At 37.4% G+C, this 251,705-nt stretch overlaps 1 protein-coding gene across 2 annotated transcripts; it reads left to right on the forward strand.

Annotated features, from left to right (window-relative positions):
- Nucleotides 1-112,617: 112,617 nt before the first annotated feature.
- CDH9 (cadherin 9) lies at nucleotides 112,618-242,259 on the forward strand. Of its 2 annotated transcripts, XM_070942574.1 has the most exons (11): nucleotides 112,618-112,845; nucleotides 146,927-147,221; nucleotides 181,556-181,675; nucleotides 183,038-183,205; nucleotides 195,156-195,343; nucleotides 201,189-201,442; nucleotides 210,494-210,630; nucleotides 212,780-212,901; nucleotides 235,297-235,414; nucleotides 235,511-235,762; nucleotides 241,769-242,259. In XM_070942574.1, the coding sequence occupies exons 1-11, from the start codon at nucleotides 112,618-112,620 to the stop codon at nucleotides 242,257-242,259; spliced, it is 2,373 nt and encodes a 790-aa protein (XP_070798675.1). The 2 variants fall into 2 exon arrangements, with proteins under 2 accessions (XP_070798675.1, XP_070798676.1); XM_070942575.1 differs by lacking the exon at nucleotides 181,556-181,675 and having other exon boundaries at nucleotides 112,777-112,845.
- Nucleotides 242,260-251,705: the final 9,446 nt, after the last annotated feature.

Below are 251,705 nucleotides of genomic sequence, written 5' to 3' on the forward strand. Positions count from 1 at the left end.
AAATATTTTCAGAATTTTCTTGCTCTATTTTCACTTTTAAAAGTGAAAATATTCAAATACAGAATCTACTATATTTGTTCTGAAATAATACATCACAGCAACTAGATATATGAGATGAAGCTTTCATTTGTCAATACTAGAGGAATCTTGATTTAAATTTCATGAAGCAAACAGCAAATTTGTACATCCAATATATCAGTTTTTAACTGACAGTTCCACTGAAGTCATTGCTGCAAATCTTAAGACCTGTCAACAATCACAAAGCTTTCAAATTTTATTTTCTAATGTAGAGTTTGTGGCCACAAATCATAAAATTATCACACCACCAGGTAGAGCTTACTGAAATTCTGTAGCTTCCTCTGATCTTTCATCTTTAAAATGAATCTTCATTTTTCTCTGCCCATCTGTCAATTCTGGATGAGGAAGTCTGGAAAATTCATTTTTAGGAACTCAAGAAATGTAAGAAATACTATATGGTTTTCAAAGAAACAATAGATAAAGAAAATGGCTAACTTATCCAGAGTGGTTAGAATAGAAACATGTAGAATATAAGATGAAATCAAGAGAGCAACTGGCTACAGATATTTTAGTTTTCAATGATTTTTATATGATGGTTGTTAGGTTCAGCTTGTAGCTTACTCCTAACTTGTTGGTCAGGCAATATATCTGTTTCTTTAAGAAACAACTGAGTTACCTGATTAATTGTGGGGAGAAGCAATACTATGTGCCAATCATATTTTAAATAATGTGGTGCACTCCTTTACAGGAAAAATTCCTTTTACTTTATGGCACGGGAGGAAGCCTGATTTAAGTTATATACATACTTTTGGTGCACCAGCCTGGGTGCATATACCGGTTAGTCAGAGAAGGAAGGACCAACAGAGAGCAAAGAAAATGATATTTGTTGGCTATGAGGCTAACCATAGGTCCTATAGGTTCTGGGAAAAAGGAACAACAAAAGTTTTGTGTAGCGCTAGTGCTAAATTCCTAGAACATGAAGGCTGGGACAGGTTAGAAAAAGCAGACTATGGTTTTACAGATGTGGATGTTAGGGTAGACCATATTCCTGATGATAGTTCATCTGAGATGGATGATAAACCATCTATTAAGGTTGAAGAACAGGAACAGGAATCAGGGTTAGGGGAGGATAAACCCAATATACCTGATGTTAGTCCTGTTATGCCTAGACAATCTTCCAGGGACCGGCATCCACCAAATTGCTATAAAGCCACAGTGGTTTGCCAAGTAGATATCGAACCATCCAGTTATCATGATATAAAATTATATCCAGAAAAGGAGCAAAAAGCCTGGCAAGAGGCAAAGAGAAATTGATTCATTGAAGAGGCTTGGTGTCTATGAAGTTGTAAGAATACCACCAAATGAGAAACTTATAGGCTGTAGGTGGGTCTATAAGGTAAAGAAAAGTGTAGATGGGGTAGTGACCCATAAAGCTCGGCTTGTTGCACAAGGGTTCTCACAGACAGATAGAGACTATGATGAGGTTTTTGCTCCAAGTTTACGAGCGAGCACTTTGAGAACGATGCTGGTTTGGGCAGCTAGAAATAAATGCTCTATTACTCATATAGATGTCGAGACAGCTTACTTGAACGCTCCGTTGAGGCATACAATATATATGAAGAAACCTCCTGGTTATGATACACAGGATAGCACTGAGTGTTGGAGGCTACAAAAAAGCCTATATGGTTTAAGGCAATCAGGTTACGAGTGGAACCAATGTATAGTGCAGGAATTACATAACATTGGGTTCTATTAGGGCGTAGCAGATAAATGTCTGTTTAAAAAAGAACAGGATGGATGTGTTTCATTCTTGTTAATCTTTACAGACGACATTGCCATAATTACCAGAACTGACGCTGAGGCCAGAGAGATTATCGGTCAGTTGCAAACAAAATTTAAACTTAGAAATCTAGGACATATACGGCATTATCTAGGGCTGGACATCCTGAAAACATCTAGAGGATTTAAAATTTCACAATCTAATAAAATCTGCAAATTGTTGAAAAAATATGGGATGGAATTATGTAAACCTGCCAAGACTCCTATGACACAAGACTTCCAGCAGGATAGTTTGCAGAGTCTACAGTTCAGTAAAGAACTGTATCAATCATTAATAGGCAGTTTGTCGTATTTGAGGAACTGGACACGGCCTGATATAGCTTTTAGTGTTAATCAACTAGCACAATATAGTTCAGAGCCTACTGATAGGCATTGGCAAGCTGCAAAACGTATTCTTAGATATCTTAAAAGAACGTTACATTTTGCTATGTATTTAGAACCAAATGCCAATATGGTGTTAAAGACATATGCTGATGCCAGTTTTGCCAGAAAATCTACGTCTGGAATAGCAATCATGTTGGATAACTGCCAGATTGGATGGAGATCAATTCGCCAGAAACACATCAGTTTGTCTACCATGGAAGCGGAGTTTTCTTGTCTATCACTTACATGTACTGAACTGATTTATTATAAACAGTTGATGGAAGATATTGGATTCAAAATGGACTATCCTATTACGGTTTATGAAGATAACCAAGCAGCCATTAAAATGGCAACGAATCTTGCTGTAAAGACAAGGACTAAATACACTGATATACGTTATCTGAATGTTTGGCAATGTGTTAAGGATAACATGATTACATTGGAATATTGCGCATCAGAGGACAATATTGCCGATAATTTTACCAAAGCGCAAGGTGCCATTAAACACACTAATTGTTTTGAAAGATTTGGATTAAGAATCTGAAATGTAACTGATACCACTGTACAACGTATGATTTGGATGTGTCTTTTTGTTTCTGTATCTATTGTGTATATTGTCCTGCCCAATGGGGAGAATGTTAGGTTCAGCTTGTAGCTTACTCCTAACTTGTTGGTCAGGCAATATATCTGTTTCTTTAAGAAACAACTGAGCCACGTAATCAGGGTTTGCTGAACCCTGTAATTAGGCTACAGTGCATAAATAAGCAGCGCAGAGAAGCATTCTTTGTTCCTGATTGTTCCTGTTCCTGTTGCTTCCTGCGTCTTTCTGCTGATTGGTGTTAGACTGGATTGTTATATGGTACTGTATACCGAGAGTTACTAAAGTCTGTTTGCTTTGGTAAGGGAAGATACTTACTGGACTGATATTACTGTTTATGACCTTGGACTGTTTTACCTACACCGAGACTGCTTATTATCTTGTATATAAAGTATTTTTCTCACATGAGCTGCACGTTTATCTCCTTCCCTGTGTGTTTCTGCTCTGCTCGTTGCACAAGCAACAAATACTTTTTACACACACCCTAACAATGGTTAAGCTAAAAGTTTAAGGTAGATAATAGGATATTTGGAACTGAGCTGTCAAAGAGAGATTTTGAAGTTGAGCTATGTAAAAATGATGAACAAGTAATTGATAAATGTATAAACTTTTATTGAAATTTGAAACAGAAGAATAAGTGAAAGACCGTGTGATAAAATGGGCTAAGAACTTTGGATACATTGTATTGTTGGAACAGTGGGAAAATATTTGACTAAAAGGACTGAAATTTACATTATATAATCTGAAAGAGAATTTTTATAAAATGGTATACCAACTGTAGGAAAATTGTTCCAGAATATATAAAGGTACTTCAAATTTATGTTGGAAATGTGGACAACATGAAGAATCTTTTTTTTCTTTCATTTTTAAAGATCAAAATTTAATTGAAAAGAACATTTTTCTTTCTGGGATTAATGGCTTGCCAATTAGAAAAGAGCCATGGAAGATTATTTTTGTATATGATTATTGTGGTGAGACTATTATATGAATAGAAATGGAAAGGCTCTGAAATATCCACAATGGAGAAATGGTTGATGCAGATGGCAGAACTAGAAGAGATGACAGAATTAACTTGGTTGATTAGAGAAAGATCAACAACTAAATTTACCATTAACTGGAAACCCCTTAGGGACTTTTTGCCAGGTGAGAGGGAGAGGGAGGGTGGAGAGAAGGAGAGGGAGAGAGGGAGAGGAGAGAGGGAGAGGGGAAGAGAGGGAGAGGGGAAGAGAGGGAGAAAGGGATATGGAAGAGGGAGAGAGGAAGAGAGGGAGAGGGAGGGTGGGAGAGAGGGAGAGGGAGGGTGGGAGAGAGGGAGAAAGAGAGAGGGAAGGTGGATGGTGGGTGGCTGGGAGAAAGGGAGAGGGAGGGAGAGAGACAGAGGAAAATGAACTTGTGTTTTATGGGTTTGAGCTTGTGTTTTATGGGTAGTTCAGAAAGCTTTCTGTCTTGCCTCATAGAATACTGTCCCCTCTGAAGTATAGGATATAAATTTTAAAAAAAGTTATAGGGGCTGAAAGTCTCTGCCCCTGTGATTCTGGAGAGATGGCAACTACAGAATATATTCTTCTCTGCTGCTCATTTTATAGAGACATCCAAACCAGATACATACTTCCTCTGATTATTAGATATCCTAACCATATATAAAAACATTAAACATTAAAACATTAAAAACAATTAAAACTCATTCACACCATTCATGGCTGGATCTTGCCAGATCGCAACAGCGAGATCAACGGCCCCAGGCCTGCCGGAAAAGCCAGGTCTTCACCGCTTTTTGGAAGGCCAATAGGGTGGAGATGGTCCGGATCTCAGGAGGTAACTGGTTCCAGAGAGCTGGGGCAGCCACAGAGGAGGCCCTCCCCCACGGGCCCGCAGCCAGCACTGTTTAGCTGACGGGACCCAGAGGAGACCAACTCTGTGGGATCTTACCAGTCGCTGGGAGCTATGTGATAGAAGGCGGTCTCGAAGATAACCTGGCCCTGAGCCATGTAGGGCTTTAAAGGTAATAACCAACACCTTGAATTGTGACCGGAGACCAATAGGGAGCCAGTGCAGCTCACGGAGAATTGGTGTAATGTGGGTGTACCTAGGTGCACCCACGACAGCTCGTGCGGCTGCGTTCTGGACCAACTGTAGTCTCCGAACACTTTTCAAGGGTAGCCCCATGTAGAGCGTGTTGCAATAATCTAACCGTGAGGTGACAAGGGCATGAGTGACTGTGAGGAGAACCTCCTGATCCAAGTAGGGTCACAATTGGTGCACCAGGCAAACTTGTGCAAAGGTCCCCCTAGCCACAGCTGACAGATGTTGCTCTAATCTTAGCTGTGAGTCTAGGAGGACACCCAAATTGCGAGCCCGTTCTGAGATGGACAATTTCTCTCCCCCCACCCCGAACCAAGGATGGACAATCAACATAGTCTTTAGGAGGCAATACCCACAGCCATTTGATCTTGTCTGGGTTAAGTCTGAGCCTGTTGACTCCCATCCAGACCCTCATGGCCTCCAGGCACCGACACATCACATCCACCGCCTCACTGAATTGATGCGGGGTAGAGAAATTGATGCGGGGTAAAGATATACAGCTGGGTATTATCAGCATATTGCTGATACCTCACCCGGTATCGTCAGATGATCTCACCCAGCGGCTTCATGTAGATGTTAAATAGGAGGGGAGAGAGGACCGAGCCCTGAGGCACCCGCAAACGAGGGGCCAATATCTATCAATGCATTCCCTATAAGTGTAATTTATTTAAGTGTTTGATGTTATCATTTTTCTGATATTAATCGTTTTAGATATCTTTACTGTGTTATAATCTTAGATATCATTATACAATTTTAGTATTTACATTATAATTAATATAGGTTATATCCTGGGTCTTAGCTATTAGACACTAGATAGGTTATTTTACAAATGTATTTTAACTCTGTCTTAAATGTTATTTGTTTATTTATTGCACATCTTTGACTGCAATAAATTGAATTGAATACTCTACTGGGGAAGCTTTAGTGCTGCAACGAACTTGGGAAGAAAGGGTGGCTTATGGAAAGAAAGAAATTATGAGGTAACCTTACATTAGACAGAGAGGACAAAATATAAAGGTAATCATAACTGCTATTGAGAAAATCAGAAGCTGCTTCTTTATAATCTTTCTCTTCATTTTCTTTTTTTTTTCTTCACTATTTACTGTTTTTTCTTTATTTTCTTTATTTTCTATGGTTTTCTTTGTTAAAAATTTCTTCAATAAAAACTATGAAGAGAGAGAGAGGGAGGGAGAGAGAGAGAGGGAAAGAAAGAGAAAGAGAGAGAGACCGCCATAACCACTTAACCTGGGATTTTGGGGGGCTTAGTTAAATTTGCAATTGAAAATTTATCTTCTCTTCGATATTTTTGTAATCTCATTTGAGGTCTTTTACGATCAACACCTCCTACCTGATTCTGACTAACACTATGGAAGTGCGCAAATATGTTCCTTTCTTAATTTAAGTTTACCATATGGATAAGCATATTGCTCTACAGTGTAAAACAGGTTCATTAGTACTGGGAGGAATTTTAAACAATTCACTGGATGTAAGAAAGCCAGGTTCTAACTAAGTGGGAATAAGTGTGATCTAGAGTTTAGAAAACTGAAGAATCAGATTTAACTATACTGGGACATGGGAAAATCACTGATAACTTTTTAGGAAGTCATTTTTTCTTTATCCAGACTATCACCCTAGTTGTTGTTGCTGTGATAAAATTAAAGAACAAATGATTGCATCTTACAGCAGGAGTGCAAAAAGTACAGACCAGGACCTTCTGTGGGACCCCCATCCCAAATGTTGTGCCTCTTGGCACAAACCTGGGTTTTAAGATGCCAAATGAGTGGCATAAACCATCCAGATTTTTTAGGCTACTTCACCCCTCAACAGTACTGGACCTACTATCCCACATATTTTGGGCATGTGATCTTCAACATTTTGTATAACCTGACAAGGTCTATCCTAGAGGAAATATTGGAGATAAATAGGAAAATATTTAGATTCTCTATTTGATTATTTCTCATATAATTTCTGCTCAGTCAATATTGAAGAGCCTTGGTAGTACAGTGGTCTAAAGCACCCTGTTATTAAGACCAGCTGCCTGCAATTACTGCAGGTTCGAATCTCGCCAGGCTCAAGGTTAACTCAGCCTTCCATCCTTTCTAAGGTAGGTAAATTGAGGACCCAGTTGTGGGGGCAATAAGCTGACTTTGTATAAATATACAAAAGAATGAAGGCTATTGCTTAGCACATTGTAAGCCTCCCTGAGTCTCCAGAGAAGGGCAGCATATAAATTAAAATTAAAAAAAAATTGCTTATTAGAATAATGCATGAAAGAAGTGTTCGGAGGAACTTTTGTCTCCCTCATGTACTATCTTTATTATCAGTGCTTTTTCCTGAGCCTTGGAGTAGACAGGTGGTTTTTATGGTGTGTGCAGATCACAGGATCTGAGTCTGTGTCCCAATTTAGTGATTCGAAGTCAAACAAAGACAGGTTGATTCCCTTGGATAGATACAGAGATATGCAAATTTTACTCAGACCCTAAATCCTAAATGAGCACACACGCACCCATCTGGATGGATTCAAAACTATTGGAGTTTTGAATTGCCTTCAAGATGTGGCTGTTTGCTGGTCTAGGACTGAATAAAGACTAATTTGACAGAATCAAAGTTATAATCTTCAGCTGAATTTGGTGGATCCTGAAAAATCTAGTCAAAATGTGCACAGGAAACTACAGAAATCACATGTCTTTGTCTAGACTGAGAGGAGGAGGTGGAGGAGGACGACAATGACAAACCACTTTTGTACTGTTGTCCAGAAAACATGCATGGACATGCCTCTGACATTATCGGGACCTGTGGGTCTCTTTGCTTTTTAATGAAATTTGCAAGCCAATGTGAATTTTGTGAAAGGAACATTCCTGACTAATTTTAATGACATACTCAAATGACATAATCAAATTTAGGGAGAACATAATTTCCCCAACTTGAAATCATTCAAATCTACTACTATGTATTTCCAGAAATATTCTTCCAAACCTAGATGAATCATCTTTTTTTCAGAAGAGGGGCAGTCTGCGTCCTGCAGAATTTGCAGCATTTCTGATATGGGCCACTTGCATCCTGAATGCACGTATTGCTTTGTACTGTTTTCCTTAGATGTCCTCTTTCTACTAGGTCTTCATGCAAAAATAAATCTGCCATCTTATCACACTCAGAACAAATCATAACCATGAACATCCAACAACATTTATATAAACTACTTCCCATTAAGCTACATAATACAGATTTTAGACAACATTCATGGAATGTGTACGTCCTACAAGTGTTGAAATGAATGAGCAGCCCTTGTTCAGGCAGATTGCTAAATAAAAATGCAATACTTTGAATTCTATCCTTGGTGAAGACATTATAAGAATGCTGTTATTTTTTCCTGAAAGCCCTACTCTCAACTATTTTCATTATGATTATGCATGCATTGAATTTAATCTGGTTACAATATACAATATACAATATACCAGGTTGCATCTAGTTGTTGTAGTCCGCCAGCAGCCTGCGGAGCTGGCAGCAGAGACAGACAGTGAGGAGGCTGGGGAGGACCATGGGCCAGTCCTGGAGTCTGGGGAAAGCTTGGATGAGGGCTCTGCATTGGAGGCAGAGAAAGGGCCTCTGGGAGGTATGCACTGCCTTGGAAGCCTCCAGAGTCAGACCTCAGTGAGGCAGTGAGGAACAGTGGGAGCCTGTTCTCAGTGTGTACTCATGCAGAGCTGCCAGAAGGCAAGAACAGCTAAAAGAAAAGGGACGACTCAGGAGTACGGCTGAGAGATGATTGGCCCCTCCCCTATAAGGCTTAAAAGAGGAGCAAAGGCACATGGGCCTTTGCAGGAAGCAACACTTGTTCATTCGGTTCAGCTTAAAGCCTGAAGTTCTGTTTGATTCTGGACTCTGTGTGGCTTTGCCAATTAGGTCTTTGGCAGCATGTCAAGGGAGATAAAGATGGGTGATTATCCTGAAGGACTTCTCCCAAAAGACTATAACTCATCTGTGAATTAACAGATTTCACAGCTGTTGCAATAAAAGAGGTTTTTGGGACTACCTGTGTGTTTTAATGACTCAGGAAGCCTAGGTCAGAACACTAGTTTTTGAAACCAAAACTTGAAACTGTTTTGCAAGTCATGATTTTGAGGCAACCTGAATTTATGTTCAAAATGATTATGACTGCTCTGTGGACATTTCTCTTCAACAAGGTAAAGAATTTAGTCAGAGGGACTACGTACGGATAATGAAGAATTATTTCATCACTAGTACAGGATCTTGGCTATATGTTGGATGTTCTGGACTGTAGACATTTAGAAAATTGAAATAATTTGTACTCATTTTTATTGCAGTTTTTGTGTTTGTGTGTCATGGTACCGATGGTAGGATGATAAAATAGAATTCTTCACCAAGTCCTAGGAATGGAAGATAAAAGAATGAAGAATGAAAAATCCAGAGAAAACCCATAGGGGTGCATAAAATTATATTAGAACAAATCTCGACTTGCATAGTTTGATTTTTCCACAAATCTGATCCATGGAGACTCTGACATTTCAGGGATAATTTGAGCAACCTGTGGAGGATGAACAGGAAAGTGGTGGCAGATGTTATTCCTTCAGCAGAGAAACACAATTGGATACAACCCACAGGATTCTTAATGTTGCTTTATTTGGTCCCACAACATAAACAGCTTAATTATTTAATGAAGTGTGAGAAGAATTGCAGCAAACCGAATAGTATGAACATTTTCCAGCTTTACCTTAGGACAAAATGATCCTTTTCTGGTATTGTTTCTTAGTTATTAGGATCATGTACCATCCTGTTCAATAATCAAGAATGGAAATCATTATTTTCTTTTTAATTGTTCTTCTTCTTTCTTTTTTTTAAGAAATAGAACCCAGCAAATCATACTTGTTTATCAATGCTGCATGAGATTAAATGAGGCCTGCTGTACTTCAGATCTATTTCTATGGTCTGTGGGCCAGCTGCTTCACAAAGCATCATTAATGAACCATGAGGATGTCATGTTGCTTGGTCATCCAACTGGAGACATGTTTCATCCAATGGCAATTTTGTTTTTCCCTGTGCTGAAAACCCAGGGGGTCCAATGTGCTACCAGCCTATTAAATGCACAATGCGGGTACAGTTTTTTGGTCTCCTTTGAATAGCATAAAAATCATCATCCTGTTTGTAAGAGTGACAGCTTGCAGTAAAGTGCTAACTTTTGAAATAAGAGTATAGAATCACACACTGTGAAGAGGAGGGAAAGAATACTGTAAAATTCAGAGTTTTGTAACACCTGTTATTCAAGAAGTTTTAAGACAGTACTAATACCAGAGTTTTCTCTCTCTCAGCTAAAAAGTCAATAGTGCAAACAATTATATTTTATAACTAGTTAATGCCAGATGGCTTCATAAAGAGTTTTTAACAATGTTGTGGTACAATTTTCTATATAAATATAGATGTGCATACAATTGTCAGTTATATATATATATATATATATATATATATATATATATATATATATATATATATATATATATATCATGCTTTTAAAGAAAAGCTTTAAAATCCCAAGCTTTCAGCTAAAGATCCCTTCTCTTTATTACCAGAAATCTCTTGATATTATCCTACAGGTTTTGTATATTTGTTACACAAATACCATAACAAGCCTGAGAAAAAACATGATTGCTCGTGTGAAGATTGATATTGGGTAGAACCAAAGAAATTGAGGCTTTTAGAGAATGGAATTCAAAAGTGAGAATGGTATAGAATCCCCTTCACATTTTAATAAAATATTCACTTTCACTTGTTTTTTATTTTTATTTTTTTATTTTATTTTTGATTTATATGCCGCCCTTCTCCGGAGACTCAGGGCGGCTTACAAGGCATTAAGCAATAGCCTTCATACTTTTGTATATTTTATACAAAGTCAGCTTATTGCCCCCACAAACCGGGTCCTCATTTTACCTACCTTAGAAAGGATGGAAGGCTGAGTCAACCTTGAGCCTGGTGAGAATTGAACTTGCAGTAATTGCAGGCAACTGGAAGCTAAATACTACCTTTTAACAGTAGCATTAGTCTGCTGCTCCACTCAGACGCCATTACTCTTCAAAAAAAAGAAAAGAAAAGAAAGAAAAGAAAGAAAACACTACTAAAACTATTCAAACTTCTATCAAGAAATGTAAAAAGAAAGCTGACTAGTCATATCACAGCTTTCTATAAACCTGGGAAAAATTAAATTAATCAAAGTGAGCTACTGTTTATTTTAGTTTTTTTCCCCTTTCTTTTAATGACCCTGTAATCCCTAGCATCAGGGTAGAGTTGGGATGACTGAATGGAGCTTGAGCGTTTACTGCTGGATGCCCTTCCTGATGCTTATGTGCCCAGAAATATATCTGATGCTATCTAGTGTTGAACTCACAATCTCCTGATTGTGAGGTGAGAGCTCCGCCTTTAAACTACTGCGCTGCTTGAGCTACTGTTTATTTAATCAGGGCCAAACAAACTTTGACCTTCCTGGTATTGTAAAACTACACCTCCCAATATCCAGTATCACTGGCAAAGCCAGCTCTTGGAGTATGATTCAATAATTGGAAAGCCACAAGATCATTATCCTTGATTTAGTTCAACGGATGCCAAAGATTTGAAGATGTACCTCATTCTGTGGGAAATATGCAACCTTGAAGGAAAATTAAACATCTAGGAAGCACTATTTAAGAAGGATTTACTATTGAAGCATTTCTCTGCATCATGTTTTGTTTTCAAATGAAGTTTAGAATATTGGTTTAGATGTTCCATTCCTTTATCCAGAGGGAATAATTTCTATCAATTATCTATTTTATATACATTTTGCTATACCAATTTTATGTGGTATCAAAAAGATTTCAACTGTGGTGTGTGTGTGGTAGAGGTAAAGAAGTGTGGTAGAGGTAAAGAAGTCAAGATTACAGATGTAAATGGAAAAACTCCATAATAAATAGTCATACTGTTTTAAAAAGGTAAGTTAAGGTATAAATAATTACATGTTGAATGGATTACATATAGTTTATAAATTTAAAGTTTAATCACTGTGATGTATTTGTTTCTGAGAAGCAGGGTAGAAGAATAAACACATATCTGAACAACTGATGTTATTCAAGAACCACAGAGATTTTTTAAAATTACTTTAAAGTAATGTTGGTTTCAAATAATAGAATTGAAACAAAGAAAACCTCACTAGTGAAGCATTCCACATTCTTTCCACAAATTGTCTTACATTATGCAATTAGTCTGCTAATTATTAGTTTTTTATAATGCAAATTTTAATCACACAGAGTCATTATTTTCCAGCTTTCAGAATTGTGAAACCAGCTTAACATTAATTTGTCCAGCAATGATCATGTTCTTGGATATTTTAGCATCAATATATGCACATATATTTTATGATAATCACAATATTATGCTGCATCAGCATTGTCTATAACTACAAATAATATAGAACCCTGAAAAGATCTGCCCCCTACAGCACATTAGTTATGAGCCCTTACTTCAATTAATTTGTTGCAGCAGATTATTGTTTGTCAGATGTAAATGCCTTATTCTCTAATGTGTAAATAATGTATATATGGAACATCAGGGGTTAACTTATTCTTTGGACTTTAATGTATTCATAATTTACCACTCCCATTCCTGGCTCCACCCCTTGTATATATAAGGAGCCATCCTCCCCATTTTCCTCGCTTCTATCTTGAATATTCAGCGAATATAGAATGCCTATTATGATTAAAGAGAATTATATTTAAATCTCTAACTTCTATTATCTTTATTGAGTCTGATCCTAAAAATATTGCAACAAGCTGGTAGCAGAGGATGGTTAATTGACTCAATAAGTAATTAAAAATGTCCAAGAAAGATAGGCCCAACACCAGGGCCTACAGCAAAGAAATAGAAACTGATCAAGAGATGATCAACGAATCCACTAATGCGATTTCGAGAGAATCCGAAGAATACACCACTGAAGAAGAAGAACTGATGAGTGAAAATAACGACCAGGAAGAAATTGAGATAGAAAGTAACGAACTCAGGTCAGAGATATTAAAGATACTAAAAAGCCAAAAGAATGATGAAAGCCTCATCGCGGACCTCCAGGAGATGCTGAGGAACAGTGGAGCAGCGAGAGAGAAAAACGTCATTAAAGAAAAACCCAAAGATCAAAAAACTGTGAGTGAAATGACTACTGAGAAAATAGTTGTAAAAAAGAAAAGATGTGACCTCGCGCGAAATTTTGAATGGCAGCCATCTTGGTTTCAACGAACTTCAAAAGAGAGTGAAGCAGAGCCAATCAAAACGCTCAGTTCAAAATTTCTGGCGCGAAAAACGCTATCAGACGAAGAAAGTGAAAAAGAAGTCTCAAACTCTTCAGATGAACCAAAATCAGAAAGTGAAGACGATTTAACAAAGTCTCAAGTAAAGTCAGCAATGAAAACGCTTTTTGCTGCTTTTGGGCCAAGATTGAAAATTTCCAAGACATCAACGAAGAAGCAAGAAATCAAACCGACAACTCAAGACCTGCACGCTCCCATCCAGACTTCGAAAACGACGACACCCGAGCCCAGAGAGCCATGCCGATTCCGTCCTACACCGCAGACAGAATCGAGTGCCAGCGCACACAAGAGAAAGAGAAGAACCGTCGCCATCACCAAAGCCCCAAAAACCGAGCCAGAGACCGACTCATCTGAAGAGGAGCGGATCGAGAGAGCTGAAATGGAGAGAACCTTCCACAACGGCGCCAAAGAAGAAATGAGCAACGCGCATGTGCAAAACTACGTAGACGGCCCCGAAAGACTTGAACTGGCCAGAGAACCGCGCAGACTCGTTACAAGCATCCCAATGCCGTTCTGTAATTTCCTGCATTTGAGAGACCACGGACTGCCTCAGGTTGTAAGTAATGGACAAAATAATGTGGGGAACTTACCCAGTGACTTCCCAAAACTTAGAGTTGATGGCATTAATTTACAAGAGTGGTACCAACAGCTTCAGGTTATTTTCATGAAAGAAAATTTACTATTCTTTATAACTAGTCCTCCAAGAAGACCTTGGACTTTAAAAATAGATTGTTTACATCATAGAGCATTTTTCATAATAATTTCTAGCGTGTCTCCTGCAATGTATCATAGCATCAAACCAAACCTAACTGTATCAGAAATAATTCAATGCATGTTTAATCTATTTCACAGCGATAGCGTAGCCACAACCACAAGAATGTCTAAGGATTTCTTTTCTTCTAGAGTGAAACCAGGGGTTTCTATAAGTGAGCATTTGATAAATCTAAACAAAATAAGAGCTGAGCTGCAATTGAGGGGGGAAGTGATTTCAGATCAAACAATGAAAAGTGTTATTATCAATTCACTTGATCCATCATGGGATAGCTTTATGTCACACTTAGATACCATTAATTTGGGATATTTATCAATAGAAAGTCTATCTAACAAATTGATAGCAGAAGACAATTCAAGAAAAAATCGTTCCAGTAACCAAACAGAACACAAATCTTTTAGGAAAGTAGTCTTTCAAGATAAATATAATGAGGCCTTTAGATGCCACAATTGTGGATCCAGGGAACACAGTAGAAGAGACTGTCCCAAAGTCCCAAGGGAGAGACATAGGCCAGAATATAGGAGCAAATACAATTACAGACAATCTTCCACAGATAGACACAAATATAGAAGTCCACCAAATTACAGAGAAAGTAGAGGGGGTAGAGAAAATTCAAAAGAGAGAAAATCTGGGTCACTAAATGGGCTAAATAAACAAGACAGCACCAGAACACAACAAGATGAGAACAATAATTGGCTTATTGATTCTGGTGCAACAAATCACACCACTAACAACAAAAGTATATTATCTTCATTTACAGAAGATAAGTTTGTGATAAAGGTAGCTAATCAAGAAAAGGTTCAAGTATTAGGCAGAGGAAATGTGACCTTGCCTGGTTTAGGGAAAATAGAGGGGGTATTATTAATCCCAGAAATACCTCACAACATACTGAGTGCTATAAAACTAAGCAGAGAATCTGACATCAATATAGTTTTCTCAAAGGGGAAAGCAACTATAGAAAAGAACAAAACAAATGTAGGTACTGTGATGATAAAAGGGGGTCTACCCTATCTGATAACCAAAGAAAGATGGTTACATAACATTGATTCAAATATGGAAGATTGTATTGAAGCAGATGATGAAAATGTCAGTAACAGTGACAATGATGAATGTAAAATAACTCATGATAACAAAAATACACACAATGAGAAGAAACCAAAAATAGGTAAACCAATTCATGATGAGTGTGCTCACATCTTACATAGGAAGTTAGGACATGCAAGCTTTCCCGTAGTACAAAAAATGACTGAACACGCAGAAGGTGTCAAAATAAAAAATTGTGAAAATTATTTGGAATGCTCAGTATGTAAATCCACCAAACTAAAAACCAGTCCCAGACCAAAAAAATCTAACAGATCAACTAACAATATTTTTGATTTGGTACATATGGACTTAGTTGGTCCATTAACTCCATCAATTACCTATAGAAAACGTTACTTCCTAACAATAGTGGATGATTACAGTCGCTATGGTTTTGTTTACACATTAAAGCACAAGGATGAAACCTTTCAGAAATTTAAGGAATTCTACAAACGCATAGAAACACAGCATAATATCAGAATAAAACAAATTATGACAGATAGGGGATGTGAATTCATGTCTAAAGAATTCTCCCAATGGTTAAAGGATAGAGGGATGCTACATTTCACGTCCAATCCATTTTCTGCATTTCAAAATGGGATTGCAGAGAGAAAGAATTCCACACTACAAACCATGATTAGATACACATTAGAGGATGCTGGTTTAGGCAAACAATTTTGGTCAGAAGCCTTACATTATTCAAATTACACTCAAAATAGAACATGGTCCAGTATTGTGAATAAGACACCATATGAGGTGATGTACAATAGAAAACCCAAATTAGCACACATGCACATATTTGGAGTTACTGCAGACGTACACATACCTAAACAATTGAGGAGAAAGGGAGAAAACGTATCCAGGAGATTAAGATTCATGGGATACGAAACTGGAACCAAAGGGTACAGATTCATTGATAATAATAACAAATTTATAGTATCCAGAACAGCTGTGTTCCATGAGCAGGCCAATTGGTCTAAATTGCACCTTAATGAAATATTTCCTAATAAAAGCAAAGATAATATATCTTGCGAGGAAGGAACAACAGAAAATCAAAATATTAACAAAAGTAAGAACAAAACCAAAACTTGGACAAATAGTCAGCATAAAATAAAGACAGACACATTAACAAAAAAGGAAGCCAGATATTTGCATGACAACCATAGCAAACCTGAAAGAAATATTAGAAACAATAGAAACCAAATACCAAATAAATACAAAGATTACATAATGCATATGGATGGAGAACAAATAACACCTAATACATATGAGGAAGTATTGAAACTTCCCCGTGAAGAAAGAGAAAAATGGGAACTAGCTATGGAAAAAGAGATGGAAAGTTTACAAGGATTAAATGTATTCACACCTGCGATCGCACCTAAGGATAAAACAATTATAGGTACCAGGTGGATTTATAAAATTAAGAATTTGGAAGGAGGTAATACCTTATACAAGGCCAGACTAGTTGCACAAGGTTATGCACAAAAATATCCAGAAGACTATACTGACACTTATTCACCAACAGTGAGAACAGAGAGTGTCAAAACAGCTCTTGTAGTAGCATCTGCACTCAATCTGGACGTGTTTCAATATGACATACAGACTGCATACTTACACGCAAAATTAGATAAGGAAATATATGTAAGAGCACCACACAGTCAATACACTAATAAGAACGAAATTTGGTTATTAAATAAGAGTCTGTACGGATTGAAGCAATCTGGCAAAAGATGGTACGATTGTTTGGTAAAAGTACTTAAGACCATGGATTTCAACGCCACCACTGCTGATAACTGTTTCTTTGTAAAAAAGAGTAATGATCATATTGAATTTGTATTAATTTATGTGGATGATATTTTATATATTGGAAAGCATAAAGAGAGCAGGGAAATCTTTGTAAATAAGTTAAACGAACATTTCTCATTGAAATCACTAGGTAGAGTGAATAAATACCTTGGTGTACAAATTAACAAAACTAAAAGGGGATTCAAACTTACTCAGAAAGATAAAATCATTGAACTCCTAAACAAATGTAACTTAAATAATGCCAAAACATGTGACACACCTATGCAAACTGATTTTCTTAGAAACACTGATGAATCTTCCCCTGAGTTTAAAGACAACACATTTTACAGATCAGTTATAGGTTCACTCCTTTATATATCTAATTGGACTAGGCCAGATATTGCATTACCTCTCAATTTATTGTCAAGATATGTTAGCAAACCAACCTTGTATCATTGGGAAGCTGTCAAAAGAATTTTAAGATATCTGAAAAGTACATTAGATTTTTGTTTAATATTGGAACCAAATAATGACAAAGAACCAAAAATTACTTGTTATGCTGATGCAGATTGGGCTGGTGATACATCATGCAGAAAGAGTACCTCTGGTTATGTTTTTCTATTGAACGATTGTCCAGTTTACTGGTATACTGGTAAACAAGAACTGGTAGCCACTTCTACCACAGAAGCGGAATATGTTTGCTTGTCTAAAGCTGCAAATAACCTTGTATGGTTCAATGATTTGATCACAGATGTTTGGAAGAAACCTACTTTACCATTTATTATGCATGAAGACAATAAAGCGGCCATTGAAATATCTAGATCCGATGCAATTGGACAAAGGTCCAGGCATATTGATATAAAATTTAAGCACGTGAGACAACTATCTCAAGACGGATTCATCAAAGCAATACATTGTGATACTTCTGAACAATTAGCTGATATATTAACAAAACCCTTACCTTCTAAACAACACAAATATTTAACTTCTAAATTATATGTATTATATTGTCCTGAATCTGAATGTAACTGGTGTTGTATAACGAACCGGCATTTAGAGGGGGATTTGTCAGATGTAAATGCCTTATTCTCTAATGTGTAAATAATGTATATATGGAACATCAGGGGTTAACTTATTCTTTGGACTTTAATGTATTCATAATTTACCACTCCCATTCCTGGCTCCACCCCTTGTATATATAAGGAGCCATCCTCCCCATTTTCCTCGCTTCTATCTTGAATATTCAGCGAATATAGAATGCCTATTATGATTAAAGAGAATTATATTTAAATCTCTAACTTCTATTATCTTTATTGAGTCTGATCCTAAAAATATTGCAACATTGTTGTTAGGAATTCACCCATGTACAATGGTACCTTTTATTTTTTTTTCTTTTCTTTCTTTCTTTCTTTTCTTTTTTTTTTTGTAAACAAGTTTTATTAGAATTTTTCTTTCATCCTATATATTTTATGAACAGAGTGTTAACCAGGTCACATCTTAAGACATCTTAAATATATTAATCTTTATAATCTATTCCAATCATCCCATTTTTTTCCATATTCATCTCTTTTATATAATTCTTTATCACAAATTAATCATTTTTCACCATATCTTGTTATTTCAGCTTCTGCCATATTATTCTTTTTTTCCCCAAGTCCATTTTACATGTTTCCAATTTTAGCCATAATATTCTTTTTCCACACTTCTTTATTTTATCTTAATTTCTTCTTAATACATAATACATAAACAGTATTACTATCCGCCCTTAATTCCTAATCTCTTACAATAATATCAATTAATTATCTTATTTCTCCATTACAGAATATATTTCTCAAAATCCTCATTCCACTTTTTAACATTTCAACTTTGCCTCTTAATTTGAATTGTCTTCAAAATTAAACCAAAATGCCATTTCACATTTTGTCTGCTATTCTGTTTCACTATAAGCAATATACATCATCATATTCAAATCTTACATTAAAATCCTTTAACTTAGTTGACCATTCACAATTAATAATATTAATACAGTTCCCTTAAATTACTAGTATGTACCAGGGGTGAAATGTAAAATTTGTTACTACCGGTTGTGTGGCGTGGCTTGGTGTGGCTTGGTGCAAAAAATGCTTTGAAAAGCCTCTGCCTATCAGGCAACTCAGCTGGGATCGTCAGAGAGGCTTTTAAAGGCATTTTTTTTTCCTACAACCTCTTCAGCCGAAGAGGTTGCAGAAAAAAATGCTTTGAAAAGCCTCTGACGATCCAGCTGAGCTGCGTGATCATCAGAGGCTTTTTTTTTTTAATTTTTGAAAGCATTTTTTTCGGCAGAAGAGGTTGTAGAAAAAATGCTTTTAAAAGTTAAAAAAAAAGCCTCTGATGATCGTGCAGCTCAGCTGGGCATGATGGGGATGCACAGGGATTTTTGCTACCGGTTCTCCGAACCACCCGCCACCATCGCTACCGGATCGGGTGATCCGGTCCGAACCAGGAGCATTTCACCCCTGGTATGTACCTTATTTCCCTTCCTCCTTTCCACTAATCTTCCCTTCTTTAACCATTTTCTCTTGGTCTCTCCAAAATTCCACTTCTTGATAGTTTTCTCTTTTTATCCCATTCTCTTAATTCCTTCTTTTTCTCTTTTCTTTTTATATTTATTATATCTTTTCTTCTGAATCCTTTTTCTCACTTTTAGATATATTATTCAAGTAATATAGCTTTCTCCTGATCTCTTTCCACTTTTTCCCTCTTTACCCTTTGATTGATTCTTTTTTGAAGGATGTTCCCCCCCTCCCATCCACTCTTTTTTTGCCATTGTAAATCCCAGTGAAATCATCTAATGCTTTTTGCATTCAATTCCTTTTCCTTCAATATTATTTTCTTGCTCCTCATTTATGCTCTCTTTTACCACCTTCTCCCCTATTTCCTGTTCTGTGTGTTCCAGCAAAATTTCTGACTTTTTATTACCCTTTAGTGATTCACACATATTTTTAAACATCTCAATTAATTCCTCGCACATCCAAGACTCCATATTGCCAATTTAAGAAATTATTAACACTTTTGAATTATGTCACATTTAATTAAAATTTAAAATCAATATAGTCCCTTTTTGTTTTCAAATAATGTCCAATTCAAGTATTTATCCTGTCCTCCAAGTTAAAGATTTGTTATCTTCCATAGCAGTTGAGAATTGAAACCAAGCAATGTAGAAAGACAAATACTCCTTAAAAGTTCCCACAGTTTCCAAATTAGCTTTTAGTAGTCAAGGTCACAGCTGTACTTTTTCTTCTATCTTCCAACAAATATTGCAGTACTCTCTTTCTGCCAGCAGATGTCTCTCTCAAATCCACAATATTTTCAAACCAACTAAATGTCAAAGCTGTCAAAAATATTTTAAATTCACATAAAAAATACTTTTTCTCAGATTCTTTTATTTTATTATTTTTAGTTTATCCAAATCCAATTATAGATATGAAAACTTTCTTGGGCTTTAATATTCTAGCATCCTCTTTGTTCTATTCCCTCCCTAGAATTTCCCAAGTGCCAATTAGCCACTCATTTCAGTTCCGGGAAACCTTTTAATGTTCCAAATTGAAATTTTCTTTTACTTGTGAGTTGGCCAATCACTCACTCCATTCAAACACTGCTCCTGCACAAAAACTTAATCCAGTTGCCCCAGCTTCAGTGCGGTCATTTTACAATGGCCGCCACCCCCACCGCCAGTCTGAAGAACTCCCTCCAACTTTTCGAGGAATGTGCCTGTTCCTCTTGGTTGTCCGAGATGCCTCTCCTTCTTCACAATCCCTACATGACAGTTCCAGTCCGAAGACCCCCCCAACAACAGTTTGTCTGGCTGGATTTTCACGGTCTTGCTGTGATGCTTCCGGTTTCTACAATGGTACCTTTTCTGAAGAGCTAAAACAAGCAGTAATATAGGAAGATGCTGGAGGTAGGTGATTACTATACATTTCATATTCTAAATGAGGATGCAATGGCAAATCATTCTTATGTTTTATCAATAAAACCACGTGGATATCAAATGATTCATAATGTTGTGCCAAGTAATGGCCCCCTAAAGTCGGGTGGCACTCAACATGCTACCGAGGAAGAATTTGGAATCCAATGTGGTAAAATTAAAGCCTTTGCGACATCTATTTGCCAATATGGAAACATGGGAATATAAAAAGCATGAACATGGAAAAGGTCCAACATCCAAATGAATCAAGTCCACATTGACATCTTGGCATTAGGGAATGGAGATGTACTGGACCTGGATTGCACTGCTCACTACTCAGGTCATGAAAAATGAGTAAACTGTGTTGCTTTGAAGAGGCTGATAAATTTTATGATCAAGTTCGATTTGAACTTGACAAAAATACAATGTTTGTGCTGTTTCTAGTGAAAATGTGGAATACTCAAAGTATCAATAATAAGGACAGAAAAGAAGTTGGACCATATGGTCTAGGGAACTGAAATGATGCAGAACAATGCATGATGAATTTGTATCAATTCAAAGACTTCTTTGCTATAACAGGTCTTCAAACAACCAAATTGATGATTCTATGCATGGACATCAGCAGATGTAATATATTAAATCAAACTGTCTATATTATTGCTAAAAGGGGTCAAGGAGTAGTTACAGCATCAAAGACATGATCAGGAGTTGACTGTGGAATAGATAGGTCATATGTAAGTTCCAAATTAAGCTAAAGCAGGAGAAGAAAGCAAATAAATTTCCACTATATGATACTTAGCATAACTACCATTTTCAAGAAGAACATCAGGAATCACTTTGAGGTCCTGAACCTTATTGATCAGCAACCAGAAGAACTGTGAAATCAACCTAAGTAGTTAATTAAGGAGGAATATGAAATAGACTGGCAAAACTCAAGAAACAGGAAAAGGCAGAGTGTATGTCAGAACTAATGGTGGAAATTCTCAGGAAGACAAAGAGAAGTCAAAGATTAAAAGGACAAAAATCTGAGGAACACACCTAACAAAGAATTTAATTTAGCTGTTGGAAGAGACAAGAAACAATATTACAGCTTTTGTAAAGATATGAAAGATTAAAATATACATGGAAAAAACAATGAGAATCTTCCAAAAGATCTCTGAACTCAGGAGGAGGTTTCAACATAAAATTGGTAAATTAAAGGATACCGAATAATAATTGATTCAAAGATGGAAGGAGAAAGCTGACATTTTGTACAATAAAGACAGTCAAGATCCAAGATATTGTAGGTACAAGTATAAATATTTATAAGAAATATACATTTATTTATCATTTGGTATTGGCAGATGAAGTTTAGGCAGCATTCGGGTTATTACCAAGTCAGAAGGCTACAGAAATCTTTGGAGTATCTCCAAAAACATGGTGAGCAACAGAAAAGAATCAGTAAAACTTTTAATAAAGATGTGGCAACAACTTCTGGACAACAGGCCAGAAGAAAACAATCTGTATACCATAGCAAAGAAAGGAGACTTAATAGAGTGTGCAAACATTGTACAACATCCTTAATTTCATATGCTAGCAAAATAATGCTTAAGATCATTCAATAACAAACAAGTAAAGCTACAGAAGTTACTTAAAAATGGGAATCTCATCATTTTTATGCAACAACTGTACACCAAACAGAAATCATTATATAAACATTACATAGTACAGAGGGGTTCCAGGTTGATGAAGGAGTGAGAAAAGGCTGCATACTCACTCCTTGTTTATTCAATTTATTTGCAGACTATATCCCAAGGGAAATAGGATTGGAAGAAGATGATTGAGGCTTTAAAATTAGAGGAAGAAACATCAATAACCTGTGCTATGCTAATGATACTTCTCTGCTGAAAATGCAAATGATCTGCAAGGTCTAGCAATGAAAGTAAAGGAGCACAGCGGGGGAAAAAACAGGAGTAAAATTAAATGTAAATAAGACCAAATTAATCACAACGTATATAGTAACCAGCCACAGAAATTACAGTGAAGAGATTGAAGTGGTGGACAGCTTTAAGACCTGACTATCAACAGTAGTAAGGAACAAGCAGTCAAGAAACATGCACTTGGTAGGGCACCAATTAAAGTCTTGTAAAAATATTCAGATGCCATGATGTGTCTATTTCTACAAAGATCGCAACTGTATGATCCATGGTATTCCCTGTGACATTCTATGGAAGCAAAAGAATGGACGTGGAGAAAATTCCTGAGAATATCATGGTTAGCCAAGTGAAAAAAAATAAAATAAAATGAGCAAAATCCATGCTGAATTCTCATTCAAGGCATAAATGACCAAACTCAAATGGTCATACTTCGGATGCATTATTTGAAGACCTAGCTCTCTAGGGAAATCACTAGTGCTTTGGAAAGGTGAAAAGAAATAGAAGAGGATGAGCAGCAGCAAGGTGGATGGACTCAATTACAATAGCAATAGAAACACTGCTGGAAGAGGTGAAGGACAGGTTAAGGACAGATCATCTTGGATAAAATCTATGTAGTTACTAAGACTTGGCACTGAGTTGATAGTACATAATCAACCAATGCTTCCTGTATTTGATTTGAGATGTTACTCCAAGTTAGGGTGAATATCCTCTATGGAACTAACCTTTGGGTAAGATTAGATCATTTTCTTTTATATGCTGTATTAAATCTGGAATATACCGGATCCAGAACATCTCAAGAAATGCTTCTCTTAACAGAATTACAGAAAACTTTTTCTGTAATTCTTTTCCTTTTTCTTTTCCTCCACAAAAAGTGTCTGTGAACATTAATAACGGAACCTTCTCCCTTGTAGTGATCAGAATATAAAATAACCTTGAAAGATATAAACGCTCATAAGTTTTCAGCAACCAGAAAAAGCTATTTCATTTCTGTGGGTTGTTCTTGGAGGCTACACTTCATAAGCTTCTGGCTTCTCCGGTAGTTTTTCAACTTTGCCAGGATATCTCTCTGATGTTGCTGCTTTAAACATTTGTGTTTTTATTTTGATATGTTAATTGTCCACTTGTTTGGGGTTTGTTTGCTCAAATGATTTAAGACATAAATGGGTGCAGCTATTATACAGCACGTTTAGCATCAATTTTTCACTTAAGTCCCTATTACACTTCTGGGACAAACTAGGCCAATGGTTGCTTACTATATTTTGAACTCCTTCCAAATATTCAACTGCATATTAAGGGGGCAGGGACAGACTCTGTAATAAGACACTGCCCATATGCATTTATGCAAGAGTTTGTATTTTGTTCTCTTGAAGAGGCACAATCTGCAATCATACAATTTATGCAGAGGAAATCTTTTCACACCCCAGCTAATATTGTGAAGGTAAATCTCGCAAGTTTACTCATGCATGGGTAAGGCAGAATTTGAAAATAATAACTTTTTTTAAAATGACAGTCTGGTAAATAATAGGCTACATCAGCTTTCTTTATACAATGAAATCTTACTTGCAAAAACTTCATTACGTGAGAAAATTCAATAAACCCAATCCCACTTAATAGGGATTGTACAGCCATAATATTACCTATAAAAGAAGATTTTATTTATTTATTTATTTATAATCAAATTTCTATACCGCCCTACTCCCGAAGGACTCAGGGCGGTGAACAGCCAAGATAAAATACAGATAATACAAATATTAAAAATCCCTTAAAATTATTAAATATTTTGTCCGAAACACAGATTAAAACACCCAATTTATAAAGTCACAAATTAAAAAAATTTAAAAAATTTAAAAGAGGGGAATTAGGCCAGGCCAGCTTGCTGAAATAGAAAAGTTTTGAGAGCACGGCGAAACGTGCGCAGGTCCGGGATCTTCCGTATCTCTGGGGGAAGCTCGTTCCAGATGGTAGGTGCCCCCACAGAGAAGGCTCTCCCCCTGGGGGCCGCCAGTCGACACTGTTTGGCCGATGGCACCCTGAGGAGCCCCTCTCTATGGGAGCGTACTGGTCAGTGAGAGGCTGTTGGTAGCAGAAGGAGGTCTCGTAAATACCCCGGTCCGATGCCATGGAGCGCTCTAAAGGTGGTAACCAAAACCTTGAAGCGCACCCGGAAGACCACCGGGAGCCAGTGCAGCTCGCGCAGGAGGGGGGTCACATGGGAGCACCACGTCGCTCCCATAACCACCCGCGCGGCTGCATTCTGGACCAGCTGGAGCCTCTGGGTGCTCCTCAAGGGGAGCCCCATGTAGAGAGCATTGCAGTAGTCCAAGCGGGAAGTAACGAGGCCATGAGTGACCATGTTTAACGAGTCCCGATCCAGAAAGGGGCGCAACTGGCGAATCAGGCGGACCTGATAAAAAGTCCCCCTGGCCACGGCCGTCATGTGCTCTTCTAAAGACAGCCGTGAGTCCAGGAGGACACCCGAGTTGCGAACCCTCTCCGTGGGGGGCAATGACTCGCCCCCAATAGTCAGTGATGGCACCAACTGACTATATCGGGATGTCGGAAACCACAGCCACTCGGTCTTGGATGGGTTGAGCCTGAGTCTGTTTCTCCCCATCCAGATCTGCACGGCCTCCAGGCACTGGGACATCACTTCAAGGGCATCATTGGGGTGGTCCGGGGTGGAGATGTACAGCTGAGTATCATCAGCGTACTGGTGGTACTTCACCCCGAAACCACGGATGATCTCACCCAGCGGCTTCACATAAATGTTGAACAGAAGGGGCGAGAGGACCGACCCTTGTGGCACCCCACATACAAGGGGCCTCGGGGTCGACCTCTGCCCCCCGTCAACACAGACTGCGACTGGTCAGAGAGAAAGGAGGAGAACCACCGTAGGACGGTGCCCCCCACCCCTAACTCCTCTAGCCGGTGCAGCATGATACCATGGTCGATGGTATCAAAAGCCGCTGAGAGATCTAATAGGACCAGGACAGAGGAGCACCCCCTGTCCCGAGCCCTCCAGAGATCATCAACCAACGCGACCAATGCCGTTTCCGTGCTGTACCCAGGCCTGAAGCCCGACTGGAATGGATCCAGATACGACGATTCATCCAGGTACTGGGGGAGCTGTCGCGCTACCACACTCTCAACAACCTTCATAATGAAGCGAAGGTTGGAGACTGGACGATAATTTGCCAACACTGCCGGGTCCAGGGAAGGCTTCTTGAGGAGGGGCCTCACCACCGCCTCTTTCAAGGCGGCAGGGAAGACACCCTCACTCAAGGAAGCATTTATAATCCCCTGGAGCCAGCTTTGTGTAACCTCCCGAGAGGCCAGCACCAACCAGGAGGGACACGGGTCCAGTAAACATGTGGCTGCGCTCAGTCTGCCCAGTATCCTGTCCACGTCTTCGGGCGTCACAGAATCAAACTCTTCCCAGATAATACTCACAAGACCTGCCTCTGTCCTCCCCGCTGAATCTACCCAGTCAGAGTCCAGATGTTCCCGAATCTGAGCGATTTTGTCATACAGATACTGTACAAAATCCTCGGCTCTACCCTCCAAGGGGTCCTCCCACGCTTCCTAGTGGAGCAGGGAGCGGGTCACCCTAAACAGGGCAGCCGGACGATTATCTGATGATGCAATAAGAGTGGCAAAATAGTTATACTTCGCCACTTTTATTGCCACCAGGTAGGTCTTAATATGAGACCTTACCAGTGTTCGGTCAGATTCAGAATGGCTGGCCCTCCAACCACTCTCCAGGCATCTTTTCCGGCGCTTCATCTCCCTCAGCTCCTCGGTGAACCAAGGAGCCAGGCGAGATCGACGCTGGGTCAGAGGCCGCAAAGGCACGACCCGATCCAAAGCTCCAGTGGCCGCCCTATCCCAGGCGGCCACCAGCTCCTCAGTCGAGCCATGTGCCAGAGCCTCAGGAAATGGCCCAAGCTCCATCTGGAACCTATCAGGTGAGATAGTATTAACAATCTCAATGTTGTCTTATTTAGTACAGCTAATAAGAAATCCTGAAACTCTATTTAAAATGAAGCCTGGATAGCATCTGCTTCAGACTTCAGTTTAATTGATGCTAAAAATCTCAGGAGGTCTGCCATTTCCACAATTGTTCCACACTGAGATATGTGAAGAAAAGCCATAGCACACAGTAATTTTTATTTTCCAGTAACACATTATTTATGAAATCAAATAGAGCAGCATCATGATATTTCTCCTAGACAAGTCTGCATTCTCTCATGATATTGATTTTGAAATGCCAGAGCCTCTGTTCATTCACTTCAGGTAGCAATTGTTGTTTCTGCAGTTTCACTTCATGGTTGAAACATCAGCACAGTAAACAGATGTGCTGGTATATACATTTAATGTAGAAGGAAATAGAAAGAAAGGACATTTTGGAAAGCACCTGTGAAAGATGAGAAGGAGACAAAGATGAGAAAGATGAGAAGGAGACAAAAAGAGGAGCTGATAATCTAACAATTAATGGAATTAATAGAAAGGCTCAGCAATGAACGACAAAGATTTACATATCAAATATAGGTTGAGAAAATAGGGAAAATGTGTCAGTTCCCATTGTAATGTAAATACACTTGAGCTGTACACAGCACTTCCAAAATTTCTACACAAACAATACATTTCAACCATAAAACTTATCTTATCTGGATGTAAAAATCACATTTGCTCATCACAGCAAAGACTTAGAGTTTTCTGAGGCTCTTTGTTGCCATCTAGTACTAGCCAAGATTTTTGCAGCCAATATGTGGAAGTTTTATTCTGTGCTGATACTTTCGTCTTCCAAAGATTATGATGTAGTTTGCATAAAAACCAGCAAGTAATGCTAAAAAGATATTAGGGAAAATTACTTGCAAAAAAATTAGCAATAAACATATTGGATCAAAACAGTGCAAAAGAAGCAAAAGAAAGGCCAAATATATTCAAGATAAAATGGTTTCTCTCCCCCTTTTTAATATGTGTTATTAGTCATATTAAAATTAAAGGGCTAATTAGTCAAGAGGTATTTTTGCCCCTCCCTCTTCTCTGTCATTTATTTATTTATTTATTTATTTATTTATTTATTTATTTATTTATTTATTTATTTATATTTCTATACCGCCTTCTCCTGAAGGACTCAGGGCGGTGTACAGCCAGAAATAAAACAATGACTATAGAAAAATTAAAAACAAGTTAAACCAATTAAATCAATTGGCCAAAAATTCTAATAAAACAACCCATTAAAATAGTAAAAATATTATTATTATTTAGGCCAGCCCTGCTTGTTGAAATAGTAATGTTTTTAGGGCACTGGGAAAGGTACGCAGGTCAGTAATCCTACGAATCTCTGGGGGCAGCTCATTCCAGAGGATAGGGACCCCCACAGAGAATGCTCTCCCCCTGGGGGTCGTCAGCTGGCATTGTCTAGCTGACGGCACCTGGAGGAGCCCCTCTCTGTGGGAGCATACCAGTTGATGGGAGGCTATCGGTGGCAGAAGGCGGTCTCATAGATACCCAGGGCCCATGCCATGGAGCGCTTTAAAGGTGGCAACCAACACCTTGAATCGCACCCGGAAGACCACCGGGAGCCAGTGCAGTTCATGCAGGAGCGGTGTTACATGAGAGCATCGGGTCGCTCCCATAATTACTCGCGCAGCCACTTTCTGGACCAGTTGGAGCCTCCGGGTGCTCTTCAAGGGGAGCCCCATGTAGAGACCATTACAATAGTCCAGGTGGGAAGTGACGAGGGTGTGAGTGACTGTGCATAAGGAATCCCGCTCCAGAAAGAGATGCAACTGGTAAATCAGGTGAACCTGATAAAAAGCCACCCTGGCTACAGCCGTCAGATGGTCTTCCAGGGACAGCTGCGAGTCCAGGAGGACACCCAAGTTGCGAGCCCTCTCTGAGGGGGTCAAGATCTCACCCCCAATAGTCAGTGATGGAGTCAACTGACTATGACAGGATGCTGGAAACCTCAGCCACAGTCATGTATCTATTCCCAGCTGTTGTCCCAAGAATCAGCTCTACCAATTCTCTAGATTAAATTGTGGAGGTCTTGTATTGAAACAAGGGAAGAAAGACAGGAGAAAATGTGCTCTGCTGCTGAATACTCTTCCAACTGTAGACTGTTAGTCTTTATATAACATCAGGGGTGGGATTCTACCAGTTCGGACCAGTTCAGGGGAACTGGTAGCTCCGACAATCAGCTGGGAACAAACCAGTTCACTCCGATGATCAGGTCAACCCACCCACCTGCCCCTGCGCTTTACTTACCTTTATCTTCTCAGCTGATTGGCGCAACAGAGTGGATTGCCATGCCTCAGCTGTGTTACTCCCAAGTGGTAACACAGAAGGTTAGCATTTGTAAAATTACGCACATGCGCAAAGCGAAGTGCGCGATCACCGAACCGGTTGTTAAACCAGCAGCATCCCACCACTGTATAACATTCATTCAGTGACTGTTCAAACTTGCGATGGGACAGAATGAGTGGTGATTGCTCCCACAATGAGTGGTGGTTGCTCCCATCCCCACAATCAGGTGATCATGATCTGGGAACTCAGCACTGTTTCTGACTGGGGCAGGGTCCCACAATCACATGATCACCATTCGTGACCTTCCCTGTTAGCTTCTCATAAACAAAGTCAATGGGGAAGTCGGCAAGAAGTCAGAAATCACGATTGCATGATAACCTTGCTTAACGATCGTGTGGTCCTCATTTAACAATGGTATCTGGGGACTGCTGGAATAGCTGTTGCTAAGTGTCAAGGTCATGTGACATTGCACTCTATGACAGCATCACTTTACAACTGAAATTCCAGTCCCAAATACCTTTGTTAAGTGAAGACTATCTGTATATATGTTGCTTAAAAAGTAAAACGACGTGTAAACCTACCTCTAAATGCCCCTCAACACCATCACTGTAGATAAGCTTCCTTAATAGTTTGATCACCATCAGTGTTTTGCTTGACACTATGCTGGAGACATTAGCAAGAAAATCAGAATTAAATTAATCAGATAGCAGTGCTGAAAGACTGGAAACAAAAGAAAAAGGCCTGAACTATTGCTTGGATTCTTCGCATTCAAAGAAAGGAATAGCTACAGAATTTCAATTGTGATTCTGCAAGATAATGTATCATCAGTGAAGAAATGGCTTGAGTCAGAGGAATAGAATAGGGCACTTTAAAAGGATACCTGTTATTTTAAATAGGAACAGAGGAAGCAAAGGACGAAAAAAAAGGTAAAAGAACCATGTCTATGGAGATTGTCAATCATTCAGGTTATGGTTGTCACAAAGGTGCCTTTCCAAAAGGCAACTGCATTTTCTTGGTTTTTTTCCGTGAATATGTTTTGCTCCTCATCCAAGAACCTTCTTCAGTTCATCTAAAGGTTCTTGAACTGAAGAAGCTTCTTGCATAAGAAGAGAAACGCTTGTGAGGACAAAAACAAACAAGAAAAATACTTTTGGTAGAAGAACCATCACGAGGAAAGTAAAGATGTTTCTTTTTACACTTTGCTTATGCATGTAAAATATCTGTTAAGTCCTTGAGAAATGACTGTTACAGAGATCATATATAGCTAGATCAATACAAAGTGCTACTGTTGCCTTTAAAGTTCTGAATGATCTAAAATCTGCAATCTGTCAAAACAAAAAATCTGAATCATAAAAGTACCATCAAGGGGTGGTTTTTTTTTTTTTTCTTTTGTCCCATTGATAAATAAAAGATTGGTGGAATCCAAGTATAGAGCCTTCTCAACTGAGTATGTAAACTTTCTCTTTGTGGAAATTTGTCAACCACTATTTTCCCGTTTTAGATGCAGACTGGAAAACCTTTTTATTCCACTCAATGGAATACAATTTATGACTGATTTCATACTTCTTGCTGAGTTTTTATACCATTTCTTTTTCTGAGTTTTGATATTCTGTTTGCTGAATAATTTTACATTCTTGGGAGTTTTTTAATTTTATTTTTTGTCATACTTTGTCATTACTTTGTCTGTAAACCAGTTTACATTCTTAAGCAGAATAAGCAGCAGCAAAAGGCCAATGTTATGATACTTTGCCCATAGATGGAAGCCATTAACAGAATAATTCAATTCTCTTTTCACTGAAACATGTTGTTGACATTCTTATCCTGTAATTCACATGTTTCTGAGGTCTGCAACAAGAAGAAAAGAATGAAAAGAAATATATCCAACAAGCAGTTCTGTAAAGAAAATTCAATTCAGTCTTGTGTTTGGTTGAAAATTGTACTCTGGTCTAATGGGGGAAGAAAGGCACAGTTTTGTTTTATCTTTTCAGCTAATCATGAGACCATCAGGCAGCTTTTTAACAGCTTGTATAATGTCTGAATTGCTTACTTGTAAAAGGCACTGTAAATTAGACTCAGAATCACAAACTGATCAGCTCTATGGAAATATAAACGTAGAAAGACAGAAAACAGACAGCAGAAAATGACCCAGGGGCCAATCGAGTCTGCCTATTGAGGATTTTTTGTTTTTCTTTCTTGTCATTTATTTATTATTTTTAATTATTTTAATTTCAATTTAATTTTTATTGGATGATGGATATATGTTTATCCCAAGCACGTTTATACTCAGTTACTGATGATTGACCCACTACCTCTGCTGGAAGTTGGCTCCAAGTTTCTACTACTCTTTCTGTGAAGTAATACTTTCTAACATTACTTTTTGAACTTCCCTCCTGTCAGTTTGAGATTATGCCCCATGTTCTTGATTTTTGCTTAATATTGAAAATACTGCCTTTTAGAAATTTATAGAAATCTTAATATATTTAATATATTTAATGGTTTCAATCAGCGATGAAATGCACTTATCTTCGCTACCGGTTTGGGAATGTGAGCACGTGCCTTTTCTGTGCTTGCACAGAGGGTCAAAAACAGGACACAATGACATCCTGGCAGGTGGGTGGAGCCTCCCACTGCCAGCACTACCAGTTTGAGGAAGCCGGATAGATCCGGCTGGATTTCACCACCAGTTTCAATCATGTCCCTTCCCGCTTCCCTTCTGTCTTCCAGGCTGGATATATTCACTTCCTTCTATCTTTTCTGATATGTTTTGTCCCTCAGACCTTGTACCATTTTTGTTGCCCATCTCTGAAATTCTAAGTGCATAGAGTTCAAGCTTCTGGAAGGAGTAATACCATGCAAAACCAAATCCAGTTAGAACTATCTCTACCCAATATCTCTGAGAACATAATGAGAAGAGTTAAAGGACAATGAGGTTTTAGTGTGCATCCTTTGGCTTTTACATATGAGTGTTTGCAGAGGAATATCTTTAATAAACACTTAAAGAAGAAATAATTGAAATGGTAATCATGGTGCTTATGATATCCAAATATTTGATTATAGAATGTTTCCATATTTAAATCAAATATTTATTACAAACATAAACCGGCATAGTCAAGCTTTCCGCCTGTCCTTCACTCCTGCCACTTTTCTCTGGTCTTCTCATTCTGAAATCCTCATCACAATATTACAAGCAGCCAAGGAATGCAATGTTTTCTCTTATCTAGAGACCAAAACTGAATGCTTCCAGAAATCAGGTTATAAACTTTATGAAATTAAATATGGCTTTAAAGATACAGTTGTTAAGCCCTGCAACCAAGTCAAAGCCAAGCAAAATCAAAGGATATAAATTTCCAGATAATTCATAATAAATTAAACATTACACCTCCTGAATATATCTTTTATTATCTTTAAAAAATATAATTACAATTGTGTGTTGGGAGGTCATTGTACTTGCTTATTTGAAAGTAATAATTGTGTTTGGAATTTGAAAAATCAACAGTACATAATGTATTGCATAAATACATTTAATATAGTGTGCACAGTTTCAAAAAAGCTATCATGGGGAAAGAACTTTTTGGCCTGGGGAGAACTCAATTAATCCTTCCATGATTTAATTATTTTCTCTATTTCTCTTCTCATTTGCTCCCCTGAATTGCAAACTTGTGGGGTCTGTAAACTAGTTTGCTTTTGAAGAAAAGTAGCAGGGCAAGGAAACAGTTAAACCCCTTCTGACATTTTCTGACATTTTATTCTCTGCATTACTTTGCAAGACAAAATGAATTATAATCATGCATTTTTAGATAACATGTTATTAAAAATGTTAGTCTTTATTGGGTAAGTTTGAAAGGGTTTATTGAATTTAAACATGTAGGCTTCAGTTGTGCTAACCAGAATCAGGGCAGAGACCTACGTAATTTCCTCACCTAATCTATATTCCACTAGATTTATCTTTGTCACAAGAGCAAGATACAACATTTGTGCATTGTGCCACAAGGATAACCTTAACCTTTGTTTAATGACTATCCACATCTATCACTGAAAAGCAGAAAACAAAGCTTGACTAAACTTTTACTCCTACAGCTGTATGTCTTTGGAGATTCTCAATCATCCAACTGAAGAAGCTTCTTGGATGAGAAACAAAACAGTTTCAAAGAAAAAAACAACAAAGTCCTGTTGTCTTCTTGAAAAGCATCTTTGGGATTTACAGCTGTATATTGCAGTTGTCTATTTTTTTCTGTGCTGTACTCTGAATCGAGCACAAAAGATGTGTGAGAAGCTTTCTAATATTGTGTATGAGCCATTCCTGATAAAAGACCAATACATGCATTTGTAGTTTCAAGCATCACCAATTTTAAAGTATGTACACCACCAGATAAACAACAATCCCTAAAATAATGATATGCTACCAACAGCAAAGAGATCAGTCTAATATCAATAAACCTCCAAGTTTATTTTAATAAATTGGATTATTCCTCCAAGTCCTCCAGTTATAAGACAACTAATCATGTTTTAAAAAAACAGAAAGAAAAAGAAATAACCTTCTAAATACTTATTAAAATGGGATTATGTTCACCTGGTTGGGTTGCTTTGCATTTTAAGTTGTTCTGACAGTTATAGGAATTTTATATCAGAGCCAAGATTCTTACATTATTCCCAGCTGTGGGCTAGCATGAGTGCATATATGCATAGAAAACTAGGAAAGGATTTGCCTTTAAAATAGAAACACTTTAGCTTTCCCAATTACCTTATTTTGAAAAGCTGTAATAGAAGAGGGGCTACTGATGTACAAACATTGCTCCCAATTACTTTATTACTCATTTTAAGGTTGGGTGGAGAGGAGAAGGAAGAATCATGTACTGGCTTTAGGGATTAGCTCTGTTGAATGCACATACTTAGATGCAAATGCTAAAGCTACAGGCATAAAAAACCTCTGGTTTATGTCAGCAATAGCTGGAAAAGGGCAGAAAGCTAGAGACATATAGTTTAGGTGGTTAATAGAGGCTAAATGTTAGGTGAACAGTCAGTGCTTTAAATAGTCATTTCTATGTGTGGAGAGAGCTCCCTTCTATACTGCTGCCATTGCCTCACCTGATGCTTGCTCTGGAACTCTGCACTCACATATGTGTGTATCCATGTGTGTGCTTGTGTGCTAAATAACCAGGGAGATTGTATTGAAACTCTCTGATAAAAGTGCTGTGGGAGATATTCCCTAACAACTGACTGGTAATTTCTCAGGTATAACTGAGAAGTCGTATTAAAGGTAACGTAGCTGAACTTCTCTCTAATCAGATGGATTGCTACTCTGTCAAGAGTAAGTTCTTAAGCAGTTATGAAAAAAAAAAAAAACACCTCCTGAGAGCTTTGCCTATTGCTAGTCCATATGCAATCAGAACTTTATCAATTGAATTATATTGAAGGTCAGTGAATGCCAAGCTTCTTTGGATTTTCCCTCTTCTTTTGATCTACCTCATGCCAGAGACTGTAATTTAATTTTGCTACCCTACAGGAGTCCTTGGTATAGGAAATGTGGATGATTCACCATAAATCACCACAACATTATAAATGGAATTTGAATGAAACACACAGCTTCTCTATCAACTAAAGGATCAAAATATTTTTAAAAAGGTAAGTGGGGATGGAGTTAGCTATAATAATCAATGTTACTCCCACATTGAACCTCAAATTGCTTATTTAGTTATATAATTTTATTTATACCTGTGTGAAGATTTCACATTATCACAACCCATTCCCCAATCCTCAGACCTCAACCAACCATCTTCAGATGACCATTATATCAATTGCACATTGAAAGACTTGATAGCTGACTGAGTATTCTGAACAAATATATCCTGACATTATGTGTAAACATATTCAAGGACACACACAGCAAATATGCGTTTAACTGAAGGCTTAGCTACTTATCTTTCTCTGGATCTGGCTCTGGATATGCATCCCATTCCAAATCCGTGGGTATGTGAAGAAAATAAATAGATTCAAGTAAAGACCATTAGGCCATATGTGCAGAGATTTACCTTTGCATGTCTTCAAAATACCGACAATATGCTGCTGTGCAGTTTGACTGAAAGTGACTTTTAACACTGACAACAAGCTGAAATCTAGAAAATACAGCTTCATTGAAAAATCAGTTTTTTCTTGTATCCCTATGTAAATGAACCAGGGATCATGGGAGCAATGCAAAACAGAATAATCATAATCAACAAAATTAAATACATAAGTTTGCAACATATTGAGCATTCAGCTTCGTATTCACAGTTCCCACCTTTGATCCTTATGCTAGATTCAGTCATTGTCCTCTAAAGTCAACTTTTATTATTTTAAATCTATTTATAACCTTTCACCATCAAGTGCCCTAACTACCTCTGTCAAGACAATACAGAATCTGAAGTTGACTAGATATAAAACACAAATAAAAACATTGCAAGGCAAATGATATCAACATAGCCTTGATTTGTCATGAAAGTCAGCCTAATTAATTTAATTCAGAAAACAGATTTTTTTCCCCACATCTTGCAAAATAGTTAAGTTGAAGTGTATTCAATCATACAACCTGAGAATTTTAAATGCTTTGCAAGGGATACTAGGGGTTGGTACTAATAACATGTAAATATCTTCAGAAACCTGAACATATGAACACATCAACTGATTTATTCTATTCTTGGTTAGAAGGAATTGTTTTATTAAGAAAGAGAAACTTTTTTCAGTTTTCCCATTGGTTTATGTCATTTCCAAGTCAATTATTCCAAACTTGAATAATTGACTATATTATTTATAGTGTTGTGTGCATTTTGTATGTACTAATACATTTTTTGCAAATAATTTTTTGCAATCCAACACAGTTTTCTATCTGAATTTCTTTACAAATGTAATCTTTTAAGGCACATTTCTATGTATGAAACCCTCTGCAATATTCAAAGAATGAGCCTGAAACTTAATTTCATACTTGATTGCATATTGATTAAAAAGTATAAAATTAGATAATTTTGTTGTAAAATCCAAGTCAAAGCATTTACCTTCCTATCCTATAGATAGTTTTGATTTTCTTACAGTAGATGGTAGAATGTAAATTTATTTTATTTTAATAAAGCCTTTAAATAAATAAGTATAAATATAAGAAATACGCAAGATAGATTTAAAAAAATAATATTGACTAGGGATTCTTCTTCCTCTAAGAAACTGCAGTTTCTCTCTCTCTCTTTTTTTTCCTAATGATAATCTCTTGGCAAAATTTGAGGCATATTGATTTTGGGCAGGATTTTGTTGTTAGTTGTGAAGTCGTGTCCAACCCACAACCCCATGGACAATGTTCCTTCAGGCCATCCTCTTGAGTCCATTTAAGCTCACACCTACTGCTTCAGTGACTCCATCCAGCCACCTCATTCTCTACCATCCCATTCTTCTTTTGCCCTCAATCTTTCCCAGCATTAGGCTCTTCTCCAGTGAGTCCTTCCTTTTCATTAGGTGGCCAAAGTATTTCAGTTTTCATCTTCAGGATCTGGCCTTCTAAAGAGCAATCAGGGTTGATCTCCTCTAGGACTGACCAGTTTGATCACCTTGCAGTCCAAGGGACTCGCAGGAGTCTTCTCCAGCACCATAGTTCAAAGGCCTCAATTCTTTGGTGCTCAGCCTTTCTTATGGTCCAAATTTCATACCATACATTGCAACTGGGAAAACCATAGCCTTGACTATACACACTTTTGTTGGCAGGGTGATGTCTCTGCTTTTTAGAATTCTGTCTAGATTTGTCATAGTTTTCCTCCCTAGGAGCAAGCATCTTTTAATTTCTTGGCTGCAGTCCACATCTGCAGTGATCTTGGAGCCCAGGAAAATAAAATCTGTCACTACCTCCATTTCTTCCCCATCTATTTGCCAGGATGGGCAGGATTAAATTTAATGAAATGTTATATTTCCTTTCATCCTATTTTAAAAATTCACTTTTTTTAATTTTAATGTTTTATTATTAAGAAATTATAATAATACAATTTTTGTCCATCCAGTTACATAATATGGAAAAAGAAAGAAATAAAAAATATACATGTTGTACATATATAGATAATCTTTGCAGACCAGTTACATGGTATAAAAATTGTGTTCTCATATCATTCTTAGTGTATATATATATATAATAAATCTTTAAAGACTTCCAGTTGGTGACTCGTGGTGTCATGGCATGGTGAGAGTGATCGCTCTCTCCCACTACCACTTAACGCAACGTTTTGGGGACCGTTCGAGGCGTGGAAGCCTGGAGGGCTTCGCGGACAACAGTGGGGCTTCGGTGAGTCGAGTGGTGGAGCGCAAAAATTCACTTATTTATATAAATATCACCATGTTCAAAGGATTTCTTTGTTTGTCTCTTGCTACATTTCTAGTTAGATAGCTTTATCAATAGATAGACCAAATAAAGTTAAATGATATTATCAGTCCAGTTTAAGATTTTGTAAATGTAGTTCTTCTCTTCTCTTCTCTTCTCTTCTCTTCTCTTCTCTTCTCTTCTCTTCTCTTCTCTTCTCTTCTCTTCTCTTCTCCTCTCCTCTCCTCTCCTCTCCTCTCCTCTCCTCTCCTCTCCTCTCCTCTCCTCTCCTCTCCTACAGAATCAATTTTTGGTTGCACTAGATGGCTCCAGATCTAATTAGCTCCTAAGCAGTTTAGATTTCTTCCTGTGTTTGTTTGAAAAAAAGCCAGCTGCCAAATCTTCATCAGGCTTGAGGGTACTTTAGGGAAGATATTTGTTTTCCTTCCCTCTGTGGTACCCAATAAGAAAAATATTCAATTCTCTAACTATGAATATAATAGAATATTTTACTATTTGAAATGGAAAAACAGAACCAATTCTACATAGTAGTACTTCTTAACCTTTGCAACTTTAAGATGGGCAAATTTCAACACCTTGAATTTTACGTCCACCTATCTTAAAGTTACTAAGGCTGAAAAACACTGCTATATGGAGAGAGTATCACACAGATATAAGAATAACTGTAAATAACAATAATTCAGCAAGATGAATCTCATTTTGTTCTGCAAGGAGACTTTCTCAGAGCCAGCAGTTTGTAGTCAACATGCTAAGCCATTTCCTTAAAGGTAGAGTGGGCTTTAGAAGCATGGTATATATTTAAACAAACCAACTCACTTCTTTACCTTGCAAAATGGCCATAGCAACTGGTTTTGCCAAATCTGATAGGGCAGTTTCTTTCACTTTCCTCTTGGTAGCTTGATTGCTCTAGGAACTTGTCCATCCCAGCCCATTTAAATAAAATTCCACTTGCATTTGTTGGCCCTTCAAGCCACAACTATTAGCAATAGCACTTAGACTTATATACTGCCCGATAGTGCTTTTTACAGCACTCCCAGAGTGGTTTACAATGTCAGCATATTGTCCCCAACAATCTGGGTCCTCACTTTACCAACCTCAGAAGGATGGAAGGCTGAGTCAATCTTGAGTCCCATTAGGATCAAACTCCTGGCTGTGGACAGAGTTTGACTGAAATACTGCATTCTAACCACTGTGCCACCAGGACTCCTCTTTCATCCATTTCCTTCATTACTCATTTCTGTCACAGTCCTACTTTGAGATATTTATTTTAAAATTAATAGACTATAATGGGTATTTCACCTCTTTCTTCCTACTTGCTAACTAAATCCCACCTCTTCTTTTTATTGTACAATTTGTTGGATCAAGATCTCTTGACTGACCCAGAGTTGTTAACATCCCTGGAAGGATAATTGAAATAATTACAACTGTAAACATTATGTGGGTAACAGAATAGATTTTTTACCTCTTCCTCCCTTTCTACCCATTTGCTGAATAAGCCTCCGCTCTTGTTTTTATCATATCTTCAATGGGATCAAGGTCTCTTAACTGACTCATTTAAAAATCTAGTTGTTGACATACTTGGAGGAAGAATGGAAATATTACAGTTATAAACATTATATTGATTATACTGCAAAGACTTACAAATGCTTAACATTTAGAGCTGTACACACACAGTTCTATATGGCATACAAATGCTTTTTCTGCAAAGAGACAAAGAAATCAATACATCACGTGTAACTTCCATGAATTACTAGCTTGATTTAGCTCTGAAAGGTGGACTTTTGATACAAGAAGAAACAGGGAGAGAAACTGAAGAGTTAAGTGAAGGATAAGGACTTTACAAAGTCAAACAAGCAAATCTGTTTCATTTGGATTGTTACTGAAGACAATTGTTGATTTTATAAGTTAACAATTTTTGTCATTGTTCTACTGCTTGGAGTCTGGAAGAGAGTAAATAATGTTCCCAACAATGTGATGAAAACAAGCATAATTGGACTGGCTGATTTTATTTTTATTTATTTTGTTTATTTAAGAAAATTTATATGGCTGCCCAATTCACTCTCAGTAACTCCAGGCAGATTCCTTAAATAAAAACAATAAAAAAGCAATAACCCCTCATCCCCATTGCAACAACAATCAACACTATATATATCTCTAAGTCTAAGAACAACTTATTTATGTGTGCTGTTATGAATCTGTGTGTTTGCGATAAACTTAATGAATGATACGGTTTGAAGGAGAGATCAAGGCCATTCTATACAATCCACCACTCATTACAGGAATCGAAGTTAAAACATGCCAGAAAGATGTCTTAGGTCCTTATTTGATCACATATAGTGACACTAAGTCCACTGTCTCCCTTGATAATTAATTTTAGTGTCAAATTCATTATAAAGTTTGTTTTCTAATATTAAATTGGAAATCAGCCTTTCTGTAAACTAAATCCATTATTTTGTGATATAATAGAGGCCTCACCCTTCTTTTGACCAATTTTTAGGTATTGAAAAGTAATATAATTTCTCCCCTAAATCATTTTCCCTAATATTAAATAAACATTTCCTCATAACACATAGTTTCCAGTTTGCTGATCATTCTTGTTGCCGTTCTTTGTACCTATTTTAGAACAGAATAGAATTCTTTACTGGCCAAGTGTAAATTAGACACACAAGGAATTTGTCTCTGGTGCATAAGCTCTCAGTGTACATACAACAATAGTGATAAATCATTATCATAGTCATTTTAAAAATACATCCATCATAAAACATTTGATGCAACACTTAGTGATAGTCATGGATACTAAATAAGCAATCAACATAAATCATACTAGGATACTAAATAAACAATATAAATAATAAAATACAAGCAACAAAGTTATAGTCATGAGAAGATAAGGAGACAAGTAATAGGGAAGATAAGAATAATGATGGTAATACTGCCTTTCTAGATAGTTTGACAGTGTTGTGGGAATTAGTTGTTTAGCAGAGTGATGGCATGGGGGGAAAAAACTGTCCTTGAGTCTAGTTGTTCTGATGCCCTATAGCAGGGGTCAGCAACCTGTGGCTCTGGAGCCGCATGTGGCTCTTTCAACCCTCTGCTGCAGCTCCTTGTCACTCAAAATATTGCCACAACCACCAATGTGCGACACCCGCTGCCACATGATTTATTGAGATTTTCAATCCCGGGTAGGCCAAACATGGATAAATCCAAGAAAAGAAAAGTTTCAGAAGAAAACAGAATGTTTAATTCAACTACATATGCTAGTTTTGTGACCACTCAAGAAATAGTCAGGCACGGGATGGGTTTTGTGGCTCCCAGTATTTTCTTTTCTGTGGGAAATGGGTCCAAATGGCTTTTTGAGTGTTTAAGGTTGAAACAGTTTATGTCCAGGATGTTTCAGTTTTCGACAACTGTGATATCTGGAGTGTTGTGTTCCAAGTGACGATCCGTCTGTATTTGAAAGTCCCACACGATCTTCACCTTCTCATTTTCTATAACTTTTTCCACTTTATGTTTATATATGGATGGGTGATAAGTAGTAGTAGTAGTAGTAGTAGTAGTAGTAGTAGTAGTTGTTGTTGTTGTTGTTATTGTTGTTGTTATTGTTGTTGTTGTTGTTATTATTATTATTATTATTATTATTATTATTATTATTATTATTATTACTATTATTTCACCAAACAGTCATCCAGATGTTTAGACTAGATCACCTATCGATTCCTCCTCCTCCTCCTCCAAATTAGAACAAGAATAGATTTTTTCATTATGTCATTACACATATTATTACTTCAAAACTTTGGAGAAGGGGGGGCTTGGCAAAACAAATAATCCCACTGGCAATTAGTGATTTGTTAATGCTTTCTACATTTTTTTTTACATTTTTAGCACTTTTATTTTTAAGTGTTTAAAATATTCAGTGTGATCCTATTTATGCATAATACTGACTTAATAAACAGTAATTGTGATTATCTTTACAGATAATGTAACATTTCAGATAAATTGGACTCAGATATTTTAAGTTTGCTACTATTGCTGTTGTTTTCAGTAGAAACAGTGTCATCTCTGGTATTGGTATTAGCACAGACAATAGTTGTAATGGCAAGAAATCTTAAGTGACATGTGCCTTTTTTTCCTGTGCTTAGCTCTGTAAAATGACTTCAGTTTTGCATGCTTGTGCATACATTGTTAATTAAAGCTTTAGGTCCCCCCCTCCAAATAGACAGTCTTCTATAATTGTCCCTGTTTAATTGGTCTTTTTTAATATATATATATATATATATATATATATATATATATTAGCTAAATAGTGTCATGTATTTCTTTAGAAGTTCTTTGACAAGACCAGGCCCTTGACAGGGAGGGCAAGATGGATGAGCTGATGCTCATGATAACTCTTAGGCAAGAAGTATAAACAATAAATATGTGTAATTATAAGGATGAGTAATTGCAATGGAATGTTATATAAGCTTTTAGAAACCTGACAACCTGATACAAATTGATAGAGATAATATTTATCTTAACACATACTCCCTGGTCCAACACCTGGGGAAGATTTGATTGATGATGTTCCATCAAGTCATTGTCAACTCTTATTCTGACATATGGCAATTATTCCAATGTTTGGGTTTCATCCAAGTTGTACAGCCAATCTCCCTCCAGATGTTGTGTTATTTACAACCCCTGCATTTTGTAAAAAGTATAAGAGTTGGCAGACAACCCAAGTATTTGAGCGTCAATTTAGACTTATCTGGGAAAGGTGTTGTGCACTATCTGGAATTAAATGCAGAACAACCCAGCTACCAAAGGAATATGAGACTTATATTGTCATGTATTTACACTTCTTTATTTAACGAAGCTAAAGAAAGCTGTCTTGTTTTATTGCCTTATCTATAGATACTTCCTGTCTATATTATGCTTAAATCTTCTCAGCTTTTACCTCAGTGTATGTTTATTGCTTTTGAATCCTGCCCACATTTTAGATGGAAGAACAACTTTTCACTAGAAAAGTTCACCTAAATAGGATTTCGCACATGATTGTGATAGAATCAAACAGAAAAAGAAACAAAAAAAGAACTCTTAAGAGTCCCCTATGATAAAAGGACAAAAACCTTATTATATTAAAGATTATAATATTCATCAAAGGATCCCACTGCCAATTTCTTTCTTTTATTTGATCCATCCAAAAATAATAATGGATATGAAAAAAATGACAGAGATATATAGTGAGAGATATTTCAGTAAATTCATGCATCTGGACAGCATTTCCTCACCATGAATGATTAAAGAGAGATGAAAAAATCTATTCATTTAGTACTCCCACACTTTTCTTAAGAGAAAGGATTCTTGCATTATACAGTTTACCAGGGTTACATAAAATTCTCACAGATTCCACGAGGATAAATATTTTTGGAATCTTTAAACCTCAGAACAGGTTGTAAACATGTCACTGTAGATCTGAAGTTTAGTTCTAAATTTAAGACATTCAAGTATTGCCAAATTTCTGACACTTCTATCTTTGTGGATTTCTCAGTTTCTCCATCTCAAAACTTTCAAGTTCTGTTGATAGTCACCTTAAGAAGAATAATGATTAAGAGTTTTTACAGTCATCACTAAATTTATGTGGAACAAATGTCAGATCAGTATGAAAAGCTCATTTCAGTAGCATATCTGTCAGAATTATAGGGAAACTGAAAATATTAGTGAAACATTAAAAAAAAAAACCCACCAAAGTTTGCATAGTTGTCAAATTAGAGAGTTGTAACTTTGGTTACTTCCTTTTAAAGTCTTAGGTTATGAACATGAATGTTAGATAGATCTGATCAATGTAAAATACTCTCATTAGCTTTAGGTTTATTTGAACTAAGTGATGTTCATACTGTCTCATCATTTAAAGAATTCCTTTGCATCTTCAATTCTTCCTCTTAGAAGCAAAGTCACCCCTTCAACTTTAATGGAAATGTTATCTCCACACTTCCTCATTCATAAAAGCCATACTCTTCTATTTGTAAATCATTCTGAAATACTCTTGGTATTATTGCATACTTGCTGCATTACTATACTTTACTAAACCAGTGGAGAGGTGATTACCTAACATGATAATGATTACCATGAGTGATTTTCAGTAAAGTGTGGGAATGATTGCATCAGACATTGGGGCTATAGTTCAGTATCAGAGCACATTGTATATGGAGTTTCAAACTTTTGGGCAACCTGAATTTAAAAAAAAAATCAAATCCTTGACTAAATCTCTGCTAGAGATTTTGGGAGTTGGTGCCAATCAAAATACATAGTACTTGGTTAAGATACTTGTTAAGCATCTATATTATGTAACCCATACAATCTATTTAATACATGTAATGAAGTGTACAAGTGATCTATTTAACACCATGTAATGAAGTGTACAAGTGATCAATCTAGTGGTTTGTTTATTAAACATATGACCCTGTCTGTGAGTAGTATTACCGTGACAATTATGAATCTAATTCTACAATAATCAGTGGAATTAGTAACAAGGCAATGATAGAATAGAATAGAATAGAATAGAATAGAATAGAATAGAATAGAATAGAATAGAATAGAATTCTTTATTGGCCAAGTGTGATTGGACACACAAAGAATTTGTCTTGGTGCATACGCTCTCGGTGTACATAGAAAGACAAGATATATTTGTCAAGAATCATAAGGTACAACACTTAATGATAGTCATAGGGATGCTGCATGTTATTTAAAAGTTACTCTAAACTGTTGGATAATGGAAAGTACAGAGTTTCAGGGCAGACATATATGTTCTCTCAGACCTCTGAATTAGTTAATTCAAGGTTTCATCATGAACTTAATGAAAACATGATTTTAATTGGAGGTATTGGAATCTGAGAAATTTATTTCAACTAATTAGTAGAGGATGGCCTTCCTTAATTCAATTGCTATTCCATGAGTAAGATTTAAAATATATGGCAATTAGTTCTAAATCTCTTAAAGTCATATTTAGAAATGCTTTTTCTCTGTCCTTGAGAGGAAAAACTCATAGATTTTTATATTCCATTCTAAAGCTTATTTTAGAGAGCTGCTTCATATTTCTGTATTGCATATCTATATCTATCTATCTATCTATCTATCTATCTATCTATCTATCTATCTATCTATATATCTATCTATCTTATTTTAAGACTTATTTTAGAAAGCTGCTTCAAGTTTTGGTATTGCATATCTATCTATCTATCTATCTATCTATCTATCTACCTACCTACCTACCTACCTACCTACCTACCTACCTATCTATCTATCTATCATCTATCTATATACACACCCACCTACCTACCTACCTATCATCCATCATCCATTCATCTATCTATCCATCCATTATCTATCTATCTATCTATCTATCTATCTATCTATCTATCTATCTCTATCTATCTATCTATCTTTCTTATCTTAAGACTTATTTTAGAAAGCTGCTTCAAGTTTTGGTATTGCATATCTATCTATCTACCTCTCATCTATCTATCGATCGATCGATCGATTGATTGATCGATTTTTATCTATTCCATCTACAAATACAAAGGATTTTCACACAAATTAATTTTGAGAGAAATGTGTGTGTGGAAAGAAAAAACAAAGTATAACTGCTATTCTTCAGCAGCTTACACAAGTAAATTTGTCTTTTTCATAGGCAAGAATAAATTCATGGTAAGAATTAAAAGTAAGCCATTGCATATAAACAATCAGCATATTTTGTTTGTATTTCTTACATTTTGAGAAACAAACCTGACGTGGGATGAGTTTCCCACAACATGCATTACTTGCATTTTGACTGGAACAATCTAGTTTATATGGACAGGTGCCCTTCTTTTAAATATCTGAAGAGCCTTAAACATTTCAATTTTTCAATATGAGATAAATGCAGTCTTATGCCCAAGGTCCCAGTGTGATGTTATGGGAACAAACAGCGTTTTAGCTGTCTTCTGTTCCTTGGCTTTGTACATAAGAAACAAAAACCTCTTTAACTTCTTGAGGATTTGGTGGGTCACTCGAGACACTTCGGATTGTAGCAGTATATAACTTGAGTAAATAAATACATCAATTGACAATATTGTTCATTTCATTAGTGTCTACTTGTTATATTTATATCCTTCCTTTTCTTGCAAGGCTCAAGGAGGCTTGCAAGATAATCTCCCTTTCAATTTATCCCCACAACGCCAATCCTGTTAGATAGACAGAATTGAGAAAGAGAAAATGTCTCAAAGTCACCCAGTGGGCTTCTATGGCTTAAATTGGATTTGAACCCAAGTCTCCCCAGCCCTCACTACACATACTAATTAGTACAGCACATATATTCTACATATACTTCACCTGATCAATTTCAAATTCTGTTCAGCTCAGGATCCCCCCCCCAATTTAACAGAAGTGTGTACCTAAATATTATTTAATATTATATTCATTTGCACAAACATTTCCTAATGTATACTTTTATTCATACATTTCCTGGACAATGATGATGATGATAAGTACTATTGCCACAATAAAGTGAATTTCCCTCTCCTGTTTATAAAAGAAATGATTTTCTTTGTCTTGTTTTAATTACAAACTAGGTTAGTTATTCTATATCCGATGCACTAAGTCTAAATCATATCGCACTGAAAGAGATTTGTTTACATAACTCAGTGAGGTTACCAGCCAGTCTAGCAGCTCTGTCATGTTATCCATAGTCTTGTTTGTTGGGGGGGGGGGTTGAGGAAAGACCTTCCCTCCCAATGAGCTTCGATTGGAATCTCTTTAGTTCCCACCTTGTGATATGTATGTATGTATGTATGTATGTATGTATGTATTTTCCTACATAAACCAAGTTTCTCAAATTGCAGCCATAGCTCGGTGAAATCACATTCACTATCCTAGGCTTCTTCAGACAGCAAACCTTCAATTTTGCTGCCTATTGGGAGACTAATATAGATCTATTTCAGACTGATTGGTCCTCATCAGTTAGCCACACCCTTACAATATGTTCTCTCCCCATAGAGGCTAAGTATTTGCTTTCTTCTCTTATTGTAGGTTTTTGTATGTATTTTTCTTCAACTGGGTATTTTCCTATGTAAACCAAGTTTCTCAAATTGCAGCCATAGCTCAGTGAAATCACATTACTTAGCTCTAAGGGGAGGGAACATATGGTAAGGGTGTGGCTAACTGATGAGGACCAATAAGTCCAAAATAGATCTATATTAATCTCCCAATAGGTTTGCTATCTGAAGAAGCCTAGGATAGTGGATGTGATTTCACTGAGCTATGGCTGCAATTTGAGAAACTTGGTTTATGTAGGAAAATACCCGGTTGAAGAAAAATACATACAAAAACCTACAATAAGAGAAGAAATATATATAGATTTATAAGCATATATATTGCTTATATATCTATATATCTCCAAGATATTAAAAGACGCTTGCTCTTGGGGAGGAACGCTATGGCAAATCTAGACAGCATTCTAAAAAGCAGACACATAACCCTTCCAACAAAAGTGTGTTTAGTCAAGGCTATGGTTTTTCCAGTTGCAATGAATGGCTGTGAAAGTTGGACCATATGAAAAGCTGAGCGCCAAAGAATTGAGGCCTTTGAACTATGGTGCTGGAGAAGACTCTTGCGTGTCCTCTGGCCTGCAAGGTGATCAAACCGGTCAGTCCTAGAGGAGATCAACCCTGACTGCTCTTTAGAAGGTCACATCCTGAAGATGAAACTGAAATACTTTTGCCACCTAATGAAAAGGAAGAACTCACTGGGGAAGAACCTAATGCTGGGAAAGATTGAGGGCAAAAGAAGAAAGGGATGACAGAGAATGAGGTGGCTGGATGGAGTCACTGAAGCAGTGTGAGCTTAAATGGACTCCAGAGGGTGGTAGAGGACAGGAAGGCCTGGAGGAACATTATCCATGGGGTCGCGATGGGTCAGACATGACTTCGCAACTAACAACAACAACAACATATCTATATCTATATCTATATCTATATCTATATCTATATCTATATCTATATCTATATCTATATCTATATCTATATCTATATCTATATCTATATCTATATCTATATATCTCTATCTCTATCTCTATCTCTATCTCTATCTCTATCTCTATCTCTATCTCTATCTCTCTCTATCTCTATCTCTATCTCTATCTCTATATCTATCTATCTATCTATCTATCTATCTATCTATCTATCTATCTATTCTGTCCCAGTCCCCCCACACACACAAACAGCCAGCCGGGGGTTAAAGAAGTACTCGGCACACACAAGGTTCATTATCAGGAACTTGGCAGCAATACGATAACCGTCTGCCAAGTGCTTTACTTCAAGAAGAGGGAGTGTTCCTTCACCAGATAACACCAACTAATACACACAGTTTTCAAAACAGTCCAGCTCAAACATGAAACCTTCAGCAGATCAGCCGTTGTACAAAGTGACTAGCCAGAAGTTAGCTTTGTCTGTCACAGAGTTTAAATGGCCACCACACTCTCTTATATAGCCTGTGGTCCAGTGACTCAGCTTAATCCCTGGCACGCCTCCTCATCTGCTGCAAACGTTTATCTCGCCTTCGTTGGCATGGATCCAGGAACGACTTATTACCCACATCGCTGTCATCGGAGACACCTGGCTCCTGGTCAATCTCCTCTCCCTCAGCAGACACCTGAGGCATTGCCAGAGAGGAGGGGCCTGGAGAGGGAGGCCTGGCCGGCTCCTCTCCTTCATGTTTGGAGCCTTCTTCCTCCGATAAGATGGGCTCAGGGATCGGAGCCACAACACTATCTATCTATCATCTATCATCTATCTATCTATATCGCTTGACTTATAACAGTTCACTTACTGATTCAAAGTTACGATCTTTGGCGCATCCTCATGATCATGTTATTATGGTTGCTGTATTCCAAGGTCATGGGATCACCTTTTGACAAGAAAGTCAATGGGGAAGTCTGATTCTCTTAATAACCGGGCTACTAACTTATCACCTGAAGTGATTCACTTAACAACTGAGGCAAGAAAGGTCATAAAATAGGTCAAAACTCAATTAACAAATGTCTCAATTAATAACAGAAATTTTGGGAACCATTGCGGTGGTAAGTCAAGGACAAACTCTATGTGTGTGTGTGTATGTATATATATATATATATATATATACACATGTCGTATACATGTGTATACATACATACATACATATATATATGTATGTATGTATGTATGTATGTATGTATGACAATTCTTTAGACTTCATTAAAAACAAAACAAAAACAAAAACTCTTCAAATATATTGCATTAATTTTAATTGAGTTGCTCCAATGACAAAGAGCAATTAATTGTCAGTGATGTTCTTGTAAGATGATGTGTCATTGTGAAATGGATACTCTGCTTTTGTTTCATTCAGGAGAATGCATTTGTTTTCAATTATGCAAGAAAGCCAAATGATACATCCTATTATTTATCTCTGTACAAAGAAGGAACAATAATAAAATCTGTTAATCCTTTGGTTGATTCCCCACTTCTCATCAAAATTCCATTATCAGTCAGTCCTGGAATTTTAATTGCTTCATGAATGGAATGGAAAATTTCCCAGTATTTACGACCTATTTTCTCTGACCTGCACAAAGGAATCTGTAAGACACTCAAATATTCTTTTTCTTTTGCTTCTGCCTTTTGTTGTGGGCCTGCAGTTTTAGTATGTCTCATTTTGTAATTTTCTTTCCCATACACATTAGTCATTCCTTAACAAGAATTTCAAAACTGAAAGCTAAATCATGTAGCCTAGATTACACTGTGATGTTTTGGGATACAGCCCCAAATTTTGTTTGAAGAATGTCACCTGATGTGCAAGGAATCTTTATTTTAAAGGAAAAGATTGAATGCTTTCACTAAAATATCAAACGTTGTCATATGTATAGGCTTTGATTCTCTTTTCTACAGTATTTCATCTTTTGAAACATGTATTTTCTGGGAAAGGCTGCTTTGTGCAAGCAGATATAATCGCAGATGATATATTCTTCAATGCAGAGAATCAAATGGCAAATTAATTTGAATAAGAGATGAAACTGCAAACTTTCCAAATTGTATCTTGCAAATTATAGCATATTAAAATATTCATATGGAGTACTATATAGCTTTGTGCTTGAGATATTGAATGATTGCCTTTTTTGTACAATTGATTGATTTGTATGCCATCCATTCTTGAAGTGTCTGAGTAGCTATCTCATAGAATAAACCAAATGCAGAATCAAAATCATATAAAACGGAGAAAATTCAAACACCTGTACCTACCAAATTTATATTTGGCACTACTCAATAATTAATTTAATTATTTTACTTGGTTTATTGTTTGCTGCCCAGACTCACCTTATGAGAGATGGATAGCCATATAAATTTGATTTATAAACAAATAAACCTAGTCAGATGGGCGAAAGGAGTATAGGAAAAGGCAGAGAAACCAGTCTGGAGCTACCCATTGCCATAAAGATACAAACCAACATCCTGACTTGTACTTGGAAACAGATTGGTGACTAGTGCAGTTTCTTAAACAGGGGGCATGTCATGATGGCATCCATCATCCCTAGGCTGCCACATTTTGCACCAGCTATAGCTTCAAAATACATGCGTGTCTATCTGTCTATCTCATCTATCATATTTTGGAACTGCCCATCTCACTCTCTAAGTGATTGTGGGTTATGTACTATTACATAACTTTTTAAAAGCATTTTTTACTACCGGTTCTCCGGAGAACTGGTAGTAAAAAAATGCTTTAAAAAAGTTTAAAAATAGGTTCCGATGATTGTGCACCACAGCTGTGATCATTGGAACCTTTTTTTTAACCTTTTTAAAGAATTCTGGAGAACCGGTAGTAAAAAATGCTTAAAAAGTGGGGGAAAAAAAGTTCCGATGATCAGCTGAGCAACATGCGATCGTCAGAACTGTTTTTGGTTTTTTGTTGTTGTTGTTTTTTTTTTTTTTACTTTTTAAGCATTTTTTACTACCGGTTTGGCGAACCAGTAGCATTTTTTACTACCGGTTCAGGCGAACTGGCCTGAACCGGTAGCATTTCACCCCTGGATGGAAGGCTGAGTCAACCTTGAGCTAATTGAGATCAGACTCCTGGCAGTGGGCAAAGTTAGATTGCAATGCTGCATTCTAAAAACTGTTCCACCACAGCTAACTGATAAAGACAATAGCAAAATTAAATATTAACTATTACAGTAAGTTCATTTTTGAGAATCCATTATTTTTATCATTATAGGGAACAATAAAGTTTTGTCATTGGCCATAATGACAATAAACTATACTCCATTCTAATCAGGTCTTTAACTGAAGATTTGGGAATCATCTCTTAAAAGATTGAAGCTGCAAAGCCTTACCATTCTACAGGCTGTGCCTTTGTAAATATATGTTATGAGTTGAAGCAATCAACATTTTTACAGGGATTTTATCCCTATATTCATCTGTCCATATCCTATCCACAAAGAAAGTAAAAAGACCATGAAGAAACATTATGCTTTTAAAATATATTTTACATTTCCCTTCTATTGATTGCTTTGGTGTTTCGTCAGTCTGTCCCTCTGCAGATATTATTTTCCAACCTTGTGTCATTCCACAGAAATGGAAGTCTGATCTAAATCAGATCTGTGTACAACATGCGTCTAAGTATAGCTACACTCTCTTGCTATTGCACTTCTTTAAATGGAAGATTCGTCAGATTGATCTTTCAGCTCTTAAGCAGGCTACTGAAAGTTTAAAACAGAGACGGCTAATCTCTGGCTAACAATATTGCGAATATTGCAAACTTGCAAACCTAGCCTTGCTAATCAGATTCAGCAGCAACTACGGACATTTGAGGAAAGAGTTGGGAATGACAATATCCACCAAAATAAAACATCTATTTTATTTCAAGCTTGCTCAAAAGGGCACAGATTATATTTTTACAAAGTATTGAGATATTTTTATCCCCGGCATGAATATTGTCTTAACCTTGTGGCGAGCCCACATCGTAGCACAAACCTTTCCACATCTATGGTGCTGTGATGTCAGCTGGCAGAAATGAAGCATAGCAGGTGCAACTTGTAAGAATTAGATGGGACTCACTTGCAATTCGGATTGCCTTGTTGCAGGGTAAACTTGAAATGATCCACTTTTCTGTGGGAAGGTTAGAAAGCTGCTCAGGGAGAATGTAGGATATTTTTCTCCAGTCACAAAGAAGGACTTGTCAAGTTACAGGACTGAATGAAGATAAGATATGGAGAAAAGACTAAATGTGCCCAGAACTTTCCTTCAAAAGGTGTTCCTCAGGAAAAAAGGGCTGCAAGGAAATGTTCGTGCAGAGATCCTTCTGCCTATTTCCCTCAATAATAAGTGCAGTTCCGCCTGGCAACAGATAATTCCCTGCTTCAGAAGCAGAAGAGCCAATCTTTTTATGGAGATCTGTGACTAATACCTGTTCATAATTTGGAGCTGATGCATAACATTTTCTCCCTGTGGACATCTGTGCTGAAAGAAAATAGTGGACTGGGGGAGGAGAAAGAAGAAATACTCTCCTTTGAAAAAAGAAGAAAGGGAATGTCAATTTTTGCATAAAAATGTGTGTGTGTGTACACACACACACACATACAGAGATAGATACACATTCATTTAGAAGTGAGGAACATAACTTAAATATAATTATTGATGTTTTTCAAATAGAATACATTTCAAATATAGGAAACATTTTGAGATCCTATCAGCATGAGTCATACATATAGCACTTTAACGGGTACATTCTGTACTTACATACCATTTTGGGTGCCTGTATATTAGCAATGAGGGATGTGGTGGCTCAGTGGCTAAGACACTGAGCTTGTCGATAGGAAGGTCAGCAGTTCAGTGGTTCGAATCCCTAGTGCCATGTAATGGGGTGAGCTCCCATTACTTGTCCCAGTTTCTGCCAACCTAGCAGTTCGAAATCATGTAAAAAAATGCAAGTAGAAAAATAGGGACCACCTTTGGTGGGAAGGTAACAGCTTTCCATGCACCTTTGGCTTTTAGTCACACCGGCCACATGACCACGGAGACGTCTTTGGACAGTGCTGGCTCTTTGGCTTTGAAACGGAAATGAGCACCGCCTCCTAGAGTCGGGAACGACTAGCACATATGTGTGAGGGGAACCCTTACCTTTTTTATATTAGCAATCTATCTATCACTATGTGTGTGTGTGTGTACACACACCCACCCACACACACACACACACACACGCACACATAGTTCTATAACTTTACTATAACTCTACTATATATATTGTTCTAAAACTTTCATTAGGTATATATGTACTGAAAATTTAAAGCCACTGCTTTGTCATTATGTTTATATTCTGTCTTTGTGGAGGCTCACAATGTTCTAATGCACCATTTGGTAATCAAAAAACTTATTTTAAACCAACCATAAATTCAGGGAGACAAACCTAATAGCATGAGCAGGAAATTTTTAGCATAAGCACAATGGGATAGGAACTTTATTATTTAAGATATTTTGATCTTCTTCTTCCCTTAAAAAAGCCTCAATGGCGTAAGAGCATAAATATAGGTGCATTTTAAATTAGGAAGTGCCACAAATATGTGCTTAAAAAAAACACACTTGAGTATCTAAGTAGCTACTGTAGCTTTTATTCAGACAGCAAGTAGATAAATAAATAAAAGCTGAATTTCATACCCACAAATATGAAAAAGCAAAGTAATGAAGAATGCCTTCAATGTCTTTTTGTTTTTCCTCTGTTTTTGGAAAACCTCTTTACCCTGGCCCTTCAATAACCAGTTAGCAATAGCAACCCATTTAAAAAGAAATCGTCTTCCCTGAGATTTTATTTATTGTACTAGCTGGACGCCCATGCTTCGCTACGAAACTATGTGATTGGGCATGATAAATTGACACTTAAAGCCTGAAACTTAATGTAAAATGTGTAACTCTGTAGCATCAGAGAGTGTTAATATAAGGCAACTGGCAGTTGGAACAGAGAGGGAGGGGAGTACAATGTCCCAGCCCACAGGCTGAATGAGTCATGTGCTGACCACACCCACACCCAGTTTAGCAAAGGAGTAGCATCAGAACGTGTTAATATAAGGCAACTGGCAGTTGGGACAGAGTTTCTTTCAGGTAGGGAGGGGGAGTAGAACGTCTAACTCCTTAGCATCAGAGCATGTGAATATAATACTGTATATGAAATACTAATGATCTGATGGTCATTTCGAAAATTCCTTTCTTAGCAAGCACCTAGAAGCCAAGAGATACGTGCCAAATTTCAAGTTTGTAGGCTTTACCATTCTGGAGATTTTGTGATGAGTGAGTGATATTTGGCTTATATATACATATACATATACATATACATATACATATACATATACATATACATATACATATACATATACATATACATACATCATACATACTTACATACATACATACATACATACATACATATATATATATATATATATATGTATGTATGTATGTATGTATGTATGTTTTCTAGAGATGGTGCCTCAAAATCATTTAGTATGACTCGGAATAGTAGTATGTACTGCTGATGGCTGATTAGCAACCATGAAAAATGCTAGGAGTGCCTTGTTTTCTTTGTATATTATTTTAACTCTATCCATATTCAGTATATAAGCATGCCAGAAAAACAATCTAAAAAGTTTGATAATATGATTTCCAGTCATAATTTATAAAACCTACACTTAACTTTGCATTGCCTGGAACAGAAGGCATTTGCCACTTTTTGTAAAGGTATAAATGTGGAAGAGTGGAGAAATGGTATATGTTGAAGGAAGATGGAGATGGTCAGCAAATTTTCCCCTAAATTAAATATGCTTTAATTTAGCAAAATATTCTGATTTTAAATTATTTCATTTTTTATTTTATTCTTTTAGAAAATTTATATTGCCGTTTACTCACGCATGGTGACTCAAGGCGGCTTACACAGATATAAAAACATCATATAAAAAATAAAAATAATAAAATAATAACCCACCATCCCAGTGACAATACACATTCATACAAGCCATTTAATGGGATCCAGCCAACTCTGCATTCCCCAGGCTCGCTGGCAGAACCACACCTTCAGTGCCTTCTGAAAGAGTGTTAAAGTGGGGGGCAGTCTAATCTCTGGGGGAATAATGTTCCAGAGAAAGGGAGTCACCACAGAGAAGTCCTTCTCCTAGGTCCCACCAGAAGTATCTCCCTAGGGGATGGGACCAGGGGTGGGTTCTACTTATCTTTACTACCAGTTCGCAACGGGGCCGCATGCATATGCTTGCTTCACTTGCACACACACTCTCTCTTCTGCTCATGTGTCAGGGTCAGTGGGCGGAGCCTCCCACCAGTTTTACTACCGATTCTATAGAACCATTGCGAACCGTGGGCAACCCACCACTGGATGGGACCCATAATTATTCCTTCCCTCCCTGCTCTAGTGGGTCAGGTATATGTGACCAGCAAGAGACTGTCCCTCAGATAACCTGGTGCCAAGCATGAAGGGCTTTGAATGTGACAACCAACACCTTGAATTGCACCCAGAAGCAAATTAGCAACCAGTGTAGTTCCCACAGGAGAGGTGATACATGTGCACACTGAGGTCAGCATAAAACAATGCAGGCTACTGCATTTTGCACCAACTGGAGCTACCAGATGCTCTTCAGGGGCAGCCCCATGTAGAGTGCATTGCAATAGTCAAGACAGGAGGAGACTAGGGCATGAGCGACCATTAATAGGGTAATATGAAACCCCCTTTCTCCTCCTAAACTGAGTTGCTTAAATTACAAAAAGGTGGAATGTCAATGGTAGTATGTTCACAAAATAATATGAGTTCCAGTTCTTGTAGTGAAAATATCCTGTACTACACATATGCTAAGATACGCTGGAAATTTTAGGACAGAGTACCACATCTTTTTCCTTTGCTCCATTTGGAATACAATAAGGTTTTCATTAAAAAATAGAAGGATCATAAAGAATGCATCAACACTAAAGTGTAGAGGAAGTGTCTTTGTTCTCTACTTCCTTGAGTATCGGTAATTCTGCCTTTTGCTCTCCACAACCTCTGTGGAGGAAGCTATACTCATGTCCACTTGTAGTATTGAAAAATACTATAGTCCAGCTCCATGTGTTGGATCAAATAGAGAGTTGTGCTCACACTGAATTATAGTTCATTCTCAGATCCAGCAGCAAACTTAGGGAACAAAAGGTGGGAATGGTAGGATATTAAGGTGCAGAGGGCCAGACAAATGTTGCACTTGCTCAAAGCAATAAATGATTGCATATATCTAAGCAGAAAAATTCTAAAGACCTTCCAGAATGTACTAGGTTGTGAAAAAGTATAGAATTAGTAAATTCATCATTCTGATAATTTCTTGAATTTCCTGAGATGATAATGAAGTCTTGATAGAGGTGCATGAACAGGGCATTGACAAAGGTTATTTGACAAAGGTAAAGAATCATCAATCAATTACAACCAAAGCTACAATGATTTGGGAATTCAAACTGGCCTATAAAAAGAGAGTTTAAGAAAAGAGAACTTCTCATTTCTCACTTCATCAAAGATTATCTACTGGATTATTATTGTTCATTGACTTTACTCTAGTTCTACATTTAAAAAAAAATATTCCTAATTCTATAGCAGTGGGCAAACCACTTGTAACATAGATGTGTAATGCAGACAAGCCTGTAATAATCAGTTTAAAATTTTGGAAGCTATACACTGATTTTTTTTTTAGACTGATACCTACTTCCCTCCAAGAGTTCAAGGTGATTTACTGTACATGGAGATTCCCCTTTATTTTATGCCAACAAAAAGAAGCCAATAGAGTGGATTAGGCTGATTAATCCAAAATCACCCAATGTGTTCCAAGGTCAAGGTTGGACTCAACCTCAACCAGATCTTCAGTACATTGGCTGTTTTGGAAAACAGTCTGCTATTCAACAATGGCATATTCCAGATACGTATTATCTGCCTGAACTAATTCTTGAAACAATAAAATACCAGTATCTTTGATGGAATATCTTATTTTTAAGTTCTTCATTTTTTGCCACCCTTCAACAGTTTGCATTGATTATGAAAAAAGACTTAAAAAAAAAAACAGCATGAAAATTTTGGATTGAGAATGCAAGAAAGAGAAACTTCTGAAAGCTTTAATATTAGCTTGTGGACAATCAAAGTTTAATTAGAACATTACATTCAATATTCTAACTCAGCTTCTGGGTTTTAATTATTTTATAAAATATGAAAACCAATGGGGATAAACCTTCATGCTTTATGTAAAGCGAAATATAAGACAATAGTTGGAGACTGATAATTAAGCATAAATCTTCAGGCAGACATTGTGGGATGGCAAAATAAAATAAAATTGAAGCAATGCTTTATTTTCCAGAAACTATGAAAGCCAAGATGTTGCCTTAACTACTGCAAATCTCCCCTTCTTTCTCTTTCAAGTGTAAATTATGTTGATTCTGTAACTACCTCTGGAACATATATATTAGCAGGTGGGAAGAGCTTTGTCTAGGATCAGATATGTTCTTGTTTACATCTTGGAGTCAGTAACTGAGATAGAATAAGCCAAGTGCAGATTAAAGCCTGAATTTTGAAAATTTTGTTTGTTAGATATGCATTTGCTTCAGGAGTACAAGGCAGTGTACTCCTGCCTTTATTTTTTCAACATAACTATAAACTGTTGATAGGTTAGGTTAAGAGAAGTAACTGTTCCAAAGCCAATCCATGAGTATCTTTGGTTCAAACTGGGCTTTATTCTATATCTTCGCCAAACTGACAGTAGTTCATTTACACATTGATTATGTCTGCTTAAAGATTAAGAAAATGAACAGGGGGGAAATGCATAAGGGGATTTATTGGAGAAGAAGACGCCATGAAAAAAGAGGTGTATTTCTGCTTTTTTATTTTTTTGCAGGCCAGTTCATAAATTCATGCAGAAAGGGACCAAACATATTTTTAGCAAATAAAATGTGAAACTGAACAAACCTAAAACTGATCCCCATTACTCGGAGTGGGGCAAAAGGTCATGTATCTGAAGAATTTATATACAGATACAACATCAGGAAAACATAATCTTCTAATCTTGTTATTGCAGATCAGATGTTTTAAAGAGAGTCTAATGTTTATTAATATTCTCAAAGGTATTTGAATAATCATGTTTCAGGGTATTAAAATTGCTGAGTTTATGCCCAAAGCAGTCATAATGAAGATAATTTCCAGGTAATAAGCAAAATGGCTTAAAATGTCATTTTGCCTTGTAGCAAAATCCCACGGTTCAGATCTGGGAAGCAGAAATTCTTATTGAAATGTTTAATATTTGCAACTTTTCTTTGTTCTGGGAAGAATATAGAGTTAATGATAAAAATGAACAATCTTTTTACAAGATTGTAGATATAGTTTATTCATTATTAGTGGAAAATATAATAATACTGAAAAATTGTGGAAATTATTAAGGGGGAAAATTGCAGTTGATAATTTTATAGTTACCTCACATTTTTTGGATAGAAAAATTGAAATAATAAAACTAAATTTGCTGATTATTGTGGATTATGATTTGCCTTTTAGCTCTAGGAATTAGAACAGCAATATTGTTATCTATTTTTTTCTCCCTCTAATAATCCCCTTCTGTCCCTTGTTTACATATTTGTACATATTTAGAACTACTAGGTACACAGGATGAAACTACTGTCTATTCTGCAATTGATAAATTAAAATTGATCATTAGTAAAATGTCAATATTGGGCAAAAATTCACTACATAAGATAAAGGGAAACCGCTCATTTTTGAACCAATAGAAGGAGTAGAGATTTATTTCTAAGATTAGAAAAGGGACTATTATAATATTCAGGAAGCTCCTATTTTCTACAATGGATAATTTCTATAGATTCAACAAATCCATTCTACTTAGCTTCCTTGTACTTTGTTCATCAAAAAACTGTAATTTCTAAGCAATCAGGGTCCCCGACTTGTTCTCAGCAAGTTCTATGATATAGCCTTGATGGAAACTCTTGGCATCTTATTATACTTAATCCTTTTCTGGAGCCCAACCAATTCATGTTTTTATACATCTCTCTGTGTGCATATTAGTTTTCAGAAATTCTGCAGGGTTTCATCTAGTTATCCAGTTATTCACTACAGACAATTTCCAATGTGCATGGTAATTTAATATGTGAGACATTTCTTCCCAAATACTGTATGAAATAAAATGTCATACATATGTGTTTTAATGGGAAGAATCTGCCCTTATAATCATAGACTACATAGGGCTAAAGTGTAGCTATTCTACTAAGGTATCTGCATAAATCTCATTTGATCCCTTGCACATATAACAAAGTAGAAACATTTCTTTCTATAAATAACAAGGAAGGAATTTATAAGATGCTTTTCGTTCATTAAATTTTCTCAGAACAGAAAGAAGAAAACAAAACTTTAAGTCACCCAGGTTGTGAAGTTTTCCTAAGCTTTCAAGGAGTCAGAAAGAAATCTAGCACTATAATGTCTCTATATAGTGAACATATTAGCATTTTGATTTGAGCTGGATTTGCTTAAAGCCTTGACCAACTTATTGGAAAACTAATTTTGCAGTTCAATCTCCAATTTAGATGTCTTTGAAATTCTTGGAATTTTAATCATCTTCTTTATGGCTAACACCCACCTCTGCTTCTCTTTGCTACACTGTGCCTTAATAAACCCCAAATATGATTTTAAACAGGCATTTGGTGCAAGTTTATGTTTTGGAGATTGTGATCCAGTAATGTATTTTAAAAGGCTTAGGCCCATGCAGATTGATTAAACTGCCTAATTGTAAGCTTGAGTGTTTGCATGTGCTTTAATTAGCAGACAAGAAAAAATATATATATTCTTTTTCAGACTTGCTCTATACTTCTAGTAAATGAGTAAAATACGGTGGTACCATTTAGCATTTTTCTAACAAATTTTATTAAGAAACATAAGCTTTTGTGAGCTACATCTCACATCATTTGATTTATGGAGTGAGTAAATTGATGTTGGATTTAAATGGAGAGGTAGGGAGGGAGACAAATAGATTAACAGATCCAGGTCACATGTGTGAGAGATGCAAACTTTGCAAATTTACTACTGTAATATTTAAAAACCTGTTTGTTAAGACTTTTTGAGATACCCTGAAATTTTTTGATACTGTATATTGTACAGATAGTTCTCATATTACAGCTATCCATTGAGCAACCATTTGAAGTTATAACAGCACTGAAAAATCTAATTTAGAGTTGCACTTAAAAACATTGCAGCATCCCCATAGTCATGTGATCAGAATTTGGGCCCTTGGTTATCATCATCTATTTATGACAGTTGCAGCCATTCATGACCTTTCCAGCTGGCTTCCGACAAGCAATGTCAATGGGGAAAGCCAGATTCGCTTAACAGCCACATGATTCACTTAACGACTACAAGGATAAGCTTAATGATTGTGGCAAAAAAGGTTGCAAAATCAAGGGTGATTCACTCAACGGCCATTTTGCTTAGCAGTGGAAATTATAGTCCCAATTGTGGTCATAAGTCATACCTGTATTTAAATTCAACAATACATTGTAACAGATTAACAGAGTTGGAAGGGACCTTGTAGGTTATCTAGTCCAACCCCTCACCCAAGCTTAATACAGTTGTTCACTCACTTCTTTTAATAACTGCCAGTGTTGGAGCACCCACAACTTCTGGAGAAAATCATTCCACTGATTATTCTCACTGACAGGAAATTTCTCCTTAGTTCTAGGTTGGTTCTCTTCTTGGTTAGTTTCCATCCATTGCTTCTTGTTCAACCTTCAAGTGCTTTGGAGAATAGGTTGTCCCCCTCTTCTTTGCCCCTCAAATATTGGAAGACTGCTACAATGTCACCCCTAGTCCTTCTTTTTACCCAATTCCTGCAATTGGAATCTTTTAGCTATCTTTTAGCTTCCAGCCCCCATCTTGGCCATTGTTGGGATGATCTTGCTCAACTCTAATGCTAAAGTTTCTTGTTTCAAAATGACTATGCTAAAATTGCAATGAAGATTGTAATAGAGTGATCTAGAAGATTGCACTAGAGTAGTCTGGGTGGTTCAAGTCCTGTTATTACCTTACTCTTGCTTTAAGTCCTGAGATCATGTGACCACCATTTCTATTCATTCATTCTTTTGCATAAAGTCTGGTCTATATTTCATATGTAGAATCCAAATTGCATATATCACATTAGAGGAAGAACACATGCATTTTTATCTATTCTTTGCATACTTGTTAAAGCCTATTATATTATATGCTATTAGTGTAACTGTAGGGGCATTTAGATGTGTTGCAGGGCTTTGTTTCCATGTTAACATTATTGTCTTATTGTTCTTGTGAGAATCTGATTCAGGCTGGGAGGCTGTCTCTATACATGTACAACCCATTCAGCAGTGATTCAATTATCCAGAATGGACTATACCTTCTTAATAACACATTTGAATGGTTTGAACTGAGAGCTGTTGGAATTCTGCCCCAGCTACGGACCCCAAAGAACGCAGCACACACAAAGTCTGCACAAACCTTAGTTTACTAAATTGAATCAGTCTTTTTCAAATAAAGGCTGTTAATTAACTTTCTTAACAGCCTACAAGAATCCAAAGAATAAATAATCGTAATCTTACTATAGTTGGCAGAAAGCCCAGAAGCAATTTGCAGGAAACTGATAAGAGAACTAAAATCAGGACACGAAGGAGAATGAACGAAGTTGTTCCCTGCAAATTGCCTCAGTCATCATCCTTCCTTAAATTGGCTAAGGGAGTGGCCAATTAGCCCCAAGCCTTACTCTTGAGGAGACCTCCTCCTGAGGAGCCACTCCTGCCTTTTGGCAGCTCTGCATGCCCGTGCATCGAGAAGAGGCTCCTCCTCTTCTTCCTCTTCACTTATGGGAGCTTCTGGAGGTTCTGAAGGCCCTGCCTGAATCCCTGCCTCTGGCACCACATCTTCTCCAGCCTCCTCATTGTCTGACTCGAGTGCCAGCTGCACAGGTGCAGCACCACACCAGCCTCCTCGCTGTTGGAATCAGCTACTAGCTGCACAGGCCGCTGACAGGCCACAACAGTAGGTGACAACCAGTGATGCCACATTGTTCTGTTTCTGTGGTCTGTCTTTTAATAGGTCCCCCTGGAAATCAATTTGGTTCTATTGATTTATCTGTTCATCTTACTGGTAGATGGTTCAGCATCTTGAATGCCTGCTTTATTTCTGCCAATTGAGCATCTCTGTCAAATGGATCAGAATAAATGTAATTGTAGCAAAGACCCTGGAAATTCATATTTTTGATATTGTGTTCTGAATGGAAGCAGGACGTATATAGATATGCATGGTAACCTATTCATTTCCTGTAGTGATTCTGTATTGATTGTGTAGTTTTGCTGTGACATCAAGGAAGTGAATTCATCCTGTAGCTAAGATCAGGTTGTTTGTTCATGGAAGTCGCTGAAAACATGATAAAATTTGATGAGAGATTCATTTCCATGAATCCAGATGATGAAAATGTTATGAATGAATCTCAGTCAGACTCCTCCTGATTTATGGTGATAAAGAAACACCTGCTTTCTAGTATTTCATAGATTTTGCAGCTTTATAGAGAAGACCATCCAATCTATGCCTAAATTAAAATTAAAGAAACAGGCTACATAGTTGTTCATCACAGTGAACAATTATGCAGGCATCTAAATATTATTTTGTCAGATTACATTATAGTTAATTAGCAATAGTTTGATTTTTCATTATTTTATATCTGTACCTACCATTTAATAGATTTTTTTATGAACATCTGAGTAGTTCTAATGATGGTGATTTTTAAGGATGGTGATGGTGACGAAGGTTCTTACGAAGCCTTCTATGACCACATCGTTAGTGACTGAGCACTGGACTTCCTCATAGTTTTCTACTTCAATTTCAGTTATCTGGCATATTGATTTTTTTTTTTTAAAGGAAATATTCTCCTCCTACTCCTACTCCCCCCTCCCCCCTTTGTTGGTGTCAGCAGATTCTGTTGAGGGCTGGTTTCTTTTCTTTTGCAAAGTATAGGAAGTAAAGAAGATTACAGTCTGCTGGAAACATGACTGTACAATAAAACTGTACAACTACAAACACCCCCCCCCCCAATATTACAATTTTGCCATGTTTACTGTTAGGTTGCAGGAGAATGGTAAAAAAAAAATTCTGAATAACATTTTAGTACGGTGATATTTATAGCATTATCACTTAAAAATTGAGGGACTATGAGGTTATTTATGTCACCTAAATATATATTAATTTAGATTTTATTCATGAGGTGGCAGCTATATAAAATAATACGTATATATCAATGTGTCACTTTCTGTGAAAGGCTTATATTGTAACTTTGTGTGTGCCCGTGTGTTTATGATGAGAGAGAGAGAGAGAGAGAGGGAGGGAGGGAGGGAGGGAATATCATGGTTTGTATGAATCTGATCTTTGGAGGGTTAGGAACATCATGGCATTTTTTTCAGAGTCTTCATGGCTACTCTACTAAATGCTAGTCTGAAATCCTGTACGTATAAATTATATACTACAAGATTGGAAGTTGGGCTTGCTACCTCTCTTCCTTCCGTATGTCTTCTAAACAGTCTTCTCTAAATGGGATGTTTTTGCTGATTTTAGTAATTTCAATGAGGCCGGTACCTTTTTGAATTGTAATGGACATTCTGTACTGAACTCCTGAGTAAGCTTCTTGGAATTCAGAGAGGCTTACTAATTGTTAAGTGTTCTATATTTTCTTTAACTGCATTATGCCAAAGTCTTATACTACTCTAGACTCTACATTTATAAAGAAGATAGTTTCAGGATTATGCCCCTAAATAAAACCAGGTTGCTAGCCATAAGAAAATGTAGAAGTGGTTAAAGCTACATAACAATTAAAACAAAGCAAACATAAATAAAGAAATACAACATAAAAACCAAGAGTGCAGGAGAGGGTTTAAATAAAAGCAAACCCAACCAAAGCTTTTAGCACATTCTACATTTATCTTATTTTCTCTATTCCCTTCTTTTTCTTACCTCATGGGATTTTCTTCAGCAACACAAATCACTCAGATTTTCCTCTTCTTGGTGTTCAGTTACAATAGCTGTGACATTATCACATTGTCACATTGTCATATAAAAAATCTTCTTTTTGATCCATACTTATGCTTTCATGACAAGTTGCATTTCTTTATGTACTTAAGTATGAATTTTTTTTCTGAATATTGCCTTACCTTACTTCAAAAGTAGCAAAATATAGATGTATTTTTCCCTTGTTCCTTATATAGTGCTTACTGTAATATTGTTTAATACAATATTTCTATAAGAAGGAGGACTATATAAATTCTGTCTGTTTTATTTCCCCATATACATAGCATCATGAAAGCAGTAGCTAAATTTTCAAGTGAAAAATGCTTTAAAACTGTCATTAAATCATGTAGTTATGCTCAGGAAATCTTCCAATTAATCATCAATATATATAGCATGTCTGTAAAACAGACTGTCCTTGAAAGAAGAAATGTGAGTTTCTGAGACTGACTTTAGGGCAGCATCTTCCATTAAGATTACATAATTAATTTGTTTTGGGAATTCTAGGGAGAGGCACAGTCCAAATACTGACAATTTATAAGAAAGGGAATGGGAATGCCTGACTTACTTACAGCTCTTTTATTGACCCATTAAGACCAATTAAAATGTTGCAAAGCATCGGCTTTCAAATCAAAAACTCTTGGTTTCCTGAAACAAGACTTTTCATCAAAACTGGGCTTTTCATCAAAACTCATTAAAACTGCACTCTGGAAAGAGTGCAGAGAAGAGCAACAAAGATGATTAGCGATCTGGAGGCTAAAACATATGAAGAATGGTTGCAGGAATTGGGTATATCTACCTTAGTGAAATGAAGGACTTTTCTTTAGGGGAGATATAATGGCAGTGTTCCAGTATTTGAGGAGCTGCCAGAAAGATGAGGGGGACAAATTATTTTCCAAAGTACCAGAAGGCAAGACAAGAAGCAATGGATGGAAACTAATCAAGGAAAGAAGCAACCTAGGAGGAATTTCCTAATAGTGAGAACAATGAACCAGTGGAATGGCTTGCCTTGTGGGTGTCCCATCATTGGAGGCTTTCAGAGAGAGACTGGACAGCCATTTGTCTGAAATAGTATTGACTCTCCTGCTTGGGGTTGAACCAGAAGACCTCCAAGGTCCCTTCCAACTCTGTTATTCTACTCTCTATTATAGAAAGAATGGACAAGCTTGGATGGAAAATAGCTTGCTGCCAGTTTTTGTTTTTGTTTTGCTTTGCTTATAGAAATGTTTATATTGGTCATAATGTGAAACCAACATCTTTGTGGTTATATTGGATGTATCTGAAGATGCAGTTACAGTTGATGCCATACAGTAGTAGAATAACAAGCAAAGAAGAGGCTCAGCCAAAATCTAAAAAAAAAAATAACATGCACTCAAAAATATATCCAAATCTTTTGCTGACATTTCATAGTAGACTGTTGAAAGGTGTTTTTTTTTTTAAAAAAGTAATAGACTTTGATTGGTGTTTATGAAGACAAAGTGTTTAAAAAGTTATCTTCAAAATCCTCTTGTTCTCTATCCACAATGCATTTGGAATAAAGAAGTAAATACCAGTACCAGTAAGTGCCAGTAAGGATATTGATTGAAATGATATTTATCTCCAAAGTTGTAATGTAAATATTCTGAAAAAAGGCTTTAGTGGTTACCTTTAAAAAAATATTTGAAAATCATCATCATCATCATCATCATCAGTGGGTGCAGCAACATTTCACAAACTGACTACCTACAATGCCATGACCGTGTTGCTAAGATCATTCACTGGAAATTGTGCCAGAAGGCACAATTGGATTTGAGTACAGCAAAAACCACTGGGAACATCAGGTTGAGAAAGTTTTAGAGAATGAGAAACTCAAGATCTTGTGGGATTTCAGGATTCAGACTGACAGGCACTTGGTCCACAATACACCTGACATTACAATAGTTGAAAAGAAAAAAGTATGGTTCATTGATATTGCAATATCTGGTGATGCACGGATTGAAGATAAGCAGCAAGAAAAAATCATAAAGTACCGGGACTTGCAAATTGAAGTTGAGCGACTGTGGAAAAAGAAATTGTGTATTGTCCCGATTGTAATTGGAACTCTTGGAGCAATACCCAAAGGGCTACTCCACTTTTTAGAAATTCTAAATTTACCGGACTTGAACATTTTGATTCTACAAAAAACCATCTTACTCGGAACAGCTTACATCCTCCGACGATACCTTAACAGTTCCTAGGTCCTTGGTTAAGACTCGAGCTGCTGAGCTATTAACCAGCCTCAAAGGCTGTGAATCTCACTAAAGATTAACCAATAATAATAATAATAAAGTTTGTGCAGAATAATATAATGGATAGTACTCCTCTTCACTCCAGTTTTATTCTTGAATTTTTTTTCATTAGGAAGAATAGGGACTTAAATAAAAATATGGATGTATGAATAAATCTGTTTTGACCTGTTCTATTGAATTATACAATTGTGTTGAATAGATGTATTATATCATACTATCGCTCTAAGCCAGGATAGGGTGATGTCCCACCCCACAATTTTTAACAAGTGTTTTTAAGATCAACTTTGAAATGAGATCATCCTATAGTGATTTACAATGATGTAGTTAGATTTTGGCTATTATGCAAGATCATTCTGAACCATCATACTGTAAGAATAGATATTTGATCGAGTCTATGTTGTCTGAATGATATCTGTCCTAAAATGCAGACATGCCATCTGAAGCAGAATTAATAGAGCACTTCCAATTAACTTAAAAGGTGGAGATGTTAGGGAGAATGAAACTATGCCCTTCCCAACAAATATGAAAATCCATTCAAGTTTCAAGACTGCCAAAAAATCCCACTATATGATATGGCAACTGACACTACAACTCAGAGCTTCTGCTGCAAATTTTACTTTAAATAATCAGATGTACTATACCAATATATTATAACATCCTAGGTTCTTGGGGAAAGCTTGATGCAATCAAGGCCAACCCATCTAAAGAACTGGCAGCTACACCAAACAGATAAAGAATAAAAAAGGCACCAGAAGAATATTTGAAGGACAGTGAAGAAGATGCACTAAAGCTCTATATGACAAAAACAAACTTCTGTACAAGAGAGACCAAATTAAGAATAATAACAATAGTAAAAATAGCAAAGCAATATATTACATGGCCAGTACATTAAAAATATTTTAAAAAGCTAGCAAACAAAGCAGATGACCAGTCCTAGCAATGGTTAAGAGCAGGAAAGTTGAAGAAAGAGACAATGATTCTGGCTGCATGAGACCAATCTTAAGAACAAATGCATAGAAAGGCAGAACTGAGCAGACAGCAACAGACATCTCTGCAAAGAAGCTGAAGAAACAATGGCATGCCAAATTAGCAACAATGGAAAAACTGCAAGAAATACCATTTGCCTGCAAGCAAAAATTGCTGGGACTACAAAATAGACAAAATAAAAGGCAATGTAGATGTTAAAATGCTCTGAGACTTCAGAAGACAAACAGATAAGCACCTGCCATCTAACACTCCATACTTGACAATTGTCAGTAAGGAAGACAAAAAAGTCTGGATGGTAGATGTGGCAATACCCAGAGAAATCATAAAATATAAAGACCTGCAATTAGAGGTCAAACCACTGTGACAAAAGAAAGCAAAGGTAGCATAAAGAGTAATAGGAGCTTTGGGTACAATTCCAAATCAACTGGAGCATCATTTGAACACCACTGGCATTGACAAATTCACCATCAGTCAATTGCAAAAGCAGCTTTACTTGGAATTGCTTACATCCTGTGATGATACCTTTAATGCTATATGAAACAATATTTGCCTATTCCACATCCTTGGAAAGGACTATGACAAGTGGATAAAAATGCTATCTGGTTGACTGTTGGACTTTCTTATACGTAGGCACTGTGCAAAAGGTACAGTCATGAGCAAAGGTTTCAATAGATCAAGTGATTACACTGAAAATCAAACCTATTCTAAGTTTACAAAATCAACTCCTCTTAGTTTGTAAGAGGGTTATTTTTGCCCAGTTAGCATGTTTCTAGTGTTTTAATTTCTGGCGCCTTTTTTTTTTTTATCATAGTGGCAAGCAGGCAAGCAAGTTTCCTCTTAAATCTTAAAATACTGATTGCAGAGGGCAATGCAACTATGTAAGGTGATGGGTATGTACCCAGTTGACATTAAATCACAGTAAAAGGGACCAGCGTAATCAAAAAAATCTCCCACACAGCTAATTTACAGGCTGCATACACTGATGTCCCTTATTCCAGGATTGAACATAAAATGAAACTCTTTAACTGAGGTTTCTTTCTAGTAATGGGTAGTCCTTGTCAAAGCCCTCCTGCGTATGCCCTCCTCCTTCATTCACTTGCAAATCACTGGGTGTTTGGTACAGCCAACACCCCCCCCCCCCCGCTTCCTTCCCTCCCAACGTTCACATTCCTTTACACCTTCCGCCCCTGTTCCCCAAAGTCTCAGATCCAGCCCTGGCTACTGCTTCATCAGTAGCATGAGCTCTTAGCCTAGGAAGGATGGTGCTTTTTTAAGCAGAGGTTCTGAACCCAAATCAATCAGACCGAGGGGTGGTGGTGGTGTCTACGGCTTCAGTTTGCTACTTGCTGAAGTTAAAAGTGATGCAGAAGGAGAGAGGCAGGGACAAGGAAAGGGAGAGGGAGAGAGAGAGCTAGAGCGGGGGAGGAAGGTCTGTGTAGACACAGCGTTGGAGCGAAGATCCACAGGCAGATGAGGAACTAAAGCAACCTTGAACAGCGTCAGCTGGAAGTAAAGCTTCAGCCGCTTTCACCAGCAAGAAGGAGGTGAGTAATCTCTCTCGTTTCGTCTTAGATTCTCGAACAACAGGCTTCATTTGAATGTTAGACACTGTATTTTTTGGCTATTCTCCCTCGCTCGCTCCCCCCCCTCTCTTTTTCTCTCTCTCTCATTTTTGCGGCGGGATGGAGAGGCTTGCATGAAGATAGAAATAAAGGCGTGCGCCGAGAAATGGGTAGTCAGCGACAAGAGCTACTATACATTTTTGAAACTTGAACTCCGATTTAAAGTGCTTCCTTGCGCTCTTGCATGCAAATGCACACAGGAAGGACATGCATGGAATCCATTGGACAGTTTGCCAACAGGAATGGAGCTGGATTCTACTTATCTGTTGGCAGAGCTGGTTCAACCGAGCGGGGTTTTAAACTTCTGCTTAATTCATAGGCTTCATTTCTTGCATGCAATATTTCTATAGCAATATTATTTGATCTGCCTAGGGAGCAAGCTATAAATGACTAAGCCTTAATAAATTATTAATAAATAATAAGTCTACATTATTTTAATTAACCAAAGGGGGGAAAGATGTATCTAGTATTTTCTGTAAAATAAAAATAAATAAATAAATCATTAATCTGTAAGGACTATGTTTACTTTCAAGGGGCAAAAATATTGATTTTTGATTTTACAAAGCATTTATTAGTTTTGATGCTGATTTTACAAAGCATTTATTAGTTTGACTTGCATTACTGACGGAGTTCAAGCTTCCAAATAGCACAGAACTCTGCTTTCGGCATTATTTTTGTTCACAGTCAGGGATGTATGTGTTGAATGCACAGTTGGCAAATTTGAGAGTGGAATAGCTAGGCAAACTTCTTTGCCAACTCATAACCTCATTCTGGACTGGCAGTTCTGATCAACAATGCCACTGAAAGGAAATAGGAATTCAGGAAGAATATCCTAATCAAGATATTTCTTTTCACGGATCTGACTCATCTGAAAGGGTAATTCACTGACAGTTCTCTCACCAGCAATTTCTATTTGTTTGGTATTGTTTTCCACCTACATTTTCAGTTATGCATGCCAAGAATTCCATAATGGCTTCACAGAACATCCAGATCCTTGACTCTGAAATAATGAATGTGAACTGTAAAGGAAATCAATATTCCGCTGCAATTGTATGGGCTGTCTGTGTACTAAACCCATTCATCCTATGCCAGGTAGACTTAAATAATGGCTCCAAATAGAAATGGACAAGATCCTGGTAGGATGTAATTTACATTTGTGTTTACCATGTTAGAACTATAAGGGGATCATCTGGGAAATGATAAAGTTGAAAGAGAATAGAACCAGTTTAATTTATGCTGATTTTTTTTTCTCAAGCACAACTTGTGATTCTATTGATGTTTGAGAGTTATAGCACTTTCAGAAGATAGAATAGAATAGAATAGAATAGAATAGAATAGAATAGAATAGAATAGAATAGAATAGAATAGAATAGAATTTTTTATTGGGCAAGTGTGATTGGACATACAAGGAATTTGTCTTGGTGCATACGCTCTCAGTGTACATAAAAGAAAAGATACATTCATCAAGAATCATAAGGATTCTTAATAATTAATAATAATTAAGATAATTAAGAAGATACTTTTGCTTTTGATCTTGGTAGTATTGTTCAATCTGTAAGTTTTAACTTCCTAGCCCAAAGGAGGCTTTCAATCTTATATTAAGAATCAACAGTGTAAGTCAGATATGCCTTTGATTTTGTTTTATATGCATACTGTAGTACTTTCAGTTAAATGCACATTCTCATCCGCAGATAGACAGTGATGTGCTTTTGAGTGAATATACTGAATTTGAGAAGGTTGATTTCCTCACTATGATGAGCATTTGATTTATTGGGGGGAGGGGGGTTGTTTCATAATACCTGAGCAGCAGTTGGCTTTTTATGCACATCATTTTCTGAAGATCATAGTGATCTCCTACTGAGTTCCATTAGGATAGGGTACATTTCCTCCTAAAGAATTTCCTGACATTCTGAAGCAATACCCAAGCTAGTGAAACACGAATTCCTAAAAATGGACATATTGACAGTAAACAAATGTGATTTGAGAATGGAACTAGCTAAAGCTATTGGCAAGCAATACGGTCAGTATTTATTAGAAATAATGCAAACTTTTATATTCACAAGCATGTAGGTAGCATGGACTACAAACAACATTAAATCCATTGAAGTAGAATAACTTTCAAACAAAGCAGACCGTGTTAGTATTTAAAACAGTGCATTATGTTTAAAAAAATGTCTTAATTTGGGATGTTTGCTGGTTCTTTTATTATGGAATAAAAAAAATCTGGACTTGCAGAGACAAAACAACTTCAGAAGAGCCAATCGAGACCTTTGTTCTTTGGATTAGAGCTGCAGCATTCCATAGAGTGGCAAAATAAAACCAAGATGAAATCTGAGCGTTCCCCCCTCCCTTTTCTGTATTTAATCTATTATTTTTGAGGCAGAACATTTGTTTATTCCTTACATAGTTTTTATTATAGATAAGTAATAAAATATTTTACAGGCTTGCAGGTGCCTTGTCAATCTAACTTAAATTTTGAAAAGGTTGTTAACCTGTTTAATTGATTATTCTGGGAATCGAGGAGACAGAAATTCTGCAGTAAATTAGATCAGCTTGAGAGAGAAAGGAAGGAGGAAAGGATGCTAACAAAACCTGGCATAGAGTTGATGAGTACCAATCACTCAATCACCTAGAATGATAGACCTGGCAGGTACTAAGTGAAATCATGTGCTGCCATCTCCTGTGAGCCAGGTTCTTTGATATCTAAAGTATCCTTGGCAGATGCCTGTCTGAAATCCTCCAAATGGATTTCATGATATCCCTGTTTAGCATATTCTGTTTGAAAGCATTTTACCCGTATTTGTAGGATCACTGAGAGTACTGTGTCTACAGGATGCCACAATGTGATAACTTGTGTCAAAACAAGGATGCATTCTTTGAAGGAGACTGTATAGTAATGTGTGGGCAGGCTACCCAGTTGCATGTAACTGATTTGAAACTACAGATCCAAAAAACTTATTCCAGAATTGATGCTGGACATCAGCAAATAAAATTAACCACCGTTAACCAACATCATGTCTTTTGATTATTGAGTTTACTGGTTGAGAGCCTATGGAAAGCTTAGGTGCTTTTTTTTTGTAACAATTAATTATTAGCAATTCATTGCTAATAATTGTGAAGTGAGTAATTATCATAAAACTTGCTATGACTCCTTTATATGGATCTTGTTATGGACAAAAGGATAGCTTATAGCATACGTTTGCACTTATAGTAAACTTATAGTAATTATTTGTAAGAATTGTTTGATTTCTTTTTAATGAAAGGAAATTAGCATTATTTCACAGGATGAATCTTTTCATGTATATTCTTGAAGCATCTCTATTGAATTTTTCTACCTCTGAATTCAAGTTTGGAAAGTCCATAACTACAAACTAGTAAATCACATTTTAGGTTAGTGTTGTGCCCAGCTTGATAGTTGTGACTCAGAAGATCATAATCCCATAAAATTGGATTAAATAAGCAAACGATGGCTCAGTTACCCATGCATAAGAATGTCAGGAAAAAAATGCTACAAATTTACACTGGGGTTTTCTAGCTCATAGTTCAAACTGACAGACAGACAGAAACTTTATTTTTATCCTTGACCATTTAATAGTTACACCTGATATGTGTAACACTTTTAATTCTGTATTAACTTAGTTTTTTTTTTTAATAACACTATCAGCTTTTTGAGACTGAATACTTTACCATAAAATGAATGTACAAATTTTCAGCTTCCTGAGGCTATTGGGTATGAACGCGGTAAATAGTGTAACACAAAGTTTCCTATGAATATTATGAATAATATAAAATCATTCTTACTATCTGAAATAGTGACTTCTGAGGAAGTATGCACAAAATCACAGATATACTTTCTTTTAAGACATTCCACTGGCAAATTTAGCATTACCAAATTTCAACTACTGAAATCCAGTCAACAACAAATGGCTACAAAAATGACACATATGACTTTAACCTTCTTGCTGCTCTCTAGTGGTTGTCTGGGCATTTGCAGCCCAAATCTTACCAAATGTCACAACTTGATGATTTAGAGGTCTGCTTTTAGATTTTTTTTTTTTTTTTAAATGACATCAGAAGCCCCTGGCTTTAAAATTATTCTAGTTTCCTTCTCTTTTTGTCCCCACAATAATGTAAAATGTGTAAAATCTGATCAGAAATATAAACTTGCTTAGGTAAAGACATTGGCAATAGCCAAGTTTATTAGAAGCATCCCAGAGTGTGACATTAGGAAATTGGAGATAACAGAAAACCAAATTCCATTAAGCATAAGGGCATGAAATAAGAAGAACCTGACATTTATGAAACATGCATGGAAGAAGAAGGAGTGCAGCTGACATTATTTTTCAATCAGTCAATAGATGTTTGGGTTTCTTCTTCTTCTTCTTCTTCTTCTTCTTCTTCTTCTTCTTCTTCTTCTTCTTCTTCTTCTTCTTCTTCTTCTTCTTCTCCTCCTCCTCCTCCTCCTCCTCCTCCTCCTCCTCCTCCTCCTCCTCCTTCTCCTTCTCCTCCTCCTTCTCCTCCTGCTCCTGCTCTCCCTCCCCCTCTCTCCCTCCCCCTCTCCCTCCCCTCTCTCTCCCTCTCCCTCCTTCCCTCTCTCCCTGTCTCTCTCTCTCTCTCTCTCTCTCTCTCTCTCTCTCTCTCTCTCTCTCTCTCTCTCTCTCTCTCTCTGAACTTGTATGGCTTAGAGCAGCTGTCCTCAGTAAATGCTGTCTAGAGATGCACAAATACTTGGATATGAATAATAATATCTGAGTGGGGACTGAGAACATTTTGCATTCCCTGAAAAGGGTTTATGGAGAAGTTAGCATTAAAAAAAACTGAAGCCCATATTGCTACTAAAGGGCAACATAAAAGCAAGCCAAGGGAAATGAATCACAAATCTGGACCATCAAAATTCTTGGCATCATCAGTATTTTATTAAAAAAAAAAAATAAAGGGTTTTTTTTTTCCCCTAAGCTATTTTTTCCTTCCAGCTATTTCCCAATAAAATTGGGTCATTTTTTTGGTTAGCGATTTTGTACAAATTTAAAGAAGTTTAATGCTCCTTCCTCAGCAAACTCTGAGAAATGTGTATTAGTTTGGTTTCCTTATGGAACTTCCATGGCACTTTGATCAAGGCTATGACTAAAGCATTTCCAATATTGATTGCCCCTTAAAATATTGTAACAATTCATACAGTATGTTACATAATTTATTTTATTTTATTTTTGAATTGCTGGAATTTTCCCCAACTGCTGCAACTTTTCCCAATAAACATTGCTTTGTGCTCACCTTACATGAGAAAATAAAGGGGAATAGATCAAGCTTTATATATTACCGTGTTCTGCAATCTCAGTTCTTTCTAAATACAGCCATTTCAGAAACTCTGCTTTCTCAGATTTACTCTTATTTCTGAACATATAGTTTCCGCCAAAAAACAAAAGTCCACGTCTCTTATGTGAATTTCTAAGCAGAGAATAATGGCAAATATACTCTGCTCATTGTTATTCACTTGAGATCATTAGTACTGTTAGAAACAGTCAAAATTCTTATAAAGAATTGCCTTGGGATAGGGCTTGAAAGCCAAGATCATGGAGAAAATACCAACCTGGATGAGATCAACTCATTCTATGATTCTAGGTAGAAAGGCTGAAGTTTTGTTCTGCTACAAATCCCAAGCCAAGATTTATCAAGCCCCAACAGAGACTATTGTAAATGATCTAAGACTGCAGGTAGAGGGGTCTAAAAGCTGAACATACATTCTAATTTGCTTCTTGACTGAAACCTGGATTTTTTTTAAAAAAAAATAGATGTACCTAGTATTGCATTTCTAACAAAAGAAGATTGAAAGATTTGGAACAAGTAGTGTCGAATGAATCTCTTTCCATTCTTTCCCACATTTTACCCACAAACATATTTCCTTCCTTCCTTCCTTCCTTCCTTCCTTCCTTCCTTCCTTCCTTCCTTCCTTCCTTCCTTCCATCCATCCATCCATCCATCCTTCCTTCCTTCTCAAAGATTCCATATGTGCATTTTTCTAATGTATGTATATTTTTAAAATGCCTTTTTTTTAAATGCCAACTTTTTGGTCTATGTATTTTGGTGCCCACTTTTTGAATAGAGACATCTATATGAAGACAAGTACTCCAAATATATCTGCTGAGTTTAGAGAAAAATATTAACTGAACACATTTCTAATCTATCTTCTTATATGTTTTATTGGTTTAAACACAACATTTCCTTTGTGTATCACTGATTTGGGATGGTTATCCCTGTGGCCCGTGAACTGGTAGTTTGCCCTGACTTTCCCATAGTATTTGTTACTCAGAAAGTAGTTTTGCCCAAAGTTTAAATGCTTATTTGAATTTGCCTTTTCTAGCTCAGTACAAATAATTTATGCCAAATACTTTTGGAAAGGAGATCTTAGATTTAAGGAAATAAGGTTTGAATTTGACTAACACTCTAAAGAAAAATACTTTTTATGTGTTCAATAATATATATTAATTTTGAATTTCTATTACTAATGTAATATGTGACAACTAAAAGAGAAATCAATTGCTTCATCACATAACAGGGAAACAAATTTATGACTTGACTTTGGGAAGGGATAAAATAATTTGTTCAAAGTATACTAATATACTCTTTCTTACTTCCCGTGGTATTTGAGTGGGGAGAACTTAATCTTAAGAGTAGAAGCTGGAATAAATTGTGTATATTTATAAAAAAAAAGTCATAAAAATAGTAAAACTGAGATTTGAGCCAGCAGACTAAATTATTTGAGGATGACTAGAAAAAAATGGTATTACAAATAGAGTCAAATCTATTTTAGCTCAAATCTATTTACCTTTTTCTACCTATAAGTAAGGAAAAGGAAAAAAGAAACTACTTATGAATGAGCCACTAATAGAAAGGAAGAGCGGAGGAGGCTGCATATGCTGTAGTGAATACAAGGAGCAAGGAGAGGAACAAAACCCATCCTTGTCAACTCTCTTCTTTCTGTGATCACGAGGAATTGCCTTAGTATCAGAGAGCAGGAAGGTAGCTGCCAATCATTTCCAGTCTCCTTCAAGAGATAATGAAAGTAGTGAATAGGGAGGAGGTAGGGCATTGTGTGCTTAATATTGCCAGGTTAGATGTGTCTGGAATTGTGGATGAGACAGACCGATTTTAAATCTCTACAGAGCCTTGAAGCTTCATGAATAGATTTACAGTATGTATAACATTAATAAAACCCATCTGCCAGCCTGAAAATATAACCTTGTCTGTAGGGACACTGTTGTCTGTAACCTAGGCTGTCCAACTTGTGGCTAGCCTAGTGGTACACAATTGTTACTATGCTACCCCCTTCCCCCCCAAAAAAAATAGGGAAATGTTCTTATTCTGTGAAGACTTCTTCCCTCCAGTTGTGGCTCTACTGCTATAAGATAGACATCACAAGGTTAGCAATGAATCCAGGGGTGAAATCCAGCAGGTTCTGACAGGTTCTGGAGAACCAGTAGTGGAAATTTTGAGTAGTTTGGAGAACTGGTAGTAGAAATTTTGAATAATTCGGAGAACCGGCAAATACCACCTCTGGCTGGTCCCAGAATTGGGTGGGAATGGAATATTTTGTAATATCATTCCCCCAGGAGTGGGGAGGGAATGGGGATTTTGCAGTATTCTTCTACTAGAGTGGGGTGGGAATGGAGATTTTGCAGTATCCTTCCCCTGCCATGCCCACCAAGCCATGCCCACCAAGCCACGCCCACAGAACTTGTAGTAAAAAAAATTGAATTTCATCAATGAATGAATCCTATCCATATTCATAATCACAAAAGGTTCCTTTTACATAAGCATCCTGGGTCATATCTCTTGGTTAAATTGGAATGCAGGGCCAGTGTTGAAAACAATTTGGGGTATCATCTTATATATAGCCAGATAAGGATAAATGATACCTATGGAACTACATAACTAATACATTTTTGTGTGTAAGCCTTCAAGACAATGTTGATTCCTGACAACTGCCTAGACAAGATCCTCCAGTTTTCTTGGCAAAATTTCAAAAGTGGTTTTCCATTGCCTGCTTTCTAGGGGTAAGGGACAATGATTGACTAATGTCAGTTGGCTTTCTGCCTAAGGCAGGACTAGAACTCATCGTTCCTGGTTACTAATATGGTATCTTAACCACTTCACCAGACTGGTTAACAAATAAGTCCACGAAAATCAAAAGGATAAAAAAAAAATCAGCACCAAAAATGCCACTGAACTTTTTGATATGTGTAGCAGTGATAAACAACAAATATTCAGTTCTATTCATTTTGAAAATTGAAATAAATTGTAGGTAACAAACAGCCAACAAGCACATATTTTCTTCTCGTGAATAATGCATGCTGTCACTCTGTGTCACTCAATGAAACATAAATGTGCCTGATTGCTTTATTAGTGTTTGCAATTTTTTTTTAAAAAAGTGGCATTCATGTTGTTGTCTTTTGCTCCAAAACTTGACAAGTATAGTTAATTTATTTACTTCATTCTTTCTTTTCTCTCCATGTGGCAAGTGGCATATGATTCAGCAGACAAGGACAAGATAAAAAATGTAACAACAGTGAATCCATTTAAATCACACACACTCTAAATACACAGTAAATACATTACTAATTTGTGTGGGCAGATTGGAACTTCTTATTGAAATAAAGTCTATCCCTGACAAGCTTTTATTTAAATCCCACTTTAGTGGAAGTGTGAATACGGTAAAAAAATCTTTCATCAAAGCTTCAGTTGGGTACTTCTTCACTACTCTTCTTTATTAAAATACATAAAGAATTAGAAATAATAAATCTCAGTATAACATCCATAAACTCATGTTCCAAAACAAGAATGTGCCTCTTATATTTCAGAAGCACTTCGTTTTATTTATTTATTTATTTTGCATACTGCAGTTTCAGTTTTGCCCTTTTGTGTTGTGGCAACAGGCAAAAGAGTGGAACAGACACAATAGAATCTTCTCAGGTTCACATTATCTCCTGCTCAGGTGATCCTGAACATAGACATTGTTCAGTGACACTGGTTCCATTATTAGGTCAAATATAGTCTTTTCCATTTGCACAAAACAAATATTGTAGCCACTCCAGAAACAATCCACATCCTTAATTTAACATTACACTTCAGTTAATGCCATCTGCACTTGCACCTTTCTATTGTTCATGGTCTATGTTTGTATCCACAGAATTCAACCGAGATAGACAGCTTATTCAGGAACATTGCTTTAATAATTCTAGCATTCTAGCAATCTTTTGGCAAGGTTCTCTTCCCAGGGGAGGCCAATACTCCCAGGGAATGTGAATCATTATTATCATCATTAACCTCTTTATTCATTCAGATTAAACAACCATGGTCTATTCAGCAAAGTTACCAAATATTAACCTTGGCAGGTTTTGATGACAATTCATCTGAAAATAAAAATGATTCAATTAAAAGCATACAGAAGTTTGCAGCAAAAAATCTACCTATGATGATTCCATTTAAAATGTATTATCCTTTGAATAATTAATTTCAACCATTCACTACCATCCATGTAGTCTGGTTATTTACACTACTTCCCAGCTTGTGCAATATTGCAATCTAGGCAAAATATAACTTGCGATCAGTCTGTAGACCCAGCAGAACTTGGCAGTAATTCTCTTTACTATCTTGTCAACTGTTTATCTTTCCCACATCCTTCTTCTGCACAATGATTTCTTATTCTACAACTATCTAACTTCCTTTTCAAAAAAAAAATCAATATAGTTCATATATGAACCTCATATATGAGGCAAGGAGGAATCCTGATTTAGAAATCATTCCACCTTGATAACTTGAATTGAACTATTAGGTGGACTCAAGTCCATCTAAATGGCCAGCCTAAATGGCCAGCCTACTTGGTCCAGTGGGAAAAAGGGCACATTTTGAACATGTATAGAATGTAGTTTAAAATGGGCAGCCATTCTGAACCAATGCTTTGAGCCCAGGGACAGCTTGTGGCTCACCCCTTATCTTTGTGCACCCCTTAAAGTAATTGGTTCATTTTATTCTATTTTTTTATTTTATTTTACCTCTTCTTATATTTTTTTGTCCCCTCAAGTCAGTATTGATTCTAAGCTACTGTGTGGTAGTTTTCTTCATAAGGTTTTTTAGAAGTGTTTACCTCCTTCCCAGGGCTGAGAGAGAACGAGTAGCTTAAGCTGGCTTCTTAACCTAAGACACAACTAGAAAAATCTCCTAGTTTTCAGCCTGGTGCCTTAACCACTACACCAAATTGGTTCTCTACTTTTTAGAAGTAGGGTAATTAAAAATCAAGTTGAGTATCTAAAGCTTCCCAAGACTTAAGTGGATCCTTACTGTGTCTGCTCTGGAGAGCAGACTTTCATGTACTTCAGAAACCTCAAATGACTGAAGTTGTGTACTACTGCTTTAAGGGAACTCTGAAAGAACTACAGATTTGCATCTGTTAGTAATCTTCTGTGTAGCAACTATTTTTAAAATGGACTTTGGGGCAGAGAATCAGCAGACATTTTATCATGGATTTCTGGGCTGCCAGAATATTTTTATATCCCCAATTGTGGTTGTTTGGATGATATTAAATACTATTTAATTTCTCTGCTATTACCTACTGATCAAACATGAGAGAAAATGTTCCATTTAATTCAGGAAAAAGTTTCTGTACTTTTTATTCAGGCTGAAATAACATAGGACAGGCAGTCCTTAGTTAATGGACACTTGTTTAATGTCCATTTAAACTTACAGTGGCACTGTAAAGGTAGATTTATGACTGGCCCTCAAATTTAGAGTCCTCACAGAGCTGCATGGTCATATGATCACCATTTAGCTGTCACACATTTATGACAATCTCAGCATCCCTTGGTCACTTGACATATAGCTGGCTTTTGACATGCAAAATCAATGGGAAAACCAGCAGGAATTAATAACTCACAATCACATGATGTCATGTGTAATGACTTCAGGTGATTTGCTTAATGACAAATTGGAACTGATGTGAATTGGGTGTAATCACATGTTTCATTTAATGACTGCATTGCTTAGTGACAGAGTTGCCAGTCTCAGTTGTGGTCATTAAGTTAAGTAATGACTACATGTTCTAGTTTTTTGTTCTGTTTGCAAATACGTTTTGAAAAAAGACATTAAAATTAAGTATTGTTTGTTGGAATTGTGAGTTTTAACAGTCTATTTTATGCAACATCTGAACTTTATGTTGCATTTTTTTCTCAGATTCTCTCCCTATTTGATGGGAGAAATGATTCACAAGAATATATTTTAATGAAGTTACTAGGAAAAATAAGAACATTATTGTGTTCAAACATGCTTAAAGTGAAAAGAAAAAAAAGAACTAAAGTAATAATTGTATAAAGCACTTGGCATATTCTATTGAGAGAAATAAGAAAAAGAGGAAATTTTTTCCCAACCTAATTCAATCCCAAGGTGGGTGAGGGGGGAAATGTCCCTATTAAACTTATCCCTGTCAATGGAACCAGCATTTTTTTGTTACAAAAACAGCCAAGGAAAAAAGTAAATTTCACTTTCTGAAGACTGTGGTCAACCATTTGTCAGGAAATATCTAATTTGGATTCCTGTCTTAAGTAATGGATTGCTTGACAGTTCCCCAAACACTGTGATTCTTTAAGATCTTCTTCTGGCTTGCTTATGAGCAACCTGATGATATCAGCTATTTAAATTACAGGTAAAATCAAAAACAATAGTATTTATTATGTGAGGGTTCTTTGTTCTCCAAGGACTGGACACAATAGTGTTTCACAGTGCTTAGCATATATAAGCTTTTGCTCTGAGTCAATTTCATGCTTCTAGGATTTGCAAGATAATGTTTCAAAGTGAATAAAGGTGCATAGAGCCTTTGCCTTTTTCTAAACATTCTTGCACTAGTTGGGATGAGGTATTGTTTCAGTGTGTTTACTTCTCTTCTAGTTGCTACTGCTATTGAGCTTCCAGCAAAGCTCCACGCATATGCTACTTCATCATAGTTTGTAATCCTGACAGTTAAATGGTTTTCCTCTTGCCTGTTTGTAATAGCTGCCAATCTCCAGACATCTCCTTTCCAGCTACACACCTGCATTCATTTTGCCTGCTACACACCTGTCCCCATTTTATTTAGCATTAGATAACTAGGTGGGGTGAATACAATTCTGAGGGAATGGATCAATGCCTGAGGGAAGTGTGTGTGTGTGTGTGTGTGTGTGTGTGTGTGTGTGTGTGTAGAATCTTGTCTGTACCTAATGTAAGGATGACTACTCCTAATTCCGAAAAGAGCACACCATGATGCCAACTTCACTCCCTCAGACATTGGATTTTCAACTTTATATTTTATTTATCCTAAAGTAGAATAAATTCTAAAGTAGAATCTTGAATTTACATGATATTTTCTCCTTAGTCAGATACCTAAGTGGGACAACTTTACACATTTTTTCTGCTGGTCCTACTTATTCTGATTGCTGCTAGTTAAAAGTTAAACATCTTCTGAAGGGTATCATGATACCTACCATTACCATAGTAAGAAAGTCATCACGTTACAATATTTTTTTAAAAAAACAATGAACCAGTGTCCAGAATATGACAGTATTTACCTCAGGGTTGTATTCAAGAAGAAAACATTGAAATGTTTCACAGTCTGACAACTATGAGCCAGAAACCTTTAAATTAATACCAAAACTAAGAGTATTTATCATGTAAGGGTTCTTTGCAAGGTATCAGTCATGGAGATTTGGTTTGAGTAAACCTGAAAATTAAATGAAAGATCTTCGTATCAGTAGTAGAATCTCTATTCCTAATTTTGATAATTTTCTGTTGGAGTGAGTATTACCAACAAACCATTAAAATTTAATTGCCCATGTTTAACAAAAAGTTTAGTTAATTGAGTTCCTTACTCTGTCATTCTCTTGCCTGCATAGTTCTATTTGGTCTATTTTACACCTAATCTAAAGCAGATTTTTAGAGACTACAAGGTTGGGTTTTTTCCTTACTCCCAAACTCCTTATGGTAGTCTTTTACCTCACATCCATGAAAACAATTAATCTAAGTATATACATTTTGATATAGTAGAGTCTTTGATTAATAATTGAACCTTTTAATCAAATATTTGTATTCTTGATATGGATAGTTTTTTTGTGTATTTTATTGGATTTTAGAATGGCGCCATACATTTCCTGACTGTCCTGTGATTGATTCTACAATGCAGGCAGAATACAGTAATAGTAGTAATAATAATATCAGCAGACCAAAACCTGTTGAATACTGTTTTTAGCAGGAGACAAAAAGTTCAGCATCCTTTATTTGTATCATTACATTTCCCCCTATATTTGATCTGCATATTTATAAAGCATGCATCATTTCTTTCTTAAATGTCTTGACTCTTCAGTGTTCATGAACAATCCTCTCAGGTTGAATTGAGTGAATTGCTGGAGTATCATCCTACTTTTAACATTCTACCTACTTTATTCTGTTTCATATTTAGGTCCAGCTTTTATTATTTAGTACAGATTACAGCATAAGAATGCAAGTTCAAAATCATGGTCTTGTAGAGTTTATGCACAGCAACATGGCTGCAATTCTGTGAATTCAGTTTTTAAAAAAACAAGAAGAAAGAGAAAGAAATATATAGTTTTATTTAAATGGCATTGCACTTTTTCAAGCAGAGATCACAGAAATGTTCCCATTAAGCTAATGTGAATATAAGGATGATGCAATTACATTACTCTTGAGGAGAAAAAATTCCTTGTAGTTATCACAGCAACTATTTTAGCTAGTATTACACAGCCGTATAATTTATGTTCTACGAGATTCTATTGGTAAACAGTGATTGTCATAAATGTTCACATTCAGAACATGGAATATCTAATCAAGTGTCTTCAGAACACTAGTTCTTTAAATGAGTGTTGACACTTCCGAAATGAATGACTACAGAAGCAAAACAACTCTGATGTTCTTCAGGATGTGAATACTCATTGGGGAGTACGGCAGAATGTATGAATGAAAATTTATCATAAGTTCCAATTAAACAACAACAAAACAGGCTCCAGTTGTATTAATGAGCCACTTTAAATGAAGGGATGGGCCCTATTTGCCCTTTATCTCTATCAAAGGGATTCAAAAATACCACATTATATTGCAGTAGATTCTTTTACTTGGCTAAAATCAATTTTGGTTATGTCAATGTACAAAAGTACAATATCTAAGACTGATCTGTCCATCTTCAAAGAATTATCTAAGATTCATATTTTATTTATGTATTAAGTACAGAAAGCATATGAGATGTGGGCACACACACACACACACACACACACACACATTGCATATATAGAAAGAATACAGTAGAGGAAGAGGAAAACAAGTGATTTGCCTGGCCAGATATGATCTTTGGGAAAATCTTACTTTAAAAAGGAAAAAGGGAGGGAAAATCCAGTGGCACAAAACATTGAAAACTCCAATTGAGTTTCTTTGATTTGTATTTCAAGTCAGCTCTTCTGATCACTTAGGCAGACTGATATCAGACTACTCATTATCTGACGGGACCATGGTAAGCTTGAACCTCCACACTGTCTGAACAGACATTCAAGAAAGCTACTAATAAGGTTTCAGAAAGTAATGAAAGGATGGCATGGAATCCACCAATTGCTACCAATTTATTTTTTGCCTCTGAACCAGTCTTGACTCTTTACATCTGCCTGAAGAAATCCTTGCAGTTTTCTTGGCATGATATCAGAAGTGATTTCTTGCCTTCTTCCTAGGGATGAGAGGGAGTGATTGGCCCAATCACCTAGTTGGCTTTATGCCTAAGGTAAGGACTAGAACTTATAGTCTACTGATTTCCAGCCTGGTGCCTTAACCACTACACCAAACTGACACTCACAGTTTGCCCTAAAATTATCCCACATTACATTGTTTAACAACAGCAATATTGTTCAGACTCAATGGCGATCTGCTTTACAGGTAGACTGTGGGGCAGTCCTGGAAATATTGCAGTATTGCCTTCTTGGCACCAGACAGGAAAATGAATATTAATGTGGCAATGAGGAACAGCCAGCAGGGTGGAATCTGGGCAACTGAATGGAGCTGAATGTTTACTGGCTGGTTGTCTTTCCTGTTGCCAATGTGGAGCTTTGTTCAGAAGATATATTCTCATTGTGCCCAGAGAGAGAAATATCTGCCTCTACCTACGATCAAACCCACAGCCTCCTGATTGTGAGGCAAGAGCTCCATCTCTAGGCCACCGCACCACTTCACCCTGCAAGGGATTATGGGGTTGTTAAAAGAATATGATGAATGAGGAACAGCCAGCACTGGCTGAAAGTTCCCATGTACCTATTCACAGGATATGGTTGATGGATCTTGGGAGCTATGTCATTTTTGCAGCTTAAGTGAAACTGATTGTAGAAATATCATGCCAGCAACTAGGCAAGATGATTCCACAGAAGCATTGCTGGGCCAAGAGGACCCAAACCATTGCTGATTGTGTCATTCCAGGCTCATGTCCAAGGCATTCAGAATTGCATGAGATGTTTTGAATCAAGAGAAGAAAGAAAACACCATATCCAAATTGGAAAACTGAAGATACAGTAGATTAACGTTACCTCACCACTGTGGCTGAGGATGAGGTAGTAGTGACATTATGGGAAAATACTTCTCAAAAAAGGGTTGTGCCACAGTATGCAGGACATTTACCCAATATAGGCATAGTAATGGAACAAGTTTGACTTCAATGCAGTACTTAAATGGTTTGCTATAAGTTTTCTATCTCTTCCTCAGCTTCTCATTCGAATTATTTGTGATTCTTCTCCATATTCATGAGGGATAAAGCTGCACAGAAAGATTAAATAACTTGTTGAGTAATATAAATAAACTAAACCCCAGTAAATACAGAGAAAATAATATCTCATAGCTTCATATAGGGTTATTCTAAATAAAATATTTCAAATTTTTATCTGTGAGAGAAATAATTATAGAAAACCCAAACACAAGAGCAGCAGGGTTGGGAAAAGATTAAAATAAGCTATCCCAAAGGTGCTTTTTCAGGAGGTGACTGGACTTTCTTGTTTTTTCTTTGAAGATGTTTCACTTCTCATCCAAGAAGTTTTTTCAGCTCTGACTGGATGAAGGGGAATGGAAGGAGTTATATTCCTTGCAGACAGCTGGTCATTTGCATTCTTTTAGACAGTCATTGAGGTCATTTGGAGGTTTATCTGTGTACTCAGGGTCACCTGAATAGTGCAAATGTGTGTGGAGCCTTCTTGGCTGTGGGTTGTTTTCAGCCCTGTGTTGAAGACAGACAGGCACAGTCTGTTGAGGATGAACCTGTGTTGTCTACATCTCAAACTGAAGTGCAAATGGTTCCTGTAGTCTGCAATGTTTTCTGGAAATCTGTTCATACTCCTGCACCATTCAAAGTGTAGTCATCCCAAAGTGCATAGCTCTCTATGACCCTTAAGACACAGATAAACCTCCAAGTGGCCTTGATGACTCCCTAAAAGAATGCAAATAACCAGCTATCTGCAAGGAATATAAATTCGTCCATTCCCCACCATCCAGTCAGAGCCAAAGAAGCTTCTCGGATGAGAAGTGAAATGTCTTCAAAGAAAAACAAGGAAGTCCAATTGCCTCCTGAAAAAGCACCTTTGGAACAACCATGTCCTGGATGACTGAGAATATCCATAGTCATTTAAAATAAGCTACAAGATTTACAGTAATAATTCACTCTTTTGGACTGCACATACATGGAATTCAATAGTATTCAAATACTCTTACAACACACCAGTGGTGGGTTCCTCCCAGTTCGGCCGAGCCGGTAGAGGTGACAATATGACATCACCGAACCGGTTCTCTTTGTTCAGGAGCTTGGCCGTCCCGCCAGCCCCTGTGTTATTCTTACCTTTTATTTGGCTCTGCCCCCAATCTATTTGCTGCCTCCCGAGTCCCAGCTGATCGGCTAGAAGGAAAAAAACTGTTTAAACTCTTGCCGCGGGGCTTCAAAGGGTCGCCCTACAGCTGATCAGTGTTAAAAGGCTGTGTGGTGGTAGACCAGTGCGCTGGAAAAACAAATGGGTAGACGGGTGCCTCCAAAAACAAACGAGTAGACCGGTACAGCTCTGCAAGCAGTTAAAAGCCTGGTAAACCAGTACCTCTGCTAAATCCTAAAGAATTGTCACATGACCATCATACTATGCCCACAAAATAAGCCACGCCCACAGAACCGGTAGTAAAAAAATTTAGAACCCACCCCTGAAGCACACACTAAAATACATATTCTCAGAATTCTAAGCAAGATCAATTATTTATCCAAAGTGGTAAGCAGAGTGAAAAAAAAACAGATTGCATTCATAACTCTTTCTTGTAAAGTATACAGTAATTGTTCTGCACACAGAATCTATGTCTTATATAAAAGTAAATTTTACTTGCTGCTTTGATAAAATTTTCTAAGGCAGCTACTTCTGCCTTGCAATAGTATTAGCTTGTAATAATAATTAAATAATAATTAAAAAAAAAGCCTGGGAAGGAATTGATGAGAAAAAGATATTGTAAAGGACACTGTTTTATTTATTTTCAAGTGGAACTGCATATATGTGTATATATATATATATATATATATATATATATATATTTGTTTATATATATATTTAAAAAAATAGGCATGATAAAAAAGATGCACATGCCCAGTAAGAGTTTTAAAAGCAGTGAGTAGCTTTTCACACCTATAGGGACAGATACATTAAAATGCTTCAAATTAGATTAGCGTTACTTCCACCTCAAAAGCAAAAATTGTCAGCTAGCTTTGGAACACAACTATTGTGGTCTGTGGAACAGAATCAGAACTTTGTCATATCTATATTCTGAAATGCTAGGAAAAATATATAATAGTTTCATTGTAACTGCTTTTAATTTTTATTAGCGATAAAGGGAGTTTCTCCTTGAGTTTTTTTTTTTTAATTCGTTTTTCCAGCTGGCATCTGTTTCCGATTGCTTACATTCACATGAAAATTAGTATATATGTTTATTCTCCTAGAATGCTCATTTTTGCAAGCAGTTTTTATAATGTTTTTATGCCGCCCTTCATACACAATTGTATGCATTCTCTCTAATGTACATTTCTGTATCTACTCTGTATTTAGACAAATATATTGCAAAACTGTGTACAGGGTATAGTATCAGACAATTCATTTCAGTTTAAACACTCTTTCATGAAAGGTGCATTTGAGCAAGTTTCATTAAAATCCAAATAAAAGGCAGGAGGCCAAATCTTTGGCAATTTAGCCAAACATCATTGCCAACGGTCGCTTTTCATGTACTCAAGCAGAACTCTATTTGTCACTGACTACTTAATTTTCTCAACTGAAAAATTCCAGGGATTGAATTACCTGCATTTGTTCTGCTATAATTTATCTCCTGTAAAGATGTATCAGTTCAGAACTCTAAAAAATTATGACTGCAACAATCTTCAAAGGTTGCTATGTGGATAAACTTTTCAGTTCTGGTGTCAGCAGAATGTCCTTAAAGTAATAATCCATTTTATTTTAACCTTGCTCAAATAAACTAACTTTATATCTTTCCTTTTATTTCTAAGTCTTAATAATTAGTTATTCAAATATTTGTTTAAAATTGATTTGTCCCATCACATAGACTTCTTCAAGGCTTTAACTAGCTCCTTTTATAAATCTAGTTGGGAAAAATTATACTGATCACTCTCTTGGTTTGTCATTTGTATACACTTTTAAACTTTAAAACCTCAACCAGGTTTGTTTATTTGTTTGTTTTGTAGATCCAGTGAAACAACCTTTTCTAAGTGAATCTGTTGGACTGTCAGTTATAATTCCCTTTTGATATCAATCTCTTCTTGTTAGATAAAATATGTTATGCATATCTCTCATTTCTTCCGTAATATCCATAGAACAGGCATCATTATTTATATTGTGGTGACTATTTTCTGATTCCATTTCTCAAAGTCTCCTTTAATATTTTTAATGTATAACATTTACAAGTTTTTAAATATTTCCTGTAGTTAAAACTTTAATTCTCTCCAGGGTCCAGCTTTTGAAATCATGAAATTGCTTATCTTTGATTAGTCTTGTAAAAGCCAAAATAGAATATCTTTCTCATGAGAAGCTGTTTGTTATTTATAATTAATTCAAAAAATTTATTGTAAAAGTTTCAATACTCGAATTTTATCTGGACTCTGTCCATTTATAATTTTCTAAGATTAAAATCTTATTTAATTTTTTGCTATTTATTTCAGATCCTTTACATTCTTAACGTTATGATTAAACTTTTCTTTCATTCAGGATTTAAGGCAAAGGCAAAGTCACCTGGCTGTAGATTTGTTGGTCCAAAGATCTCTTAGAACCATTAATGAAGCAACTAAAAAAATAAGCTTTGCAAACTTAGTGTCCTTTAAAATCTCCACTGTGGTTGTAAAATAGTTATTCTCATGTTCTAGCACTCAAATCCATGAATAACTGCTGTCTTGCAGTTAATCCATGAATAACTGCTGTCTTGCCCCTCCTTGTGAGGGGCAGCTATTTGGAGCACGTGTGGGTGATCTCCTACTATTTCTTTATATGGAAAGTTTCCAAGGAGCCAGTCTACTTGTTAATTCTTTGGTCTTTGCTATGGTCATCAGCTCCAGTTGTGCAAAGCTTTCTTCAATTTGCCATACCTCGCCCAGAAGTCCCCAAAATTCAATATTCAGCACATGCTCTGCTTTGCTTTTTAGGTCCACTCCATTACAATTTATAATTGTTATTCTGATTAACATTTGTGTCATGGTAATGCAATAGTTTGAAGTACACTCCATATGACATTTGCTCTCCAAGAAAATAAACGTCTATTTACGGTGAAATTATCATTAGTCCTCAACATTCTTATCAGTAATAGAGAATATTTTGGACCACTGATACTGGCCTTCCAGACCAATTCTGAATCTTCTAAAGATTTTGTATTCTCAATATCGCTATTAACTTTCAGCAATAAAAATAATCTGCCAGAACTGGGAGAATATTCATTTGAAATAGATTAGCACTGTCCTCAAATATTAATCCTAAAGACCATTTTGCCTGTTCATGTACACAACCTAATTAGGTTGGGCCACACACATATATCAGCCCTTCCATCTTCTTTCAATGTTCTGCATAAATTGTGGTTTCAATCTTTCTAGATGCTGTTTTTAGTTTACCTTGGTAATCATCCCTGAACTCAATCTGGTATGCTGCTACAATCATTGTTATAGTTAGCCTTGGCAAATTTGAAGAGGCTTCTGGATCCTCTGAAACTTTGCCAATTTTATGAGGACATTTTTTTTTATACTTGTTAAACAATAAGTCCTGATGGGAGCTGTACTAAATATTGTGTGCATTAATAAGTGAGCATATTTTGTGTAGGAAGGGTGAGATTTTGTGGGGTTTCTTATCATAGCAAAATTTCCCCAAATCACAAATTGTTTCCCCAGCAATGTAGAAGATTTTTTTGCTGGTTTAATGATGGAGAATGAAAGACAGGAGATGGAAATTCTATTTTTCTACAGTGTAGGATTGTTTGGATTATAAATGTTAGATTTGTAAATATTAGTAAACAATCACTAATTGAATCATGAACATTGTAAATGTGATCAGACCATCTGATAATTGGTAAATTGCAAGAAATAGGCAGAAATGCTGCAAAAATAATTTTGAATTTGTTTTTATACTGGATTTGTTTCTACGGTAGCAAATAACTGAAGAATGCTAGCTGAAGAATTCTGGAAATTGAAGTCCAGACATCTTAAAGTTGCCTGAATTGAGAGGGAAAGGGTCAAAAGCAAAGCAGTTTTAAGTCCATGAAAGACATAACTCATGTTTCATTCTTAAGTGTAAGTCAACAGGTTTACTGTGTCAAATGACACAATGTGATTGGTGAGAACAGCAGTAAGTTACCAGATGCTTTCTAGACGGTGAAGAAGAGATAGAGGTGACAGCCAGTAGCCAAGTGGTAAAAAAAAGAACATTATAATAGCAAGCTGAAAGGAGATAGAAATCAATGCTTAGTAAGTAGCTAGTTAATAATAAGTATGAAGTACAAAGTCCATGCAGCTTTCTTGGAGGTGGTATAGAAATGAGATGCTTTTCAGCTTCTCCTGGTGGCCCTGATCTATGCCCATTGGCCAGTACCTTCTAGACCTGATCTTGCTTTTTTCCTGAGCCAAACATTATCTGTCAGGTGCTTTACCTTCTGAGACCGAAAAACTGATATATTTTTCCTTGACATTAATTTTTTAAAAAACTCATTATATAAGTATATCAATAATTATATCATTAAAAGTGGGCTTTGAAAATAGAGTATCACCAAAATTAATAATTCTCACCATCATAATTACATATGAACGTCTAAGAAAAGGAGTTGGCTCATGGTCTAAGAAGATCTTGGGACAGAGGTAGTCTGGTAGGGAAAGAAGCTTCAAGTAGATGAGGCTGCAAGATGGGTCTTCTGAAGATGGGTCTTCTGAAGGAGAAGGAATGTTTGAGCCTGCATAATTAGTTGCAGACTATTGGTCTTGAATGGGAATAATTTCTGGATTATGACCATATGAGTGAAACCTGACCAGAATGAAGACTTCAGGTTAGATGTTGAGATGGGCAAGTCTATCGATTTTGGTTTAGTCTGACATCTTGTTTTGTTCTGTTTTTTTTCAGATTGCAAATACTGTTGCTTTCTTTTCTATACAGTATCCATACATTATTATTTTTTTTTTATTGCAAAAGTTTTACAATTACATTTTCACCCCTTTTTTCACCCCCCACCTCCCTCCCCAAACTTCCCATCCTCCCTAACCCTCCCTAACCCTCCCCCCCCAGACTTCCCTATTACATACTCATAACTAATAACACTAATATATAAACCTGAACCCATCCCTCCCCCTATATAATTTTTCCTCTTTGTCTCTTTACATTAAAATATTTCTAATACATTATTTTCAAATAAAAGCTATTTGATACTTTCTAGTTTGGTATTTGTTCTGAACATATTCTATCCACCTTTTCCATTCCCATTCATAAGTCTCTTGTGAACAATCTTTTAAATACGCTGAAATCTTCGCCATCTCTGCAAAACTAGCCATCTTCAAAGTCCATTCCTCGATAGTAGGCAAAGCTTCATTCTTCCAATATTTACCTATCAACAATCTTGCTGCTGTTATCATATACAATATTAGTTTTATTTCACCCCGTGTAAAACCCTTAACTATACCCAATAAAAACAATTGTGGAGAAAATTGAATTTTTTTCTTCAAAACATTCTGCATGACCCACCAAATTTTTATCCAAAAAGCCTTAACTTTCCTACAGGTCCACCATACATGATAATACGTAGCATCCAAACATTCGCATCTCCAACATTTTGGCTGAACATTAGGGTACATACATGACAACTTTTTAGGATCCAAATGCCATCTATAAAACATTTTATAAAAATTTTCCCTCAAATTCTGCGACTGTGTGAACTTAACATTCTGAACCCAAATTTTTTCCCATGTTTCCAACATCACTGGTTCTTCAAAATTTTGTGCCCACTTAATCATACAATCTTTAACTAATTCAGTTTCTGAGTCCCTTTCTAACAAAACATTATAAAGCCTTTTAATATGCATTGGACCTTTCTCTCTTATATGTCTAACTAATTCTTCCTCATGCAATATAATACCAGTTTTTTGGTCCTCTTTCCATATCAATTGTAATTGATTATATTGTAACCAGGTTAAATTAATCCCTTCGTCCAACAGTGTCTGCAATGTCTTCAGCTGCCATCTGCCCGCATCTGTAAAAAGAACCTCTTTGTATAAAAACCCCCCGAGTGACATTATATTTGTATTCCACAAGGTATGACCAAGATCCAGCCATAGCGGTATTTTATAATCCCATTTGAGTCGGTGCTTCTTCCAAACTCTCATCAAAGAATCTCTGAGTATATGACTTTTAAATACTTTATCAACTTTATCATCATAAAATAAGTAAGCATGCCATCCAAATTCAAGATCAAAACTTTCTGCATTCAATATTCCAGCCTTCTTATTTCCAAACCAATCGCTTGTTAAAGTTAAAGCTGCTGCATCATAATATAACTGTAGGTTTGGGAGTTTAAGACCTCCTCTTTCTGGAACATCTTGCATAATTTTCAATTTCACTCTCGGCTTTTTCTCGTTCCAGACAAACTTATTCACGCCAGACTGCCAGACTTTCAATTGTTTATCACTTTTAAGCACCGGAATCATTTGAAACAAAAACAGAAATCTTGGCAAAATATTCATCTTAACTGCTGCTATTCTTCCAAGTAAAGACAGTTGCAGCTTTTTCCAAGTCTCCATGTCTTTCTGAACCTCTCGCCACAACACCTCATAATTATTTTGAAACAATTTCATATTTGATTCTGCAACCTGAACTCCAAGATATTTTACCTTAGGTACAATTTCAAAACCTGCCCTCCTTTCAAGCTCATGTTTACGATCTTGTGTCACATACATTATTTTTAACTGCATATATCTCCAGTTGTATGCATTTTTTTAGTTTACTTTATTGTCATTGCACCTCATACAATGAAATTAAATGCCATCTTCAGTGAACATTATAATTATAAAAATAAAACACAAACACACATCCTTCTCATTCTATACAATTGAATTGAAAACCGATATTGCATTAATATTGCACCATGCAGTAGAATTCAATATAGTTACTGCCCTGGGATAGAAGCTGTTTTTCAGCCTATTTGCCCTTGTTTTTATTATCCTGTACCGTCTGCCAGATGGTAATAGTTTAAAAAAAGGGTGCCTAGGATGAGATGGATCTTTAAGAATGTTTTGAACTTTCTTAAGGCAGCAGGAGCTATAAAGCTCTTCCAAAGAGGGAAGAGGGCAACTAATGATCCTCTGGGCAATAACGTTAACCCTCTGGAGTGCTGTCCTATCTGCCACTGTGCAATTGGCAAACCATACACAGGTTCAGTAAATTAAAATACTCTCTATGGTGCAGCAGTAGAAGGCCACCAGCAGTTTTTCATTCAGTTGTTGTTTCCTGAGAAGTCTCAGATAGTATAATCTCTGCTGGGCTCTTTTGACCAGTGCTGCAATGGGAGTGCCCCAGGTCAGGTCCTCTTTTATGATAACACCCAGAAACTTAAAACTGGCCACTTGCTCCACTTCAATGATATATAATTCATCTGATAAAGACCTGTTGTCACATGTAGTACTATTTTTTTTTAAAGTCTAGAGTTTTCCCCAAACAATTGACCTTTAAACTGGTAATCTTAAATGATTCTTTGCTGAGACTTTGGTAAAACAAATAGATGAATGGAGCTGGGAGAGTTGTCTTCCTTTTAGGTAAATATTAGGGCTGTGGACTATTTTAAATATGATCGCTACAAAATGCTTCAGAATGCACAGGAGCATAAGTTTTCTACTTTTTCTAGCAAATATTCAATACCAGGAAAAAAGAATATATTTGAAACCAAAGCAAAATACTATATCACTGAAGTCTTTGCATTTATCATATTTTTCGGAGTATAAGACACACCTTTTCCCCCCAAAAAAGAGGGTGAAAATCTGGGTGAGCCTTATACTCCGAATGTAGCCCCGCCCAGCCTCGCAAACAGAGATTTAAGAAAGAAGCCTCTGAAAGAAGCTTCAGAAAAAAAGCCTCAGAAAGGCTTTAATCTAAAATAATATGGCAAGGAACAAAAGAAGAATCAGTAAAGGTTCTAACCAAACTATGTTAACAAATCTGGAGAATGACATAATAACCAACAGTTCAGATAGAGGTTAATCTACATACCAATACCACAGAAAGGCGATTGAACAGAGTACGATAGTCCTTCAGTATAAAAGCCTCTGAAAGCCTCTTTTCTGAAGCTTTGTTTCAGAGGCTTTCAGAGGCAAAAAAAAAAAAAGCAAGGTACAGAGCTCACAACCAACGAACCTGTTGATAAAATTCACCTCAGGAAACAGCTGATTAAGGGTATTCCGGGAGGCTGATCCACCCACCAATCAGCTTTTTTTCTTATTTTCCTCCCCAAAAACTAAGGTGCCTCTTATACTCTGGTGCGTCTTATACTCCAAAAAATACGGTAATCTCATGCCAGCGGGATGGTGAAAGTTGAATCCTTCCCATTTTTTTCTGCAGACTTGTTTCTAGCAAATAATTGCAGAATACTAGCTGAAGAATTCTGGAACTTGAATCAAAGACAATTTAAAGTTTTCCAAATTGAGAAACTCTCTTAGAGTATCAGACCATTATTGAAATTAATAATACCACCCATCTCTCTGTGCCATTCCTTTTAGTATTTGACAGGGAGAAAGTTACGGGGTTTAGGAAAGATCTCAATCTCCATAATCTTGAATATCAATATATATATAAAAAATCAGCTAATGAAGAAAAAGGTTGTTATATTAAGTAAAAACTTTCCTGTATGGGAAATAATAAACTGCAGTGAGAGAAGGTAATAGATTTGTCAGTTATGAGTTCATCTGTTTAGCTAACTTTGTAAACAGAGGATGGCATTTGTGTGGAGAGAATATTCTTCACAGCCAAAAGGGATAGAATTGAAAAAAAGCTAAATAGATGAGCTCATAACAGACTGAAACTATTACCTTTCCTTGCTGCATCTCTGGCTGATTTTGTGAAAAGAAACCAAGTTTCTTCTACGGTTTGCCCTTTTAATTACTGTATAAATATGCAAATGGATTTTTGTGGATGTGATCATATTCACACTCACATTTCTGGATGTGATCATATTCCTGTCTTTGGGAGTAGCTGGGGAAGTAGGACCAAGCTTTATAGCAACTAATTAGTTCATCTTATGCAAGGAAATGACTGTCCTCAGATGCACCATGGCATTTGGGCTTTCCAGGCAAGATGTTGGACACACAATAACAAATGACCATTTTGGCTGCTGAGCTGGGTGGAATAAATCCAACTCTGATTTTGTTATCAGAATAAGTGGTTAGCAGCTGTTGAAGTTTGGACCATTTTAAAATGCAATGATAATTAAATCATTGGGGAATTATTTCAAAGCAGTTGGTTTGATCTCCATTCTACTGAAGTGGTAAGATTCCCCAGACATCGAATGTACAAAGATGGGGCATATTAAATGTATGATAGTTTGTTAATCTTTAAAAGGTCTTCATGAGAACTTCTCTATTTAAGTTGATGTTGGTGGCTGTGTGAATTACTAGTAATTTATCTGCTTTATTCATCTAAATATATCAGTAAGAGATGCATAGGTGCTAGCAATTAGGAATCATCTAACTATCACGGCTGCTTTTGTCAAATTAATTAGTGATTGACTTGATTAGTACTTGAAACCAGAACATCTCAGGATTATAGGCTATATTATTCTAATATATTCTATTCTAATATATTCTGGCTTAAAAAAACAAAACAAAAAGAAGATAATGATAAACTATTTTTATGTATTAAACATACTACCATGTTTTTCCAAAAATAAGACCCTGTCTTATATTTTTTTTGAACCCTGAATTAAGTGCTTGGCCTTATTTTCGGGGAGGTCTTAATATTTTGGGGTGTGCGGAGCAAGATGGGGCTCCTCTTGCCATCTTACCTGATTTTCAGCTCTGTCTCTCTAACCCTAACCAGAGGAAATGTCGGGGACCGGCTGCACATGCATTTAAATATTTTTGGGGAGGGCTTATTTTTTGAGGAGATCTTATTTTCAGTTGGGCTTATTTTAGTGCATGTGCTCAAAAGCCCAATTGGGCTTATTATCAGGGGATATCTTATTTTTGGGGAAACAGGGTATATATTCAAAATAATTTACTTTCCTACATATTATTATCAAACTCTTTAACACCTATTATTCCTCCATTTGCTGCCACTCAGGGAAAGAAGGAATGGAAACAACATTACATTCCCTCCTAAAAAAAATGTACATTTCCTCCATAATCCTCCATTTTACTCTTTTTAACCTCTCACAAACTGCATCCTTTTGTTAAGGATAAAGTACTTCCTGTAAAATATATACCATTAAATGGAGTTTGGTTCTACTGGCAGATGTTCCTTAAAATTAAGGCTTAGCCAGATCCTACAAGTTTTGGTTCACCTGAAAGCAAACCATAGATTAATTATGCATAAAGGAAAAACAAAAGAGGGAGAGAATGAGGCAAATTCTTAGAATAGAATTTCATAGTGCCTGGAAATTATGTTTGCCTGCCATCTAGCCTGCCAACAGAGTATTACCAATATAGAGCACTAGCTGGACGCCTGTGCTTCACTATGAAACTATGTGATTAGGCATGATAAATTGACAATTAAAGCCTGAAACTTAATGTAGAATGTATAACTCTGCAGTATCAGAGGCTGTTAATATAAGGCAATTGACGGTTGGTACAGAGAGGGAGGGGAAGTAGAATATCCCAGCCTGCAGCCGGATGAGTCATGCCCTGGCCATGCCCACACCTGGTTTAGCGAAGGGGTAGCATCAGAGTGTATTAATATAAGGCAACTGGTAGTTGGGACAGAGTTCCTTTCAGGTGGGGAGGGGGAGTAGAATGTCTAACTCCTTAGCATCAGAGCGTGTGAATATAATACTGTATATGAAATACTAATGCTCTGATGGTCATTTCAAAAAATCCTTTCTTAGCGAGCACCTAGAAGCCAAGAGGAACATATGTGCCAAATTTCATGTTTGTAGGCTTTACTGTTCTGGAGATTTCGTGATAAGTGATTGGTATTTGGCTTGCATTCCTCCAACAATTACTTCATTCCAACCTGATCCCCACCTATCTACTGGCTATTATAGAGATGGGCTGCCTCCTCCATAGCAGTGGTTATGAAAGTTAGTAGCCTCATAGCCAAAATAAATGATCAAGACTCACATATCCAAAGGTTACACAATCTTTGGGTTTTTTAATCCAATCTAATGCTTCACATCAGCATAAACAATTGTTTAGAAGCCTGACTTTCAGGATCCAAGGTTCCTGAAACATTGTTGTTCCAATATCGGAAGCATTTTCTCCTTGTTTAGAGAGTAATTCTATCATTTGTACTTGATGCTCTATGTAATGTTTTCAAGTTGTTTATGATTAGAAGAAGCTCCACAACAATGTTGCCAGTTCATGCAGAACTAATTAAAGACATTACCTTGAGACTTCCTGTAAGTGCCCTGATGTGCTACACCTTGCTGGGTTTCAACGGCTAGCAAGATAGCATTTGTGAGGGTAATCAGAGCACGCTGGATCTGAGCCAGCATAAAATGTCTGGAACAAAGAGATTGTTGAGATAATCCACATGATCCCAGCAGTCTCTCCTCATGAGTAGACCACAAAAACAGCCATTTTTACGATTAATTTGTCAGTGGAGTGACTGATAGTCTGGACTATAACAAAACCACACTTGCAAAGCAGCCTTTATAGACATAATGTTCTAAAGTTTGACTGAATCTTATATCTTAAAAATGTCTTTTGGATTATTTTGATGAGTGTTTGTCACTTAGTCAGACAGCTATTTAGACTGGATTTGGCATTATTACCACCTATTCTTCCCAAGGACATGAGAAAGGTATATTTGAGAATAAGGAAAGGTATATATGAGAAAGGGTGTTAAAGGTATTATCACAGGGTATCAGTCGTGGGATTCTACCAGTTCAGACTGGTTTGGGTGAACCATTAGCTCTGATTTTCAGCCGTGTGTCAACCAGTTCATTCCAATTTTGAAGTGGGCCCGCCTGCCCCTGCGTTATACTCACTTATATTTCTGTTTCCGAATCCCAGCTGATTGGTGTGGCAGAGTAGATTGCCACCCCTCAGCTGTTTTCCTTGCTGGCAACAATGCGGAAGGTGAGTTTTCTCCAACAACCGGTTTGACAAGCGTGCACGTGCGTGCTTGTCAAACGGTTGTTAAACCGGTAGGATCCCTCCTCTGCAGGTTATAATCTGTTCCAAGTATATTTGTGATAGGTAAATATCTTTTTCTTCCAGTAGTCCTGCAGCTATTGACCCTTGTTGCCCAGTCTTAAGTTTTCAGCCTATTTGTTACTAGATGCCAAGAACTCCAATACCTAAATCAGTCCTTGATGAATGGATGATGATTGGTTTATTTGTGGATTTCTATAAATTACGACTCACCATATTTTGGGATAGACATTCTTCAGATTTTTTATCCAGGGCTTTCCATTCTGCTTGAATTCAATCCACCATCCCAGCTGCGTATCTAATGCCTGGAATTACCCAGATGTTAATTGCCTTGATGGCATTTCCACCACTGAATTTGGACTTTAAGATCATCTTCACTCTCTTGATGTATTCACAAGTCATTGTTCTTGACTTCATGTGCTTGATGTTGTCAGTTTGAAGGATGCCCAGATACTTATAGCGATCATCTTCATTGAAACTCTTGATGTCATTTCCATAAGACATGTTGATTCTTTCCGTTTTCAATATTTTTTCCCTATATTTGATAAGCGTGGCATATCTTTTCCAGTCCAAACTCCATTGTGATATCTTAGCTGTATATGTGGACAATGTTGAACAGTGATTCTATTTCAGATGGTATTTTCCCAAACAGCTTTCAGATACACTGGCAGATGTTTTTGATGTTTGACAGGCATGGCTTGGCTTGTTTAGTATTATTACCAGAGGACTCAAAGCAATGGCAAACAATAGTTGTGAAAATGAGTCTCTTTGAAATATACCTCTGTTGACATAAATCTCTCCCATTCTATCACCTCCTTGCAGTATGTTGTTAAACTGCTTGGCAATGAGTGGGTAGAGACCAGTCAAATGTTTCAACAAATTATTTTGCATATTGGAGTGATTAAGACCCTTCCAACTAGCAAGGTTTTATTGTATTCATCTGTTGGGTTTCTGCCTCCTTAAAAGACAATGGCATAAGTTTGATTTTAAAAGTTTTAAAAATGCATGATTTTTTGGACTATGCAGCATAAGGATACTTAGTGTATGGATTTTGGAAAATGAATAACTGATTAAGGGCCAGAGAGAATTAGAATTATAGTTTTAATAAAAAGTCATTTATTTGTGCTAAATGGTTTTGAATAATTTTATATTATTTAAGAAATATTTTCTCATGGAAAAATTTAGATTATTATTTTTAAAAAAATGATAAGGAGATTGGACACTAGAGGATGAAGAAAATGAATATGAAATCCACATAAGAAGAGAAAGTACTTTATTACTTTATTTCCTTCCTTCCTTCCTTCCTTCCTTCCTTCCTTCCTTCCTTCCTTCCTTCTTTTTGGTATATTTTGTAGTTTCTATTGACTTCTATTCATTTATAACTCTTAATAAAATTATTTGAAAAAATATAAAATAATAACAAATAGCTTAAAAATAGAAACATTTTGATATCATAACTTGATATGGTAATACCTAAACTGGCATAGTTGCTAACAACTCTCCATTGATCTCAGCAGATTTCAGATCTCAGCAGATCTCAGCATGATCGGATTTTCTACAAAGCTAAACTGAAACTTGAACTTTCAGTGTTTTTGAAGAATATTTCAGGAAGATATATGGATTCCAATAATGAGGCAAATCAAATAACCTAGCTGATATACCTCTTCCAGGAGCACAGTGTTGAATTTGCTCTATGCTAAAGTCCCACAAGCTTAGGTAGGACAAAAGCAGTGCAGCGCAAGGAAAGATTTTACAGGAGCTGCAAGATTGGCCTTCATGACCTCTATTGTTGCAAGAATGGTGGCACTTTGATTCTTGACTATCAGAAGACCATCTTAGTTCAATTCCTGACATTGTTCTTTTCCCCTTACTACTGCTATGGCTCTAGCAGCAAATACAGAAGATTAGCAGGAGATTTCCAAAGATTGATCTTTTTTCTCTGCTCAGAAATCATAGCCTGTGTCTTGAATCCCTCTCACATAGACTCTTAAAGTAATCTAACTTAACACTAAAAATGTAAGAGTCATCCAATTAAATTTTATAGAAAATGAAATAAAATGTTTGAATACGTGGGTACTTACTTGCACTTTTTTAATATTAAAATATTCTTTTCAGCATTATTTTATGCTTGTAAATCTAGAGCTAGGAATAGTTTATGTAAATAATGATATTTGGGTGTTATGGCCTTCCTGGGCTAGGTCACTACTGAAGGCAAAGGGGGAATATTCCTATAAATATCCAGGAGTGGGCTGCTGGCGGTTCGCAGGGGTTTGGGAAAAACTCTAGCTAAGATTCTGAGTGGTTCAAAGAACCCCCAAATCCCACTCCTGGCAGGCCCCATGCGCCCCCCCACCCCGCTCCTTCCAGGAGTCCCCACGTGGCTCATTTTGCATGCAGGTAAATGCAGGGTGTGCATGGAGGCTCAGGGAGGGTGAAAAATGGGCCTACCAGAAGTTCAGGAATGCCAGAAATGGATTGTTTCTGGCCTCCAAAGGGCCTCTGGAGCCTGGTGAGGCTGTTATCGTCCTCCTGGAGGGTCAAGGAAAGCCTCAAAAGCCCAGGGAGGACAACCCCGCCCCGCATCATGGTGCTGGAGACCAACATGGCCATGCCCAACATGGCCACACCCACCCAGCAACTGGGCAGAGAACCCCTTGCTAAAACCTTTGAAGCCAACCCCCAACTTGGTTGGCTGGCTGGTTGAACAGACTGATATACAGGGAGTTTTACTTTCTCTGACATTTAGAAAGCATGTGAAATGTACAACTTGCCCATCTGAAGGGTTACAATAAAGGTTTACCACTTGATTCTGGTGGATTTGATTTTTTTTTTTTTTTGGTCCATATCCATCTTCACTGATGCGAAGAGGCATGTTCAATTTTTAGTTCTTTATCCTGGCCTCTCAAGATGCAGACAATACAAAGATTCTTATTCAAAGGCTGCAACATCAAAGTGATGTAAAAAATAGGGGAAAATAGAGTGGTTTAACATATAGATAGACCACAAAGTTTTCTACATATAAACTGGCCATGTTACCATTTTAGAACTGCTTACAGTAGATGGTCCAGTCCACAGCAATTGCAGATTGCAGAGCAAGGAGCAGATTGCAGAGCAAGGAGGGAGAAAAAGTGTTCAGTTGAATACAAACATGTAAAATTGCTTACTAATTATTTAGAAGAGGATATTGAGGGTCATCTATGAAAAGAAAATATTCATGTTCTTATTACGCTAATCACTAAATTTGACATTATTTTTTAATATTCTAGGACAACTTTGGGGAATCATCACCGATGACAATGCTTGCTACGGTCATCTTAATTCTTCCATCAAGATTTTTAACAGGGTGGTATTGAGGATAGCAAGGTAGCATGTCACTCCTAGTCCTTCTCTTCATTAGACTAGACATAGCCAATTCCTGGAACTGTTCTTCATATGTTTTAGCCTCTAGTACCCTAATCATCTTAGTTGCTCTTCTTTGTACTCTTAATCTCTTTACTATGTAATCTCCCGGTAGGTTAGGCAGTCACATCGCCATCAAAGCTAATAATCATTGATTCATTGGTCAAAACCTTTTCAGGAGTTAGCCAATAGGTAACTAGCACAATATCTTGCTGTAATGAATTCCAAAGTTTAATTGTGCCTTGTGTCTATTTGCTTTGGTTACATTGTGGAAACCATATTTAGGTACTCAAGAACATGATATGCACCAGGTCAATTACTAGGATTTTTGTTCATAAACTCCCTTCTAATCCAAGTGTTTATAAAGCCTGCTTTTGAATTCTAGTCCCTTTAGTAGGGAACAACTCTAGACTGTGATCTGGTGTTCTTTTTTACTGGGTTGGTCAAGACCAGAGGTCTTCAAACTTGGAAGCTTTAAGACTTGTGGACCTCAACTCCCAGAATTCTCCAGCCATGCTATGCTGGAAGACCTCTGGTCAAGACATTTGAATACCAGTTTATTATTTCATAACTGGTATAAAATAGTTTTATGTTGACAGAGAAGAACAAGCAAGGATCTCTTCCATGTACAAAAATTGATGGGGTGGCATATCTGTTTTATAGTAAACAGATTATGGATAAAAAATGTCCTCCTCTTCCTCCTCCTTCTCCTCCTCCTCCTCCTCCTGGACCATGTATTTATTTGTTATTTATCTCTCAATTGATTTGTATGTCACCCAAATCATTGAAGCAATTCTAGAAGTGAATGATTCACTTCTCTGAATGAATCAGCTGACTGACATAGGGGATACATAAATTGTTCTACTAGTTACGTAGTTTAATTTAAGTCATATCTTACAATAACTTTATGATTAAGACTTGAATAGGTGTAAGCATCAGAGTTTCTAAACATGTTTGGTATGAACTGAATGTAGTATGACAAAGAGCTAACCAGAAAAACTATTTTTCTCTGTAGTGTTAAAGCTGACAGATGCAATAGGAAGATAAGTAAACAAGGGTGATAAATGCACCACAGTGTAATCCTGCAGAATGGAATTCGATCCCCAGATAAAGAAAAATAGTAATGTTCCAGCTCAAGCTATGGCTTCTATTGTGCATTAAATCTCAAGAGGTCCAAATTGCATTAAGAATTAAGGGTGCTGGGGATATTGGTAGCATTTAATAAAAAAAAAAGTAAAGGAAATGAAGAGAATGGAAAACTAGGAAAGGAGAAAAAAATCTGGTACCAATGGCAATGATTTTCAGATAAGGTCCTTTAAAATGGACCCTATAAGATAAAACTGTCAAATGATTTTCTCTCTCTTCCCCCCTCCCTCTCCCTCCCTCTCTCTCCCCCTCCATCCATCTATCTATCTATCTATCTATCTATCTATCTATCTATCTATCTATCTATCTATCCCATTTGAGTAAAAATGAATGTTGATGAGGCACTGCATTGTTGGTTATAAAATAATGAACACAAATATGTTTTAGAAAAGAATAATCCTTCTCTTCCTCCTCCCCTCCCCCTAACCACCACTTTCTCCTCCTCCTCCTCCTCCTACCTCCTCCACCTCTTCTTCTTCTTCTTCTTCTTCTTCTTCTTCTTCTTCTTCTTCTTCTTCTTCTTCTTCTTCTTCTGCTTCTGCTTCTGCTTCTGCTTCTGCTTCTGCTTCTGCTTCTTCTGCTTCTGCTTCTGCTTCTGCTTCTTTTCTCCTCCTCCTCCTCCTCCTCCTCCTCCTCCTCCTCCTCCTCCTCCTCCTCCTCCTCCTCCTCCTCCTCCTCTTTTACTGCTTCATGTGTCAAGGGAGATACAAAGTTCTGGCTTTTGATCTTCTTGCTGCCTCAATCATTGTTAAATGATGTTGTTGTAGTATGTCTTTAGTGTTGTCTCTCCATCTTCTTCTGGGTCTGTCTCATGTTCTTTGAGTTTCTTCTCTTTATGTATATGCCTTGTATGCTATAGAATCTGTAAAAGAATACTAACAAATAATGCTTATGTTAGTAAGGCTAACACATATCTAATAACTTGCAGAAACTGATTAGCACAAACTATTTACCCTAATGAGACATGACCACTTGAGAAGGAAAAATAATACTAGTAGTTTAGTGAAAACTATCAATACTTACTATTGACTCTGGGGGTCACAGTGTTTTCTATTTTGCCCTTTTCTTCTCCTTATTTTCCTTCCTACCCCATTTTAGAATAGAATAGAATTTTTTATTGGTCAAGTGTGATTGAACACACAAGGAATTTGTCTTGGTGCATATGCTCTCAGTGTACATAAAAAAAAAAGATACGTTCATTAAGAATCATAAGGTACAACACTTAATGATAGTCATAGGGTACAAATAAGCAATCAGGAAACAATATCAATATAAATCGTAAGGATACAAGCAACAAAATTACAGTCATGCAGTCATAAGTGGAAGGAGATGGGTGGTGGGAATGATCAGAAGATTAATAGTAGTGCAGACTTAGTAAATAGTTTGACAGTGTTGAGGGAATTATTTGTTTAGCAGAGTGATGGCCTTCGGGGAAAAACTGTTCTTGTATCTAGTTGTTCTGGTGTGCAGTGCTCTATGGCATCGTTTTGAGGGTAGGAGTTGAAACAGTTTATGTTTAGGATGTGAGGGGCAATTGTTTTTTCTGCAGTTCTAATTATCCTCTGAAGTCTGTGTCTGTCTTATTGGGTTGCAGAGCCAAACCAGACAGTTATAGAGATGCAGAAGACAGACTCAATAATTCCTCTGTAGAACTGTATCAGCAGCTCCTTGGATAGATATTACAGTAACTATTTTTCCAAGTTCATTATTTCATTCAACCAGTCATACTAAATCTTAATGTTAATGTTTCCATTAAAACAGCTAACAACTGCAATATATGATATTTGAACCAGCTTATAGAAGTAAGAAAAGCATTATGTTTTCATCTCTAGTCTTAATAATCAAGTAAATAGCAAAAAACCTGATGTTAAAAGTCAGATAAATTGTGAGAATGTTAAAGTACAGGCATACCTTGGAGATATTTCAAGTTTAGTTCCAGACCACTGCAATAAGTGAGTATTGCAGTAAAGCGAATCACATGATTTGTTAAAAACCAATAGACATATCTTAATTAAAAACAAATACTTTAGTGCTAAAAATGCTAATCATCTGAGCCTTCAGCAAGTCAGAATCTTTTTGCTCATGGAGATAATCTTGTACAAAAAAAAAAAAAGTGCAATATCTGCAAAGTGCAGTAATGTGAAGCACAATAAAAGGAGATATGCTTGTATATGGAAGTATAAAAGAACCAATTATTTTAAACAAGAATTATGTCTTTTCCTTCTCATTTGTACAGTTTCTTTTATTTTTTAAAAAAACTTTTAAAACTTTTTGTTAGGTATTTTTTTTTTTTACATTTGTATTGTTTATTATGAATGAAGGTGACTATATATGTACCAGGATAATGTTGCAAGATCCAATCTGGGTCAATCACAGGGTGTTTTAGTCTTCCGAGCTTTCAGACTCGTGCTGGAGCCCATATTCACAAGTCCAAAAGCTTAGAAGACGAAACCTCTGGTCTCAGTGACTGACCCAGATTGGGTCCTTGTATTGTTTTTATTTCTTAAAACACTTCTTCCATGAAAAAAAAAATAGATGAAAAAAAAATACAATTAGTTTCTGTTTCAGCCCTAGGCTACTGCACTCTGTTTAGCGTTTTAGAAATAATACAAGCATTTTAAGTTTTGCTTTACAATATTCATTTTGCTGTATAACAACTAATTTAAAATGTGTCACCCATTTTCATGTTTTACTTGAATAGATTAATATGTAAAAAAGGACCAGCTGTTTTACACGATCTTGTTTTGTAGTGTTCTTGATAAAAGAATTTTATACAAATCTTATCAGACATGTATATAATCAAATATTTTCACCAGCAATTGAGATTAATGCAATCATCCAAACTGAGCGATGTTGAGAAGGTGTAGAAGAAGATTTAGGCATTTGTTTAAAGTCTAGAATGACAATTGCATCAGCAACACTAAACAAGGTTTAAATGCCCATCAAGGCCAACTTCCATTGTAGAAACTTTGTATGCAGACCTGCTAGATTGGATCAAAACTCTATTTAATCCAAAAATAGTCCTTGACTTACTGCCATTTGCTCAGCAATCATTGGAAATTATGATGATGCTGAAAAAAAAAATGGTTGAGTCAACCTTGAGCTGGTCAGAATCATACTCCTGGCAGTGGGCAGAGTTATTTTGCAATACTGCAATTTAACCAATATGCCACCAAGTCAGCAAGGTGTGGCAAAGGCTGTTGAGCACAAGTTAGTGGTGGCAATTGATGTTTTGTGCAATGTTCCTGGTATGGCTGGCCATGGTGTGGAGCTTGAAGTGGTTTTTTTACTAGTAGCAGAGGCACTAGAGCTAAAGTACCATAGATATTTATATTTAAATATCAGAGATATTTGCCCAGTCCCAGTGATGCTGTCACTGAATGCTGCTGTATAGGATGGCCAAAATGGGGGAGGAGATAGGTGGGGGGAAGTTACAGTGCCCCTACAGATGTAAGTGTTGCTGGGCCATATGAGCAGCTGAGGCTTACCAGAGGTGTCTGTGGCTTAGTACCACACTACATCCCGTCCTATCAAACTCATGCATAACCTGTGTCAAGTTTCCCAAGACCTATCCTGAGGCACCTCCACATTCCTTACCTCCACATTCCTTAACTTCCTATGCTAACGACCTGCAATTCTCAGTTAACAACAACAGCTGGAACTGCCGGGATTGCAGTTGCTAAGTGAGGTGGTCATGTGACATCTCACTTTATGATCACATCATGTAGTTACTGAAATTCTGGCCCAGTTATGGTCATAAGTCAAGGACTACTTATAGTTGCCTTTTTCTCAAACGGTTAAGCAGATGCCTCTGTGTTATTGACTGGCATGTTAGCAAAATTTTGTTCTACACAGTTGTTTATCTCCAAGCAACTAGTACCTAGTGGCATATTGCCTGTAAGATTAAAGATGCAATATGTACTAATGCTGAATAGCAAAAATGGACTTTATCATTTAAATCTATGGAATTATGTTAATTACTATTCAACAGCACACAGTAAATTCCATATATTATATAAGCATAGCAAGAGATCCTTTTATCGCTCTCATTTTTTGGCCAATCATTTTCACTGAATATTCTTGACTCTAATATTGTTAGAAAAATAATTATTTTATTCCCTGTTTAACAGAATTTCTTCCCGATCCAATTCATTCCATCTTGCACTTATTTGAATACAAAAACTTTCCATGTAGGTATTTGGGGAGCAGACTGTGTCAAGCCTGTGCCAGTGTAATATGATATATTAAATAGTATGTTGTACCCAAATATGAAGTAAAACTTTCGGACATGCTAGATAATCCACATTTATGTTCATTTACAATTTTCTCCAACTTGTACATCTTGTATGCAGGTTTCCAAAATGTATTATATGCAGTGTCCCCATATATGACCTTTGTTTATGCAACATCTCTAAATATGCACATTTCATTACACAATCTCTTAAACTGAAAAATATTTCAGCAGACACTAGTGAATTCCATGAATTATGTTCCCATTTATACCACAATCGATCACATCATTTCTCTCAAAAGAAGTATGAGAGAGATTTTTGAAGCTTCCCTACTTCTAACTCATAGCAATGTAACTTAAAAAAAGGGAAGAATCTCTACTCAAAAGAATAGATGGACACACAGTTGACATCACAAATAATAATGTTAAATAAAACAATGAACCATTTCACCTTAACAGGATATATTAAACACTTATGTAATGTCCTACTACGATGCATCTGGTGAAAAGAACAATTCACTTAACAACATGAAATTTTTAAAAAAATATTTCAAGTACTGTTTATGGAAATAGCAAGCAGCTAGTGTAGCCAACAAATTGCAAGCACTATAGAAAAGGTGAAACCTTGAAAAATTACGAGTTTTAAAACTCGAGCCATCTGGAGTGATTTATTAATATGAGTAGCCATATAAATTTGCTAAATGAAAAAGAAAGGTTCTCAGAGATATTTGTATGTATAATTATGGGGGTTCCTACTCTCTATGATAGAGTCATATTGTCTTCTGCTCATTATCCTGCACATGATAATGTGCAAATCTTTCAAAAGTGATGTATGGAGGCTTTTTACTCCCAGCAAAGCAGCCTCTGTATATACATTTGTGTAGAGACAGTTGAGAAAAGTGTCTGAAACACTAGTACAAGATTTTTTTTTTTTTAAATGTTGTGACTTTTAATGGTTTTAAAGATTACATTTCAAACACACTCCGGTAAAATCTAAATCACCTCTGTTGTGGGATTTATAAAGTTCTAATGAGGGCCACTAACAGAACATAACACAAGTAGTAGGATATAGTTGTTTACATGTGTATTCTACCTTTTTTTATTGAGTGTACAAACAGCATTCCTGAGGAGTTTTCCTATTTTCTCCACAAGTCTGTGAGCTAGTTGAGTCAGAGAATGATTGACTAAACCATCCTAAGAGTTCTGTGATTTGATAGGGACCAACATTTCTCCAATCAAAATAAAACTCTTTTATGTCCCCCAAAGACCAATCTCGCATATTAATTGGTTGCTTTAAGATATAATTTTTAACTAGGGAAAAGTATAAAATCACATTAAACACCAGCTTTTACAGCCTGAAGAGAAACAGGAAACGGCTCAGCCTATGTAATAAGTTTATGTTCCTTGAAAAAGTACAATGTGAAGCTAATGCTGTTCTTAGCTAGAGGCCAGCCTTGCCAAAGTAGAAATTAAAGGATGGATAGAGGCGATTAATTACTAGGGTAAACTTAACTGGACTCCAATGGATTTGTATCTCTCTCATTCCAAGTGATAACTTCTAAATGGAAGAAGGTTCTTAATTAGAAAATAATATCACGTGGCCTACTCTTAGCCAATTTCTATATATGAAAGAGGGATTAGGCTAAGGAATTGATTACACATCACCTCCTGGAATCTAAAATTGTGATTTAGCCTGCTCATCTGCCCAGGAAGGGACCAACTTTATTGGATGAGAGACTCATGGCATGTTGTCTTTATACACAACCCTATTCCATCATAATCTCTATCCTTACACTACCCTAAATATCACTGGGCTTTTACAAGGGCATGTGTCAGCACCCTTCGCTCTGTAGCATTTCAAGGGAATGCTATAATAATTTTCCAGTTTGGCATTTCTGCCCTTGTGACACGAGGAAGCTATCTCACGTATGCTACTACACTGCAATTTTATTACAGTTTATTTCAAAAATTAATCCTTTTCTAGCAACAATTGCAGGGCAGTTAGATGATTGCCATGTAATTTTCCTACCAGGCAATGAAAACATCCAGGTCACCTGCGATATTGCTAATTGTTGCTATTTAGCTTCAAGAGTATGACAGAAGCCACTTTCTAAAAATCATGTGTATGTCACATATATAAACCTTAGTACTACTACTAGTACTACTACTGTCGTCTTCTTCTCCTTCTCCTTCTCCTTCTCCTTCTCCTTCTCCTTCTCCTTCTCCTTCTCCTTCTCCTTCTCCTTCTCCTTCTCCTCCTCCTCCTCCTCCTCCTCCTCCTCCTCCTCCTCCTCCTCCTCCTCCTCCTCCTCCTCCTCCTCCTCCTCCTTCCTCTTCTTCTTCTTCTTCTTCTTCTTCTTCTTCTTCTTCTTCTTCTTCTTCTTCTTCTTCTTCTTCTTCTTCTTTTGTATTTCTCTAGATTTTTTTTTGCTAACTTTTGGCTTTAAAAAATTATCATGCATTTGGAGAGGCATATTGTAGGGTGCTTTTTTTTTCCCCCACTCCAATTGTTGGATTTTTTAAAAAAAAAATTGTCAATATTTGAGTTTTCAGATAAAATCACATGATTCCACACAATCAGTTACATTCACTACTATTCAAATAATATTTTCCTCTAGCTAATTTCTAATTAATACTAATTTCCAGTGGGGACTTCTGATACAATTAGGAACATTAAGTTAATTTTTAAGACAGGTGGCTAAGTATCAATAAAAGTGGAATGTACTTCTCAGTCAAAGTTAGTTTGGCTTTAGTTCCCTTCTTTGGCCCCCCTTCAAAGGTTTGTTAGCATGCATGTAATCATGTTTTAGTCAGATAGCCATGTATTAGAAGCCATCTCAAGCAGGAGTGGTATTCACTTACCTTCGCTACTGGTTCACAAATGTGAGTGTGCACATGCACAGAGCATCAAAAATGGGACGTGATGACATCCGGGCGGGTGGGTGGAGCCTCTCACAGCCGCTGCTACTGGTTTGCTCGAACCGGATAAAACCAGCTGAATGCCACCACTGATCTCAAGTGTTAGGCTGAATAAGCAAACATACTTACTTGTTACGCTGCGTAGACTATTATGCAATATAGTATGTTTAGTAAATATACCTAGACTAATAGTCTTTGATCTCCAGCTAAATAATATACTGTGTCTCTTAATTTGCTGCAATCTGAATTCTGTTTTACTGTATGTAAATGGGTGCAAATCTGAAAATCTGTTTTATGAAATAATAATAGGAATATAAATAAATGTTCAATTTGTCAAAATGCCCAGTGCATTCCTGATCTGAAGGCCTCAATACGCATGATTCTTTTTAAATAGTCCCCTGAGATTGTGGGTTGGTTGAAAATTCTTTGCATTAGAATAAAATATATGTTTCATAACAAAGAGATTTATGGATTTAAGTTAACAAAAAGACTCCTAGCTGAATAACAACACTCATTGTGGATTTTTTTTAATGTGTCTGTGTTTGTAGGATTTGTATATCTTTCATTTAAGTCTCTGCAAGGTTTTTTTTGGGGTGGGGAGGGGACAAAGTTTTTCAGAACTGGTTTGTTATTATTTCTTTCCAAGGACTAAGACAGAGTGATTGGTTCAAGATCATCCAACTGACTTTGTGCCTAAGGCTAAATTAGAATTCACGATCTCCTAGTTTCTAATCTGATGCCTTAACCACTCTAGCTCCAAACTAGCTCTCCAGCCATATTTACAGTTTATTAAAAAGCAGGTAACTGAGAATATATGAGTATTGTTTGTTTATCGTTCTTATTGTTGGCAAACTTGTGAAGGGCAGCAGTGTTTAAATTGCAGATAAAATTAACCAATTTAAGGCTATAGCATATTGCTTGCATGTTATTTCCCAAACAAATATTTTTGGTCCATATGCTGTCACTATAGTGGTCGAGCACCTGCTACTATAACTGGTGTTACAGTTTTAGAGAGAGGCATTGAGACCCCTCCCTCTTTTTTTTTAACCACTACGCGGGGGGGGGAACCTCATAGAGGCACAGCATCCTTTTAAGTCATAGCATGGCTGGTACAAATCCAAATGCAAGAAGGACTTTACACTTTTCATTACCTGGATTGGCAACAACCTAGATTAACATGATGACATTCAAAATTGCATTGTTTCAAAGGCTTGAAACCTAAGACTGATAATAATAATAATAATAGAATAACTATATAACAATAAAAGAAGTAGCTTGTTTATGATACCCAAGTTTCTTTCAAAAGTATGCAACCTATGGCTTTAAGAAAGGACAGTGTATACCTCTCCAGGTATACATTGTCTAATCATAATCATAATCATAATCAAAAGTTATGAAATCATAAAATCATAAGTCTATGAGCCTTGGTGGTGCAGCGGACTAAAGTACTGTTAAGTAGCATTTAGCTGCCAGCTGCCTGCAATTACTGCAAATTCAAATCTCATCAGGCTCAAGGTTGACTCAGCCTTCCATCCTTCCGAGGTAGGTAAAATGAGGACCCGGATTTTGGGGGCAATAAGCTTACTTTGTATAAAAAGAACACCGCTTAGGGGGGGCCAAAAGCCCTACTAAACACGTATATACAAAAGTGTGAAGGCTATTGCTTAACGCATTGTAAGCCCCCCTGAGTCTCCGGGGAAGGGCGGCATATAAATTGAACCAATAAATACAATAAATAAATAAATATTTGTCAAGCATATACTGTATAAGATAACAGGTAAAAATATAAACATAATTCAAATACATGAAAAGAGTAAGTAAAAAGGAATATTAGGACAGGGACAGTAGGCACACTGGTACACTTATGCACGCCCCTTACAGACCTCTTAGGAATGGGGTGAGGTCAACAGTAGACAGTTTAAGGTTAAAATTTTGGGGGTTTGAGGAAGAAACTACAGTTAGGTAGTGCATTCCAGGCATTGACCAATCTGTTACTGAGGTCATATTTTCTGCAATCGAGTTTGGAATGGTTTCCCTTGAGTTTGTATCTTTTATTTGCTCGTGTATTGTTGTGGTTGAAGCTGAAGTAGTCATTTGTAAGTCCCTTGAATCAAATCACACCAAAATTTCTATCCCAATATTTCAGATAAAGGCTTATGGGACAAAATGCATACCTTGTAAAGTCTGATGACATTCACTGAAAGAGTTACTAAGCTTCAACTGAAAATATCAAGTAGGCCCCTCATGACGTTCATTCAAATAGTTTCTAAACTTCAAGCTTAAAATATCAAGGGCCCCTTAAAAGTGGCTTGCCACTCTCCCTACCAAAAAGAGAAAAAGAAAGGAGCTAGAACCTACCCTGTTTTCCCCAAAATAAGACATTCCCTGATAATAAGCCCAATTGGACTTTTGAGCACATGGCAATAAGGCCAAGCACTTATTTCAGGGTTCAAAAAAATATAAGACAGGATCTTATTTTGGGGGAAACAAGGTATCTACAGAGGAATCTTAGCCTACAGAAGCAGTGCTAAGAATTGCAAGCAATCTATTCATTGACCAGTCCTGACTAGAATAATAGGTTTTTCATTCATGCATTCATTTTAGGTGCTGTTCATTTTGTGATCTGAGGTGATTCTGAGTGGCTCAATTTTACCATTTAAAATCATTGACCATAGTCCCTGCAGTCTCTGAGATTTTTTTAAAAAATGTTTCCTTTCAAAGTGCAGTTCCCCATAGAGGAAAGTTAAACAACCTGCTTTACTGCAGACACAATTTATTCCTTGGCATAAATTTTGAATGACTTAAACAATCTCCTGTTCCAGATTTTAGGACGATCAGTCTGTGTCAATATTGGCAGACTGTTGTTTAAACGGGGAGTGGGGGATATTGGAAAGATATGCAGAGGAGAAACATATTACAAGAGGACTATCAGAAAAAGTGGAAGGAGAGGAATGGTGTTAGTACTTCTGTGTAAAATAGTTAGCACACAATGATACATTGTCACCTGTAGGATAAGCCAGAGCAAAAAAGTTGGGTCTAGGGAATTTCTGCCTTTCATTTAGATTGGCTTTGCATATTATCTTATTAGAATATGATTTCTACAATCTGCAGGAGATGTTTCTTAGCCCTTTATTTAATCTGTGTAGGATCCGCTGAAGCAATGGTGGATTTTTTTCTACCGGTTCTATGGGCATGGCTTGATGGGCATGGTATTGCTTAGTGGGTGTGGCTTGGTGGGCATGGCTGGGGAAGGATACTGCAAAATCTCTATTCCCACCCCACTCCAGGGGAAGGATACTGCAAAATCTCCATTCCTACTCCACTCCAGGGGAAGGATACTGCAAAATCTCCATTCCCAACCCACTCTGGGGCCAGCCAGAGGTGGTATTTGCCGGTTCTCCAAACTACTCAAAATTTCCACTACCGGTTCTCCAGAACCTGTCAGAACCTGCTGAATTTCACCCTGCTCTGAAAAATGTAACATATATGCACACATGGGGGGTGTTGTGTTACATCAAGATATATAAACTTAAAACTCATCTAAACATTTATCCAATTTACAGATCATTTCAAAGAGGAATACAACAACATTTACAGAAGATTCTACAGGTTAAAGGAAAAGACATACCAAGTTCAGCAGACTTCTCTGCAGAAGGCCCAAAGAATGAAAACTTGCAACTGCTTGTCATTTCTAATTTGGACTTGTATTTTTTACGAGATTCCTACTTTACTATCACCGAAGAGGACCAGCGTGTATTTGCAAGCTAAAAGAATAATGGGGCTGGCTAAGGATCAGGGAAAAGCCATGCATCGGACAAAGCGTGGATGGATGTGGAATCAATTTTTTTTACTGGAGGAATATACTGGTCCAGATACTCAATATGTGGGCAAGGTAAGCACTGCAATCAAAAGACCATTTAGAAACATCAAGGGCCAGGACGAGCTGGATGGTGGTGGAATTTCTCAGTAACGCGAAATGTAGGCTTTAGCTGGGGGAAAAAAAATGAGATTTCACACCTAATAGTTTTGTGGATTATTCCTGTTTGAACGGAGAATGGTCCTCTAATGCTAGAATTTAGAGGATTCCTCAGAGGGATGCTAGATAGATAGCCCTCCACTTATGACCACAACTGAGCCCACAATTTCTGTTGCTAAGTGAGTTCATTGTTAAAAGAGTTTTGTCTCATTTTACAAATTTGCTAAATGAATCACTGCAGTTAAATCAGTAACACGGTTGTTAAGTGAATCTGTCTTCCCCATTAAGTTTGCTTGGCAGACTTAATGGGGAATCACATGGGGATCACATGATCCCGGCTCACTACAGTCATCATAAATATGAACCAGTTGCTAAGCATCTGAATTTTGATTGCATGGCCGTGGGGATGCTGCAATGGTTCTAAGTGTGAAAAACACTCATAAGTCCGTTTATGTTCTCCACCAGCTATGGACCCCAAAGAACGCAGCACACACAAAGTCTGTACAAAGCTTAGTTTACTAAATTAAATCAGTCTTTTTCAAATAAAGGCTGTTAATTAACTTTCTTAACAGCCTACAAGAATCCAAAGAATAAATAATTGTAATCTTACTATGGTTGGCAGAAAGCCCAGAAGCAATTTGCAGGAAACTGATAAGAGAACATCAGGACGTGAAGGAGAGCGAACGAAGTTGTTCCCTGCAAATTGCCTCAGTCGTTGTCCTTCCTTAAATAGGCTAAGGGAGTGGCCAATTAGTCCAAGCCTTACTCTCGACGAGACCTCCTCCTGAGGAACCACTCCTGCCTTTTGGCAGCTCTGTGCACCCATGCATCGAGAAGAGGCTCCTCCTCTTCTTCCTCTTCACTTATGGGAGCTTCTGGAGGTTCTGAAGGCCCTGGCTGAATCCCCGCCTCTGGCACCACATCTTCTCCAGCCTCCTCATTGTCTGACTCGAGTGCCAGCTGTACAGGCTGCTGGCGCAGCACCACACCAGCCTCCTCGCTGTCGGAATCAGCTACTAGCTGCACAGGCCACTGACGGGCCACAACCTTTATTCAGTGCCGTTGTAACCTTGAACGGTCATTAAATGAACTGTTGTAAATCAAGGATTATATTCTTTTTTTAAAAAAAAAAAACTTCATTGTTAGATTCATCAGCAAAGTCTGATGGGAAAAAAGTACTTCTAGAAATCAGAATTTATCCAATTTTATCACAGCATTAATTCAGCCTTTTGAAGTCCAAAATGTGCAGTTCCTACTAATTTACAAAGTATAATTTACAAGTAATCAGGAAGAAGGCTTTTAACCTAATCTGCAGTGAAATCATGAGCAATTTACTTAAGAAAGTGGAAGTTCTGATGTCACATTTTTTCCTGGGAATATAAAATAGCTTAAATATACTATGACAGTGATGGCGAACCTTTTCGGCACCGAGTGCCCAAACTAGAATGTGCGTGCATGTGCGTGCATGCACGTATGTTGGAGTGCTGGAAACCCAAAGACCAGCTGGCCGGCGTGTGCATGCCTGGGGCATTTTTTGGGCCGTTTTTGGCCTGAATAATGGCCGTTTTCTGGCGCTCCAGCATACGTGAAGACCAACTGGCCAGTGCGCATGTGTGCACTGGAAACCAGAAGAGCAGCTGGCGACGGCATGCTTGCCCATAGAGAGGGCTCTGTGTGCCACCTCTGGTACATGTGCCATAGGTTTGCCATCACAGTAGTATGGTAACAATGAATATGACATGCCAAGGATGGGAACTGGAAACTACCTACTGGCTGAAGGATATGTTTATTCATTCACTTGTATGTGGTGAGGAATGAGGACGGGAGAGAGATAGGGGAAAGATATATGAAATGTTTCTCTGCAGTATTAATGGTTATTTTAAAAATTAGAATCAGTTCTACCCATAGTTCTATCTGTATAAAATGAAAATACCAATCCCTAATAAATATTATATTTGGGTCAGAATAGAATAGAACAGCATTAGTTACATTTCAATGGGTATCTGTAATATAAAAATCATAGTTACCTTTCTCTACTATACCATAGATCTGGAAGAAACAGCACTTAATTATCTCCTGTCATTGTAAGAGATAATTGTGAGATCATTCTCATTGTCGTTGCATTAGATCTATGATAGCTAGGCTCTTCGGCCACTTGAAAGAACTGTAATTCTGAGGAAAAGATTTTCAGAGTTTAAAAGCAGGTTTTTTTTTAAAAAATGTAATTGATAGAGAAATAGTACTGTACAGAAGGAACACAAGTAAGAATGACATGGATCTGAAGCTAATGAACCTAGCCATGCCTAAATAGCATATTACCTTGACATTAAATTTGAAATCACATGCAGTTTCTATTATCTCCTTTCCAATGGCATTATATCCATGGATAGAGAATGCAGTTCACAAATGACAGTATTTCACTGCTGTGGGAGGGCAGTCCATACTCTTATTGGAAGAAATTCTTGGCTGAATTGGGAGTAGCATGTTGTCATGAGTAGGTGATAGAGTCCAAATTCAGGACAGCTGGCTTCTCAGTAGGAAGAGTTTTGAAAACAATAGAGGCTTGCCATCATGAAAGGTACAGAACCACGGGGCTGTGGTGGAATGTAGTCTGGATTCCCATAAAGAAAGGGCTGTTTTCTAAAGGGCAAAGAAACTGTGGAACTTGGAAAGTTTGGTTGGTAGGAAGAGGATTAAAATGGCTTTTCCCTAGATATTGCCAGACCATATCTGTGGTCATACAAATAGTTGCTCTAATGTGGCAAGATTATGTCTATGAATGAAGTACACTAAAAGAAACTAACTTAACTAACTCCATGTCTCTTTCTTGGCTCTTGGGTCCTGACATAGGCAATATAACACCTTATTCTCTTGTATTTGGTTGAAGGGGAAGGGATATGAGTGTATTAAATATGAGTATTGTATTAAATTGTAGGATTATACCTCTATGCCTTGATGAGCATTCACTCAAGGAATCTCAGTTTTCTTTCTTCTAAATTGCTTGTCCTCATTCTTGGGTTCAAAACAAAAACAATGGAAAGCTTAGCACAACAGAATTTATATTATCTGATTTTAATTCTTGGTCAACCTTTTTTTTTTCAGTTGCATCAAAAAGTTAGGCAAGACCATTGTTTTCACATATAAGCAAGTGTCTCAATACAGTGGCCGTTTTTACTGAGCGCTGAATGAAAGTTGGAAGTAGAGCAGAGGTGGGTTCTACTTACCTTTACTACCGGTTCGCAATGGGGCTGTGCGCATGCGCAGAAGTGTTTGGATGATGTCAGGATCAGTGGAGCCTCCCGCCAGTTTTACTACTAGTTCTATAGAACCGGTGTGAAGCGGGGGAAGTAGAGGATGAGGCAGGGAGGCAGGAAGCTGCAGAAGATCAAACGTGTCTCAGCAAACAACATATGGTGAAAATAAGTCCTCTAGCTTTTGTCCCCAAGCTAAATCCTTCTATACTTGGAGTTGAGGCTTCAGTTCCATGCCCTCAAGTTAAGGTATACCAATTGCTGTGTCTCCACAACCAGCCAATTGATCCAGGCAGATTACACATTTAAGTTATGTAAATTATGTATAACCAGTTATGAATTGAGGTCTTGGGTATTTGTTTATCAGCTCCTTCAGGATGTCTGCCTTTGTCTCAGCTCATCATAGGTTGCCTGTCCAGTCTGCAAAAATCTTCTGTACCTATAAGGCTTCATATATTTTCCCTGCCTCATAGATGGGATAAGTCATAAACATCAGGCCCTTATAGTAAATTTATTTTTTTCTAAAAAATACACTCAGTCATGCTATAAATTAAACAACTGTAAATATTATGCATTGCTCTCCATATATTGCACAGTGTTTGTGTGTGTGTGTGTATATACATACATACATGCATACATACATACATACATAGGTAATGGTATTGTTCCCCTCACACATATGTGCTAGTCGTTCCCGACTCTAAGGGGTGTTTCAAAGCTGAAGAACCAGTGCTGTCCGAAGACATCTCCGTGATCATGTGGCCAGCATGATTAAGCGGCAAAGACGCACTGAACGCTGTTACCTTCCCACCAAAGGTTCTACTTGCATTTTTTACGTGCTTTTGAACTGCTAGATTGGCAGAAACTGGGACAAGTAACGGGAGCTCACCCCATTACGTGGCACTAGGGATTCAAACCACTGAGCTGCTGACCTTTTGATCGATAAGCTCAACGTCTTAGCCACTAAGCCACTGTGTCCCTTCATACATACATACATACATACATACATACATACATACATACATACACACACATACAATACATAAATTCATACATACATACACACACACATCTATCAATGGAACTGATAGGGTGGGATGGTACACTGAGTTACTCTCTGGCTAGCGAGCAAGCATTGGCTGACATTTTCCTCCATGCTCAATGGTTGAACAAATGACTAATTTTTGATCCTTTGTATCCTCAAGACACATAAACATGGCTATGCATCTACTGTTATATCCAAATAAGTCTGTCCAGTGTAAATCACATGCATCAGATTTGGATCATTTTAAAATGAATTCAGAAAGATTGGGAGACAGAACATCCAGTTATTTGCTCAAAAAGAAAAAAAACAAGGAATGGATCTCTTTCATTCCCCCCCCCCTTTGTTTTTTGTACATGTGCACTCTCCCTCATCACCATAATCACAAATCTTAATTTCCTATTCCCTGCCTTAAATTATCACATTGAGGAATTTTAAGCCTGAATGCTTCTGTTATACCTGAGCACTGACTTCATTTACTTTCTCCTAAAGAAAGCCTCCAGCCATAACTAAACAAATAGAAGCAATGGAATCTGTATATTGTACATTAATGTGAATGAAACAATTTATTTCTCAATTAAATATTGACAACAATATTGGTCTTATATTCACTTTCATTCTTGATTCACTTGTTCTTACAAGAGATCATCATGACTATCCTGTTCATCTTTACTATATAGCTATCATGATATTAGTATAGTTTCTCTACAGCTAGAGTTCAATAAGCATGCACCCTAGATTACAATCAATTACATGAGGCACAGTATATAACAACTCTGTTTCTTTACCATAGCTAGTACAACTGCTAACACTAACATAAAATAAAGCAACATAAAATGCTTAATTGCATTTTTGTAATATTAAAGAGAAATAAATAGGGGAAATTAAAAAGAAACTGAAATTAAAGGGACTGAAATACATTTAATCAGTGGTGGGATTCTGCCGGTTCTAGGGGGTTCGGCCGAACCCTTTGTTAAATTGCTGGCTCGCCCCGCCCCTTGCCCCGCCCCTCCGCACTACTATTTATTGCCAATAAAATGGGGTGAGTGAGCCAGCAATTTAACAAACGGTTCGGTGTTTTTTTGTAATTTATTGGCCCCGCAGCACACTGAACCATTTGTTAAATTGCTGGCTCGCCCACCCCTTGCCCCGCCCCGCCTCCCACCCGCATGGCGCCAGCCTACCGTAGCCAGGGGTAGGCAATTGTGGCTCTTTTACAACCTGTGGACTTCAAGCTGTCTCAGGAATTCTGGAAGTTGAAGTCCACAGGTTGTAAAAGAGGCACAGTTTCCCACCCCTTCCCTAGCCTGAGTTCCATGGGCTGCCACATGGTTCCCCACCGGCTCCAGACGCAAGAGAGCAGGATGGAGAAAGCAGCTTGCCGGAGAACACGTGAACGGCTCCATGTGGTCTGCAAATCAGTGGCTGCTGCTTCTGTCCCCTGCTGCTGCTTGCCTGGGAGAGAAAAACTTCCAGAGCATTAAACAAAGGTAAAAGGGAAGCAGGGGGAGGGGGGGAGAGAAGGACAGAAAGAGGCTTTAATTTGCTTTGCAAGCTGGAGGCTTTTTGTTTTCATTCTCTCCGTGTTCCTTCTTTATGCAAAAAAAAAAAAAAAAAAAAAGAAGAAGCCCGATCTGATCTGGAGCCGAATGTCATTAGAAGCAATGCTGTCAACTTGGAGCATTTCATTTCAGTCTTCCAAATGGGCAATGAATTGTACCTCCTCCCCTAAAACAGATGCAATGTGGGTTGTTTGTTTGTTTGTTTTAGCAACGTGGATTGTTTTCCTAGGGCAGGGGTCTCCAACCTTGGCAACTTTAAGATTTGTGGACTTCAACTCCCAGAGTTCCTCAGCCAGCTTTGCTTTGCTTTGCTGGCTGAGGATTTCTGGGAGTTGAAGTCCACAAGTCTAAAAATTGCCAAGATTGGGGACCTCTGCCCTAGATCATTTTAGGAGCAAAGCAGTGGGTTTTGCTGGCATTTAAGGAGGAAAGGAAAGGAGGGAGGAAGAGAGAGAAAGAAAAGACAGAAAAAGAAAGGAAGGAAGGAGGGAAGAAAGGAAGGAAGGGAGAGAGAGAGAAAGAAAGAAAGAGAAAGAAAGAAGAGAAAGGCAGGAAGGAAGGACCACAAACCATGACACTAGATGTGGTTTCAGAAGATGCTTTGAAACAGGATATCAATCTAGGGCTGGAAGGGACCTTGGAGGCCATCTAGTCCAACCCTCTGCTCCAGCAGGAAACCTTATATCGTCTAGATTGTTTTGGTGCCTCAACAGAGAGGAAAATTGCCAGAAAGGAAAAGGAGTTTACTAGGACAAGGCTGCCATGTGGAGGAAGGCAGAGATAGTCCTTGACTTATGACCACAATTGAGCACAAAATTTTCGTTGCTAAACAAGAGCGTTGTTAAGTGAGTTTCACCACATTTTACTCAATCCATGACCTCTCCTGGCTCTAACAGTCATGTGCAAGCTAGATAGGGAAGAATATCTGAAGGTGTGTGTAATGTTCTAAATGTATAGAAGTTATAGTTAAATGTGTGGCAGAAAGTGGATTCTGGGTGTGTTTTTCCAAATGTAGTAAGTGAGGTTGAATGTGTATAGTTTTAAAAGAGCTCTCTGTGTGTACATACACATACAGTATATATAGTAGGTAATGTATCCTTTTGTGTGCCTATATACACTCTCTACTATGTAATATGTATGTACACATATGGCATATGTACATAGGATTAAATAATATATTTTGGATGTTCAGTAGTAGTAAATAAATAGACAAGGAAATTGTATCTCGTTGAGGCCTTTGAGGTGAGGAGAGGCCAAGCACCCTAACCCTAACCCTTGATGTGAGTGATGTCAAGTTGGCCACGCCCACCCGGTCACATGACCATCAAACCACTCCCACCGAACAAGCCACGCCCACAGAACCGGTAGTAAATGGACTATTCAGAGGGCTGAAAAAGTTATTTTTGACCGGTCCTCGCACTTTTGACCAGTCCTTGAACTTACAACTGTCCTCACATTTTACGTTTTGCGCCCTATCTTGTCACCGTGGTGAAGAGAAGTAGTGGTGAAATGAGTGACATGGTTGTTAAGAATGCTGCACGGGCATAAATGTGAGGATGGTCATAAGTGTGAGGACCGGTCAAAAGTGTGAGGACCAGTCAGAAATGACTTTTTTCAGCCCTCTGAGTAGTCCCTATGCACATAGCCACGCCCACCGGGTCACATGACCAGCTAGCCACACCTACAGAGTCACATGACCAGCTAGCCACACCCACACAGTCACATGATTGCCAAGCCACACCCCCAACTAAGCCACGCCCACAGAACCTGTTGTTAAAAAAATTGAATCCCACCACTGCATTTAATTATAATTGAATGGGATGAAGTATTGCTGAGGTAATATTGTAAATAAATATTAATAATCCATGGTAGAAATGGCACATAATCACTGTCATAATAATAAATAATATGCCATCATCTAAAATTACACATAATTCCTTTCTTATCAAGAACTGACTCAGATGTTGTTTTCTTCAAACACAGATTGTGAAAAAAGACTGAACAAGAATGAATTTAATATATAAGACATGACAAGATAGAGAAAAATAATATAATGTGGGTGTAATGTTTATTAAATTATTTAAGTGCATGAACATCAGTTTATAATATCTAATTTAAGATTTAGGAAGCAACTGTATAAAAGTGTAAGTACAATTATCTGATGGTCCCCATGATGAGTTGGATGGAGCAGAAAAATATATTTATTCCTTCTTTATATAGCTATAAAAATATGAAGAGTTCTGTCAAAACAGCCCAAATGGAAGAAACACTGTGGGGAAATACAGTATATCATCTGAAAGTTGAAATGTTCACAAATGTTATGGTGGCATAAATACATCTTTTAAATATGTAAAGAAATATGAATAGGGCCATAACAACATTGAGCTTTCATCAAGTAGAGAAAATATTGCAGCTCGAAGTGTACAATCTACAATAAGAACCTCATATACAGTATATACCCTGTTTCCCCGAAAATAAGACATCCCCTGATAATAAGTCGAATCGGGCTTTTGAGCACATGCACTAAAATAAGTCACCCCTGAAAATAAGCCCTCCCTGAAAATATTTAAATACAGATCTGGAAATCAGGTAAGACCACAAGAGGAGCCCCATCTTGCTCCACGCGTCCCAAAATAATAAGACCTCCCCGAAAATAAGGCCAAGCACTTATTTCAGGGAATAGTAGAAAAATGTGAGTCAGTTGAGAAAATGCAAGTGGGGTGAAATTATTTTTAGAATTTTAGAAATTTTACTAGTAATTCTAAATTCCAAATTATGGAAGCCCAAATGAAGTCACAGAAAGGAGATATCTATCCCATATATTGGCTAATCTATGGGTAGCAACAACTTAAGCAACCTGGAATTAAGGACAAACTTCCTAACAGTGAAAACAATTAACCAATGGAACAGCTTGCCTTCAGAAGTTGTGGGAACGTCATTACTGGAGGTTTTTAAGAATAGAGTGGATAGCCATTTGCTGAAATGGTATAGGATTTCCTGTTTGAGCAAGGGGGTTGGACTAGAAGACCTCCAAGGTCCCTTCCAACTCTATTCTGCATGTTTATGTAGACAAGAAATAATTTTCTTAGTGTACGCTTTTCCAAGCAGGATATATATTTTTTTAATATTGGAAATATTTTTATTTATATAAAATAAAACCAAGGGCAGTTTATTAGATGCATTTCAATGAGCAGCAGAGATTCTGAGGCTGTTTTATAACTATAATGAGAACCATTTTTATTTTAATGTGGTTATTACGGTTCATTGCACAGTCAGCCAGATATTTCGACTAGATTTAACATTTTTATCTACCTAACAAATCTTTTCCAAGAACCCCGGACAGAACACAGAAGCTGTTATTTAACAATATTAAAGATATCATCACAGAATATGAGCGGTTCAAAGTAAAGCTGTCCTTTGCAATTAACAGATAGTGATTTGCCAATACTGAAGGTTCTCAAGTAGTGCTCCAGATGCTTTTGGGATTGGACCCAAGGTGCCTGTTTCTATTGCCATTAATTTTGCCTTCTTTTGCCATAAATGTTCCATTTCTATTTGCGGGTCTTTGTATTTTGTGATTTTCTCTAGTTCTTTCTCTTCAATTCTGCTGTCCCCAGGTACTGTCATACATCCACTATCCAGACTTTTTTTTTAGTCTTTCTTATCAACAGCTGTTAACGCTGGGATGTTATATAGCAGTGTTGGCGAACCTTTTTGGCACCGAGTGCTGAAACGTGAGCGCATGCGCACATATGCACACACTGGAAACAGAAAGAGTAGCTGCCTGGTGTGCATGTGTGTGCGCACCGGTCACCTGGTCTTCTGGTTTCTGGTGCACTTGTGTGCATGAAGACCAGCTGGCGGGTGCGCATGTGTGTGCCAGAAACTGGAAGAGCAGCCACCTGGTGCACATGCGCATGCTGGGAAGATGATCTTCCAGTTTCTGGCATGCACATACACACCAGCCAGCTGGTCTCCATGTGTGCATGCACACCAGAAACCGGAAGACCAGGTGGCCGGTGCACATATGCATGCTGAAAACCAGGAGAGCAGCCACCTGGTGTGTGCATGCACGCCAGGCGGCTGCTCTTCTGTTTCCAGTGCTTCCGCACGTGTGAACACCAGCTGGCTGGTGCACTGGAACCTAGAAGAGCAAAGGGCGACGGCTCGCGTGCCTGGAGAGATGGTTCTACGTGCCACTTCCTGCACGTGTGCCATAGGTTCACCATCACAGTTATATAGGGTCTCCTGTTTGAGCAGGAAGCGTTGGACTAGAAGACCTCCAAGGTCCCTTCCATCTCTATTCTGTATGTATGTGTAGACAAGAAACAATTTTCTTTCTGTATACTTTTCCAAGCAGGATTTTTTTTTAATATTGGAAATATTTTTACTTATATAAAATAGAAAGAACCAAGGGCCATTTGTTAGATGCATTTCAAAGGTAGCAAAGATTCGATGGGTGTTGTATAACTATCATGAGAATTATATGGCAGGTTTGCCTCTTAGCTATTGCCTGATCTTTTTTGTTCACTTTGGCTGTGGTTTCTTCCTCTTTTTTTTTTTTAATGTATTGGCCATGTAATGCTTTTCTGGCCATGTCTATTCTCTGTTCTTCATTTGATCCTTTGGGTAAATCAGTGTGGACTTTCAGTACTCACTAAACCTTCCTGGTTTACTTCAGTGCATCTTCTTCACTGCCTTTGAAATATTCTTCCAATTCTCTTTTTACTTTTCAACTGTCTGGTGTACTTGCAACATTCCATGCCCACCTTTGCCCCTGTTAAATAAAGTCTGTCAATATTGCTGGATGGATGAAAGTCATGATTTAATGTCATTAATTTTCTGGTCTTCCTATTCAGGGCTTTTATTTCTGCTTGAGTCCAGTTCACTATTCCAGGTATATATGTATTGACTGAAATTGTGCCCGTGAAATTGTTTGATGGCATTTTCTCCATTGAGTTTGGACTTTGCTGGAAAGCATTGCTGGAAAGTAACTATTTGAGTTGTGAACCAGTTTCATAATAGATCTAGGAGGAGTGAAGGAGATAATGTCGATGTGTGGTTAAAATTATATTGTGAACCAGCCTAAATAAGTAAGGTTAGAAGTGGAGAAAAGCATCGCTGGAAAGCAGCTGATTAAGTTGTGAACCAGCCAAAAAATAAACCTAGGAGGAAGTGGAGGAGGTAATACTGGAGAATAGTTAAGCCAAACTGTGAACCAGTTAAACAAATAGAGATAGAAGTGGTGGAAAATACCGCTGGGAAATAGCTACTTAAATTATGAATCAGCTAAATTCACTTCTAATCTTTTTGACATCATGTGCTTGATGCTGTTATGGTTCATCACAGTCATCCAGTTCAGACTGGATTGGCATTTTTGTCTGATCATCAAATCTTCCCAAGGACCTAGGATAGGCAAATGTGAATGCTTGAGGGTGATACAGATATTGTTGCAGGATGTAAGGTGTTCCAAGTAAAGCTGCCTTTTGCAATTGACCGATGATGAATTTGTAAATACCAATGGTGTTCAAGAGATGCTCCAATTGTTTTGGGATTGCACTCAAGTTGCCCATTACTATTGGTACTAACTTTACTTTCTTTTTCCACAGTCATTCTCTTTCTATTTGCAGGTTGTGGTATTGTGTTATATTTTCCAGTTCCTTCTCTTCTGTCTCTAGGTATTGCCACATCCATTAACCAAACTTGTTTTGTCTTTCTTATTGACAGCTATAAATCAGAGTGGCAGCTTCTTATTGGTTTGGTTTCTAAAGTCCCAGAGCACTTTAGCTTCTTCCTTTTCTCTATTTTATGGTGCCACCAGTTCTTCCTTGTATGTAAATAATGTACACTAATTGCTCCATTTCAAAGCATCCCATTTGCAAACAGATGAAGTTTCGAGTCTCTGTCATTTCTCTGTCTGGGCAAAAAGTGTTTGGGTGCCTATGGGGCCCTTGGGAATGGAGCAAATCACTCGGTTTCCAAGTGCCCTATAGGCACCCAAACACTTTTTGCCCAGATGAAGAAATGATGGAGACTCGAAGCTTTGTCTTATTGCAAATGGAATGCTTTGAAACGGAGCAATTCGCTCCCTTTCAAAGTGCTCCATTTGCAACCAGACAAAGCTTCATCTCCTTCTGGGCGAAAAGTACATGGCGGAGCCAGGCAGAGGTGGAGACATGGGGGGGGGGGAGGCGCATTGATCCCAATGTTCTGCCCACTCTGTCCTGCCCGGAGCCATGCCAGGCAGGTGCCTGTGTGGGCATCAGAATTGCCTGGCTCCCCCACCCTACCCCACCCCATGCCTCTGTCTCTACCTGCTGTCAGTGCCACTATGGCAGCCTCCCATATTGTGATTCTTCCATGATCCAGGCAGCTGCATAGCATGTCCGGATCACCTATCTCCCCCCTGCATCTGCCTCCACACTTAGACTTATCTGCACTGAGCCAAGGGGCTGGTGGTCTGGGCTGCTGCCAGACCCTATTGATCTCCATGTGCTCGCCACCTCTTGTGCTGGCCATACCCATCTCCCAGGCTTATTTTGGGGGGATGGTTTATATTAGACCCTCCCCCCCAAAAAAATCCCAGGCTAGGGCTTATTTTGGGGGTAGGTCTTATTTTCAAGGAAATATGGTAGTATACTAGCTTCACTATTCTTCAAATTTTCTTCCAATGTCCTTTTTTGTTCTTAACTGTCTGATCTGCTTACAGCATTCCAAACCCACCCATTTTCCTTGGTATGTAAAGTAGATGTTAAAATCTTTTCCACTCTCATCATGCATTCACTTCTAATCTTCTTGTCTTTATTGTGCTTGACACTATTATTATTGCTATGATTATTATTTTTAGCTTTCAGGAAGATGACAGAATTTTATACATTCCCTGATACTGAAGAACTGCTGCTCATCTGTGATTATTGTTTGTTACAACTTTTCAGATGATGTAATATTTTTTGTTTTTTTCCAGTGGACATTAAGAAGAAAACTAATTTTCCTGTCTTCTGAATAGGTAATTTATCATCAAGGTGGCTCCTGATTGCTGCCATGAAAAGAAAAAAAAAAGATACTGAGTGCAGTTACAAAAGAGAGTTCTAGCAGAGACAACAGATGTTTTATATCTGAAATAAACTGAAATGAGGACTATCAATAGATTAGAAAAGCTGAAGGACTCTGTTGAGGTTTGTGATGTCCCCATGTTTACTACAAGTCTTCAAGCAAAGGTCTCACAAGCAACTTCAACAGCCTCTGGCTGCGAGTAGTCCAGTAAGCAAGGTTTGCAAAACAGTAACCAAAGCAAGAAGTCCAGTTAGCAAGGTTAGCAAAATAGTAACCAGAGCAAGAAGTTCAGCGAAGTAGGCAAATCAGGCAAGCCCCACAAGACAAAGCACAGTAATCTCCAGGCGTTGGCAAGCGCACATGAGGCTCCACAGATTCCATGCTTGTTCCCAACAAATGCCCTTCCCACTGGCATCTCCTTACATCTCAGTCCCCGGGTGTGCCTTGTGAGGGGTGGCGGGGCACTCTTCTCCCTCATAGCTGGCTCAGTCCTTGTTGTTCTCGCCTTCTCTCTTGACTTCGTGCTCTAGGATCAGGAGGGGGTGATCCTTGCTCATCATCTCAGCCAGTGGTGGGATTCAATTTTTTTAACAAGTTCTGTGGGTGTGGCTTAGTTGGGGGTGTGGCTTGGCAAACATGTGACTGGGTGGGCGTGGCTAGCTGGTCACGTGACTGTGTAGGCGTGGCTAGATGGTCATGTGACCAGGTGGACGTGGGTATGTGCATAGGGACAACTCAGAGGGCTGAAAAAAAGTCATTTCTGACTGGGCCTCGCACTTTTGACCGGTCCTCACACTTATGACCATCCTCACATTTATGCCCGTACAGCTTTCTTAACAACCATGTCACTCATTTCACAACTGCTTCTCTTCACCATGGTGACAAGATAGGGCAAAAACGTAAAATGTGAGGACAGTTGTAAGTTCGAGGACTGGTCAAAAGTGCGAGGACCAGTCAGAAATAACTTTTTCAGCCCTCTGAGTAGTCCATATGCATAAAAGGATACAGCAATAGAGAGGGATGAAGGAAGGGAAGGGAAATTAGAGTAGGAGGGTGGGTAAGAGAGGGAGGAAGAGAGGAGGAGAAGAAGAGGGGGAGGAAGAGAAAGTAAGAAGGAAAGAAAAGAAAGAGGTGGTAGGTTTGAGAAGAAAGATTGCTGTACAATAAAAAAGATGAAAGGGAAGAAAGCCAACCCCAAACAAATATAAAGATATTAAGATAAAAGAATGAATTGTTAAACTTTAAAGAATAAAAGAGAACAAATATGAATAAATAACAATAATTAGAAACACACATACAAACATACAATGTATTTTCTTTGAACAGAGTATTTGGCCGGTTCACAAATTTAAACAGTGTTTAGTCATTTCAATTAAATTTACAATTTCTATATTTCCTTTTTGCCATATTTATTCCTCATCTATTTTTGTAAAATAGATCTGGATCCATTCCAGTCGGATTTCAGGCCTGGGTACAGCACGGAAACGGCATTGGTCGTGTTGGTTGATGATCTCTGGAGGGCTCGGGACAGGGGCTGCTCCTCTGTCCTGGTCCTGTTAGATCTCTCAGCGGCTTTTGATACCATCGACCATGGTATCATGCTGCACCGGTTGGAAGAGTTGGGGGTGGGAGGCACCGTTCTACGGTGGTTCTCCTCCTTTCTCTCTGACCGGTCGTAGTCTGTGTTGACAGGGGGGCAGAGGTCGACCCCGAGGCCCCTTGTATGTGGGGTGCCACAAGGGTCGGTCCTCTCGCCCCTTCTGTTCAACATTTATGTGAAGCCGCTGGGTGAGATCATCCATGGTTTCGGGGTGAAGTACCACCAGTACGCTGATGATACTCAGCTGTACATCTCCACCCCGGACCACCCCAATGATGCCCTTGAAGTGATGTCCCGGTGCCTGGAGGCCGTGCGGATCTGGATGGGGAGAAACAGACTCAGGCTCAACCCATCCAAGACCGAGTGGCTGTGGTTTCCGACATCCCGATATAGTCAGTTGGTGCCATCGCTGACTATTGGGGGCGAGTCACTGGCCCCCACGGAGAGGGTTCGCAACTTGGGTGTCCTCCTGGACTCACGGCTGTCTTTAAGCCAAACAGGTTATTAAAAAAAATGCTTTTAAAAGGTTCTGCTGATCCCAGCTGAGTTGCCTGATCGTCAGAGACTATGTTTGGCCAAAGAGGTTGTAGAAAAAATGCTTTTAAAAGTTTTTTTTAAAAGACTCTGATCATCTGGCAGCTCAGCTGGGCATGGGGTGGGGGAGGGATTTTTGTTACTGGTTCTCCAAACCACCCACCACTATTGCTACCGGATCAGGCGATCCGGTCCAAACTGGGAGTATTTCACCCCTGGTTTTTAGTCATTATTCCATCAAAATTCAGGGCTACGCTCAGAAGGATCCAAGAATCTTAAGAAAATGATTTTAAGGCTGTAGAAAGAGAGGGCATTGTGAGAGTCATGCCTACTAACAAACTATCACAAAATTCTTGTGCATGAAAGTCAAAACAGCTTGCATTTCTGCTGCTATCACAAAGCACATTGGATGATCTAGGATCTAGGGTAGGGTCACTGTAATAGGTACAACAATGAAGTCAGAATCATCTGTTACAAACTTTTGTTTCTGGTAGTTTCCCATATTTCTGCAACACCTTTCTGTGGCCAGAAAATGGTGATCTGGTCAAAAAGCAAACAGGGATTTCCTATCCCTTTTCAAAAGTAATGTGGAACAGAAATGTAACTCAGTTTCAACGGACTTATGGGAGTGAAGATAACAACAAAATATAAATTACTATGCACATCAATGGAATTTACTGACAAAGATTAGGATTTATTAATGAAAACACAAAAATAAAGCCATGGAACTTCCAGATGGTTATTCCCTAAATATAGATGGAATAGAATGGAATGGAAAGAACAGGATAAAATGGAATGGAACAGAAGCTAGGCTTTTACATATTTTAATACAGTAATAATTTTTCCGTAAATTAGTCAGTACGATTTGTACCAATCTAAATTGTTATTGTCATTGTGGGGGTAAGATAGACTGAAGTACTGTACTTTTTGACAGATTCACAAAATCTGAGGAAAAGAGCACAAGTGTTAAGCACTGATAAGGAGCCTAGAGGTTACCTGGCTCATTTATTAATGTAATAAATGCTTCACACTGGATTTGAAAACTGTTTATTTTTGTTCTTGGTCCAGCTTGTAAAATAATAGCTTCTGGGGGTAGATTTGGAGTGTGTGATCAGAAAGCATAGCAGATTTGTTACTTTGTCCATTTCTATCATATTATAAGATATTGATTTAACGCTAACAGAATTTTGCCTCTGTTCAGAAAGTTGATTTTGAAATATCCACACAATTCTTTTTTAGGGGCACGTTGAACACCTTGACCTTTTATGTCTGTTGGAAAACTGAGTCTTTCATCCTAGCTCTCATATCCATTTTCAGTAATAAGTGGTTTGAACACAACTATTTATCTGGGTCAGTAGTGGGTTCCACTTACCTTCGCTACTGGTTTGGAACTAGGAGTGTGAATGTGTGTGTGTGCTTGCTTCGCTCGCATGCAACACTTCTGCATGCGTGCAGAATCTTCTGCGCATGCATCCTTGATGACATCTGGGCAGGTGGGCGGAGCCTCCCACTATCGCCACTACTGGTTTGCCCGAACCGGGGGAAACCGATAGAAACCCACCAAGTGATCTGGGTTCAGTTTTATTGTGTAAACATAGCCTCCAAATACAAAATATAAAAACCTAAATCAAAGATGTTTCAAATCATTGGAATTCACAAATACCACAAAACACAAAGAGAGCTTTCCAATTTACCTCAGTAGTCAAATCAAACTTTACCAAGGGCTAATGACAAAAAAGCAAAAAAAAGCAAACTGATAAGCAAATAAAGAAACTTATCTTTTAATTACTGTATACTAGGTGGAACTTGCTTTTCAGGATTCATCATTTGCCATGTTCTCAAAGTTGGGTAACAAAGCTTGGAAACGTAATAAATGCCATGAACATTTTTCTTAGCTAACAGGAAGGATTCATGAGAATTGTCTGACTGCCCTGGTATTATTACTCAAAAGGGAGAAATTAAATTTTAGCATGAGGCCAAATAAAATCTTCAATGCAAAAGTATACGTGCAATAATTTTGATTTCTTCCATATTGCAAAGCTTTAAGTAGCGGGTGGTAGAAATTTTATGATGTTACCTGCAGCAGTACAGAGGGAAGAGCACTGCAAATTTCCCTTCAAAAGTTTCATTGGTGTATAGAATTGACCAGTTTATAAAGATATGTTGCCATGATTCTCCCATCAAATACAGTTTGGCGCCTATGAAAACTAGGTAGCCAACCTAGATTGAAATGCAACTGTTCAGATGGCATTATATAGGAAATCAGTCTGGTCACTATTTAATCTAGATAAGTTAGTTGAAAGTAGACACAATATGTGCTTTTCTAAATATCTGTCTTCCTTATTTTTAATATATGACTTTTATTGTCATTTTTAAATAAGGTGATATCTAATAGAAACTAAAGAAGAAAAAAGAAAAAGAGAGAGCAAAAAGTCCAAGAAAAGAAAGTTGGAGAATACAAAAGATAGATACAAAGAAGTTATTTCTGATATTCTTCGCAGCAATTATAAATACAATTATATTTTAAGATCTCTCTCTAAAATAATATCAAATTCTCTTCCTTTTATAATCTCTCTTGTCTAATCATCAAAGCCATAAATCAAAAGTCCATTTGATTCATTTTTATACAAAAATCTATAAGAGGTTCCCAGTCACTAATAATTGTAGTTAGTGTCTTTTATCAAATCAAAGAAGTTAATTTATCCATCTCAGTAAGATCTCTCAATTTCACCATCCATTCCTCCATAGTGGGTAGTGTCAAATCTTTCAATCTTTGTGCATAAAATCATCTCACCACAGTAACCATATATTAAAATAATTTTCTAATTTTCTTCTTTTTTCTAGTCCTTAAAGGAAATGTGCTGGCTTCAATTGAATATTAATCTTTAAAATTTTCAAAGTATATATTTAAATCCATCTTTTTAGCTTTTTTTATAACTCCACCAAGTATGATAAAATGTCCCTTCATGATGTTCACTTACCAAGATACATTTGAAGTGCCTTTATATATTTGTGATCATTTCTATTGTGTTATGTACCAATGATATATCATTTAATACATTGTTTCTTTAAGATCACAAGACAAAGTAAACTTCAACCTTTTAAACATGTTTTTATTGGTCCACTTCAGTGGTGAAATCTAAAATTTGTTACTACTGGTTCTGTGGGCGTGGCTTGGTGGGGGTAATGTGACTGGGTGGGCGTGGCCATTTTTTAAAAAACTTTTAAAACCATTTTTTCTACCTCTTCAGTGAAAAAGAAAAAGGGTTTTTTTTCTTTGAAATGCCTCTGCCGATCCCAGCTGAGTTGCCTGATCAGGCAACTCAGCTTGGAGCGTCAGAGGCATTTAAAAGGGGGAAAAAAAGGTTCTTTTAAATGCCTCTGCCGATCAGGCAACTCAGCTGGGAGTGTCAGAGGCATTTAAAAGAAAAAAAAGTTTTTTTTTTAAATGCCTCTGCTGATCCCAGCTGAGCCACACAATCATCAGCGCCTTTTTTTTTACTTTTAAAAGCATTTTTTCAGCAGAAGAGGTTGTAGAAAAAATGCTTTTAAAAGTAAAAAAAAAAAAAGCCTCTGATGATTGTGCGTGGGGGGGGGCAGGGATTTTTGCTACCGGTTCTCCGAACTACCCGCCTCCATCGCTACCGGATCGGGCGATCCGGTCCGAACACTTCACCCCTGGTCCACTTGTTTATTATAACCAAAATTCTTAGCTCACTTTTCAGACATTCTAAAACCTGTTGTTCCACTGTTTCAAATTTCACCAAAAGTTTATACATGTTAGCATTTACATGTTTATCATCAGTGCACAATTGTATTTCAAATTCTGACTGACGTAGCTCCATACCATTTTCAAAAAGATTCTTTTTGAATTTTTTTGATAACTATAAATGGGAAAACCATTGACAGCTATGTCCTTCTGTTATTAATTGCTTTCTTGATTTAATTTTAAATTCTTCTTGATGGTTTTCCAATAATTCCCATTAAATCAATCATTTGTCCTTGTCTTCTCTTTCTCTTCTATGACATGCTCTTCTGAGACCAATAAGGGTATTTGCTATTCCATCTTCTCAATAGGACAAGGATTTTTGAAATGCAAATAAGGGCTTTCTTCCAGATGGATTAGCAATTATTACTGAAAGTGAAATCAAACAACCCAGATGGACTCAGATTAAGCTTATCCCACCAGCTATTTGCCGCTATCCAATCTACATTTTGTTATGGCAAGGTCAGACTAAGGACAGCATGAATAACATATCTGTGGATCAGCGGTGAAATGCACTTACCTTTGCTACTGGTTCGGGAGTGTGAGCATGCGTGTGCCTCTTCTGTGCATGCATAGAGCCTTGTACGCATGTACAGAGGGTCAAAAATGGGATGTAATGATGTCCCGGTGGGTGGGCAGAGCCTCCCACTGCCGGCACTACCGGTTCGTGCGAGCTGGATATATCCAGCCGGATTTCACTGCTGCTGTGGATGCCAAACCTAGTTCTGTGAAGACTGAATTGTATATACTCAAGTGGCCTGAAAATCCTATATGACCCATGCACAACTTCAAATAGATGATGTGCCAGAGTGTTTTCAGGAACCAGTTTGATGTCAGCAGGCAGAAAATTATTATTATTTGCTGGAATGGCACTTGAAAAATAGCTGAGATACTGTTTGTACAACATGAACAAGCTTTCTTGCATGAATAACTCATCCAGGATATCTGAAGGTGTTAATTCTATATGGTTGTTGATAGCCCTCCTATTGACCATGGACTTTTAGAGAAGACCATTGTTTTGTTTATTTGGTAATTGATCATCAGTTTTCTTCCCAATAGCAAGTCATGCATTCCCAAATATGCATATTAAGAATCTTCTATATCAGTGGTGGGTTGCTTCCGGTTCTGTCCGGTTCTTGCGAATTGGTAGTAATGGTGGCAGGAGGCTCTGCCCATCCAGGCGGACATCATCATAGATGATTTGCGCATGTGCAGAAGCTTCTGCACATGCACCCGCACACTCCTGTTGCGAAGCGGTAGCTGAGGTAAGTAGAACCCATCCCTCTTCTATATGAAGGTGTCCCCGGAAACCTAGTATATGTGAACAAGGTTTTTCATATAATCTTGGACTAGATTTAAGGTTCAGAAGGACTTCCAGTTGGTGCCGTGGGGATACAGACGGGGAAATGGCGAGCCCCGCGGAGCTCTGCCAAGCTGCCGCCGACAGGTCTTCGGACCTCCCCTGTCTTGAAGGGACAAGGGGACAAGAAAGGACCCCTTGGGCAGCCGAGAGGAACGGGCAGGTTCCTCGGGGCCAGAGGCTTTCCCTTCATGCCAGCGGCAGTGGAACGACAGCCATGGTGGCTGTCCCGAAACCGTGGCAACTGGGAAGAAAGATTGTGCTGGAGGAGAGGAGGAGAAGTGGAGAAGAACAGGGAGCTTGTATGCTGGGCGAGTTTAACAATTGCCCAGGCGGGAGCTGCCCTCAGATGTGGATTGCAACAAGTGAGCCCCTGTTTTAATAGCGGCTAACAACTACAGGGGCTAAAAGACAAAGGACCTGATTGATAGAAAGCACTTATTATGACTGTGTGGAAATGGCTTAGTTACAATTTTTTAAACGATTCCCCCCCACCCCCGTGGATAAATGAGGCTAGACTGATTTTATGGAGTGAGACTGGATTATATCCAGGAGAGAGGAAGGAGAAGAGGAAACAACTATGTTTTAAAAGTAAAGACAAAAGACAAACGGTGATGGAGAAAATGGCTGCTAGCTCTGAATCCCAGACTATTTGTTAATTGAAAAGAGAAACTATGTTGCTTGTTACTTGTACTGAATTGATACTGAGAAAAGACTTAGAGACCTTGGTTTCTGATACATAATCTGTTCATTGGAGGACTTATGGAAGATTTGAAAGAAGAAATTAAATGGAATAATGGAAACTGAACTAAATAAAAGTGATTATAAGAGAAAGGTGTGGCAACAAAAGGAAGACATGATGATACCATATATGGAATAGTTCCAGAACTAACTTTGCAGAACCTATAACTTTGATGACATTGAAAGGGAAAAGAAATACATTTGGACAGATTGGAGAAAAAAAACAATGGAATAAATCAAGTAACAAGTTAACAAAATATTACATTTTGATCCAAATGGATATAATGGTTATTGGGTGAATAATTAATGTTAAGAGATACTTTTCTTTCTTCTCCATGCTTTCTTTCTATTTCTTATCTTTCTTTTTTCTCTTTGTTTTATTCTTTCTCTCATCTGCTTTTTTTTTCTTCCCTCTCTATTTTTTCTCTTTTTTCTCTCTAATAATGTTTAATTCTTCTTTTTTTTTGTTATTTTTAAACTCCCTTTTTACTGAGGTCTCTATTACTTCCTTATTTATTTTATTGTAATTACTATTGTTATTATTTTCCTTGTTATTACTATCACCACCTTGTTTTAATATATATATATATATAAATGCACAAATAATTTGATTAAGAAATAAGAGCACAAATGATTTAAGAAAAATACGATCTCTGGAGGCTCTAACTTTTTCTTAAACTTTGAATTTTCCATAGATTCAACAATTTAGAAGAAAAGGTTTTTTAAGACATTGGAAGATATTTGTTAAAATATATTTTTATTTTAAATTAGAAATATGGAGGAGAATAAATGGAAAAACAATATGGGTAATATATAGTGAAGTAATTTGAAGCTAACAGATTGAATAAGAGAAGTTGGAAGGGAGGAAAATGCAAGCAAGATAATAATTAAAACAAAATGTTATCAATCAATTAAATATGTGAAACTAGGAGGAATGTGAAATATGATTTTGGAAATTAGCTAAAGTAGAATTTTGCTCCAGGTTAATAAATATGGTAGGAGTGGAGGAAGGTATTATATTAGAAAACAGTTGAAACAAAGCTTGGAATTAGTTAAAAATTAAAATAAGAATTAGGAGTGGAGGAAAGCGTGAGCTGGAAAACAGTTAAAGCAACGCTGTGGACCAGCCAATAAACAGAGTTAGGAGTGGAGGAAAGCATACGCTGGGTAACAGTTTATATGAACTGTGAACCAGTTAAAAATAAAAAGGTAGGAGTGGAGGAGACTATATCTGGGGATCAATTGAAATATAATTGTGAACCAGTTAAAAATAGGGGTAGGAGCGTAGGAAAATATGCACTAGAAGCTGCGAACCAATTAATATATAGATTAGGAGTGGAGGAAAGCATATATTGGGTAACAGCTAAAGCTAAACTGTGAACTAGCCAAAAAAATATAAAGTTAGGAGTGGAGGAGACTATCCCTGGGGAACAATTGAAATATAGTTGTGAACCAGTTAAAAATAAAGGTGGGAGCGGAGGAAAGCACTGCTGGAAAGCAACTATTTAAGTTGCAAACCAGTTATAAAATAAATATAGGAGGAGTAAAGGCGATAAGGTTGGTGTGTAGTTAAAATCATACTGTGAACCAGCCAAAATAATTTAAGGTCAGGAGTGGAGGTAAGTCTTGCTGGAAAGCAGCAGATCAAGATGTGAACCAGCTAAAAAATAAAATTAGGAGGAAGTGGAAGAAACTTTACAGGAGAATAATAATATAACTGTGAACCAGTTAAATAATCAGATTGGAGTTATATAAAGTATGAATTAGCCAAAATAATTTTAATAGTATAAGAGAATAACTATGGAGTAACTAAATCAAAATAAAATACTTTGGAAGTAATAAACTACAGAGTGAAATGTTGATTGATTTTGTAAAAATTCTAAGAGAAAAGGGAAATAAATTTTTGATAAGATTTGGATATTAATTGTGATCAAGAAGAGGTGAAATATAGATTTGGTGTAATGGGTCTTAAATTGAGAAATGTATATGAAATATTGATTGTTAAAATGATAGAGATTTAGAATGGTGTTTATAGTCTAGAATGTTGGGCGAAATAATTGAATGATAAATGTTTAGAATAAGATTTTTTTCTTTCTTTTTTCTTTTCTTTTTTTTTTAAAAAAAGATGTAATTGAATAAAAATGGGAACAAAATTGATTGTGGGAATCTTAATAATTGTACTTATTATATGACAGAACAACCACCTGCTCTAAAAAGATGTATTTTATGTTTTGTGTTTTGAAAAATTAAAAAAAAATGGAAAAAAAAGATTCAGAGATTGCGATCGGGATTTCTTGCAGAATATACTGGATAGAAGTGTTTCAGAACCTTTAAAGGGGATGATTTGCAAAACATGGAAGCAGAGATCAAGCTCCTCTTGTTGAATCAAACAGTTGCTCATTTTATTGTGTACATTGTTGCTTTGGAAGCTGCTGCCAGTTGTTTTCAGTGATTTGAAAAGAGGTGCTTTTTACCTGCTCATTGTTGTGCATCTTGTGGATCTCAAGGACATGCCTCTGAAAAATCCAGAAGCAGGGCAAATGGAAATATAAAGATGTGTCAAACCAATATGCACACACAAGAACAACATCCATTACAAATCCATCTTATTATTCTGGAATGATCATTAATTCCAATGAACTGTTCTTTCAGGAAAGAACATTGACAATCATTCACAAATGTCATCAGCAACATATTTAATATGCACACACGTTAATCAATATACAGTTAGAGTAACATCACAATATTTCTAGAATCATATGCCACAATATACACATTAATATATGCTCAGTGCAGTACTGCTTTTTCTGGACCTTTCTATTTACTATAAGTTTCATTCGTGAAGCTTGCAAGTATGGTCTCTTCCTAAAAACGGAATACAATTCATATTTTTTGGGACTGTGTGGTGCTTCAGATTCAACACCGTTGGTCAATATAACCAATCTCCAAAAGGTGTTTCAGAGCATGTAGCAACATAATGGTTTTCAACTTGTTAAATGCATCTGTGCCTTTTCTAGTACCTTACAACTTTCTTCTATAGCTTCTGTGCATTCCCAGGAAAAGACACAGAGGCTATATGTCTTAAAGTATTGCTGATTTAGAATAAAATTAGTAAAGAAATACAACACTAGTCCTTGTGTTCTATTATGAATTAATATAGTTCAGTGTTTTATTTTCTCTTTAAGTTCACATATAAAACATAAGTGTTCATTACCAGAACCCAAAATTTATTTTATTTATTCAAATTTAGTTCATATAGTTGAAGGGTAAAAATATATTATTTTGGCTATTTAGGAATAATGCATAATTTGTAAGCTAAAACTTTTTAAAATTATGGAACATATAAAGAACATCTCTCCTCTACCCACAAATTCAGAAGTCCTGGAAGAGAAACAGATTTTCTGTTATTCAGCACTATATGTTAATGAGTTGTTTGCCAAGATTTAAATTACTAATGTACCAAAGCATAGCTTCTTTGCAGCCAATGAAGAAAAAGTAGTAGTTAATTTTGCAGACTAAAATACTAAAATATTTTGACTGGGATTTTAATATTTTAACATTCCAGCTAGATATATTTAAACACACACTCGCAATTGCAGTTTTGTGGAACAATCACTAGCTCTAATTTGCCATGTAGAAGTTATATTACTATTCAATCCATCACCTCAGTACCAAAGTATTCATATAAATCATTTTTTTTTAAAGTACCTGTAAATTCATTCGAACTCAAATTCGAAAGCTATCTATGCAGACAAAGTGTAGTAGAAAGGCCAACACAGAAAATTAAGTAGTTGTTCTCTGCTTTACAGCCCTGGTTTTTTAAACATGGTTTTCATTTTCCAAGGACATTATTTTAATTTGGAAAAATTGCAGCTAAACATTCAGTGTCAACTGCAACACCTTTTTGAAATAAGAGAAGAGAAAATTCAGGGGAATATTATTCAGGTCTTTTGTTAACAATAGCACTGGAGAGAGCAGTACAGAGTTTGATTAATCCTCATATTTTGAATTGTGTCCCATTAGGCTAATTCAAAAGCTGATTTAATATCTTAGCCTGAAGTGTGGCTTATTACTATTTTTTTTTTTATATTGCAAATTCGTTAGAAGACCTTTCCTGTACTCACATAGTATTGTATGTAAATGTATTTTAAAAATACATTATTTTAAAAATAATAAAGCTAATGCCTTTAAAACATCAGTGCATTTGATCTTAATCAGTTCTCACTCATTCAAGGTATTCCAGTCTTCCATGGGAGAAAAAGAGTCAAGTGTCCATTACCATTATAAGAAATAGACACATAATTGTTCAAAATCAGACATATTTAAACATATGTCCTTGCTTTTCCCTCCAAAATGTTATATAAATGTCTATAAGACAATACTAAGATTAATAAAAATACTAAGGGAAAAAAACACTTCACAGAGGTTCAGTTTCTTCATAATATTTGGATATATGTCATCCTTGACTTACAATCATAATATAATGGATTATAATGGACCACATTGTGATGGACATGAAGCAGGTCACCAAACATAATGGATCCAACTTTATGATCATTTTTGTGACAATCATTTAGTGATCCAATGTTTTCGTTAAGGTCATGTTTTGCTGAAAACTGAAAGCAAATGTGCATTTTCAGAAAAATCATAATCATAAATGCAATCACATGACTGTGGGATGCTCTAAAAGACTGTAAACGCAGGCCAATTGCCAAGTGCTTGAATGCAACCATGTGACCATGGGAGTGGTGGCCATCGGAATGTCATAAATACCACCTGGGAGATCCATCATAACTTCAACCAGTACTAAGCAAGTGGGTATAAGTTGAGGACTGCCTGTATTCCCTCATTTAGCCCATGCTAAACATGATCATGCTTTGCCTTTTTCCTATCAGGTCCATGCAAAGATGAAAAAGTGTGGTTCAAAAATGATATTTTCTTAAAGAAAACAAAAATATTTCATGTAGAAGTACAATGCTTGTGTCAAAAATATGATCCAATGTCAATTTCAACAGTCAAGCAGGAGTTTCTCTTTGAACTACCTGTTGGAGTCCTGTTATTGCTTAGTTGAAATTTCACTGTACTGAATTGCTTCAAATCATTGATGTTTTATTTTTCCTATTAACAGGCACATTAAATCCCATTTGGGGGCCAAAATGCATGCTTATGGACAATGTTTTGGAGAACACCTAGTAATATAATCATTTTGGTTGTTTGAAGACTGTTAGTAATGAAGACTGTCAACTGGCAGAAATGAATAAGTAATTTTCCGCTTTCATTGTTGTGTCCTAGGCCATACATTACATTTTTCCTTATTGATATTTACAAACATTCACATTCTTCCCTTCAGTCATAAGCAGCATGTCTTGCTTGTATGTTTTGTTGCTTTCACATTGAACCTAATCATAAAATTCACCAGCCTTCATTTTTTCTACATGATAAGTTCGAGCATTAGATAACCATTATATTAGATTGGCTGATTGATATTATTCACTGACTAATTTCCATTGTACCAATGTACTGTGCTCCATGATTATGGAAGCAATTCTGTTCTTTTGTTTTTGTGCCCTAAATAGTGATGCTACTTTGTTGTTGTTGTTGTTGTTGTTGTTGTTGTTGTTGTTAGTGGCGAAGTCATGTCTGACCCATCGCGACCCCATGGGCAACGTTCCTCCCGGCCTTCTGTCCTCTACCATCCTCTGGAGTCCATTTAAGCTCACACCTACTATTTCAGTGACTCCATCCAGCTACCTCATTCTCTGTCGTCCCCTTCTTCTTTTGCCCTCAATCTTTCCCAGCATTAGGCTCTTCTCCAGTGAGTCCTTCCTTCTCATTAAATGGCCAGAGTATTTGAGTTTCATCTTCAGGATCTGGCCTTCTAAAGAGCAGTCAGGGTTGATCTCCTCTAGGACTGACTGGTTTGATCACCTTGCAGTCCAAGGGACTCACAGGAGTCTTCTCCAGCACCATAGTTCAAAGGCTTCAATGGCGAGTGATACTACTAATAACAAATACATTCTGTTTTATGTCAGTTTCTTTAATGAATTAGAGATGAAACAATCCCCAAAGTTTACATTTATACAAAAGAAAGAACAAAGAAGCCCGGGCGGGTAGGATTTTAGAAGTTCCTTTGGCATTATCTGTATGTTAATTATATTGACACTGTTCTTCCATGCTAGGTGGATAATGTTAAATTCAACCTTTCTTTTAATGTATAGGAAATGGTTTCTTTAGGTCAAGCATGTCTATGGAGAAATATACAGTAACTAAGCTCTGATGACCAAATAGCAGTGGTGATAAAATATACAATTAAGTGTCTTTGATCAGCTGGAAATAACTGGAGAAGAAATGCAATGCAGGCATTCCTCAGCTTAGAACTTACTGCTTAGCAACTGTTTGAAGCCACAACAGACACCTCCTCCTCCCAAAGCTACTTACAATATGATTTTGAAGTGATAGTGGCCACTCACATAGCCCTGCAGTCCTGTGATCGTGTTTTGGACACTTAGTAACCAGCTCACCTTTATGGCTGTGTGCAATATCCCACAGTCATGTGACCATGATTCTGGGCAACTGATAACCAAGCTGAAAGGAGGGGTCAAGTCAGGGCATAGCTTGGAATTCTTGCACAGCTGCACCTTCCCAGGGGAAGGGAAGCAGTCTGGTGACTTTCTTGTAAGACAGGTGGTAGAAAATAAAGTTATTGACTTTCATTGACTTACAGCCATAATTTTGGGGCTCAGTTATGGTTGTAAATTGAGGATTATCTGTAATGTTTGTAAGTGACCACTGTAGCAGTGGGAGAAAGCGAAACAGTAACTGGAAAAATATAGTTTGAAGAAATATAGTTTGAAATATAGTTTAAAAGGAGATGCCACTTAATTTGAAGCTAGAATAAAGTCAGTACTCTGGAAAATCTCTGGAACCAAAATCAGTGCAGCATATTTTGTATTTAAATCTCTTTCCCTTTATTGCAACCTTCTGAAATAGCATTCCCTCTAAGATAGATATGGTTTTTACCCTGCAAAGATTCTGGAAACCGATTGACACCTAGTTATGTTTTTTGAATGTTGTTGTTTTCTCTGGGCAGTCACGGTTTTTTATAGTATGTTTTTAATAGTATTTTTAATAGTATTTTAATTATACATTTGATATTTTGTAAGCTACCCAGTGATGGGTTTCTACTGGTTCACCCCAGTTTGGGTGAACCGGTAATGGTGGTGGCGGGAGGCTCTGCCCACCCGCCCGGATGTCATCACGGATAGTCTGTGCATGCGCAGAAGCACCACATACGAGTGAAACAACCGGTTCCGAACTGGTAGCGAAGGTAAGTGGAACCTACTACTGAAGCTACCCATAGTCTTTGTGAAGTCAGCTGGTCTTGAAAGGAGGAAGGGAAGGAGGAAAGCACAATGATAAACAAATAATTTTGTTTCAAGTAAAGGAAGAGAGACAGGAAAGCTTGTGAAGACACAACTAGTATTCTCTTTAGCACTCTCAGAGAGTGCTAAACTCAAAACTTGAAATCAGCTCTACTTGTAGGCATAGCTTTAAAAATTAATTTACAGAGGCTATTGAAGGAGGATAACCATAAAGGAATTAGAAAAGAATGTAGATCAAAAACAGTTGTACCTTAATCATTGCATGAGTAGAACAATCCCTCCTCTTCCTGTTAGCAAAGCAAGAGTTTGGCTGCAGACTAGGTTTGCAGTTCTGCTGAAATCCATTTTGATGTGGTCCTTAACCTTCCAGAGGCATGAATGTCTGCTTCATCATGGTGAAGAATTGCTTGAAGCTTTTCCCCTTGGCTGTTAAAATAATATTCACTCATCTTTGAGAAAAAAGTATGTTACCATAAAACTTGTCTGGTTCTAAAGTGAAATAATTCCCCCACTGAATACATGTGTAGCCAGAGCATGGAGTAAATGTAGATATTTCTATTCTAATTACCCTTCTTACTTCCTACTTGCAAATAAGTGATTGATTGATTGGTTGGTTGATTATGTGCCACCAAGTGATTATTGAATCTTAGACAGCCTATAGATAGCTTTTCTCAATGAGGGGAGTAAATAAAGGGGTTAATTATGTTGACTGGCATTCTCTGGTGAGCTGTTAGTCTCTTTTACTGGCTGACAGTATATGGACTTCCTCTTCTTTTGTGGCTTTCACAGTAGTCATTTGTATTGGATATTCCATTAGTGGGTTCTTTGGACCTTCCACTCATAATGACTTCAAAAGTCTTTCTCTGACCTCTCCTCGAACTAATGAAAAGCCATCAGCAATCAGTGCTGTCTACAATTCATGTTTGTTTGTCTGCCTTTCCTTTATGTTTACAGTTTTCCCTTCTTTCTTGCCAGCAGAGCAGAGTCCCCCTTTTCTTATGGGGAATTTTACTATGTGTTTTGTTTCTGGAGTTGCTATCAGCTAAGAAAGATTTGTTTGGCAACACCCCCACCCACCTCCCTCTCTGTGTTTGTGTGTGTGTGTGTGTGTGTGTGTGTGTGTGTGTGTGTGTGAGAGAGAGAGAGAGAGAGAGAGAGAGAGAGACAGAGACAGAGACAGAGACAGAGACAGAGACAGAGAGAATAACAGAAAATCATGAAAATTGCAGATTGTCACAATGCAAGTTCAAACATTTTCTGTTATGATTTCTTGCTTAGCCTTATTTTGGATTATGGACACATTTACTGTGTCAGAGTACATAATTGTTAGTATGGGCTGCTAACCATTTTTGAACGGCATTAGTGGCCTCAGTGGGGCTCAAACTAGACAGCAATGCTTGAGCTGACATACTTTCAATGTGAAGCAGGAAAATATGGGAAGAAGTTGTATTTGCAGTGGACAGTTCTGCTTCACACTGAGAACAGTATTTTTTTTAAACTTATGTCAGCTCAAGCATTGCTGTCTAATTTGAGCCCCACATTTTGATAGTGCAAAGGAGAAGTAATGTCCTCCTCACTTGGATGAATCCAACAAAATATATCTTGCAGTCTATTTAGACTAAGGTAGAGATGTAAAGATGTGTATCATCAGCAAACTGATTATAGTAAACCCTATGTTGATAGATGACCCCAATCATCTAGATATTTTTTTATTTTATTTTTTTAAAATTTGATTTATATGCCGCCCTTCTGCGGAGACTCAGGGAGGCTTACAATGTGCTAAGCAATAGCCTTCATCCTTTTGTATATTTATACAAAGTCAGCTTATTGCCCCCACAACTGGGTCCTCAATTTACCTACCTTAGAAAGGATGGAAGGCTGAGTCACCTTGAGCCTGGCGAGATTCGAACCTGCAGTAATTGCAGGCAGCTGGTCTTAATAACAGGGTGCTTTAGACCACTGTACTACCAAGGCGCTCATATATTCCTAATATATTCCTATATTAAATAGGAATTAATATAAAGTGAAATTTTAGGGGTGGGGGGGACCTTGGTGGTCTTTTAATCCAACCTGCTACCCAGAGCAGAAATTCTCAGACTGGCCCATTCAATCAAATTTCATCTGATAAGAAGGAGAGAGTTTGATTGACATTCATTAAATGGCCTGTATTACAGTATACAATCATCTCTCCACTGGCTTGCTGCCTTCCTTATGTCCTACGATTTACTTAAACATTAAACTTAAACATTAGAAGAAAACATCATAAGGATTTTTTGTACAATTAGGAATTTCAAGCAGCTGCACAGACTTCAGAATAATGAAAAATTGAGCAACAGAGAGCAACAATATCTGCATTAGCTCCCTCTACTGCTTCCAACAATAAAATAAGCTCCAGAACAGCATTAAGAGGAATTAAAATTAACCCTTGGGACTCTGAGAATATGGTAGAAAAACAAAATATTCTTTTTCAGGGAAGAAAACAACTGAGGAAACAACTGAGGGGAAATTTCAGGATAGTTTTAGCTGAAATATCAAATATTGCAGATGGTTTTTTTCCCCCTTTCATAGCTCTTAGACAGCAGCTGTGACAGAAATTTGCAAGGGAATAGAGAATCTCAAGGTTTCAGATGAAATACATTTTTCAATCTAATAATGCCTATTTCTTCATATATTCTTTTAACAAAAACAATCCCTTTATGTGAGGCAATATAATGAAATACATTAAAGTATAAACTCAGAATACTCTGTCTCTGACAGTAAATATACAACTACCAAGTGCATCAAATAAATGTATAACAGATAAGTGTCAGCTTATTTTTCTGACCTAGGCTTCCTGAGACAGTAAAAAGCACATGATTAGTCTCAAAAAACCTCTTTTTATTTCAATGGCTTTGAATTATGTTAATTCACAGCCCGTAATGAGTCACGAATAGTTTGTAAAGAGTCCGACAGAAGTCTGCCACAGTCCTTCGGGATAAGGCTGATAAGCACCAAAAGTTATGGTTTCATTTTTATACCATGTTTCCTCGAAAATAAGACCTTGACTTATATTTTTTTGAACCCTGAAATAAGCGCTTGCCCTTATTGCCATGCACTCAAAAGCCCGACTGGGCTTATTATTTTGGGGAAAACAAGGTATCCATTTTCAAATTTTTTATATTAAAATATGAATCATACTCCTTTTTTTTTTTACTTTATCATATGTCCACCATACATGATAAAAAATTCCTTCTTTGCTTTTACACTTCCAACATTCATTTGACATAACTTTATACATCTTAGATAACTGGTGTTAAATACCAGTGATACATCATTTTGTATAAATTTGCTTTTAGATTATAATTCAATTGAAATTTTAAACCCTTCGTCCATATATTTTCCCACTGTTCCAAGCATCACATTATATCCAAAATTCCTTGCCCACTGAGTTAAAAAGTATTTTACATGGAGACCTCTTCTGAACATCGTGCTCGATGTTGGAAAGAATGAAACTCTGATTTTGGGTTCTACAGATTAGACTGATAGATCTTTATTGAAATGGCTTGTTTATACTATTATGGAAAAGCAAAAAGTTGTGATTTGATGTTAATGCTTTATTTTACTGTAACAGAGTCAGAAATCAATGCTTCTCTTTCTTTCACCCCCCCCCATCTTTCCTCACTTCTCTTCCTCCTTTTTCTGTCCCCCCCACTGCTCTCCTATTTACTTTTTTATTTTGTATTTTATAACACTCTATAACTCAATTTAAAAATGTTTACCCAACCAGATTCATGATCCAATTTTGACGCTTCCCAGCTTAGCATCAATTCTTGATGCAGCAAAAGATTCATTGAGTTAGCTCAACAAGATTAGAATCTTTACTGAAGACAAAAATTAAACCATACAAATAGTTGTTTACATATCCCCAGTGTAAAGCTGTAAAATATTTTTGTACCAACTTTAGATTTTGGTTTCTTTTCCAAATGGCCAAGTACTTGTGTTAAGTTTCTTGAGACTCTTTTTTTTTCCACTATATATTCAAGATGGACTGTGATTAATACACATATGTATATATTTATGTGTGTGTATGTGTGTATATGTATATATGTATCAGTGGTGAAATCCTCCCTGGTTTGCCACCGGTTCGCTGCCCGCACATACGCGGTGTGTGCCAAGTGTGTGCTGCGCGCACATGGACAGTGCATTCCAAATGCACGCTGCACACGTGCATGCACAGTGCATGCCAAAGACATGCACATTAGCAGTGTGTGCCAAACATGTGCTGCACACACATGTGCAGTGCACACCAAATGCACACTGCATGTATATGCGCAGTATACGCCAAATGTGTGCTGCACATGGAAAAAGGAGGCTTGGGAAGGTAAGTAGAACAGTGAGGTGAGGAACAGCTGTGCCACATGATTTAGATTCACTAGAAAGCAGGATTTCCTGCTTTCTAGCAATTTTAAATTGTGCGGCACAGCTGATCATCGGAAATACTGGTCCGGACCAACTGGTAGCTTTTTTTACTACTGGTTCATTGAACCAGTAGCTTTTATCACTACCAGTTCACTCGAACCAGTGCGAACCAGTAGGATTTCACCACTGATATGCATATAGCATATGTATATGTGTGTGCATGTATGTGTATGATTATATATTTATTTTCTTTTGAGAGCAGGCATCAGAATTTCATCTTTTACTATGTGCCAGTGTTTTCACAGAAAAAAGTGATAATAAAGGTTATCTTATCTTATCTCTTATCTTTTGTGGCCTGGAGGTAGTGTTTTATAAAATTCATTAGTAGGAAGGCTCTTCTAGCTGCCATTTTGTAAAAAATATTCACAGTAAGTTCTCAATTTTCTAAAGGTGCCCACCTGCCTAAGAACTGCCCCTATAAGTGATGAATGGGGGAAGGTGGCAATATAGAAAAAGTGATCTCAAAATCCAAACCACAACTCTTTTGTGCACATATTATCACATACAAAAGGAGGGGAGTTTGGATTGTCAGATTGTTCCCGAAACCTTGGCTATTTTGACCATTGTTATAAATCTCATCTCATTACTATTATTCATTAGTTCTCCATATCCAAGGGACCTTTACATTTGAGGTTTTCAAAAGATAACTTGCACTGTGTTATGACAGATATATTTCAAATTTTTTTAGCAGGATTCTGGACTGGATTTTCTGTATTTGATTTTAAGTAGGCAAGTTTTTTATTGTTATATTTTCTTTTCTTCATTACTTATTTAAAAAGAAACACTTCACCTCATTTAAAAAGAAATACCTTCACACACATAATGATTCGGAAAAACAATATAGCTATTGACAATATACTTAAACAGTAGAAAGGTTATTAATTGCTATCAACAGGATGGTTTTCTGTTTAAAAACTCTGTTGGTTACAAGTCAACCTGGGAAAGAAACTATTTTACATTTTCCATCTCACTTTAGTTTTACTGCAGTAATCTTACCTTCTATACGTTCTTTGTCCTTTATCCATTTGCTAAAGTATTTTCCTTGTGTGACCAAAATCTTAAGTTTTGTCTCTTTATTTCTCCATCAATGAAAGAGATGATAACCACTGCTGACCTCAATTACACAAAAGTTTTGTGGAGTCCTATTCATATCTGCTGAAATAGATTCTCTTTAATAACAATGCATCTATTTATAAAATGGGCTCTCTCACACTAACTCTCTGTCTCTTTCTTTTTATTTTCTTAAAGCTACACACTGACCAAGATAAAGGAGATGGAAATTTAAAATACATATTAACGGGAGATGGAGCTGGCAGCGTATTCGTTATAGATGAAAACACCGGAGATATTCATGCAGCAAAAAGGCTGGACAGAGAAGAAAGGTCTCTGTATGTGTTACGTGCCAAGGCTATAGATCGAAATACTGGAAGACAGGTGGAACCAGAATCGGAATTTATCATTAAAATCCATGATATCAATGACAATGAGCCCAAATTTACGAAGGATATTTATGTAGCCAATGTTCCTGAAAAGTCTGCAGTTGGTAAGTATAATTTATCATCATGTAAATGTAAAAGAATGTTGAAAGTCAATTGGAAACTAAGTCACTTTTCAGTAGTCAATTGTATTCTAGAGGCTGTTTGGAGAATTTAAAACAGTAATACATCCTTTCAAATTTGTTACTTGAACTGTTCCAGGTTGTCAGCAGTGTCTACTTTTTTCCACCCTATTGATTACCACATTGTTTTCCTTCATCATTAACAGTCAAATGGAAACGTATCAGACATTGTTTTAAGAATTATTGCCACTGATAACACTGTTGAATAGAATAAAAATGTTTATTCAGATTCAGTAATAATTATATATGTTTCACATTCAGATTTTGGAAGCCAGAGTGCTGTAACAGCAGCATTGTCATTTTCTCTTAAAGCTTTTAAACATCTGACTCTAAGAGCCATGGCAGTGCAGTGGTTAGAATGCAGTACTGCAGGCTAATTCATTGTTCACTCCAGGAATTTGGTTCTCACCTGCTCAAGGTTGACTCAGCCTTCCATCCTTCCAAGGTCGGTAAAATGAGGATCCAGATTGTTGAGGAAAATATGCTGACTCTGTAAACCACTTAGAGAGGGCTGTTAAGCACTATGAAGCAGTATATAAATCTAAGTGTTATTGCTATTACTCAGGAGATATAGGTTCATCCTTTTGAAAAAATGTGTTGTAAATCAGGGCATTCATGACAGTAAACACACTATGTAAGTCCAACATCATTGAGTTGTGGCACATGCTGAGAAGTACGCACTTGTATAATTTACAAAAATCCCCTTCTATTTCCGGAGTTTGCTTTAATTCTAGTTTACTTCTTTATCCATATTGTTATTAATCACTTTTATACATAGTTAGCCACTGTTTTTTATTTAAAAGGCTTTGAAAATTAAATTTAAACAGGCAATCCAGATTATTTATTTATTTATTTATTTATTTTATAAAATTTGTATTCCGCCCTATCTCCAAGGACTCAGGGCGGCTCACAACGACAGTCGACCAAGCGACTGTTAAAAACAACGAATATACATAAAAATCAAGAAAGTTTTTTTTTTAAAAAAATTAAAATATACTACCCTATCAGTCCAGGCGGGGGACATAAATAGCCAGGTTTTCAATTCACGGCGGAAGGTGCGAAAGTCAGGGGCCAACTAGAGCCCCAAGGAAGTTGATTCCAAAGGGTGGGGGTGCTCACAGAGAAGGCTCTACCCCTGGGAGTCGCCAGCCGACATTATCTAGTCGACGGCACCCTGAGTAGGCCCTCTCTGTGAGAGTGCACTGGGCGATGGGAAGTTGATGCTGGTTTCAAGTGGTCCGACAAATAACCTGGGTCTAAGCCATGAAGGGCTTTATAGGTTAACACCAGCACCTTGAATCTCACCCAGAGGGCAACCGGCAACCAATGCAAGCCGCACAGGAGTGGTGTAATATGGGAGTATCGGGTCCCTCCCACAACAACCCGTGCGGCCGCATTCTGTGCCAGCTGAAGCCTCCGGGTGGTCTTCATGGGCAGCCCCATGTAGAGAGCATTGCAGTAGTCGATCCGGGAGGTGACTAGTGCATGAGTGACTGTGTGTAGGGCATCTCAGTCCAAGTATGGGCATAACTGGTGTACCAGGTGAACCTGGGCAAACGCCCCCCTGGTCACAGCCGTGATATGACCCTCCAGACTTAGCCGTGAATCCAAGAGGATGCCCAAGTTGCATGCCCTGTCTATGGGGGGTAACACCTCGCCCCCAATAGATAGCGTTGGAACCTCTCGCTCGGCCCGAGATGCAGGTATCCACAGCCACTCGGTCTTGGCTGGGTTAAGTCGAAGCCTGTTATTCCCCATCCAGATCCGTACCACCTCCAGGCACCGGGACATCACATTGAGGGCATCGCTGGCTGGTTCGGGGTGGATATAAAAAGCTGGGTATCATCAACGTACTGATGATACCCCACCCCAAAACCATGGATGATCTCTCCCAGCGGCTTCATATAAATGTTGAACAGAAGGGGCGAGAGGACCGACCCCTGGGGCACCCTGCAAGTGAGGGGCCTCATGGCCGACTTCTGCCCCCCTGCCAACACTGCTTGCGTACGACCCGAGAGGTAGGAGGCAAACCACCGTAAAACAGTGCAGCCCACTCCCAATCCCTCGAGGCGTCGCAGCATGATACCATGGTCGATTGTATCAAAAGCCGCTAAGAGATCTAATAGGACCAGGACCGAAGAATGACCCCTGTCCCGAGCCCTCCAGAGAGCATCCATCAGCGCGACCAATGCTGTCTCCATGCTGTAACCAGGCCCGTAACCTGATTGGCACAGATCGAGGTAATCTGCTTCATCCAGGGCCACTGGAAACTGACGTGCCACCACGCTCTCAACAACCTTCGCCAAAAAGCGAAGGTTGGAGACCGGACGAAAGTTGCCCAAAATGGTTGGATCCAAGGCAGGTTTCTTAAGGAAGGACCTAACCACCGCCTCCTTCAAGATGGCGGGAAAACTCCCTACATCCAAGGATGCCATTATCACTGCCTGGATCCAACTGCGTGTCACCTCCCAAGCTGCATAAACCAGCCAGGAGGGACACGTGTCCAGTATGTGTATAGTATAGTTTATTGAATAGCCCGAAGGCTTTTTCAAACAAAACAGAAAAGAAAAAGGGAACAAGATAAAACAGTTACAAAAATAGCAATCTAAAAATATATGGTAGATGACATTAAAATTTTATCATATCAAATTTCAATAGCTAAGTTGCCAAGACTAGAAGACTAGATAACCCAAATAGGATAGCTCCTCTCTAACTGAGCTCATCTTTCTTACAATCGATAAAATTTTCCTTGATATAACTGGCTCGTATTGCCGTCAACCTTTTAAGGTATCGAGTGATCGCTCTTACCGGGGGAGGAGAGTCAGCCCTCAACAGAAATGCTAATTTTTGGCTTATATTCCAGTGGGGAAATTTATTTATAATTGGGGACAGATATTGATTTCTAACTTCCTGATAGAGACTACATTCGAATATTATATGCGCCATGTCCTCCACGATGTTTACCCCACATATGCATATTATTTTGTCATATGGGATTTTCCGATAGCGGCCGAATCTAACGTTGGTATCTAGAAGTTTGAATCTAAACTTAACAAATAACTGTCTCTCCACTGATGGCATTTCTAAATATAAATACTTTTCCAGGGTGAAAGTTGTTTTAACTGCTGTCAGCAGTTTAAGGGAATGATTAGTTGAAAGGGTTGCCATATCCATTTGCCCATGTGCCCAGTATGCAAGTGGTCGCACTCAGCTTCCTCATGATCCTGTCCACTTCCTCCAGGGTAACAGGATCAAACTCTTCTCAACAACAAGACCTGCTGCCTCCCCACTGTCCGACCCTGCCCAGTCAGAGTCCAAGCCATTCCGAATCTGAGCGATCTTGTCCCACAGATGTTGACTAAACTCCTCAGCTCACCCCCGCAAAGGGTCCTCCCCTGCCCTGTGATACAGGAGGGAGCGGGATACCCTGAACAGGGCAGCTGGGTGATTATCTGCAGACACGATGAGGGCGGAGAAGTATGTATGCTTCTTAGCTGGGCTCGGTCAGGTTCTGAACGACTAGTCCTCCAACGGCTTTCTAGGCCTTTCCTCCTGCGCTTCATCAGTATACCAAGGAGCAAGCCAGAGTCTGCGCCAGGTCAGAGGCCTCAAAGGCATGACACGGTCGAGAGCCCCAGTGGCTGCCCTATCCCAGGCCTCCACCAAGGTCTTGACCAGAGCATGGGAGAGAGAGAGAGGAATCATCCCAAGCTCCGTCTGGAGCCTCTCAGGATCCATCAGGTGCCTGGGGGGGAACCAGATGGTTGGTTCTGCATCCCAGCAAGGTGGGGCAGCATTCTGAAGTCCTACCGGAGGAGATGATGGTCGGTCCATGACAGGGGGGAAGCAACAAATACCCCCTCCCACCGAACATAACACGCCACTGCTCTGAGATGAAAACAAGATTGGGTGTGTGCCCTCCCTCATGAGTCGGTCCCTGAATAATCTGAGTCAGGTCCATGGCCGCCATGGATGCCATGAACTCCCAAGCCACCCCCGCCACCCCGCCCAGGGAAGGCAGGTTTATAGTTAATGATGGTTAATTCCAAGCAAATGCAACAGACTATATGAATGAAAGAAAATCATAAAGGGAAAAATAAAGAATTTGGACAAGTTAAAAAAAAAGAGCAGTTTGTACATTGTTCTCTTAATGATAGTAATGATGCTAGAATTTCCATCGCTAAGTGATTCAGTTGTAAAATGCAGTGTCACATAGCAGTCTGTCATTGTCTTTGATATTAAAAAACAAAACAAAAACTCCATAATTTATGTGGGTAAGTGAAACGAAATGGTAAGTTATACAACCAAAAAAGTAAATTTAAGGAAAGCCTGTAGGAATGTATCATCTAAATGCACATAATACACTAAGTCCCAAACCCAGGTTAATGAAGAACAGTTATTGTGACAATGTAAGGTTCTATATCAGTGATTCTTAAATTGCTTGACCCCCATTACTCCTTTGCCTGGTCTCAAATGTAATTAACCCCACCCCACAAAAAAGTCCTCTTACATAACTGTCTCCACAGCCCCAAATTGCATCCTCAGCTCAGAAACAAGCAGTTACAAATTGCTCTATTACCCCCAGTATATGTTCAAATTACAATTTTAGAGTCACTGTTCTATATCAAAATGAAACATGTTATGCTTTGATGTGATGACCTGGTACATGCAACAATAGCTGGATTCTCAAACTCATTGAACCACAAATTCCCCAACCACATTTTATCCTAATCTAGCTATACCCAAGCAATATGAAGAATTGTTAACAGTTTTAATAATCTTCATATTATATATCTTCCTAGTAATTTAAAAGAATAAATACTGTTTTCAGGACAGAATCTCTGAGGTCCTACACCATCAAAGCTACTTACAGTTCTTGGATCTCTTAAATGCTTAAAGATATACTTGCCATAATGACATAGAGCAGTGTTTCCCAAACTTGACCCTTTGAAGGTGTATGGACTTCAACTCCCAGAATTCCTCAACCAGGCATACTGGTTGGGGAATTCTGGGAATTGAAGTCCATGCATCTTAAAATAGCCAAGTTTGGGAAACACTGATATAGAGCCATAATGTATCTGTATCTGGGGGGAAAAAAAGGGATTGACATTCTGTTTACTTTTGAAACACAAGAAATTGTGCAAATATGCACTTCCAGAATCTTAAACAAATAGCTTGGGTTTCTCTACTTGCCAGGAAGGGGAATACATCCTTAGGGTATTCCCTAAGGATGAACAGCTGGATGTGTTTTAGTAACCGAAGAAAATTGTTGATTTGACAGACCCACGTTCTAGTTTGTATCTGAAATGGACTGATTAAAGATCCTACCAATACAAGCAGGACAGAGGTCCTACTTCATGGAGACCCAGGTGGAAACAAAGAGAGGAAAGATTATTTGCACAACTAATTTTCACAGTTGATATTTTTGACAGGCAGGGGGTGTCAGTTGTCTTGATTTTTATGTTCATAAAGAAGTAGCATTGACATTAGGAAGTACTGAAAGTTCTGGGTACATTGACAAGAGACTATAGCATGGTAGAACATGTGATATGCATGCAGAAGGTCCCAGGTTCAGTCCTTGGCAAGTCCAAATATATCTGGAAAAACCTATTCTTGACAGTTGCTCTTAATGCTAGGTTAGATAAACTAGAATTTGCTTTAGGTGTATGGAAGCTCTCTATGTTCCTGTCAGATGTAAATGCCTTATTCTCTAATGTGTAAATAATGTATATATGGAACATCAGGGGTTAACTTATTACTTGAGCTTTAATGTATTCATAATTTACCACTCCCATTCCTGGCTCCGCCCCTTGTATATAAAAGGAGCCATCCTCCCCATTTTCCTTGCTTCTATCTTGAATATTCAGCGAATATAGAATGCCTATAATGATTAAAGAGAATTATATTTAAACCTATAACTTCTATTATCTTTATTGAGTCTGATCCTGAAAATATTGCAACAAGCTGGTAGCAGAGGATGGTTAATTGACTCAATAAGTAATTAAAAATGTCCAAGAAAGATAGGCCCAACACCAGGGCCTACAGCAAAGAAATAGAAACTGATCAAGAGATGATCAACGAATCCACAAATGCGATTTCGAGAGAATCCGAAGAATACACCACTGAAGAAGAAGAACTGATGAGTGAAAATAACGACCAGGAAGAAATCGAGATAGAAAATAACGAACTCAGGTCAGAAATATTAAAAATACTAAAAAGCCAAAAGAATGATGAAAGCCTCATCGCGGACCTCCAGGAGATGCTGAGAAACAGCGGAGCAGCGAGAGAGAAAAACATCATTAAAGAAAAACCCAAAGATCAAAAAACTGTGAGTGAAATGACTACTGAGAAAATAGTTGTTAAAAAGAAAAGATGTGACCCCGCGCGAAATTTTGAACGGCAGCCATCTTGGTTTCAACGAACTTCAAAAGAGAGTGAAGCAGAGCCAATCAAAACGCTCAGTTCAAAATTTCTGGCGCGAAAAACGCTATCAGACGAAGAAAGTGAAAAAGAAGTCTCAAATTCTTCAGATGAACCAAAATCAGAAAGTGAAGACGATTTAACAAAGTCTCAAGTAGAGTCAGCAATGAAAACACTTTTTGCTGCTTTTGGGCCAAGATTGAAAATTTCTAAGACATCAACGAAGAAGCAAGCAATCAAACCGACAACTCAAGACCTGCACGCTCCCATCCTGACTTCGAAAACGACGACACCCGAGCCCAGAGAGCCATGCCGATTCCGTCCTACACCGCAGACAGAATCGAGTGCCAGCACACACAAGAGAAAGAGAAGAACCGCCGCCATCACCAAAGCCCCAAAAACCGAGCCAGAGACCGACTCATCTGAAGAGGAGCGGATCGAGAGAGCTGAAATGGAGAGAACCTTCCACAACGGCGCCAAAGAAGAAATGAGCAACGCGCATGTGCAAAACTACGTAGACGGCCCCGAAAGACTTGAACTGGCCAGAGAACCGCGCAGACTCGTTACAAGCATCCCAATGCCGTTCTGTAATTTCCTGCACTTGAGAGACCACGGACTGCCTCAGGTTGTAAGTAATGGACAAAATAATGTGGGGAACTTACCCAGTGACTTCCCAAAACTTAGAGTTGATGGCATTAATTTACAAGAGTGGTACCAACAGCTTCAGGTTATTTTTATGAAAGAAAATTTACTATTCTTTATAACTAGTCCTCCAAGAAGACCTTGGACTTTAAAAATAGACTGTTTACATCATAGAGCATTTTTCATAATAATTTCTAGCGTGTCTCCTGCAATGTATCATAGCATCAAACCAAACCTAACTGTATCAGAAATAATTCAATGCATGTTTAATCTATTTCACAGCGATAGCGTAGCCACAACCACAAGAATGTCTAAGGATTTCTTTTCTTCTAGAGTGAAACCAGGGGTTTCTATAAGTGAACATTTGATAAATCTAAACAAAATAAGAGCTGAGCTGCAATTGAGGGGGGAAGTGATTTCAGATCAAACTATGAAAAGTGTTATTATCAATTCACTTGATCCATCATGGGATAGCTTTATGTCACACTTAGATACCATTAATTTGGGATATTTATCAATAGAAAGTCTATCTAACAAATTGATAGCAGAAGACAATTCAAGAAAAAATCGTTCCAATAACCAAACAGAACACAAATCTTTTAGGAAAGTAGTCTTTCAAGATAAATATAATGAGGCCTTTAGATGCCACAATTGTGGATCCAGGGAACACAGTAGAAGAGACTGTCCCAAAGTCCCAAGGGAGAGACATAGGCCAGAATATAGGAGCAAATACAATTACAGACAATCTTCCACAGATAGACACAAATATAGAAGTCCACCAAACTACAGAGAAAGTAGAGGGGGTAGAGAAAATTCAAAAGAGAGAAAATCTGGGTCACTAAATGGGCTAAATAAACAAGACAGCACCAAAACACAACAAGATGAGAACAATAATTGGCTTATTGATTCTGGTGCAACAAATCACACCACTAATAACAAAAGTATATTATCTTCATTTACAGAAGATAAGTTTGTGATAAAGGTAGCTAATCAAGAAAAGGTTCAAGTATTAGGCAGAGGAAATGTAACCTTGCCTGGTTTAGGGAAAATAGAGGGGGTATTATTAATCCCAGAAATACCTCACAACATACTAAGTGCTATAAAACTAAGCAGAGAATCCGACATCAATATAGTTTTCTCAAAGGGGAAAGCAACTATAGAAAAGAACAAAACAAATATAGGCACTGTAATGATAAAAGGGGGTCTACCCTATCTGATAACCAAAGAAAGATGGTTACATAACATTGATTCAAATATGGAAGATTGTATTGAAGCAGATGATGAAAATGTCAGTAACAGTGACAATGATGAATGTAAAATAACTCATGATAACAAAAATACACACAATGAGAAGAAACCAAAAATAGGTAAACCAATTCATGATGAGTGTGCTCATATCTTACATAGGAAGTTAGGACATGCGAGCTTTCCTGTAGTACAAAAAATGACTGAACACGCAGAAGGTGTAAAAATAAAAAATTGTGAAAATTATTTAGAATGCTCAGTATGTAAATCCACCAAACTAAAAACCAGTCCTAGACCAAAAAAATCTAACAGATCAACTAACAATATTTTTGATTTGGTACATATGGACTTAGTTGGTCCATTAACTCCATCAATTACCTATAGAAAACGTTACTTCCTAACAATAGTGGATGATTACAGTCGCTATGGTTTTGTTTACACATTAAAGCACAAGGATGAAACCTTTCAGAAATTTAAGGAATTCTACAAACGCATAGAAACACAACATAATATCAGAATAAAACAAATTATGACAGATAGGGGATGTGAATTCATGTCTAAAGAATTCTCCCAATGGTTAAAGGATAGAGGGATGCTACATTTCACGTCCAATCCATTTTCTGCCTTTCAAAATGGGATTGCAGAGAGAAAGAACTCCACACTACAAACCATGATTAGATGCACATTAGAGGATGCTGGTTTAGGCAAACAATTTTGGTCAGAAGCCTTACATTATTCAAATTACACTCAAAATAGAACATGGTCCAGTATTGTGAATAAGACACCATATGAGGTGATGTACAATAGAAAACCTAAATTAGCACACATGCACATATTTGGAGTTACTGCAGACGTGCACATACCTAAACAATTGAGGAGAAAGGGAGAAAACGTATCCAGGAGATTAAGATTCATGGGATACGAAACTGGAACCAAAGGGTACAGATTCATCGATAATAATAACAAATTTATAGTATCCAGAACAGCTGTGTTTCATGAGCAGGCCAATTGGTCTAAGTTGCACCTTAATGAAATTTTTCCTAATAAAAGCAAAGATAATATATCTTGCGAGGAAGGAACAACAGAAAATCAAAATATTAGCAAAAGTAAGAACAAAACCAAAACTTGGACAAATAGTCAGCATAAAATAAAGACAGACACATTAACAAAAAAGGAAGCCAGATATTTGCATGACAACCATAGCAAACCTGAAAGAAATATTAGAAATAATAGAAACCAAATACCAAATAAATACAAAGATTATATTATGCATATGGATGGGGAACAAATAACACCTAATACATATGAGGAAGTATTGAAACTTCCCCGTGAAGAAAGAGAAAAATGGGAACTAGCTATGGAAAAAGAAATGAAAAGTTTACAAGGATTAAATGTATTCACACCTGCGATCGCACCTAAGGATAAAACAATTATAGGTACCAGGTGGATTTATAAAATTAAGAATTTAGAAGGAGGTAATACCTTATACAAGGCCAGACTAGTTGCACAAGGTTATGCACAAAAATATCCAGAAGACTATACTGACACATATTCACCCACAGTGAGAACAGAGAGTGTCAAAACAGCTCTTGTAGTAGCATCTGCACTCAATCTAGACGTGTTTCAATATGACATACAGACTGCATACTTACATGCAAAATTAGATAAGGAAATATATGTAAGAGCACCACACAGTCAATACACTAATAAGAACGAAATTTGGTTACTAAATAAGAGTCTGTACGGATTGAAGCAATCTGGCAAAAGATGGTACGATTGTTTGGTAAAAGTACTAAAGACCATGGATTTCAACGCCACCACTGCTGATAACTGTTTCTTTGTAAAAAAGAGTAATGATCATATTGAATTTGTATTAATTTATGTGGATGATATTTTATATATTGGAAAGCATAAAGAGAGCAGGGAAATCTTTGTAAATAAGTTAAACGAACACTTCTCATTGAAATCACTAGGTAGAGTGAATAAATACCTTGGTGTACAAATTAACAAAACAAAAAGGGGATTCAAACTTACTCAGAAAGATAAAATCATTGAACTCCTAAACAAATGTAACTTAAATAATGCCAAAACATGTGACACACCTATGCAAACTGATTTTCTTAGAAACAATGATGAATCTTCCCCTGAGTTTAAAGACAACACATTTTACAGATCAATTATAGGTTCACTCCTTTATATATCTAATTGGACTAGGCCAGATATTGCATTACCTCTCAATTTATTGTCAAGATATGTTAGCAAACCAACCTTGTATCATTGGGAAGCTGTCAAAAGAATTTTAAGATATCTGAAAAGTACATTAGATTTTTGTTTAATATTGGAACCCAATAATGACAAAGAACCAAAAATTACTTGTTATGCTGATGCAGATTGGGCCGGTGATACATCATGCAGAAAGAGTACCTCTGGTTATGTTTTTCTATTGAACGATTGTCCAGTTTACTGGTATACTGGTAAACAAGAACTGGTAGCCACCTCTACCACAGAAGCAGAATATGTTTGCTTGTCTAAAGCTGCAAATAACCTTGTATGGTTCAATGATTTGATCACAGATGTTTGGAAGAAACCTACTTTACCCTTTATTATGCATGAAGATAATAAAGCGGCCATTGAAATTTCTAGATCCGATGCAATTGGACAAAGGTCCAGGCATATTGATATAAAATTTAAGCACGTGAGACAACTATCTCAAGACGGATTCATCAAAGCAATACATTGTGATACTTCTGAACAATTAGCTGACATATTAACAAAACCCTTACCTTCTAAACAACACAAATATTTAACTTCTAAATTATATGTATTATATTGTCCTGAATCTGAATGTAACTGGTGTTGTATAACGAACCGGCATTTAGAGGGGGATTTGTCAGATGTAAATGCCTTATTCTCTAATGTGTAAATAATGTATATATGGAACATCAGGGGTTAACTTATTACTTGAGCTTTAATGTATTCATAATTTACCACTCCCATTCCTGGCTCCGCCCCTTGTATATAAAAGGAGCCATCCTCCCCATTTTCCTTGCTTCTATCTTGAATATTCAGCGAATATAGAATGCCTATAATGATTAAAGAGAATTATATTTAAACCTATAACTTCTATTATCTTTATTGAGTCTGATCCTGAAAATATTGCAACAGTTCCCTTGTCTCATAAAGGTCTATCAACATCTGAAATTATTGTATTGTATTGGTAGGCAAACATCAAGAAAGGGACAGTCTTGCTCTTTTGGATGAGAGTTAACTGGAAAAGAGACGTAATGTAGGTTCTAACTACCATGTTTCCCCGAAAATAAGACCCTGTCTTATATGTTTTTGAACTCCAAAATAATCTCTAGGCCTGATTTTTGAGGAGGTCTTATTATTTTGGGGTGCAGGGAGCAAGACGGGGCTCCTTTTGCCATCTTACTTGATTTCCAGCTCTGTCTCCCTAACCCTACCCAGAGGAAATGGTGGGTACAGGCTGCTCATGCAGTTAAATATTTTCAGGGAGATCTTATTTTCGGGGGGGGGGATTATTTTAGCACGTGTGCTTAAAAGCTCGATTGGTCTTATTATCCAGGGAGGTCTTATTTTCAGGGAAACAGGGTAGCCCCCTCTGTCCCTGATTATTTTATAGATAGCTGAGAAGCCTCTGACAATAACTGGAACATTTGAAAGATTACAGTACATACCATTTACATGTCAGTGATATCAATATTGGAGATGAACAATTTCTGATATTGAATCCCTTTTTCCATATAAACACACTGGATATGATATGGCAGCTATATCTATTGTATAGCTAAATCATTTTAACAGCAACCAGCATGAAATCAGATAGGCAGGCACACAGTAGTTTGACATTCTAAATTACTGTTTATTGAAATGCCTGTGTTCATGTTACACAAAATACAGTTTCAGCAATTCAGCCATGAAAGGAAGTATGGTAGTTTAGGGAACCAATACTGAACCACATGATAAATCTGTTTTCTCAAGGACAAACTACAAGCTAAAAGATTTTCTAGGCATCATTTAAAAAAAGCAGAAATGTTGAAATACCACCTAGACTTGAAATACAGTAATAAGTTTCATGGGCTTCAAATGTTCTTAGCAAGTATTTCCTTGTCCTTCAGTATATAAATAACACAATAAAGAAGCTCATCACAAGCAATTTATCAGAAACTTCATCTCATTAATTAAATGCACATTAAAATTATAATGTCCATAAATCAATCAGAGGGAAATGTGTTATTCAAATGTGTTCATTCACCATGAATGTTTTGAACTGAATAATCATTTTGTATATTGTAAGAAAGCAAATGCATATCCACCAGGAAATTACAGTCAATCCTTATTTTGGTTGATATACCCCAACTATACCTACAGTTTTTAATGTTTGAGAATATGAAATCAGTATTATTGGTAGTGTGGATGGATGTAACATCATAATTTCAGGTAGTACTGAGTATCTCTATATCAGCATTGAAACACTGAGAGATTACCTTTTTGTTGGATCAGATTCAATATTCATTAAGTCTAGTAAAATATTTATTTCTTGGCCAACATAAGTCAACAGAGGAACTGCTGATGAGCCAGAGAAGTGATGTGATTTTTTAAAAAATCTACCATAGTTTTATTAAAGATATGTTAGGCCAGTATTATTAGTTGATAAAGTTATTAGGCAGGAAAATACAAGTCCTATCATAGTTGTATGGAAGGTTATTTACTTTTTTTATTTCTTGATTTTCTTTAAAAGTATCTAAATTGTATCACTGTCCATCAACTATTTTGGTACCATAAATTTAAAAATAAATAAAGTATATGCGGCAGTGTGAAATATCTTCTGTTAGTTCTGAATCCACAGCCAATATTTTGATGCCATAGCCTCAACGTCTAATAGTACCAGATTTTTTTTTGGGGGGGGGGGGAAATCTGTATTGTTTTGTTCATTATTTTATAAAACTTATTATGTTACATTTATTATATTGCAGTTGTTTGATGTTTTTCCTGTATGAAGATTCCAACCCCTTCGATCATTCTAGTTAACATTTTTAAACTCTTTTAACCTTTTTTAAAACTCTATATTGATTTCCCAGTTTAATAATTCATGACCAATATAACTTTTCCATTTAAGTAATATTCCAGTCAGGGAAATATTTTATATTAGCATTTATAGTAAAAACAACCACCACCTTCTTTCAGACATAAAATTATTTTTAACAGTTTTCTAGTTATTCAACAACATATTCCTCAAAATAGATGTATTTATACAACCACATCAAGTTTTTCTGCTCCTCAGATTATTTGTGTAGCTCCGATTTAAATAATGTACATCTTACGTATTATGCAATTTTGCATATTTTTTGCATAAAAAATCCACATTTAAGCAATTAGATCCATCTATCCATCATCTATCTATCAATCTATCATCTGTCTGTCCATCCATCCATTATCTATCTATCTATCTATCTATCTATCTATCTATCTATCTATCTATCTATCTATCTCTACTTGGACAAACATAGATCTGTATTTCCAGAACTACAAACTCTTAATTTAAATTCCAATGTAAATTCCTCCAACCACTTAACAAGAAACAAGTAGTTAAACATTTTTATTATTGTGGCAACCTTAAGGCACTCTTAACCTAATGTAATTGTATGGTTTCATGTTAGGGTTATATTCTAGATCCTGACAAAGCCTGAATTTAATTTCAAACAGTTGTCGTTTCTCTTTTAAATTTCCTTGAATGGATTCAAAATCTTTTGTAAAGTTCCAGTCCAGTCGCTTAAATACATCCATCCATCCATACATACATACTATGGAAGGGAGATTTAGGAGTATTGGATATTCAGTGATTGATAAGCTTGTTCTTAAATCAGTTAATCATTGGTTGAATCTTGTAAGAGAAAGTCTTTGTTTTATTGTTCACCCCATCTCAATGTTTACTAGTTGTTTAACTTTAACACTTATATGATGATGGCTTGTGAACTGCCTTGGCTCATTGACTGGATTATTTACTTTTATGGAAAAGAACAGTGACTGAATCTCCTTTCCTTCAGCTATAGGCAATGAACACATTGATTTTGTCCTTTTGTCCTTTTCACAAAAGCTTTTTAATTTATCAGTCTGGATATTTCTTTTAACAGAAGATATATGGGTGTTCTGATTACAGGGGTTATACTGTATGTGTATGTGTATGTGTATCTCTATTTCATCTCTATCTATACATCTACATCCTTCCATCTATCTATCTATCTATCTATCTATCTATCTATCTATCTATCTATCTATCATCTATCTATACATACACCCGCACACACATATAAATTCCTCAACTTCAATAGCAATTTAGCCCAAAATGTCTGTTAAGTGACTTTTGCCCTATTTTAGGACCTTTCTTGTCACAGTTGTTAAGTGAATCACTGCAGTTATTATGTTAGTAACATGGTTAAGTGAATCTGGCTTCCCCATGAACTTTGCTTATCAAAAGATCACAAAAGAGGACCACATGCCCCTGGGACACTGCAACTGTTGTAAATATAAATCAGTTGCCAAGCATATGAATTTTTATCACCTGACCACAGGGACGCTGCCATGATCCTAAGTGCAAAAAATGGTCCTTCCAGTACTCAGTAAGCCTTCGTGGTATGCTAGGTTCAGTGCAATTTCTTCATTGTCCTTCAGAAATTCTTCCAATACCTTTTTTTCTTCTTCAACTGTCTGGTATACTTTCAATATTCCATGCCCACCTGTTTTCCTTGGTAAGAAATCTGTCAAGATTGCTGTGAAAATGAAGGGTGTGGTTCATTGTCATTACTTTTTGGTTTTCCTAGCCAGAATGTTTAGTTTTTCTTGAGTCCAGTCCATTATTCCAGCTGGGTATCTAATTACTATCTAATGAGTAGAATTGCCCAGGTGTTCAATGCCAGGATGGCAAGAGTCTAATACTGTGGCATAAAATAAAGTACTAAACTGTGGATAGATGGATGGATAGGTGGGTGGATGGATGGGTGGATAGGTGGATGGCATAGCATAGTATGGTATTATATTTTCTAAGTTATTGAAGAATTGTAATTCTTTTCAGAGGCAGATATTTTTTAAACCCCAGATAATTCTTAAACCCAAGTGAAGATATTCTTCAAAATCTTTCCCTTTCCACAGATGTTTTTGTTATGTTTCTTATCTTCGATGTACAGCATCAAAGGAACAAGCATTAACACAGCTGACTCATTCATACTAGAAGTGACCTTTAAATTAACACCAAAACAGTATCTTTTTTAATCATACTTTGAAATTATTTGACAGATTCATTTTCCTATTCACTTTTTCTAGAATATTTTATCTTCTTCCCTCAACTGTAGCTCTTTAATCTCTCGGAATATATATTTATATAGTCTTTAAAGTCCACACCTCAGCACATTTCACTCATACCTAATGCTGACACTGCAATGTTTTGCTTAGTTAGAGTTGTCCTCCTTCAGATAAGTGATTAAAGTCAAGGTCCCTTCCATTCAGCTCAGATATGGATGCACAGAGCAAATTAAGAAACTCAGTGGCATTGTAGAAAGAAAGAAACACAAATATATTGGATGGGATGGCATGAAAATTATTCTTTTTTTTTCAGTGTAGAAACAGCTTGTATGAAAGCCTTTTTAGCCAGGAATGAAAAAGAATAGCACAGTTCCCCAACTAGTTAATGGACAAGTATTTTTGTTTTAATGAACCATTGTTTAATAAAGGCATTTTAATAAGAAATATTACAGTAACTCTCATACTTTCCTCTTTGTGGGATCTTTTTTAGTTCAACTGATCTGCCAAGACTCTTGGTTATAATTCTCGAATATGGAAATGATGGACTAGTTGTATCATAGGAGCATATAGCTTAGAAAATGGGAAATATTTTCTGATACTAAAGTACTAAGTACTAATAAACTAATAGAAGAAAAAGTGGGTATTCAAAATTAGGCATTCAAAACAGGAGAGAGAGCAGAAGGAGAAAAGGGAGGGAGAGAAGGCAGGAAGAGGAAGGAAGGAAGGAAGGAAGGAAGGAAGGAAGGAAGGAAGGAAGGAAGACAGACTTAGTGGATATATGCTTTTGTTCTGCTTTCTCAACAAAGCAGTAGTTTTCACCAGGCAATTATGAACAAGCATAACTGAAGCTTCATGTCAGTCTCATTGATGTCAGATAGAACTTGATTCTCTTTCACAACATCTTCTAGACACAACCTACAGACACTTTTAGGCTCCGTCTATAGAGGCAGACACTTGAAAAATAACTTCTGAGCCCATCTGTCCAAAAGTATATTTTAGTATGTTCAGTATTAAAATATTTTTGCTTCATTCTTTAATTGTAAATGAAATCTAATTATTTTCTCCTGTATTATGACCCTTAGTTCCCTCTAGTGTCCAATTTATTAAATCTTATGTGATTTAATTTTTTAAAACATTCAAAATAAAAGCATTTTCCTACAGGAAGGGTTCTTTTATAATTAAAATACTTTTTAAATTCTTAAATTTGTATTTCTTTCCTCTCTAAAAATTGAAGGCAATTCAACCAAGTCTGACGACTTGTAAATCCAAAAGTTCTTAATTTATTCATACACACAATATACACGTACATATAAAAAAAGCAATTTCCAGTAGTGATTGAAAAAGGAATTATGCAAATGTAGTGTCTTTTCAAAGATACCAACCACATTTTGAGAAAGATGGTTATTCTCTCATCTCCCAGAGTTCTAAATCTTCCAGAGACCACTTCCTTGTGTTCTCCTCATGAGGAAAAGTTGTCTGGAACACTTGAGGGTGATCTCAAGATCTTCTTGTGCAGAAAAGAATGATCCAAGAGCCAGTCTATTCATTGGCTCTTCATTCTGTTGAGATTGTTAGCATTGTCTTTTAAAGCCATTCCTTCCCCAGAAGTCCAAATTTATAAAATAAAATTAGATAGTATAACTGATATCCTAAAACACTGGAATAAACTTTTAAACAGTTTAATAAATTGACAATTTAAAACAAATGAATAAATTAAAATATTGAATACAATTTAACAGACACAAATGCAAATATCTTCATTTAAGGGAGCAGAAATAAAATACAATGGTAGCATAGTTTAGTACTAGTCATTATTAAAAAAATATTTTGGAATAGCAATTGATTAGAAACTGAACGGAAGTTTCTATGTGATGTGACCATTTCAGTTTTAGGATGCCTCAGGAGTCATTCAAATCATAGGAAGGAAGAGTTCCACTTTATTCTGTGTGTTTCAGACTTTATTGCAAGCAATGTGTACAGTCCTGGGCAAAAAGATTTTTAGAATATCTCCAAAACTGGAAGAAGTTCATAAAAGAACAACATAGAATAGAAACTAAATGGGAAATATAGTCCGGAAAGTAAATTTTCTAAGAGAGTTTGAATAAACTGAGAAAGTTTAACATTGAAAAGACAAAATTGAGTGAGTACTATTCAACACTTTTCCATATCTGAAGGATATGTCACAGAAGTAGGTCAAGCCCTATTCTCTGTCAAACCATAGTGCAGGCCGTGGTTTAATGGTTTTTAGTTACAAAAGGCGGAATCTAATTGGATTATTATTCCAAAGAATAACTCGACTTCAACATTGAAATAAATTTCCAAGGCAGGAAGTGAACCTACCTCCACTGATTAAGAGGTTGGTCAAATGACCTAAATGTCCTCTTTCACTCATATAGTCTAGAATGTAAGGGAAGACCAAGTAACATGAAAAATGAATATGCCTGTGTAGGACAGTTTAAAGAAAACACATTTTCAATTTCATGTAGACCTTAAAGAAATCGGTATTGAAGAAAATAAATGATGCATAAAAAATTGAAGCACTATAGAATCAGTGGTGAAATTCAATTTTTTTATTCAACGGTTCTGTGGGTGTGGCTTGGTTGGCATGGTGTGGCTTGGTGGAGTGGCAGGGGATGGATACTGCAAAATCTCCATTCCCACCCTACTCCAGGGGAAGGATATTGCAAAATCCCCATTCCCTCCCCACTCTTGGGGAAGGATACTGTAAAATCTCCTTTCCCATCCCAATCCAGGGGAAGGTTACTGCAAAATCTTCATTCCCTCCCCACTCCTGGGGAAGGCTACTGTAAAAACTCAATTTTCACCCCACTCTGGGGCCAACCAGAAGTGGTATTTGCCAGTTCTCTGAACTACTCAAAATTTCCGCTACCAGTTCTCCAGAACCTGTCAGAACCTGCTGAATAGCACCCCAGTATAGAATCTGAGGCTGAGAGATTTGAATCTTCTATATTCATGGCTAAGGAAAACTAAGAGTTCTCCAGAATATAATTTCAAAATCATTGTCATTGCTCACTTGCCATTTTATTATATTTAGTTTATGATATTGAAAAGATAAGATGGTATAAATGGAAAATATATTTCTTTCAAGCCATCTCAACTTACTCTTTTATTTTTGCCCCCAAATAAAGCAAATGCCAGAGAAGAGAAAATATTAGAACTGACTTTATTTCATCCAATTTATCATGGAAAGTGAAATTCGGCATACGTAATCAATTTCTGTTTACTGTTAGTCAAATGGAATTAAATTTTCAGTTGTTAAACTTGACTTTTGGATGATTCAGAATTGATCTGGTTTCTATTGAAATGGACAGAACTGAAGGAGAATATTTTGTCCTCAATTCAGAGGTGAGCTTAGCATTAATTGTCATTTATTATTGCCTTTTTTTTTTTTTACCAATACTGTGTACATAAATTGGCACTTATCCTTAGCTCAGAAGAATCAAGTACATAGTTTACCTTAGCCTGAGCAATGCTGATATGAATGCTTATCTAATCCTGTTGGGGCACATACTGTATAGAATAGAATAGAATAGAATTCTTTATTGGCCAAGTGTGATTAAACACACAAGGAATTTGTCTTGGTGCATATGCTCTCAATGTACATAAAAGAAAAGATAAATTCATCAAGAATCATAAGGTACAACACTTAATGATAGTCATAGGGAACAAATAAGCAATCAAATCATATTAGGAAACAGTCAATATAAGAATACCAGCAACAAGGTTACAGTCATACAGTGATTAGTGGAAAGAGATGGGTGATAGGACTGATCAGAAGATTAATAGTAGTGCAGACTTAGTAAATAGTTTGACAGTGTTGAGGGAATTATTTGTTTAGCAGAGTGATAGCATTCGGGGAAAAACTGTTTTTGTGTCTAGTTCTAGTGTGCAGTACTCTATAGGGTCATTTTGAGGGTAGGAGTTGAAAAAGTTTATGTCCAGGATGTGAGGGGGTCTGTAAATATTTTCACAGCCCTCTTTTTGACTCGTGCAGTATACAGGTCCTCAATGGAAGGCAGGTTGGTAGCAATTGTTTTTTCTGCAGTTCTAATTATCCTCTGAAGTCTGTGTCTGTCTTGTTGGGTTGCAGAACCAAACCAGTGATACATTGATCACTATGTGCATAAGAATTCAGCAATCAATTAAACGGAGGTTACCATCAACTGGAGCAATTGTGTTGTAAGTTACATAAATACAGGAACCCGGGAATAGTATACAGCACTGAACACTTGGGAACTGCACAAAAAGAGAAAAAAAATCAGAGTAGGGGATGAACTATATATGGTGATCTAGGCACAAGAAAGGTGTGGAGAGACAGAGGAATTTTGCAATCCCAATGTCCTACTGCTTTATTAGTATTTCACATTAAATTATTGCTCCGAACTGATGTACTCATTTAGGAGATCTTATGAAAAGTTATAGTTTCTTTTTTCCATTATCACTTTAAAGTCAGCCATGCAATCATCATCACTTCTGCTGACTCTGGAATACTAGGAAGAGTTAAAAAAGAACATGAAGAAATCTTACTGCCCATTGAGCCATGACATTGCCTAGTATAATACTTTCCTTTCCTTACTCTATTCTACAAACGAATAAGGAGAAGAAAGGGAAAGAGGGATTAGGAAGGGAAGGAGGGAGGGAGGAAGGGAGGAAGGAAGGAAGATAAATTATATCCATGTTTTTAGTATAGTTTGAGTTTGGTTATTCCACAAACAAACTATTTATTTGAACAGAAAGCTGCTACACCTTTAAGACTTTTGCATATGTTGATTAAGGTATCAGGCACCAGGACACTGAGTTCTGGTCCCACCTTAAGCATGAAAGCTGGTTGGGTGATTTTAGGCCAGCCATTTTCTCTCTTAGTCCAATTCAACTCACAGGGCGCTTGTTGTTGTGGGGGAATTAGTAGGAGAAAGGAACACTGTGTGAGTTTGCCGCCTTGAGTTACTTATAAAAAATATCAAAGGTGGGGTATTAATAGAAGAATGAATGAATAAATAATAATAGTTTCCTGTTAAAAAGTGTTGCACCTGGGCACTTTTCTTAGATCCTGTGACCATGGTTGTGGAATTTTCTAAAGAAGCTTTATATTTGATTATAAGGGGAAACATAATGGTTTGCTTGAGCCCAGGGGATGGGAAGTGAGGACGATGCAAGAGTTCAATTTATGTGGCTTATATAAACAGATAAAGTCAAGCTGGGAAGTTTATTAATAGGCATTGTGAATTGATTAAGAATAAGTAGACTTAGTAGAAATCTATTAAAAGCTCTTAGATCAAATGAAGCAAGCGTTCTTGCAAATGAGAGAATCACTCAACTCAAGCCTTACATAGCATCCAGGATCACAAATCATAAACTAAAAGTTTTGCAATTTAAGTTGTGGGTGGCCAAGTCAGAAGATAACTGTGCTCATGTAAGTAGTTAGTTAGAGCTGTGACAGCAATATCAAATTGATGCAAATGCCTCTTTACAAGAACCCTGAGAAGAAATATGCTTCCTTCACTTTGACTTAATGGATATGCCTGCACACTTTCTTCTCCTTTCATATTTATTACATGCATGTTTGTGCAGGAAATTCTGCAAAATTATACTGCATATATTCCATCTAGAGCTTTGCAGATAATGTGTCTGATTTCCCCCCCCCCACATCACTTATTCAACACCTGACTATTACCGTCTGAAAATCACATCTTATATCAGCACATTGTGTTTGCCCAGGTGTGCCTTCCATAAGAGTTCAAGAAGAGACTTTATGGAGTAAACCTCCTATGGAAATTTTTCATATTGGAAGATGGGCAACTCTGGAGGTTCAGAGTAATGGAAACCTAAGTAGCAATTTCAACAGCATTGTTGCAAAACATTATCAAGATTTTTTTAAAAAATGAAGAATATTAAAAATAAGATAGAAGAACAAATGTGCTTTTGAGGTGCAAGAGAAGAAAACCTTTTAAAAATTATAGAACAGATTTTGGCACCAGATTAATTCCATCACTACTGTGAATAGACCTCATCAATTTAAAGTATTGTGGAAAATAATTTACTGTCTTTTAGTTGTACAAAAGGAAGGAAGAAAGCAAATCTTACGAAATAATTTCAAACATCATTTCCTTTAGCTAAGTTAAAAAATTAAGAGCAAAATTACATTTAAAAAAACTTAAGTTTCTGCAAGAGGTCCAAACATTTTTACATTCTGTGAGTATCTCTAATTTGCAGACAAATGTCCACATCTGAAATCAAATGAATCTATACCTAAATATTTGTCTCAGTTTAAGAACAAAAATACAACACAGATTTCAGACGGACTAAGGATTTTAGATGTTGTTGATGAATTCCAGAATATTTTGATAGAAGTAACAGAATTATTCCTTTTGTGTATCTCAATAGTAAGGTTAGAAGATTGGGGGGGGGAGGGAACCATCCCTGCTCCAATTAACATTGTACTTTGATTAGTAATAGCAGGCTATGTTAAATTAAAATTGTATTTTTTAATCCCCTGCAGAGGGATGGGGGAGAGCAAAAAACTCAGTATTCAGTATTGATGTCCAGTTTCACTTAACATGGAATTAAATGCTCTCATAACATGTCAGTTATGTTCACCTACTTGTAAAAAAAAATGCAAGGATATTAAACTGAAGTTGTTCGCATATAGAACACATAGATAATATACTTCTTCAGAGAAACACAAACTATTTCCAAAGAATGAAAATACTGTTTAAGCAAAATCTCTCTAAATTCTATTCTTAGAATTTCAATTTCTAACAGAATCACTATTCTATTCAAAGAGCCTCTTATTCATTGGCGTACCAAGAAATGGAATTTGTATAGTATTTTGAAATGCATCTCTAGTGTCTTCTTCCCAAAAGCAACCTAGAGAGGTAATTTAACTTTCTTATCCTAGAAAATCTGAGCTGTCGATCACTCCTTCATAAACAGGGATAATCAGGACAGATGAGATTTGTGCTCAGGGAAAATTTGTCATTTTATAGCAATGGCCAACTGTACAGTACTATTTCTGACCATATTAAAGTTTCAAAATGACATCCAGATGCCCATTCCTGTCAATATCCTATCATAGCAATTTTGTTCCTTCCATGTATTTTTGGATACATTTAATTTTATTTCAAGACACTTGAGATCATCCATACACATCAGGTCAGTGTTTTTGCCAGAAAAGCATACTTTAATTTATTTTATTGAAGAATTATAGAGGAATATTGCTTGTGTCACAAAGAACACTTTTATTCATATTCAGCAATATTTGGTTGAAGATTGTTTCCATTAAAGCATCAGATTCAATAAGCCAAGACAGAAATTCAAACAAATATAACATTAATTGTATAAGAAAGACAGTTTGGGAATACTATATTGATTTAAAAAAAAAAAAAAAACCCACTTCCCCCACCCATCCAGATTGATCCCAGGGTTGAATAGTGAAAGGTCTACTCTTGCAATCATATATATCAGTTAGACACTTTCTCACTAGAGCTATTTTTACATCCTGAAATGTAATACATTCAGAAAATGTATTCCTGGTTATTACTTTAAGATCAAAGTGATACCAAGTTAATTATCATCTTAAATAGCTTAGCATTCTCTATAATAACTGGCAACAGTTCTCTAGAATCTTTCTTGATTTTAATTGGAGATGCTTGAGCTTTAATTTGAGTCTTTAGGTATGCAGAATATATTTTTCTTCTACTGAGCTCCAGCCTAACATCATTGTAATGGGAATATTGGACATTCTTCCTCTCCCTTTCCCATCAAGTGGTTGTGGTCACTAGGAACAGCGAAATCACTTTGCAGTAATTTTCTGAAAGGTGAACTTACCACTTTAGTTAGTTAGTTAGTTAGTTAGTTTATTATATTTATATACCGCCCCCTCTCCCGAGGGACTCAGGGTGGTGAATAGCCAGCAAATAAAATACACAGATACAAAATTTAAAACAATATTAAAATCCAATTAAATCAATTTGGCCCATAGTTAAAAACCCTATATTAAAACCCCTAATTTTTTAAAACAATTCTTTTTAAAAAGAGTAGGTCAGGCCAGCCCGGCTTGATGAAACAAAAATGTCTTTAGGGCAGTTCGGAAAGCACGAAGGTCAGGGAGCCGCCGTATCTCTGGGGGCAACTCGTTCCAGAGGGTAGGTGCCCCCACAGAGAATGTTCTCCTCCGGAGGCCATCAGCCAGCATTGTCTGGCCGACAGCACCCTGAGGAGGCCCTCTCTGTGGGAGAGTATTGGTCGGTGGGAGGCTACCGGTGGCAGAAGACGGTCTTGTAAGTACCCGGGTCCTAAGCCATGGAGTGCTCTAAAGGTGGTAACCAATACCTTGAAGTATATAACCTATACCTTTAAGCATAGAATCTTAGGATATACATGTAGGATGGGACCACCTGTCTAAATACAGGAATCCACTATTACAGCATGGCCAACAGATAGGCATATCCAGCAAATGGGACCCTACTGTTTCCTGTGGCAATCTGTTCCATTGTTAAGCAGCTCTGCCATTAGGGATTTCTTTCAGATATCCAACCAAAGTCTATTCTTTATTGGTTTAATCTATTATTTCTTGTCTTTTCTTCTGGAGCAGCTCCTGAATAATTCTGCACTGTCTTCCACAAGACCTGTCTTCAGATACTGCAGTACAGTTTTCATGTCGTTCCTTCTCCATTCTGAGTAACTTATTTGTTGCATAATTATTTCATTTGACTAGGATAGCACTTGACTCCAATCAACTCTGGACAGCTCACCACCTAAAACATAAACAGGAATGTACAATCAGATAAAATAAACACTGAATAAGTTGCTTCCAACTATTTCACAGAGATTTTTATTTTTCCAGGCCCCTTATTCCCTTAATCTCTTAATTAAGTTCTTCTGGACCTCCTCCATTTTGTCAACATTTTTCCCAAAATGCATGCCCAGAATAGGACTTGATATTTTAACCAGAATATAGATGAACAATGACTTCTCCTGATCCTGACATTCGCTATTGATGCATCTTAGAACTGTATTTACTTGTTTTGCAGTTGTAGCTCATATTTAACTAAGGCACCAAGATCCTTTCTTAATATGTTGCTGCTCAAAGTGGTCTCCCCCATGCTATAGTCAATGTCTTTGATTTTTCCTACCCAAATATTGGACTTTGTACTTCTCCCTATTAAAATTCATCATGTTGGTTTCTGCCCAAAATCAGCTTTACATTACTAATCTAATGTACAAGTCAAGATGTAACTTGTTACAGTATATTGCCAGCTTTATTGAAACATATGGGACATTAAACAGATTTTAGTAGGCATAACACTTCAGAGTCCCTCCTCTATATACAGCAAATACAAAAGTAATACATAATATATGTATGCATAGGCTAAATGTCTTATCCAGCTCTACATAACAGTCTTTCTGAGAAACACTAGAACAGGGGTATCAAACTCCTGGCCGGTGGGCCGGATATGTCACATGCTTGCTATGCCCATGCCTAATTTAGTAAAGGGGGAAAAAGTCACGAACATCACGTGACACTACTGTGATGACGCAAGTTTGACACCCCTGCACTAGAACTACCACCGGCCATTAAGCTGTAAATAGAAAAGATGATTCAATAACAAATCTACATGCCAAACAGAAAACAATAGCATGAATTTTGTCTCTTCCAATAAACATAATAATAACAGCAGCATCAATAGTCTTTGATGCCTTTTGCAGTCATAAATCTCTACTAAATATTAAGACAAATCTCATTTTCTAAAAGTTAAGTTTGGTTAGTGATAGAGACAACTAAAGCACAGGCTACCAAACTATATAATAAGGATAAACTTGGCATATTCTGTGAATCAGATTTCAGGATTTTTCTTTGAACTGACTATCTTTTTAACCTTCACCTACTAGGGCCATAAAATATTAAACTACAGCTGCAACCAGATGCTTCCTTGAAAACTAATAAACATTTTCTTTCCATTTGGAAATAATACCTCAGTTTGACTGTTGTCATGACTATTTGCCACCACCATAGAAATGCTTTATTAACAGAAGGGCAGAAGTCTCCTGTGCTGACTAAATCAAATCCACTTCACAATAAGTGCATTGTGGAGTAATAATAGCAGCTTGTTTTAGTTATACCACCATGTCAGTTCCAATTTAAAAAATTAGGCTCTGATACACAGAATAGACAAAACATTAGAAGACTGCAACCATTTCGGCATGTTTGTTGCTGTACATGTCTGAGGGTAAAATCTTTCTCACTTTTACAGAATAACAGAGTTGGAAGGGACCTAGTCTTTTTCATTACACTAGATATACTCAATTCCTGCAACAGTTCTTTGTATATTTTACCCTCCAATCCCCTAATCATCTTTGTTCCTCTTCTCCATACACTTTCTAGAATTTCAACATCTTTTTTATATTGTGGTGACCAAAACTGGATTCAATATTCCAAATGTGGTCTTACCAAGGCATTGTAAAGTGGTATTAGCACTTCACATGACCTTGATTCTATCCCTCAATTAAAGCTTGTGAAAAGCCTGTAGTACAGTGGACTAAAGCATTGTTATTAACATCTGCTGCTTGCAATTACTGCAAGTTCAAATCTCACCAGGCTCAAGGTTGACTCAGCCTTCCATCCTTTCAAAGGTAGGTAAAATGAAGACCCAGATTGTGGGGGCAATAAGCTGACTTTGTATAAATATAAAAAAGTATGAAGGCTATTGCTTAATGCATTGTAAGCTGCCCTGAGTCTCCGGAGAAGGGCGGCATATAAATTAAAGCAAAAAAAAAGAAAAAAAAAAGCATCCTAGGACTGTGTGGCAGTTGCAGCATACTGCTGGCTCAAGTAATTGTGTAGGACTCCAAGATCCCCTCGCAGTTACTATTGTTGAGTCAGGTACCACCTATTCTATATAGGATCATTTGGTTTTTCTTACCTTACTTTTCTCTACTTTGCATTTCATATTGTTAGATAGGGCACAGGGTTCAGATCTGTCTGAAGATCCTTCTGTATCTTGAGCCTTCTGGAGTATTGGCTGTTCCTACCAGCTTGGTGTTGTCTGCAAATTTGATGAGTTCCCCTTCTATCCCCTTGTTTAAATCATTGATGAGTATTGGATCTAGGACAGAGTCTTGGGTTACCCCACTGCATATTTTGCCCCATGTAGATACAGTTCCATTAAGGACTACATGTTGAATGCAGTTGGTGAGCCAATTACAAATCCGTCTGATGGTGCTGTCTAACCCACATTTTTTTCCTATTTTATCAAATAGTAGATTGTTGTCTACTTTATCAATGCCTTACTGAAGTCCAGACAAATTATATCCCCAACATTTTGCTGGTCCACTAATTTTGTCACTTTGTCAAAGAATGCAATAAGATTTGTTTGGCATGATCTGTTTTTACAAACCCATGGTGACTTCTGGTTATGATTTTGTTTGCAGGTGTGTACAGATTCATTGCTTATCTTTTAAACTTTTCAGGAATCTTTCCAGGTATTGATGCAAGGCTGACTGGTCTGTAATGGATCCATTCCCCCCCCCTTTTTTTAAGATGGGAACTACATCAACCTTTTCCAGTCATCTGGTATTTCCCAGGTGCTCTAGGATCTTTGAAAGATATGATTCACTGGTTCTGAGTTCACATCTGCCAATTCTTTCAGAATCTTGGGGTATAATCCATCTGGTCCTGGTGATTTGAACCAGAGGTGGTATTCAGCAGGTTCTGACCAGTTCTGGAGAACCGGTAGTGGAAATTTTGAGTAGTTCAGAGAACTGGTAAATACCACCTCTGACTGGCCCCACCCCCATCTATTCTCTGTCTCCCGAGTCCCAGCTGATTAGGAGGAAATGGGGATTTTGCAGTAACCTTCCCCTGGAATGGGAAGAGAATGGAGATTTTACAGTATCCTTCCCCTGCCACACCCACCAAGCCATGCCACGCCCATCAAGCCACGCCCACAGAACTGGTAATAAAATATTTTGAATCCCACTACTGATTTGAACTCATCTAAAATGGATAAATGTTCTCTTGCATTTTCTTGCTTATTTGATTGGAATTCATAACCTGCATTTTACAGTATTTTTTCTTGATAGGTTGGACTGTGTAAAGACAGATGCAAAAATGAGTTAAGCAGTTCTGCTTTCTCTCGGCTGCTCATCACCTTCTTGCCATTTTCTCCCATTAATGAACCAATCATTTCCTTGACTTTTTTCTTGCTTGTTACATGTTGAATGAAGCTCTTTTTTCCCTGTTATCTTTGACTTTTTTAGTTCATTTTGGGCCTTAGCTTTCCTAACTTCATCTTTGCAGGTTCAGGCTATTTGCTGATGTTCTTCCTTAGTTATGTGCTCCTCTTTCCACTTTTTATACATGCCCCTTTTGTGTTTAAATTTATCAGAGAGTTCTCTGTGCAGCCATGCTAATTTCTTTTAACATCTCTTATTTTTCTTCTTCATTGTAATTTTGCCAGACTGGGCTTTTATAATCTCACTTTTCAAAATTTCCCAAGCTTCTTAGGTTGTTTTCCCTAAGGATTCTCATCCATGGAATCCTTCTCAAATTCTCTCTAAATTTATTGAAATCAGCTGTCTTGAAGTCCAATATTTTAGTTTGACTTTGTACTTTGTTACAAGCTCAAAATAAGTAATGATCATTATGGATTCTTTGTGGGTAATATTGTAAAAAGAGACAAGAAATTCAGAACTGCAGTTACTTCTTTAAAATCAACAGGTGGATCCTAGGAAGGTAGAAGGAAGATGACTATTTTAAAGCTTAAATTTGAAATGCTGCCATTTGGGTCACAGTCACTCAATATGTTTTGGCCTCCACATAGATTATTATACCAGAATAGAATTTAAATACATGATATTGCTATTGCAACTTAATTGGAACACCATTCCTATGCCATTCTCTTTGGGGAAAAGAAACCTAGAAGGATATGATGGAGGTTAACAGCATTATGAATTTTGTTGAGGGAAAGAAATGTTTCTTCTCTTACAATATCCTCTGGAAGTTGCAGTAATTTTTCCACTGACAACATGTAGAAAAGACCTTGCACTCCATCTTGAAATGACCTCACCAAGATGAGAAAATTAAAGTAGTCCACCTCATTGTCTGCCTAGGGAACTTTCCATCCAAAGGAATTATCTTTAATCTCCTCAGGGAGAGATGAAATCTGCTCACAGAAAACTAAAAAGAAATTTACAGCATAGTTGTGAGGAGGGCAGGGGTATATATCTCCACAACCCAAAATGGAAAGAAACTGCAAAAATCTCTCACTTTTTGTAACTGAGGTACTTACTTCATTAAAAAAAAAAAATGAATTATAGACAACTTTGCATGACAGTACCTTCATACTGAAAGGAAAAGTGGCACTGGCATAAATAAATGTCAACACTATTATAATTTTCACTGTTAATACAGGCCACAGTGGAATTTGAGGATTTTTTTGGACCCAAACTCTATCACGGAATTCAGACCACAGCAAAAGCTAGTCTCCTAAAATTGTTTCTTTGTATCCCCTCTAAATCAGGGATGAAATCCAGCAGGTTCTGACAGGTTCTGGAGAACCAATAGCGGAAATTTTGAGTAGTGCAGAGAACCAGCAAATACCACCTGTGGCTGGTCCCAGAGTGGGGTGGGAATGGAGATTTTGCAATATCCTTCCCCCAGGAGTGAGGATGGAATGGGGATTTTTCAGTATCCTTCCCCTGGAGTGGGGTGGGAATGGAGATTTTGCAATATCCTTCCCTTGCCAAGCCCACCAAGCCACACCACACCCACCAAGCCACACCCACAGAATTGGTAGTAAAAAAATTTGAATTTCACCACTGCTCTAAATCCAACTCAATGTTGTGGCCCACCAGTGGCCTGCACAGATCGTGGCTGATCCCAACGAAGAGGAGGCTGGTGTGGTGTCACGCCAGCAGCCTTGCAGCCAGCACTCACATCGGACAATGAGGAGGCTGAAGAGGATGTGGTGCCAGAGGCAGAGACTCAGCCAGGGCCTTCAGAACCTCCAGAGGTTCCTTCAAAAGGAGAGGGCGAAGTGGAGGAACCTCTCCTCAATGCTCGAGCACGCAGGGCTGCCAAAAGGCAGGAGTGGCTACTTAGGAGGAGGAGGTCTACTTGAGAGTAGGGCTTGAGGATAATTGGCCACTCCCTTAGCCTATTTAAGTCGCACACAGCTAGTGTTTTCTTGCTGGAAACAACTCCATTTATTTATTATCAGAGTATTTTGGTTTATCATATCTTGTTTTCTGGGCTGGTTGCCAACCTTTGCCGGTCTTGTTTATTCTTGCTACTTAATAAATTTGATAAGGACCATTGGTGTGTGTCAATATTCTCGGAAATCCAGACCTGGGGCAGAACACCCAAGTGCAAAATTATGTTATGTTGATTTTAACATTTTAAAAACATAAGAAAACAAAGTGAAAATCAAACCTGATGTCTAAGGAATGTAGGACATATCTGCTATTATATTTTATTTTGTGGAAAGCATCCTAAATTAGTCCTCGTTAGTGGTTGAATCCTGAGTAGCTATCAACACAGGTCATATGTATTAGAGTTTATCATTTTAAGTAAATGATAAATGGTATTAAATTATAAAATTACCATTTGACTTCATCATTACCATTATCATAAACCACTAATGGAAAAGGAACACGTGACATGAAATTTGGGCTTGAAGTTTGTTGACGTTAGATTAAATTACAATCTCAACTACAAACGTGGCTGCAATGAAAATATAGCTTTAGTACAAATAGCATCAGAATTAAAATAGAAATGATCATGGTAAAGTTGGTGTTTGGACAAATAAGAAGCAAAAAATGATAGCTAGAGTCAGATAAAAAAACAGAGATTATGATATAGTTGTCACACTTGGAAGCCATCTTTTACCTTTAGGTATGTTACTTGGAACCCTGACATTAGTCATTGTTGACCCCTGGAACTGCCTAGACAGTACCTGCACTTTTCTTGTGAAGATTTCAAACGTGGTTTGTCATTTTCTCCTTCCTAGGGCTGAGACATAGTGAATAGCCCAAGGACATTGCTAGCTTTTTGTTTAAAATGGAACTAGAACTCTCCTGTTTCTTGTCTGATGTCTTAATCACTACACCAACTTATATATAAGATTGCCAATGCTTGAAACTAAAAAACAATGTCTATGTGGACTCATCTGATTGGTTTTTGATTTGTCAGTAGTATCTGTGGATACAAAGCATCATGCATTACTGAATAATGTTAGGCTTACATGCACATGATTGCTATTTAATAGGTGTTGTGTTATGGGGTAGCTTGCATATGTGATTGAGCAATTAAAAAATTGGTATTACTGAGAGTTCTGAGACTTCCATATCACTTCAAATAAATTGTTTTTCACTGCAGACTATTGACACTTTAGAGGTGTCAGTCACCAAGTATGCAATAAATGTTGGTAGAAAAATTAAGAGGGTTAATTATGGTAATAATTTATATGAGAAGAGCACATCTTCCTTCCCCTGTCATTATCACCTTCTATAGAAGGACTATTGAAAGCATCCTGTCATATTGTGTTACTGTGCGGTTTGGAAGTCTTACTGTTTCAGACAGGAAGGCTGTGCAGAGAGTGGTGAGGATGGCATAAAAGATTATTGGAAGTTCATTTCCTTTTATCTAGGACATAGCTTGACCAGGGCCCATGGTATTGTCAGGAACACTACTACACAGCCTTTCCATGACTGGTTTTCTTTGTTACCTTCATGGTATCCAAAGCAAGACAACTAGATTCTGCAATAGCTTTGTACCATAAAGTATCAACCTTGTTAACACTCAAGACTCTTTTTTTTGCTTTGTATTCAAATGGACTATAATTATTATATACCTGTGTGTGTTTATACTTCACAACCTTTATTTATTATTTACAACTATGCCTGACATTTAAAGTTTTGCATGTACAGTAGTAATCTCCTAAGGTACCATATATGTTTTCCATGTAAATTAGTTCAATTTATAATAATTTCCTCCAGATCCTTCTTGTTTTGTGTAACTGTCTCTGATGGTTTCAGTTTTAATGTACCAGATGCAAACTATTTCTGTACTTTAAACAACTCTAATATATGCTTCTTCGTTCAACCATAAACTTTGATATTCAGAAGAAAAAATGCAGTGTGAATATTTCTTGGGAAACACAATAAGTTGAAGTGGTGCCGTTTGGCTTAAAAGAATGGGTAACCCATAATGTTAGGTACTTCTGTGTGCCATCAATTCCAGAATCATCATTTCATACTCTAATTACTCAAGCCATAGAACCATCAGAAGAATTACACTTTAAATAAAGTCAGTTGACGACTGCAGTGGCCTAGAGGTGGAGCTCGTGCCTCACAATCAGGAGGCTGTGAGTTTGATCCTAGGTAGAGACAGATATAGGATTTCCTGCTTCAGCAGGGGGTTGGACTATAGATAACCTACAAGCTCTGCACCTCTGTTAATCTGTTATCAATTGTTTGCTAAATAGTGTGTGATATTGGGATTTGCTTTTCTTTAGCTCCCCCACAGAAATAACAGGTTTGGAATTTATCTGAACACCACTTTGTTCATTTTTTCTATACTAAAATATTACTAATGTTCTCATAAGAAAATGACAATAGCTCATACTAAATATATTCAGGGGTCCATTTTGTGGTTATGGGGGGGGGAAAGCCTTCTCCAGGCCAATTCAGACAAGTTTAATTGCATATCTCAACTCATTTGGGATACTCCACTTTAGGTCAGTGGTTTTACTCTTTTCTGAAGCTGAAACTCAATTATGCCATTCTCTCTCAAGGGAGTTTAAAGTAGCTTCATCCATAATGATATTTATGCAAGCAGCAAAAAGCATTTCTTTGCTTCACTTGGCTTTGAATGACTTTTAATATAAGATTGGTTTAATTCCTGTTGTTTTTATTAGTTGCTTCTATTAATGTTTAATTGGTTTTTTACATTGTTATTGTGGAATACAAAATAACTTTTCAGTTGTATCCTCTCATTCCATCTCTAGGGTACTAATGGTGGCTGATAGACATATAAGAATATATGTATGTATGTATGTATGTATACCAAATTTATATTTCACTGATAAAGCAATAAAGGGAGACTAGTATAGATCTATTTCAAGCTATTTAGCTCTCATCAGCTAGCCATACCCTTACTTGGATTCGAACTTGGACTGCCTGCATATTAGGCAGTTGTATTAATCTCTGAGCCACAAGTTCTCCTCTCTTCATCAGCTTGACCCAGGGGAGAGATTAAGTGTTTTTCTATTGAGGCACCTTGTCTACGCCAACATGCGGGAGGAAGCAAACTGCTCCCTTTCACCTTTCAGCTCCAATCCAGGAGCCCTCAAGTAGTCACATTCACGACCAACCATTTTTATACTAAATTTATATTTTTCTGATAAAGAAATAAAGGGAGACTAGTATAGATCTATTTCAAGCTATTTAGCTGTAATCAGATATCATATATATATGTTACAACATTACTAAATATTTATTCATAAGAACTACATCATTCTTCAATTAATTCAAAATACCTGGCAGTTGATGACAATGTTGATTATTTTCCTGAAACTGCAGACAGTCATAATTAAGCCATATTCCAACTGAGTTAGGAATGATGCCCAACATTCCTCCTTTGTGCCCAATAAATGGGTGTATAAAATTAGCAACATCTTTAAAAGTGAATTGTCTCTAAGTTTAGTGCCTGAAAACATTTGCTATATACCTTTGGTCATTTTTACTGCAATCTCTTCTGGATGGTTGTAGATATCACCTAACCTAGCTACAACCTTTAAACTAGCTTCTGTTTTCAGCTGTGAGGAAAATGTTGTCCATTGTTGAAATAAAGATCTCCAATCTGCTTCATATGAAAGTGGGAGAATTGTTCTATGTTATATTTTTTTAACCTTATATTGCAAAGTTTCTTGGTCTGTAACCAAGTTAGGTGCAGAACTTTCTTAAAGCCATCTAATGGTTTGGACATGTCTTTCCAATCAAATGTGTAAATAAATTCACTTTTTTAAACAATGCCATAGCTAATATCAATTTTCCATTTTCTCATCATGATTTCCATAAATGGTTAAATGTTATGTGCCCAAATAGTTTCAAAGAGATTGTTTTAAACATATTGCTACATAAATTATGTATTTTATTAGCCACACTTTTTGAAAACAGATTCTTAAAGCAGCCGCTTAATATTGAAGGAAAACAACTACAATTAGAACTTAGTCTTCAGTCCGGAACTTGGTCTTGATTCAGACAGAGGCTCTGTATCAATTCCTTCCAAATTGTTTTTTGTGTGACAACATATCATAATTGCTATTGGGCCTTCAGCTAGATCTTGAACACACTCTGAATCAAAACCATCTATCTGATAGGTAGGTAGGTAGGTAGGTAGGTAGGTAGGTAGGTAGGTAGGTAGGTGGGTGGGTGGGTGGGTGGGTGGGTGGATGGATGGATGGATGGATGGATGGATGGATGGATGGACGGACAGAGGATCCAGTTACTTATTTATATTAAAGTATAAATAATGTCATTCTTCCAATGGCTTTATATCAACATAACTTTTTCCTTTAATTTCATTTTTTTCCCTTCTTGTTGTTATTCAGGCACTTCTGTTATTCAAGTAACAGCGACTGATGCTGATGACTCTAACTATGGCAACAGTGCCAAAATTGTATATAGCATCCTCCAGGGTCAGCCATATTTCTCAGTGGATCCAGACACAGGTTAGAATATCCATTGACTTGCTTTGTTCGGGTTACCTGAGTTTTGCATTGTTCCAGTGATGTATAGGAACTGACAGCTTTAATGGGTTTTTCAGTCTTTTGCACCTTTTGTTTCAAATGATTTATTCAAATACTGTTATATGTGCTTGTTCAGCTGGAATGTTGACTGTTAATTTCAAGTTATGGGGTGGAATATTGTTGGGCAAAAAATTGTTAGTGTCTCTTCTTAGCTTGGGGATAGAGGTAAGCAAACTGAAATTTTTTTCATGGTGTTTTTTCTGGAACAATAGTTTGTCAACTTTGAGACTTCAGCAAATGCCAGCCTTATCAGCCTGTTTAACTGGCTGTGGAAATCATCTCTTAGATAAGCCAAACTGAAAACTTTCCATGAACTACAGGAGAGCAGCTGATCCATCAACTTGGTCCTCTGGCATAATTTGCAAATAGTTTACATGAGCATGGTGAATGTGAAGCTACAGCTGCTGGTTGAATTAAGTTGTGTGAGTTGCAGGACATTTTGGAATAGCTAATGTGCCACAAAAGACCAAAACAAAACAAGATAAAGTCTTCAGCCTCCACATAACCCAGTTCTGAGCCAGGTCACTTAAAAATATAAAACTGCTTTATATATAACGATGTTTTGTGGAAACAAAGTAAGAGAAGTTTGAGTAATAGCAATCTTGGCTTTCACATTTGTGCATTGCTGAGTCAGCATAAAAATAATGAAAAAGATAATGGGGAGAAGGGTAGAACTAGGTGGATAAACATGTGGTCTCTTTCCTTATCGTCTCAGGTCCCATGTTTTATTTTCACCCTGAAAATTAACAGTGATCTAGAAGGAATTGTTCGCATGCAACAAGGACAACAGTACAATGATAAATTGATAAATTGAATTGTGCCATTACAGTTTGCAAATGGTTATTGACACATTTCCTCTCCTCTATGTAATATATAGTACATTAGAATAGTTCTCTTTTCTCATGTGATAGCTTAATATTTATGTAGAGGATTGATTTAAAAAGTGTTTTTATATATAAATCATGCTCCTCTGGGATTTTGGAGAAGATTGTAAATGCTTAGATTATGTCCTCTAAGATTTGCTTTAAAATCTCTCTCTCTCCCCCCCCACTTATCTCTCTTACTTACTGTCTCTTTCACACACAAGCACCCCTTTTATTCTAACATATGTAGCCATTTTAGCCTGTTTTCTGTTTTGCTAGAAAGATAATTACATTGATTTTAATGTCAGGCTAAATAGGATTCCTCTGTTTTTTCCTCACTGTAATATTAAGCTGGATAAATTCACTTTAATACTCTTTTTCATATTTTCTTTTGCCTCTATTCTCTATTTTCCCCCACAAGGTATAATCAAGACTGCTTTGCCAGATATGAGCCGAGAAAATCGAGAACAGTACCAAGTGGTCATCCAAGCCAAGGATATGGGAGGCCAGATGGGTGGATTATCAGGAACTACCACAGTGAACATCACCCTGACTGATGTCAATGACAATCCACCTCGATTCCCTCAGAGTATGAGATATTTAATAATTCTGTTATCTTCAAAAAGTCTCTATATTCATTCACCATCTGTGACAGCATTGCAAGTGAATTGATACTGTAACTATTTAAAGTCATAGCAGAATTAATTTGTGTATATGTCTAAAAAAATCTTGCTTTAAACTAAAGCTTTCAAATTGGGGTATTTTAGTCATAAGAGACTGAACAACTAGGAATGCTTAGAACACAATAATCTTTTCTACTTGTAACATGTTCTACTTGTTAGTGTAGTGAGTGCTATAAAATAGAGATGAGTTCTCAGCTCCACTTGGTTATGCCTGTTTGAGATTTTCTCTATTAGTGACCTGAAATGGAAGGGAAATGTTCCTATTTTCTCAGGTACCAAAAAGTCTTTATGCAATTGTGCTTGATGTTTTAAATATCTTCCAACCCATTTTGTACCTCAAGGGCCCCAATTAATTAGACAGTTTCATGAATTAATCAAGCAGAATGGGTGTTAGAAGTGATGATGTTAGAAAATCATCTCCACTTTCCAGAAGAGTTAGGGGTAACAGTGTATCTGAAACTGCCACTTATAAAAGCTAGAAAAATTAAAAGTAATCAAGGAACAACCAACACAATTAACCTCACCAAAAATTATAATCTTTTTTCTAGTTCATCATCCATTCTTATCACAGGCTCAATGAATATAAATTCATGTGCTAAATAACCAAAACTAAATATAGGCAGTCAACTAATCATAGTATCATATAGGGTATGTAGAGTACTCTACATACTCATACTCATTCATACCCATTCATTCATGACAGTAGACTCATGAATGAATGGGACAACAATGTGTTGTCCTTTCCTGTTTGCTGCATCAAAGAAACTTGTATAATTATGAATGATGCAAAGTATCACTTATATTCCACAGGTTTCAATAATAATAGACTACAGGTAGCCCTCAATTTATGACCTAAATTGAGCCCAGAATTATGGCTGTAAGTCATGGCAGTTATTAAGTCAGGTGCCTACATTTAGATTTCCACATTGAGGTTATTACTTGGAACACAGGGTATCATGGGGTGGGGAAGGCCCCAGGAGGCCTGGCACAGGCCCACTCTGCAGACCTACCCAGCTCATGCATGGCTAACAGGATCTTCCCAATCCTCTAAAACACTCCTCACATTGTTTCCCACTCCACTGGGTCTCACACACTTGGACCTCCCCCACATCTTGCTTCACTCCACTGATGTTTATTGAATATCACCTTTCTCAAGGGGAAGCATCCAAAGCACTGCTCAGCTTTCCTATATAGAAACCATGTGGTAGCATCCCTGTTGTGGTCCGCCAGCAGCCTGCAGACCTGGCAGCGGAGTTGGACAGTGAGGAGGGGGGAGGACAATGGGCCAGTCCTGGAGTCAGGGGAAGGCCCAGACGAGGGCTTTGCATCAGAGGCAGACATGGGCCAGGTCCATCTGGGAGTGATGCGCTGACTCCGGAGCCTCCAGAGGTGGGCAGCAGAGAGGCAGAGGAACAAGAGGAGCCTGTTCCTAGTGCACACATGCGAAGAGCTACCAGAAGGCAAGAGCAGCTGAAGAAAAAAGGACAACTTGGGAGTAAGGCCAGAAGATGATTGGCCACTCCCATAAGGCTTAAACGAGCAGCAACGAGCCATTGGGTTCTTTGTAGAAAAGCAATGTTGATTCCCGTACTTCTTGTCAGCGTCTCTTGAACTTTGTGGGGGTTTTGCCAAGAAAAGCCTTTGGCAGGTTGCCAAAAACATTAAAGGTTGGTGATAAGGCCGATGGACTGGTTATTAAGAATTTTGTTTTGGACTAAGCTGAGAATGAATTAATTCTCAGCTGTTTTTAATAAAATAAGTTTGTTGAGGACTGAATTGTGTTTGGTAATCACTACTTGGGCCTTGGTCACAACAATCCCAGAAGCAGGCATGATTTTGGAAGCAGGCACAGTTCTTGAGTTTTTCTGGAGAATAAAATCACTAATGTGGAGTTAGATGACAGCTGGACCAATCCAATGAGGTGACTGAGGCTGGAATGGGATAACTAACCATGGCCAACTTGCCATGGCCAACTCAGCAGAATTAAACTTGGTTTGGGACAATTCAACAAAATTACATTAATTTTGATGGCACCATGTTCAATAATAATAAAATAAAGTCAATCCAGAAATATAAGAGTTGCAATAATTTTGATGAAAACATGTTCACTAATAATAAAAGCATCTGAATGAAAGGTGCTTTTTCAAGAGGCAACTGGATTTTCTTGTTTTTCGCTTCCCATCCAAGAAGATTCTTCAACTCTGACTGGATGGTGGGAATGGAAGGATTTATATTCCTTGCAGACACTTGGTCATTTGCATTCTTTTAGAGTTGTTGAGGCCACTTGGAGATTTGTCTGTATCCTCGGGGTAACCTGAGTAGTGCAAATGGGTGTGGAGCCTTCTTGGAACTGCTGAAAGGACTGAATTGTGGAGTTGTGCTTTCTGCAGGATATATCCATCCTGTCTTCCTTCACATGTGCAGGCTGTGGGGATGAGTCTGTGTTGTCTACATTTCAAACTGAAGTATGCAGTTTTTCCTGGAAATCTATGCTTATTCCTTTGGGACAACTATGACCTGGATAACTGAGAATCTCCATAGACATTTAGCTATGAACTTTGAGATGAACATCCTTTGAATGGAAATGAATGGATTTCCAGAAGAAATTGCAGACTACAGGACCATTTGTGCTTCAGTTTGAGATGCAGACAACACAGACTCATCACCACAGCCTGTGCCTGTGTCCAACAGAGAAGGGACACAAAACTTCTCCACCCAATGTAATCTATTTTTCTGGATTACTGATCAAGTGCTATGAATTCCTATGCTGATTCATTATTGTTTACCATCTAATTTTCCACTCTTTAAAAAAAAATCAAAAGGGTTGGTTTTCTATATGTTTACAGGATTTTCCATAGAAAACAATTTTGGGAAAGCCAACCCTTTTTTGTAGTTATTTTTACAATCATGGTTTTCACAATAATATGCATCTTCCTTCGTTCCAAGATACTATAGCCTTGCAAAGCATAAGAGGTTACATTGCTTCATGTATAGGTTCCTGTACCTAGAAACAAGGTCAAAATTACTGCAGTTGAGCTATAGGACAGGCTGCATAGCAATGTGATTTCAAAATGCCACATACTGCGGAACATTCTGTCCACTAATTCTAGCCTGAGTTCATTTTTTTAAAACACTTGTGTAATATGTGTATTGATTTTCATTCATCACTTGGGTAAGAGGTCTACTTAAGATGCAGGGATATGATAGGATAATCAATCAAACAAGCTGCTGAACTCAGAGTAAGGTGATATGCTGTAAAATATAAGCTACTTGGTAGCAATATCATAATGAGAATGAAAGCATCATAATGGAAGAAGAAGTGTTTGGTAATGATTTTTCTGCTCTTATTATTTTCTAAAGAACTTATGTGGACAAAAGCAAGCAAGGCCATATAGTAAACCTTCTTCAAAATAAGGTATTTTAATTATCATCTGCTCTAATGTATTTGCAATTCGTCAACAAATAAATAAAAACAACTGTACTGTAAAATTAACATAATATTAAGAAATATTGAATCCCGTCACTTAAGGCTACCATATCTGGGCTGCAAATAGTCAAGAGAACTACTAGATGGGAGCAAAGAGAAAGAGAAAATGATTACTGCCTTTTTATCACTATCTGGACTTTTGCAGCCCGGATAAAATTGCCTTAACTAAATGTTCATGCATTAAATGGCATGAGGTATTTCTGAAGACAACTAAGGCCAGAAATTCTCAAGATTCCATATGTAACATCATATCAATCTGTCAAACAGAATTCTGGGGCCTGCAAAGATAGAAACAAATTTTTGGTTTTGGTTTTTTTGAGGAAGTACATAACTTAATTTCACACTGTCATGAATCAGAACATCTACATCAAGAGTCAGATAACTATAATGTAGTTGAAATCACTCCTTGTTTTTAAATACCACTTTGTTTTAATTACCACCTCTGCCCTAGATGAAAAATAATGGCTTGTGTGAGAATAAATTGGAGGATAAGAAGTGTGGTGGGTGAGGAATTAAACATTAGCGTATACAAAACGTCCACAACTATATTCAAATCAGTCAGATTCACTCAATTAGTCAAATCAACCTTGATTCAATAATCTCTTCCTCTCTTCCCCCTTCCTCCTCCCCCTCTCTCAAGTGTATGTGAATATGGTCAAAATATACCAATTTTCTGATACCAATTTGAGTCTGATCACATGACTCAACATGTGATAGTTGAGAACACATCAAGCTGATTTGGCAATTCAACCCAAAAATACCGATCCATTATTGGATTTAAATATACTGTATGTTTTGCAGGTAATTTGATCAAATCATTTTCAAATTGAACCTTTGAATCCATTATTTTTATGGCTTTATTAAACATAGCTTCCTTCTGCCCATTCTTGTTTTATATTGGCTTTCCCAAAAAAGACTAATTGCCCAAATAAATAAGCCTATGCAGTGTATAATATTCTGTTTATCTCTTAACCAATAAAATATTACAAGAAAAAAAAAATAGAGCAGAAAAAATGGTTGGTATCATTATTTTTGTATATTCCACCTAGGTAGTAGTTAAAAAAAAAATCCCTGAAAGCATATTATGTCATTTTACATTAACTGTGACTCTCAGGTTGCCAAAGTTACATTCCAAGCTTTTCTGTTTACGCAAAAACAACATAATGTGGCTTTGCGTTTTGATCTGATAATTATAGTGTTGTTCTTGCCACTTAAAATTTATCCTGGCTTATTAACTGATGACTGTATCAATATACCTGTGACTGTCTAAGCAATGTGGGAACACAATTAATAAATGCATCCTGATTTGGCAAGTCCTTTTCTCTCTTTCTTCAAGCCTTGATTGTTGGCTAGTTATGAACCTGGATTGTCTGGGCTCCCTGCCTCAGTTTGGATTGGAGCCATTCTGAAAATGCTTCTATTCCCTAATCATCCTATTTATATAGGTTGATATTTCAAAATTGGATAGACACACATACTTCTCCCAAAACTAATTTTTCCACCAACAGAAGACATGGCCAGTGATTATTTTAGATATTAGACATTGGTTTGGAATCACTTAGGACAGTGATGGCTAATCTTTTTGCCATTGCACACCAAAAGTGAGGGGAGTGTGGGGACGGCTTGCACATGTGCGTGCCCACACTCATAATTTTATGTGCCCCATGCATGCGCGCGCAACCCCCACACGCTCACCCTGCTTTTGGCATCTGATGGCACGGTAGGCCCATTTTTTGCTCTCCCCAGGCTCCAGAGCCTCTCTAGGAGCCTGGGGAGGGTAAAAACAGGCTTCCCCACCCCCCTGGATGCCCTCTGGAGGCCAGAAACGACCCATTTGTCAACTTCTGGTGGGACCGGAAGGCCCATTTTTTTCGCCCTCCCCAGGCTCCAGAGCCTTTCTAGGAGCCTGGGAAAGGTGAAAACGGCCTTCCCCACCCCCTGGAGGCCCTCCAGAGGCCAGAAATGGCAAATTTTCCAACTTCTGGTCCCACCTAGAAAGCCTCGGGAGCCTGGGGAAAGCGAAAAATGAGCCTTCCCCACTCCCCAGGTCCTCTGGAGGCAGGAAACAGCCTTTTTCCCTACTTCTGGTGGGCTCAGAAGGCCTGAAAACCAGCTGGCTGGCGCGCGCATGCGTGCCAGAGCTGAGCTCACGTGCTCACCAATATGGTGGCATGTGTGCCATAAGTTCGCCATCACAGACTTAAGAGTTGCTGACCTTGAAATAAGAGTCAGAATGTTAGTGGCAGATAATGGACTGTCAGCAATTATAGAATTTATTTCCCACACAATAGGAAAATATGTTATCTGGAGAGGATTATCATGCAGTTCCTAGTATATCCAATATATCCAGACTCCTGCTATATACTATTTTGCCAGTTAATTTCAGTGTTACTAAACTAAATGGTTTGATTCTATAGGTCAGATTTTTGTGTGCTTATTACTCTCAAAATCTTATTTCAGCAGTACAAAATACCTAAAATGATACCTAAAATGAGTCAATCACTGCCACCAAGCTTCTCCCCCCTCCTATTTATTTCCATCTGGAAGCAGATGAAATATGGGAACTTCCCCACCACTTATTCACATATAAACCACTTCAGATATTACACTAAGAAATTCAAGAACCTGTCTGATGGGCTATAGTTGACCTTATTATGATTTTTGAGTAGTCTACCTGCAAAGTTAACTTGGAAAATAAGCCAGGCATATTTTTGTGTTTGCAGATTATTTTCATCATGCTTTTTCTCCATTTCTATCAAACGTTTTAATTGCTGAAAGAATTTTAGCTCAGCAGTGAAAAGATTTCATAGATATGGAGGAAAAATGACAAAACACGTATCCAAATTATCTAATTCCTTATTTTCAAGAGGATTAGAACAAGTTTAACTTAAAATAAAATAAATACAGAAGAGAATCAGAAGAAAAGTTCAGTTCAACAATATGAATATCTCCTTACCCTTTTCTCTTAAAACATTTTTGTTCAGTCTGTCCAAGGGAACAAGTACCCAAAGAGAACAAACATAGTAAATTATACTTAGCAAACTATAGTGGTTGCTAAATTAAATCATACCACACCAGAGCTTAATGACCATGATTTCTTCTTTATTGTATTATGATAATTTATATGGATGTGTATATCACAGAAAATGGCTGGGATTACCCATCACTCTTGAGTCACAGTATGCTTAATGATGGTTTATTGAATAAAGATAATTGGCTGGAATTTCACAAAATGCTAAATCATAAACCACAATATAGCAACCATAATGTCTGGCTCCATCCAAACCAATTACCTTGATGATTGAAGAAAAAAAATGAACTTTCATTTTGATAGTCTGATAGATGTGACATGATGCCATGATACAAATGACTTGAATTTGCATCATTTGTGAAGTGACATCGTTACAGACATCATAGTTCCCTCTCCCACTCCCCTACGAAGCAACTGACTGCATCTTCATACAAATGCCTTTGGCATCTATCAGCTGCAAAAAGTATACTGTAAGTGAACAGAAATTGGCAAAATTGTAGTGAACAACAGAAGCAATGTATATATGTGGTTATTTGGAAAAAGGCCATTTGCTTCGGTAACAGAAAAATGCTGACAACAGACTTTTTTTCCTAGTGCATATCTGATGTACTGAAAACTGGTAATTGGTACCTTGTATGCTAATTTAATCTCCTCCAAAAGCAGTATTTCTCAACCATGTCAACTTTAAGGTGTCTGGACTTCAGTTCCCAGAATTCCTCAGCCAGCATGCTCACTGAGAATTGTGAGATTGAAGTCCACATATCTTAAAGTTGAGAAATATTACCCTATGGAAAGTTCTTTTCCCATACATAATATATTTATATTTATAATGGTTTTTATATCTCTATTTTTATTATATTATTATCCACATAGAGCAGTAGTAAAATCCAAAAAATCTTACTACCAATTCTGTGGGTGTGGCTTGGTGGGCATGGCAGGGGAAGGATACTGCAAAATCCCCATTCCCGACCCACTCTGGGGCCAGCCAGAAGTGGTATTGCCAGTTTTCTGAACTACTCAAAATTTCCGCTACTGATTCTCCAAACTGGTCAAAATTTCCACTACTGGTTCTCCAGAACCTGTCAGAACCTACTGGATTTCACCCCTGACCTGGAGTCAACCTAAACAGTGAAATGGGTGGTATACAAATTTATTTATTAAATAAATACATACTATCCTGTTAAATGCTGTTATAGAATATGCATAATATTTAGAATAAATTGTTCATTTTATTTTGGGAAGAGGGGAAGAACAGAGTCACTTTTCTTTTAAAAAAACAAAAATCTGTCTTTTGGTGCATCAACATTTCATCAGATTTTCTTGAAGACAGCATGTTCAGTATTTGCCAACATTGATTGAAGGCTGTTTAAATTTAATCCTTGCCCATTGAAATTCAAACTCAAAAACCTGAACGGTGATTACAATAGTTTAAACTGTCATTCATTCAGTATGCGAGCACAAGTTTAATTAAATTTCTGGTGCAAATATATGTAGAAAAATACGGATCGAGGATTCCTATTTATTTTTTTAGCATTCATTAAATTATTCTGCTGTATCTGATAAGTGGCAGTAATTCAGTGTGTATTTACTGTGGGACAGTTTACACTCAGTATGACTTATTTCTGAATAAGCTTTTTCTTTTTTTTTATAAAGTTGGTGCAAGACTTGTACATTAGACAGAATGTGGTGGCAGACTAAAATGATAGAATTCAAACTTACTGCAGTTTTGGCTGCATGTGGGTGATGGGACTCTTATTTCAAGAAAACAATTTCAATGTACAAATGAACATTCGTTTACAACTTGGAATGTCACTACAAAATTAATTAGTCAAGCCTGTAACCATCAGTTAGACTTTAGGATATTGGAAGGAAATTTGTGTGAGTGTTTCTATGGATGGTGTGGGAGGAAAGATTTAAAATAATGGATGACCGATAATAATAATAATAAATATTTGTAGCATAATTAAAGTCTGCAAAGTCTTTAGTTTTTCAGACTTTTGCTCTCCTCCACCTAATGCGTAGAATAAGTCTCTGCCTGATTGCATCAATGTAAATTGTTTGGTAAGAGAACAGAGAGTCTTTGGTGACTTTTAAATGTCTTTCCTATGTTTTAAAGACAAACCCTAAAGACAACTTTAGGCCTCAAGTACTTGTGCAATAAATTCCTCGTGGACCTGCCCTTTATGACAGTTCAACAGCTTCTTAATAATCAGAAAAGTACACAGCAATTTATTACTTCTGTTGACTTTGAACACCATATCTGAAATTGTCAAAAATAGAAATAGGCAAGCTGGAATCCAAGAATTTAAACTTCCATCAGCTCTTGCCACCATAATCAATTATATAAGTTTGTAATACTTATGGTATAAAATAAGCTTTATTGCCTCTTGTGGTGTTACTTCCAAGCAGTACATACTTTTTTTTTTTGCTGCAGTTTTAGAAGGAGCCCCAGTGTCTAGCTAACAAAATTTCTTAAATGAAAAGGATATAATAATCAAGATATATAAAGTCAGACCTTTGATCCATCTACCTGAGAATGGTTTACACTAATTTTCAAAGGTTTTAGAGAGAATCTTCCGAAATCCTGCTTAGAAATGCCAAAAGATTCAACAAAATCCTTTATCATTGAGTTATATAATAAAAAAAACAGAAATATTTTTCTTCTATGACAACAAATGCAGTGTTTACTGTCTGTATTGTGGATCAAAGTCTCCAGGTTGTTTATAAAAAAAATAAGGAGAGACACAGATACAAGTAGTTCTTGACTTACAACCACAATTCAGACCCGAATTTTGATGGAAATTTGAGTCACCATGTGACTGGAATCAATTTTACAACTATTTTTACAGTGATCATGCAGTTGTCAAGCAAATCATGTGGATGTAAAATGAATCATGTGGTCATAATAAATAATAAAATGGATGTTTTTTGGTGGAGAGTACAATCACATGACCATGGGATGCTGCAACCTGTCATAAATATGAGCTGGTGGCCAAGCACCCAAAGTGTGATATTGTAAGCTTGCAGGTGGTACAGCAGTCACAATTTGAGGATTGGTCGTAAGTAACTTGTTTTTAACCAATGGTGGGTTTCAAAATTTTTTACTACCGGTTCTGTGGGCGTGTCTTGGTGGGCATGGCATGGCTTGGTGGGCGTGTCTTGGTGGGCGTGGCAGGGGAAGAATACTGTAAAATCTCCATTCCCTCACCACTCCAGGGGAAGGTAACTGCAAAATACCCATTTCTTCCTGATCAGCTGGGACTTGGGGGGCAGAGAATAAATGGGGGTGGGACCAGTCAGAATTTTTACTACCGATTCTCTGAACTACTCAAAATTTCCGCTACTGGTTTTCCAGAACTGGTCAGAACCTGCTGAAACCCACCTCTGTTCTTAACTCTGTTATAATTTCAAACGTTTGTTAAGTGACCAGTCATAAATTAAGGACTACCTGTAATGAATTTCCATGCAAGCTTTAGAGTCCTTTATCCCAACATTGCAAGCAAGTAATCAGTTTCTAAAAGGGTCCAGGTTCTATGTTGGTATCTTGAAAAATCTTCCTTCAAATGAGCCTATTAGTTTAAGAAGTAGCTACCGTATTATCTATTCACCAACTTTTGTGTAGTCACATTTGGCAAAGCATCCACATAAATCTATGTAACACACTGATATAAATAACTTCATTTATAAATAGCTTTTGTTAGTCACTTAATTTTTTTTAATATCACCTTTCAACCCAGAAGTAGCCTCAAGATACTTTCCTTATGATACTATTATGCTATATTACAATATACAGTAATTAGTCATCCAGTTAAAATGTGCAGTTAAAATTATTCCATTCTTGTGTGTAATTAATATTAGCTATTGAAAATAAGCAAGAGCTCCCAATAGCCAATATCAACAAGTAAGCCAACCTTTTAACTGAATTAAGAAATGTAAGTATTGGTGTTTTGTTTTTTAAAGCTTCCTAAAGCAAGGAGGAGAGAGTTCCTTTACTCTAGAGTTTCACAGAAAGATAATTAATTTGGGAAGACTTGGACCTTGAGTGTTTTCACTGTTAATCCATAATAGCTCATAATACAGAAGTGGTTTACCTGTCAGTTTTCTAAGTAATATACCCATAGCAAACAGAACTATGAGGCAGGTAGATTCCTCAAAGAACAGTTTTATTTGGAGAGATCATATTGGCACAGACTGGTGAAAACCAACTCTGAGAGTTTTCGCAGTTTTCACCTAATTAAAAAGTAAAAGTTTCCCTTTCCCCCAAACAATAAGTCATATTATTCAATCTAGCTGCTAAGCCAGTTGCTAGATAATATCACTTCTTCTCTCCGCATCCACCTGTGTTGGAACATCCTTGGTTCCCAAAAGAAACTGTTTTGTCTTGGCTACAAAACCCCAGCTATCTCTATTCCCCCCCATCCCTATCCCTCAGCTCCAGTGTGTCAACACTGAATCCTCAAAAATGGTCTCAGTCGGGCCAGCTTCAGAGTTGACATTACCATTGCCACCTTCTTCCATATTTTTTTTAGCCCCCTTGCCCTAGTATACCTTGATGGTATACTAATCAATAGCCAGATTTTACCTCGCTTGGTTTTTCAAGAACCTTCACCTAGATGCCACCAAGTTTTCTTTAAGGTGTTCAACGTGACAGTCCAGCTTGCTCTTTAAATGTTACAATGTCTACAATACAGTCATTCGCTTGTTTATTTGTTTATTATTTAATTGCTATAGCAAGTGGTTGTGGGCTGGCAGGATGCCAGCATACAATTGAGTTGAATACTATTTTTACCCTCAAAATGCCCTCCCTCCAAATGTGCCAGTCTTATTAAAATTCTTTGAAACTTGCTCTGAAAATTATAACAGATGTCGTGCCTCAACAACCCTCTGGAGTCATTTCAATTTTAGCTTTGACATTTTTATCCCATGATTGACTACTTTGCAATCTGTTATAAACTTTAAAAATTAATACACATTGACTTTAGAAATTATATTTCAATAGATACACCTGTATACTTTCCAGGGACACTGGATTGGGCCATTAGTACTGCTAAGTATCTACTGTTTACACCTATAATCTAAAACTTATAGGTAACAGATCAAAGAAGATTGTATTCCATCAGCATTCTATTTTCTTTTATAATGTTTATTTCTCCAGTATTAGCTCTGTGTTCAAATTTGCTGGGTTTTATATTTTTCTTGTACTCAGTGAGAAGCTGAGCAACTTGTTTCTGTTGAATTTTTAAAGTCATTTATATAGTTGAATACCTAGGTGCACATCTATATATACACACATAGACACTTATGCTTCTAATTTTTTATTATTATTATTATTTTCCAGGCACATATCAGTTTAGCTCTCTAGAGTCTGCACCGCTTGGAACTTCACTTGGCAGAATAAAAGCCAATGACCCCGATGTGGGTGAAAATGCTGCAATTGAGTACAGCATTGCTGCCGGCGATGGATCTGACATGTTTGATATCATCACTGACAAGGACACACAAGAAGGGATTTTAACAGTCAAAAAGGTTTATTTTCCTCTTTGTCTTTTATTGGACTTGGCACTTCAGGTTTTAGATTTCCTTTTCCAGCTGGAGGATGGATCAGATTTCATGAAAGGTCAACTCCAGAGAAACTAGCAGGTGTTAAGCTTCAAACCTTCCTTCCTTCCTTCCTTCCTTCCTTCCTTCCTTCCTTCCTTCCTTCCTTCCTTCCTTCCTTCCTTCCTTCCTTCTGTTCTTGCTTGTCAGATGCATTGAAATTTGTGGGCATGTAACTTTAGAAGTATTAATGTGAAAGTTCTATTGAACATGTAAAAGAAGTTAAGGTAATTTTGCAAGGGGTATATAACAATTTGCTGTGGCCAACTCGTCACAGCCAACTCACAGGGCAACTCACAGGGCCAAGAGTTACACTAATATCAAAGAAATGATGGAATTGAATCATTAAAAGAGGGAGAAAATGAAATGTGAATGACAAAAATTAAAATATGTTTTTATTTATTTGAAATAATTAAATTGAATTGTTAAATTGTCCTGCAGCGAGTGGTCCATGGCAAGTTGACCGTGGTGAGTTGGCTACAGGGAGTTGACCATGGCAAGTTGGCTGTAGTGAGTTGGCCACAGCGAGTGGACTGTAGCGAGTTGTCCCATTCTAATTTGCAAGCTGGCTGGCTAGCTGAAGTCTACTATTTCCCTTCTAAAGGCTGGAAATACCCAACTGTTTATGTGGTATCCTGAAAATAGGATACAAAGGAAGTCCAGTTTCTAATGAGGTATTTGTCCAGAGATCCCTACTGGATATTTCCCTCTCCCCCTGCCTGGCCTTATAGCACTTATTTCATTGAGTTCTATAAAGATAAATAAAAACAGGAAAAATATGATACAATTCTTGTCAGGAGCACTTGGGTTCTGAAGTTTCCACTTGAGATATTATTATGATAGAATCTGAAAACTCGTGACTTTTTGAAATGTTTTTTTATGGTGTCCACCATACATTATGTCAGCTCTGTTTAAGTAAATGGGGAAATCAGCTGCAGGCCAAAAAAATTTATTGGATAAATTAGAGTTCCAATGAGGAATTGCTGGCTCTAGGCATCTGCTTCACATATCTCTTGATGGCCCATCCACCAGTAGCAGATGGTCTCTGCCGAGAAATCATCTTTAAAAAGAGAGAAAATCTGTCTGTATACCGATCTGCAAATATATATATCTGTTATCCCTAGTGTCAAAGGGTAGTGAATAGGAACAATATGCACCTGGAATGGTGAATATATGTGTGTTTATGCATAAATTACATAAATATTATAAAATGTGGATGCTTTCTTCTGTGAAACCAGTACAGTTCAGGAACAGCTTCACTAGAAGTCCAAATCAAGATTGGTATTACTTCTAGGCTAGATTAACAGAAATAAAAACTATGAAAGAGTTAATTAACAGAATATTTTTCTTGTTGACATATCTTCTTTTCCCATATCTCTCATATTATTAATCAGGACAATACTGCAGTATAACAAACCAGGATAGCATTATAACAGCATGAGAATGGTATGAGAGCTTTCTCTCTTCATGTAATTTTAGTTTCAATCATGTCTTTCATATGAATTAGGTCCCTCAAAAAAAGCCTGAATAGATAATTTTAGTAGAGAAAATTATCCTTTTTATCTTCATCAGGTCTTTTGTGGAGGGGCAGATTTATATTGGTGGAGCCTTTTCCATTTTTAATTCCCTACAATTTGTCATCTTACCTAAGGTAGGCTTCAAGATAATTTAAACCAGAGGCAGGCAATCTGTCTTCCTGATATTTTGGTCTCTCACAGTTCTTTGCTATTAGTAATAATCAACAGACTGATGGAAGTTAATGTTCAAAGTATCTGCAAAGAATTAGATGGACTATTTCTTATTAAAATGTGGTTAATTCAAAGAATTCAAAGTTGGCTGAGCACCAAAGAATTGAGGCCTTTGAACTATAGTGCTGGAGAAGACTCCTGCAAGTCCTTTGGACTGCAAGGTGATCAAACTGGTCAGTCCTAGAGGAGATCAACCCTGACTGCTCTTTAGAAGGCAGATCCTGAAGATGAAACTCAAATATTTTGGCCACCTAATGAGAAGGAAGGACTCACTGGAGAAGAGCCTAATGCTGGGAAAGCTTGAGGGCAAAAGAAGAAGGGGATGACAGAGAACAAGGTGGCTGGATGGAGTCACTGAAGCAGTAGGCATGATCTTAAATGGACTCAAGATGATGGTAGAGGACAGGAAGGCGTGGAGGAACATGGGTCGGATGTCACGATGGGTCGGACACAACTTCTCAACTAACAACAAAATTCAAAGAAGCCTGAAACAGAAACCATGGTTTACATTGAACTTAGTTTTCATTAGCTACAAATGAACCTGGGGGGACTAATTCAGTCCATAGGTCAGATGTAAGAAATCACTTTTATTTTCATTCAAAATTTATCCCAATTCATTACCACATCCCAAAGAAGCAACACAGATAATATTTGTATATATAAACTTTGGATACTTCCACACAGCCTTAGAGCTATTCCTACAACCAGTGATTGTCCTAACAACGGCTGTTGCAGGAATATGCTTCATCAGAGGTGTCAAACTGGCGGCCCACAGGCCAGATGCTTCATGCATAGGCCATGCCCATGCCAGCTCCATGAAGGGAAAAAACATTGCAAAAGTCACGTGAGGGCAACCTGATGCTGCATGTTTGATACCCATGTAGTTCATTAAAACTTTAATTATAACTCTTGACATGTGTTGCCTACTTTGTTTATTCACAGGGAGATAAAAGGCAGGGGAAATCCAACTGTTGTGGCTGGTAAAAGATTCTGTAGCTATGTGCAAGGACATTGTTAAGGTGTTAGGCTAGGCCCAAGGAGAGCTGGGTTCAAAGTTCAGCCATTGGAGCTCCCTGATTTATTTTCTTTAAACTTTCTTTCTTTCTTTCTTTTTAGGGTATCTACAATCCAACTACTAGTCCTTATAACCCATTAACTCTTTCTCCATAAATTTGTTTTGAACTTCCATCCTCCATCCTTTTCTTGACATGACCAAATAATCCCGATGAATATAATTCCCTTTTGTATGCAGCACCACATTCATTCAGTACCTAGTCATTCTTGATTAGTCTTCTTGTTTCTTATTTCTTAGGTACCAAAGTCCCATTACATTTCACTTGTTTCCATTGCCATTCTTCTCCTCAGGATTCATTTTTGGCCCTACCGAACAAGGATCTGCCTTATATTCAATATTTCTCATCATTATTGTAACCTTCAATAATTGTCTCAGTCTTTCTTATAAACCAACCAGTCATGCTTTTAATTTGCATCCATTCCTTTACCATGTCTGCATGTGAAAAGATTTGCACTTAAACCATGCATTCAAAACAAGTGAATCATTTTCGAAGAAGTTAATCACCAAAAATCAGTATCCTGATGCATTGTTGGTTCTTCAAATGGCCCATTCATTTTTTTTCTATATGGTCTTGCCTCATCCCCAGCTAGCTTTTTTTGCCACCTAATAAAATATTTTCTTCCTGTTCTGCATTAATTTAAAATCTTGCCCAATTTCTCTTCCCCCAAGTCATCGCTGCTTCTTACATTATTACAATTCTCTGTAATGAAATATAAAAGTATCACTAATCTATGGTTTCCTATTTTTCTCATACATACACAACAGTCTGTTGGGCAACAGTTCCTACTTCCTGAATTATTTCTTCCAAATTTAACCTACATCTTCATTTTCATGCTATGATTTATTAGTTCCATTTCAGAAGATTCAACTACCTCAGTATCAGTCTGTTTTATGTTTCCATTTTCTCTTGGTTTCAGTGTGATAAAACTTTTCTATTATCTTTCTTTTAGTGCATCCATCAGTTGATACTATTTATCATTTATTCCCTTTATATTCCAAGTCATAATCTTCCATATGATATGGCCATTCCTAAATGGCCTGTGGATATTGACTTCTGTTGCCCATCATGACTTTGATCAATCAAGGCTTTCACATAAAACTTTTTAGAAGTATTGCCCTTACTTATACGTGTATTATATGGCACATTTCCTGCTAACTGAATAGTAATATTTTCAAATCTCAGTCCATTGTAGCCAGAATGTCTTATTGCAACGAAGTCCAGTTTTACCCCAAGCATACCTCCATGCATTTAATTTATACATCCCACAATCAGCTACAAGATGTTTGTCTTATTCAGTATGAGCTATGATAGTTAACCATGAAAGCCAATATACAGTTGCCCATATTTCACCTGTTTACTAACAGTTGCCCATATTTCACCTGTCTACTAACATGTACTCTTCAGCATCTAGTGCTTTGTTTTTTTAAATTTAAGCTTGTAAAAAAAAAAAGTCTGTTACTTATATTGCAGTATATCCTTAGAGAAACTGCTGAGTCGAGATTAATTTGAAATGATTTTTGAAAGATTCATACCAAAGAAGAACAATTTCTGGCTGACCTACATTTAGCATTCATTTTTGAAGGACTCCTTTGGAATAAGTGTAATTCTGATTTACCCAACCAACAGCAATTTAACCATTGATCTCAGTGAGATGCAGATTGAACCTAATGATTCATGCCAAATGTAGCATGTTTCAGCACTTTTGAAATGAAACACTGATTTGTATTGATTGATAGAATGAGCCCAGAATGATATAGCATTGCAACAGACAAAGTTCAATAGATAAAGTAACTGCATTGTTTCAAAGTTCTAAATGCAATCACAAACTCCCTTCTGTTGTTTTCAATGGAACTGATTGTTGAAATAACTATACAAATTGTATATGAGCTTGGGATGCTCATGTATATGTAAAAACTTTCTATGGTGTGTTATCTCACTGATTCATACTGACACTTGAAAGACAAGACCATTGAAATTTGGTTGTACACGAACCAACACTTCCTATCTGAAAATAGAATATGATTTACTGCTCTGCTTTGAAATTTGAGGCATGACATCTTTTTTAATAGTATTAGCTGCCAGTAATAGAATAACCCAAAACTGGGATGAAATAGAATGTTAATTTATAAGAGTTTCATTTTCCATGTTATTTTTTTTACTAAAACTCAGTAAGTATTTTCTTACTGAAAGGAGCAATTTTTCAAATGAATTTTTCAAATTATTTTTCTAACCATATTGACACACACTAAAAATAAAAGACTATTAAAGTACTGGATGTTTAAATTATTTCAAGTATTTATCAAGTTGTTTAACAAAAAACCTGGAAAAGCATTTGCAGAATGCTAAAAGGATACCATTAAAATCATTTTTAAAAAATCATTCAATTTATGGAAGATACACGATTGAATACAGAAAATATAAACATAGGTATTTGAAAAAGCTATTAAGAATGTAATCCTAAGTAAAACTCAGTGAGTTCAGTGAAACAGACAAATATATCCAACAGTTGTCATTTTCAAGTTCTAATTTCCATTTCCTAAGTTTTTGTATTTAAACAAATGAATTTTTCCTGGTTCATTAAACCTTACAAGATTTCCACAAGCTTCCTTTTCCCAAGATCTCATATGTCGTAGTTTGAAATCTCTTAAAATGGTTTATTTGAACTGACATTCATGACAGTTACTGTCAGATGGTGACATGATTAATGCTGTGAGATTTGGCCTAATTTTAAATTGACTTTAATTTAGGGCATTACAGTGCTAACTGCTGGTGTATAGAACTGCAGCACAATTCCGGAGACAGGTTTTCAAAAAATGCTTATTTATTTATTTATTTATTTATTTATTTATTTATTTATTTATTTATTTATTTATTTATAAAAGTACTTAGGTAATTATTATTATTTTTTCTCCCTTTCTCTCTTCCTTGCCTTCCATATTTGGATGCAAGCAATTAGATTTTGAAAAGAAGAATCAATATAACCTAAAAGTAGAAGCGACTAACATTCATCCCGACCCACGATTTTTCTACTTGGGACCATTTAGAGATTCAGCTTTGGTCAAAGTTTACGTGGAAGACGTCGATGAGCCACCTGTTTTTAATTTACCATCTCATTTAATAGAAGTTGATGAAGATGTCAGAGAAGGCAGTATCATTGGGCAAGTGATAGCCCAGGATCCAGATGCAACGAAGAACCTCATCAAGTAAGTTATCTTCCATGAATATCAGAAAAGACTACATTGAAAGTATGTGATCTTGCCTATAATGTGCTTCAGAGTTTAGCAACTTTAATATTTAATATTGACAATAAGATTATTAAACATAATTGGTGGTGGTTATTAATCTCATTAAGGACAGGTTTGCATTCCTACTACTGGTAGCCTTAGACTTTAACATTATATATTATATTAATATCCAAGTCTGGACCCACCACAATTTTCAAAGTTCAACTTCTGTTCATGTTGTCTGGGTTACTAGAATGTAGTATTCAAAAGTAATTGGAAGGCAACTGGCTGAAAAAGGTGATGTTTCTCTTCAGAAACTAGTTCTCAGCCTAGCTTGTTCAAATCCAATATGATTTATCAAGTAATTTTGAGCCTCTCGCAAATTTTCAACCTAACCATTCTTGCAGGGTCATTGAAAAAATAAATGAAGGAAGTTCCTCACCCCACACCACTCTAATTTCTTAGGGAAGAACAAACTATAAGTATAATTACTTATTTAAATTACTTACTACATTTAAACAAAATAAAGAGATTTTAGCAAAAGATTCATGCTAACTTCAGTCCATATTGTGCTTGTACTAGTACTTGGCCCAAAGTAGTTAATAACTAAAATAATTATTGACTGCAGTGGAGGGTCAGTAAAACTTTTTTGGTATAATAGAGTTGTGACTAAATAAATGTTACTTTGCTACAGCTTTGCGTCACTTTGAAATCAACTCCATTCCCAACTAATCTGACACTATCATCTGTTTGTGGGAGAGGAGCTAGTTCAGTGGTGAAATGTAAAATTTGTTAATACTGGTTCTGTGGGCGTGGCTTGGTGGGGGCATGGCCAACTTTTTTTTTTTAACTTTTAAAACCATTTTTTCTACAACTTCTTTGGCTGAAGAGGTTGTAAAAAAAATGCTTTTAAAAGCCTCTGACAATCCCAGCTGAGTTGCCTGATCGGCAGAGGCTTTCTTTCTTTTTTTTAAAGCCTCTGACGATCCCAGCTGACTTGCCTGATCAGCAGGAGCTTTTTTTTTTTTAAGCCTCTGATTATCCCAGCTTAGCCACGCGATCATCAGAGGCTTTTTTTTTTTACTTTTAAAAGCATTTTTTCGGCCAAAGAGGTTGTAGAAAAAATGCTTTTAAAAATTAAAAAAGCCTCTGATGATTGCGCGGCTCAGCTGGGCAATGGGGGGGGCAGGGATTTTTGCTACTGGTCCTCCGAACCATCTGCCTCCATCGCTACTGGATCGGGCAATCCAGTCTGAACCGGGAGCATTTCACCCCTGAGCTAGTTCCTCTCCCAATCCTGCTTCTACTCCTGTTTATTGGAAGCAGCATCATGGCCATAGTTTTCATTTGATCTGTGCAGTTCTCAATAACATCATTGGACAATTTTTCCACTAGTCATTACTCTTCTCTTCTGTCAACTTATGTCATCTCTCTTGTCTCCTGAAATTCAAGCCAGCTATTGCTTCACTGCTCCTTCAAAACTTCAGCTTTCTCTTCTTGGACTTCCTCTCCTCCTTGACCCAAGCCAGCTTCTGTAGTAATATGCAACAAAAAGCTATATATTGGATTCAAATTTACGATTCAATTAAAAACAAATTAATATACAATTCAGACCAGAGGTTTTTATTTTAAGGATTTTGGATAAAATGCTGGAAATAGTACTATTGCTATATATAATAACAGTAGCACGACTTTTGTATACTCAATTCTGGAACACCTACAATGGAAGTATAGCTAGTAAAGGTGATGGAACTGGCAGATATCACTAAATTATCAGCTCTTCTAAGAGAAACGTCACTGAAGAAAGTCATTTACAATTGGAAGCTTTTGTGGATTTTTTTGCAGGAAATGTGGGGGGGAATCAAGCTATGACATAGGAAGTTGATTATTGTTAAAACTTACTAATTTTTTTGAGACAATGGACATTACAGTATGCAACAGTCCATTTACTAACTGTTCAAAATTACAATGGCAATGAAAAAAGTGGCATGACTTTTTTTCACACTTATGACCATTGTAGCATCTCCATGGTCATGTGATCAACATTTAGATGCTTGGCAACTGACTCATATTTATGGTGGTTGCAGTGTCCCGGGGTCATGTAATCAACATTTGAGACCTTCTGACCATCATAGTCAATGGGAAAGTCAGATTCACTCAGTGGTGGGATTCAAATAATTTAACAACCAGTTCTCTGCCCTAATGACTGGCTGGGTGGGCGTGGTCACAGTGGGCATGGCCAGGAGATTTGACAGGCAGCACTCGGCCTCCTGCACCTCCCTGGGAGCAAAAACGGGCTGCATGGGGGCTCTGTCTTCCCACGCTCTGTTTGGGGTCTAGTAGGCCTCCCTGCTGTCTCCTGTGAGCAAAAATGGACCGGGAGGGCGTGCCGCACCCCAACACCCCATTTTGGGCCTAATAGGCCTCCCTGCAGCCTCCTGGGAGGAAAAATGGGCCATGGAGGGGGTGCCATAAACACACACCCGTGCCCCATTTTGGGTGTAGTAGGCCTCCCTGCACTTACCTGGGAGCCAAAATGGGGCGCGGGGGGGACTTCTGGAAGGGGTGGGGAGGGGAGGGGCCAGCCAGCAATTTAACAACCGGTTCAGCCAAAGTGGTATGAACTGATTGAATCCCACTACTGGATTCACTTAATCATTTTACTAACTTAACAACTGCAGTAATTCATTTAACAACTGTGGTAAGAAAGTTTGCAAAATTGTCACTTAGTAACAGAAAATTTAGGGTCAATTGTGGTCATAAGTCAAGGACTACCTATATAGAGTTAAAGTAAGGGTTGAATTTTAAAAGCTTTTTATATCCGCGGAAGAAGTTGGAAGTCATTTATATATATATATATATTGTGTACCTTTTTTCAGACACCCCCTCCCTATTATTTATCTTTCATACTATTTGTTAGCTTTTGTTAGTTTTTATTTGTATATTTTCTGAAAAAAATACAAATATGAACATATGAAAAAAGGTATTGAGTAAAATACATGATGGTAAAATCACCATTCAATCCTTTTGACTTCACACTTCCCAGGGGTCTTTAAATGCATCAGAGAAATGGTGGCAAGACAACCAGAAAACCTATGGAAGATTTTTATTACTTTTATTCTGCATTTTTTTATAATAATATAGTTTCACTTCACAGTATGCATTCAGATTTTATTCCATCTATCAGAATAAATGCACACGTACACACGCTGAAAAGTATGGAGGAAGGCATTAGCAATTTATTTTCTTTCGGGTTGGTGAAAGGAATTGAAATGATTTTTTTATTATTATTACACTTTGTGAAGCATAACACTGATTGGATAATTCATTATTATTTATCTGTTCTTAGATTTAGAGGGCTGTTCAACTCTGAAATGACTCTGGGTAGCCCATGTAGTTAAAAACAAAAATTAAAAGAGAAAAAGACATGGTATAATAAAGAAAAAAAATGTGTTGTTAGACTTAGACTTATAGTTAGAATAACTTTATTGTCACTTTGAATGTACACAAATCGGCATACATTAAAATGAAATTTCATTGCATACAGCTCTCAAAGGGTCACCACCTCCAATATCCACTACATAAACATGACAAAATAAATAAATACAAAATTATGCATATACCAACACATATTGTATGACACAGAATAACAACATGGTCTAGTTCGGATGTATACATGTACATGGCAAGAAAAACAAATCTTGTGAGTTTACCAGATGGATGGTGTAGGAAACAAAACTGTTACAGAATCTGGTAGTCCAGTTAGAAATACTTTGGAATTTCCTCCCGGATGGGAGCAACAGAAACAGATTGTAAAGTGGGTGTGTGAGGTCTCTAACAATGCTTTCAGCTCTAAGCACATAGTGCTTATAAGCAGTATCCTGAATAATAGGAAGTGAGCTTCCTATAATCTTCTTGGCTGTCCTTATCACTCTCTGTATGGACTTTCTATCTGAGACACTGCTGCCACCAAAGGAAAAAGGGATGCAGTTTGTTAAAACACTCTCAATGGTGCCTCTGTAAAAAGTGGCCAGGACAGCTGTAGAAAGATCTGCTTTCCTCATCCGATGCAGAAAATGCAGCTGCTGGTTTGTATGCTTCACTAAGGATGACTTGTGGAGAGACCAATTCAGACTAATTATCTGCATCCCCAGATACTTAAAATGGTTGACCACCTCTACAGCTGCATTCTTGATACTGAGTGGAGTATGACTATGCTGACTGTTTCTAAAATCTACAATGATCTCCTTTGTTTTATTAACATTTAGAATCAGGTTACTTTTATTGCACCAGTCCACCAGATCCTTCCCCTCTTTCCTATAAGCATCTTCACTGTCATCCCAGATAAGACCATCCACTGTCGTGCCATCCACATACTTCACAATTTGATTCATAGCAGATTTGGCACAGTAATCGTGGGTCATCAAGGTGAACAGTAGCGGACATAGGGCACATCCCTGTGAGGAACCCGTACTCAAGGAGATGGAGTTGGGAACTTTTCTTCCAACACGCACAAACTGATGCCTATCAAATAATGTTTTCCCCATTATCCTATTGGTTAGCTATATAGGTAAAGCAAAAAATGTTGATTTTGAAAATAGACAGCTATGAATCAAATTCAGATCCCATCCCCCCAGGGGTTGGGGACGAAAACACTGGTAATGTGGAACACATGAAAGTTCTGTCAATTGGTTTTATAGTTTCTCTGCAAAAGAGGCTTTGGTTTATCTCATTCACAGGATGTTTAAGAATTTATTTTTGTGCCTAATTCATTCTCTCAAGGTGGCAGAGGATGCAAAGGTTTTCATTTTTTTCTGCCATATGTATTGCTATTCCTTTGCACTGATATGTCAAGCCTTCTTATGATGAGTTTGCAAATGTTACCTTACTCTGTGGGGAAAAAAATCAGGGAGACTTGGAATGGGACAACTTAATGGCTACATGGCTTAGGCCCGGGGTACTTGCAGGACCATCTTCTGCCATCCTCCCATTGTCCTGTGCGCTCTCACAGAGCAGGCCTCCTCAGGGTGCCATCAGTCAGATAATGTCGGCTGGTGGCCCCCAGGGGGAGAGCGTTCTCTGTGGGAACACCGACCCTCTGGAACGGTTTGCCCACCGGGCTCAGGACAGCCCCCCAACCTCCTCTCCTTCCACCGCGAACTGAAGACGTGGCTTTTTCATCAAATGGACTGACCCGTTGAGGGGGTTTTTACATTGTAATAATTTTAATTAATTTTAATTGGATTTTAATTTATATTTAATTCATATTGTTGAATTTTTATCTTGTAAGCCACCCTGAGTCCTTCGGGAGAAGGGTGGCATATAAATTGCAATAAAATAAAATAAATAAAATAAATAATGCAGCCAACTAGCCACAGCCAACTCGCCATGGCCAACTTGATGCAGTCAACTTACCATGGGACAACTCGCCGTGGCCAACTCACTGCGGGACAACTCGCTGTGGTACAATTCAATAATTCAATTTAAATAATTTAAATAATATTTTAATTTTAGTCATTCACATTTCATTTTGTGCCCCCTTTTGCATTCTTTCTTTAATGATTCTGTTCCACCATTTCTTTGACAATAGTGTGACTCTTGTCCGGCAATGAGTTTGTCCTGTGGCAAGTTGGCCCTGGTGACTTGTCCTGCGTTGAGTTGGCTGCAGCAAATTGACTGTGGCCAGTTGGTGGTGGCAAGTTGGCCATGGTGAATTGCCCACACTGAGTTGTCTAGACCTCATAGTTCTCGATTTTTGATCACTGGTAAAGGATTTCTGACCAGAAAAAAGAACCATCTCCCAGTTTTTGCCTTTGATAGCATGGGTTGGGATTTGTCCAAGTGCTGATTTCAGATAGGTCAAAGATCAGTCTGAATCCAGGTTCTAAGACAAGTTTAATTGGCACCAAAATGAGGTGAGTATTTGACTGCATTCAACTCTGCTTGGATTAAATATGAAGCACAGAAGAATCTTCATTACTACCACCACAAGCCCATCAGGCATAAGAAGTCTTGCAGGAACAATATTTATAGCCGTGACTCATAGTGATTTCCAACCTGCTCTCATGACAGTTTCTAATTGTGATATCCAACCAGTTTGCTCCAAACAGCCCAAGGCTTTTAGCAGTCTAAAACTCTCCATAGTCTTGGTTGTCTTTGTCAGCTGTATGTGAGGATCACATACCCACATAACACCCTTTAAGCTGAATAAGGTAAAATAGCTTCATTCATGAAAAGTAGACTGTTTTCCCCAATGCCCCTTTGGAAATTATGAATCTCATCACCACCAATGCTCTAGCCTATTTAATTTAACATGTCTCATTTTATTTACGAAGCAATCTGATGCCAACCACAGGTGATCTATATATCTCTGTTTAATTTTGGGTGGAGCAGAAGAACTGTTGGATTGAAAATGAATGCCCTGCAGTATTTCATAATGAATCATAATTATAGTTAATACAAATATACATCACAAACAAGGGACAGTAATGTGAAGGGTAATATTGTGGATTTCAATGTTCTTTAGATCTACTAGATAGTCCTAAAGCTGATTAAATATAATATGACATGACCAAAATTTGGACCATAATTTTCATTGCTATGCAAAGCAATTCTTAAACAAGTTGCACCTGATTTTTTTAAAAAAATTCCCATGGCTGTTAGGCAAATAACTGTATTTGCTAAATGAAATGTGCCGCCTTAAGCGAATCTGTCTTCTTACTGTGTTGGGAAACAAGTGGGAAGATTGCAAATGGTGATCTTATGTTCCTGGAACATGGCACGCAACAGAAATACATGCCAGTTGCCAAGTGCCCAAATTTTGATCCCATGACTGAGGTCATAAGTGCGAAGACCAATCAGAAGTCACTTTTTCAATACTCTTGTTACTTCAAATGCTTGCTAAACAAATGGTTGTAAATTGAGAACTACCTGAATGTTATGTATTTGTTAAATGGCAATGTGCCATATACAGTATGTATGGGAATGCATGTAATGATTCTATATGGTCTACATGTCCATATTGATGAAAGGGGAGAAACCTAACATCATTTTAATAGCCTGTTTTTTGTTTTCTTAACATTAAATAGGTGTGGGTTTTTGTGTTTTAACAGTATATAAACAAATTTTAGCTTTGATTAATTTTTAAGTTGTTATCAGTCACCTTACATTTTTTGGCTTGAAGATTTTAAAATCTTTTCTGCTGCTTAGGTGTTTGAGTTTGTTTTATTTTTTCTTATATCTTTTCTGTTATGTTATGTTATGTTTAAGTATGTTGCTGTATGAGTGTATAGAGTTAGATTTCTTTAAAATAGATTGCGTTATATACAATTGCTATATAAATATGTAATTTCTTATAATGCTGCAATTATCCAACAATTATCCAATTGTTATCAAGAAATGTTAACAGTAATATTTTAAAAAGTTTAATATTTTTAAAAAAATAGTCTTCAAAGTGCATAAAGCCTGGAAACGTACTTTAACAATGACAACCATAAGTGGTAAAACAAACAAACAAACAAAAAAGATTTCTTATCAATCACATCTTAGACAAGAATTACTTTATATTGTAGGGTAATGTGCATTGTTTTAATCCACCCCAAATGTGATCCATCAATTCATAGTTTGCTTACTGAAAGATAGAAATTAAACATTGCAAATAAAGAAACAACTTGGGCAAATGCATTAAAAAAACCACAATTTTCCTCTCTGGGTTCTCAAAACCTCAGGAAATTTCCAGTGGTGAAATCTAAAATTTGTTACGTGGGCGTGGCTTGGTGGTGGTGGTGGTGGTAATGTGACTGGGTGGGCGTGGCCAATTTTTTTTTTTTACTTTTAAAACCATTTTTTCTACAACCTCTTCGGTGAAGAGGTTGTAAAAAATGCTTTCAAAAGGCTCTGACGATCCCAGCTGAGTTGCCTGATCAGCAGAGGCTTTTTTAAAAAGCCTCTGCCGATCAGGCAACTCAGCTGGGATCGTCAGAGGCATTTAAAAGAAAAAAAGGTTTTTTTTTTCTTTTAAAAGCCTTTGACGATCCCAGCTGAGCCGCGTGATTATCAGAGGCTTTTTTTTTTTTTTTACTTTTAAAAGCATTTTTTCGGCCGAAGAGGTTGTAGAAAAAATGCTTTTAAAAGTAAAAAAAAAAGCCTCTGATGATTGTGCGGCTCAGCTGGGCATTGGTGGGGGAGCAGGGATTTTTGCTACCAGTTCTCCGAACCACCCGTCTCCATCGCTACTGGATCAGGCAATCCGGTCCGAACTGGGAACATTTCACCCCTGGAAATTTCCCATTAAAACTGAGCTCCTCACCCTGCAAATGAATTATAGTTGGGTTCTTCAGAATTTAGCATTAATTAGAGTGGAAACTCCGATCACCAGAATATATATATATATATATTTTTTAGTACCTCTTTTTACTGTTTTTGTATGTTGTCATTACAACTGTTTGGGAAGTAAATCAGAATAAGAGAAAGATTTATGAAAAATACAAGTATACATCCTAAACTAGACACTGGCACACTTCTGACATCTAATGGCAGTATCAAAACTGGTATCCATAACAACATTGCATATCATATGGTATTTTGACATGGCTGTATAAGAGTACTAATACAACAGAATGGCTTAGGTTTTTGAAATGCCGGAGTTCTTTCTTTTTTGCTATTTTGTGGAAGTGTACATTTAACTGATACATGAAAATAATAATAAGAAAAACCAGTATTAGATATATTTATGTTGACTTTTCTTCTATTTCCTTGCATTTTCTTCTGTTTTCTGTTTGTTCCAGGAAAAATGCCAAGAGCCATTTGAGTTGAACAGTAAATAAATTTCTGCAAATCAATCAATAAATACATTTTATTTCTTTCTCCTTAAATTAAAATGGGAACAATCTCCATTGCTAACGCTATACTATTAAATGCATGAACTTTTGTAGCTGTCCAGTATCTTAAGCCTTTCTTAAAACAAAAAAAATCAAAAATCAAAGCAGTGTTGTAATAGAAGATAATAAGATTTATTTTATCATTTGGTAGATATTCTTTGGATCGCCACACTGATTTCGACAGAATATTCAACATCTATTCAGGAAATGGTTCAATATTTGTTTCTAAGACCCTTGATCGAGAAGCAGCCCCATGGCATAACCTCACTGTTGTTGCAACTGAAATTAGTAAGTTGTATGTATGCTATAAAGTCAGTTTGAAAGGAAGAAAAGGAAATGCTATATTGAAAGCTGAAATATTATCCATGCATTATTATTTATATGATCTATGACTTTATACCCAGCAACCAAATGTATGTTCCACTATTTTTGCTTATACAACATGACACCCAATACAATTATACTTACAGGTTTTACAAATTCATTTATAGTACAATATGTATGAAATAAGATATTAGTGCATTTTAAATGCTAATAAAGATGAACAATTTTTAAGGCTACCAAATATGAGTTTCAAAAATCCAGGCTGCAACTAGATGGCAGAACAGACCTACGGAAAACAAATCCTTGCATACTTTTTTTCTTCAAGATATGCTAGATTTGTTTGTTTTGTTAGTTTACCAGTGTAATTTTTTCCAGCATTTGCTAATAATCCTGAAAATGATTTTTAAAAAATAAAATAAGGAAAGTAAGAATACTGTACATGATATAGCCATAAAATCTAGTGAGAAAATAGGTAATAGTTTTAAACTAGCTTTAACCGGTCTTTTACTGGTCAGCGCTAAATAGAGAACATGTAATGATTTTGCTTGACCAAATTATTGTGGCAAACATGGTGAGCAATTTTACTCAACACCTTGCCAGAATGTCCCACCCATCAGTTTTAAATTTAATAGATAGTTTCTCTGATTTATTATAAGCAACCATCCAGTTTCAAGGTGAAACTTTACTCATCTGAATTGAAAATACTGAAAATTGAACCAGTGATCTTTTTCTGTAGAGATTCTCCGTCATCCAGATCATTGTTGTCCCAAAGATGCTTTTTCAGGAGGCAACTAAAGTTTCTTGTTTTTTCTTTAAAGACATTTCACTTCTCATCTAAGAAGCTTCTTCAGGATAGTGGGGAATGGAAGGATTTATATTCCTTGCAGACAGCTGGTTATTTGCATCCTTTTAGAAGCACTTTGAGGTTTATTTGTGTCCTCAGGATCACCTGAGTAGTGCCCCAGTTCCTGTAGTCTGCAATCCCCTCCCCCCCCACCCCCGGAAATCCATTCCTACTCCCAAACCATTCAAAGGGTATTCATACCAAATTGTATAGCTAAAAGTCTGTAGAGATTCTCAGTCATCCAGGTCATGGAAGGATTCCATTCCCCACTATCCTGTCAGAGCTGAAGAAGCTTCTTGGATAAGAAGTGAAACATCTTCAAAGAAAAAACAAGAAAGTCCGGTTGGCTCCTGAAAAAGCACCTTTGAGAAAGTGAACTTTTTCTTGCAAAGTACATCTGCCGTGCTGAGCATTAGATCTTCTCTTGCATTTTTACATGAAAGTTAATAGGCTCTCTCTCTCTAGTCTACTAGAGTAAAAACATTGGACTGCTGCAATTAGAGAGAGTTTCTAAAAAGTGATGACAAAGCCTAGTCCCTGTACAAATTTATTTGGAAGGAAGTCCTACATAGTCAATGGGAAAGTGTGTTGGATTTCAGCTTCAATATAAAATGTTAATATTGCTTTTTATTCATGTATTAAATTTCTATATTGCCACAATCAAAACAGTTTTGGTGGGATAACTTTAGAAATGTCTTAATTGCACAGAGCCCTTGACAGCCAAGGCCAAAATAAAGGTTTTATTATTTTTAGTCCTATGTACACTAAAAAAATGTACTTGGTAAGACATTCAGTTGAAAACAGAAATATCTGAATTGAGATATATAGGATTGCACTGAATCTATATACTCTCTCCTTCTGCCAAAGAAATATTTTGATATCCCCACAGGCAACGGTAGCAAATGAAGCTTTTGACAAAATGACAGAGCAACATTATGATATCACAATGCAAACTCTGCCCCCTACTTACTTGCATGAAACTCATGATTTAAGAAAAATGGAGTTTGTGTCAAGATGTCATGAGACATATTTCATATTTCATTATTTACTCCTCTGTTTCCCTCGGTAGATGGCCATGAAAGTGCTCCTAATTCTTGGAATACATTGTTTGTTTTTATTTTGCTATTATATTATTTCAGAACGACATTTCTAAAACATACTTTGAGTTGTGCCATGCTTACAACATAGGCACTGACACTTATTCTTGAATCTCAGAAAAAGAAGTATATAATATTGTGATCAAATTCCATCTTGTCCGTTTTGTTTCAGGCAATCCAAAACAAAGTACTCAGACTCCCATCTTCATTCGGATTTTGGATATAAATGATCATGCCCCAGAGTTTGCCAAGTTCTATGAAACTTTTGTTTGCGAGAATGCAAAAGCAGGACAGGTAATACAGCAATATTATCATGTCTGATTAACTGTGTCAGCATTTTGCTCTGTCTCAATTATAGAAATGAATTTATTATTATTTTTAAAAATATACTATATTTCAGTAATCTCATCCGTAACAACTATTTTGCTTCACCAAAGTTCTGAGTGAAAGAAAGCAGATGTGGTCCCCATGCTATTGATTGATTTGATTTCATGGCAATACATAACAGCTTTCAGGAGTTAACAGTAATATAACCACACATATAGAACTAGCAATAAAAAAAATAAATGAATAATTTAAAGTTCAAAAATAGAACTATAAATTAAACACCATCATAATAATTTCCAAGCACACTCCACAAAAGTTCTGCTTTAGTCAATTTTTGGACATCGATCATTGAAGAAGCTAGTTAATCCAATTATTAGAGCAGAGGTGTCAAACCCACATTGTCATGGCGGGGTCACATGATGTATTGGGACTATTTCCCCCTTCGCTAAACCAGGTGTGGGCATGGCCAGCATGTAACGCATCTGACCCATGGGCCAGGAGTTCGACAGCCCTGTATTAGAGGGATGTAATCCTCAAAAAACAAGGCTACTACTCTAATTACTTTACAACTGAGAAACTGTGTTTGGGCCTCAGATTCCCATCATCAGCTGAATGAACAAGTTGATTTCAAGTGGGAAAGACAGTCTTGTAGTTACATCTGGAATGCACTCTACCTGGGACTACCTTCAAAAAGTTTGGGCTAGTTCAAATTACAATAGTCTGGCTGTTGGAAAATACTTGCTGACAGAAACACATTACATCTGTGTTTTAGTCCTTGGATTGACTTTCTATTGGCTTCTAAGTGCAATTTAAATGGCAGTTTAAATTGGCTAGTCCTAGATGACATAGGTATGAGGTATTCCAGAACAATCTTCTCCAATCCATCTCAGTCTACCTGACATAGAGTAGCTGTTTTAGAAGAACCTGCTTGGGGTCACTCAGTTATGCTGCTAGCAGGTTCTTCTAGATAATTCACACATATTTTTCCAGATTTATTGTATGTTATTAATGTTATACCATAGATATTTTAATGTACTGGATAATTTACTGGATCTAAATTGTGAAAAGATTCGACTGCAGTGAATATCCAAATAAATAAAAATTAAATCCTCTTTTACATGGCACAATAATGCTAACTAATTACAGTGGACTACAATGTCTAATCTGGTAGATCCCTGCTTCTATGGATCTGGTGCTAGTTCATGTGCTGGTATGTTCAGTGTTCAGTCCAGCCCTTTCCAGCCACTGGTAGAATTTTCAATGTCAGCCAGTGTGTCTACATCTCATGCAGGGTCTTGCATTGTCATGGCACTTCCTCTGCTTGATCTTTCACCCATGGCTGGTGCTTCCTCAGGCATTTTTTCAGTCACTCCTCTTTTGGTGCCAATTTACCAAGGTATTCCAGATGCTTTGTGTTTCATTCAGGATGGTGGCTTTGACACTCACAAGATCCTGCTCATCTTCTTTCTGGCTGACGTACAGTTTCTGAGTATTGGACTTGGGGTGGATATTCTGTACTTTGTGAGGAACCTTTGAATTTTCACTTCAGCAGCCTCCATGTTCTCCTTTGGCCAATTCACTATACTGACAGGGAATCTGATGATTGGCAGGGCATAAATGTCAATGACATGGAACTTGTTGTTCCCATTGAACTAACTCTTCAGGACATGCTTATCCTTTGTTGGTACTTGGATGTTGCTAATGTCCTGCCCTTCTCATCATGGTTCCCATGTGAGATATCAAGGTATTTGGGATTTCTTAGTATTTGAGGGATACTAACAAATTTTGGGATACCAAGGTATTTGAAGATGATCTATATGTCTGCTATGTGGCCCGCTGGTAGTTCCACCCCATCGGTCTTAACTATTCTCTATTGACTAACATCTGGCCATACTTCTCTAGTCCAAATAACATTCCAATGTGTGTGTGTATACATACATACATACATACATACATACAGTACATACATACACATATGCTATTTATGTTTGTTGAAGTCACACAATCTGTTGGCCTGTGTGTGTTTTGTTCATCTTTCTCCAGTCTGTTTTCTCGCTTTAATTTTTCTTTTTCTCTGTGTGGTCATTTGAAATCTTATCAGGCATACACAGAAGCTTGAAAAAAGACATGTGTGCTCAGCAGCACAATGTGTTCTTGAGCTTTCAAAAGACTTCTAAATCATTTTCAAAGCATGCACAGCCTTAAAAATTGCATTATTAGGGAAAAGAGAAAGACATGATTAAAGTTTCCTTTAATTATGCATTTCTGTACTCAAAAGTTCAATTGGCCTCCCCCCAAAAGTTGTTTTTTTTTAAAAAAAAAAAAAAACCACCTCAATTGTTTTTTAAAAATCACACTTTTATTACCACTTTTCATGCAAATTGACATTCAAGAATCAATCATGGATCACACCCTCGCCTTTTCCTACCTTTGTTTATGAGATACTAGCCCCAGGAAATGAACAAAATTTCATTTAAAGATGTTGTAAAACAAATCAATAATATCATTACCACTTGTGTAGCTAATGGACTTTTCCTTCTGTCATATTAAGCACTGTAATTTGGCTGTCATGTTTCAACTGCCTCGGTGAGGCTCAGCAATGTGTTTGGGGACACAGTTTGTGCTCTGCATAGAGGTATTTACACCAGATTAACTAAGAATGCCTTGCAACAGGGAAAAAAAGTCTTCTTTCTTAAGGGCATTACATATGGAGCAGAAAATCAATAGCTAGTTCAGGGTAGATAGGAAGAATTATATGCTTGGCTGATTACTAATGCACACTTACATACAAACAAATGTCCTTTTTTAGAGTAGGGCTGTCAGTTGGCTAAAGGATTGTTTAGTTATTTAGCTTGCCTCTGATTAATTAATTGATTTTGTACAGGTAAAATTTATGTTCAGGCAACCTCAATGAAGTTGCTCCACTAAGAATTCTGAAGGAGATGAACAGGCCTATGCATTCCTCAACTGCATTTTCAATAGCTTCCTCCATATGCTGTGACTTGACTTAACTCTCCAGCTTCTTAGCTCACTTGAGATCAGGCTGACTGAAGTGACTTTAAAGCTTCCCCTTAGTCAGAGTTCAGATATTATTTAGAGCCTGGCTCTATTTACAGCCAACACAATGCAACTCAATTTAGAGAGAGTAGAATGGAAGCATTGCAGCCTAACAAATGTTATGTTTTCTGATGTTACTCACTGTTTACTATTATTTTTTTTTAGAAAAACACAGGAACCATTATTTGAATGAAAAGGGTTGTGATTTACTTATTTCTGACAGACAACATAATGCAACTGTGCAGAATACACAATCACATCTTTTGTGCTGTGCTGTCATGGGATATAAATCATCATTTTAATGTTTTTGTGGCCTCTAACATGAAACCTTTCATTTTCTACCAGTATTCAAAACACTGGAATGTAAAGCTTTCCTAGTTCTTATATAAGATAAAGACAACATTTACCAAAAAGGCAACTAAATACAGAAATGGAAGATGTAACTGCCTTGTGTAAAGGCAATTACACAAAGTCCCTTTTTTTCTAACTTACGTAGAGATGGATTTTATAATGTAGTATTCCTATTATACTTTGTCTTTTTATATCACTTACACTGCCCTCCTGATATTACTTTTATTAAGAACTTTAACCTGCCCCTCCTCCCCTCTCTTAGATGATTTCCTGAGGTGGCCTTATCAAGGCTTTACCAAGAGGTGAGAGAAAAAAATAACCTTTGGATTGGTCAAATTATCTTTAACTCATACTAAACCATAGTTGTCCCCCCCCCATGACACAGTAGAATATTTGTGAGTACAATGTCCCATCTTCCAATATATCCTCTTATACAAAAGAGTTCAGAAACTTTCATTCCATGTCAAATCTAAACTTTGAGATTTTTTCAATTAAATATGTTGTCTTTCAAAATATGTTTGCCATTATTTTGGAGTGTTTTTATTATAAAATGTCCAGATTCCATTCACATGTCTGTTAGTTATATTTTTTGATTTGCAGTAATGGTCTTGTCTTTATATATCTGTAAAGCCTATGGGCTTGCAGCTTGCTATACACTTTATATCATTTTTACTTTTTATTTCATTTTGTTAAAAAAGCACACACAAAGTGACTCAAGTGAGGAATATTCTTCTATAAGGATACTTCATAAAAAAAAGTAATTATTCGGATAGTGATATGAAAGTCTGGTATTTATAGAATCAGTTCCCTTTAATGTGTATTTTATATATTGTCAAGATCATTCAGTTCAAACCAATTGTTAAGACACTTATTAAAAAACCAGGAGACTGTGAGTTCTAATCCTGATTTAGGCATCAAAGCCAGCTTGGTGACTTTGCACCAGTCACTCTCTCTCTCAACCCAGCTCACTTGATGAGTTTGTTGTGGGGAAAATAGGAGGAAGAAGGCATGTTGGTTATGTACACTGCCTGACTTATTTCTAAAAATCATAAAGGCAGGAATAAAACATCTTTAGAAAGCTATCAATAAAAAAATTCAAGGTCATTTCAACAAAACTTGAAAGAATTGACATTTGGTAACATGGAGCTAATTTTCCTAAAACAAATAGATAAAATTTAACTTCTAGGACAATTCCTTCTTACATTCTCTGGAACTGTAAGTTCTTATTACTAGCCTCTCTAATTCCCTTGCTTATCTTGCTTTTGTGAACATCTACAAATTGGTAAATAGTTGATTTGATATATGTATGGAAAATCGTTTCTTATACAGTGCTTCAGGAAAAGTTGTAAAGCTTTGTCTTGACAGAGGAATTAGAATTGTTGACAGTTTTTAGACTCCTATCTGGCTTATTGTGCCTGCAGATGTCAACCTAGGCTGAATTAAAGCAGTAACAGCAATTCTGAAAAGCAAAACCACTAATTTAAAGCAAAAAATAATCTTTCACAACATGGTTCTTTTGTGAACAATGGAAGTACTTTACAGTATATTCAAAATTTGGAGTGCTTACTGCCATATCTTTATTCGTAGTCTTTCCATAACTCTATTAAGTAGGAGGATAAATGGAAATTTTCCTCCATCAGAAGACATACACATAAAAATAGTGTTACTGTAAGCAGAAAGGGACAGTGCATTTATATGGCAAATTATATAAAGATTGAAAAAATAAAATATTGTTAATACCCACGGATGACTGTTATTCAGAAACCAATAATTTTGACTGATGATATATCACTTTTTCTAGTCCTTGTTGTTACAAAAAGATAGCATTGAAGTTTTCCAAGCAAATGGGAAAAGTCTGAATAAGGAGATATACTACATTACAGTGGCTTCTACAACAAACAGCAATGGTACTAAAAGAACAATAAGTATGCAGTGACATAATATCACTATTATTTATTAGTACCAGGACACTCATATTGTTATTTACACACTTTGGTTCACCACCCTCCCTCCATAGATGCCCATCTATCAACATATGTGACCTATGACCTGCTGTTTATATGTACAGTGTGAGCTTACGCACTGGAGACAAATTCCTTATGTGTCTGATCACACTTGGCCAATAAATAATTCTGTTCTGTTCTATTCTAATGATTTAGATGGGTTATAATGTCTTAGCAAAGGGGTTTCCATAACAATTTATTAGATTTTAGGATATTTCTTGTGTAGCTGAGAGTAAACTAGAAGAACCAATCTTGTTGCAAACTAGGAATTAAATCTCTTCATGTTTTAAAACGAAAAGTGTGTGAGAGGCATGTTGAAGGGTGCAAGGAGTACGTGAGAAGTGCAGCATGGGTTGGGAGGGTGCAAGGAGTACATGAGAGGAGAGACTTCAAGAGCTTACACAAACAGACATAGTGCAGGTCAGCGAATATGTGCAAGAGATTGCACAAGAGGTGCCGTGGAGGTCGGTGAAGGTGGATGAGGGTACGAGGGAGATGTGCAAGAGACAGATTTTGTGTTAGCCACGACAACACAATAAAATAAATAGACCATTGAACGAATCAATCCAGAGTTCTCAAGACACTCAAGGAGCAAATGAGTATTTCAAAATATAGTATAGACACATTGTGGCAAGACCTAGCTTTCTTGAGAAATCTGTAATGCATATTACCTTGAAGAACATCTATCTATATGACTGCTAAGATCAGCACCAATTTAATGGCACATAATCAATTAATTTATTTATTTTATTTATTTATTTATTGCGATTTATATGCCGCCTTTCTCCCTAGGGACTCAAGGCGGCTTACAAAATGACAACTTCAATACAAATCACAATACAATACCAAATTAAAATCAGTAACCCAATTAAAAACGATTTAAAATTATACCAGTGTACCCCCAACCGGATCAGTTTAATTGGCGGAAGAGCCACGTCTTCAGCTCGCGACGGAAGGAAAGAAGGTCGGGGGCTGTCCTGAGCTCAGTGGGCAATCCATTCCAGAGGGTCGGGGCTCCCACAGAGAACGCCCTCCCCCTGGGGGTCGTCAGCCGACATTGTTTGGCCGACGGCACCCTGAGGAGGCCGACTCTGTGAGAGCGCACAGGACGATGGGAGAACGGCTGGAGATGGTCCTGCAAGTACCCCGGGCCTAAGCCATGAAGGGCTTTATAGGTGAGCACCAGCACCTTGAAATGTATCCGGAGTGCCACCGGTAGCCAGTGCAGCTCACGCAGGAGAGGTGTTACACGGGAGTATCTAGACGCCCCCGTAACTACCCGCGCGGCTGCATTTTGGACTAGCTGAAGCCTCCGGACACATCCCAAGGGCAGCCCCATGTAGAGGGTGTTACAGTAGTCCAACCTAGAGGTAACAAGGGCGTGAGTGACCGTGGCGAGGGCATCCCGGTCTAGGAACGGGCGCAACTGGCGCACAAGACGGACCTGTGCGAAGGCCCCCCTGGTTACGGCCGTCAGATGGTCATCTAAAGACAGCCGAGAATCCAGGAGGACACCCAAGTTGCAGACCCTGTCGGAGGGAGCAAGGGTTTCACCTCCGATCATTAAGGATGGAACCTCCAGATCCCGGGATGCCGGCATCCACAGCCACTCAGTCTTGGAAGGGTTGAGTCTAAGCCTGTTCCTCCCCATCCAAACCCGCACCGCTTCCAGGCAGTGGGACATCACGGAAAGGGCATCCCTAGGGTGGTCGGGTGGAGATGTAAAGCTGGGTATCATCAGCATATTGATGATACCTCACCCCAAAACCACGGATGATCTCACCCAGCGGTTTCATATAGATATTAAAGAGCAGAGGGGAGAGAACCGATCCCTGAGGCACCCCACAAGTGAGAGGCCTCTGGGAGGATCCCTGACCCCCCGCCCAAACAGACTGCAGACGGCCCGAGAGATAGGAGGAGAACCACTGTAAAACAGTGCCTCCTAACCCTATCCCCCTGAGCCGCTGCAGCAGGATACCATGGTCGATGGTATCGAATGCCGCTGAGAGGTCAAGAAGGACCAGGATGGAGGAGCAACCCCCATCCCTGGCCCGCCAGAGATCATTTACTAGGGCGACCAATGCCGTTTCCGTGCTGTGGCCACGCCTGAAACCAGATTGGTAAGGATCCAGGTAGTCAGTTTCCTCCAGGAATTGAGGGAATTGCTGTGCCACCACGGACTCAACAACCTTAGCTAAAAAGCGAAGGTTGGAGACTGGACGGTAGTTGTTAAGTACGTCAGGATCCAGGTTAGGCTTCTTAAGGAGGGGTCGAACCACCGCCTCTTTAAGCGCAGTGGGAAAGACCCCTTCCTTTAGTGAAGCGTTGACAATAGCCTGGATCCAGTCTCCAGTCACCTCCCGGGCTGCCGAAACAAGCCAGGAGGGACAAGGGTCCAGTAAACATGTGGAAGACCCCAACCTACCCATAATCCTGTCCACGTCATCCAATGAAACAGGCTCAAACTCAACCCAGATGACTCCACCGAGACTAGGCCCTGTCACCTCAACGGACTCTGTCCAGTCGGAGTCCAACCCGGTCCGAATCTGAGTGATTTTATCTTGCAGAAACTGTGCAAAATCCTCAGCACGGCCCTGTAAGGGGTCCTCCCTCACTCCCTGATTAAGGAGGGAGCGAGTCACTCTAAACAGGGCTGCTGGGCGATTTTCTGCAGATGCAATGAGAGTGGCGAAATAGTTACGTTTCGCCACTTCCATCGCCACAAGATAAGACCTAATATGGGTTCTTAGTTGTGTTCGGTCGGACTCGGATCGGGAGGATCTCCAACCACCCTCCAGGCGTCTTTTCCGACGCTTCATTTCCCTGAGCTCCACGGTAAACCAAGGAGCCGCCCGGGATCTGCGTCGGATCAGAGGCCGCAAAGGCGCGATTCGATCCAAGGCCCCCACCGCAGCCTGTTCCCAGGCTGCGACAAGGGACTCAGATGAATCGTGGGCTAAGGAGGCGGGAAATGACCCAAGCTCCATCAGGAAACTTTCGGGTTCCATCAGGCGCCTGGGGCGGAACCATCTTACTGGTTCCACACCCCTGCGACGGGGGGTGGCGGAGGAAAAGTCGAGTCTAAGGAGGGAATGATCGGTCCATGACAGAGGGTCAATAGATAGAGTCCCCTCCCCACGATCATTTATCCACTGTCCAGAGAGAAAAATAAGGTCGAGTGTGTGTCCTCCAATATGAGTTGGGCCCTGTACAATCTGAGTCAGGTCCATGGCCGTCATGGAGGTCATGAACTCCCGCACCAACTCAGATGACTCACCGGCCGATGGCAGATTGAAATCTCCCACAACCAAAAGGTTGGGGAGTTCCACCGTCAATTCGGCTAAGACATCTAGTAGTGCGGGCAGGGCTGAGGCCACGCAGCTGGGGGAGAGGTACATGATCAACAGCCCAGACTGAACTCCAGGGTCCCATCTCAAAAGGAGGGATTCACACCCGCCAACCTGAGGAACAGTGACCTCCCTAGGCCTAAGACTTTCCTTAATAACTACCGCCACTCCTCCGCCCCTCCCCTGGAGTCGTGGCTGGTGTAGTATCCGGAAACCTGGGGGACACAAATCCACGAGAGGGACACCGCCCTCCGGCCCCAGCCAGGTCTCAGTGATACAAGCCAGGTCCGCGTCCTCCTCGTCTATAAGATCTCGGACGAGGAGTGTCTTGTTCACCACGGACCTGGCATTTAAGTACACCAGTCGGAGTCCAGGGCTCCGCACTCTGTCGCCGTCGGGGGAGCAGGATGAGCTGAGGGGGCAGGAGGGCACCACCGCTTGAACGAAGTGGCGGCGCCCTCCTAGCCCCCCCCTCTCCCGACCTCTGCGTCTCCCAACTGTCACAAGGATTGGAAGACCCTCTCTCCGCTGAGCCTCTTTGTTCCCTCCTCCTCCCTCCCTCCCCCCACAACCATCCGACAGGCCCAATTGCTGAACCGTAGGAGCCGCCCCCGGCTCAACCCTTACCACCCGCCTCCCGGGTCCCCTTAAAATTTGATTAAAAACATTAATTAAAAAACCCCTCAAACCACGCTTAGAAGCATGCCACCACTCGGGGTTCCAAAACCCGTCCTTGAGGTAGGCCTTCGATAAATTCGAAGGCCATGCCTGCGAGAGGGGGGCATCTCGCAGAGCAAGGAGGGTCGCCGAAGTGTAAGCCATAATAAATATGAGAAGTGGATGGAAAATAGCAACAGGAAAATAGCAACAGGAAATCTCAAAATTAATCAATGAAGGATTGTATCTTTGCCCCAAATATTGTTCTTATTAGAAAGAATGGCAAACACTTTTTAAAGAGGAAATAAGAGTAAGTATTTAATAATTTAAATAATATTCAGAAATACCATTGACCCTATTTCATTGTTCACTGAGTATTTGGCCTATTTTATGTATATATATTTGTGTTCCCTGCCTGGGATCTTTATTAAAGTGTGACAGAATACTGGGAATTATTAATATAGTTATGGCATAATTATTATATGTATAATTTGTATCCTCCAACAACAACCTTTTCTTCTAAACTCTATATTTTTTTTCAGGATGGGAGCATAGATAGTTATTTCTTTTTTTCTTCTTCTTCTTCTTTATAAGTTTGGGTTTCAACAATTTCTCTAACCTGGTATGTTCAAGATATTTTATACGAATATTGCAATAAGCCTTAGCTAACTGTCATAGGTTGTCTAGAAAAAATTGAAGTTGGAGTTACATATTTGAGAGTACCAGTTTGGACCAGTATCCCTAATATGAGATTTATGTCACAAACAGCAAATGGGAAAAACACTGAACGAAAAATCTATTGCAAGTTTTTGCAGGAGTAGATTTTCATGATCTGCCAAAATAGACTGCAGTACAACACAAACAAAAGGCACTGAATGGAGACTGCTAGCCTCTATCTCTATTCAAACTATACAGAAGAATCAGTTCTTTCTGAAAAATGAATACAAAAGCCATGGCCATGAGTGTATTATCAAAAACAAACAAACAAGAAAAGAACCATTTTACATTTGGGAAAAAGGTATATTATTAACAAATCTATATCAAAATTTTACAGAGCAAAAGCAAAGCAACAACAAGCACTGTAAAACCAGTATGAGCCAAAACTGTATAGGATTAAGATGTTGGCCTGATAGCAGGACAACCCAGGTTCAGGTTCACCCCTCAAGCACCTGAGCTTTCTGGATGACTCTGGCTAATCATACTTTCTTAGCTGAATATATCTCATAGGATTGTTATTGGGAGAAGAAAATACAATATCACCTTCAGCTTCTAAAGAAAAGCCACAAAAATGTACATACACTCATGCACACATATATTTCTACCTGCCTAATATTGCCTTGACAAATGTATCTTTTCTTTTATGTACACAAGAGCGTATGCACCAAGACAAATTCCTTGTGTGTCCAATCACACTTGGCCAATAAAGAATTCTATTCTATTCTATTCTATTCTATTCTATTCTATTCTATTCTATTCTATTCTATTCTATTCTATTCTATTCTATTCTATTCTATGGATATATGTTCAAAGCAGTAGTGGTATTCATTTACCTTCACTACCAGTTCAGAAATGTGAGCGTGTGTGCCACCTCTGAGCCTTCTGTGCTTGCGCAGAGCATCCTTGATGATGTCCGGGTGGGTGGGCGGAGCCTCCCACCGCTGCTACCAGTTCACCCGAACCGACTTGAACCAGTAGAATCCTCCACTGGTTGAAAGCCTTCCTATAAGGAGATACAGTATGAAGGGAGAAAGACAATGGTGTTCTAATGATTACCCTCTTTTTAAAAAGAGCTTAGTTCAAGAATGGCCTTCACCCTTTTTTTGGCCTTCTGTAGAAACCTTTAGATATTAAACAGTGCTTCAAATACTGCTTTGTTTATGGCTTATTGTTTTATTAGGCTTAGATTTATTAGGCTTAGTTTTTATATTACTGCTCTTCTGCATGCTACTGTTGTTCCCAATTTGTGTCTGAGCCTGGTGCCGAGGCCGATGAAGGACACAAGACACAAGGTGCAGGTTTTATTTCCTTTTATTGAAGCACTCTAAGAAAAGGATTACTTGGCCAAAATGCCAAGAACCCAGAACAAAAGATTAAGAAAGGTTTATACATTTTTACTAAAGCAGAAAGTGGGTTAAGGCAGGATATAGGTATTATTAGATATTAAACATTTTAGTATTGATCTAACAATTGTTCTATTGGTTTCCAGCCATCCCTATTCCTAGATCTTAGCTAAGGAATGCTTTAGGAGTTATCTAATACACATTTTATTTGCTCCATGCCATCTCTATTCCTAACTTCTATCTGAGGTCTGCAAGTTGCCTGTTGCAATATTTTTCAGGATCAGACTCAATAATATTAGTAAGAGTTAACGGTTTAAATAGATTTCCTTTTATTTACAATAGGCATTCTATATTCACTGAATATTCACAGATAGAAGCGAGGAAAAGGGTGTAGGTAGCTCCTTATATATACAATGGGTGGAGCTATAAGTGGGAGTGGTGAATTATGAATACATTAAGTAGTGAAGAATAAGTTAACCCCTGATACCCCATTTATGTACTATTTACACATTAGAGAATAAGGCATTTACATCTGACAAATCCCCCTCTAAATGCCGATTCGTTATACAACACCAATTACACTCAGATTCAGGACAATACAAGACATACAATTTAGAAGTTAAATATTTGTGCTGCTTAGAAGGTAAGGGCTTTGTCAATATGTCAGCTAATTGTTCTGAAGTATCACAATGCACTGCTTTAATAAATCCATCCTGAGATAATTGTCTCACATGTTTAAATTTTATATCTATATGTCTGGACCTTTGTCCAATGGCATCAGATCTAGATATTTCAATGGCTGCTTTATTGTCTTCATGCATAACAAAAGGCAAAGTAGGTTTTTTCCAAACATCTGAAATTAAATCATTAAACCATACAAGGTTATTTGCAGCTTTGGATAAACAAACATATTCCGCTTCCGTCGTTGAAGTGGCCACTAGTTCTTGTTTACCAGTGTACCAGTAAACTGGACAGTTGTTTAAGAGAAAAATATAACCAGATGTACTTTTTCTGCATGAGGTGTCTCCAGCCCAGTCCGCATCTGCGTAACATACAAGCTTTGGTTCTTTATTATCATTAGGTTCTAATATTAAGCAAAAGTCTAGTGTACTTTTCAGATATCTTAAAATTCTTTTAACAGCTTCCCAGTGATACATTGTTGGTTTGCTGACATGTCTGGATAATAAATTGAGTGGTAAGGCGATATCTGGTCTAGTCCAATTAGATATATAAAGAAGTGAACCTATGATTGATCTATAAAATGTGTTGTCCTTGAATTCAGGGGAAGATTCATCAGTATTTCTAAGAAAATCAGTTTGCATAGGAGTATCACAAGGTTTGGCATTATTTAAATTGCATTTATTTAAAAGTTCTATGATCTTATCTCTCTGAGTGAGTTTGAATCCCCTTCTAGTTTTATTAATTTGGACACCAAGATATTTGTTCACTTTGCCTAGAGATTTCAACGAGAAATGTTCATTTAGCTTATTTACAAAAGTTTCTCTTCTCTCTTTATGCTTTCCTATATATAAAATGTCATCTACATAAATCAATACAAATTCAATGTAGTCATCACCCTTTTTGACAAAGAAACAGTTATCAGCAGTGGTAGCGTTGAAGTCCATGGTTTTAAGTACTTTTACTAAACAATCATACCATCGTTTACCAGATTGTTTTAACCCGTATAAACTCTTGTTCAACAGCCAAATTTCATTTTTGTTTGTGTATTGACTGTGAGGTGCTCTTACGTATATTTCCTTATCTAGTTTTGCGTGTAGATACGCAGTCTGTATGTCATATTGAAATACATCAAGATTGAGTGCTGATGCTACCACTAGAGCTGTTTTTACACTCTCTGTTCTTACTGTGGGGGAATACGTGTCAGTATAGTCCTCCGGGTATTTCTGTGCATAACCTTGTGCAACTAGTCTAGCTTTGTATAGAGTATTGCCTCCTTCTAAGTTCTTAATTTTATATATCCACCTGGTACCAATAATTGTTTTATCTTTAGGTGCAATTGCAGGTGTAAATACATTTAATCCTTGTAAACTTTCCATCTCTTTCTTCATAGCTAATTCCCATTTTTCTTTTTCTTCACGAGGGAGATTTAACACTTCCTCATATGTATTAGGTGTTATTGGCTCACCATCCATATGCATTATGTAATCCTTGTATTTATTTGGCATTTGATTTCTGTTGTTCCTAATGATTCTTTCAGGTTTACTATTGTTATCATGCAAATATCTTGCTTCCTTTTTTGTTAGTGTGTCTGTCTTTATTTTGTGTTGGCTATTTGTCCAAGTTTTGGTTTTGTTTTTATATTTGTTGATATTTTGTTTTTCTATGGTCCCTTTCTCATGAGATTCTGTATCTTTGTATTTATTTGGAAATATTTCATTAAGATGTAATTTAGACCAGTTGGCCTGTTCATGGAACACAGCTGTTCTGGAAACTATAAATTTGTTATTATTATCAATGAATCTGTACCCTTTAGTGCCAGTCTCATATCCCATAAATCTGAGTCTTCTGGATACGTTTTCTCCTTTTCTTCTCAACTGCTTAGGTATGTGTACGTCTGCAGTGACTCCAAATATGTGCATGTGTGCTAATTTTGGTTTCCTATTATACATTACTTCATATGGTGTCTTATTTACAATACTGGACCAGGTTCTATTTTGTGTGTAATTTGAATAATGTAAGGCTTCTGACCAGAATTGTTTGCTTAAGCCAGCATCTTCCAGTGTGCATCTAATCATGGTTTGTAATGTGGAATTCTTTCTCTCTGCAATCCCGTTCTGGAACGCAGAAAATGGACTAGATGTGTAATGTAGCATTCCTCTATCTTTTAACCATTGGGAGAATTCCTTAGACATGAATTCACATTCCCTATCTGTCATAATTTGTTTTATTCTGATATTGTGTTGTGTTTCTATGCGTTTGTAAAATTCCTTAAATTTTTGAAAGGTTTCATCTTTGTGTTTTAATGTATAAACAAACCCATAGCGGCTATAATAGTTCTCCCTTTTCTGTGTCTGGCGGTTGTTCCTGCGCCATCGTGAGCCGTGGAGAGGCTTGCGAAGAAGGGGAGGCATCGGGGCATGCGAGGAGGTGGCTTTCCCGCATGCCGGCAGATTTCTTCTCAGGATACCAGCGCAGAAAGAGGGCGGCGTGGGATTGCCCCGAAATCGTGACTATACCAACTGGAGAGGGGAGCCCGCCATCTTTGTGTTTTAATGTATAAACAAACCCATAGCGGCTATAATCGTCTACTATTGTCAGGAAGTAACGTTTTCTATAAGTGATTGATGGAGTTAATGGGCCAACTAAGTCCATGTGTACTAAATCAAAAATTTTGTTAGTTGATCTAGTAGATTTTCTTGGCCTGGGACTAGTTTTTAGTTTTGTAGATTTACATACTGAGCATTCCAAATAGTTTTCACAATTTTTTATTTTGACACCTTCTGCGTGTTCAGTCATTTTTTGTACTACAGGAAAGCTGGCATGTCCTAACTTCCTATGTAAGATGTGAGCACACTCATCATGAATTGGCTTACCTATTTTTGGTTTTTTTTCATTGTGTGCATCTACGTGATCATGAGATATTTTACATTCATCATTGTCACTGTTGCTAATATTTTCATCATCTACTTCAATACAATCTTCCATATTTGAATCAATGTTATGCAACCATTTTTCTTTTGTTATCAGATAAGGTAGGCCTCCTTTAATCATTACAGTGCCTATATTTATTTTATTCTTCTCCAAAGTCGCTTTTCCCTTTGAAAAAACTATATTAATGTCAAAATCTCTACTTAGTTTTATGGCACTTAGTATGTTATGAGGTATTTCAGGTATTAACAATACCCCCTCTATTTTTCCTAGACCAGGCAGGGTTACATTCCCTCTACCTAATACTTGAACCTTTTCTTGGTTAGCTACCTTTATTACAAATTTATCTTCTGCAAAAGAAGACAATATATTTTTGTTATTAGTGGTGTGATTAGTTGCTCCAGAATCAATAAGCCAATTATTGTTCTCATTTTGCTGTATTTTAGTGTTGTCTTGTTTATTTAATCCATTCAGTGAACCAGATTTTCTATCCTTTGAATTATCTCTGCCCCCTCTATTCTCTTTGTAATTTGGTGGGCTTCTATATCTATGTCTATCTATTGAAGACTGTCTATAATTGTATTTGTTTCTATATTCTGACCTATGTCTTTCCTTTGAAATTTTGGGACAATCTCTTCTATTGTGTTCCCTGGATCCACAATTGTGACATTTAAATGTTTCATTATATTTTTCTTGGAAAGCTACTTTCCTATATGGTTTGTGTTCTGTGTGATTGCTAGAACGATTCCTTCTTGAATTGTCTTCTGCTATCAATTTATTGGATAGACTTTCTATGGATAAATATCCTAGATTGATGGTGTCTAAATGTGACATAAAACTGTCCCATGATGGATCAAGTGAGTTGATAATAACACTTTTCATTGTTTGGTCTGAAATCACCTCCCCCCTCAAATGCAGCTCAGCTCTTATTTTGTTTAAGGATATTAAATGCTCACTTATGGAAACCCCTGGTTTTACCCTAGATGAAAAGAAATCCTTAGACATTCTTGTGGTGGTAGCTACACTGTCGCTGTGAAACAAATTAAACATGCATTGGATAATTTCTGAAACAGTCAGATTTGGCTTGATGCTATGATACATTGCAGGAGACACACTAGATATTATTAAGAAAAATGCTCTATGGTGTAAACAATCTATTTTTAAAGTCCAAGGTCTTTTTGGGGGACTAGTAATAAAAAACAGTAAGTTTTCCTTCATAAAGACAACCTGGAGCTGTTGATACCATTCTTGCAAATTAATGCCATCAACCCTTAGCTTTGGGAAGTCATTGGGTAAATTTCCGACATTATTTTGTCCATTACTTACAACCTGAGGTAGTCCGTGGTCTCGCAAGTGTAGAAAATTGCAAAACGGCATGGGGATGCTCGCAACGAGTCTGCATGGTCTTCTCGCCAGTTCATGTCTTCCCGGACCGTCTGCGTAGTTTTGCGCATGCGCGTTGTCCATTTCTTCTTTGGAGTCATCGTGGAAGGTTCTCTCCATTGCGGCTCGCTCGTTCTGTTCCTCTTCAGACGAGTCGGTCTCTGGTTCGATTTTGGGAGTCTTGATGACGGCGGCTGCTCTTCCTTTTCTTTTGGGGGCGTTGGCGCTTGTTTCGGTCTGTGGTGTAGGGCGGTATCGGCAAGGCTCTCTGGGTTCGGGCGTCGGCGCTCTCGAAGTCAGGATGGGAGCGGGCAGGTCTTGAGGCATCGGCTTGCTCGTTCGTTTCTTCGGTAGTTCTTTGGTAATTTTTAGTTTTGGTCCAAATGCAGCAAAAAGCGTTTTCATTGCTGATTTTATTTGGGAGTTCGTTGAATCATCTTCACTTTCTGATTCTGATTCTTCTGAGAGGTTTGAATCTTCTTTTTCATTTTCGTTGTCTGGTAACGTTTTTCGCGCCAGAAATTTTGAATTGAGCATTTTGATTGGCTCTGCTTCGCTCACCTTGGAGGCCTGTTGAAACCAAGATGGCTGCCATTCAAAATTTCGTGCGGGATCACCGTTTTTCTTCTTCGTAATGACTTTCTCTGCAGTCATATCACTCACTATTTTTGGGTCTTTAGACTTCTCATTAGTGATGTTTTTCTCTCTCGCTGCTCCGCTGTTCTTCAGCATATCTTGGAGTTTCGCGATGAGGCTTTCATCATTCTTCTGGCTCTTTAATAGTTTTAATATCTCTGACCTGAGTTCGTTATTCTCTATTTCGATTTCCTCCTGGTCATCATTTTCATCTATTATTTCTTCGTCTTCAGTGGTGTATTCTTCTGATTCTCTCGAAATTGCGTTTGTGGATTCGTTGATTATTTCTTGTTCTGTTTCCATTTCTTTGCTGTAGGCCCTGGTGTTGGGCCTATCTTTCTTAGACATTTTTAAGTTTTTATTGAGTCAATTAACCATCCTCTGCTACCAGCTTGTTGCAATATTTTTCAGGATCAGACTCAATAATATTAGTAAGAGTTAACGGTTTAAATAGATTTCCTTTTATTTACAATAGGCATTCTATATTCACTGAATATTCACAGATAGAAGCGAGGAAAAGGGTGTAGGTAGCTCCTTATATATACAATGGGTGGAGCTATAAGTGGGAGTGGTGAATTATGAATACATTAAGTAGTGAAGAATAAGTTAACCCCTGATACCCCATTTATGTACTATTTACACATTAGAGAATAAGGCATTTACATCTGACATTGCCTAACTCTTTGTTACTTTTATCAGCTTTCTAACCACCCAGAATCCTTACAAGCTTTACACCTGCATATTCCCTGTGAATAAGCATTCTTTGTTCTTGCCAGACAGACTCCACAGTTACAGGGTTCCTGGTCTCCTTTCAAGTGTATGCCACAACCTTGCTTTGCTGTAGCAGACAACCCATCAGTACTTTGAGAGATTTTGTATACTACTTATAGACTTTGGAGTAGCATTGTTGACAAACTTACAAACAAATAACCAGTGAAATTGCATTGAAAACAGTTTCCAGTAGATTTGCATTGAAGCCTAAGAATTTTATGTTTGTTTGTTTTTTAATTAAAAACCATTGTGCCATAATTCAGATGTGCAGATTATTGATTATCGCAATCTGAGGTGGGGTTAGGTTTGGGGTTCTTCCCTGCTTCTAGTGATTTAGCTTTTTAGAATCAACTTTGTTCCATCCTGAATTTTTAGTCATTCTGAAGTGGATCATCTGGCTGACTAGGTGCTGAGATGGAGCAAAACCTAGTCAACCAGCACATTTCGTTGTGCATTTCACTTGTAAAGCATTGCTTGCCACTTTTCCAATCTTACTCTTTGTGGTTCAGTGTTGGTCCCTTTTCAGTGAAAAGCAAAATGGACTTGATTTGTCTGCCAGTAGAAATCTTCAGCTGTGGATCATTTTCACAGTGCCCTCTCTAACTCCAGCTGAGCATTTTGTTTCATCTCAAGGACTTGAACAGAGACTTGAAATGTTTTTGACGGTGGGGCAGCACATGTGGAGTGCCTATAATTGTCACATAAGGCACTCAAAGTGACTGGAGACTTCAGAAGGTCACTCCTGAGCTTGCCAAACCGAACACTGAGAATTATTCAGCGCGCTCCAGTAACTTACTAGCTGCAGCTAGGACTAAGCCATTTTCTATGCGTTTCTAGGAGAATGCATACTATAAAACATAAAGCAATCTGTCTGCAGATTTTGCAGACAGTATACCTGAGCCGTATACAGTACATTATTGCAGTCACAGGCTAAGTTTATTAAGGGAAGCAGAAGGCAAGGATTTGCAAGGCAAAAGAAAAAAAGAAAAAAATATATTGCAAAGACAAGCTTAAAGACCAGAAATATCTTTTATATAAGCTGGACTTAGGAGGCACTTCCTTTTCATCACTCATGCTTTAAATTGCCTGTGGTCTTTCCTTGAAAACACTATTTTTTTATAAGATTATGTAAAGAAATCACAAAGAATGTTTTTAAACCAAAGACAAGCCTATCTGCATTTTTATCATTTAAGCAGTATTCAGGCTGATCTGACTCTAAAGACAATTTAAGAAATCCTGTAGAGAAATATTTTGGCAACAGCTTGCAATTGTCCTTCCGCTGGACAATTCCTTGCTGCTGAGCTCTTCTACATTTTCCTTCCAGGAAAGTAATTCCTAACAACTTTCCTTCCTCTGGATCTGTTCCAGTGCATATATATTTGTTTGTGTTTGTGCTTGTGCTTGTACTCATGTACACATACACACACACACACACATCAAATACGCTTAAACTTAATTAAACTTTATGTATGAAACTTAAATATATGTTTATATATGTTTGTGTACACACACACAAACATAAAGCATCAAAATGCATGTGCATGTAAAAAAATACTTTTTTATTCCATTATACTTTTCTCATGCTGTTTGGAATTACTATTACAATGACTGCTATACTTTCACCATGCCTAAAGCCCTTATCTTCTGAATAGTACACTGTTTACCCCAAAATAAGTCATCCCTGATAATAAGCCAAATCGGGCTTTTGAATGCATGGCAATAAGGCCAAGCACTTATTTCAGGGTTCAAAAAAATATAAGACAGGGCCTTATTTTCAAGAAAACACAGTAGGTTGCTGGTTCAAAACCTGGTATAATTTATTTTTAATACTAATTTTCTTTCTTTGAACTTTCTATCTTTACCTGATAAGTACCTGTATATTTGGCAATATATCCAGTGGCACACCAGTCACGAAGGAGATTGGAGGGTGCAGGGGGACCCCTTTAAAAAAAAAAAGAAAGAATAAAAATAGTAATTAAAAAATCTGCCAACTTTATAATCAGCAACATTCTATTTATAAGGCAAGTGTTGCAAGCATTGTATTTTTGCAGAATTGGTAAAGGCAGATTTACAAGGAAAGAGAAAGCATGGTAAGCACAGAGTCAGTTGAAGAGGCGTTATTTTCTCTACAGAGTAGTCAATGAACTGTTGACATGTGTTATCTGAAATGCACTTGAGGCAACATAAAATGGAAAAGTGTACTTTAGAACAAAAAAAAAAGAAAAAAAAAAAGAAAAAAAAGAAAAAAACAAGTCCTGGGATCATTTTAACAGAGAGTAGAGGATTAATAGAGGGCAATGTTATCGGATTCTGTCCTCCAGAAATAGTTGCCTTCCTGTTCTGCCAGTAGGGACAGTGTGGAAAAGGAGAGCCAAGAGTTCTTTCCTTCTGGAATAAGCAAGACAGAGTTGATGCTCTCATCCAATACTTGGACAAAGAAATGGGCTGAATTAGAGCCATTAATCTGAGATACAGTACAGACAAAAAAATATTCCTTGTGAGTGAGAGTGAAGCCATTATTATAAATAATCATGAAATTATCTGCTACAATGTCCTACCTGTCAATCACTATTTCAGCTTCAACCACAACAATACACGAGTACACAATAGATACAAACTTAAAGTAAACCACTCCAAACTCGATTCAGAAAATATGACTTCAGCAACAGAGTGGTCAATGCTTGGAATGCACTACCTGACTCTGTGATTTCATCCCCAAACCCCCAAAATTTTAACCTTAGACTGTCTATTGTTGACCTCACCCCATTCCTAAGAGGTCTGTAAGGGGCAAGCATAAGTGCACCAATGTGCCTACCGTCCCTGTCCTAATGTTCCCTTTTATTCATATCTATTCCATGTATTCAAATCATGTTTATACTTATATATGTTATCTAATACGTGCTTGACAAAATAATTTTTTAAAAAAACATATCACCAGTAGCATTGTGGATAGAGTGCTAATTAATTTAGTTTTCTACACCAACCAGTTAGCTACTTTCCAGAAAGAATCTTTTTCAGTGTTCATCAGCACATAGCCCATTTGATTTATTTTAATGTGTTAAGCATGGGACTGCCTTTGGGGGAAAAAAATCTGACAATTTCAAGTTGGGGGATGTTTGAGGGAGGGAGGGTTGATGTTTTGTTTTGTTTTTTTAAGTAGGGAAAAAAACTAAACTGTTAAATGGAACTCGCTGAATTGATTGCACTTTGCACTTTGAGTTTGATAACTGCACTAATAATCAGTTTGAATTGGTATGAAAGATGATGCTGGTTTTTATCTGAAAGACATACCTGGGTAGGATCCAGACTGCCAGTTTATCCTGCAATCCCCCATCCCCCAGTTTACATTAGCATATTAGGTCATTGTTCTTCCTTTGTCTAAAGTTCCTGCTACTGCAGTTCTTGGATATCTTTAGTAGACTGCCTTTGTAAGAAAAACTTGCCTAATATTTGAGTCTTTGGAGCACAAATGATTCTGTTTTTTTTTCCTCCCAATCCTCTAATATCCTTCCTTGCATATTCTTAAGTCTCTTTTTTCCCTGCAGCTGCTGTTAGTTTTAAATTTGGTTTATGTGTTGCCGATGGTTTCCAGCTCCAATTGTTAATATTTTTTTCCTACAGTTTCATTGTCATTGTTTTATAATTTTGTGTTACAGATGTTTTGTCCACCTGCATATATATGGAAAGTACAATAATTAAGAAAAGGTAGAAAATGATTTTTAAAAAGAAGAAGGGAACATCTATCATACTCATCCTGCACACTTCAAAATATTCTGAGCAATATGCTATAGTTAACATATAGGATGCTGGCTTAATGTAAGGTTTCCTTGTTGCGCCACTTGAAATGTGAATATGGCTTATGGTATACCAAAATGTCCCTGTGATTACACATTTTGGAACTTTGGGTATGCTAAAATTGGGCATTTGTTATTTATTTATTTATTTTTAAATAAATCTTATTAGTTTTCAGCAATCCACAGAAATTATTTGGCCCTTTGCTTGAAAGCTATTATGTTTGAGCAACAGATGGATATGTCAGCATTCCAGAAAATCCCCCAACTCCAACTTTAGTTGGAGTTACTTGAACTCCAAAGCAAGCATTTTTCAAAGTTTTATTTACTAGAATAGGTAAACTGGCACATCTGGGGAAACCTGAATCTGAGAGGTCCGGGTTTTTCCTCAGTAAATCAAAACCCCCAAAACCATCCCCTCACTCCTCAGACGATCACATGCTCCATGTGGAAGCCATATTAGGCTGGAAGCTTCCATGCTGCCAGGATAATCACAAGGAACAGTCCCTCACAGCAGTGGGAAATTGTGCCAGAGCTTCTTTGTATGTAGATCTGTTAAACTCAGTAAAACCATAGTAAAAGTTCATCCATTGGTTCTCTCTACACCACTACAGGTATTTTATCTGAGCAGATTATGCTACAAAGCAAAAGATGTAACATTTATATTGCCTGACAACATATCATTATTTCCTTGCAGCTGATACAAACTGTTAGTGCTGTGGATAAAGATGAACCACCACGTGGACACAAATTTTTTTTTGAACTGGTGCCAGAATACACAGTCCATCCAAACTTCTCTATTGTGGATAACAAAGGTGGGCTTTCATTATTGGCTCTCTATGTTACACTTGGAGTCCTTTGCTGACAATGTTTTAAATATAATTTTCCGTTTCTTGGTTCTTCTGGTGCAGATAACACGGCAGGGGTTGTAACCAGACGGAATGGATATAGCCGCAGTAAAATGAGCACCTATCTCCTGCCAGTAATAATATTTGACAATGACTACCCCATCCAGAGTAGTACGGGCACACTGAGCATCAGAGTGTGTGCCTGTGACAGCAGGGGAAATATGCAGTCTTGTAATGCTGAACCTTTGCTCCTTCCGGCAGGCCTTAGCACAGGCGCACTCATTGCCATTCTGCTCTGCATCATTATTCTGCTGAGTAAGTGGACCGTTTCCTTTTTCCTTCTTTGTACCTGGATATTGTTTCAAAGAGCCTAATGCTGGGAATGATTGAGGGCAAAAGAAGAAGGGGACGGCAGAGAATGAGGTGGCTGGATGGAGTCACTGAAGCAGTCGGCGTGAGTTTAAATGGCCTCTGGGGGATGGTAGAGAACAGGTGTTGTGACCTAGACTCACTTAGTCATTACAAGACACAATTAGTCTCAAACAAATCTATTTTATTATAACAGCTGAGAATTACTTCATTCCCAGCTTAGTCCAAATTAATTCCAAAACAAGTCCTTCAAAAAAAGTGCTTTGGGCTTATCACAAACCTTTATCTTCTTTGGCACCCTGCCAAAGGCCTTTCTTGGCAAAGCTCCACAAAGTTCAGAAACAAGAGACGCCAACTGGAAACAGATTTAACAACGTTGCTTTCCTACAAAGAGCCCAAGAGCCTTTGCTGCTCTTTTAAGCCTTATGGGAGCGGTCAGTCATCTCCTGGCCTTACTCCCAAGTTGTCCTTTTTACTTTAGTTGATATTGCCTTCTGGCAGCTCTGCACATGTGTGCACTAGGAACAGGCTCCTCCTGTTCCTCTGCCTCTCTGCTCTCCGACTCTGGAGGCTCCAGAGTCCATGCATCACTCCCAGATGGCCCTGGCTCTATCTCTGCCTCCAATGCAGACCCCTTATCAGGGCCTTCCGTAGACTCCAGGACTGGCCAATGGTCCTCCCAAGCCTCCTCACTGTCCAACTCCACTGCTAGCTCCACAGGCTGCTGGCGGACCACAACAACAGGAAGGCTTGGAGGAAAGTTGTCCACAGGGTCGCGATGGGTCGGACACGACTTCGCAACTAACAACAATTGTTTCAAGGAGACTATATTTTCAGAAGAATCTCCTTAATCCAGGCTTTCACAAATGGTAAATTCTCCAGCATTTAGGTGCTGGAGAACTCTCAGTCTTGTAAAGCCAAGGATGTAGCACAATCTAAAGATTGACTGAGATACTTGTGGACTATCATACATTACCAATGGGCTGCACTTAGCTTGTTGGCTTAGTTATTTAAAGGTTGGTTTTAAAATGGAATATTTCTAAAGATAGTTCTGATACTGATGATGGCATGACTCAGATTTGATTTTTTATATTCAACAGTAATGTAGTACATTTCATTTCTGATTGATAACTCATTTCAAATGTCTACAGTTTAAAAAAAAAACATTTAGAGATTCTGCCAGATACTTAATGTGTAAACAATTTTGCTCATTAGTACTACATGTTCTGAGGTCCCTCGTAGATGGGAACGGCTGTTGATAGCAATAAATTGCTAATTTCTAGGGATTACTCAGTGATAAATGCACCAAAATCAGCTGTTTATCACACTGGTGATATTTGTATTACTAAAATCAAAATCCTACCATTATTCTTATTGCAAAACAGACATTCACCTATTCCTTAAAATAATCATGTGTTATATACCATGTTTTCCCCCAAAAAAGACTTATCCTGAAAATAAGCCCTAAGTAGATATTTACACTTACACCCAATATACTCTAAGCTCTACCCCCCCCAAATAAGCCCTAATTAAGACCCCACCCACTCTGGGGTGCGCTGGATGGGGTGAAGCGCATAGTTAAAAATTAAGCTGGGGATGGTGGGGTGGAGCTGCCCTACTTGGGATGTGCAAGGACAGTTGCCTTGCACATCCTGACACCTGCCTTGCTGGCCCACTTCTTTTGCAGATGGCAAGGCCAGCAAGGCTTTCCTAAAGGCCTCTATAGCCGATAACAGAGCTCCGGATCTATCCAGAGCTCTGTTATCGGCTGCAGAAGCCTTCAGGAAAGCCTTGATGCCCTTGCTGGTTGCAGAAAAAGTTCCTAAAGGCCTCTGACAGCAAAAAAAAAGAGGTTGGGGGTGATGCACGCAAGTGAGGTGAGTCACTGGAAGACACCCCCACCCCAAATATCTGGCGCCTTTTTTGGTGGCAATATATGTATATAAGACTGGGTATTATTTTGGGGGAAACATGGTACTGTACAATTCTTAAAGTTCAAGATCCCATCTGGTTAACTGGTATCAAAATTCACTTTATTTGTCACATTGAATTATTGCACCTCAGTTAATTGTGAGTAGAAAATGGGATGCACCTGAGTTTTACTCTCTAATCATCTTGCCCTCCATGAATTCAACCAACACATTTCACTATGGAATCTGAGAGTTTGGTTTATTAAAATATCAGATGACACCAAAATTGATTCTCACACAGAAGTTTTAAATATAATTTTTCATGTCTTTGGTTCTTCTGGTTTGTTGAAATTTAAAGTTCATTTTCTGGAAATATAAAAATTTAATGGGAAAAGTTAAAAGGTGTACTCAAAAAAAAATACTAGAGGGAGAATAGAATCAAAACAGTTTGGACTGTGTTGTGATGATGTTGATGATGTTGATAGTGCTGTGTATTGGATGGAAAGAACGAGACACTTGGTTTAATGACACTGGAGATGATTTCTGCTTTGGCAGTTCGAACCCAGACATTGCATGGCAGGGTAGGCTCCTGTCACTTGTGTCATCTTCTGTCCACCTAACAGTTTGAAAGTATGTTGTATGCAAGTAGATAGATAGGTAACACTTCAATAGGGAGATGAGCTGGTGCTCTGTGCAGGCAATCCGATTCCTGATGGTTTTGAATTTTCCTGGTTGCAGTAGCTCTGGAAAGGGAGGGGGTCTTGGTGGATGTTTTCTTTTCCATCAAGCAGGGCTGGTGTGAACCCCCCCCCCCTTTTTTTTATAGTTTTTTAGCTTTTTAGCTTTTAATCTGTCAGTGGGTTTTAATTTGAATTGTTTTAAATTTGGGCCAAAGTATGTAATTCTTTTAATAATTTTAAATTTTGTATTGGTATGTGTTTTAGTTCTGGCTGTGCACCGCCCTGAATCCACTAGGAGAAGGGCGGTATACAAATTGAATTAAATAAATAAATAAATAAATAAATAAATAAATAAATAAATAATAAACATCACTAAGTTACTATTATAAATTATACTGTCAGCTATCTATCTATATACATATCTATTCTCTCTAAGCTACGCTATCTATGATTATTCTTCCTCAGAAGAAATACCACAATATATCACAGAACTGCTCTTCCAATGGACTTCCAGATTGCTCACAGTTATCTAAAGGAAGATCCTAGAATACAATACAATACTAGACAGAAGAGCAAACTGAACAGCAAACTGAATACCAAACTGAAGAGCAAATGCTTCTGTTAAGAATCTCATTTTGTACTGTTAACTGTGACAGTTAGGGATGGCCCTGGAGATTCAAACATATTAGCTGCTCTCTGATTGGCCCACGCATCTGTACATTCCAAAAGCCATTAATAGGCACAGCTATAGAGAAATAATTTTTCTCTAACAGTGGATGCTACAGGAAGAGCATCTTTCTCTCTGGTGTGAACTTATCCTCCTGTGGAGGATGCATGCACCTTGGGAAGCATGCAAACATGTCCTATAACAGGTCTGATCCCTTGGCAAGCCAGATTACTATTATGCCATAGCATTGTCGTATCCTGGCTACTATAATGATATATGCTAATAATAATGATGATGATGATGGAAAGGCCTAGCAACAACCAGTCACTTAAAATATATTTTTAGATAACTGTTGAAGGATTTCAAAATATGCTGTCAGATTACTTTTGTGGAAATCATGTAAAAGTTCATAAAGCATCCAAATAGTAATTTGATAGCATGTTTGTTTGTTTTTTTAAACCAAGCTGTTAAGATCTGTTTTTTAAATAAAGTGTCAGTCTTTAAGTATGACACTTGATGTTATTTCTCCTTATAACAACGATGAAAAATACTAGAGGAAGCTGACTGTGGAAACTGAAGAGCTGCTGTGAACTCTCTCTGTAGATAAGGCAGAAAAAGAATCCTGTTATTATTCCAACAAGCATTATGAGGGTTTTTTTCTCCTCTCAGTGCTGCATTCAAACATTCTGAACAGAATAGACCAGACCAGATAAGCCACCTGCATTTATTAGTCAATTTATTTCTGCAACATTTTAAATGATTCTCAGTACAATGAAAGCTTTCTTTGGGCATTTGGTATCCATGGATACGAAATATACAAAAGGGCTTTCAAGAATGTGGCATCTAGTGCTATTGTCTAAATACACAAATGTGCGACCATAATAATGGATGACCTGACCACTAGTGTTTCCAAGATGCTCCTTTTGCCCTAATGGAAAAGGCTATGAGGGAAATTGCTAGGAAGACTGGGGAAAAGAAGAAAATTAAGAAGATCTAGAAAAGGAATGTGAATGAATGGGAAAAAGGGAAAAAACTACTTTAGGGGTTTTGATTCATAGAAGAATTGATAAAAAGCAAAACTAGGCCAAAGTTGATATATTGATATTTGGGGAAATTAGAAAACAGATTACAAGAGAGCTTACCCCAAATAAAACAAATATTTTTATACACAGAAAGCAGACAAAACCTATTTTATATAGAATGGTAAGTATAAATAGCATATAACAGTTGACAAGATGTTGAAGGGAAAAAAGAATACATTGAGTCCATTTTGATAATGGATTGTTTTCATAATTTTATTTTAAAGCTAAGATTTCAAAAGAGATGGCCCTTATTATCCAGAAAACAGATAATGAGACCTTGAAAAAGAATTCCTTTCCACCATTTTGCACATTTATATAATATATAAAAAGCACTCCAAAAGAGTCCTTCAAACAGAATCACATAACAAAAATGCAGGTAAACAACATATAGTCCCTTGGGAGTTGGGCGGCATAGAAATGAGACAAAATAAATAAATAAAATAAATATTTTACTAATCATAGCTACAGTAATTCTGGTCCGTATTTACCAATTAACTCTGTATACATAAAACCTCAAATAACAGAACCATATATAATATATGAGAAAACTGGAGAAACAATCATGTCATTCTATGCATTTCTTTTAAAAAGAGGGGAATATGGTTTGGAGAGGTGTAGTTCACCTGATTAAGATGAGAATATGCCATTTATTTTAGAAAAGGGGAAAAAGTCAATTGAGCTATTTATAGGTGTAGTGGAGAAAATATATAGCCTTTTTAAAAGTTATCTATGCCTTAAAATGCTTGTATTGCTTTTCTTTTAATTAATTTAGTTTGCTGGCTTGGCCTTATCCCATTTTCTGAATTGCCCTACTCATCCCATGGCAGTATTTTTGGTAGTACTTCTGACATTTCCCCAGAATTTCAAATATGCCTTCAGAGCCAAATGTTTCAATGTCTTTAGGTTCTGGGATATGTATGAATCTTGCTCACTGTTCATGCCTGATCAGTGTCAGACTGAAACAAAATCTTATGCACATATTAAGATTCATAACTCCTCCTATGAAAGTGGGAATCTGGCTTAAAAATTAAAGTTCTTGCTCCTATGGATAAATCACAACATACATAAGAACCTCATTTGCACTGGGCTCAAATATACACTGCATTCAAAAAGTATTCAGACTCCCTTCACTTTTGTCAATTTTGTTATGCTGCAGCCTGATTCTACAGTTGTTGAAATTCATTTTTTCTCTCATTAATCTACAGTCAGTACCCCTTAATGACAAAATGAAAACAGAATTTTAGAAATCAGGCTGCAGCATAACAAAATTGACAAAAGTGAAGAGGGTTCTAAATACTTTCTGAATGCACTGTAAATATATCCTGGTTAGATTAATCATTTTAACAAGCCCATTCATATGTTGGCCATTATATCATCAAACAATATTTAAAGAATAATTCCTGCGCTTCATTCTATATTGATAAAGAAGCTCTTTTCAATGCGCTTTTCTTTTTAACTCACTTCATTTAATTAAGAGTGTAATATTTATCTTAATCTTACCTGTTGCAGTTAATGAATGTTAAAGGTTCTTAGCTTTGCCAGCATTGTTCCTAATCCATGAATTTCCTATTCAGTGCTCATTGCTCATCTGTATTGTTACTGTTGTCTTCCAGTTTTGGTTGTGCTGTTTGCTGCAATGAAGCGCCAGAGGAAAAAAGAGCCCTTGATCATTTCAAAAGATGATGTCCGAGACAACGTTGTCACCTATAACGATGAAGGAGGTGGGGAGGAAGATACCCAAGCTTTTGATATTGGCACACTGAGGAACCCTGAAGCCAGAGAGGAAAGCAAAATGAGAAGAGATGTGATGCCAGAAACTATTTTCCAGATAAGGAGGACAGCATCTTTGTGGGAAAACATTGATATTCAAGATTTTATCCATCGTAGACTAAAGGAAAATGACTTGGATCCAACTGCACCCCCTTATGACTCTTTAGCAACATATGCCTATGAAGGGAATGATTCTATAGCAAATTCACTTAGTTCTTTGGAGTCACTTACCGCCGATGGTGGAAATCAAGACTATGATTATTTGAGTGACTGGGGGCCACGATTTAAAAAATTAGCAGATATGTATGGTGGAGATGAGAGTGACCAGGACTAACTGCCTCCTTCAAGATTACTGATGCAGCTCCAGCATTCCTGTACATGAGCAGGGATCTCCTCTCCTCCTCCTCTCTTCTCTTCTCCTCTCCTCCTCTCCTCTCCTCTCCTCTCCTCTCCTCTCCTCTCCTCTCCTCTCCTCTCCTCTCCTCTCCTCTCCTCTCCTCTCCTCTCTTCTCCTTTTTTTTCTGAGTGAGGAGGCCAGGCACTGGCCTTGTGAAGACAGACCCATGATATGCACATGGAATATTCCTTATAACTATAGAGACTGGGTAGGGGGAGATGTCCTATTGGAAGAAGCACCTCATGGATGTTGGAGATTCTTAGATCACAGCCTGAAAGTAGTATTTTGTGAGTGGCTCCTTGCTGATGAGATCAACACCTCTGTAATTAGATTAAAGTGGCCTATATTCTCTTACTTGGAAAAACAAACAAACAAAACATAAGTGTATGTTTTAGTAAAAGTTTGCTTAATAAGTCAGTGTGAATGAAAATGACTGTTTTTTAAAACAGAAGTAATATCTCCTCTTTTTTGTCTAAGAGGTTAGAAAGAGGATATTCAATACAGTATTAATTGGGGGGTAGGTGGGTAAAATATCTTTACAAGGCTTTTTGTGCCTTTCAGGAGGACTTTGGGAACACAACTTTTTGTTCAAAAAAAAATAACACTTTACTTCACTTCCTTGCTACTGTCCCCTATACTGTCCCCTATCCTATAACATAAACTGATTACTCCTTATAAAAAAAAAGAATGAATATTACTGCCATATTTATTGAGTTAAAAATGTCTGTGTTGATTCATATTTTTCTATCTATCTAAATATATATATATATATATATATATATACAAATATAAATATGTATATTTATATTTTTGTATTTTTATTAAATAAATTAGAATTTACGAATAAATTATGTTTTCATTTAGTCCGGCTTTTTTGGCCTTTAGTCAAACCTGTGGAGTATGTTTCAAGTTGAGTGAAACCATGTTTCCATGCAGACCTCATCAGTGGTGGAATTCAATTTTTTTTACTACTGGTTCTGTGGGCGTGGCTTGTTGGATGTGGTGTGGCTTGTTGGGCATGGCTTGTTGGGCATGGCAGGGCAAGGATACTGCAAAATCTCCATTCCCACCCCACTCTGGGGCCAGCCAGAGGTGGTATTTACTGGTTCGTCAAACTACTCAAAATTTCCGCTACCAGTTCTCCAGAACCTGTCAGAACCTGCTGAATAGCAGGACCTCATTTTTGGCCTGAAAACCATTTTCAAAGTGAGTAGTGGTTCTCCTTACAATGGTCTTCCTCAAAACACTTTATGAGGGAAGTATGACTTGACATCCAACAGCACTGTATCTTGTCTCCATCAATGGATCTGATTACTTTTCATGTTACCTTCTGTGCTTTCCAAGTCATGCAGCAGTTTATTATGAAGATGTTTTCAAAGCCCCCTCACACCTGTCGCTCATTTTAAAGACAATACACATCATCTTTGTTTAGTGACTACAATTGGGACCGGCAACTTGGTGTTCAAGCAAAGTGGTTCCTACATGAAACCACAACTGTGCTTATGATCCTACTTTCATTTGCTTTCCAGACTTGTAAATGATCGTAAATGCAAGGATTGGTTGCAGATTTACTTTCTCATCATCATTGCAACTGTGAATGGTCAGCAAGTGAGGCAGTCACTAAACGAAGACTACTTGCATGAAATGGTAGCACTGGCCCTGCTCTTGAGACAGAGAGGAGAGAAAGGACTTTGGCAGCAATTCAGTACAGTGAAGTGGAGACAGAAATTAACTTTGCTGCCAGTAGAGATGGAGGATGTGATCACATGACGTCAGAAACAGTGCTGGGGTGGCAATATTTCTGTAAATGGAAAGGCCTTAGCTACGCTTAGAGAACATTCCTGACAAATATTAAGCTTTAAATTAATCAAATCTAATTAGTGAGGGACAGAGTGATACAACCTTCCCCCTTCCATGAATCAATTTAATTACAATCATTACTTGGCTAAAAACAAAGGCTCTTTTAATAGATGTGTGATGACGAACATTCAGATAGGTTCCAGTACATGTATTACATTTTGATTGGCATTTCTGATACACAGTTTAAAACAGCATAGATAGTTCTCCATCTGTTCCCCATCCCATAATTCTCCCGCCAGTAGAACCTAAAACATGGAGGGCCTCTGAAGACTGTGTATTCTGTTTATCATTTAACACACACACCCAACAACTAGAATGTGGGGGTTAGATTGCAAAATTGTTTCAAAATTTTAAAACAATAAAAAGGCAAAACATTAACCTATATTAATGAAGAACACAGAAATTATTTCAGAATATGTATCTATGCATGTTTTTGTGTTTGTGTGTGCAAAAAGATAGATAGGCACACGCTCAAAGATGCATCAGCTTCCCAGAACAATATGGGGTAATATAAAATCCAACCTCAGTATAGGTTTTGTGGGTGCCATATAACTCTGTTCCTCCTTGTGACTTAGCTCTATTAGTTGCAATTATGTCTATATACTAATGATCACTTCTCTTCCAATTTTAGAGGGAGAGACACCTTCCTTCCTTCCTTCCTTCCTTCCTTCCTTCCTTCCTTCCTTCCTTCCTTCCTTCCTTCCTGTCTGCCTGCCTGCCTGCCTCCCTGACTGACTGACTGACTGACTGACTGACTGACTCTACCATTTCTGATTCTTTCTTGATTTTGGCCAATAATAATGTGGAATTACCAGAGCCAGTATTTTCAGTCTTTCAGATAACAGGGAGAATTTGGAAGCATCAAGCCTCTACAATGTTTAAAACATGTATTTCATTCATTTAAAATCTCCTTAATATCTACAAATTGACACCAACTATTGGAGACTTTTGTTGGGACAAAGAAAAAAAAAGGCTATAGGCCATAGGTTGTGTCTTTATAATGTACAATATAGTGTTTTCCAGATTAGTTGGACTACAGCTCCCCAAATCCCTTCCTTCTTCAGGGTGATAAAAGTTATATCTTGTACAAGTAAACTTTACATTTGGAAGATACTGACATTTGGGAACACCAGATTCCCGGTAAGTGTCATGAATACATTCCTAAATTAAAAGCACAGACACAGATTGTTCTGCTATCTGCAATATCCAGAAGACATTTGATTGTCTGTCTCCAATATGACACTAAGAATGACTCACCCTTATGGTGGCCTGCTCTATGTTATTGTGAAGATACTGCTATTGTGAGATTGTATCCTAATTAACTGGCAATTCTATAGCAGCTAGTCATGGATGGATATCATTGACTACCTCCTGCAGCTTTGGGAGTTATCTCTGTAATTACCACGTTTCTCTGCACAGAAGTGTTGGTATTATTAACACTAGGTCCAAAAACGAAACATAGTTATCCAGATCTTGCAACGGCAGTAACAAGAATGCAAGAATAAGTTGACTTCTTTAAAAATGTTTCAGACTTATGGAAACTTAGCTGCCTGTTTATACCTGTATATTTATTAACTTGAAGACATTCTGGCTATGGAAGGAAAAGCTAATTCTAATGTGATTAGAGGGATTATTAATTTAATTATTTCAAGCTTTTATACAGCTGCCCAACACAAATAAAGTAACTCTGAATGGTGCCAAAATAAACATCCAGCAAAGAACAATAGCAATAGTCCACAAACCCACATCCACACTCCACCAGGAATTATCCAGAATCAAAGACAAGATACAGAAGGATGAAAGAAACAATGTAATTTACAAAATCAACTGTAACAATTGTCCCCCATTCTATGTGAGACAAACATCACATCGATTAAAAACTAGGATCCATGAACACCATCTGGCAGTCAAATGTCATGATCCCAAATCATTAATCTCTACCCAAATTGACACCAAACAGTACCAGTTTGATTTGAACAACAGAAAAATCATTGGCCACACTACCACCCACCATGCTCTGAGTTTATCGAAGCCTGGCACTCCACAAGCAATTCTATCAACAGACACATTGACCTACAACCAGCCTATGAATCTCTCAGAATTCAAATCAACCACACAGCCAACCAGAGACAGCACCGATCCTCAAACCTCCACAACCAACACTTCATCTCCCAATGACCCTCACCTGATATAACCTACCAATCACAAGACCCATCACAAGATTCTCACTGGTGACTCACAACTGACTCATCACAAGGCCCACCACAAGACTGATCACATGACCCTGGCCTGATGGGAACTTCACCTGATGTGACCTTAACCATCACAAGACCGACTGACCACACAAAGCCCTTATAAACAGAAGGACACTGACACTGACATCCCCTAAACTCCACTGAAAATGTTACCTAGCCTGGTAATGAAATGTTCAGAAACCAACCCACAAGCTTGGAGAATGAACCTTCAACCTCATCCTACACCCGAGCTACAGATATTCACCACTATTGCAAAATAGAACAATGTTATATGCTGCTCAAATTAACTTTTTTATATGTGTGAGATGGGCAGCCATACAAATTTGACAAATAGGTTGGAGACTGCATGAAAATTGTCCAGATAAGCTGGATCTCTCAAGAAGAGGACCAACCACTGCCTCTTTCAGGCCACTGGAACCACCTCCTCTCCAACCTCAGAAAAGCACACATTTATTTCATGGAGGCTTTGACCAACTAGGAGTGACATGGATCTAATATACAGGTGGCCACTCCTCCTGTTCTTTCCTAAGGACTCTCAACTCAAAGTTTTCTCAGATAACATCATAGCACCTCCATAGGAGCTGCTCAGTGGATCTATCTCAGAGCAATTTTATTTACCATATGTTGAGAACAAACTTTACAGTCATCCTGAAGATGCTGCACCAGCCCTTTCTTATCCAAAAGAGATTGGTTCATCCTGAACAGAACTGCTGATCAACACTCAGAAGACATAATAAAAGTCAAGAAGTAAGCACTTTTTGCTGCTCATAATTTCACTGCATAGGCTATCACAAAGGATCTTAGCTAGGTCAGATCAGATTCATTGTTAGTTTTCCTCTAGCAATACTCTAAGCATCCCTTCTGTTGCTTTACAACTAAATGCATTTTGAAATTGTCATGGTCATGATCTGGTCTAATGCCACCATTTCATTCCAGGTGGTAACCAAAGACTCATGCATACCATGAAAAGTTCAGGCAAAACCACAAGTTCCTTTTGAAATCTAGTAGGTTCATTAAGTGCTTGAAGTGGGCCACCCAAATATCTTCCACATATGTGTGTGTGTGTGTGTGTGTCTGTGTGTGTGTACATGCTACAGTAGTATGTACAATACTTTCAGACTCAACAGACAATGATCTGCCTATGACAAAGGGGGATGTTACTGTCCCATTACTCCAAATCACACCAAGACAAAGCACTTGACACTACTGCGAATCCATGAAACCTTGTGCTGCTTTCAAATTTACCTACAGGGATGGCAGATTGAAGTCTCCTAGAACCATATGCCTGAGTAAGAACATTGCCAAACCTGAGACGGTATCAAGCCACATATTCAGGGAGACTGTAACATAGCAGGGAGGCTAGCACAGTAACATAACTCTTGGTTTATTCTCACGTGCTGACAAAATCATCCTGTTTACAGCCACCATCTTTGGAGGGGTGGGTTTATCTATTTTGTCATTACGTACACAAGCCTGTCCCTTCTTTGTGATAGTTATTTTCAAAGAAGATTTTAAAAGTTTATGTGGAACACCACGTTGCCACAGGATCTAGCACATATTTCAAACAATCTGTCAGAATACATCTTACCTTCCCCCCCATTCCCTTGTTTGAGTTAGACCAGAAAAATCATGAATTCTGCCTTGTAGTATCAAGGTCAGGTTCACATAACTCATTCTGTGTGGTTCTGCTTTTGAAGACAGTTCAGAGGATATAACTGCTGGAAAATATTATAGTTCACTAGGAATATTGCATTGAGAAGGAGAAATAATGAAGGACACTTCTTATTTTAAAAAATAAACTTCATGAAGGTAGGAACTTAGGGTTAATAATGGCTTGTAGATAGAATTATTGCTGTTTGCTGAAAAAGGTAAGAACTTTGGGTCAATAATGGCTTGTACATAGAATTATTGCTGTTTGCTGAAAAGGGAAGCTTTGAAATGCAGATTAAAAAACTTAATATTAGCACACCTTCTATAGCAATAAACATTCAAGAGTCTTTTCTTCAGTATGGGCATTAGTAAGCATTGTACCATAATTCATAGTCCTAACTGAAATTCAAGAAGCAGTACCAATGCTTTTAGAATAAGTCATTGCTAATGATAATGCTTGTCTCAGTTATTTGTTCCCAAATTTAGATACCTGAAAGCAAAAAGTTGGATGCTTAGATTATAAGGGTTGGAAACAGTCAATATTCCAGGAAAGGTTGCAGACCAGATGGATGGTTATGAGCTCAGATTGTGTGATAACCTCAAGGAAAGAGAGATGGGGTACGCTGGTAAACCTGAAACTAAGAAATATCTGAAAGAGTCTCCTTCTCACTCATACTTTGGAATATGGAGCAAAATGAATTCACAGTGGCTCACAGTGAATTAGGTTGCCTCTGAGACAAGACAGAATGCTCCAGTGTCTGCTACAAAAGCACATGACTGAAACATCCTAACCATCACTACTATATACTCAGAACTCTAAACTTTCATTCATACGAAGGAAGGAAGGAAGGAGGGAGGGAGGGAGGGAGGGAGGAAGGAAGGAAGGAAGGAAGGAAGGAAGGAAGGAAGGAAGGAAGGAAGGAAGGAAGGAAGGAAGGAAGGAAGGAAGACTCCCAATGCAAGGGTGAAATGCTACTGGTTCAGACTGGTTCTCCCGAACCGGTAGTAAAAAATGCTACCAGTTCAGGCAAAAGTGGTATTTCTGACGATCAGCTGGACGACTATCAGCTGTGACGTGTGATTTATATTAGCTAGAATCGTCAGATTTCCTGCTTTCTAGCTAATCTACATCACGTGGCACAGTAGATTCCTCCCCCCCCCGCTGTTTTACTTACCTTTGCAGACTCGGAAGACTTCAAAATGTTCCTTTTTTAGTGCTGCGCCGGTGCACCTCAGGCACACATGCATGTGATGTGCATGCTCAGTAGCAAACTCAGAGAACCGGTAGCAGACTTCAGAGGATTTTACCGCTGTCCCAATGGTACATTGAATGCACATGAGAAATGTCAATTTACTGATGCCCCAACAATAGATTGAACAACTCATAAAGAAGGCTATTTTATGTTACAAGTTTGTCTTATCATTGACCAAGGCAACAGCTTCAAACCACTTATTTTGGATATTATGAGAGGCAGGAGGAGAAAAAAAAAGATTATGCTATTCTGGCTCTCAGAGTTTAATCTTGACAAAGGCTGCAAGTAGGCCATTCTTTGTTTCACTTAAGCCACAAAGGAATCCTGGGCTAACTTTGTAGACATGCAAACCTGCAATAAACCCGAAACAAAATGAACAGAGCCAGCTCAGTATACTAAAGGTTTCCATGCACACATTTCAACTGGATAAGTAGAGTGTCCTTTGAGGTTAGTGTGAATCCTCCTTTTTTAATTCATGAAGGCAATACAATATGGAAGCATTTTGGCATGTCTTTTTCTGGCTTATTGTTCAACTTTAACACGGGAGTGAACCTCCCATGCAAGCACTCAATATGTCTGAACTTGTTTAGCCAGATAAAACTATCCAAGTCAGAGAAACCATGTGCATTCGCCAATTTAAAAGTTGAGACTTTGTTTTCTTAAATCCATTACTCAGAATTAATTCAGGAACAAGTATATAATGCTAGGTCCAGATTTTTATTTCAATAGGAAAGATTTGAACTGCAGGACCAAGTCAAGTAACTTATAACTAAGCAGGAGAAAGCAAATGTTCAGAGCCTGGAAGATGAGGGGGTGCAAATATGCATAGTTATTGATCTAACGTTATTACAAAATAATGTTTTTTGCCAATAAAGATGTGATAAATCCAATAAAATAATATAATCTAAGATCTCAGGTCTCTATGTCTATTCAACCTCTCAAGAAGCCGAAGCTTGAACACTCATCTTATTGAAGAAGTATTTGGGGTGACTGGGTGGAAATGTAAATCATTAATGCATAGCCTTTTATTTTATTATGTCATCTTTTGTTACAATAATTTAATCCCATTTCATTCTGAAAAATTTTAATCGGTATGTGATAACATGAGTTCAGTGCTAGAAAACAAAGCAGTTTCACAAAAGCTGGTTCAGCACAAGATGCCTGTCTTCACAAGATTCATGGCTAATAGGAAATGTGAAGTTCCATATTCCTCATTTGTCCAACTAGATTATAGCACTTAGTTGACGTTGGCTGATTCTGAAATCTGATCAAGACCTGAATATGCTTTCTCCCCCACTTCCTATTCTGTTTTTTTTTTTTCAAGCAAGAGGGGGCTGCAGACCCATAAAAAAACCCTAATTATGTATTTTTCACAGTACAGTCTAATCACCTGCTGTTTTACTATTCCTTGCCCTGTCTTGTCAGTATATTCCTCAGACATCATGCGTTCTGCAAGGTGGGAAGGGAAGGGAAGCAGAGGTGGGTTTCAGCAGGTTCTGACCAGTTCTGGAGAACCAGTAGCAGAAATTTTGAGTAGTTCGGAGAACCGGTAGTAAAAATTCTGACTGGCTTCACCCCCATCTATTCTCTGCCTTCCAAGTCCCAGCTGATCGGGAGGAAATGGGTATTTTGCAGTAACCTTCCCCTGGATTGGGGTGAGAATGGAGATTGTTGCAATATTTTCAGGATCAGACTCAATAAATCTAGTAAGAGTTAAAGGTTTAAATATTTCTCCTTTTATTTACATTAGGCATTCTATATTCACTGAATATTCACAGATAGAAGCAAGGAAATGGGTGCATACAGCTCCTTATATATACAATGGGTGGAGCTAGGTGTGGGAGTGGTGAATTATGAATACATTAAGAAGTGAAGAATAAGTTAACCCCTGATACCCCGTTCATATACTATTTACACATTAGAGAATAAGGCATTTACATGTGACAGAGATTTTACAGTATCCTTCCCCTGCCACGCCCACCAAGCCACGGCGACTAAGCCATGCCATTCCCACCAAGCCACACCCACAGAACCGGTAGTAAAAATATTTGAAACCCACCACTGAAGGGAAGGGAAGGGAAGGGAAGGGAAGGAAAGGAAAGGAAAGGAAAGGAAAGGAAAGGAAAGGAAAGGAAAGGAAAGGAAAGGAAAGGAAAGGAAAGGAAAGGAAAGGAAAGGAAAGGAAAGGAAAGGAAAGGAAAGGTCTGAGAATGCATTGATCCAAATACATAAAAATCTTTCTCTTTACCTCCTGTACATAAAATGTTCCTCCTTTACATTTCATAGAAATACTGATTTTATAGAATGCTATTTCTTTTATCAACTGATATGATTAATAGAAACATTAGATTTGTCAGTATGTAAA

Source organism: Pituophis catenifer, unplaced genomic scaffold, assembly GCF_029215685.1.
Source record: "Pituophis catenifer annectens isolate HBS135680 unplaced genomic scaffold, rPitCat1.0.hap2 SCAF_3, whole genome shotgun sequence".
NCBI classification, from domain to species: Eukaryota; Metazoa; Chordata; class Lepidosauria; order Squamata; family Colubridae; genus Pituophis; species Pituophis catenifer.

Coding starts and splice junctions, on each gene's coding strand:
- CDH9 (XM_070942574.1), top strand. CDS start 112,618: ATGAAAACTTGCAACTGCTTGTCATTTCTAATTTGGACTTGTATTTTT. Junction 181,676..183,037: donor CTCAGTGGATCCAGACACAG/GTTAGAATATCC, acceptor TTCCCCCACAAG/GTATAATCAAGACTGCTTTG. Junction 201,443..210,493: donor GCAACGAAGAACCTCATCAA/GTAAGTTATCTT, acceptor ATCATTTGGTAG/ATATTCTTTGGATCGCCACA.